This window comes from Lethenteron reissneri, chromosome 8, assembly GCF_015708825.2.
Source record: "Lethenteron reissneri isolate LAM-NWPU_2019-01 chromosome 8, ASM1570882v1, whole genome shotgun sequence".
NCBI lineage: Eukaryota > Metazoa > Chordata > Hyperoartia > Petromyzontiformes > Petromyzontidae > Lethenteron > Lethenteron reissneri.
Genome location: NC_083786.1, coordinates 9,049,278 through 9,296,460, shown reverse-complemented (window position 1 = coordinate 9,296,460; position 247,183 = coordinate 9,049,278). Strand labels below are relative to the sequence as shown.

General features: G+C 48.0%; 10 protein-coding genes across 20 annotated transcripts; 4 read left to right on the top strand and 6 right to left on the bottom strand.

The window, feature by feature from the left end:
• Positions 1-9,542: 9,542 nt before the first annotated feature.
• LOC133362467 (box A-binding factor-like) lies at positions 9,543-27,720 on the bottom strand. The gene is made up of 4 exons (XM_061581420.1): positions 27,205-27,720; positions 21,299-21,588; positions 18,836-18,957; positions 9,543-14,800 (listed from the first exon to the last, which is right to left on the bottom strand). The coding sequence occupies exons 2-4, from the start codon at positions 21,423-21,425 to the stop codon at positions 13,412-13,414; spliced, it is 1,638 nt and encodes a 545-aa protein (XP_061437404.1). The 5' UTR covers positions 21,426-21,588; positions 27,205-27,720; the 3' UTR covers positions 9,543-13,411.
• Positions 27,721-66,536: 38,816 nt separating this feature from the next.
• Positions 66,537-80,361, bottom strand: SNAPC1 (small nuclear RNA activating complex polypeptide 1). 2 transcript variants are annotated; one of them, XM_061581669.1, is made up of 11 exons: positions 80,256-80,361; positions 78,714-79,002; positions 75,809-75,968; positions 74,711-74,851; positions 73,334-73,456; positions 70,634-70,798; positions 69,012-69,098; positions 68,813-68,875; positions 68,535-68,652; positions 67,908-68,039; positions 66,539-67,351 (listed from the first exon to the last, which is right to left on the bottom strand). In XM_061581669.1, exons 2-11 carry the CDS (start codon positions 78,839-78,841, stop codon positions 67,311-67,313), a joined length of 1,158 nt encoding a protein of 385 aa, XP_061437653.1. In that variant the 5' UTR covers positions 78,842-79,002; positions 80,256-80,361; the 3' UTR covers positions 66,539-67,310. The 2 variants fall into 2 exon arrangements, with proteins under 2 accessions (XP_061437660.1, XP_061437653.1); XM_061581676.1 differs by lacking the exon at positions 74,711-74,851 and having other exon boundaries at positions 66,537-67,351.
• A 2,327-nt stretch (positions 80,362-82,688) lies between these two features.
• Positions 82,689-149,825, bottom strand: LOC133361963 (apoptosis-stimulating of p53 protein 1-like). 4 transcript variants are annotated; one of them, XM_061580944.1, is made up of 18 exons: positions 149,548-149,825; positions 142,319-142,391; positions 109,675-109,822; positions 108,406-108,534; positions 105,639-105,700; positions 102,298-102,399; positions 101,361-101,544; positions 98,674-98,888; positions 97,507-97,677; positions 96,346-96,483; positions 94,211-95,306; positions 90,771-91,681; positions 90,031-90,270; positions 89,415-89,552; positions 88,894-89,027; positions 87,713-87,879; positions 86,594-86,793; positions 82,689-86,438 (listed from the first exon to the last, which is right to left on the bottom strand). In XM_061580944.1, the coding sequence occupies exons 1-18, from the start codon at positions 149,583-149,585 to the stop codon at positions 86,394-86,396; spliced, it is 4,191 nt and encodes a 1,396-aa protein (XP_061436928.1). In that variant the 5' UTR covers positions 149,586-149,825; the 3' UTR covers positions 82,689-86,393. The 4 variants fall into 4 exon arrangements, with proteins under 4 accessions (XP_061436928.1, XP_061436923.1, XP_061436941.1 ...); XM_061580939.1 differs by lacking the exons at positions 142,319-142,391; positions 149,548-149,825 and adding an exon at positions 139,455-139,638; XM_061580957.1 differs by lacking the exons at positions 142,319-142,391; positions 149,548-149,825 and adding an exon at positions 139,433-139,453.
• A 2,903-nt stretch (positions 149,826-152,728) lies between these two features.
• Positions 152,729-164,882, top strand: POLH (DNA polymerase eta). The gene is given in 12 exon segments (XM_061581138.1): positions 152,729-153,713; positions 154,873-155,007; positions 155,664-155,914; positions 156,318-156,508; positions 157,191-157,294; positions 157,895-158,014; positions 159,795-159,918; positions 161,392-161,457; positions 162,248-162,420; positions 163,254-163,878; positions 163,880-164,131; positions 164,133-164,882. Coding segments are annotated over 12 exon segments (2,382 nt in total). The 5' UTR covers positions 152,729-153,576; the 3' UTR covers positions 164,337-164,882.
• Positions 164,883-165,206: 324 nt separating this feature from the next.
• GTPBP2 (GTP binding protein 2) lies at positions 165,207-185,646 on the bottom strand. The gene is made up of 12 exons (XM_061581358.1): positions 185,188-185,646; positions 184,231-184,257; positions 181,466-181,650; positions 179,934-180,042; positions 178,810-179,007; positions 177,679-177,853; positions 173,668-173,887; positions 173,057-173,192; positions 171,707-171,765; positions 171,279-171,450; positions 170,249-170,413; positions 165,207-169,587 (listed from the first exon to the last, which is right to left on the bottom strand). Exons 1-12 carry the CDS (start codon positions 185,368-185,370, stop codon positions 169,411-169,413), a joined length of 1,806 nt encoding a protein of 601 aa, XP_061437342.1. The 5' UTR covers positions 185,371-185,646; the 3' UTR covers positions 165,207-169,410.
• Positions 185,647-189,729: 4,083 nt separating this feature from the next.
• Positions 189,730-197,117, bottom strand: POLR2I (RNA polymerase II subunit I). Its single transcript, XM_061582037.1, has 6 exons — positions 196,932-197,117; positions 194,524-194,578; positions 192,953-193,026; positions 192,403-192,477; positions 191,503-191,554; positions 189,730-189,947 (listed from the first exon to the last, which is right to left on the bottom strand). The coding sequence occupies exons 1-6, from the start codon at positions 196,994-196,996 to the stop codon at positions 189,885-189,887; spliced, it is 384 nt and encodes a 127-aa protein (XP_061438021.1). The 5' UTR covers positions 196,997-197,117; the 3' UTR covers positions 189,730-189,884.
• Positions 197,118-197,663: 546 nt separating this feature from the next.
• On the top strand, positions 197,664-208,794 carry ZC3H8 (zinc finger CCCH-type containing 8). Of its 2 annotated transcripts, XM_061581069.1 has the most exons (13): positions 197,664-197,777; positions 199,315-199,417; positions 200,772-200,952; positions 201,550-201,835; positions 201,955-202,085; positions 202,270-202,380; positions 202,810-203,125; positions 204,107-204,252; positions 205,124-205,255; positions 205,619-205,730; positions 206,465-206,574; positions 207,204-207,271; positions 207,951-208,794. In XM_061581069.1, the coding sequence occupies exons 2-13, from the start codon at positions 199,329-199,331 to the stop codon at positions 208,777-208,779; spliced, it is 2,511 nt and encodes an 836-aa protein (XP_061437053.1). In that variant the 5' UTR covers positions 197,664-197,777; positions 199,315-199,328; the 3' UTR covers positions 208,780-208,794. The 2 variants fall into 2 exon arrangements, with proteins under 2 accessions (XP_061437053.1, XP_061437059.1); XM_061581075.1 differs by lacking the exon at positions 202,270-202,380.
• Positions 208,795-210,588: 1,794 nt separating this feature from the next.
• On the bottom strand, positions 210,589-225,475 carry LOC133362637 (regulator of microtubule dynamics protein 2-like). 2 transcript variants are annotated; one of them, XM_061581560.1, is made up of 12 exons: positions 225,342-225,475; positions 223,715-224,140; positions 220,154-220,197; positions 219,601-219,746; positions 218,514-218,616; positions 217,891-217,951; positions 217,672-217,750; positions 216,355-216,432; positions 215,012-215,110; positions 213,955-214,008; positions 213,512-213,592; positions 210,589-213,029 (listed from the first exon to the last, which is right to left on the bottom strand). In XM_061581560.1, exons 1-12 carry the CDS (start codon positions 225,437-225,439, stop codon positions 212,949-212,951), a joined length of 1,350 nt encoding a protein of 449 aa, XP_061437544.1. In that variant the 5' UTR covers positions 225,440-225,475; the 3' UTR covers positions 210,589-212,948. The 2 variants fall into 2 exon arrangements, with proteins under 2 accessions (XP_061437544.1, XP_061437551.1); XM_061581567.1 differs by having other exon boundaries at positions 220,154-220,194.
• On the top strand, positions 223,917-229,700 carry LOC133338961 (barrier-to-autointegration factor A-like). 5 transcript variants are annotated; one of them, XM_061547112.1, is made up of 4 exons: positions 223,917-224,037; positions 227,551-227,641; positions 228,560-228,725; positions 229,184-229,700. In XM_061547112.1, exons 3-4 carry the CDS (start codon positions 228,600-228,602, stop codon positions 229,328-229,330), a joined length of 273 nt encoding a protein of 90 aa, XP_061403096.1. In that variant the 5' UTR covers positions 223,917-224,037; positions 227,551-227,641; positions 228,560-228,599; the 3' UTR covers positions 229,331-229,700. The 5 variants fall into 5 exon arrangements, with proteins under 5 accessions (XP_061403096.1, XP_061403081.1, XP_061403086.1 ...); XM_061547097.1 differs by lacking the exon at positions 223,917-224,037 and adding an exon at positions 224,075-224,221; XM_061547102.1 differs by lacking the exon at positions 223,917-224,037 and adding an exon at positions 224,392-225,115.
• A 2,301-nt stretch (positions 229,701-232,001) lies between these two features.
• Positions 232,002-238,112, top strand: LOC133338986 (barrier-to-autointegration factor-like). The gene is made up of 3 exons (XM_061547129.1): positions 232,002-232,128; positions 233,385-233,548; positions 234,459-238,112. Exons 2-3 carry the CDS (start codon positions 233,423-233,425, stop codon positions 234,603-234,605), a joined length of 273 nt encoding a protein of 90 aa, XP_061403113.1. The 5' UTR covers positions 232,002-232,128; positions 233,385-233,422; the 3' UTR covers positions 234,606-238,112.
• The last annotated feature ends 9,071 nt before the right edge of the window (positions 238,113-247,183 follow it).

The following is a 247,183-nucleotide window of genomic DNA, read 5'->3' as shown; positions in this document are numbered from 1 at the left end:
ATAACAATTGCAACAAACGCCACATTGCACCGAGTAAAATAATGCAGCATCTATACATGACGAAGCGTAGTGAACAAAGGCATAAAGACACAAGGTCACTGACAGGCAAATAATGTTCACACAACATCTGATTGTTTAGGTTACCAGTTCAGTTCCCTGTCACGGATATCGACTGGGACCATCATCCCTCCGGGGTCGAGAAATTGAGTATCACTTCCGAGTCAAGTCGGTCGCGGTTGTCCTACGATTACACACAGCCACCGGCATAGGAATGTGGAGTTTCCACCACTGTCTTCGGGCTGGACGCGTGAAATGAGAGTCACCCTGAAGGAGGAGGTTGCACTCTGACACGACAAGGCAACACCAGGTACAATGCATACCGGGTCATCCTCGTGGATTGCCAGGCCAGATTTTGTGAGATCGCGTAAATATAAATGTGTCGTTAAACCCGCCACCACCCGACACAGCCTCTATTATAGATAACTTGCCAGAAAGGCATGATTTATCGATTCATATCCCGTCATTTAGCTCGCGATTCGAGCATGGAAGGATCGATTATGTTTTTGTGTGCGTGTATGTAGAACTTCTTTCGCACCGTACGTAGCCAACCGTGCCCACCCAGGAAAGACTCTCTGAGTCTCATTAATTTAATTTTCATTTTTTGACCTACGTGACTTTACCGAAAGAACCAAGAGTATGAATCCTTGCAGTCACGAAAGCTTCAAATCTAGAATCTCATGACTCCTTTGCAGGAGCGACCTGCCAAATGTGACGGAGGCGTGCAAAATGTTGACATTTGTCCTCGCTGTCGAGTCATTTACGGGGGTTTTTTTCCAGGGATGAGTTTTGTTTTATTCCACTTTGTCGACTCAGCCAATTTGCCGATAAAGCGGCCGACTAATTGATGAATGAGCGGGGCTCACTAATTGACACATCGTGAATTGTGATGAAACGCTCGCCCGTGTCCCGTGCAAAATGTTCAAGTCAAATCTCGCCGAGTCTCCAAGTCGACTTTTAAGGGGGGGGCCCGCAGAAAAAAAACCTCCGAACCAACTTTCGTTCGCGACGATGTCGGCTTTCGCGGTCGTGAACGAGTGGCTTCTTGTTTCACTTCAGCTCCCGAAGTAGTCCCCGGCACGTGCTGCAAAACGTCGGACATCGCGGGGAACAACGCGAGGCACAAACATCGGAGAACTTTTTCAGTAATTTTTTTCGCCCCACTGCCCACCGCCCACCCACCCACCCACCGAGGGCTTCCAGGTTCTATCGACTGCTAGCCACGTGCTGCTGCTGCTGCAATATCCCTTCGGCTGGGCCTCCGCCACATGTTCTGCCTCCCGCTCCCCCTACCCGCTCCTTTCACCCCCCCCCCACCAACTCTCTTACCCCCCCCCCCGACTCCCTTAACCGCCCCTCCCCCCCGCATCGGCGCCATGCATCTGTAATCAATCATCCTGGAACACGTGCTTATAATCTGAGCTCACAAGCCCGGCCCGTTCCCTCCCACACACTCGCTCTCGCACCCCCATCTCTTTCCATGGGGGGGGGGGGGATTGAAAAATGTAATCATCTAACCGGTGACTTGAGTTCGATTCCTGGTCACGGAAAATATCAGTGGAGGGTGATATCGGGATATTGCTGTTTAATACGTTATTTTTTAAAATCATCATTAGACTGTAATTACGCTTGCTTACCTTAGAAAGCCTGAATTTTAAGCATCTTTTTCAAGACGGTTCCTGCTAAGTTGTTTCAGTCGGCGGGGAGACGACGATTGTATGTGTGTATGTCGGACTTCTTTTGCACCGTACGTAGCCAACCGTGCTAATCGGAGGTGCGATTATTATCCAACCCAATTGTTTCCTGTCAACTTTGGGCCATGACGCAGGGGATATTTTTGCGTTCATTGTGAAGTAGGCGGTGCATTTGTTACGATTAATACACCTGCGGTGTTATCCAGGGCGGCCTGCTGGGTTCGAACCGCGAACCTCTGCAAGAAGCGTCACGTGACCGTCACATTCTGTGGCTTACGTCAATTTGTGTGAATTTTGATATTGTTCTGGAAGGGCTTAGAAATCTGAAATTTGGCTAAAAGTGTTGTTGAGTTTTACGGCGCATCATAATCAAGCTTTACACAGTATGTAAGAGGGTGGTGTGGATATTTGTTATGATAGAAACCCGTTACGTCTCGTCTCTCATAATGGTGCGTGCATGTTGTCGCGGGGTGATGAGTCTGGCACGTGTTGGCGCGTGGCATTCGTACTCCGCCTATCGAGTGTACATTCATTCGTGCGAGAAATCACCACCACCACCACCATCATCATCAGCAATAAGCATTTTTCGATTTAAAGCTTTCGTGACTGCAGGGATTCATCTTCTTGGTTCTTTCTGTAAAGTCACGTAGAATGGAAATAATAAAATAATAAAAATAAAACATAATAAAATAAGACAGCGTCATTCACATATCCCCAGCGTCATTCAGACGCTGTCTTCCCGACAGACCTGTTCTTCACCTGAGGACGGCTGCTTGCGTTGTGGCCGAAACGTCGTGAGGATTATTTTATTATGTTTAATTTTTATTATTTTATTATTTCCATTCTACGTGACTTTACCGAAAGAACCAAGAAGACAGCAATAAGCAATTAGCAATCCACTGCTGGATGAAGGCCTCCCCCTGCCATCTCTCACTCAGTTTCAGTTTCATGTATTAGGTGTAGCCCTGTGAGCCATTCGGCTCTTGAATCAGGTGCAACCGCAACAAACAAAAAACAAAAACATGAACAAGAAAACATCTTAAAGTGACTATGTGACTATGTGCAAACAGAAAATCCAAGACAAGACAGCAAAATATTGCATACAAAGCACGGTACACCAACGCTGTGTGCAAAAATCCCAGTGGGATGCAAGTCAAACAACAACAACAACAATCACAAGACAACTTAGATTAAGGCAATCAGTCTAACTCCGTACTACAACAAACAAACATGGCCAAACGGTGATGCAGACGCTACGTGCGTGGAGCATCTATCACTATTGGGCGAGCATCGTCTCACGGCTAATAACGGGCCTGGGCTTCCCCTAGGTCGACTCAGCCTCGAATGAGTACCCACCACTTGAGAGAGGTGGTTCACATCGCAGGATCGCGAGAGATGGCGACGACTTGGGGAGGCCTCCATCCAGCAGTGGATTGACCTTGGCCGATGATGATGATGATGATTAAGCTTGGTCTAAGGATGACACTGTTCAGCCTGGACTTTTGCAGCTATTTTAGACTAATTTCAGGGTCCTGATTCCAAATCTGATCTCATATTTGCTCTATCACATCTCATTTTTATGCTATCGGCATACCCCATTTTTATTGATTTTACCCGAAATTAACTCTGTCACTTATGATTGCAAGTTGTTTCGAGTCATGACTGCTTTAGTGTTGAAATATGGTGCTGTATTCTTAGGATAGTGTGTTTATAATATCATTTTATGTAGATATCCACATTTATTTAATATTTTTCTTCTGCAGTTTTTATTGAAAATGCAATATTTGATATCTCAAAAACCTGATGTGATAGACAAAAACTGATGCCAGATTTGGAATCAGCACCCCCAAAATTACCTTCAAGCCGTTGGAATAGCTTGTGCCAAAAAAAGTGTGTTGACCAGTGTGATCAGAGCGAGGAGTGAAGCCTGCTATTTGTTTCTCGTTTTCTGGACGCCTTTCTGTCCCCAATACACGCCAGGTATTCATTTCAGGCTGAGTCGACCTAGGGGAGGCCCAGTATTGTTTCAGGGATTGTGTCATTGACGGATACTAATTTTTTTTTCCAACTCGAGTTGCCGGGTTCGTTGTGCAGTGCGCTAGCCACTACACTACTGCCTCACCTGAATGCAAAAAGCCTTAACAGAGCAAGTGCTGTGAGCGAGCACTTAGGAAGGCCGGCACGGCACACGAGGGGGTGGGTGGCCAGAACCACGCACGGCCGCCTCTCTCTATAGTGGCGATGTTTACACACCGCATTGAGGCTGAGTCGACCTAGGGGAGGCCCAGGACCGGTTCAAATAATCGTCACCGGTGTTGGCCGTGAGCGGGAATCAAACCCAGGTCGCCAGGTTCGTAGTGCTACACCAGCGAGCACATACACACACACACCTATACACACAATAACCTATATACAGCACAAATACACGCACACAGATGCAAATATACACACCCCCATAATAACATATAAGCAAATACACACACATCCACAAAGAGACACACAGACACCTACACACAATTACCCGTATCTATGAATACATACACGCAGACGCGCACACACAGACGCGCGCACACACACACACATCGTGCACGCAACACGTCATTCTCGACGCGTTTCGGTTTGGCTGTAAATCGTGACCGGACCCTTATCACGCGCGCACTGCGGGTGAGGGGTTCCTCCTCCGAGGAGCGAACAGATTAACGGAAACCCATTACGGGCCAAAATATCTCCAATTTCACTCACTCAGTGTGGGCACGCGCGCACGCACGTAGTTATATACACACACACACACGTGTATACACACACGTGTATACACACACACACGTGTATACACACACACGTGTATACACAAACACGCGCTTATACACACACACGTGTATACACACACACGTGTATACACAAACACACACACGCTTATACACATACACACGTGTATACACACACACACACGTGTATACACACACACGCGTGTATACACACACACGCGTGTATACACACACACACGCGTATATACACACACACGTGTATACACACACGTGTAAACACACACACGTGAATACACACACACGTGTATATACACACACACACACGTGTATACACACACACGCGTGTATACACACACACACGCGTATATACACACACACGTGTATACACACACGTGTAAACACACACACGTGAATACACACACACGTGTATATACACACACACACACGTGTATACACACACACACGTGTATACACACACACGTGTATACACACATGTATACACAAACACACACACGTGTATACACACACACACGTGTACATGCGCAACCTACGTAAATAAGAACTTCTGAAGACATTCTGGCACGCCTCTTGTTGCCACACGCGTGTGTGTGTGTGCACGTTTTATGATGTTAATAATTACACGTGTGTGTGTGTGTTATATGATGTTTATAATCACACGTGTGTGTGTGTGTTATATGATGTGTATAATCACACGTGTGTGTGTGTGTGCGTTATATGATGTTTATAATCACACGTGTGTGTGTGTTATATGATGTTTGTAATCACACGTGTGTGTGTGTTATATGATGTGTATAATCACACGTGTGTGTGTGTGTGCGTTATATGATGTTTATAATCACACGTGTGTGTGTGTTATATGATGTTTGTAATCACACGTGTGTGTGTGTTATATGATGCATGTAATCACACGTGTGTGTGTGCGTTATATGATGTTTATAATCACACGTGTGTGTGTGTTATATGATGTATGTAATCACACGTGTGTGTGTGTTATATGATGTATGTAATCACACGTGTGTGTGCGTTATATGATGTTTGTAATCACACGTGTGTGTGTGTGTTATATGATGTTTGTAATCACACGTGTGTGTGTGTGTTATATGATGTATGTAATCACACTGTGTGTGTGTGTTATATGATGTATGTAATCACACTGTGTGTGTGTGTTATATGATGTATGTAATCACACGTGTGTGTGTGTGTTATATGATGTATGTAATCACACATGTGTGTGTGCGTTATATGATGTATGTAATCACACATGTGTGTGTGCGTTATGTGATGTTTGCAATCACACGTGTGTGTGTGTTATATGATGTTTATAATCACACACGTGTGTGTGTTATATGATGTATGTAATCACACGTGTGTGTGTGTTATATGATGTATGTAATCACACGTGTGTGTGCGTTATATGATGTATGTAATCACACATGTGTGTGTGCGTTATGTGATGTTTGCAATCACACGTGTGTGTGTGTGTTATATGATGTTTGTAATCACACGTGTGTGTGTGCGTTATGTGATGTTTGCAATCACACGTGTGTGTGTGTGTTATATGATGTGTATAATCACACGTGTGTGTGTGTGCGTTATGTGATGTTTGCAATCACACGTGTGTGTGTGCGTTATATGATGTTTGTAATCACACGTGTGTGTGTGTGTGTTATATGTTTGTAATCACACGTGTGTGTGTGTGTTATATGATGTTTGTAATCACACTGTGTGTGTGTGTTATATGATGTTTATAATCACACGTGTGTGTGTGTTATATGATGTTTGTAATCACACGTGTGTGTGTTATATGATGTATGTAATCACACTGTGTGTGTGTGTTATATGATGTTTGTAATCACACGTGTTTCCGTGACTGTTCCACTAAAACAAAGCGCTTACTTGCACCTGTATCCTCGATTTTTGTTGTCAATCTGGCGCCTCTTGCTCTCATTAAACTCGCACTCAGTGTTTCGTTTGTTAATTGGCGCGTGTTTAGTTCACGACCGTCAAATACCTGCACCTTGCTTGCTAGTTGTGCAATACTCATTAAGGACCACGCTGCAGTTTTCTGCACAACAGATTCTTGTTTTGTCACTTGTTTTTTGTTGTTGTTGTTGTTGTTTTTGTTGCTACCATCAGAATCATCAGCAGCAGCAGCCGCAGCAGCCATGGTCTATCCCCTGCTGGATGAAGGCGTCTTTTAAACAGTCTTGCCGTGCCACGACCTATCACACACACAAGGACCAATTCTAGATTTGAAGCTTTCGTGACTGCAAGGATTCATACTCTTCGTTTTTTCGGTAAAGTCACGTAGGTAAAAAATGAATTTTAAATTAATAAAAATAAAATAATCATTAAATAATATTTTTATTATTATTTAGTTTTTATTAATTAAAACATCTTTTAATTATTTTATTTTTATTACTTTAAAATTCATTTTTTTACCTACGTGACTTTGATGAATTTTGAATTAATAAAAATAAAATAATAATAAAACGTTATTTTTCATTATTTTATTTTTATTAATAAAAAAATTCATTTTTTACCTATGTGACTTTACCGAAAGAACCAATCTCAGCCGCTCCATCTCAGTCGCTCCATCTCATCCGGTTGGCCGTCCGATCGGGGCGCATTTATATTGTGTGATTGTTCGTTTGGTGCGTACGTATGTTGTGTGTGTGTATGTTGAACTTCTTTCGCACCGTACGTAGCCAACCGTGCTACTCGGAGGTGCGGGCGGGGACAGTCACCTCATCCTTCAACGAGTCGGCTACTTGGTGCGGTGTGTAAACATCGCCACTGGGGGAGACAAAGGCGGCCGGGCGTGGTGCTGGCCACCCACCCCCTCGCGTGCCACAGTGCCGGCCTTCATAGGTGCTCGCGAACTGCACTTGCCCCAACAGCCTGCTAAGGCTACACGGGGGGTCTTTGTCTTTGTCCCCCGATCCGTCCGTGTCGCCCAGTGTCATCCCACGCGTGCCGAACTCCTCCCCGTTGCCTCTCTCCCCGCGCGCCTTTTTCGATTGCCCCCCTCCGTTGTTACTTTTGCCAGTCGCCTTCTGTATTTGCCACGGCCGGGAGAGACTGTGTACCGATTGAAAACGTGCTTTGTTGATGTGATCGATTCAAGTCGGTTGGACAAGAGCACGCAAGTCAAACCTTCCCGTCCTGCTGTCGCCTGCTTTATTTGATAATAATTCACGTCCATCCCGTATCCACCTTCGCGAATAATTGCCCCGGGTACACACGTGAATGTGTGTACTCTACGCGCCCTGTGTTTCTGTTTCTTTCTTCCAGTAATGTCACCCTCCCCCACCCCCAACTTCTCCGACACTGATTTTGTAAAACACACGCACGCTTCATCGTGTGGGCGATATCGACGGAGAGCAACAGCTGTCATTTTATATCGAGGTGGGTGATGAGCCAGATGATTGTGTCGTGAGGAGCGGGAGTGGTAGACCGTCGCTCCGGTGATGATGCCTCCTCCTTCGTATAAGCCTCTGTGCGTGTCTAGGGGCCTATGTGTGACTGTATAGATCTCTCTGTGAGTCTATGGGTCTCAATGTGAATCTGTATGATCTTTGTGTGAGTCTATGAGTCTCGGTTTGAATCTCTATAGATCTTTGTGTGAGCCTATGGGTCTCAGTCTGAATCTGTATGATCTCTGTGTAAGTCTATGAGTCTCAGTGTGAAATTGTATAGATCTGTGTGAGTCTATGGGTCTCTGTGTGAATCTATATGATCTCTGTGTGAGTCTATGGGTCTCTGTGTGAGTCTGAGTCTCAGTTTGAATCTCTATAGATCTTTGTGTGAGCCTATGGGTCTCAGTCTGAATCTGTATGATCTCTGTGTGAGTCTATGAGTCTCAGTGTGAAATTGTATAGATCTGTGTGAGTCTATGGGTCTCTGTGTAAGTCTATGGATCTCTGTGTGAGTCTATGAGTCTCAGTGTGAGTTTGTATAGATGTCTGTCTTTGGGTCTCTGTGTGAGTCTATGGGCCTCTGTGAATGTATGTGTCTTAATGTGAATCTATATCCATGTGTTCGTTTTCGTATGGGTGATGAGGTTGTTGATGTGGTTGTTGATTGTTGTTATTCCTTAACTTCTTTAGAAGTTTTTTTTTTGTATTTGCTGTGCTTGTCCTTCCGATTGGCACGGTTGGCTACGTGCGGTGCGTAAGAAATTCAACCTACATACATGTAGAACCACATCCATGATTTTACATCGGAGGTGGTTGATGAGCCAGATGATGGTGCCAGGAGTAGCGGGCAGAAATGAATCATCGCCATTCACATCGTGTCTGTGAATGGCTCATTGAGCCTGTTGAGTGCCCATGTTTCACTTTTTTCGCAACCGCAGTGCCGGATGATCCTCGTAGCACAAGTAGCTACACATGTAATAGCTACACATGTAGTAGCTACACATGTGTAGTAGCTACACATGTAGTAGCTACTACATGTGTAGTAGCTACACATGTAGTAGCTACACATGTAGTAGCTACACATGTAGTAGCTACACATGTAGTAGCTACACATGTAGTAGCTACTACATATGTAGTAGCTACTACACATGTAGTAGTTGCTACATATGTAGTAGCTACATATGTCATGGGCGAGAATTCCGGCTAAGTGATTCTGCACTTGCTCTATTACTATAGTACTATACCGCCTTCGACTTTTATGAACGACTGTGTGTTTAAGGTGAGCGATTTGTCGTATCATCTGGCTGGATAACAAAAAATGAAAAAATACAATTACTTTACCATGCAAGTAAAAAAATGTGTGCTTTAATATTTGTTTTAGGGCCCCTTTATAACAAATGCTCCAGGCCTCGCACTAGCTTCACCCGGCAGTGCCCAGTCGTGCTTATCGGAGGAGGAGGAGGTGGTGCTGGGGGAAAGACGGCGTACACACGTTGTTTTTACGTTCCACGGTTTGTCTCTGGGCAGCGACCCACTGCCCGCATCTGCCGTGAGTGAGTGAGTGAGTAAGCACGCACACCCGAGTGTGTATCAATGCACGTCCTTTTATTTCAAGACGCGAGATCTCCTCGGTTTCCATGACCTTTCTTGCAAGGTAGAGTCTTTACAAAATGCGACCCCCCCTCTCCCCCCTTTGTATTGTTTTATGTACAGTATATACACGTTTGTACACATTACTGTGATAAATACAGTATACAATTGCAGGCACTGCGTGGGGCAGTGCTGTTGAAGCTCAGGCTGAAAAGGGAAAAAAAAACGTGGAGAAGGGTCATCGCCCCTAAACGTCACCTTATTAATACAATTTATATGCAGCTACATGAAGCATTCGGCTTATCTGCATTGTATAGTATGCACTGTAGCCTGCGTATTACAAAGACACCCAAGGTAGTCTTTTAGACTATCGGGGCAAGTGCTGTTTGCGAGCACCCATTAAGGCCGGCCACGGTCACGTTTCTGAAGGGGATGGTATGGCCAGGACCATGCATGCCCGGCCGTCTTTGTCTTCTCTGTGCTGATATTGGCCACCGCTCATTTTTAGGCTGAGTAGACCTAGTTGAGGCACGGGCTACGTCTGGGGTATATGCGTGGCCAGGAATCGAACCCTGGTTTTCGAGTTTGCAGTGCAGCAAGGGAACCACCACAATACCGCTACACACACACACACTAAACAAAGATACCCCGGTAGCCTTTTAGACTGTTGGGGCAAGTGCCGTTAGCGAGCACCCATTAAGGCCGGGACGGGGAAGATCTACTACGTGACACGGCCACGGCACACGAGGAGACGAGGATTTGTGTGGGCGAGGGTGATGTAGCCAACACCACGCCCGGCCGCCTTTGTCTCCCCAGTGCAGATGTTAACACATCACAAGCACTGTACGTACGACACAAAGTCGTCATGGGCGAGAATCGAACTCAGTTGGCCCGGTTTATAGCGCAGTGCTTCAAAGACACAGATTCCCCCCCCCCCCCATAACATAGCCTTTAACAGCCTGTTGAGGCAAGTGTCTGTTAGCGAGCACCTATTAAGGTACAGCACGGCAGATGGAGGGGTGGTGTAGCCACTACCACGCCCGGCCGTTTTTGTCTCCCCCAGTACAGACACACGCGGAATATTTTAAAAAATTCTCGAAACTTTTGAGGTCAAAAACGACCTACATGTGTTTTTTTTAAATTCCCCATTCATGTAACAATTTTTAATTTTCCAATTTTAAAACAAAAATAACAATATTATTGTTGTTATTTTTCGAGTCTCGAAATTCTCATCAAAATATGAAAAGCTATTGACAGAAATTCTGCTGATGATGAGATAAAAAAAATCGTAAACATTTCGGCTGAATAAGTTGTGCACATAGACCACATGGACCGTGCATATAACGCACTTAAGATTAATCGATCCACCACATGAATCGATCATTCTAGAGGCGCGGTTTAATACGGGGTGGCCCAAAAGTCAGGACACATAGGGTTATCTCATTTATTTTAACGCGAGCATTAAAACATTTCAATTGTCTCTTCTTTAAGCTAATATTTTATATTTTGGCACTATTAATATCCATTTTTGTTCCTACTTTTCAGATGACATTTACAAAACTGAACCAAGAACCCTGAATGAATTGAGACGAAACAGAATTGACGAATGTTCAAAGATTACAAGTTGTAATCTATTTTTTTTTTAATCCTAAATTAATTTCGAACGTGAATTCATGCATGGTGTATTCATGTTAATGGGAGTCAGTTTGAACATGTATTACAATAAATCCAATAACCCTATGTGATTTGTTTCAATAAATATAATAGCCCTACGTGTCCTAACTTTTGGGCCACCCTGCATATCCCTTGCACGTTTGCGTGAACCCTGCAGCCACTAGAGGCGCTACAATGCACCTGAATTATTTTTTTTATATAATTAATAAAGAAAAAAAAGTTTTTTTTAAATGAATCGAAGTCACAATTCCATCGATACCACTACCGCAATGAAATTATGTATCACTTATTTATATTGAGTGACTTGCTTACCATTATTTTACCGTTCTGTAACCCGCTGACCCGCCCCATACTGGACGCGCGCGTGGAACAAACAAAAGAAAATAGCTTCTTAGCTCATTGGATTTTTCCTCCGGTCCAAAAACAAAGATATCCCCCATTCTGCATTGACGTCGAACTCACTCAAAGCAGCCGTTAGAATGTGCGCGCGTCAAGGGCACGCGACTCTGCACCGAGGAGTGTGCCGTGACCGATGGCGATTCTGCCCACGGACCAGAGGTTGCAACCGGGTACCCAATACCCGTACCCTACTCAATACCCGGCTACCCGTACCCGGCCAGGTACGGGTACCCGTTTGCGACCCTGTTGCGGCCGGGTACGGGTAAAGGTAGACCGTGAGTCACTGGTGAGTCACCGATTGTCACTCATTTCCCAACGTCTTGTCTCTTCTCACAATTCAAGTTCCTAGAATCAACCCACCCGCGCCTGCAACATGGCTTCATCCCAGAGGTTGCAATCAGGTACCTGATACCCGTACCCGGCCGGGTACGGGTACGGCCGGGTACGGGTACCCGTTTGCGACCCTGGTGCGGCCGGGTACGGGTAAGGAATCAAAACCCGCTTGCGACCTCTGCCACGGACGGTAACGTTCACAGGGAACAGCCTCGGCCGCCACGTGACCCACGTCCCCCCCCCCCCCCGTAGGCAGAGGACGACGGCGAGCACGTGCAGTGGACGGTCACCACTCGCCACTTCAGGTGTCACGTGCCTTGGATACGTACGGGGGCAGGATACTCCCCCACCCCCTGAACCCCTCCCCAACCCAACCCTGTTCAAGGTACCCTCTGCGGTCTGGGGGTAGTCCACCCCCTGCCTCTGCCACAGTGCTATTCGCGTGGTGCTAAACAGCTCACGTGACACCGGGTGTCTACAGATAAAGGCGCAGCCCCGAAACTGCCAGCTCACGTCACACTGCTGGCAAGAAGAGCCAGTGCTCCAATCAAGGGGGTCACTTGGTCTTCTCTTCCACGCTGGCCAGACCGTCTCGACATTGGCAGGAGAACCCACACTTCACCCCACCACAAGCAACCCATCGGTCGACTTGCTGCGGTCCGACCTGCCCGATACTGATGGGTGGACAGAGGCGGGGAAAGGGGATTTAAGAAACTTGCAACATCGTTGCAGCTGCCGCGCCTGGAGATCGAGTTCAAACGGTGGCCTCTGGATTGCAAGTCCGGTGCGATATTCGGCCGTGGCACCATCAACGGATATCTATTCTGATGTGCCTATGTTGATTTGTCTATACTGATGTGTCTATACTGATGTGTCTATACAGTATGTACACGTATGCAATATGTAAATGGAATTAGTATAGAAATGCAGTTTGGACACAGCGTTCAGAAAGCTGCCACTTCAATTGACCAGTCGAGGGGTCGACTCAGCCTATCATTCCGTAGGGGTTGATAAAACGAGTACCACTTTGCAGGATGTAAACGGTGGTCGTCTCACGGAGAGACCGAGGCCCGCCATGGGAACGTGGAATTACCCGCCGGCTATGCTCAGGAACGCCAACTAACATGATCCCTTAACCATTGCTGGTGATGTGTCACCTGTGAAAGATAGAAAATACGGACTGATTAAGAGCCCTTTTCTCAATCCACTGCTGGACGAAGGCCTCCCCACGCCGCGTCGGTCGCGGGGGTTATTTGACCATACTTCACCACGCTGGTCAGTGCAGGGGTGGGGCTGCGCAGAAACCAGTGCAGGTATCGCCCGCCACCGATCAGTCTCCAGTCACCGTGTTCGCAGCAGCAGCGCAGCAGTGTGCAAAAAACCCCGCTGCGCCGCCGCCGGCGCTCACCCCTCGACGACGTCAAGTGACGATGACGCCGCGGCCACGTGGCCCTGCACATCACTGGCGCGGGTCGGCTGCTGCGGCTGCGAGCGCACCGCAGCCGGGAGCTTGCGCCGGTGAGCGGCGCGGCTCCTCCTCCTCCGCCGCCGCCGCCGCTGCCGCCACCGCCGCCGCCTGCCCGTCACGGGAGCAGTCAAGGACGCAATCGCGGCGCCACACATCGCCGTGCAGTTCCTGAGCGCACCGCGTCGACGGCTGTGCGTAAGCGCGGAGGTGCCTGCGGACATCTTGATGATGGTGGTGCTGATGATGATTGTTGTTATTCTGCTGCTGCTGCTGATGATGATGATCCGGATGGTGGTGATGATGATGCGGATGGTTATCTCGGGACTGATGCTCTAAACCCTGTAGTCGAAGTTCATCCTGCTGTTGCGGCAGCTGCTGCTGATGATGATGCTGTTGCTGCTGGTGATGTTGCTGATGATGATGTTGCTGCTGCTGGTGATGATGTTGCTGATGATGATGCTGCTGCTGCTGCTGTGTGGACATGAGTGGGAATCCGCACCCCGTGTAGGGGGCGCACGTCCCGTAGCCGTGATTCGTCACGGGAACGACGCTCGCGCCGCCGTAATCTCCCGCTCCGTCCTCCAGCGCCGTGTCCGCGAGGCTGCCTCGCCCTTGCTGCTGCTGCTGCTGGTAATGGTGGTGGTGATGGTGGTGGTGATGGTGGTGGTGGTAATGGTAGTGGTTCTGATTGGCAGCCGGGCAGTGTCCGCCTCCACCTCCTCCGCCTCCGCACGCATTGAGCACCGGGTAAAAGCGCATGTGCGGAGGATGGTGATGCTGATGAGGTTGATGATGCTGATGCTGTGGGTGTTGTTGGTGGTGCTGCGCTCGGGATGTCGAAATGCTACCGCCTTCCCCGCCCTCCTCCTCCTCCTCCTCATCCTCCTCCTCATCCTCCTCCTCCTCATCCTCCTCCTCATCTTCTTCCTCTTCTACCTCCTCCTCTTCCTCGTCCTCTTCCGCGTCTTCCTCCCCGTCGCCGCCACCGCCGACCGCCCCGTCCGGCTCGTCCTCCACGCGGGGCCTCTTGCTCGACACGGCGAGACCCCCCGGGGCCTCGGGGTAGTGGTAGTGGGCCTCGGGCACCTGCGACGTCCAGGGACCGGGCCCCCAGGGCCCCAGGCAGGCCGACTCCCAGCCGCTGGAAAAGGGCCCCGTGGCGGGCACCGGCCAGCCCTGGGCCGGCGAGGGAGGCGGGAAGCAGGAGGAGGAGGCGGCGGCGGCCGCGGCGGCGGCGGCGGCGGCGCCCAGGCGGAGACGTCTCACGAGGTTGTTGATGAGAACGGAGCGGCGGAGCAGCGCCTCGGGGTCATCGAGCAGCTGCAGCTTGCGCATGGAGAGGTTGTGCAGGCGTAGGCGCTCCTCAGGCACGCACAGGCCCTGGATGGGGGGTGGGGTGGGGTAGAGTCGAAGGCATCGTTGTTAGTTTGGCGGTCGTCATTGCAGCAGAGGTCGCAACCGGGTACCCGATACCCGTACCCTACCCCATACCCGGCCGGGTACGGGTACGGGTAGGCCGTGAGTCACTGGTGAGTAACTGTTTGTCACTCATTTCGGGTAGGGTACGGGTACGGGTAGGGAACGGGTACCCGTACCCGGCCGGATACGGGTAAGGAATCAAAACCCGTTTGCGATCTCTGCATTGCAGGCAACTGTTTGCGTAGTCGTCTCATTAATTGCCGGCAGATTTCTGGGTTGGAATCTCGACACGGCCAAGCTTCGTGCCCCGAACACTTGGCAGGAATCTCCTGAAAACTCGAGTCGTGAGACTCGGTGAAGATTTACTGGGTGACCAAGCAGAACGGAAATCATCAGCAACACCAACACCCAACTTGTCGACGTTATTTTTATCATTAATATTACCATCACCCCCGTCATTATCATCTCGAGTATCAACAATGAGAGCTGTCATCATCATCGTCATCATAGCGGTGGTGTTTGTGATCATCATCATTATCATCACTCGTGATCGCAAATAAGGACGCTCGTTATTATCATCATCAACACCATCGTCGATGTCATGCTGAGACCAGGACAGTCTCAGCTGTGTGACCTCCTGGGTCACCAAATTGAAAAGAAAGGAATCAACAAGACTAAACACGGCAAGGAAAAAAAAAGACAATCTAAATTGAGAGTCGAGCGGGCCACGTTACGTGCGAAAGAGAAAACACTGCATGAATTAAACACGGTTGTTAAATCAGATAAATTAAAGAGCTGTTATCGGTTGCGAACGCCGGCACCGGGGAGACAAAGGTGGAGAGAGGTGCGGGTCACACCACGCAGGGAAACAGCACTTGACCCAACAGTGTACACAGGCTATACGGGAGTGGGGGGAATCTTTGTCTTCGGTATAAACCAACCAGGCACGCGAGAGCTCAGGGTCCCTAGCAGCTCAAGGGGCCCCGGGAATTGGCGAAGAAAATACGGGTGACCCAAACATCGGCTCAAATGCAAATCCTCAATAAATAAATTAACGCGCGCTAATTAACATAAAAAGCCAATTAGTCTCTGTCATCTCTATCTCGTCCGCACATCCCTTCTCTCATCTCACCGCACACCTCTCATCGACGCCTCTCTCCCCCTCTCATCCGCACGACATCGTCCACATCCCTTCTGTCATCTCACTAGGAGTTTAAAATTAAAAGTGGTGCGGTAAGAGGAGGGAGGAGGAGGGGGTGAATGGAAGGAAGGAAGGCCCCAAAAACGGAATTCTACATAGGCATCTGCTTAACGCGACACGCGTGGCACCACGGAGGCATTACCATGCAACGCGGATTTATTTTCTTAAGAGCCGGCGGAGGACAGACAGGCGGGGAGGAGTGGGGGGGGGGTGGGTTTGGGAGACAGACGCGTGCGGAGAGAGATGGGTGCCTCCACCACTACCCCGATAACGCACGCAATCCTATCCCTGGCCATTCAGCGGACGGACGGACGGGGGGGGAGGGGTTCTAGCCCACCCCCGAGAAAATTGTGAACCCCCCACGGTGCGATGCTCCGCACGGTTAACTTCTGTGTGCGCGTAATTTCGTTCCTCGGTGTCGCGGTGCATTGTGGATACCTCGCGTACGAGACACGACGGCGGTGGGACCGTAGACAGGCGGACAGATTTAAATAAATGAAGCCCCCCCCCACCCACCCCACCCCCAATTCTCCCCTGCCCGCCGTTAACTGGTGAAAAATATTCGCTTGAATACGAGGAAGTGGGTTATTTTGGTTACCCCTATGTGCGCGTGTCTGTCTTTGTAGGCACTGCACCGCGTGTGTGTGTGTGTGTGTGCTTTAATGTATGTATAGGTCGACTCGATTGAAAATGAGTGCTCGGTGCAGTACGGAAAAATGAACACTGGGGAGACAAAGATGGAGGGGCGTGGGTCTGATCACCCCCCTCTCCACCTCGTGCGACTTGGCAGCATTTATAGGTGCCGGCTAACAGCCCTGACACCGACGGTCTGTCTGGCTATACAGGGGAGCTTGTACGCTACATATATGTGTATATGTATGTGCATGGATGTCTGTAAGTATGCGCGTGTTTAGCTGGTGAGTTCGTCGCACTGCGTGACAAACTCACCAGACCCGGCTTCAAATCCCGGCCAAGGCGAACAACATCAGTGGTGATTATCTGAACTGTGCTGGGCCTCCCCTATAACGGAGTGACTGGTGCAGTGAGTAATACAGCAGCACGGGGGAGACAAAGGCGGATGGCCGTAGTTATGGCCACACTACTCCTCGTGTGTGCCGTGCCAGCGGTTATAGGTTGGGCGCTAACAGCACTTACGCCAATTGTCTATGTAGGCTCCGCGGGGGATGTGTCTTTGTGCAGGTATGTATTGTGTGTGCGTGTAATTGTGTGTACGTGCATGTACGTACATGTCTGCACTATGTACATGGTGTGTGTACCACTATTTACTTCGGCGGAGACTTGCGTCCCCACAGATGTACGGTAAGTCAGTCAGTCTTAGGTACAATGTCCACAACCATACATCTAACTCCTAAACCGCTAACCCATAATCCTGACCCCTAAACACTAATACCATGCCATCATCATAACCCCTAAACCCCAAACTTCTCATCCTAACACTTAACCCTAAGCCTATCCTCTAACCCTAAATCCTAACTTTAACCCTAACCTTAAACCCCCAAACCCTTAACCCTTGGCGTAACCCTTTAAACCGTAACGCTTAAGCTTTTATAACCTCTTGAGCTTACACGACATCTAAATGTAATGGCGTTCATTTGACATTTCATCAACTGGTCGGTTGGGGAAGTGAGAATTGGAAAGGACCCAACGGAGCGCCTGTGATTGGATGAGACGGGGACGTGCAACCAAGTAAAGAGCTGTGATTGGATGGAAATATTGGCCTGTGATTGGATATTAATTTGTGGGGGCAGTAGATTCTGCCATGCACGTGGTATCAGCGTCACAGCTTGGGTCCAGGTATGTGAGCATGTATGTTATGCATAATAAATGTTTTTGGGTTAGATCGCGTAAGTATACATGTGTCGTAACCCTCCACCACCCGACACAGACAATTAGTTACTACTTCAGCCCACCGGTGTGTTGCCGAGTAAATCCACAACATTTACAATTTGAGTTCGACGTTTCGCTGGTAATTACAGCCAACATCAAGCCAATAACATTTATACTTACGCGATGTAACCCAAAAACCTTCATTATAAATAATATTGGTCGCGAAAGCCTACGTGTAAAAATGTATGTTATGTATATTCTTGGTTTTGTCGGTAAAGTCACGTAGAAGGGAAATAATAACATAATGTAAATATAAAACAATAACAATTCTCACGACGTTTCGACTGCAACACAAGCAATCATTATCAGGTGTGAAATCCACAGCAAGAAAATTAGAAAAAAGTTTTTTTTCTTGCTGCTGCAGGCGTCAGGGTTGGGATCGACCCCACGACCTCCTGCGTACCATGCGAGGTAGTCAACATCTCGCCATCATAGCGCCCTATGGCGTACCGTGCATACATTCACACATATCCGTATATGCATATATAGAAAAAATCATATAAATTATACTGGTCAACACACTTTTTCTGGCTATCACATCAGGTTTTTGAGATATAAAATATTGCATTTTCAATCAAACCTGCAGAAGAAAAATATTAAATAAATGTGGATATCTACATAAAATTATATTATAACACACTATCTTAAAAATACAGCACCATATTTTAACACTAAAGCAGTCACTGACTCGCAACAACTTGCAATCATAAGTGACAAGAGTTAATTTCGGGTAAAATCAATGAAAATGGGGTATGCCGAGAGCATAAAAATGAGATGTGATAGAGCAAATCTGAGATCAGATCTGGAATCGGCACCCTGAAAAAGTCCAGGCCAGAAAAAAAGTTGTTTTTTGTTGACCAGTGTTATTATTTGTGTAGCGCACGTACCCCGTGCAGCCAGCTCGGCATGTGTCCTTCGTGGTGGGCACAGTCTCGGTGCTTCCGCTTGAGTGTCGTGATCTCGGTGGCGCCCTGAAGCGGCACGGCCAGGCGCTCACCGCACGCCGACTCTGCGGAGAGGGCAGCCAACACCGCACACGTCGGGGGGTCATCGTACAAAAACGTACGCACGCAGAGACGTGGACACGCGCGTGGATAATTATGCATACACACACACAGTCAGCATACAACACGTACACACACACGGACACACACGTAGACATGGATACACACATACACGGTCATCATACAACACGTACGCACGCATAGACGTGGACACGCGCATGGATAATTATGCGTACACACACATACATGGTCATCATACAACACGTACACACGCATGTACACACACGTAGACATGGATACACACATACACGGTCATCATACAATACGTACACACGCATAGACGTGGATACACACATGGATTATGCATACACACATACACGGGGTCATCACACAATTCGTACATGCACATAGATATGCGTACATAAAAAAGGCACAAAATCCCCATATAGCCTGAACACACTATTGGGACAAGTGCGATGAGCGAGCACCTATGAAGGCCAGCACAGCACACGAGGGGGGTGGGTGGCCAGCACCAGGCCCGGCCGCCTTTGTCTCCCCAGTAGCGATGTTTACACACCGCACCAGCTACTCATTTTGGTGTTGGCCGTGAGCGGGACGCCGGGTTCACACCACCGCTCCCAACAATTCACACAGAATACATACACACACAGGCACACATCCAAACAAATCCCCTATTACCTGTAGACCGTTGGGGCAAGTGCTGTTAATCTATTGAGGTCAACATCAGCACATGAGGGGGTGGTGTGGTTAGCATCACGCCCAACCGCCTTGCTCTCCCCAGTGCTGATATTTTGACACCACACGAGGTACTATTTTAAGGCTGAGTCGGCCAAGGGGAGGCCCAGGACTGGTTCAGATATAACTCTCCACTGATGCTAGCCATGGTTAACGATCAAATGCAGGTTAGCCGGGTTCATAGTGCAGTGAGTTCGCACTGTAACGTTATAACACATTCCTGCGGAGGGAGCTGGTAGGAACGTTGGGTTGCTCGGTCAATGGCCAAGGTCAACGGCGGCGTGGTGTATTCCGCAAATATGCCCGACTGTGAGGGCGGGCACAAGCCGGCGTGAGTAGGTTAAACGTTGAGTTTTATAAGGGCACCACGGGGTGACCAGCCCCTCCCCACCTAGCCCTTCCCCACCCTCCCCACCCAACCCCTCCCTCCCCACCCAGCCCCTCCCTGCACGACGGACGGACAGACACAATAATCCCCTGTGGGCTGGTGTAACCAGAGGTTCCTACCAGTATCAGTGGTCTATATATATGTGTCAATGTGCAGGTTACATTTATTAATATATAGAGAATGTTGTCCCCTTAGACGTGTGGGGCTTTCCCCTGGCACTCTGCTTTACTTTGAAAAGAAGAAGCATTCTGAACGAATCTAAGAGATTTAGTGAGGATGTGATGCATTATCAAAGGAGAAATTACTATAGTGCAAGCCTTGCATTCGTGAGAATATTTAAAGTTTTGGATTTATAAAAACAATAATTTGAAAATCAGACCTAGATCCAACATTTTGGATTATCTGGAATTTATTTTCTTTTTTTCTCGGAATGATCCGATAACGGAACGTCGCAGGAAATGACATCACTAACATGGTGTGTCGCGTCCACACTTTTCCCTCCAAAAGTGGTGCCACGTGGCATCGGTTGACGTCACTTTTGTTGCCACGTTAAATTGTTATACGATGCAAACCATCCACAAATCGGAGAATATATCCAATTTTGCTAAAAATGTTTTACACCTGAAATGTTTAGATATGAAACTCAACCCTAATATTTATTTAATCTCAATGGGATCTCAAACCCTTGTTTAACAATATAATCATTTGCCGTGTGTGTGTGTGTCCACGTGTGCATCAAGGTTGGTGCCCTGCTCTACAAATCCAGCACAGTTGACCTTAGTGGCGAGAGATATCTGACCCCGTCCTAGGCCTCCCCTAGCTCGACTCAGTCATTTAATAATACCCAGTGCGGTGTGTTAAATAATTCGTGTCGCCTTGTCTTTGACAATCAAACCAAGGAGGTCACCCGGTTTGCCATAGTTCATTGTAGTACAGTGTATGTATGTTGTGTGTATATGTGTCGAACTTCTTTCGCACCATACGTAGGCGCACCAACCGCTTACGCGAGCTCCCCCACACATTCCTCACCCCCCCCCCCCCCCCCCAATGACCGCACTCATCATGGCGCACGCAAATCGCACATCCTGTGTGACTCACGGGTTACAGGGTCGCGGGTTGGGGGGGGGGGGCGACGGGACGGTGACTCACGTGTGTATGTGTGTACGCTTTGTGAACTTCATTCGCGCCGTACGTGGCCATACCGGGAGTGTGGCCGTCGGGGTACGTTCGCTCGCACAGCTGCTGTCCAAACTCCGAGGGGGCCTCCCAGGCGGGGGCCGGCTCTGCGGGCAGTCCCCCGACCCCGCTCACAGGCAGCACGAGGGTCATTCCTCATCGGTTTAGGGGCGCACCCCCGAGGGCACGGCGTGGAAGGGTGTGGGGGTAGGGAGACCGCGAGGTTGGAGTGGTGGTGGTGGTTCAAGCGGCCGGTTGGGTTGGTGTCTCTCGCCCGGGGCAGCAAGAAGTCGAGATTCCTTTGTCCCGCGTAGAGCTGCGAAGGACGACAAAAAACAAACAACAACAACAGCAGCAGCGGCGGCAGCAATGATGAGCCTTAAGAATTAGTACTTAGCATCGGCATTGTGAATGCTAATCAAATTCGTATTGTTGTCGTTAGACGAGCACAGCGGTGAGCGCAATACATTCTTGACACGGCGACCTGAGTGCAATATCCAGCCGCGGATAACATCAGTGGCCGAGTAACTGCTGAACGGATCCTGCATGCATGCACCCCACCTCCTCCACCCCACCCCCGCCTTATACAGGAAAACCTCACAAAACCTCAAGACTCTTGACAAAAGTGCGGCAAAGCTATGTATGGCCATTATTTTTTTAAATTGAGAATTGCGCAAAGCGGTGGGGGCCAGTGATTATGGCACTGCACTATGACCCTGGCGACCTGCACTGACCTTGGTGATCTGAACTATGACCCCAACGACCTGCACTATGACCCCGGCGACCTGCACTATGACCCCGGCGATCTGCACTATGACCCCGGCGATCTGAACTATGACCCCAACGACCTGCACTATGACCCCGGCGATCTGAACTATGACCCCAACGATCTGCACTATGACCCCGGCGACCTGAACTATGACCCCAACGACCTGCACTATGACCCCGGCGGCCTGCACTATGACCCCAGCGACCTGGCCATGGTTCGCATCGACGGTGAGCGACTGCTGACCACCCCGCTTTCACTAACGGCGCTCACCAGTGTGGTGAAGTATGGTCAAAAGATCGTGATGATGGCGTGTGGAGCCATTTCACTAGCAGTAGATTTGCAAAGGGCTGGAGGTAAATGATGTCGTTATATATATGTGTATGTTAGCGCTTGTTGTGTCTTCTGTGGAACAATGTTCTGTTGGAAGGGAGACAGTGAAACGAACTCAGTGCCTGCCTTAAAAACCAGGCTGGAAAAAAATTGTTTATCATTATTTAAGATGAATTTCCTGGGCTTTAAGTATTTTTGTAGCTGTTTCTATACGTTAAAAGTTATTATCATCATGGGTCTATCAATTTTATTAGTCGTGGTCTAACGCATTATGTTTAACGTGGCTTCACTTTAAACGAGTTATATTCGATACATTTGAAAGAAATAGCTTGCAGCGGGTTTACAGTAAAAAATAACGCCGTTCCATTTGTTCGTAAAAATTATAATAATGAAAATTCACAGCCCTTAAAAAAAAACAGGGCTATGATTGAGCACAGGCCCAAAACGCCCATCGGTTAGCCACAAACAGCACTGTTAAAGAAGTCGCAATAGATAGCAGTGTCACTCGCTTATTTTAATTGCGCAAGGTTTTAAGACATTAGGGAAAGAGACGGTGATTGCAGGGAAATTGCAAAGTGGAGCGGTGCGAGTGAAGCAGCAGAAAGAGAGGCGTTGTGACCTGCGGTGTAGTGAGTGGGTGGGTGAGCGAATAAGCGGATGGGTGAGTGAGTGAGTAGGTGGGTGAGTGAGTGAGTGGGTTAGTGGGCGAGTGACTGGGTGAGTGGATGAGTGAGTCTGCGAGTGAGTGCATGAGGAAGTGTGTTGTTGTGACCTGCAGTGTGGTGGTGGCGATGGTGGTTGCACACAGTGAGTGGATTAATTAATGAGCGGACTTCACAGGACCAGTATCCATGGCCGTAGCTATAGATGAGTGATAAGGAGGGCAACTAACCACCGATGAGTGGGTGACTAGAGCGAATTAGGGAGTGCTAGATCAGACGCGCCACGGTGGCTAGGAGATGTTAATTACCTCGTCTGGTATACAGGAGGTAGTCGATTCGATCCCGACCCTGACGCTTGTAAATTTGGAGTTTGCGGTGTCTCTCTCCCCCGTGGTCGCGTGGATTTTTCTCCGGGCCCTCCGGTTTATCGCTCCACATTGAGAGCCAACGTGTGCTCAGTTAATTGTCTGCTATAAATTTCCACGTGGTCAGCCACTTTCGTTGAGCTGTCATTATTGAGAGCCAGGTCGCTGCTTAAAAAGAGCTACATAGCTCAGTGGGGCCTTACCCGGTAAAATAAAAAATAGTTTCGTTTGAGCAGTTTAGTTTTAGTCATCCTGACCGCTTTAGATTGGCTCCTATCGAGTGCGGTAACGGAGCAGGATACTAAAAATCAACTGCTGGATGATGGCCTCCCCATGCCATTGAAGGAAGGTTGCATGAGCAAACTTCACCACGCAGTGGAGCCGAGGACCGGTTTAGATACCACGCCACTCACGTTCAGCCACGGCCGGGAATCGAACCCGGATTGCCAGGCTTCGAATTGGTGAGGCTCACGGCATCCGTGTGCAAGCCCGCTAACTCCTGCGCCACCACTCCTAGAACACAACTGTGGACGTGTTGCTGGACGATTCGCATTGGCACGTGCGTGTGTGAATTACACGTGATACATTTTATCACGATGATGATGATGACGATACTATTGGCAGGTTTAATGACGTCATCATCACAAGTGACGTAGTCACGTGTATCCCTCTATTTAAGGAACGGAACAGGAGGATTTCTCCAGAAAATCTGGCTTCCGCCTGATGATGCCGGTTGTAATTACTGGCAAAACGTCGTACTCGGATTGTAGATGTTGTGGATTTGCTCTCCAACACACCGGTGTGCTGTACTAGTGACGAATTGGCACGTTCGGTTACCAATTGGCTGCGGAGGGTGGTGGCGTGTTTAACGACACATTTATATTTACGCGATCTAACCCAAAAAACCTCTATTAGGGATGCCATTAGTGATTACTATAATTGCCATCAGTTTTTTTGGCGTTAGATTGTGTAAGTATAATATTTATGCGCTTTAATTATAATCCTCCAGCACCCAACACGGCCAATCAAATCAAGTTGTCGGATAAGTGAAGGGTGAGAGTTAAAAAAAAACATTGACATTGTACTCTCCGCGGTCTCTCCCAAAGAAACCGCTCATAAATCATAATTATTGATCGTGCAATGAAAGTACCTCCAAAGATTGTTGATGTCATTGGCTCTGTAATCAGTAAAATTACACCACCCTGCCATGGCGATATGGAACTTCCATAGCTGATCAACGGAAAATTAGACTCTTTTTTTTTGCTTTTCAGATGTATTTTATTTATCTCGAGAGCGGAGTGCTTAGAGAGTAGCCACACAAATACGAGGAAAGCAAGACTCACACTCTGCAGAGTCATTCTGTCACCAACCTATTTTCTATACTGGAATAATACTTCGAGCCATCCCATAACTATGCTGTCCATCGAATATAACCCCAACTCAATTATCTAATGCCAGAAACGCTGCACCAAATTTGCAAAAACAATCATTGGCTATACACCGTGTTATACGATTGCACGTTAGAATATTTTTGGAGAGTTATAATTTACTGATAGGGAAGTTACAGCCCTCTGTCAATCCCCTGCTGGAGACGGCTTCCCTTGTGCCTTGTCACTGATGGGGAGTTGTTTGACCATACTTCACCACGCTCTGGTCAATGTAGGTAGGTGAAGGGAAGGTGGACTGGGTGTCAGGACCGGTTCAGATGTCACTCGGTACTGATGCTAGCCGTGGCCGGGAATCAAACTCGGCTCGCTTAGGTTAGTATTGCACTGCGCTGCCACGACCCACATCGCTCTCACTCAGATGATACCCACCACAGCATCTCGTATATGCACTTCGCGTTACACACGAAGACCCACCGTTTGAAGGTGTTCATCAGCTGCCAAAATGTTGCATCCGGTGTGTTTGGAGGCTGTGCAATCAAATTAAGCTACTCTGTCACACTTAAAAGTTGGGACCTTCATTTGAAAAAAAATACTAGTACCTTGCATTTTTCAATACTGCACAACATAGTACTGTACTGTACACGTGCAATTGCGCGTGACCGAATCAACCAGAATGCAACCAGATCTCGGAAGCCAAGCAGTCACTGTTGTTGTGCTCTACTCTCTATGCTCCCCGCTTTCACCAACCCGCACTGATCAGCGTGGTGAGATATGGTCAAACGCCCCCCACCACCTCCAACACTACTCGCCCTGCGTGGGAAGGCCCTCATTCATCCAGCAGCGGGGTCCGAAAGTGGCCTGTAACTCATTCAATTTTAAATGATGACATGGCTCAGCAGAAACATTTCCACCACGAAATGCAAATGTGAGAAGGGCCGCGCATCTCTCGAAGGCGTAACTTGGGAGTGAGACAGACAGACAGGAGGGAGATGAGCGACGTGGACTGGAAGAACGCGTGCACGCGAGTCACAGTCATCATCACATCGACCGCGTGTTCGAGAAGAGTAAACTCGGAAGGGACGATTGCCAGCGGCCGCGACTAACGGCGGAGTGGCAGCCAAAAGCGAGATGCGGTGCCACAACGTTGGGCCCCGGAGATGGCCCAATGATTTGCAGGCACACGCCACCACAACGTTGGCTTCGCACGTCAGTTGCGTACAAAGGGTGACACGTGCGAGCGGACCAGTGGTAATGAGTGTTTACGCGTAGGCTAGCACGTGTAAGGGGGGGGGGGTAAGTACATACACGCATCTAGACGATAGACGAACGGACGCTTGTACGCCGAATTGAGTGTTTGGCCATCGTGTTGGCAACGTAGCAGTCGCGTAGAGAACAATGGACACAAGGGGTACACTACTCACACGTGTACACAGCCCTGTGTACACAGCCCTGTGTACAATGCACGCCGGGACGGTGCATCAGTCGGTCGTGTGGTCAGCACCACGCCCTGCCACCTTTGTTTCCCCAGCGCTGGTGTTAACACACCGAACCAGGTACGACTCATTTAAGGTTGAGTCGAGCTAGGGGATGCACAGGGCCAGGAAGATTTCAGGCGGCGCTGTAAAGCCGTGGCCGGGAATCGAAATTGGGTGTCTGCGTTCCTCATATTCACGTCCACGAACGCCTCGACATACACCTACACACACCACACACGACACACACCTACACACACTCCACACACACCTACACACACTCCACACACCACACACGACACACACAACACTCACACACCCACACCTACACCCACCACACACGACACACACCTACACACACACCACATAGACACCACACACACACCACACACACACGACACACACACACCCCACACACACGACACACACAACACACACACACCTACACACACCTACACACACACTTACACTCACACACCTACACACACCACACACACCTACACCCACCACACAGGACACACACCTACACACCCACACTTACACTCACACCCACACCTAAACACACCGCACACGACACACACCTACACACACACCACACACCTACACACACACTCACACCTACATACAAACCAAACACGACACACACCTATCCATACACCACTCACACACACAACACTCACACACAACACCCACACACACCACACACACACACACACCTACACCCACCACACACGACACACACCTACACACACTTACACGCAAACACAAAACCGTGTTGCACGCTGCAATGGAGCCGCTCACTTTTTTTTACTCCAACCGGGACTCAACACCGCGACTCGTAACCCACCCGGCTCAATCCCCATCCCACCATTCTCTCCATCCCCGGCACGCCTCTCCCACTCTCTCTCTCTCTCTTCACGTCTCACCTGCGGCTCTCAGAACTCACCGGCGAATCGACGGAGACCCTTGCTCGGCTGAGCCCTGGTCCCAGCTCTCTCCCCGAACGGGCGATGCGATCTCTCTTCCGGCGACAGCAACGATCCTCCTCCTCCTACTCCTCCTCCTCCTCCCCACCACCACCGCCAGCCACGCACGCTTGCTCATGAATCGCAGCAGCCCAACCTTAAAACTCGCTGCCGACCGCTCGCTCTACCCTCATCCGTGCCTCATTCTGTCCGCCTGTATCAGCGCACGAGTGCGATGAGCGCAACGCAAAACTAACGGGGGTGTACTATCACGCGAAGATGAACCTCGACACTTGAGTGTTGATGATGATCGCGCTATCGCGTTCGTTTCTGCCCGGTAATTGGTCGTAATTGTTTCTACCCCCCCCCCCGACCCCCGCGAACGGGCACGCAGCGCTGTAACACAGCCGCGAGCTCTGGGTTGATGCCCCGTGCACATGAGCACATGAGTGGTGGTGGTGGCGGCAGCAGCAGCAGCGTGTCCTGCGTGCCGTGTGTCAGTGGCGCGCGCGCGTGTGTGGGGGGTGCGGGGCGCGCATTCCACGCGGCGCGTGGGAGGAGGAGAAGGAGGCGTGGACGGCGCGATGATGGTGGTGGTGGTGGAGTAAGGGTGGTGGTGGTGGAGTAAGGGTGGTGGTGGTGGTGGTGGAGTAAGGGTGGTGGTGGTGGAGTAAGGGTGGTGGTGGAGTAAGGGTGGTGGTGGTGGTGGAGTAAGGGTGGTGGTGGAGTAAGGGTGGTGGTGGTGGAGTAAGGGTGGTGGTGGTGAGTAAGGGTGGTGGTGGTGGAGTAAGGTGGGTGGAGTAAGGGTGGTGGTGGTGGAGTAAGGGTGGTGGTGGTGGAGTAAGGGTGGTGGTGGTGGAGTAAGGTGGTGTGGTGGAGTAAGGGTGGTGGTGGTGGAGTAAGGGTGTGGTGGAGTAAGGGTGGTGGTGGAGTAAGGGTGGTGGTGAAGTAAGGGTGGTGGTGGTGGTGAGTAAGGGTGGTGGTGGTGGAGTAAGGGTGGTGGTGGTGGAGTAAGGGTGGTGGTGGAGTGGTGATGATGGAGTAAGGGTGGTGGTGGTGTGGAGTAAGGGTGGTGTGGTGGAGTAAGGGTGGTGGTGGTGGAGTAAGGGTGATGGTGGTGGAGTAAGGGTGGTGGTGGTGGAGTAAGGGTGGTGGTGGTGGAGTAAGGGTGGTGGTGGTGGTGGAGTAAGGGTGGTGATGGTGGAGTAAGGGTGGTGGTGGTGGAGTAAGGGTGGTGGTGTGGAGTAAGGTGGTGGTGGAGTAAGGGTGGTGGTGGTGGAGTAAGGGTGGTGGTGGTGGAGTAAGGGTGGTGGTGGTGGAGTAAGGGTGGTGGTGGTGGAGTAAGGGTGGTGGTGGAGTAGGTGGTGGTGAGTAAGGGTGGTGGTGGAGTAAGGGTGGTGGTGGTGGAGTAAGGGTGGTGGTGGTGGAGTAAGGGTGGTGGTGGTGGAGTAAGGGTGGTGGTAGTGGTGGAGTAAGGGTGGTGGTGGTGGAGTAAGGGTGGTGGTGGTGGAGTAAGGGTGGTGGTGGTGGTGGTGGTGGAGTAAGGGTGGTGGTGGTGGAGTAAGGGTGGTGGTGGTGGAGTAAGGGTGGTGGTGGAGTAAGGATGGTGGTGGTGGAGTAAGGATGGTGGTGGTGGAGTAAGGGTGGTGGTAGTGGTGGAGTAAGGGTGGTGGTGGAGTAAGGGTGGTGGTGGTGGTGGAGTAAGGGTGGTGGTGGTGGTGGTGGAGTAAGGGTGGTGGTGGTGGTGGAGTAAGGGTGGTGGTGGTGGAGTAAGGGTGGTGGTGGAGTAAGGATGGTGGTGGTGGAGTAAGGGTGGTGATGGTGGAGTAAGGGTGGTGATAGTGGTGGTGGAGTAAGGGTGGTGGTGGTGGAGTAAGTGTGGTTAGTGGTGGAGTTAGGGTGGAGGGGTGGTGGTGCATGTAGACGTTCTGATGGTGGTGGTGGTTGCCCCAAGTCTGTTAACGGCTATACGGGGGATCTTTGTTGTGCGGAGGAATCCTGGCGTTGCTTGTGTTGGTGGTGATGTTGGAGGTGGTGATGGAGTGAAGCACATGCATGGGAGGTCCTGGTTGTGGTGATGGTGGTAGAGTTATTGGTGATATATGATGATGATGGTGGTGATATTTGATTATACGGGCAGTCGTGGTGGTGGTTGTGGTGATGAAGATGGAAGGATATGATGATGATTATGGTGGTGTGGACGTGATAACAACAATGTGGGCGGCAGTGGTGGTGGTGCTGGTAGTGGTGGTGATTGGGGAGCGGTAGTGTAGCGGTTAGAACGAACATATGAACCGGTCCCGGTCCCCCCCTAGGTCGACTCAGCCGCAAATTAGTACCTGGTGCGGTGTGTGAACATCGCCACTGGGGAGACAAAGGCGGCCGGGCGTGGTCCTGACCACCCACCCCATCGTGTGTCGTTCCGGCCCTAATCGGTGCTACTCGCTAACAGCACTTGCCCTGTTGAGGCTATACGGGGGATCTTTGTCTTTGGTGCTGGAACTGGTGGTGGGAATCAGCACTGGTGGCGCAGAGGCGGCGTGGGTGGCGTGGTTGCGTATGTGACTTGCACGCATGACCAACCGCACTGTATCGGTGGTGAGGCAGTCTTCTGCGGTCACAGAGCGAACTAAACAACGTGGACATTATCGAGCCAAGACATTTGTCTGCGGGACCATCCCAGTTGCACTGCTAGTCGCGTCCAACCCCGTAACGGAATAACGTTATCGACCACTTTCGGTTCGAATGAAAATACATAACCCCAAGCCAACGGCCTTCAGTCGTCTTTCGTGCATTTTAACAATGAATATTATTAATCTACAGCTCCTTTGTCAAGACCACTGCTGGATGAAAGCCTCCCCAAGCGGTAGCTATTATTGCCCACGGCCTTCTCGAGGCAATTATCCACCTCACTCGAAGGGTTGACACAGGAGGGGGTGGGGGGGGGGAAGATTTGACCATACTTCACCACGCCGGTTCAAGTGCGCGTTCGAAGCGAAGCGCTCTTAGATCACCGACACTGATGGCGGATATCTGCCGTGCCGGGAAATCGAACGCGGTTCAGCACAATCAAGTGCACTGCGGCCACTGCGATAGGGCTGAACAATTTGGGGAAATATCTAATTGCGATGTTTCTGACAGATATTGCGATTGCGATTTGATTTGCGATAAAAAAAATGTAAGTCAAGCTTCAGTTCAATATTCACTGTGTAATAGATTTAAAACATGTGATGGAGCGTTACCACGTGATACCATTCAAAATATGAACTGCTCTATCTATTCTAATGCAAGGATGTATTTATTAAAAAGTCTTAATTGAAATAGAACAATCAAACAGAGCACAATGGTTAAGTTACATAAATAAGGTTATAATAATTAAAAATAAAACTATTCCAATAAGAAAGTAAGAGGACTTTTCAAATCGCAGCCTTTGCGATTTGATAATAGCATTGTTTCAAATTTCGATTTGAAATCGATTAATCGTTCAGCCCTACACTGCGCCTCTGGTGGTGGTTGGTGACGATTTTCGATGAGCAAGGAAGAAATATCATTGCGTGCGCACGATTTTCATAACAATGCGTCCCAACGTGCGTGTTGTCCTCGGAGGTGCTGTACAGGGACTCATCTACTTATGACAATTCGACTTACGAACTTTCAGAGATACGAACAAACCTTGTCCGTATGTCCAGTTGCCTGTTCGGACCGAGAGTCGTAAGTTCAACCGGCGCGCAATAGATGGCGGTGGTGGCATCTACATCTACAGAACGTGAAGAACCAGTGGCATCTAGATCTACAGAACGTGAAGAACCAGTGGCATCTAGATCTACAGAACATGAAGAACCAGTGGCATCTACATCTACAGAACATGAAGAACCAGTGGCATCTAGATCTACAGAACATGAAGAACCAGTGGCATCTACATCTACAGAACATGAAGAACCAGTGGCATCTACATCTACAGAACGTGAAGAACCAGTGGCATCTACATCTACAGAACGTGAAGAACCTGTGGCATCTACATCTACAGAACGTGAAGAACCTGTGGCATCTACATCTGCAGAACGTGAAGAACCAGTGGCATCTACATCTACAGAACATGAAGAACCAGTGGCATCTACATCTACAGATCGTGAAGAACCTGTGGCATCTACATCTGCAGAACGTGAAGAACCTGTGGCATCTACATCTGCAGAACATGAAGAACCAGTGGCATCTACATCTACAGAACGTGAAGAACCAGTGGCATCTACATCTACAGAACGTGAAGAACCAGTGGCATCTACATCTACAGAACGTGAAGAACCTGTGGCATCTACATCTGCAGAACGTGAAGAACCTGTGGCATCTACATCTGCAGAACATGAAGAACCAGTGGCATCTACATTTACAGAACGTGAAGAACCAGTGGCATCTACATCTGCAGAACATGAAGAACCAGTGGCATCTACGTCTGCAGAACGTGAAGAACCAGTGGCATCTACATCTGCAGAACGTGAAGAACCTGTGGCATCTACATTGCAGAACGTGAAGAACCAATGGCATCTACATCTGCAGAACGTGAAGAATCAGTGGCATCTACATCAGTAGAATATGAAGAATCAGTGGCATCTACATCTACACAACGTGAAGAATCAGTGGCATCTACATCTGCAGAACATGAGAGGTCCCTGTATGTAACAAGCGAGATTAGCGTTACGTCAGTGTTACGTTCCAAGTCACATGGTCACGGTGACAGGCGAACGCGTGGCGTGTGACGTCATCGCCTTGTGACGTCATCACCTTGGCCGACGAGGCTTATCAGAATCAGATTATTTTATTTATACTGCAGAAGGAATCCGATTAGCTATAAAGCTCTTTTTCCCACAGATGTCCAGTAGGGGGCACGGGGCAAGAACGTTGCAGCTACAAGCAGTACAAAAACACGATCGTGGTGCAAAGTACAAGAAGGCGCTGTTTTATCAAACATATTATTGCACCACAATCTTATACCACAATCTTATACCTCGTGTTGGAAAGCGTCAACTGACTTCTTCTCCTTCTTTCGTACGGCTGTTAATTGACTAAACATCCCTAACTATTGTGGTGAAGTATGGTCAATAAACCACAATGTGTTCATAACCCCTTGCGTGAGATATATAACAGCCTCTGCATAGGGAGCGATGTGGTGGGGGGGTACATGGAGAGGGGGGCACGGACCCCCGAATGAATGCCCCCGCATGGCATCGAACTCAACTGAGACGAACCCCTATTTGGAGTCTGAATTCCATGATTTTCCGGAGTGATGTTTTTTCTTCGCTGAAGAAACGTGCACGTCAACACACACACAGGCACGCACCCGTACCCACTCACGCCCCCCCCCCACCACACACACCAACTCACATCCCGCACAGACACATTTACACGCCTCCCCTTACACTCGCATCCACAAACCCCAGCACACCAACACCGCACCACCGCATATCCAGGCTCACACAAAGACATATCCTCCCGTGCATAACCTTCAGCAGACTGTAGGGGCAGGTGCTGTTCGCGAGCACCTATGAAGATCGGCACGGCACACGAGCGGGCTGGGTGGGCAGCATCACTCCCGACCGCCGTTGTCTCCCACAGGGGCGATGTTTCCACACAGCACCGGGTACTAATTTAAGGCCGAGTCGACCTAGGCGAGGCCCAGGACCGTTCAGATAATTATCGTCACTGGTGTTGGCCGCGAGCGGGAATCTAACTCGGGTTGCCGGGGTTTTGCAGCGCAGTTGCGCTAACCGTTGCACCACCGCTCCCCACGTGGAGACACACGCAGAGATCGACTCCGCATAGCAAATCCGCATCCCTCACGCACTCACAGCGCCGAACGCAAACCAAATGCCCCAACTGTGGTCACAGAGGCCACCCTGCATGTAAGGCAGGCGAATGGCCTTGGTGCCGCTGATCCTTTCAAATTCCCGTGAACATCAAACTCTACTCGAGGCTTCGTGGCGTATCGCGGTGGCATGAGATCCGGCGCAGTTGCACCGCCTGTGCACTCGACAGTTACGCTACTTCTAGATTTGAAGCTTTCGTGACTGCAAGGATTCATACTCTTAGGTTTTTTCGGTAAAGTCACGTAGGTAAAAATTAAATTAATCAAAGTAAAATAAAAAAAATCACGACGTTTCGAAGGCAACACAAGCTTCCGTCTTCAGGTGGAACCGTCACAGCACGATTCCTGTATCAAGTAATACTTGATACCGTCACAGCACGGTTGCTGTATCAAGTAATACTTGATACAGCAATCGTACTGTGACGGTTCCACCTGAAGACGGAAGCTTGTGTTGCCTCCGAAACGTCGTGATTTTTTTTATTTTACTTTTATTAATTTTAATTTTTACCTACGTGACTTTACCGAAAAAACCTAAGAGTAAGTTACGCCACTGTGTAAGTCAATGGGTGTCTGCGCACACGTGTTTCTCTGCAAGCGCATGAGCCTCTGTGTAGGTCTATGGGTGTCTGTGCAAGTCGATGAATTCAGCTTGTAAATCGGCGAGTCTTTGCGCAGCTTCATGGGTGTCGGCGTAGGTCGTCGTGTTTTTCTGCAAATAAATTGTTGAAGAAAAAAATAATCGGCTTTAGCCCTTTCCGGCAATAAAACAGGAGGTGTTAAGATGTTCAAACACCAAATAGATACCTATTGCAAGGCATCAAGTCTGCATTAACCACACGTGCTTGTGTCAACATGTGCAAACAGACATGCTCTGATTATAATCATATACGCGTTGTCTTTAAAACCGATTGAGCCTTCTTCAAGACCAGAGAACAACCCCTAAACGGCGAACAGCACAAAGTATATCAGAGCAAAGCATTATCACTCTTTGGTTATTTCGGTAAAGTCACGTAGGTATTAAATAAAATAAATTTAATCACGACGTTTCGGGCGCAACACAAACGTCCGTCATCAGGTGGGACAACCACAGCAAGAAACAATTGCTGAAGTGGGCAAAAGGGGCTGCTGCAACAAGAGGCCATATAAGCAAGAGAAGGGGGGGGGAGCCAGGGAGTAGAGACAGGGAGGGTGGGGTGTGGGGTAGGGGGAGTATAATCACGATTCTCTAAACAGCTCTCTTTATTCACTACAGCAATTTTGCTGTGGCGGTTCCACCTGAAGACGGAGGCTTGTGTTGCTTCCGAAACGTCGTGATTTAATTTAGTTGTTTTCATTTCAATTTAATTTATTTTTTACCTACGGGACTTTACCGAAAAAAACAAAAGTATAGAGTGGAGGCTACAAGTAAGACGCAAGCACGGCAGATCTTCAAATCTAGATTAAAGCATTATTAGCTGGGCTTGAGCAGTTGTATCTATAGGAACGTCTTCTTTTGTCATCAGCTTGACACCTGTACCGGCAAAAAAAAGATCCCATAGGCAATGGAGCTCTCTGTAAGGCCAATGGGGCCACGTGGTTGGCATGGACCGTGGTGCAAGGGATGCAATAGGGACCCCTCTCGCCCCCACCCTCTTGGACAGTTTGGCCACGTGGGCGCCGGTGCAGTTGCACCGCCTGCACACTCGGATCTCAAGGTCGCGCACGTGGCCAGAGGAGAGCTGACGTCACTTGACCAGGAGACGGGGGGCAAAGGTCGAAGGGCGGCTCGTACGAGTTGGTGCAAAGTGTGGGGAGGGGGGGGGATGCAGGAGGGGTTCAGCGATTATTCAGGAATCGAACTCAGGTCACCTGGCTCGTAACCAGGTGAGGGCGCCACGGTGGCGAGATGTTAACTACCTCGCTTGGTATACAGGAGGCCGTGGGTTCGATGCCGTCCCTGACGCCTGCTGCTGTATATTTGAAGATTTCACGTCTTTCTCTCTCCGTGGTCGCGTGGATTTTTCTCCCAGGGTCCTCTGGATTTTTTTCCGTTCCACATTTAAAATCACATCACTCGTTTAGAGTATTTGGCTGCTATGAATTTCCACGTGATAAGCCACTTCATTGAGCGATCGTTTTTGATAGCCAGGTCGTTTCTGAAAAAGAGCGATATAGTTCAGTGGGGCCTTACCCGGTAAAATAAAAAATAGTTTATATTCTTGGTTCTTTCGGTAAAGTCACGTAGAAGGGAAATAATATTGTTTTATATTTTTTATTTCAATTTTATTATTTCCCTTCTACGTGACTTTACCGAAAGAACCAAGAATATGAATCCCTGCAGTCACGAAAGCTTTAAATAAAAAAATAGTTTAGTTTATACTTTTAGTTTATAACTTAGCACGTAAGCCAGTGCGCCAATGCTCATATCAAACCAACATACGACTATTAAGAAAATCTTTGCATCAGGTTTCTGGCTGGCTGCTGGCTGGGTTCCTCACCACCAACCACCAACAGCGACTCCGTTGTTGTCAAGGGGCTGCAGCAGGTTGCCACCGAAACTAGCTGGGTAGCTGGCTGTAGCGGGATTTTCCGTGTAACAAATACATGTGGAATTGAATTTAAACGTGCTGGAGACGACTACAATTGCCCAAACTTTTCAACTTGTGCTCCTATCAATGCAATTTCTTCGCCAGAACATTCGATAAATCCTAGAGAACATTTTACGTTCGTGAAATCCTCACAATACACATCATCTTCGCATTGTATTATGATACAATTATATATTTTTAAAGGCAGATTACTTTTAGTGCTCTGAGTACTGGAGCACAGTGAGTCGAGCGTGACAATTGATAGCCGCCTCTTCTGATTTGCCCGTCGCAGACCAACGACCGGATTCTGCTCCTGAGTTTGTTGTTTGTTTGTAACAAAGACAAATGTACGCCACGTCATTCGATAAGGGACGCGAAGGGTAAACTCGACTTGGGCAGGGCCACGTCGCCAACGCGGGGAGTGACTGACGACGACGAGGAGTCATCACATAATCAGATTCTTGTTGTTGTTGTCGTTGTTTACATTTGTTACTGGATAAATCCGATGAGCCGCGAAGCTCTTTACTCGCAGATGTCCATCGCGCAACGGCGGCGAAGGAGTGGAGCGCGTCCGAGATTTTCGCCCGCGGAGGAGGAGACGGGGAGGAGGAGACTTGGGGGTTGAGGGGGGGGGGGCTATCCATCCAGCAGTGGATTTAGCAACGACCGAGCGTGACGATAAAAACAATCTATTGCCATGTGCTCATCTGCTTTGCGAGAGCCAGATATTAATAACGGAACAAGGGCTAGAATATAACGGTGCGGTCAAACCGCGCATGCCAATGTGCCATACGCACGCACGCACACACACATCACATCACGTGTGCAATCGAATAACGACCAGTCATGCCTGAGCATCGTTGTAATGATGATCCCATGCCTAAGCAGGGATTCATTTCAGCCGGAGCTGCCCCGGGGCTGAACTCCGGAAAATAACGTCCCACCCCCGCCCTCCTTACTCCCCTCTCGCTGTTGGAGGAGGTGAAGCGGGGGTGGTGGTGGGTGGGGTGGGGGGGTGAAAATATTCCGTGATAAATTAAGCCCCGTGTCTAAGCATCATTGTAATGCAACGTGCACACGTGAATGATGCTGGGAGGACTATGAGAGGAGCCGTGTTCGAGACAGATTTGCCCCTAATGAGGAGCCTCTGTCGTGATGTTGCAGTGACGGGGGGTGGTAGACGTGGCGGTGGTGGCGGTGGTGGTGGTGGTGAAAATGCAAGGAGTTGATGATGATGATGATACTGATCGTGATGATTGGGGGGGGGGGGAGGGGGGGTGACGCATGTTCCTGATGAGGCTCATTAATGCAAATCCGTGATGATAATAATGCATTACAGGGATAATGATGATGTCGATGCCGACTAACGGTGCAGGCGAGTTGATGGTGGCGGTGATGATTAATGCATGTCAATAGTAACGCGTTCTTGTTATGATTATGATAATGCTCGGACAGCGATGAAGATGATGATGATCGTGATAATGCATTCGAGTAGTAATAATAATAATGATGTCCATGATGATTCGTAGCAACGGTAATCGTGGTGATGACAATCGAGGATGATGATGATGATGATCTGACACTCGCAGTGGTGAGCGCCAGGGCAGAGTCGATCCCTATTAACAAAGCGCGCGAGGCGAGGAGGGATTCGGGGGGGCGGGGCTCACCCCCCGCACCCTCCCCCCCACCCCTCTACCCCCCGCTCCCCCTCCCCTCCCTCCCTCGTCACGTCGGCAGCATCAGAACCCTGTTAATTTACAGTCAGGATGCGCGCATTGAGCGGTCGAGGCTACACATATCACCTCCCTCCTCCTTCTCCCACCCTGCTCCCACCTCCTACCCACCCAGATCCCACCCTGCTCACACTCTTCCATCACCCTACTCCCACCTCTTCTCCCACCATCCTTCGTTCCTCCTCCTCCTCCTCCTCCAATCATGCTCCCACACCTGCTCCCACCGTTCTCCTACCCTGCTTCCACCCTGCTCCCATCCCGCTCCCACCGTCTTCACGCTGCCCTCAACTCTACTCCCACCCTGCTCCCACCCTGCTCCCACCCTTCTCCTACCCTGCTTCCACCCTGCTCCCACCCTGCTTCCACCCTGCTCCCACCCTGCTCCCAAATTTTTGCCACCCTGCTGCCATCTACCCCCACCCTACTCCCACTCTTCCCCCTCACCCCCTGCACCCCCCCGCCCGCCCCACTCTCCTCTACCCATCTCCTCCCCAGGTCCCACCGCTTATTGCGATGCGCGCAGCTAAACCAATTACAGGGGAGAGGCGAGGGCGCAGACGGTATCCACACGTACACGTGCAAAGTGCGTACACGTGCAAAGTGCGTACACGTGCAAACTGCGTACACGTGCGTGGAGGTACGTGCGTTGTCTACGCATCAATACCAACACAGCCGCCGTTCGCCAAGCAGTGACGGTGACGTCGCCTTGGCGTCTGTGCCAGGCCAGGTGCACTTTGAGGCCATGTGAAGTGTCGGAGGGCTCGCTGACACGAGGTCACGGGACAGACCCAGGTGGTGCCATGGAGTTGTCTGACTCAGGTGACCGGTAGATGCCCCAGCTGTACCCTCCCTACGGTGCCAACTTGAATTTTATCCACCCGGTGCTCCGCTCGTTGTTGTGAGCGTCGCTCTTCTGCCCAAGCACCAAAGACAAAGATCCCCCATATAGCATTAACAGACTGTTGGGGCAAGTGCTGTTAGCGAGCACCTATGAAGGCCGAAACGGCACACGAGGGAGTAGGTGGCCAGCACCACGCTCGGCCGCCTTTGTCTCCCCCCTCCCCCAATGGCGATGTTTACACATTGCACCAGCCACTCATTCAAGGCCGAGACTACCTAGGGGAGGCCCAGGACTGACTCAGACAAAACCGTCACCGGTATTGGTCGCCGGTTTCGTGGGGCAGCAGCGCTACCAACGTCGCGCGAAAACAGACAAAGATGCCCCGTGTAGGCTCCACGCGTTGCGGGGGGCAAGTGTCGTCAGCGACACGCAGAGGCAAAGCCACGTGCGTGGGCTGACGGCTGTGAACATATTCCAAGCTGCTCGCGGAGCACTTACACTTTTAAAATAACGAGGTGATCATGGAGGACGCTGTTGGTGCGACCCACATCTCGCCATCGATTCCTCCCTGCTGCCAGATTGCGTGGCTGTTGAAGTCCCAACCCACTTATCGAGTTTTATGTTGAGTGGGCAGGGGGTGGGAGGAGGGGGGGGGGAGATATGGGAGCCCCCTCCAAAATCTGGTGGTGTCCCCCCCTCCTCCTCCTACATTTGCTGCGTCCTTAGAATGGCCACAAAGAAGTTGGCAGCTCAGGGACGGAACGCGTTCGAGATAGGCTGCAAATCCACCGCGCGAGATGGAGCGATTCAATAAAATCATATTGCGCGCAGGTGCTAGGTTCAGCAGTGACGGATGCGAGGGGCGAGGCGATGGGCTATTTTATAGATCCATAATCGAGGTTGTTTGAGTTAGATCGCGTAAATATGTGTCGGTAAACCCGCCACCACCCGACACAGCCAATTAAGTAAGGTGGGTCACGTAAACAGAACATGCCCGTTCGTTACGAGTACAGCACACTGGTGTGTTGGAGAGTAAAGCCACAACATTTACAATCCGAGTACGACGTTTCGCCAATAATGACAACCAGCATCATCAGGCGACAGCCAGATCTGTCGATAAATCTTACATATTTTATCGATATTTAATGGCGAAAATACACTGCACCTGTCGCGTTTATTGATGTGGGGCCCTATTCAGAAAGGCTGGAATTTTGGGAACCATCGCGCCTTTGATGCTTGGTGGATTACTCTTAGTATCATCAAAATCATAATGCGTATTCATACAACTCTTTTTCAAAGGACTTTGAGAAGTGACGGCGGATTTGGGGGAGGCCTTCATCCAGCAGTCGATTAGCCATGACCTTATGCCGATGATTGGCAACTGTAAAGATGCGTGGGTTTTTCGGTGGAGTGGTGGGTTGATCTTTTTTTTTGACTGTGTATCACAAAGTGTTGCTCATGTCAAGCTGAAACCGTTTGAAAGTGTGAAACAGTTCAAACAAGGGCCCATCACGTCTGACAAGCCGATAATGTTTCTAGCCTGTACACACGCGTGTGTGTATACACTGTGTACGGGGAGTGGTAGTGTAGCGAGCGGTTAGCACGCTGCGCTACGAAGCCGGCGACCCGGGTTCGATTCCCGCTCACGGCCAACATCAGTGGTGATTATCTGAACCGGTCATGGGCCTCCCCTAGGTCGACTTAGCCTCGAATGAGGACCTGGTGCGGTGTCATTGCCACTCGGGAGACAAAGGCGGCCGGGCGTGGTGCTGGCCACCCACCCCCTCGTGCGCCGTGTCGACCTTCATAGGTGCTACTCGCTAACAGCACTTGCCCCTACAGTCTGTTAAGGCTATACGGGGGTGGGGGGGGGGGTTTGTCTGTTTATACATACAGAGTGTGTCTGTATATTGCTGGGAACGTACACCGTGTTCGCGCGATTATGTTCGATGCTCGGGAAGAGTCCTGGTCACTGCTTCGTTTGGACCAGAGCTGCCCCGAAACGCTGTTGTGGGAAATTGTGTCGGCACGCCACATTGGTTGTGGATATTCGACCATTTCCATGAAATTAAAAAAATAACCTGTTCAATATGATTATCCGAATATAAGGTGCCGTAATAAAAGTTCATTATGTATTAGTCTACATTGTACTCTAGTGGCAGTGCCTTACGCCTATACATCCCTACTCAGAGCCAGCCTAAGCAGCGTTTCCATGAATATCGCGTAACAGATTCAGCCCTGGTCCTGTAACTGCGCGTTGTGTTTAGTTGGTTCTCTTTCCCCCGCACCTCCGATAAGCACGGCTGGCTACGTACGGCGCCAAAGAAGTTCAACGCACATACATTTGGCGGTGCATATTTGGCCAATTCCATGGTCATGAGAGTTTGTCTTCGTGTGGTAGGAAAGACCGGAGAAACCCCAGCGTCGAACCGCTGTACACGAGGCGGCGACACGCTGCCGCTACCATCATCTGGCCACCGCTCGCAGCCTCCACACCTACAACACCCGGCAAGCCTCGACGGTGGGTCACTCGTCCAAGTCTTGGCCAGGCTTGACCTCTGCTGCTTGACCCCTGCTGCTTCAGCATCCGAGCGTGCCACGAGACCGGGCACCTTTACGGGCAATGCGTGCGGATGCGAGGGCAATTCGCAGGCGATTCGAGATGACGACGACGACGACGAGGAGAAGCAGGAATGTCGCCGTGGCTCCAAGAGGCGCATGGTGATGCGCGCTGCCTGTGCTCGTAATCTCACGCGCGGTGGGACGGTAACTGGGGAGGAGGGAGGGGGGGTAATGAGATACCTTCCCTACCCCCCCTCTCCCCACAATGATCCCCAGCAATTCCTACCCATCCCCCCGCCCAGCCACCCTCCCCACCCCACCCCACCCCCCGACCTTCCTCCTCCTGCTTCCATGTGAGTCGTCACCAACCTCCCGATGTGAATTATTCTACCGCATCCATACCGTCCTCCCCTCCCTCCTATCACCCCTCCCCCATATCAGCTCATCCCAAGCGAATCGATGATTACGCTCACGATGCTTTACGCATTGTGTGGTGCGTGATTGATGAGAGGTCGATGATTTTCGATTCGTATCATGAGTTAATTTTGACGCTGGATATCACGCGTGAGACACACGCCACATATGTACGATCTTTAATTAAATTATAAAATGTATTGAACATTGATTGCAATTTGTCCAAGCGTTACAAGCCTCATCTCAAAGGGGCCAAAAGTATTATCTGTCCCTGGTCACCAATCGATTCGATTCATTATTCATAATCAAAAACGTCATTACATTTTCTAGGTAGGTTTAGCGGCCTCTAGCTGATGCAGAAGTCTCGTTAATTCGTTACATAAAATAAGCATGAATCTAAAAACGTATATATTATATTTTACACGCGTGAGTCCATGTCACGTATCCTGCTCTTGAAAAAACAGATATTAAATTACGATTAATCGATGCATCGTTATATCCCCCCCCCCCCTAACTCCACTCCCATGGTTTCCGCGTGCTCCGTGTTTCCCTGTTTACCAAGGTCTCCCATTGAAGCCCACGTTCGGGGAATGACTCATCACGCGCGCGGTTGCCTGTAAACCCGGAAAGCCGGACTGGATCTTTCGAAAACATCGGAACTGGAGTGTATAGCTTATACGTATTAAATTAAAAAAACATTGCCTTGAAAGATAAACATATGTTAAATATGAGACGTTTCGGGGCATGGCCCTTCTTTACAACATATTAATATTAGAGTTATTAACGAATGTTTATATTTTTGCTAGTGTATCACTGCCAGCGCAGCATCACCAAATCACTCGCATATTAAGCAGTATGGGTTGTCTGGATTCACGTAGTATCGACGGCGATGTTCTTCAATTTGCACATCCCTCGTCACCCCTCCCAGACACGCGAGTCGATTATTTGTGACAACTTGAGAATACGATTCGATTTAATAATAATCATCTTTGATTTTGGTCCCGTAGCAATAGACGTCATCTATCGGTACAGTACAGCAGCAATATTCATGAATTAATGACATTTCACGCTTGAATCGACGCATTGCACCGTGTTCATAATAATTACTTTTAATCGATTAATTATAGCTTTGCCAATCCACTGCTAGATGAAGGGTCTGCTCACGCCGTGCCGGTCACGTGGGCCGTTTGACCATACCTCCCCACGCCGGTCAGTACCGGGTTGGTAAAATGTGGCTGTGGAGACGAACCCGATGGAGATATTACTCAATTCTAGATTTGAAGCTTTCGTGACTGCAAGGATTCATATTCTTAGGTTTTTTCGGTAAAGTCACGTAGGTAAAAAATACAAATTAATAAAAGTAAAATAAAATAAAAAAATAAAAATAAAAATCACGACGTTTCGATTGCAACACAAGCAATCATCATCAGGTATAAATGAAATAGCAACAAAAAATTCTAACCAGGAATATCACTCGCCACTGATGTTAGCCGTGAGCCGGGAATTGAACTCGGGTAGTTAACTTGGTGAACGGCGTAGTACGCTAACCACCGCGCCACCGCTCCACCCATCCCCGACACCACCATCGCCATGCCCGAGTGTTGTAGATGTGCCCGACCTTGCCTCCGCGTGCGCGAAGAGAGATCGGACAGCTGCGCCCATGGCTCTCCGTTGGCTCTCGCACGCCCCCGCGGGGCCCCCAAATTAAACGAATTAATCAATTAACCCCTACTTCGATCGTTCAATTAGCGCCGACGGCTTCTCACGCCATCGGTGGCAATTAGCACTGTCGGAGGCTCCCCGAAGCCGCGGTGCGACCGCCACCCCCCACCCCCCACCACCCTCGCCTCGGCTCCCGAGCCAAGGGGACCGACCTGGCAGACACATCGACTCGATCCGAACACGGACTCCCCGCCACGGCTGTTTGCTCTTTGCTGTCAGTGATTGTTTTGCCCGCGCCCTGCTCCATGTGGGTGAGATTTTGTTTTGTTTTGTGTGTGTGTGTGACTGCGTGTGCGTGTTTGTGTGTGTGTCTCTTTGTGTGCGGGAGTGGTGCTGGACACCCACCCCCTCGTGTGCCACAGTGCCGGCCTTCATAGGCGCTCGCTAACAGCACTTGCCCTAAAAGTATCTTAAGGCTATACGGGTGTTCTTTGTCTTTGTGTGCGGGAGTGGTGTGGGCCACCCACCCCCTCGTGTGCCGTGCCGACCTTCATAGGCGCTCGCTAACAGCACTTGCCCCAAAATTATATTAAGGCTATGCGGGTGGCCTTTGTCGTTGTGTGCGGGCGTGGTGATGGCCACCCACCCCCTCGTGTGCCACAGTGCCGGCCTACATCGGCGCCGGCTAACAGCACTTGCCCCAAAAGTATCTTAAGGCTATGCGGGTGATCTTTGTCTTTTGTGTGCGGGCGTGGTGCTGGCAACCCACCCCCTCGTGTGTCGTGCCGGCCAACATCGGCTGCTGCTCGCTAACAGCACTTGCCCCAACAGTCTGTTAAGGCTACACGGGGAGTCTTTGTGTGTGCGAGCACCTATTATGAACGAGAGCACCGGGGCGACACGGCCGGCTGCCTATATTATAATTGTATCGTCTCAAAATGTGCGTAAATCGTAAATAATCGACTCTTTAATACACTTCATTGCCTGTGTGATTTGCAATAAACGATATTAATCAATGCATCGTTATATACCTGGTGCTGTGTGTGTGTTTATTTGTGGGGAGCGGTGGTGTAGTGGTCAGCGCGCTGCGGCTATGAGCCCGGCTAACCCGAGTTCGATTCCCGCTCACCAGTGACGATTATTTGAACCGGTCCTGGGCTTCCCCTAGGTCGACTCAGCCTCAAATGAGTATCTGGTGCAGTGTGTTAACATTGCCACTTGGGAGACAAAGGCGGCCGGGCGTGGTGTTGGCCACCCACCCCCTCGTGCGCCAAAGTGCCGGCCCCGCTAACAGCTCCAACAGTCCGTGAAGGCTATACGGGGGATCTTTGTCTGTGTTTCTTTGTTAGTTTGAGCCTTTGCCAAAACAGACTGTAAGACTGCACGGGGGATGTGTGCATGTTCCTCTTGTGCGCATGACCGTTTTGTGTCGGTGTGTTTGTGTATGTTTGTGTCAACGCCGTGTGTCTGTGTTGTTCCTCTTGTGTGTCTGCGGATTGGAGTGTCAGTGTCTTTGTGTGCGCCAGCGTGTAATCTTGTATGTGTGTGTATATGTCTACGTATGTAAGTATATCCAGCTGTGCGAATGAATGTGTTTTATGTGTATGTCTCTGTCGCTCTCTGTGGCTGTGTATATGTGTTCGTATGTGTGTGTGTGTCTTCGTCCGTTTGTGTACGTTTCTGTGTACGTGTCAGCGTGTGTGTGCGTGTCTGTGTGTGCGTGTGTCGATGGGGTGGGGAGCGGTGGTGCAGCGGTTAGCGCGCTGCGCTTCGATCCCAGCGACCCGAGTTCGATTCTCGCTCACGGCCAACACCGGTGACGAATAACTAAACCGGTCCTGGGCCTCTCCTCGGTCGACTCGGCCTCAAATGAGTTTCCTAGTGCGATGTCTAAACAGCGCAACTAGGGAGACAAAGGCGGCCGGGCGTGGTTCTGGCCACCCACCCCCTCGTGCGTCACGCAGGCGTTCATAGGCGCTCGCCCCAACAGTCTGTTCATACTATCCGGGGATCTTGTGTGTGTGTGTGTCTGTGCGCGCGTGTCTGTAAGCATTTGTGTCTTTGTATCACATTACGTATGCACCGCACGTGTTTTCGCATACGGGAAGGCAATGTCAAATTAGAACACGCCAAATTATTGTTACAAAAAAACCCAGGCGGCTGAGTAAGGCGGTGATACACAACAACAACAACAAAAATCACTGCATTCGGTACGCACAACAACTGCCCGACACCAGACTAGTCTGGGCTATAGGAATGTGGAATGCCCACCACTGGTTTTGAGCATCACTAATGGAGACGATCATTGCCGCAACGAAAACATTTTCCCACGATTGTTTTTTTGGCAAACACGGTCTTGTGAAGAAGAAATAAAAAACCCCAACAGCTAACGTTGTGGCTAATGGCATTCAGTAACTAAAATTTTGGTAGTTTTTTTGTCTTTAAGCCTGCGATGTTCTGCTCAAGTGAGCATTGAGTCGGTGCTTATATTCTAATTACAGCCCTCAGTCAGTGGTGGAAATTCCACGTTTCCATGGCAGGATTGAGGTTAATTTATCCATAGGGCAGGCACTATTGAGTTCCCTACCATAAAAGTGGTACAATTTTTTTTTATCAACCGTGCATGGATGATGGGCTGAGCAGTGCCGGATTAAGCTAGTGCGGCCCTGTAGCATATGCTATGAAGGGGGCCTAAATAAAATAAAAACCACATACATATTAAAACACTAATTTTTTACTTGCATAGTAAAGTAATTGTATTTTTTCATTTGCAATACAGCCAGATAATACGACAAATTTCTAAACCTTAAACACCCAGTCGTTCATTAAAGTCGAAGGCAGTATAGTACTATAGTAATATAGCTTGAAAGCATTTAGCGCGGGGCCCAGGATTTGAACTCGCAACCTTCCCGAGCGCGAGCCACCCGCTCTAAATATATAAACGTATTGTTTTATATTTTTATTATTTTATTATTTCCCTTCTACGTGACTTTACCGAAAGAAGCAAGAATATGAATCCCTGCAGTCACGAAAGCTTTAAATCAAAATTTAAATGTATGACCAAGATCAAGAGTCGTTTTCTCCAAATGTGACTCAAATCTTTCCGTCCCCCTGCTCTTTTCTAGATGGGGGGGGGGGGGGGGGGGCCTACTGCCCGAAATCTTGGCTCATTAAATGATTTTTTTTCTTCTCTCCCGTTGCCCCAGGCAAGGCTCGGGCTTTTGTGCGAAGCAAAAATAAGTTACGTAACATTTTCTTGATAAACAACACCAGCTGCGATATCAATATCAAGAGTTCCCATCTGATTAAATAAAGGATATTGCATTACTATTACATCATCGTTATCATCACCATCATCGTCGCCTTCATCATCATTATCATCAGACATCGTCTATCCACACTGCGTTTTGAAACATTAATTAACCCGGCAGCGAATTTGTGCCAAAACTGCACGCATATGGACGGCGTTTCGCACAGCCAATTACAATGCCAATTATTTCCCCATCACTGATTGTCAAGATCCTTGCTTCCGTAGAGTTATTCTACATTATGAATTCACCAACACGCCCCTCCCCCCTCACCCGCGTGGTGAAGTATGGTCAAACCCTCACCCCCTCCTCCCACCCCTCTCCCCACGACCGAGTCGGCTTCATTCAGCAGTGGATTGTCAAAAGGCTACAAAGCACCTGCTGCCTTGTGGACTGTGTGTGGCCAATTGCATTAATGAGGGAGAACCCGGAACGAAACCCAGCCCATAATGAGATGGGGGTGACACTTAGGCACTGCCACCTGATGCCTCACACCTTGCTAGCTACCCCCTCCCACCGCCCCGACACGCCTACAACACCTGGCAAGCACTGGCGGTGGTTAACCTCATACAAGTACAGCTACTGGCCAGGTTCCAAAAAAAAAGCCTGCTTAGCTTTCGGGGTCCGGTACGATCTGGTGGGCGTAGCGAGGCGGGCCTGTGAGGGTCTTCTGAGCTGACGCAGTAACGGATACGGTTGAACATTTGCATAATACGCAGGGTAATGAGGAACACATCCCACTGTTGCGCAGACCATCCGAGTTCCACTTGGGGGTTGTCGGTCGCATTCAAGTGGAGAATTAAATTAAATAAAAACAAAATGAAAAAAACAACGCGTCGGTCAATTTGTGTCCTTTCATTCGTAGCTGCAGTATTTTCAAACAAAGCTTCTTTACGATTGTGGATTGTCACACTCGAAAAGACAACGATTCCCCGTGTAGCCGTAACAGACTGTTGGGGCTATAAGTGCCGTTGGCGAGCAATTACGAAGGCCGGCACGGCACACGAGGGGGTGGGTGGGTGGACAACACCACGCCCGACCGCCTTTGTTTCCCCAGTGGCGATGTTTTACACACCCGCTCCAGGTGCTCATTTAAGGCTGAGTCGACCTAGGCGAGGCCCAGGACCGGTTCAGATAATATAATCGTCACTGGTGTTGGCCGTGAGCGGAAATTGAACTCGGATGGCCAGGTTCGTAGCGCAGTGCGCTAACCGCTACACCACCGCTCGCCACACTCTACACACGCTACACAAATTAATCATAGACTGCATATACTGTGTGACTATACTATATACTGTATTAACGTAACATCGGTGGCGAGTGATATCAGAACAAGGGTCTTTGGGCTACCGATAGGTGGACTCAGCCACGAGTGATCACCCGGTGCGTTCTGTAAACATCAGCGCACTGCGTCCTGTGCACGCTGCCTCCAACATGCGCGGCTCCGTCCTTAATAGGCGCTCGCAAACAATAATTGCCAAATCTATTGAAGGCTACACGGCCTATCCTTTTGTTTGTGCGCGCCTGTGACGGCGTTACCGTCACATGCGCTCGCTAACGAAGTAGCATTGAACCCCTCCCATCATATTTCCCTCTTATTCTCAGGATTTATTAAACGTTGCGGAAAATAAGACGCGCCGGGTTTGTCAGCCACTCGCACGAATCTGGCCTCGCACACTCCTGCCGGGTTACAAGGCGGTGCGCCGAGCACAGAGTGTTGCATTCAAATGCATCGGGTGTGGCGGTGGGTGGGGAAGTGCGTCTTTGACTAAATAAAGAATACAAATTCGGTAACGGGCGAATACTGGCAGGGATCTTTGTCTTTTCGTGGCATAAATTATTTGGCGGTGCTGTTGCTTTGGGAGTGCTGGACAAGAAAAAAAATAGCAAAAACAGTAACACCGCGTGGCCTTAAAAGGAAAACAAAGATATACCATAGGCGACGTTTCGGCCAATGTACCTTCATAGCACATGAAGGGCTATGAAGAAAATAAATAAAAAGATTTCCGCATCTTTCCTTTTAAAGCAACAAGCGTGTCATCGACGCATGTATTGAGTTTGTTGTTGTTGTTAATTCGTATTCTGTGTTTGTGAATGACGGCAAAATGTTCAGGAGCTAAACGCCAGTGCCGGAGGTCTGCCGCTGGTCACGATGAGAGGGCTTCAGCACACGCGGTGAGAGAGACACGAGGTCGTGTCGTTTCGCTGTTCCTCCTCCTCCTCCGCTGAAGGAGCTGAGACCACAGTGGGTGGTGTTACTGTAGCTTGGGTTGCATGCCCACAATCGCATTCACGTGGCTTGTGCCTTTAATGTATCTCTAAGAGGTCTCTATGTTGCTCTACGAGTCTCTGCGTACATCTCTGTCTTATTCTTGGGTTTTTTCGCTAAAGTCACGTAGGTAAAAAAAACATTTTAATTAATAAAAGTAAAATAAAAATAAAATAATTGATTTTTCTTTTATTTGTATGACTTTTCTTTTATTTGACTTTTATTAATAAAATAAAAATCAATGATTTTTATTTCATTTTTTATTTTACTTTTATTAATTTAAATTTTTTACCTACGTGACTTTACCGAAAAAATCCAAGAATATGAATCCTTGCAGTCACGAAAGCTTCAAATCTAGAATTACATCTCTGTCTGTATCTCTTCGAGTATCTCCGTGTGTCTCTATGAGTCCGTTATACATCTGTGTCTTTGTCTAATACTGGTCCAGAGTTCGTGTTGCATGGCCACCAGTCGCAACTACTGTGACCCCCCCCGTCTCTTTAATTATCGTGTTGTATACAACGAATTATAGGCGAGTCCGGTCGTAGCCGTGGCGTGTAGGTGTCAATATCACATTGCCTCTGGTTGAATGTGATTGTGTTATTGCGACGGTGGCTGTATTGCAGAGTGCTCGATGTCGCAGATGTCGAGTGTTGGAGGGATAACGAGCAAGCATCCACATCCCTGGGGGGGGGGGGGGGGGGGTTCAGCCGCGCGTGACTCTGTGTGTGTGGTAGATGTGTATGTGTGTGTGGGGGGTTCTGGGGGGTAGATGTGTATGTGTGTGTGGTAGATGTGTGTGTGTGGTAGATGTGTGTTTGTGGTAGATGTGTGTGTGGTAGATGTGTGTGTGTGGTAGATGTGTGTGTGGGGTTCTGGGGTTAGACGTGTATGTGTGTGGGTATGGGGTAGATGTGTGTGGGTATGGGGTAGATGTGTGTGTGTGGTGGTATTAGATGTAGCGTAGCGGTAACTTGCTGCGCTACGAACCCGGCGACCCGAGTTGGATTCCCGCTCACGGCCACCTTCACCGGTGACGCTTATCTGCACCGGTCCTGGGCATCCTCTAGGTCTACTCAGCCTCAAATTAGTAGCTGGTGCGGTGCACAAACATCGCCACTAGGAAGACAAAGGCGGCCGGGTGTGGTGCTGGCCACCCACTCCCTCGTGTGCCATTCCGGCCTTAAGAGATACTCGCTAACAGCACTTGCCCCAGTAGTCTGTTAAGGCTATACGGGGGATCTTTGTCTTTGTTTTATATGGGGTGGTGGGGGGTAGACGTGTGGGGGGGGCGGGGTTAAATGCGTGTGTGTGTTAGGGGTAGATGTGTGTGTGTGAGTGGGAGGGGTAGATGTGTAGATGTGTGGGTGGGTATGGGGGGAGATGTGTGTGTGTGGGGGAGGGAAATGTGTGTGTGCGGTGTGTGTGTGTGGGGGAGGGGTAGATGTGTGGGTGGGTATGGGGGGAGATGTGTGTGTGTGTGGGGGAGGGAGATGTGTGGGTGGGTATGGGGGGAGATGTGTGTGTGTGTGGGGGGTAGATGTGTGTGTGTGCGTGGGGGTATATGTGTATGTGTGAGTGGGAGGGGTAGTTATGTGTGTGTGTGGGGGAGGGAGATGTGTGTGTGGGGTGTATATATGTGTGTGTGTGGGGGAGAGAGATGTGTGTGTGGGGTGTATATATGTGTGTGTGTGTGTGGGGGGGGGAGATGTGTGTGTGGGGTGTATATATGTGTGTGTGTGGGGTGTGTGTGTGGGGGGGAGGGATATGTGGGGGGGGGGCAGGGGTAGATTTAGTGCAGCAGTTAGCGCATTGGGCAGTTCGATTCCCGCTCACGGCCAACACGATTATCTGATCCGGTCCTGCACCTCCCCTAGGTCTACTCAGCCTCAAATGAGTAGCTGGTGCGGTGTGTAAACATCACTACTGGTGAGACAAAGGCGGTCGGGCGTGGTGCTGGCCACTCACCTCCTCGTGTATCGCACCGTCCTTCATAGCTGCTCGCTAACAGCACTTGCCCCAACAGCCTGTGCAAGGCTATATGGGGGAGCTTTGTCGTCGACCTGTTTTGGGTGGTGGGAGTAGATCTGTGTGCGGAGCAGGGGGAGGGGAGGTTAAGTGGGTTGGGATGTGCGTGTGTAAGTGTGGGTAGATGTGTGTGTGTGTGGGGTGGATAGGTATGTGTGTAGGTTGGGTTAAGTGGGTTGGGGTTTGTGTGCACACGGGTATGTGGTTGGGGTATATAGTTGTGTGTTGGTGGTGGGGGTAGATGTGTGTACGTGTATGTCTTTGTAGGTATGTGTGTGTGTTGTTACGGGGGTGTGGTGGAGGAAGGGTAGGTAGATAGATGGTGTGTACATATACAGATGTGTGTATAGATATATAGATGGGGCTAGGACGTGTCGGCTGTGTATAGATGTGCGCGTTTGTGCGTATGTAGGTGTGTGTCGGTGGTGTAGGGTTGGCACGGTATGTGGTGGACGGTGGGCTCGGGGTGAGCGCATTGCTGATTCTCAAACATGGTCAACATCAGTGGTGAGTGATTTGCAAACAGGGTCCTGAGCCTTCGCGATTTCGACTGCTGCGGGGCCTGAACACCAGCAATGGGCCTCAATAGGTGCTCGCTAACAACCCTTTCCCCAACAAAAAGGTGGATCTTAGTCTGTTATGTGGGTAGGCGTGGGGCTGGGGGGAGTATGCGAGGCCAGTCATCGCAATTATTCGGCCCATGGCACCTGGGCCTGTCCCGTGACTTCCTGTCAGCGGGACGTTCGACACTTCACGTGGCCTTAAAGTGCACGTAGCCTGGCACAGGCGCCGTGGTGACATCACCGCCACTTTGTGGCGAAAAGCGGTTGTTGTTGTTGTTGTGCGAGGTAGATGTGTTGTTGGTGGGTTAGTATACCGAGAACCAGCCTTTGTAATTGCTCGCTAACAGCACTTTCCCCAAAAATTCGGTTAAGGCTATACGGGGAATCATTGTCTTTATCTATCCCACAAGTGTTCCCTATACATTGTGGCTTCAGGCAGATGCCATCCTGTACAGACGCCATCCGTAACCTCTGTCCATCTGCTACAGAAGAGGTGTAAGGAATTTCAACCAGGACCTGCACCTCTGCATTATTGATTTGGTCAAGGTCTACGATAATATTCAGAGGCCGCGGCTTTGGGTTTATTCCTCTTGCTCTGACCTTCTCCTAACTCCCCTTGCTCGCGATCATTGAAGGATGTTCGTGATGGTCCAGATAAAGCTGCGTGGCCGGGATTCTGAGCAAATTCCCTGTCCATCTTGGGGTGGCCACCCTCATGTCTTGTGGCTCCCGTACAATTAAAAATGCGTTTGGCCCTGTATTTCGAGAAGCCTTCGACGGCTCTACCAGTGGGTCAGCAGAGGCGCGCATAGACATCATTTGTGGCGGATGGACATTTATTGATGCCCCTTTTTTGTTCTTTGCTTGACAATTTGGTGGACCCCAGGTCACTCTTGCAAATTAGACTCATCCTGGTCTCTTGACTTCTCGCATTGGGTTTAACCAAAATCAACCTGAAACAATGGGATGCCCGTGTGCGGTCGAGAGATGGATTTGATGCTGGGTCAACTATCATACGTATGCTGATGGTCTGGTAAATCGATGGTCACTCTGAGGAGTCGGTGGTTCTGCTGTTCAACCTGACGCCTGACCATCAGCAACCACTAAAACAATACATCTGCTCGGATAATGTAGCACCAAACACGCCCACCATTGGAACCCCCATGAGTGGTGTTGTGCTTGTAAGAGAAAGAGAGAGAAGATCGAGGCGTTCATGTACATGGACAGTGTGCTCATGACCGTCTCTGGTTTGGCAACAGAGGGCTCAATCCGAATGGGTCGAGCAAAGGTATCTTTTCATCGGCTGCTTGTGCAGAAGCATGTGATGGTGGGGAGCGGTGGTGTCGCGGTTAGCGCGATGAGCCACGAAGCCGGCCACCCGAGTTCGATTCCCGCTCACGGCCAACACCAGTGACGATTATTTGAACCGGTCCTGGGCCGCCTCCCCTAGGTCGACTCAGTCTCAAATGAGTACCTGGTGCGGTGCGTTAACATCGAACGTGGTTTCTGACCACCCACCCCCTCGTGTGCCGTTTCGGCCTTAATAGGTGTTCGCAAAGAGCACTTGCCCGAACAATCTGTTAAGGCTATACGGGGGATCTTTGTCTTTATATGTGTGGGGAGTGGTGGTGTAGCGGTTAGTGTTACGCTGCGCTACGAACCCGGCGACCCGAGTTCGATTTCCCGCTCACGGCCAACATCAGTGACGATTATCCGAACCGGTCCTGGGCCTCGCCTAGGTCGAATCAGCCTCAAACGAGTACCTAGTGCGGTGTGTAAAAGATCGTCACTGGGGAGAAAAAAGCGGCCGGGCGTGGTGTTGACCACCCACCCCCTCGTGTGCCGTGGCGGCCTTCATAGGTGCTCGCGAACAGCACTTGCCCCAGCAGTCTTTTAAGGCTATACGGGGGGATCTTTGTCTTTGATGGTGGCATTGTGTGGATTTGTGTATAAATGACCATGCCTTTCAAAATACTATTCCGTACATAACACAAATGCGCCTACGACCAAGCCATCTGGAATGTGCCCGACTACATCAGATCTCGAAAGCTAAGCAGGATGGAAACTGGATACTGCTTGCATGGGCGACCACCATGCACAGACGATGCTACTGGGGCTACGGTGGGGGGAGGGGGGATTGCGTAATCACACGCTGTTGTACTGTACTTCTACGCTCCCCACCTTCACCAGGCCCACACTGACCGGCGTGATGAAGTATGGTCAAATAACCCTCCTCACCTTCGACGCGATGGGTGTGGAAGCCTGCAGCCAGCAGCGGATTGACAAAGGGGCTCGACATATACGAGGATCCATGCAGGCTGTTGGGGAGAGTGCTGTTAGCGAGCACCTATTAAGGCCGGAACGCGGCACACGAGGGGGTGGTGTGCCCATCACCACGCCCGGTCGCCTTTGTATTCCCAGTGCTAATATTTACACACCGCACCAAGTGTATATTTAAGGCTGATTCGACCTAAGGGAGGCCCAGAACAGGTTCAGATAATCAATCCCTGACGTTAGCCGTGGCCTGGAATCGAACTCCGAGGTTTCGAGTTCCCAGCGCTTCGTTAACCATAACACGACTGGCTCCCCATATAAGTCGAAAAACAAAGATCCCCCATATAGCCTTTCAGGGGCTTTTTGGGGCAAGTGCTGTTAGCCAGCACCTACATACACGGATGTGGGTCCGTGTGCGTCGGTTCGTGCGTCCGTGCGTGGGTGGGTGCTTGGTTGCGTCTGCGAGGGAGGATGTAAGGTGAGGTTGGGGTGGCCATGGGGGATGGGGATGTTGGGAGGTTGAGGGAGGGAAGGAAGGATGATGGGTGGGTGGGAGGGGGGGTGTTGGGAGCGGAGGTGATGGGAGGTGGGGAGGGGGGGAGGGACCGGCTGCTGGAGGGGGTGGGGGTTGTGATGTGTGGGGGGGGGGGGCTATGGCACATGTTGGCTCTGCTCCTTAACAGTCAGTTCACGAGCACAGAGCTACAAGGTAAAGCCCGCGGCTCGATTAGGAATGGCTCGAAATCTGGCTCCGTTACCCGCGGGACCCAGTGCGGTGGAGGTGGAACACGGTGGGGGGAGGGGAGTCATGGGGGGGGGGGCGGGGGGGGGTAAAGGCGGATGAGTGGGAGGGGGGGATGTGGTGGAGTGAACAATGGAACGCCGTCGACCGTAACACAACTGGGGTTCTACCCCCCCCGCCACCCGCTACCACCCCCGTCATCCGTGCTGTCGATGCCCTGCCCCTTGGTACAAGTCCAGCCTCTAAGACGTTCATTTTTGTTGGTCGTCTGCCAATAAGTGGCCGGTTTATGTATGTATATCTCACACGTGAAAATTGCCCCCTTAATTTGCGTGCGACGTTTTTGGCGACGACGCGTTTGCAGCTATACGATGGTTATGGTAGACTTTGCACATCCACGTCGCATTCTCACGACAGGGACCGAGTGGAGTCACAGGCGGAAATCAATAGACGCATGTCACCGGAAGCATTTCCTCACGTGGAGGAACCCACAGACTCAAACACCCACCAGCACACGGATGAACCCACAGACTTCCGTTCTCTGACCGACTGATTTTTCTCCATCAAATATATATTCTCCCGAACCGTTTCTGCGAGAGGGCCTTCGAGACGACGCCGATTCGAGACGCTACACGTGTACAGCATTTTCTTGATTCTTTCGGTAAAGTAACGTAGAATGGAAATAATAAAATAATAAAAATAAAACATCATAAAATAATTCTCACGACGTATTTCCATTCTACGTGACTTTACCGAAAGAGCCAAGAAGATGAATCCCTGCAGTCACGAAAGCTTTAAATCGAAATGTGCAGCATTGCAAACACAGGTCGTCGCGTCCCTAAATTGTATCGCGCGCTCAGATTGGAGACTCGCGATGCACAAATGGAGAGAACTAAAAAAAACACACCACGATGGCCACGAATGTGAAAACGGTGAGGAATCGCAGACGCCGCCTTTCACTTGAACCAGTGTGGTTCTTAACCTGGGGGTGCACGGATCCCAGTGGGCGTGAGAGATGCCCTTTCTGAGAACCAAAGGGGGTTGCAGGCTGCAGTAAAGATTCAGGCCCCCATGCACACATTCGCAGAGGGCCCCACCATCATAGGTACTGGGGCCACCCAATAGCAGTTCCATGAATTGTCACGATTCGGGTCCCGATTTGATTGGACGTTCGATCTTTTAGCTTTTTTTGTTGTCTCCACGTGACATTCTCGTTTGTGTAGTTTCCTCTGCCTTGTCACGTGCCCATTTGTACAATTGTGCAGCGCCCTCCACAAGCCTAAAAATAACATCACCACGTCATTTAAATGTACCGTACTGTACGTGTCCAATACCGTAATCGATTCTCGCACGCATGCTCGTACACGCGAGCTGTGAGAATAAATTTGGAGCCACGAATCAATGATGCCATTGTCGCTTGCCTACTCGATACACCCAATACTCCACGTGTCCACAATCGTCCCCCGTTGCCATATAATGCAGCATCGCGGTAGGGATGCATTGGGTCCTGGTACAATGAATGCACTGCGTCTGGAGCACTTGCAGCCCATCTGGCCCACTCGGTAAGTCAATGGGTCTCTATGCAAGTCGATTGGTGCCTGTGAAAGCACACTGGATGGGTCTGTGTCTAAATGTAACCTGTGTGTATATGGGTTTCTGTAAGTCTGGGTGTATATGGGTCCCTGTAAGTCTGCGTGTGTATGGGTCTCTGTAGGTCTGGGTGTGTATGGGTCTCTGTAGGTCTGGGTGTATATGAGTCTCTAAGTCTGGTGTATATGGGTCTCTGTAAATCTGGGTGTATATGTGTCTCTGTAATTATTTGTGGATATGGGTCTCTGTAAGTCTGGGTGTATATGGGTCTCTGTAAGTCTGGGTGTATATGGGTCTCTGTAGGTCTGGGTGTGTATGGGTCTCTGTAGGTCTGGGTGTATATGAGTCTCTAAGTCTGGTGTATATGGGTCTCTGTAAATCTGGGTGTATATGTGTCTCTGTAATTATTTGTGGATATGGGTCTCTGTAAGTCTGGGTGTATATGGGTCTCTGTAAGTCTGGGTGTATATGGGTCTCTGTAAGTCTGGGTGTATATGGGTCTCTGTAAGTCTGTGTGTATATGGGTCTCTGTAATTCTGGGTGTATATGGGTCTCTGCAAATCTGGGTGTATATGAGGTCTCTGTAAGTCTGGGTGTATATGGGTCTCTGTAAGTCTGGGTGTATATGGGTCTCTGTAAGTCTGTGTGTATATGGGTCTCTGTAATTATGGGTGTATATGGGTCTCTGTAAGTCTGGGTGTATATGGGTCTCTGTAATTATGTGTTGATATGGGTCTCCGTCAGTCTGGGTGTATATGGGTCTCTGTAAGTCTGGGTGGATATGGGTCTCTGTAATTCTGGGTGTATATGGGTCTCTGTAATTATGGGTGTATATGGGTCTCTGTAAGTCTGGGTGTATATGGGTCTCTGTAATTATTTGTGGATATGGGTCTCTGTAAGTCTGGGTGTATATGGGTCTCTGTAAGTCTGGGTGTATATGGGTCTCTGTAATTATTTGTGGATATGGGTCTCTGTAAGTCTGGGTGTATATGGGTCTCTGTAAGTGTGGGTGTATATGGGTCTCTGTAAGTCTGGGTGTATATGGGTCTCTGTAAATCTCGGTGTATATGTGTCTCTGTAATTATTTGTGGATATGGGTCTCTGTAAGTCTGGGTGTATATGGGTCTCTGTAAGTCTGGGTGTATATGGGTCTCTGTAAGTCTGGGTGTATATGGGTCTCTGTAAGTCTGTGTGTATATGGGTCTCTGTAATTCTGGGTGTATATGGGTCTCTGCAAATCTGGGTGTATATGAGGTCTCTGTAAGTCTGGGTGTATATGGGTCTCTGTAAGTCTGGGTGTATATGGGTCTCTGTAAGTCTGTGTGTATATGGGTCTCTGTAATTATGGGTGTATATGGGTCTCTGTAAGTCTGGGTGTATATGGGTCTCTGTAATTATGTGTTGATATGGGTCTCCGTCAGTCTGGGTGTATATGGGTCTCTGTAAGTCTGGGTGGATATGGGTCTCTGTAATTCTGGGTGTATATGGGTCTCTGTAAGTTTGGGTGTATATGGGTCTCTGTAAGTCTGGGTGTATATGGGTCTCTGTAAGTCTGGGTGTATATGAGTCTCTGTAATTCTGGGTGTATATGGGTCTCTGTAAGTCTGGGTGTGTATGGGTCTCTGTAATTCTGGGTGTATATGGGTCTCTGTAAGTCTGGGTGTGTATGGGTCTCTGTAAGTCTGGGTGTATGAGTCTCTGTAATTCTGGGTGTATATGGGTCTCTGTAAGTCTGGGTGTGTATGGGTCTCTGTAAGTCTGGGTGTATGAGTCTCTGTAATTCTGGGTGTATATGGGTCTCTGTAAGTCTGGGTGTATATGGGTCTCTGTAATTCTGGGTGTATATGGGTCTCTGTAAATCTGAGGGTCTCTGTAAATCTGGGTGTATATGGGTCTCTGTAAGTCTGGGTGGATATGGGTCTCTGTAATTCCGGGTGTATATGGGTCTCTGTAAGTCTGGGTGTGTATGGGTCTCTGTAAGTCTGGGTGTATGAGTCTCTGTAATTCTGGGTGTATATGGGTCTCTGTAAGTCTGGGTGTATATGGGTCTCTGTAATTCCGGGTGTATATGGGTCTCTGTAAGTCTGGGTGTATATGAGTCTCTGTAATTCTGGGTGTATATGGGTCTCTGTAAGTCTGGGTGTGTATGGGTCTCTGTACGTCTGGGTGTATGAGTCTCTGTAATTCTGGGTGTATATGGGTCTCTGTAAGTCTGGGTGTGTATGGGTCTCTGTAAGTCTGGGTGTATGAGTCTCTGTAATTCTGGGTGTATATGGGTCTCTGTAAGTCTGGGTGTATATGGGTCTCTGTAATTCTGGGTGTATATGGGTCTCTGTAAGTCTGGGTGTATATGGGTCTCTGTAATTCTGGGTGTATATGGGTCTCTGTAAGTCTGAGGGTCTCTGTAAATCTGGGTGTATATGGGTCTCTGTAAGTCTGGGTGGATATGGGTCTCTGTAATTATGTGTGGACATGGGTCTCCGTCAGTCTGGGTGTATATGGGTTTCTGTAAGTCTGAGGGTCTCTGTAAATATGGGTGTATATGGGTCTCTGTAATTCTGGGTGTGTATGGGTCTCTGTAAATCTGGGTGTATGTGGGTCTCCGTAAGTCTGGGTGTATATGGGTCTCCGTAAGTCTGGGTTTATGTGTAAGTACGTCTATGGATGGGTTTATGTGCGCGTCCATGTGTATCTGTGCAAGTGTACCTAGTCTCCCGGGTACATTTACGGTGGTTAAATCCATTGGCGGAGAGTGTTGGCCATGGGCCCTCGTGAAAGGAATGAAACCGGGGACGCTGTTTCCCTCCTGCCCGCCCGCCCCGCCTCTCCCCTCCCTCCCTCCCCTCGTATCTCGGGCTGCTGGAGGAGATCGACTCGCGCCACTTCTGGAGTGGCTATCGAACCCTCAAAAATCCATCTCCACCCACCCCCCGCTGCCGCCGCACCGCCGCCGCTGAACGCAACGCTGCTATTCACGCGCAGTGCGAAAGAAGAGTTCAACAATGGGGGGGGGGAGGGGGCCGGTAAGGGGGGGGGTACACGTGAGCCCTCCACGTGCAGATTGGCGGGGCGGGTGGTGGTGGTGGTGGTGAAGAGGGGGGAGGGCCACGGAGAAATGAGGGCGAGACACGGAGCGAGGGGAGCGAGGAGAGGGAGTAAGGAGGGGGGGGGCGATGTTACCGTACAAAGGCAAATATCTTCTTGTGGGCGAGTTCTGTCAGTGAGCACAGATTCGAAAAGGCGGTAGGACGGAACGATGGTGGTTAAGACACCAAAACGCCCGGCGCTGCTGTTTAACAACAACAGCAGCAGCAACAATAACAACAAAAACGAATTTAAGGTCTAGTCAGCCGAGGGAGATGCCTGCGACCAGTTCAGATAGAAATAGCCACGGACCCATGTTTAGCCGTGGCCGGGAGGTCGAACTCGGCTCGCTGGGTTCGGAGCGCATGCAGTGTGCGCGCTAACCACGACGCGACAATCGAAGAGAAAGATTTCACCCCCCCCCCCCCACTGTTTAGCCTAAACAAGACTGCTGGGGCAAGTGCTGTTAGCGAGTAGCACCTATGAAGGCCGGCACGGCTCACGAGGGGAGTGGGTGGCCAGCACCTACGCCCGGCCGCCTTTGTCTCCCTAGTGGCGATTTTAACACACCGCACCGGGTTACTCAGTTGAGGCTGAGTCGACCTAGGGGAGGCCCAGGACCGGTTCAGATAATCGAGCATTGGTGTTGGCCGTGAGCGGGAATCGAACTCGGGATGTCCGGGGTTCGTAGCGCAGCGTGGCGCTAACCACTACCCCACCGATGACCCCCCGACACACACACACACAGAGAGGCCCCACCACCCCGAGCTCGCACTCGGCAAGAGCGCGTGGGTTAAGGCAGGGATTGTCAGGCCGTGGGGCTGGGTGGGACGGGAACTTTGGGAGGCGCACAGAGAGGTTGGGAGATCTGGGGCATAGGGACGGGGAGGGGGGGGAGATGTGTGGGCACACGCGAGGCACGCGAGGGGGGCCACCTTTATTCCGCCGTGAGACCACTCGCTTGCACGGCACGGTTGTAACTGCCGAACAATAAATTGTCCCCGATGGCAATAGTTATGTAAATCCGCTATATCTCCTCTCTCGCTCGCCTCATATTTAAATCGTGTATTCTGACATTGTGCTTAATGGTTTAGCTCGCCGATCTTGCAAAGGTCAAAGGTCGCCGATTCGATCCCCCACCACCACCATCAGCACCACCACCACCACCCCCGGTGCGGGCAGTCGAGACAATAGGTAAGTTTACGAAAGGTGATGCGTATCAGCGAGCAGGTCGCCAAGTACCCTGGTGAGGTCGAGCGTGGGTGCTTGAACCTCTTTCTAGACGTCTGCCCATCGCGGACGAGTAGGCCAAATACACTCTACGAGTTGGAGGCCCTGACGCCGGTCGTGGACACGAACAAGCCAATTGCAGCACTGCACACTTACCGCTGTATTGAAATCACGTGACAGACATTTGGGACGTGCAGTGCTGCTCTTTGTGTAATACGCATGTGTGGACGACATACGTGAAGTGTATGCGTGGGTTAATTTTATGCACTGTACATTGAACTTCTTTCGCGCCGTACGTAGCCAACGGTGCTAAGCGGGGGTGCGGGGGATTTTAGCCAGGTACGTGCATACCCAAGACAACGAAAATATGTCCGCACCCGGCACACCACATTCAGTGCGCCTCTCCCGATGGCTGTGGATCGTAGCCAAGCGCCACCCTTCTATCGCCTACCGGCAAATCTGGAACACGTTCAGTGACTAATTAGGCTTCTGAGTGTCATCATTACACGAAACACCGCGCCAGTACTGCCACGGCAGAGCCTCTTTGGACGCCGCATCAAAGCGTGGCCTGCTGCTGATGCAGACTGGTTCTTTCGGTAAAGTCACGTAGAAGGGAAATAATAAAATAATAAACATAAAACAATTTAAAACAATTCTCACGACGTTTCGACCACAACGCAAGCAGCCCGTTCTCAGGTGAAGAACAGGTCTGTCGGAAAGACAGTTTTAAAACAGTCTGCATCAGCAGCAGGCAATGCTTTCCCACCTGATGACGGACGCTTGTGTTGCGCCCGAAACGTCGTGATTAATTTTATTTTATACCCACGTGACTTTACCGAAAGAACCAAAGAGTACACGTGTGTTCATCACTCCGCTATAACATATACCACATATAGCCTAATTTCGATGTACACGATTCTGTTTTAATGAACAGGAGTTGTCCCAATGCTAAGTTGTTGGACGACTGATTATCACGCATTAGTAGTCCTGAAGCTGAATGTCTGTTTACGTTAAAACTCCTAAGTGGGTGGGTTATTCGTTGTTATGGAAGTCGTCCATCGCAACCGATCAGCGTGCAGAACGGCAAACGTGAACAACGTTGAGAAGCGCCGATCCGTAAATCATTGCAGCATTACACCTTTCACACCTAGGCCACCGGAGTGTGCAGAAATTAAGCTGTGGTTGGTGTAAAAAAAACACATGTCAAAACAGTACACAATGTCAAATGTAGTTGAAAATAAAAATGTACATTACATTAATCTTTCCTCGGTAAGGATATTACAAGAAAGATGGAGAGGTTTTTTTTATTTTTCCCCAGCCTGCTGTGTTAAGACTATTTATAAAACTCTCTGTAAATACATCGCTGTGTGAGCCGTTGTAGGTCAATGGGACGTTGGTCAGTGTCGTTTGGTGAAGGCGTCGACCCAGGGACTGGTTCAGCTAAAGATTATTCTCCATCGCCAGGAATTGAACTCAAGAGGAACAGAGTTCACAGCGCAGCGCACTAAACCACCGGCTCCAACCACTCACCCACCGTCAACAAATAAATTCGAAACTATAAAAGCGGCTAAAGTGACGCATGCCCTACGTTGTGCGATCTTCGCGTTCTGCGGTAATTTCGTTACCGTGGAAATTAGCCAAAATATTTACGGCAGATACGCACGAGTTCCAAGACGCAGGGTTAAGATGACAAAATATATAACGTACACACACGCGGGCAGTTTCTGGAATTTCTCCCTGCCGTCTGAACTTTCGGCCATTTAAGTTGTTGAGGTATATAGCTCAGTGTAATGTTGCATAAAGGGAGGCCAGTGGAGGGTTGTTGGGGTGTGTGTGTGTGCGTGCGTGCGGCAAGAGTGCAGTGGCAGAGAGCCGGGGAGGGGGGTAGAGAGAGAGTGGAGGGAGAGAGACAAGGAGCTGAAAGCCAGAGGTTGGGTGGAAAGCGAGGGGGGAAAGAGTTGGTGGGGGATGGGAGGCAAAGTTGGCTGTGTTGCGGGCAGCGGCCCAAAAAAGAAAAAAAATCAGCCTCCCACTCTCATTTCACCGTCTAGACTGCGGAGGACAGGCGCTTGTAAGCGTATACATGACGGCAAGAAATAAGAAGGGAGGCCATCTACGCTGCGAGCTCGAATGCTTTCGCTAATACCGTAACCATCAACCCCCCCCCCTCCCCATTTTTTGGCTTTTAAGGGACTTGTTTGCACAGCGGAATGCCACGAGAAGCTACCCTCCCTAAAACACCGCGCGGGAGACACACAGAGAGAGAGAGACGGAGACCAAAAAACCCTCCCGCATCGCACTCCAGCTAGAACGTCGCCACGCCACGCACGCGCAAAAGACAAAGAACCCTCCACCCCGCCACCTCCAGTGTAGCCTTAACATACTTTTGGGGCAAGTTGCCGTTCGCGAGCACCTATGAAGGCCGGCATGGTACACGAGTGGGTGGCCAGGATAAATAAATAAAAAACTCCCGATCGCCTTTGTCTTCCCAGTGATGTTTTTTTTTACGCACTGCACCAGGTTTATTCATTTGAGGCTGAGTCGACCGAGGAATCGTCACGGGATTTTTTTGCCGTGATCGGGAACGGAACTCGAGGCGCCACGGGTTCGTAGCGCAGAGCGCTAACCGCTACACAACCGTTCCCCATACGTACACGAACACACACACCCACACATTCAAAGCAAAGGTTTGGTTTAGCAAACAGCTATTGGGCGTAGTCCGTCAACGTGGTCCCATTCGCAAGCTGGGAGGTATGCACCCAACGGGTTTAAGAGTTTCCTTGCGGTCTGCTTTGATTGGTGTACGAGGCAGAAGGCCCAGATCACTTCCACGTGGTCGCGGAGTGGGGAATCTCCAAACGCGTAACGGTTAAAGCGCGCCGCGGCTCCCTTGATATTAATGAACATCTTTAAGTGGAGGACAAAGGGCTACCTCCGTAAAGGGGAAATGAGAGTGAAAAGACGTGACTTAAAACATCAGCTGGAGGAGAAATTCATGTCAGAGAAAAAAAAAACCCCATAAACCTCGGGTTGCCACGTCCGCTCCTTTTTTTTACAACTTCCAAAATACTCTGGGGGCTTCGGAGACCGAGAAAAAAAAAGTTAAAAAAACAAACGCGAGTCTTGCTATTCCGAAAGCTGGCGCAAACATTGGTAATGTAACAAAACAAGTTAACCAAAATCTTCCAGCACGATGAGGTTGATCAATTATCTGGAGTGCAGGGTTTCTGCTGCGCCTCTCAACGTGGGCACAAGACTGACAAAATCCACCCATGTGATGTAACACTTGCTTGCAACCCTTTGCCAATCCACTGCTGGATGAAGGCCTCTCTCGGTCTATGGGGCATGTTTTCGCCATACGTCACCATACTCATCTGTGTGGGTTGCGTATAGGGCAACTCTTGCGGGTTGAATTTTGATTTAAAGCTTTCGTGACTGCAGGGATTCATATTCTTGGTTCTTTCGGTAAAGTCACGTAGAAGGGAAACAATAAAATAATAAAAATATAAAACAATAAAATTCTCACGTTTCGGCTGCAACACAAGCAATCATCATCAGGTGTTGCAGTCGAAACGTCGTGAGAACTTTATTGTTTTATTATTTTATTGTTTCCCTTCTACGTGACTTTACCGAAAGAACCAAGAATATCTTGCCTGTTGGTGAAGGGAAAACGATCACGGGTTCAGATGTACTCCTCCACTTATGTAATCCGTGGCCCAGAATCAAACTTTAGAGGAGTCTGGGTGTTTAGTGCGCTAACCAATGCACGACACCCTATGCACTAAATATCGATAGCCAAACTTACAACTGGATAATGGAGAAATATGACAAGATGAGTAATGAATAGCCTAAGTGTTCGGGAGCGCATGCTTTAATCATGCATATTTTAACCCTCCCCACCCACCCCCAACATTATTGCACAGCTTCATGCCAATGTACTCCCTCACCCGCAATAGCACCACCATCGCAATTACAACTTTCACTTTTCCTTGACGATTGTTTTCTTAGTAACGTTGCCTTTTAAAAATCGTTAATTTGAAGCCTACGGTTGTTTTCAAATTTTTTTTTTTGCAAACGGACGCATGCTGTCGGCTTCTCTCCCTCTCTAGACTTGCAGTCACAACGGGTTTAAATTAAAAGTCAGCACGGTTTCCATTCCAAAATAAACACCCCGACACCTGTTTCTGTACCGGCGGCTCTCGTGCATGGCAGTGCCGATGCTGGTGACTTTTAATTTGAAGAGGTACCCCCATCCCCCCACTCATGTTGTTCAGGCCCTATGGTGGATGGAGCTCGCGCCTGCTGGAGTTGGGCCCATTTTCGGCTGCGGGTTTTTCCCCCCTTTCAAAACTCATGATTTTCCTTAAATTCGTTAGCATTTTTCAACTACCTCCTAAAACAACTGAACGTTTCCTTGCAAAGCCAAAAAAAAGAGAAACACGCTGGAAAACACACCCACGCACGTTAAACACGCGTGCAACCAATACAACAAAAACAATATTACTCTCGGCATTCATTTCGTGAAACAACAAAAAGACAAAGCTGAAAGGGTTATTTTTTTTAACCAAGCAACGCACAACGCCGAGGCATAACAATCACTCCCTCTGCTGGGCAGCTTGTGTGATGATGAGGGGTATGCGATGATTTACTTCATCTCTGTAAGTGCAATGAGTTGATAAACTAGTCGCGGTGCCAGGATTTAATTCAGGAACATTCTTTATTTTTGTAACATCGCGGTCGTTGATATTGCAGGGATCATGTGCACCGATTACAATATATAAAAACAATAACTTACAGCTCTTTGTCCATCTACAGCTGGGTGAATTACTCTCACCTCTACATTGGCAAAGGGGGTTGTTTGACCATACTTCACCAAGCTGGTTAGAGGACGGGGGGGGGGGGTGCAAAACCAATTTCGATGTAATTGGCAAATTGTTACCCACGGCCGGGAAATGAATTGAGATCGCCGGGTTTATAGTGCGGTGCATTCACCGATGTCACCGCTGCGCCTACACCACATACAGGGTGCTTCAAAAACATGTGAACACTTCTGAGAATTTGCAACAGTATCACAAGAAATGTGCCTCCGGGCTCTGGAGACCACCTGGAGAAGATTCCAGGCACGCGTTGACAACGATGGTGAACAAGTAGAAACTCGTCGACTTTGTGAAGCTATTAACATTACATTTGCTATCATGTTACAGTGTATTATCCGTTCTTTTTCCATTATAAACGATAGTCTCATACAAGTGTTAAAATATGTCGAAGCACCCTGTACATCACAAAACTCTTCAATGCATAGTATCGCTCGTTCAAAAACGGACATCAACGGATTAATTGATACTTCGTTGCACTCCAGAATATCACTCGGTGCCGAACATAAATATGAATACTCTTAGTTCTTTTGGTAAAGTCACGTAGGTAAAAAATGAAATTAATAAAAATAAAACAATAAAAATCACGACGTTTCGGAGGCAACACAAGTCTCCGTCATCAGGTGGGACCGTCACAGCCAGATTTGCTGCATCAAGTGAGGCAAGGATTCAAGATGTAAGCCCTGCTTTTAAGCCCATCTTTTAAGGGCTTACATCTTGAATCCTTGCCTCACTTGATGCAGCAAATCTGGCTGTGACGGTCCCACCTGATGACGGAGACTTGTGTTGCCTCCGAAACGTCGTGATTTTTATTGTTTTATTTTATTAATTTTTATTTCATTTTTTACCTACGTGACTTTACCGAAAAAACTAAGAGTATGAATCCTTGCAGTCACCAAAGCTTCAAATCTAGAATAAAAATGAATGCTGAGGTACCACAAATATAGATTTGCAGACGCACAGAGTGCTGAAGTGCCTTAAACACGTGGAAAAAATTGGTTTCCTTTTTCTATGTACATATTTATACAGGCGGCATAGTAGAAACGTTCTTCGGAATTTTGGTATTGAGAATAATACCGCTGACCAAATGTTAAGCTTGTTTTTTGAAGCCAGCTTTTATCTAAACATGTTTTTTGTTATATTGATGACCACATTCATGATTCTCAATTTGCATGCTGCTTCGTAATCGTCTCGAGTTTAACCTTGTTCCTTTCAATCATTTAATGTAATTCATTCTCACTGTTACCACGACTGTCATCAATACATCTGAGCTGGTTAATACTCTGATGAAAACTAATTTGCAATACGTCTTGCATAACAGGCGAGATGGAGGGAGAGAACTGGAAAACAGCAGAACGAGTATACTGAAGGCAGTTATGGACAGCGGACTGGGATTAAAAATGTAAACATTAAAATGCAAACGAGAGCAGGAATGAGTGCCTGAGAGCAGTGTTCTTCATTCACTTTTAGAGGGGAGCCACTTGCACCGATAAAACATCGGCGAGTTTTATTTTGACTTAAAACTTTCGTGACTGCAGGAATTCATATTCTATGGCTCTTTTGGTAAAGTCACGTAGATAGAAAAAAAAAAGTGAATAAAAAAATAATACAAAATATCACGACCTTTCGATCGCAACACAAGCAATCGTCAGAGAAAAAAAAAATACGATTGCTTGTGTTGCGATCGAAACGTCGTGATATTTGTATTATTTTTTATTCAATTTATTTTCATTTTTATTGTTATTATTTTTTCTATCTACGTGACTTTACCGAAAGAACCATAGAATATCATCAGTGAGGGCCGCCACACTGCCTGCAAGGGGTCTTTTCACTATTTGTGTATTGTCAGTGGAGGCCGCACTAAAGGCGGCCAGTGGCCCGCGGGCCTTGCAACCAAAAACACTTCCTTAGAATAACTAACTTTGATGACAAAAATCAATATAGCAGTGTGTCTGAAGATGCTTTTCAATCAGTGGGTAATGCCAGCTATGACATATGCATCAGAACCATGTAAACTGAACTATTAGATGGAATATAACCACAGAGGTGAGATGCATGTTTGGAATGACACCGAGAGAACGAAAGAGAAACAGATGCGTCCTGGGGGTAAACACAAATCAGAGGCATCGTATCGACCGCTCAGAACATTCGGTGGGCTTGGGCAGGACACGTCATGGTGAGAGGGGACAACGGGCTGACAGACGAGACTAACGGTGGAGTGGCAGTCGAAGGGTGTGGACACGCCCCGAGATAGTACGCACACGACCGCGGAGACGGAGCGATGAAATCAGCTCGTGCGCAGCGGCGAGATGGATTGTGGCATCGCAAGCCCGCAGAGGAGGGACGATGGAGTGGGGGAGGCATTCGTCAAGCGATAGGACAGCGGCTGACGATGACAACGACGTTGCTTCACGTTAGTGTGGGACTCCACAGGTCTCTGTCATTGGTGATCGGTGACGACTACAGAATTGGCGATGTTGATGAAGTCACTTTGTCTTTTGCCTCTTTTTTGATGGTTGCATCGCAACTGCAATAGACAAACGGAAACCGGCGTTAAATTAAGTGGAATTAGATTTTTTCCTGTTCAAAGAATGTACAACTTTTAGACAATTTGCCAAGGGAGTATCTTCAGGGGGAATAGCTTTGGGAAAATATGATTAAACATACGAAGTAATGTCGCAGTTAAAATGCAAGGCTCTAATATTCATGCATACCCCATAAGTTGTTTGAGATTATTTATTCAAATACTCATGACTTCAAGGTAATGTTGCATTTTACCTGCCGAAAATATATTTAACTCAAAGTGTCAAAATTTGGATGTCAATTACTCAGACATAAACCCTAATCTGAAGCTCAGTTTTGTGCTACGACCGTGTAGAATTCCACGATTGCGTGGTGACAGCTCTCTCGCTTCTATTTCGGTTTGCACTGCGCGCTGCTCGGCACGACGTCCGACGTTCCGCTTCAGCCTCTGACGAAGCTCCCAGCACGTGGAGCGAAACGTTTCCACTCCGTGCCCAACATCGCGCGGTTTTATCTTAGCGATCTACCGAGGGAGGAACACCGTCCGGGGGTTAACACACCTTCAGTGCCCGCCGTCACCTTCCCCTCGACCTCCTCCTCGATGACCGGCATGCTCAGCAGATCGCTCGGTGGGGTCGGAGTATCCTCCTCGACGCCGTAGCAGTCATCCGCCAAGTGGCTCGCCGCTCCAGCTGTGTGGGGGAAGACAGCCGGCGTGAGCGAGTGAGTGCTGTTGACCGTTCCCCACCACCGCACCCCCCTCCCCAAACTGTGTGATTTAGTGCTAACTTGAAGACATCTCAGAAGTGGTTCTGTAATGCCCACTTCCATGGAGTCTTTGTCTAACGTGGAGGGGGTTCGCTCTCCGCTCTGCAAGAGCTAAGGATGGATTCTTTTTTTTTCTTCTTGGTTCTTTCGGTAAAGTCACGTAGAAGGGAAATAATAAAATAATAAAAATAAAACATAATAATTATGAAATAATAAAATAATAAAAATAAAACATTATTATAAAAATAAAACATTATGTTTTATTTGTATTATTTTATTATTTTATAATTATTATGTTTAATTTTTATTATTTTATTATTTCCCTTCTACGCGACTTTACCGAAAGAACCAAGAAGATGAATCCCTGCAGTCACGAAAGCTTTAAATCGAGATGGATTCTTTGTCTCGTGAGACGGCACCTGGCCTCGGTGTGAGAGATCCACTCCTAGGCCGCTTTCTCCGTGGCGAGTCGTGTTTCCTGAGGTCGTCCTCAGATGAGTTGATTTCAGTTTGCCGATGCCTGCGTGAACGGGGGGCCTCAAGGGAGGGTGGGAGGAGGAAGGATTATTTATTTTTTGAAAGTCAAAAAGCAATGAAGAGTGGAACACCCCGCATCGCTCAGGGTCACAACCAATGAGCACACCATCGTTATGATAAATTCTTACACGTGTTGTAATGTGTCAGGCTCAGTTCTTACCTTTGTCGGATTGTTGTAGGACTTGTTTTTGATGGCTGCTAATTTTTCGGCTCTGGAACAACCCTGTAAATAAATTAAGTGTATTCATTGTGAAACTGCAGTCGTAGCTTCACAACAGAATGCTTTACACTGTTCAGACTACACAGTGGAGCACTTGATTGACTTGTAAGTAACTGTGATGATCATTTAACTAACGTACCACTGCATCGTCTTCCTCATACGAATGTCTTTCCTTGTCCTCCGCATTCCTTTCAGTTGACTTCCCCGTGGAGGCGGCTCTAGGTTTCTAGAATTGAAATAAAATTAACTCACCAACACGATGACATATTGCAAATGAACAACAACGTATGAAAAACCAAAAAAATACATTTTCTGTATGTTGAGAATCAACGAAAATCCACTCCCAGACGAAGGCCTTCCCACGCCATGTTGGTCACGCTTCACCGTGCTAGTGATTGTGGGTTAGTGAAACGGGGTGGGTTCAGGACTGACTCAGATGCCACTCGCTAGGAATCAAACTCAGCCCACTTGGTTCAATGAAGTGCACTAACCATAATGCCACCGTTACTCAGCAGTATTTAAATCAAACTACATGATTTTCATTTACTTACTCGGTGGCTAATTATTTAAACAATTAAGCATTTTTATTCTTGCTTCTTTCGGTAAAGTCACGTAGAAGGGAAATAATACAATAATAAAAATATTAAACAATAAAAATTCTCACGACGTTTCAAATTTTCCTGCTGTGGATTTCACACTCGATGATGATTGCTTGTGTTGCAGTCGAAACGTCGTGAGAATTTTTATTGTTTTATATTTCTATTATTTTATTATTTCCCTTCTACGTGACTTTACCGAAAGAACCAAGAATATGAATCCCTGCAGTCACGATAGCTTTAAATCAAAATTTTATTAAGCATTTTGTTACATTCAAATGTTTACACACATAAATAAGCATAGCTTTAGAAGCATCTGATCAGTCCTCAATAAATATATTCATACAATGACACGCCTAAACAAGCTGGCCAACTGGATGTGCAGGACAAGCCAGAAAATAATCTTCGCACAAAAGTCTTACGATTGCGTCGTGCCGGCCAGACAATTGGATACGGGCAAGTGGTTTGATAAACGGGATTGGTGAATACTCTTAGTTCTTTGGTGAACACATGAGCGTGGCGTCGTTGACATGGGCCCTGGAGGAAGAAATGAAAATGAGGACTCCCCCATTCCCTATCCACTTTCCCCACCTTCGTACCCCAGCCCTGGCCCCCTCTGGCACCGTGGGGTTGCCGGTGCAGTTGCGCCGCCAGCAAACTCGATAACTGAGCCACCACTGTGCAATGTCGATGGGTCCTCGTGAGCCTATGGGGTTCTACGCAAGTTCCGTGGAGTGGCGCGATTGCCATGGGCCCTGGTGAAGAATGACGTTTTTTTTTGTATTGTTCGTTGTTGTAACGTTATGACGTGCCCCGACTGGACATCGGTGAAATAAACTCTGTCTTCTCGACAGACCTGTTCTTCACCTGAGGACGGCTGCTTGCGTTGTGGCCGAAACGTCATGAGAATTATTTTATTATGTTTTATTTTTATTATTTTATTATTTCCCTTCTACGTGACTTTACCGAAAGACCCATAGAAGATGAATCCCTGCAGTCACGAAAGCTTTAAATCTAAATCGGTGAAACAAGTTTTATAGCTCATCGCGTTCAGAAAATAGACCACGCTCTGTCCGCCAGTACCGTAGATTCCGTCGATGCAGTTGTACCTCCTGCGCACTACTCGACAGCTACGCCACTAGACCGAGCTGCCCCTTACCCTTACCTTGCTCGCGCGCACGTCGCTCCAGAGCTGGTAGGTGGCAAGCGCGTCCTTTACCGCCCGCTGCATGTCATCCCGCACCAGGCTCAGGCTCTTGTCCGGCTGCAACTTGCTGGTGGAGATGGCGCACTTCATGTGGTGGTAGTGCTCGTGGATATTCTGTAGCTCCTGGCAAGAGGTCGGGGCAGGTGGGGGGGACACACCCCACCGCATCTCCAATTAGCACGGTTAGCTACGTACTGTGCGAAAGAAGTTCAACATACATATATATACATGTTTACCGCGCTTAGCAATAGACCGGAGTTTTATGCATTTAACCGTTCGCATCTATTTATCCTCCCCACCCCCTCACCAACCAAAGGGACAATGAACTGTGGCATAATTCGGGGGTTGCGGTTCGATTCACAAAGCAATTATTTGTCGAATTTGTATCACCTCCGTTTGTATTGTCTTTATCATTCGTTTTGTCTCGTCTGTGCATTCTTGTTCGCTCCACTGGCCTAAAGCGTATCATTAGCATATAATTTGAATACAATTTGGAAAAAAAAAATCATAAACAGTCTAGCCCTATAATACACAATTAGTGCATGCATTGTAACGCGTAAGAATGTATTTTAATTGATGACATTGGTGGAATTATCATGCTTTTGTCACGGAGTGCAATTATTTCTAGTGGTGGCTAATACAAATTAATCGGCAAATGCGCAACTGTTCTATGGAATGTTGCATCGCAGGACCAAAGACAGCGGATGGTTTGGGGAGGCCTTCATCAAGGAGTGAACTGATCATAACTGATGATGATGATGAAGTGCAAATTCAACTGATGAACTAGTTAGCTCATTCAGTCCACCGACATAAATGAGATACTAACTCTTGAGAATTATGTTATGCAACTGAATACGTTCAACAATTGTTACAACTTACAACACGGACTCTGTGAGACATATTACTTCCTAGTTAATGACCTTTCCAATAACTATGGTGCTTGCACAAAACGTGATAATGTCTGCCCAGTGGGCACAGCTGCAATGTGGAAGTACGCAGGTGTGAATGGATTATATGTAGGCGTGTAGGTCATTCTATTCTAATCTTGCGAATGGCAGCAAAATTTTCGGAAACCGAATGGCAATGTCTAGGTCTGCTAGCCATGAGAGAGCTTCAGTAAAGTTCGTGTGGTTTTGCTATTCCTCCTCCGTTGAATGAGCGCGCAATCCGGGGATTTAAAAATGCTCCATAAGTTGGGTTGCATGGCTAGTCACACTCCCGTGGCTTGTCCTTCGTATAGGTCATCGTTTCTTGGAAATTAGATGTGTTGTAAATTGTAACCAGCAGGCTCAATAATGTCTTCTCAGTAGAATCAGACTGGAGTGTGTCATCATATACAATCAGTCTTAAAGACCACGATTATTTTTCGTGAGCACCAGCTCATATTTCCACAATTCCTTTAAAAAGACTAAGTGCTCACATATAATGCACTGGACACATTACTGACGTTTAAAACAGCATCAACACTGCAGCATAGGAGGTGGGTAAAATAAAGTACCATGCAATCTGCTGCTGAGATTTGAACCTACATCTCTTGCCAGATTAAAAATAAACCACCTCGTTCGTGCCTTATCCCTTCAAGTAGAGCTCCTCCACAGAGTTAGACTAAGCCACCTCGCGTCCTTATTACCCCGTCGGCTGCAGCACCTGCACACAGAGGGTGTTCACGCTTTTCCTAGTCGACACAACTAAGTCACCTAGGCCCTGCTCGCCAGACACCACCCCCGAAATCTCCCTCGTGCTGCCCCCCACCCCCTCCCTGCCTCGTCAAAGAGTCAGCCAGCCCCCCAACTTGTAGTCGTGATTATGCACACCGCAGGGCTCTTCAAGTGAAGACCCCCGGGGGGAGCCAAGAAAGCTTTTGGAGTGGCCCAACGAGCTATGGCCAGCTGAGACTTAAGGGATACTGATTAGCGAGGTGAAAGTGAGACAAAGTGAGGCGAGACCTCAATACAAGAGGTGCGCGTTGGTTAGCGGTCACGTGCAGAGAGACGTTATGGCGTTGCGATGTCATATGACATCATGACGTATGCAGACCGGACACATGACGTCATGTGGCCAACAGGACACGCGAATTGTATTAAGCTATGGGCCACTTAAAACGTAGAGATAATTGTATTCACGTGTTCCTTAAAGGGCACCACGGTAGCAAGATGTTAACTACCTCGCCTAGTATACATACAGGAGGGCGTGGGTTTGATCCTGAGCCTGTCGCTTATATGTTTGGAGTTTGCATGTTTTCCCCATGGTCGCGGACATTTTTTTTCCTGGTTTATCCCTCCTCATTTAGAATGAACATCACGCATTTAGAGTATTTGGCTGTAATAAATTTCCACATGATAAACCACTGCATTGGGCTATCATTTGTGGCCAGGTTGCCTTACCTGGTAAAATAAAACATAGATTTGCTTAAATAGTTTTTAATATTTTTGGTTTTCCGACCCCTGGCCTATACTAATCTGCCCACATGCCACGGCCCAGTGTGACATCTGCCATGGCGTATCTTGTCCACCTACGACACTTGTGAAAAATAGTTACAGCTGGGTGGGCCTTACCTGGTCAAATGTAAAAAAAAAGTTTATAGTTTCATTTATTGTTTGGTCCACTGGAGAATATAGTTGAAGAACCTTGTCCAGTAGCGATCGAGGGTTCACTCACCTCCATGGCATCGGTGCTCACCACACCAGAGACTCGGTTGTGGTTCTGCCGGAGACCCCCATGCTCGTTCATCTTCTCCTTCCATATGTTTGCTTTCCGCATCTTCCCCATGCGGAACATCAGCTGTGTTGAGATATTAAAGAGAGGTGCAGGTCACCTTATCTGCACGCTACACATACGTTTTTGTTGATCAAAGCAATTTATATTTTTCAACAAGCCCTGATCAAGGAGGCCTGAAAAGCATAGATGTATACGAAGAATGTTGGTTACAGTCAGGTCAAGGATAGGAAATGTAAATATCTTCTTGGTTCTTTCGGTAAAGTCACGTAGTAGGGAAGTAATAAAATAATAAAAATAAAACATAATAAAACAATTCTCACGACGTTTCGGCCACAACGCAAGCAGCCGTCCTCAGGTGAAGAACATGTCTGTCGATAAGACAGAGTCTAAATGACACGTCTTAGGCTTGGAGTGTCTATTTAAGCCGTGAGGGAGGAGGAAGAGAGCCTTGACAAAAGAATTTGCATTTGAAGAGGAATTTAGCATATATAAATATGCTAAATTCCTCTTCAAATGCAAATTATTTTATTACTTCCCTACTACGTGACTTTACCGAAAGAACCAAGAAGATGAATCCCTGCAGTCACGAAAGCTTTAAATCGAAATTTAAATGTAAATATTTCGGACAAGCGACCAGAAGCAATGGTGACTCGCTGCAAAAATGTTGATTAAGGAGGAAACATTTGAAGGTCCTCGGGGGACGGGAAAGACCACAATCTGACTGGACGTCAAGTATCAAAAAATTTGTCGTGACAAAAAAGATCTCATCTGCAAGACGCAGCGACGGACAGAGAGATGGTAGAAGGACCAAATTGAGTCATATCCCAACAGCTCAAAGCGGGCAATGAAACTATAAGATGTGACCGCTCATCGTGGAAATTCATTGTCATTACTTGAATTTCGATTTAAAGCTTTCGTGACTGCAGGGATTCATCTTCTTGGTTCTTTGATATGCAAATTATTTTGTCAAGGCGCTCTTCCCCTTCCAACCCAGCTTAAATATACGCTCCAAGCGTGGTGGTGTTTCATTCAGACGCTGTCTCCCCGACAGACCTGGTCTTCACCGGAGGATGGCTGCTTGCGTTGTGGCCGAAACGTCGTGAGAATTATTTGATTCTGTTAAATTTTTATTATTTTATTATTTCCCTTCTACGTGACTTTACCGAAAGAACCAAGAAGATGTCATTACTTGCTTCACGAATAATTATTCAAGAATTACAATTTATTTTTTCTCATTTGTACCATCTATCTTGTTGGTTTCACTCTCGTCTGGCCCGACGTGCACCGTGTCTGTGTGTGTGTTTCGGGGGACCGCACCGGTGCAGGCAAGGCGGTGTAGTGGAAGGCGTGTTGGTCGCAGAGAGAGCGGTAGATGTAGTCGGCGTCATAGTGCTCTTGCTCCACGATCTCCTGGTACAGCTTGCTCAGGTCGTCCCAATCTTTCAGCGCCAAGCGAATCTGCAGCAACGGCTTTCATTTAAAGTGGCTCGCACGCGTGGGTTTTCGGCAGGCATTCCGGTTTCCTCCCACGCGTAAACATGCATTAAATGGCCGAGAATATCTTCATATAAAGAGGACGGAAGAGTATAATAATAGGGATTTTCCCATTTTTTTCTGCCAACAAAACTGAAACCTTTTTACAAGGATTCATGTCTGCATTAACCACAATACTTGCAGTCTAAATGCAAACAAAAAACACACTCTGATAATATATGCATTGTCCTTGAAACTGATTGGTCCACACCAGAGACAGCTTGCTTTTGAGCCTCGTCTCAATTGGTGCTCGACCAGATGACGCCAAAAAGGCATACAGCTCAAAGACAATGCACTATCAAAGTAATGAGGGCTCAAAAAAAGGGGAAAAAACCTATTATTATATTTTGGTACTGGCAAAAGAGATCTAATGATAAAGGACGGCAGATCTTGGGCAATTTTTAGTGCCGGCTCACCGTGTGGCTGCCTTCCCGCTTGTCTGTGATTCCTCACATCTCCGAGTCATTGTTTCTCTTCGAGGGTGAGTGAATACTGTGCACGTTACAAGTTGAAGACTATGATTTCAAAAAATAGCTGCGCTTGAATGCACATTCAAAAGAATATATTCGTCCCGTGTGGCCATTCACTTCTGAACGAGGCCCCCCCCCCTACCACCATGTGAGGTTGTGGGGGGTGGTTGATCATGTCATACAAGTGGGGAGTAGCTTAAAGCACCTCCGATTAGCACGGTTGGCTACGTACGGTGCAGAAGAGGTTCAACATACATGTATACAAAATTAAACCAACGAGCATAAAAAAACATAATACATTTTTTGGCAAAAACAGTTAACCGGCCTACCGGATAATGCACCCAAGGATAACCGAAAGTTAACTACAAGTGCCAAGGAAGGTGTCTATTGGCACGTTGATTGTGAGCCTTGCCTTGCGTCTTGGTTGGCACAGCTGCGTGTGGTAGATGGCGTACAGCAGGTACAGCGCCCCCACACGCACCTGGAAGCTGTAGATGGGGGACAGGTACTGCGAGGCGAGCAGAATCAGCTCCTCCGTGAACTCCTTGCGATCCTGGTCCTTCACAAAGCCACTGCACACAGCACGGTGCCACGCAGATGTGAGCACACGCAGATGTCACTCACATTGCCACACGCACTTACAGTCTACTCATGATTATCCAGGGTGATGGGGATGAGGGATCTCACGAATAAAACAAAGACAATGCAAATCATGGAAATTAAGGCTATAAAAACGCAATTATTGTGCACTTGTCGACATTGCCCTTTGCTGACAAAGTAGCTTGTAATACTGTTAAGATGGGAGTGATGCTCTAGGCAGGAAGTAGAGGTGTCAGGACCATCACGAGTGACAATAGGCGATAAGTCAACTGTGACTGCCATTCCTTGGGAAGATGTGAAGCAGCAATGATGCGAAGCAGCAATGACGTCACAAGTGAATGGGTAAGAAGTTAACCGGAGTGAATAAGAAGTCCATCGTTACTAACGCTGTCTATGACGATGCAAAGCAGCGAAATTATGCTCTAGCTAGGTGGCCGAGAAATTTAGATCTATCATTAGCGAAAGCGACGTTCTCCGTGATCACCGTTGCTTAAACGTGCAAATGCACGGGTGACACGTGTGTCGAGAGGCAGGGCGAGTTCAAGGCCCACAAAAGTGAGTGGATAAAAATGGTTCAGCACACCCACCATCACTCCGTGCATAACGCGAAGGAGTGAATGACACAACGTGACGCCTGAGCCGAGTGTGAGGCCTCACTGGTGAACGAGCGAAGTGCGAGGCCCTCACTGGTGGACGAGCGAGTGTGAGGCCTTCACTGGTGGGCGAGCGAGTGTGAGGGTCTCACTGGTGGGCGAGCGAGTGAGGCATTCACTGGTGGACGAGCGAGTGTGAGGCCTTCACTGGTGAACGAGCGAGTGTGAGGGCCTCACTGGTGGGCGAGCGAGTGAGGCATTCACTGGTGGACGAGCGAGTGTGAGGCCTTCACTGGTGAACGAGCGAGTAAGGGTCTCACCGGTGGGCGAGCGAGTGAGGCCTTCACTGGTGGACGAGCGAGTGTGAGGCCTCACTGGTGAACGAGCGAAGTGCGAGGCCCTCACTGGTGGACGAGTGAGTGTGAGGCCTTCACTGGTGGGCGAGCGAGTGTGAGGGTCTCACTGGTGGGCGAGCGAGTGAGGCATTCACTGGTGGACGAGCGAGTGTGAGGCCTTCACTGGTGAACGAGCGAGTGTGAGGGCCTCACTGGTGAGCGAGTGAGTGAGGCATTCACTGGTGGACGAGCGAGTGTGAGGGCCTCACTGGTGAGCGAGTGAGGCCTTCACTGGTGGACGAGCGAGTGAGGGCCTCACTGGTGGACGAGCGAGTGTGAGGCCTTCACTGGTGGACGAGCGAGTGTGAGGCCTTCACTGGTGAACGAGCGAGTGAGGGCCTCACTGGTGGACGAGCGAAGTGCGAGGCCTTCACTGGTGGACGAGAGAGTGCGAGGCCTTCACTGGTGAACGAGCGAGTGTGAGGGCCTCACTGGTGAACGAGCGAGTGTGAGGGCCTCACTGGTGAACGAGCGAAGTGCGAGGCCTTCACTGGTGGACGAGCGAGTGTGAGGGCCTCACTGGTGAACGAGCGAGTGTGAGGGCCTCACTGGTGAACGAGCGAGTGTGAGGGCTTCACTGGTGGGCGAGCGAGTGTGAGGGCCTCACTGGTGGACGAGCGAGTGTGAGGGTCTCACTGGTGAGCGAGTGAGTGAGGCATTCACTGGTGGACGAGCGAGTGTGAGGCCTTCACTGGTGGACGAGCGAGTGTGAGGCCTTCACTGGTGGACGAGCGAGTGTGAGGCCTTCACTGGTGGACGAGCGTGTGTGAGACCCTCACTGGTGAACGAGCGAGTGTGAGGGCCTCACTGGTGAGCGAGTGAGTGAGGCCTTCACTGGTGGACGAGCGAGTGTGAGGCCTTCACTGGTGGACGAGCGAGTGTGAGGCCTTCACTGGTGGACGAGCGAGTGTGAGGCCTTCACTGGTGGACGAGCGTGTGTGAGACTCTCACTGGTGAACGAGCGAGTGTGAGGGCCTCACTGGTGAGCGAGTGAGTGAGGCATTCACTGGTGGACGAGCGAGTGTGAGGGCCTCACTGGTGAGCGAGCGAGTGAGGCCTTCACTGGTGGACGAGCGAGTGTGAGGCCTTCACTGGTGGACGAGCGTGTGTGAGACTCTCACTGGTGAACGAGCGTGTGTGAGACTCTCACTGGAGGACGAGCGAGTGTGAGGGCCTCACTGGTGGACGAGCGAGTGAGGGCCTCACTGGTGAACGAGCGAGTGTGAGGGCCTCACTGGTGGACGAGCGAGTGAGGGCCTCACTGGTGAACGAGCGAGTGTGAGGCCTTCACTGGTGGATGAGTGAGTGAGGGCCTCACTGGTGGACGAGCGAGTGTGAGGCCTTCACTGGTGGATGAGTGAGTGAGGGCCTCACTGGTGGACGAGCGAGTGAGGGCCTCACTGGTGGGCGAGCGAGTGAGGGCCTCACTGGTGGACGAGCGAGTGAGGCCTTCACTGGTGAACGAGTGAGTGAGGCCTTCACTGGTGGAGCGAGCGAGTGAGGCCTTCACTGGTGGACGAGCGAGTGAGAGCCTCACTGGTGAACGAGTGTGTGAGGGCCTCACTGGTGAACGAGCGAGTGAGGGCCTCACTGGTGGAGCGAGCGAGTGAGGCCTTCACTGGTGGACGAGCGAGTGAGAGCCTCACTGGTGAACGAGTGTGTGAGGGCTTTACTGGTGAACGAGCGAGTGAGGGCCTCACTGGTGGACGAGCGAGTGTGAGGCTCTCACTGGTGAATGAGCGAGAAGTTCATGTCGCGCCACACGGCCGCGAAGTCCTCGTAGCGCACGCTGTCGGTGCGGCGGAAGCGATCGAGGAGCTGCTCGCAGTCCCCGCGGGACCCGGCCGCTCCGGCCATCGCCGTACGAGAGGTTCCAGCAGAGGTGGGGGGCAGTCGCGGGAGGAACCCCCACGTGGAACTCGGGTGGCCTTGAGAGCAGCGCGCTCACGGTGGAGGGTCACGGAAGATCTTCGTCGTGTCGTTGGCTGTGGCAATGACCGCCGGGAAAAGACCTGCAACTGTGGCAAAACAGGAATGCGTCAGCTCGCGATGGGATACGCGTCTTCGTTATGTCAGCCGCGGAATATCAGCAGCGAGACAGCCATGCCCGGGTGTCAATCAAATAATGTTCGGTTAAGGTTTTTGGTTTTGTATTCTTGGTTCTTTCGGTAAAGTCACGTAGAAGGGAAATAATAAAATAATATAAATATAAAACAATAAAATTCTCACGACGTTTCGACTGCAACACAAGCAATCATTTGAAAAAAACGCCACTTTTTTCAAATTTTCTTGCTGTGGATTTCACACCCGATGATGACGATTGCTTGTGTTGCAGTCGAAACGTCGTGAGAATTTTTATTGTCTTATATTTGTCTTACTTTATTATTTCCCTTCTACGTGACTTTACCGAAAGAACCAAGAATATGAATCCCCTGAGGTCACGAAAGCTTCAAACCAAAAAAATGTTGGGTTTTGATTAAGTGCCGTTCGTGATGTACGAGTGTAAACACGGCGTTCGATCCACGCGCCGTGTCAGTCTTCGCCACGCTGGCGAGTGTGCGGGTTGCTGAAGGCGGGTCGGGAACGACGCCGAGCCATAGAGGTGCAGTACAACAACAACAACGAGGTTGAGACGATGCTCTCGACTGCCCACAACGAACTGCCAACGCTATTTGTCAATGGAAATCAGCGATCTTAACTTTGGAACTTTCGTGACTGCAGGAATTATTCTTTGGTTCTTTCAGTAAAGTCACGTATAAAGAAATCAGCGACTTTTGACTGAACTTTCTTCGCAAATAAATCGTTATTTTTGTTTCAAAGGAAGGGTGACTCGTACGTTATTTAATTCCAATACTGTAGTGAAACGAGTGCCCGTACCACTAAAATGCGTAACTTAATACCGCTAAACAATAGTGCGGGGTGAGGGATAAGCCCTATAGCCCTGCCATAAAGGTTCGCAATACTCGTAGCGGTGTCCGCCCACTGTGTACGGTACTATTCTTGCACAAAGCGGAGATGTCACTAACCCCATGAGGGAAACGACGCAAGAATAAACTGCGATGCTATAAATGTTATAACGATAACAAAGTTTCACTCGCAATAATACAACATATAGCAGTACTAGACTAGCTAGGCCGCATAGGGGCTAAGCAATGCAAAGCGCATCCCTTTCGCGCTCAATTTAAGCACACATCTCTCGTTTATTGTTAAACATACGTGAAATATTGCTCGTTAACATCTCAATAAAACACGTAGGAGCGTTTAGGCTTACGCAGCGATGCAGGTGTCGTTTTTCGGCCTGTGAACGGTGGCGTATGGCGGGAGAATTGTTTGTTGATCTGAGACCACAGCGCTTGACCGAGAAGCCTCCGTCACGACCGCAGGGAAATCGCCTCTGTCTGAACGTCGCGTCACGTAAAGTATTTTCTCTTAGGTTCTTTAGATAAAGTCACGTAGGAAAAAATCATAATAAAATAATGATAAATGAAAATAACAACATTTAATTTAGTTATTTTTAATTTAATTTAGTAATTTTCATTTATAATTTTATTATTATTTATCTTAGGTTCTTTCGGTAAAGTCACGTAGGTAAAATAATAATAAAATAATGATAAATGAAAATAACTAAATTATATTTTATTTTAAATTAAATGTAATTTTGTTATTTTAAATTACATTTAATTGAGTAATTTTCATTTATTTTATTATTATTATTTCTTTCAGGTTATTTCGGTAAAATCACGTAGGTATAATAATAATTATAAAATAATAATAACAATGAAAATAACTAAACTAAATTAAATTTAGTTATTTGAAATTCAATTTAAGTTAGTTATTTTCATTTATTATTATTATTATTATTTTTCCTACGTACTTTACCGAAAGAACCTAAGAGTATGAATCCTTGCAGTCACGAACGCTTCAAATCTAGAATATAAGACGCACCGCCTCCCCCCTGTAACAGGATACATTGAATCATCGACAAAATTTATACATAATTATGTTAAGTAATAATTATGTTAATTAATAATTATGTTCACGTTCAATTCCCATATATGGAGTCATTGGGCGCGCCTTTGCCCATATAAGGAATACTACTGGCACGGAAATCGACGGACTCTTTGTGCCCGAAACGTCGTGATTTAATTCAATTTATTTGTCTACCCACGTGACTTTACCGAAAGAACCAAAGAGTATGGATCCCTGCAATCACGAAAACTTCCAATCGACCGATTTCACTCCCCGTGTCTCTGTGTTCAATCACGGATCGAACGTGGATCAAGCTGCGACATTCCGAATACAAAACTTCGATAAAGTGACTCCTGTCACCTGCCTTTTGGATCTAAAGAGGCGATTTGTGGATTGAATAAATTAACCCGTAAAAACAAATTTTTTCACTATAAATCCTTTATATGCGTGGCATCGGTTTTATTTTATTATTCATTTCTGTTTTTCTTGAGTAAGAGTTTCATTTTTATCACATTGGTATTTTAAATAAAATATGAATTTATTTTTTCTTAAAAAGTGGAAAATTTTGGATAAAAATTTCACGAAAATAAATTGTCACGCACAACGAGTCTGTGTGCAAAATGTCAGCTCGATTGGATCACGGGAAGTGGGTTAAAAAACGACCGAAAGATTTGCACGGTCGTAAGCGCGCAAGCAAGCAAGTGAACTTAATATAAAGGATTTAAAAACGCCACGTTCGGCCGCCCCTCGACCCTGATTTTGTTTTTTGTTTGTTTGGTTGCACCCGATTCAAGAGCCGAATGGCTCACAGGGCTATACCAACTAAATGAAACTGATTTGATTCCTTCTGCAGTCACATAATAATTCGTTCTGTCGCGGACTCATGTTATTCTGTAACATGAATCCGCCTGTATATTTGGAATTTGCGCGTCTCTCCCCGAATTTACGTGGAAATGTTTTCCGGGTCCTACCGGGTTTTTCCCTCCACATTTGGTAACAAGCGTTTATGATATTTAGATGATTTTGCTGCTATACATTTCCACATTAGCTACTTTGTTGAGCTATCACTTGCGGCCAGGTCTATTCTGAAAAAAAAAGTTAATAGCTCAGTGAGCTTTACCTGGTAAGATAAAAACTATATATACTTTAGTTTAATTTGAATATTGTCTTCAGTGATTTGTTTATCTTTCCTATATTTTGCACTCAGTATTTTTATATTGTTGTTGTTGTAACGTTCTGACCCGCTCCTACTGGACACCTGTGAAAAAAGAGCTTTATATCTCATCGGATTCCTCCAGTTTAAATATTCTGATTCTGAAACCCGAGACCGGTTTCAAAACACAGTCTCATCAGCAGCATCAGGCTTGCTTCAATCAATGCTGGTGAACTGCCAGATGTTACAGGAAAGGACACCTAGACATGGGTCCGAGTTCAATGCAAATTATGTAATATTTAACTTAAAGTAACCATTCACGTTGTTGTGAAGAATATAAATAATATAGATAAGCAGTATCCGTATATCCGCCATGCCAATCATCAGACGTGTGTAGTGTGTAACGGCTTTATTTGTATATGAAGATTGTGGTGGGAGGCACGAGGACTGGAATGAACAAGTTTGTGTTCTTTTCGGCTCTCTGCCAATCCACTGTTGGATGAAGGCCAGCCCCCCCCCCCCCCCGATACGCCATTGTGAGGCAGTGTAGTTGTGCGAGACAAACTCTCTTTGAATTAAATGCACCCCACTGTGAACATTGCCAGAGTGAAATTTATTATTTACAGTAAAATAACGATTCCAATATTGCAAAGACCACAATTACCGTACTTGAAGGACAGCAAGTTTATTACAAAAAAAACCCCATCAGTTTGTTGAAATGGTGGTCTGTACGTTTATTTGACCGTTCAGACAGGTCTTGGTCAATTCATCGCTATCTTAAGGCCTCTTCCACGCGGTGTTGAGCGCCAGAGCCGTTTTACCATTCTTCACCAAGTTGGTCAACTGTGAGATGGTCCCAGGACTGGTTTGGGTATCACTTGCCACTGATGTCAAATGTGGGCAAAAATTAAATTAAGGTCACTGGGTTAATAGCGCACCGCACTAAGCACTGTTGCCACCACTCCCACCCCATGACTATATATATTAAAGCGTTGTACATCTTCATCAACTTATGGCCACGACGTGCAATAATAAAATACAATATCGCGCGAAAAAAAACCCAACATCACCCAGATATTGCCATACAAACGTTTGCACTCATAAGAGATACCGCATCACAGTTTTTTTCAGAAAATAATCTTACACAAAACATTTCAAAATGAAACATTTAATGCAATAAAACAGTAATTTCATAAGTTTAATTTGGTGCAATTAAGCCTCTATGATTGTGTTTAACAGCCTGAGCGGCTCCTGCAGTATTAAGGCCACCTTGTTGTGCTTCCTGCAACATTTGATTTTGGAACGCAATTTGATAATCACGGAGGTTCGCGATGCATTGCTACGAAGGTAACGCCCATCAGTGGCCCACACTATCAAGTCTGACCCAGGCTTCTGTGTGCTTGATTATAAGGCTACCAAATTTCTGGCAGGCTCAACCAGGACACGTGGCAAGCTTGGCAGCCCCTCCTCCTTCCCACTATCGGCCACGCTTACTTTTACATAAAACACATTCACTCAATCACTCGAGTCCCATCCACATATCGAGGCCCCCACCTACTCATTTGCTCACCCCACCCACCGCTCAGCCATGCGTGAGACCAGAACATTGAAAACGGGGATAACCTCACACTTCTCACAAAAGCTGTGGCAAACTAGAATGGCCTTTGAGAAATCGGGCCTGTTCTGGCCAATGTCTGGTAGCCTTAGCTCGACGCAATTCATCACTGTGACATTCACATTTCATCCCGATTCTTCTATCGGCATCGTGTCACGTGATGAAATACCGATTTGGATCTCTCGCAGGGCAGGGCCAACCTTTCCTGTTTGACTGGAAGGGTTCCACCGAAACCCCTTAAAGCAAACTCCGATCTATTGAGTTTGAGGGCCGCACTTCACCACCCGCTCCATCACTCAGAGTGACGTTAGTCGCATGACACCTATAGATTTCTCCTTCAGAGTCCAGAATCGCGTCCAGCTTTTCACGTACACATTTTCGGCAATTAGACTATCTGCACACATTCTTGAAAAGCAACAATTTGGCCGGCAACAATAATAAAATAAAACTATTGTGCAAGTGCAGACGTCCGGTTCACGATTAGCACCAGAATGAACCAAGATTGTCCAACGCAGAAATCTGGCCTTAACGTGGATCCAGTAGTCAGGGGGCCTTGGCCAGTTTCATGAAGCACCTCAAATGCAGTTTTCAATTAGTTGGTCACCTAAATGCCAATGCTTTAATGACCTAGGAAAGCCTCACCGAGAGGCTAGACTTTTTTTTTAAAGGGTCCTGCTACTACATTGAGATGCTTGGGCATATATGAAAGTTTGGCTTCATGTGAGAGGAAACTGGAGAAACCCCGTGACCCATTACAGGATGACACTCAACACTGCCATAACCTGGCTTCCTCAGTCCCACGATTACAACACCTGGCAAGCTCTGGGAGTCGCAATCCAAGTGCGAACCAGGTGCCACCCGGCCTAGCATCCCGGCTTTGACATAATCTGGCACATTTAGGGCGATTTGGCCATAGGCAGTGTAGATTAAGAGGAAAGAGAAATCCTTTCGGAAAACATGGAGGGATAAGATGGTACAGCACCAAAGACAGGGAAAGGCAAGCCAACGTGGAGAGAGTTGACAGCTGATGCATCAGTGGCACTTTCATGACCATTAGCATTAAGAGAGAGAGATGATAGTCCGTGAGCCAAGACCAGCTGTTTTACTTGTTGGTACCACCTGAGCTGGCATAACTTTAGTGGACAGCCAAACGTGGAGAGAGTTCACAGCTAATGCTTCAGTGGCACTCCTATGACCATTGTATGCTTGAGAGAGAGAGTATAGTCCGGGAGCCAAGGCTAGATATTTCACTTGTCAGTACCACCTGAGCTGGCATAACTTGAGTGGTTCTAATTTATTTACTTTGCCAATAACAGTAAATGATGTGATAATCATTTCAAATGAGTGTATTAACACATAATTCACTCGTATTAGCCATGCAAATGAATCATTACTACGATAGCTAACACTGGTGAGACAAGGCCATTAAGAAAGCTGTCTCTGGTGTAGGCTAATCAGTTTCAAAGCCAATGCACATATTATCAGAGCATGTTTGTTTGCACGTGGTTCATGCAGACTTGATGCCTTGCAATAGCTGTTCTCTTTGGTGTTTGAACATGTGAACACCTTCTATGTCATCGCCAGACAAGGGTAAAGCCTATTCTTTTGATATTTCACCATTTTGATACTGGAAAAAAAAGGTCCCATAGACACTGTATCTGTGCTACCTTAGGTGTTACAAATTCCTGCTCTGGCCCATGCGCTATGCGATCAGACACAACCGGACAATGGCCTGCAAAAGTCTCGCTGGCAATGCCTGAATTTCGTCTCCCTTATGGGCAGTGGTGACCAGCGAGTAAATAAAATAGGGGCGCCGCGGTGGCGGAGGTGTTAACCACCTCGCCCGGTGCACAGGAGGTCGTGGGTTGGACCCCGACCATGATGCCTGCTATATATTTGGAGTTTGTGTGTCTCTCTCCCCGTGGTCGTGTGGATTTTTGTCAAGGTCCTCCAGTTTTTCCCTGCACATTTAGAATCGACGTGCGTTTCGAGCATTTGGCTGCTATACATTTCCACGTGATAAGCCACTTCGTTGAGCTATCATTTGTGGCCAGGTCGCTTCTGGAAAAAGAGCTTAACCTGGTAAAATACAAAATTTGTTAGTTATTGGTGAGGTATGGAAGCCTGCGTTGGGGGTGGGGGAAGTAGGGGAGGATGATGGGGGGATGGTGGGGGAGTGGGGTGTACGCTGCTTAAAATATTTTCTATGATGTTACCATGTTACCAAAGCCATTAATGCCACCACGCCTCGCCAAGAATCTTCATGTGTGTGTGTGTGTTGAACTTCTTTCACACTGTACGTAGCCAACTGTGCTCATCGGAGCGTGCGGGAGTGAGCAGGCAAAGTATTGTTATGTTGTGAAGCGTTCTCTAACCATTCCATTTTGAAGAGTCGGGGCCTGGCCCCACAGGCTTGCGGGCACTCGAGGCGTCGTGGGTCTGTGCGACCGAGCTCGCGCACAAACGTCACCGTGCGGGCGAAAAACTCGCGCCGGTTCATCTGAGCCCCATTGCCCGAAATATGAATTATGAAGAGAGGAGGCCAGCGCCTCCCTCCGGCTGGGACCGCTGAAGTGGCGGTCTCTCCCGAGTCGACGCTGGGTCGCGGGCCCATGTTCGTCTCAAGTCTGTCGAGAAGTTGCAAGCGTTGAGATTTGGTCGCCGCGGTTGGCTCAAGGCACCTCCGCTCTCTGCTTGGCTTTGATCCGAGGAAAGAGCTGTCGGCGAGAAAAAAAGTAACGGGGGGGGGGGGGGGGAGGAGGGAGTGGATTGAACTCGTTAACGAAAGCCTTTACGTTATTTAACGAGCCTGAGGGGATGCAAGCCACTCTGATCGCACGACATGACGACGGCACTCCGGGAGGATACGCACCCCGACGAAGTTGCGCGGGATGTACCCCTCGCGTTCGCCCAGCCGCGCCCACCACCACTCGTCTTCCAGCTCGTCGCCGCGCCGCAGCACCGTCATCGCGTCGTCTTCGGCGAACGACAGCTCGTCCTCATCCTCGGCGCGCCGCTCCCACAGCGCGTACACCACGCAGCGGTGCATCAGGCCCAGGTTGTTCTGTAGGCCTGCGCTCCCCGCACACGAAACAAAGATCCCCCCGCCGTCTAGCCTTAACTTTTGGTACAAGTGCTGTTAGCGAGCACCTGTGAAGGCTGACAGCACACGAGGGGGTAGGTGGTCAGCACCACTCTTGCACACAAAAAGATAGATTCCCCGAATAGCCTTAACAAACTTTTGGGGCAAGTGCTGTTAGCGGAGCACCTATGAAGGGCTGAATGGTACACGATGGGGTGGGTAGCCAGCACCACACCCGGATGCCTTTGTCTGCCTAGTGGCGGTGTTCTATTACACTACGCCAGGTACTCTTTTGAGGCCGAGTCAACCTTGGGAAGGCCCAGGACCGGTTCAGATAATCGTCACCGGTGTTGGTGGCCGTGAGCGGCAATCGAACACGGGTCGCCGGGTTCGTAGCACAGCACGCTAACCGCTACACCGTACATTAACAACAACAACAACCGCCATTCGCCACTAAGTGGCGGTGATGTCACCACGACGCTTGTGCCAGGCCATGTGCACCTTGAGGCCACGTGTAGTGTCGAACGCCCGCTGGCAGGAGGTCACGGGGCAGACCCAGGTGCCACGGGTCGACTGACCGAGATGACTGGCTGATGCACCACCTGTGCCCCTACTGTACCAACTTGCTGTGCTTTAGCCACCCGTACATTAACACACGCACACACACAGACACGTACACAAATACACACAGACACGTACACACACACGCACACACACACAGACACGTACACAAATACACACACACGTACACAAACACACAGACATGTACACACATACACACACACGCACACACACACACGTACACAAATACACACAGACACGTACACACACACGCACACACACAGAGACACGTACACAAATACACACGCAGACACGTACACACACACACACACGAACTGGCGGGCGCACCGTGCATGAACTGCGAGCACTGCTGGAACCCGTCCTCCATGAGCTCGCATTTGTCCGCCGCGGTCTGCCGGTCGCTCAGGGTGGTGCTGAAGATGGCCGCTCCGCTCTCCACCAGCGTCTTGCACAGCAGCACGTTGTTGCAGGAGGCAGCGCAGTGCAGCGGTGTCCTGGGGGACGTGGGGAGTGGCGGGGGGGGGGGATGCAGGGAGAGGGGCAGGAGAAACCCGCGTTCAGTGCCGGCTCAGTGCTCGAACACGGCATCACCCGTTATATTTACCTGGGTAGGTTTTTTTCCTGTGCTTTCATTGCTGACCTTTAACGACCAATCAACACTGCGTTTGTCTTCTTGGTTCTTTCGGTAAAGTCACGTAGAAGGGAAATAATAAAATAATAAAAATAAAACATAATAAAATCATTCTCACGACGTTTCGGCCACAACGCAAGCAGCCGTGGCCGAAACGTCGTGATAATTATTTTATTATGTTTTCTTTTTATTATTTTATTATTTCCCTTTTACGTGACTTTACCGAAAGAACCAAGAAGATGAATCCCTGCAGTCACGGAAGCTTTAAATCGAAATTTACTGCGTTTGTCCTCAGAAGTGTTTAGTTGGCGAGAATAATGACAGCTTCCGAGCCGCACGGGATGATGTCATGCCCCGCACGACGATTGATGCCGCGAGATGATGTCACGCGTTACGAAGCCGTAGGGAGGCGAGGCACTCTCGTCGGTGCTGCACTGGCTGCCGGGGCAGCACCGACGAGTCCCAGGGCAGTCGGAGGAAATCAGAAATCCAACCCAAACCAGCTCAACCCAGCTGGCCAAACCAGCCACTGTTGTGTGCCCTGTGTCACATGTCATGTGCTATGTGGTGCCATGTGCCATTTTCCATGAGCCGTATGATATGTGGTACCGTGTGCCATATGCCACGTGGTGCCATGTGTCATTGTCATGTGCCATGTGGTGCCATGTGGTGCCACGTGGTGCTGTGTGCCATATGTCATGCGGTGCATTATGTCATGAGCCATGTGGTGCCATGTGTCATTGTCATGTGCCATGTGGTGCCATGTTGTGCCACGTGGTACTATGTATCATGTGTCATTGTCATGTGCCACGTGGTACTATGTGTCATGTGTCATGCGGTGCCGTGCACCATGTGTCATGTGGCACATGTGGCGTACCAGCCGTCGCTGTCCCCGGCGTTCACATTGACGCCGGCCTGCAGCAGGTAGTTGACGATGTTCATGTGCCCGGCGCACACGGCGTTGTGCAGTGCCGTGATGCCCTCGTCGTTTGGCTGGCTCGGGTCGTCGACCTGTGCAGCGCGGTGGCGACAGGGTGTAAAGCCAAAACCACCAAAATGCCATCATCATCATCATCGTCGTCGTTATTGTTGTCATCATACCCGACCGATATCCACATCTCTAATCGTAGCTCTCGCAATAGCACTAATCTCAGCCCGAATCCGACCTGTAGACTTCGCTCTGGCCCTAACAATTGTCGCATCTCTAATTCTACCCCTAACCCAACCCCCTAGCCTTAATCATTTAAATCATAACCCTAACGCGTACCCCGAGTCTAATATTACCCTCAGAGTCTAACACTACCCCCTGAGTCTAACCTCACCCCCTGAGTCTAACCTTAACCTACAAGCCTACCTCTATACTAACCCCCCCCGAGTCTACCCCAAACCCCCGCGCACCTCGGGGAAGATTTTGTTCACGAGGTCGTAGTCCCCCTCGAGGGCGGAGTCCAGGAGGATGGCGAACGGATCGAACTTCACGCGCATCGCGTGGTCCGTGCGCTCCGAGCCGGGCTTCTTCACGTTCGTCCGCTTGCCCTGCGCGGATGACGCACACACGCGAGTTCACGCGAGTTCACGCGAGTTCACGCGTGTTCACGCGTGTTCACGCGTGTTCACGCGTGTTCGTTGCGCTGTTGCGTCGCAGTGCATCAAGAAACGTGCGCACGGGCGGACGGATATACCATGTTCTACACGTAACGGACGTTTTATTTTTTTTTGGGGGGGGGGGGGGGAGAGACAACTAAATACAAAAAATAAAATCGTGCTCCCGAAAGCGCAGGAATTCTTATTTGTTATTTTATACTCAGGGAAGTCTCGCTTAGCCTCATGACTTTTTCAGGAGGGTCCTGACAAGTGTTCTCAGGAGGTTGTGGGCGATGATGATGTTGATGATTGCCATGTATAAACCCGATTGAGTAATCCTGCAGTGCCATTTTTCTAATTTGGCAACAATTGTATCACGACGGCGACACACGCGCGGAGGCCGCGGCGTTACGAGCGAGGGCGGCCTCACCGGAGGGAGCGGCCCGCAGGACGAGATGATCTCGGGGACGATGTCGAGCTCCGGCGAGGACGGGTACGGTGGCGGCGGCGACTGCGGCATGTCAGGAATCTCCTCCGCCGGACCCTCGTCTCCCGTGAGCACCGGAACGGTCGCCGTGACGACCGCGGAGCCCGGGTCCGCCTTGCCTGCCGTCAGGTACGGGTTTGGGATGAACTCCTCTTCGTCCTCCTCCGCGTTCAGATCTCCCTCCTGTTGATGACGAAACATTTTTTTCTTTTTCTTAAAATGAATGTCACGCTTGTCCAAAAAATCGATTGTGCGTCCATAGTAGGGCCGACAGGCCAGGCCCGGGCCCACAACTCCATTTCCCCAAGGCCCACGGCCTACATGAAGCCTACCACTTGGAGATGGCCTGCAAATGATATCCATCACTGCGAGCATCTGAGCCCCTCCAATCGGGTACGAATGGGGAAGGATATTTTTCACCTGGCAACATTACATTTCTACGGGCTGCAAAAAAAATTTACCTACATGTTCAATGAAGCTTTGCTTATAATATTGGTGCTGTGCTCCGTTACTACTGCTTAATCTCTAACAAAAGTGAACAGGCTTTGTGTGTGCATCAGTGCGTGGCCCGCAAAAGGTATTTAAAAGTCCCATTCGGCCCTCAGGTTCCCCACCCCTGATTTACGTTCCATTTCATCAGTCTTATCTCGATGCCAAACCCACACCCTAACCCCGACTCTCACCTCCATCGTCAAGGGCGACGGTGGGGGGCTCTCGCTCACGGTCGAATCGAAGCTCTCGGCCGATAGCAACTCCTGGGGCGGCGACACCGCGGCAGCCTCCACCGATGCCCTCTCATCGTCGTCGTCATCGTCCTCCTGCGCCGGTGCCACAACCACCAGCACCACTGCTTTCTTCGGACCCGATCCCGCATTCGATAGTGCCGCCACCGCCGTCTCCTCTGTGCCACCATCTCCGTCAACCTCTCGACGGCCGCCCCCGTCCCTGAGCTGGGCCTTGATGGCGAGGCCCTTCTGCAGGGCCTCCTGCCTCGCCTGGTAGCGCTGCAGGATGAGGCGCTGCAGGTTGGGCCCATTGGGGCCCTCGGCCTCGGTGAGCGAGCTGCGCTTCTTGAGCGGCCGCGGTGCGTTGGCCAGGCGCCGCCTCAGCGCCTCCAGGTCGGCGTCGCTGGTGCCGCCCTGCTGCTGCGACAGGCTCAGGAAGGGCAGCAGCTTGGTGGGGCTCAGGGGGCGAGGCCGCGTAAATTCGCCACCCCTCCCACCGTCGCCGCTGCCGCTGCTGCTGCTGCCTGCCAGTGGCGTCCCTTTCACCTCCGCTTTCCTCTTTTCCTCCTCCTTGCCCTGTTGCTGCTGCTGCTGCTGCGGCTTCCTGCCTGTGTTCTCCACCACCCCTGGTTTGTTAGGGGCTGGCTGCAGGACCTCGCAGCTTGTTTCCCCGTTCTCTTCATTAACGACAGCTCTGCGAGTTGTTTCCGGGCCGGACGTCGATGCCGCTTTCTCGACGGGGGTGGCTGCTGGATGGGGTCTGTCCGGCTGGGCCCCCCCACGACTCAGAGCGAGGCCATCCGGATGTTCCAGGCTGAGCTTCGGGGCCTCCTCGGTCTTAGTGGGAGGCACCAACGGCTTCACGTGAACTGTGAGGATACAAGCAGCCACGAGCAAAATATACAATTTACTGTTTTAACTATTTTTTATTTTACCAGGTAAGGCCCCACTGAGCTATATCGATCTTTTACAGAAGCGACCTGGACACGAATGATAGCTCAACGAAGTGGCTTTAATATAGAAATTTATAGAAGCCAAATACTCTAAACACATGATTATAAATGTGGAGGGAAAATCCGAAGGATCCGGAGAAAATCTACGCGACAACAGGGAGAACATCGGGATCGAATCCACGACCTCCTGTATACCAGGCAGGGTGGTTAACATTTCACCATGGTGATTCAACATTCATAGCAAATGAATAACCACAGCCTCCCCCCCCACCGCCTCCCCTGCCCCCCACCCACCACGGTACGACTGCAGTCACCAACCTCATCCACCAGTCTATGGGTGTGTTTGAATCTGTGGGTGTCCATGCAAGTCTTTGGGTGTCCCTACGAGTCTATGAATCTCCTTGGGCGTCTACATCAATCCGTGAGCCGCATATTACACCGTTGCCCATTTCTATTATTCACCATCGCCGTTTCAGATGGGCCACGTAGAATGTCCCCAGATGACTTTACAGAACTACATCTGAAGTCACCTCAAGTGGCTTCTTTATCCGCATAAGGGGCACCTCTCAAAAGCTACATTTTAATTCCCAGAGCTGGCCTTCACCCTTTTTTAATCAAGTAAAATTCCACGTGGCTTCTTTTTGCGCAGTCATTGGCAACAACGCTAAGACCATAAAACTCGCCACACTTGAGAACCTGGTTTAATTACAGGTGGCTCAAGCCCAGATTAAAATCCAAGGCATAAAGAGCCAGATTGTATCAAAAGTGGAGTGACAAATTAAATTTTATTTGACAGGATTTTTTTTTTGTGTGCAGCCGTTGGCGACTGAGCTGATACTGTGGCGAGAAGTTATCTTCGTCGCCTGGGTAAGCAGGAGGTCGTGGGTTCAATCCCGACCCTGATGCCTGCATATTTGAAGCTTGCGTGTTCTCCCTGTGGTCGTGTGGATGTTTCTCCGGGTCCTCCGGTTTTTCCCCTCCACATTTGGAAGCACGCGTTTAGAGCATTTGGCTGCTATAAATGTCCACGTGATAAGCCACTTCGTTGAGCTATCATTTTGTGTGCCAGGTCGCTTCTGAAAAAGAGCTATACAGCTCAGTGGGCCTTACCTGGCAACATACAACATTCTAGATTTGAAGCTTTCGTGACTGTAGGGATTCATATTCTTGGGTTTTTTTCGGTAAAGTCACGTAGGTAAAAAATTTAAATTAATAAAAGTAAAATAAAATAAATGTGTTGCCTCCGAAACATCGTGATTTTTATTTTAACATACAACATGGTCACCACACTTGAGAATGCGGTTTAACCACGGGCGTCTGAAACCCGGATTCAAACCCAGAATTTTCAACTGTGCCGGCTCCGTCGCAGAACCAGCCCCCCCCCCCCCCCCCCCTCCAGGCCGCCTAGGACAGCCACAATTACAAAGCAACGATTCTCGCCAATTACCACTAACCATGCTGCATCTTGGACGGTTCTCAGCCCTTAACTACCAATCAAAACTCCGCAATGTTTTCCCACCAACCTGGTTTTGTATTTAATGTTGCCGTCACGTGACTTTTCAAGCAGCGCGACGAGGTAATATCACGCGGCGCGTCACGCGTGATGTCATTTCCTTGCTCAGCCCGGTTGAAAATTTTCAGCACCGTTTGTTATCGCCAAGTGTTGGGCAATAACCTATTGGATCAATGTGTCCAGATTTCTCAAGGGTGAATCGCTGATAGCGACAAGAAATATCAATTCATATCGGATCATCTTTAAAAAAGTTACGGTTCCCCACCCCCCATTACACACGGACAGCGCAAATGCATCGAGGCTCTCGGCCTTCGTTGGAAAGCGTGAAAGCACTTAATCAGCTCTTTGTCAATCAACTGCTGGATGAAGAAAACCAATGCAGTGTCAGTCAAACAGGTACTTTGACCATACTCTTAGTTCTTTCGATAAAGTCACGTAGGTAAAAAATGAAATTAAAATTAATAAAAATAAAACAATAAAAAATAAAAAATCACGATGTTTCGGAAGCAACACAAGTCTCCGTCATCAGGTGGGACTGTCACAGCCAGATTTGCTGCATCAAGTGAAACGTCGTGATTTTTTATTGTTTTATTTTTATTAATTTTTGTTTCATTTTTTCCTACGTGACTTTACCGAAAGAACTAAGAGTATGAATCCTTGCAGTCACGAAAGCTTCAAATCTAGAACTTTGACCATACTTCACCGCACCGGTCAGTGTGGAATGGTGAAGGGGGCGATACCCAGAAACGGTTCAGATATCACTCTACTATTTGTATTTGTCAGCCGCGGCCAGGAAGTTAATTCGTTAGGTTGATGGCAAGTGCATTCGCCGCTGCGCACTGCACCGTGCATCGAATGCGTTGCTCATTGTACCCGACAAGGATGGCCGATCAATAAATATACATCGGCGTATTTCTACGGCAGTGGCGTACCGGCAGGGAATGGCACGGGCCGGACTCCGTGGCCTCGCTGCGTCGTCTCCGCCTGCACCGCCCTCTGGTGCACGACCTGCCGGAAGTTGGGGCTCCCCGGCGAGGGCCGCGCGTACACCGAGAACACCGTGCCGGGGCTCGGCACCAACGGCGTCTTCAGCGTCGGCGGCCGTGGCGCCAGCGTGCCGACCCCGCCTCCTCCGCCACCGCTGGTCCCCGCGAATCTCAATCCCGTGGGGACCGACGGATACTTCCCCAGCGTGTGCCCGTCGGCGGAGGGGTTAGGCCGGGGCGCCGTCGACGACGGTTCGTCGGACGCTTTTGCGATGGACAGGGAAGCGCTGGTCTCCGGAGCGGTGATGGCGCCGGTCGTAGTGGCGACAGGAGACAGGGGCGAGCTTGCCACGTCGCTCGGCACGGGGGTCACCTTCACGGCCAGCGGAATTTTCGAAGGCGGCGCCGACGCTCCGGCGTTCGCCAGCACCGCCGCACCGTTCGTGCCCGGCTTCTTCAGCGGCTCCTGCTCGGCATCCCGTGCGGGCCTGGTAGAGCCTGTGACGTAAATCAAGGTGGGCAGGCCGTTGCGAGACACCACGTTGCCCTGGGGCTGCGATGGCTGCGGCAGAGAGGACGCGAATTCGGTGGCCGGCAGTGGAGCGATGGGGATTTTGGATGGCTGTGGCAGAACAGAAATGACCTGGGATGGCTGCGATGGGGCTGTGGGAATCTTCGACGGTTGTGGCAAGACCGATGTGGCCTGGGACGGCTGCGACGGGGCGATGGGAATCTTAGAAGGGTGTGGCAGGACAGACGGTGCCACCTGAGAAGGCTGCGATGAGGCGGTGAAGATTTTGGAAGGCGGTGCCAATTTGGACGTGGCCAGGGGAGGCAGTGGTGGGGCAGCAGGCACCGGGAGGGTGGGTGGCGCTATCGAAGGATGAGGAGGTGGAAAGGTGCTGGGCTTGAGCTCCGGGATTTTGGGGTGCGTGTAGGGAGTTGACAAGGATCGGTCAGGATCGCTTGGGGATGGGGCGAGCTTCAGTTTTGACAGGACGACGGGTGGTATCTTGTCTCCCGCGTCTTTCCTGGAGCCTAGCTGTTTAGAGAGAGAAAAATATTACTAAAGCACTGTGCGCTCAGGGACACGTTACGAAACAACTGTGACCACCGACTAACTTAGAATGCGTGCCATATCAACATCAACACTCACGGTCGTGAACAGACGGATTCCATTTTGTTAAATCACCACCACGGATTTAAATTACTGCTGCGGTAATGTCATCTCCTGGCACCCCCCAATTCCCACAAACACAATACCTGGTGTATGCTGGTCATCACCCTTTCAAGGAGTGCCACGGTGGAGAGATGTTAACTACCTCACCTGGTATACAGGAGGTCGTGGGTTCGATCTCGACCCTGATACTTTTATATTTGGAGTTTGAACTTTCTGCTCGTGGTCGCATGGATTTTGCTCCGGGTCCTCCAGGTTTTTTCCTCCACTTTTATTTAGAATAAATACGCGTTTAGCGTATTTGGCTGCTATAAATTTCCACATGATAAGCCACTTCTTTGAGCTATCATTTATGACCAGGTCACTTCTGAAAAATAGCTATATAGCTCAGTGGGCCTTACCTGGTCAAATCCAAAATATCTTAGTTGAGTTTTAAGTCGGAGCACGATGACAAAAATGTACGTTAAAATATGTATAAACATATAAGAATAGGTTTTACCCTTTGTGGCAATTAAACAGGTGTTAGGATGTTAAAACACCAAACAGAAACATTTTGCAAGGAATCCTGTATGCATTAACCACACGTGCTTGTGGTGAACATGCAAACAAAAAACATGCTTTGATAATATGATGCATTGTCCTTGAAACTGATTGGTCCACACCAGAGACAGCTTTCTTTAGAGCTTAGTATCAAAGTGTTAGACCAGAGGACGCCAAAAGGCGAACAGCACAAAGACAATGCCACTGTCAGGGCATTTATAGCTCGTGGTGAGCAGCTACAATATGGGACCTTGCTTGCCAGTATCAAAATATAAGAAGAGGGTTTTTACCCTTTCGGGCAATAAGACAGTTGTGTTAAGATGTTAAAACATGTTGAAAAAAAATACACATGTAAACAACGTACAAGCGCTTCGTCTGCTCTGCCTCTGTGCGATGATGACGATGACGGCAGGGTGGGGAGCGAGTTAGTTGGCCGTGCCCCGGGGTGCGTCAATGGCGGCGCCGCCACCGCCCCCCGTGCTTCCGTTGACGAGCCGTTGACCTGCGCGTGTGCGGAGATGGGGGGGGGGGCGAGAGTGTTTCCCCGCGGCGGTTTGGCCCACGACACTTTTCAATCACGCCTCGCGATAGCGGTCGTCCATAATGCAGTTTTTTTTGGGTTAGATCGCGTAAATATATAGAAGTGCCGTTAAACCCGCCACCACGCGACATGGTAAGGTTTGTCAAGTAAACAGAACGTGCCAATTCGTGACTAGTTCAGCACACCGGCGTTGTACGAGACGCAGGATCTGCTCCAGATTCATCGTTGTCTTGCTCTCCAACACACCGGCATGCTGTACTTGTAATGGATTAGCACGTTCTGTTTACGTGACGAATCTTACTAATTGGCCGTGTCGGGTGGTGGCGGGTTTAACGGCACTTCTATATAATTAGGTGATCTAACTACGCGTTCAACTGAATAATGGTCGTCACCAAGGCCCTTCCGTTGGTGCCTTTTTGACCGAGGAAGTGATAGCCCATTTCCTCAAAAGTTGTTTGACAGCTTCATAGCTACGGGCTAAGAGTGTCAACGTCGTTGATATACGCTGGGGATGCAGTCGTTGGGGTTGAAATTTTGAATTAATCTACACACATCATGGACTCTGTCCAAAAACACACGGCAGGCACTGCCCTGTTGCAGTTTGGCCCAGAGGGCACTACATCGGCCTCTCTCAGGGCACCTCTCTACCCACGCTCTCACTTTCATGCACTCACCCACTTTCACGCACTCACACATGCCCGTAGGAATTTGCGTTTTAAGCCAATGTAAAAAAAAACATCACATTTCATGGAAGCTGGTTCATAAGTGCGTGTGTTCCTAAGTGCAGGTGTTTGTATGTCGAGGACTGCCTGTACCGGTTCTAACCGGTTTAAACCGGTCTAAACCGATTTCATATAGAGGGAGAGAGAACGTCTGGACGTGTAGTGGAGGCGCGCAAGTACCGTTGGCAAGCACCTATTAAGGCCGCCACTACGCATGAAGGGTTATTTATTTATTTACGGGGGGGGGGGGTAGTTCACGCACTCCGTGGGGGGGCGGCCCCTCGCGCAGTGCCTCCTCCTTCTTGCTGCGCAGGCGCCCGCGCATGTCCTGCAGCTGGCGCTCCAGCGCGGCGAGCTCCTTCGTGCGCCGGCCCAGCAGCTCCGTCTGCTCCTGCAGACGCGCGCTCTGCTCCTGGTTCATCGTCGTCTTGCTCTGTGTGGGGATGACGGACGGGGTGGGGGTTGGGGGAGAGTAGGGGGGGCGGGGGGAGTGTTACCTTTGTACACGTACGTACCTACACATGCAGGTTAGGGCAGATGCAGAAGTTTACTTTCTGGCCAGTGGGATGCATCGCACAGAAGAAATGTAAGACGGCACGGATGGCACGGATCGCTCGACTCGACCGAGACAACGTTGAAAGAGATTTCAAACGGAATCGGCTTGAGAACCGAATTGCAACCCTGAATCTGGAGCAGGTGTTGAGTCGCAAGGTGGAGGGAGTAAACTGGATGAATGGAATTGGCGACGGGCACTCCGCGACAATGCGGTGACGTAGCTTGTAATGAATATCACAAGATATAGGATATGTTAAGTAGAATACAGGGTGTAGCGATTGCAATGTAATACCGGTCGCTATGTAGTACGAACGTGTTATCTCTCGCCAACTGCGGGGTTTACGTTCCTGAAAACCGCCGTGGTTGGCAAAACCGCGGTTAGGGCAACCAGAGCCGTGGTTGCACTCGTCAAATCCTAACGATGTTGGCCTGTTCCTTCACTAAACACTAAACCAATAAAATACACTAGCATAATAAAAACAATAAACTAAACAAAATCATTTTATTTTACCAGGTAAGACCCAACTGAGCTATCGAGCTCTTTTTCAGAAGCGACCTGGCGATCACACTTGATCGCCAAATGAAGAAGTGGCTTATCACGTGCTAATGTATAGGAGCAGCCAAATACGTTTGTAGACGTGGGGGAGGGGGGGGGAACCGGAGGACGCGGAGAAAAATCTACGCGACAAATGCACTAGAACAAAAAAAAACGAATGCAATAACAAAAAAACCAAGTCCTTAATTTAAACGTCGGACACTTTTTTTTGGAGGAGGCAAGAAGGATAACGACGACGAACCGTAGAGGTGTTAACCAACGTCCCTCTCGCTCTCGGCGCTGGTCTCTTTTGTTGGTCCGATTGCCGCCCACGCTCACCTGCAGGTCGAGGTACAAGCGCTGCAGCTCTTGTTCCACGGGGGAGGCAGCGGAGGAGGAGGAGGAGGGGGGGCGGTCGTCACGGAAACCGTCCCCGGTGCCGTCGCCACGGAGACCCTCCAACTGGCGACTGAGCTCCGTGACGGTCGCCATGGCAACTTCCAGCTCCCTCCGCTTCTCCTGGAAGCTGGCGGTCGCTCTCTCGATCTCCAGCGCTGGAGAAGAAATAAATGATCACCACGTTCTCCTGATTATGAGACGCACACAATTGTTATCCCTCTAGTTTAAAGCAGAGGTTGGGGGGTGCATCTTATAATATGATACGTGTGTGTGTGTGGGGACCGGTAGTATAGCGGTTATCGCGCTGCGCTACGTACCTGGCGACCCGAGTTCGATTCCCGCTCACGGCTAACATCATTGACGATTATCTGAACTGGTCCTGGGCCTCCTCTAGGTCGTCTCAGCCTCAAATGAGTACCTGGCGAGGTACGTAAACAGCACATCTGGGGAAACAAAGTGGGCCGGGCGTGGTGCTGGCCACTCACCCCCTCGTGTGCTGTGCCGGCCTGCATAGGTGCTGGCTAGCAGCACTTGCCCCAACAGTCTGTTCAGGCTATACGGGGGATCTTTGTCTTTGGGGCTCCATCTCAGCCAGTCATCTCAGTCAGTCAACCCATGGCAACTGGGTCGTCCCGTGACCTCCTGTCAGCGGGCGTTCGACACTTCACGTGGCCTTTATGTGGACATGGCCTGGCACAAGCGCCGTGGTGACGTCACCGCTGAAGGAGGCATTGGATAACTACTTCTGCAATCCCTTCAAGTGACCTCTTATTCGCACGAGGGGCACCGTGCTTCACTACTCACCCCACTGCAGATAAATAATCACCGCGTGGAAGTCAAAGGGAATGTTTTTATGCTTCTTGGAGCTTGAACTATTCCACTTTTACAGTGAAAAGTCGAAAATTTTTTCACTGTAGATTTTGTTGTTGTGCAGTCATTGGTGGGCAGGGCTGCCTGCATCAACTCATACATTTTGCGAACCGATTTTAATTTTGGACGGTTGAAATCTGGACTCGGATCCAGGATCTCAGTGGCACCGCAGCTCAATCTTGTCAACCCCGAGCCATCCGGCCACTTTATAGAAAATTTAAACAAAATATCAGTGGTAGTATTTTTATTATTCCTACTCATTGCAAAGTCTTAAACATACCAGGTGCTACTGATACAGAAAGTTTCGTCTTCAAATACTCTAAGCAGCAATCGGCCTTCACAACTAGCCGTGTTCATCTATTTTTTTTCAAATTAACTACCTCGCCTGGTATACAGGAGGTCGTGGATTCGATCCTGACCCTGATGCCTGCTGCTGTATATTTGGACTTTGCATGTCTCTCTCCCCGTGGTCGCCTGGATTTTTCTCCGGGTCCTCCGGTTTATCCCTCCACATTAAGAATGAACGTCACGCGTTTAGAGTATTTGGCTGCAACACATTTCCCAATGATAAGCCACTTCGTTGCGCTGTCACTTGTGATTTCTCTGAAGGTCACTTCAGCTCTCAGTAGGGCCTTACCTGGTAAAGCATTTTTTACTAAAATTTATTCTAATTTGTCACTCAAGCAGCAGCTCCTTCGCGAGTTATTAATTTTTTTATTCATGTGTGTATATATAAAAATATGAAATGTGTTTTACTGTCACTAACAACGTCCCACAGTTGAAGAAACGCGAAGGGGGCGACAAATCGACGCGAAGATGAGCGTCATGTTGCGTGCTTTTTTTCTTTCTTCTTGAAGTCTCTCTCTCTCTCGGGGTCATACAGCCAGCAGAAAAATATTCCACTCGGCAGCGTCGCGCTAATTGTGCCGCGAAAACCATTGCGCGGCTACGCTCAATTTAAATGTTGTATCAAATCCACGATTCAAGCTGCCCGGTATATTTGCCACACAACACAACGTTGATTTAACACAGCCTCTGCACGCGAACGAATCTCCGGACGTTGCATAGAAACAGTTTGTGTGTTTATTTGTTCTTATATAAAGGCTGTCAAGTCAAACGTGTGAGGCCTACGGGCTCCCATGTGGGCGGACGGTTCTCTATGCGAGTCTACAAATCTCTGTGCGAGTCCAATTGGTTCGTACGTGGGTGCGTGGTGCTCCAAGTGATTTCATGAGTCTCATATTGACTTTCTGTGTGAGTCAACATGATACAATGTGGAGATTTACTAGAGGCAACTGCATCTCCAGAAGCTGTGCGGAAGCAGTGGCCATACTTAGAGCAGCCTTGTCTTGTGTGTGCACTGAGCTATGTAGCTCTTTTTCAGGAGGGACCTGGCCACTAATGAAAGCTCAACGAAGTGGCTTATCACGTGGAAATTCCCAGCAGCCAAATACTCTAAACGAGTGATGTTGATTTTAAATGTGGAGCGAAAAACCGGAGGACCCGGAGAGAAATCCAAATGACCACGGGGAGATGAGGACACGCAAACTCCAAATATACAGCAGGCGTCAGGGTTGGGATCAAACCCACGACCTCCTGTATACCAGGCGAGGTAGTAAACATCTCGCCACTGTTGCCTATGTGTGTACATATGTATGTCGAACGTCTTTCGCACCGTACCTAGCCAAGCGTGCCGATCAGAGGCGGCTACAAAAAAAGGACACCGTCGATAACATCGCCGCCGCACGGTATCTCACCGAGGTCCTCGTTGGCGCGCCGCTTGGCGTGGAGCTCGGTGCGCGTGGAGCGGAGGCGCCCGGCGCGCTCCTCCTGGGCGGCGAGCGTCTCCCGCAGCGCACGCAGACGCTCGGCGCCGGCTTCCGCCTCCTCGCGGCGCCGCCGCCGCCGCTCCTTCTGCTTCAGCTGCTGCAGCCGCCGCTCCTGCGCAGAGAGCCGCTCGCGGAGTCACGGAGGAGGCGAGATTGTCAACTCCCTTGCCTAGTACGTGGGAGGTCGTGGGTTCGATCCCAACCCCGACGCCTGCTGCTGTATATTTGGAGTATGTGGTGGTGTCTCTCTCTCTCCCCCCGTGGTCGCGTGGATTTTTCCCCAGGTTCTCCGGTTTTTCCATCCACATTTAGAATCGACGTTCATTTTCGAGTATTTTGCTGCGATAAATTTCCACGTGATAAGCCACTGCATTGGGCTATCACGTGGCTAGGTCGCTTCTGAAAAAGAGCAATATAGCTCAGTGGGGCCTTACCTGGTAAAATAAAATAGTTTAGTTGAGAGTATTGTTTTTTTTATTATGTCAGTGTATTTTATTTCTGTTTAGTGAAGGAACAGGCAACATAGTGAGGTTTTGACGAGTGTAACCACAGTTCTGGTTGCCCGAACCTACTATTTCCCATAAGGCCTGAGTACTGCCAACCGCGGTTTTGCCAATCTCGGCGGTTGGCGACGGATAACAAGTTTCACTACATCGCGACCAGTATTTAACATTGCATCCGCCACACCCTGTGTGCTACTTAACACATCCCATACCCTGTAATATTCGTGACAAGGTACAGACCGTATTGCGGCAGGGCGCCTCTCGCCAATCCCGGCCGCGTGCTACCGATGCTGCTCGAGCTGCTAGTCTCGGCTCTGAGCTGGTGGCCGCTCATCATCACGTGACGTTGCCACCGCCCTCACCTTGCTGGCCAGCAGCTGCTGACGAGCCTCGATCTGCTGCTGCTGTCTCTCGGCGACCTCCTGCAGCTCCGACAGCGAGAGCTCAACACCCGAGCCGCCCACCTGCACGCGAGTGGGGTGGGGGGTCGTCAGGGTCACGAGGGGTCTCCAGATGTCAGGATTTGCTTTTTTTAATTTATACTGGCGCTTGCTTAAACGATGCCCCGGCAACGCATGTTGAACTTATTTCGCACCGTACGTAGCCAACCGTGCCGTCATCTAGCCAAGGGGACCCCCCCGGTGGCAGCTGTCCCTGTGTGGCACAAGGTTGAATGAGCAAGACATTGCAGGGCTGCAACCTTTAGCCCACTAGTAACAACAACAACGACCAAACACACGGAAACGATTTAGTTGCCATCCGTAGCCACAGCGACTGTGTTGTCATCGTCGTCATCGTCATCATCATCAAACGTGACAACCGGTGAACGCTTTTACGACCTGCAGGAGAACCCGCGCTCGTCCTGTCCGCCTGCGGGGAGCAGCCCCCCATGCCGCCCTCTGCTGCTCCCTCCTCGGCCGGTAAACGAGGCGGTGGTGCGAGCGGCCGAGTGCCACGGGCCCCCCGGCGATCATCGCCGCCGCCCTCCACCGTAGCCACGAGCCCCCCACCGACATTTCGACCGCCGACCCTCAACTCCCGTCGGTAGAAGCGGCGGCAAAAGTTGACGTCTCGTTGTCGTCGCGTCCAGAAAAGTCGTGCCGGCCGGTCGGCCCGTCACCCGCCATGCGCCACGGAAGCAACTCGAGCGTTTGAGCTCTGAAGCGAATTGAAAGTGAAAATAATCCTCTGCTGCATCCAAGCAGCATCCACAGTTGGCAGATGTAAAAAAAAAAAATCCACCGTCTCGAACGCGCGACGCGCGGCCGAACGAACTCTCAAAAAGAGCCCCAATGAGGAACGGGCTGAGGAATTCCAGTGCAAGGGGGAAGCGGAGTGGACGGAGGTTGGCAAACGACGACCGCGCCCGAGCTGAACGACCAAACGAGCTGGCTCCAGGGCGAGCGGCGGAGAATTTATATAAATTTCGACAGCGCGCGAGCACGTGGGAGATGCCTCGTCGGCTAGGGAGTCGGTGATTAAAATATCTTCTGCCGAGATGAGCGGGAAGCTGGGGGAGGCAGAGGGAGCGGTTATGAGGCCGGCGCCCGGTATTCAAGGAGGCTGTGAGTGGCGTCGCAAAATTAAAACCCGCCAGGGAGGAGGACTGACCGGGTGGCCCAGAGGTCGGGCACCGCCGAGATGCTGGGTTTGAATCCGGGCTTCAGCCACGCCCGCGATTAAATCAAGTGTAGCGAGCTGACTATCTCAGCGCAGTCACGGATGACAGCACGAAAAATAAGTGAACACCTTAAACTTTCGTGGGCTGCGCTAAAATCGGGCTAAATTCCAGCTCTGCAAATCGAAAATATCGATGTGACTGCAGTGCCGTTGGGCATCGCTCTCATATGCACAGCGGGTAGAAAAGTGCTGCCCTCTACCGAAGGGGCTCCACGCTGCTGCCCTTGCGAGCTTTCGAAATCGATGCTTTCATCTCATGATGGGGAGGTCGATGTGACAATCGGGATGAAAATTGGGCAAAAATTACAACAACAATAAAAAGCTCACCGGAGGCAAACAAGGGACACTCCGAGAGGTGACCTGTTGTTTGAAAAAGTTTCAACTGGTTGCACATTGTCCACTGGCCGGGTCAGCTCAGGGCACGCCGGTTGGCCCTGCCAGCTGTACCATGGTGAACGACGCTTGGCCCTGCCAGCTGCACCATCGTGAACGCCAGTTGGCCCTGCCAGCTGTACCATCGTAAACGCCGGTTGGCCCTGCCAGCTGTACCATCGTGAACGCCGCTTGGCACTGCCAGCTGTACCATCGTGAACGCCGGTTGGCCCTGCCAGCTGTACCATCGTGAACGCCGGTGAGCAGTGCCAGCTGTACCATCGTGAACGCCGGTTGGCCCTGCCAGCTGTACCATCGTGAACGCCGGTGAGCACTGCCAGCTGTACCATCGTGAACGCCGGTTGGCCCTGCCAGCTGTACCATCGTGAACGCCGGTTGGCCCTGCCAGCTGTACCATCGTGAACGCCGGTTGGCCCTGCCAGCTGTACCATCGTGAACGCCGCTTGGCACTGCCAGCTGTACCATCGTGAACGCCGGTTGGCCCTGCCAGCTGTACCATCGTGAACGCCGGTTGGCCCTGCCAGCTGTACCATCGTGAACGCCGGTTGGCCCTGCCAGCTGTACCATCGTAAACGCCGGTTGGCCCTGCCAGCTGTACCATTGTGAACGCCGGTTGGCACTGCCAGCTGTACCATCGTGAACGCCGGTTTGGCCTGCCAGCTGTACCATCGTGAACGCCGGCTTGGCACTGCCAGCTGTACCATCGTGAACGCCGGTTGGCCCTGCCAGCTGTACCATCGTGAACGCCGGTTGGCACTGCCAGCTGTACCATCGTGAACGCCGGTTGGCCCTGCCAGCTGTACCATCGTGAACGCCGCTTGGCACTGCCAGCTGTACCATCGTGAACGCCGGTTGGCCCTGCCAGCTGTACCATCGTGAACGCCGCTTGGCACTGCCAGCTGTACCATCGTGAACGCCGCTTGGCACTGCCAGCTGTACCATCGTGAACGCCGCTTGGCACTGCCAGCTGTACCATCGTGAACGCCGGTTGGCCCTGCCAGCTGTACCATCGTGAACGCCGCTTGGCACTGCCAGCTGTACCATCGTGAACGCCGCTTGGCACTGCCAGCTGTACCATCGTGAACGCCGCTTGGCACTGCCAGCTGTACCATCGTGAACGCCGGTTGGCCCTGCCAGCTGTACCATCGTGAACGCCGCTTGGCACTGCCAGCTGTACCATCGTGAACGCCGGTTGGCCCTGCCAGCTGTACCATCGTGAACGCCGCTTGGCACTGCCAGCTGTACCATCGTGAACGCCGCTTGGCACTGCCAGCTGTACCATCGTGAACGCCGGTTGGCCCTGCCAGCTGTACCATCGTGAACGCCGCTTGGCACTGCCAGCTGTACCATCGTGAACGCCGGTTGGTACTGCCAGCTGTACGAGCGTCAACGATCGGTCTGTTTAATGGGCATGTTCCCTTTTTTAAGGTCACGACTTGAATTTTTATGCATCTCCGGAATGGGCCAGTGTATTACCCTTTAATATTATTAATAATAATAAAATGAAAGAGACTTTATTACCAACAAACAGCCCTTTGTTGCTGCAGAATGCAAACCTTTGACACGACAACAACAACCCCAAAAAAAATAATTAAACAATCGGAGAAATATTTTCTAATGAGAGTCTCACCCCATTTTCCATCCTGTCCGTCGTGCTGGGCACGTTCACGCCGTTGAGGCGGCTCTCTTGATCTGAGGAGGCGAATAAAAGGGAGGAGAGAGGAGGGGGGGGGTGTGGGAGGAAACGGGGAAAGTCACAAAAGCGTGGGGCGTTTCCAAAGCGTGGCTCTCGCTCTGGCCCAAGCCAACGGGACCCTGCTGCCAGCGTCGCCCCGCATCTTTCATTGTAGAACGTCGAAGCGCAAATTGGAACTGAAGTGTGCAAGCAAGCGCGAGTGTACAAAAGTGCAATTTGCTCGGGTTAGTGTGCAGGCAGGCGCTTAGCACGGTGGGCGACGTATGGTGCGAAAGAAGTTCGACACGCGTGCATGCAAAGGCGACGGAGCACGTCGCTTATAGCGTTTCTGCACAGCTTTTGTTGTGCCCGTGACCTATTCGCTCGTTTAAATTCTCACCACCGCTACAGAGGCACAAAAAACCGGCGCACGCATCTTCCAAGTGACCGGCACTTGGGAACATAATCATCGTGACCCCGCCCCCCCCCCCCCCCAGCTGCGATGTGGGGCAGCGATAGACGGGGGAGAGGGCGAGAGAGAGGGAGATGAAAAGTGGAGAAGGAGAGGGGAGGAAGAAGGGAGGGGAAGGGAGAGAGCGAGAGAGGGAGAGCGGCAGGGAGCAAAAACACGATCGGGGTGTAGGGCTCACGTTAACGTGAGCTCATTGTCGCCAAAGGCACTCCGTGACCTTTGACCCTAGATGTACACCAAGCAACACCTCCCATTGGCTTCCCCCCTCCTTCTTTCGTGTGGGAGGGTAGTTGTTGGACTGCCGAGAGCACACATTCTTCAAATTCAATTTAAGGTTCGATCGATCACTCGTTTTCCACTGCTATCCTCCCAGACGAGATATTTCTCGATGACTCTTTGTCACACGTGTTCAAAAACACAGGTCATATGCAGGTTCTGTGCGCCGATCGACAGTTTTCTCCTTCAGAAGGAAAGACAGGCACTTGCTTAGGAGTCATGCCCAGAGGCTGGAAGGGGACGACTCAGATCGGAGGGATTAGGAGAATTAGAAACGTCACAGGGAAGGATACGTCGCTAGGTAGGGATGATGGGTCGATGATGGAGGCTCACTCGAACTTCTTTTGCACCGTACTTAGCAAACTATTGCTAATCGGAGGGCGACAGAGTGGCAGCCCAAAAGAATGAGAACATTTATTTATACTGCAGAAAGAATCCGATGAGCTATAAAGCTCTTTTATCACACATGTCCAGTAGGGGCGGGTCAGAAAGTTACAACAACAAACAATACAACAACATAATAGGAGTGCAAAGTGTAGGAAAGGTAAGAAAATCACTAAAAATAACTTTTTTTTATTTTGCCAGGTAGGGCCCACCGAGCCACAAATGTTGGCTCAACGAAGTGGCTTATCATCCTGTGGAAATTTACAGCAGCCAAATCGAAATGATCCAAAAGGATGACGGCCCATGCGGGTGGAGCAATGAGATGGTCTCGTGTGCAGGGACATGACGACCCCTTTGCATTGTGGGACCGTGAGAGATGCTTGTGGAGGGGCGCCTTCATCCACAGCAGCGGCGGGTGCACAGAACGACTTTTTCACCCTTATCAACCACACTGCCTTATGCTCTGCGGGAGGGTTGGTGCGTGAAATGTGAGCTTTAAAAAAATAATTACTCACTATGCAGCAGTGTTTCTGTCAAATGCGGCGAGATATTTAGTTGAAAAAAATAGAAAAATATATTTAAACGGCATACGTGTCCCGAATCCCAAGGGTGCTCAAGAATGACCGAAAGCTTTTGGGGATTTTTTTGTTGCTCTTTGATTTTGCGTGAAGCCTCGCGGGCGCGGATCGTGACGCGTTGGGCCGGTCACCAGCTGTGGGAGGATCGATGGCGGTGGTGCAGAGGTCGCAACCGGGTACGGGTAGCCGTTTGCGACCCTGGTGCGGCCGGGTACGGGTACGGGTAGGCCGTGAGTCACTGGTGAGTAACCGTTTGTCACTCATTTCCTAACGTCTTGTCTCTTCTCACAATTCAAGTTCCTAGAATCAACCCACCCGCGCCTGCAACATGGCTTCATCCCCAGAGGTCGCAATCGGGTACCCGATCCCCGTACCAGTACCCGATACCCAGCCGGGTACGGGTAGCCAGTTATCGGGTAGGGTACGGGTACCCGTTTGCGACCCTGGTGCGGCCGGGTATGGGTAAGGAATCAAAACCCGTTTGCGACCTCTGCGGTGGTGACAGTGGTGACAGTGGTGACGGGGTCAGGCGGGCAAGCATGCAGGGGAAGGGCAGCAGTTGCCTCTCGCAGCTGAACATTCTCTGACCTCTTCCATTGCTTCCGCGCGCACTTTTCTTACTTTGCTCCATTTTCTTGGTCAATTTCTGTGTTTTAGCGCCCTGTTGTCTCGAGCCGCATTTAAAAAAAACTCCAAAACGATTTTATTTACCCAGTAAACACGTACGCGCGTTTAACTTCTCTCGCGGCGTACCGTAGCCAACCGTGCTAATTGGAGGAGCGGCGGGGGAAGGACGACAAACGAAGCACAAACAAAAGCGAAGTGTGAGGTCGAGGCGACGCTAATTGGGGAGTGGTGTTCATAGTACAACGACGACATATTTGCGAAATGACGTGAAAGGGTGGAAAAGTCAAATCGAGAGGTATGACTCTATCACTTTTCTGTGACGAGTCGAGCAGATGCGTATGGTACGCCGCGGTTAATTTCCGTTGCTCGAGGTCTCGGCGGCTACCTGTGTCCCAGGTGGGCGAGCTAGGAGGGTCGTCCCCGTCGTAGCGCAGGTAGAATTTGACATCCGCCACCTCCTTCCCCCAGTGCTGCAGCAGCGCGTACATCTTCTCCCCGTCCGCCACCACGCGCTCTGCGGACGGCGAGCGCAAACGGCCGTCACCCTGGGGTGACCCCACTACTGCTGGTGGAGGGGGGGGGGGCACCTGGGGGGGTGATCACCCCTCCCCCTAACCTCCCCGCCACCCCCAAGACCCCAACATTATTGATATTTACGAGACAAAATTGCTTGATTTGATTGATTTTTTTTTAGCAGGAACTTGACATTTTGAGATTGCCCCGCACATGCCACCCCCCCGGCCCCCCCTGTCCTGGTTTTCCCAGGATCATCCTTCTGATGTCTTTCTGAGACATTTAAAGTCCCCGTTTGGTCAGTTGCGTAGTAATGACAATAATAATAGTAGCAACATGACAACGCTCAAGACGAGGCTTTTAGGTTTAAGGGAGTCTCTCCCCTCTTGGGATATTAAGAGCATTGCTCTTCCCATGCCACTTGCCGGTTTTTGTCCTTTTTTAGAGGTCACGGAGCGTTAGCGGAGGTCAAAGGTCGCCTTGAGTGGGGGGGGGGGGTGCCACACCGGATGCTTCCGGTGTGCCGCCACCAAAAATGGGGCCCAACACCACGTGACGTTTAGCGACGTTCACATGGTGTGTGTGTGTGCGTGTGTGTGTGCGCGTTCATAGTGTGTTGATAGAAGGGGGTGGCTGATAGCGCAGCGGTCAAGCGCGCTGCGCTACGAACCCCGCTCACGGCCAACACCGGTGACGATCATCCGAGCCGGTCCTGAGCCTACCCGAGGTCGACTCGGCCTCAAATGAGTGGCTGGTTGTGGTGTGTGAACATCGCCGCCTGGGAGACAAAGGTGGCTGGGCGTGGTGCTGGCCATCCACCCCCTCGTGTGCCACAGTGCTGGCCCTTCATTGTTGCTCGCTAACAGCACTTTGCCCCAACAGTCTGTTCAAGGCTATACGGGGGATCTCTATCTGTCTTTTTGATAGTGTGGACCTAAGGTGCAAACCGTGAACTTCTATATACAGGCACACGAAAATCATGAGCGAATTTTCCTTTGGTTATCATAACAGATTATCGTTAAATATGAAATGAGCAATGACGATCAGGATGTCCCAACACGTCGCAAGGTGCAGAAGGCTGTGATCGTGGATCTCTCATCGTGCGGTCCACCCAAGCATCGCAACCCGAAGCGGCGCTTACCGTATCCGCGCCAGAGCTCGGTGAGGGTGTAACCGTGGCGACTGGTGCCGCGGCAACGCTCCAGCACATCTCGGCACGTTGTCTCCGTGGCGACGGGCACCGTAGTGAGCCGGCACTCGTCGCGGCTCAGGAAGATGGTGAGCATCATCTGCGAGAGACATGTTCACCATCTCAGCAACGTCTACAAGGGACGCATTCGCTCGGCAAGATCTGAAACAGACACGTTCACCATCTCAGCAACGTCTACAAGGGACGCATTCACTCGGCAAGATCTGAAACAGACACGTTCACCATCTCGGCAACGTCTACAAGGGACGCATTCGCTCGGCAAGATCTGAAACAGACACGTTCACCATCTCAGCAACGTCTACAAGGGACGCATTCGCTCGGCAAGATCTGAAACAGACACGTTCACCATCTCGGCAACGTCTACAAGGGACGCATTCGCTCGGCAAGATCTGAAACAGACACGTTCACCATCTCGGCAACGTCTACAAGGGACGCATTCGCTCGGCAAGATCTGAAACAGACACGTTCACCATCTCAGCAACGTCTACAAGGGACGCATTCACTCGGCAAGATCTGAAACAGACACGTTCACCATCTCGGCAACGTCTACAAGGGACGCATTCGCTCGGCAAGATCTGAAACAGACACGTTCACCATCTCAGCAACGTCTACAAGGGACGCATTCGCTCGGCAAGATCTGAAACAGACACGTTCACCATCTCGGCAACGTCTACAAGGGACGCATTCGCTCGGCAAGATCTGAAACAGACACGTTCACCATCTCGGCAACGTCTACAAGGGACGCATTCGCTCGGCAAGATCTGAAACAGACACGTTCACCATCTCGGCAACGTCTACAAGGGACGCATTCGCTCGGCAAGATCTGAAACAGACACGTTCACCATCTCGGCAACGTCTACAAGGGACACATTCGCTCGGCAAGATCTGAAACAGACACGTTCACCATCTCGGCAACGTCTACAAGGGACGCATTCGCTCGGCAAGATCTGAAACAGACACGTTCACCATCTCGGCAACGTCTACAAGGGACGCATTCGCTCGGCAAGATCTGAAACAGACACGTTCACCATCTCGGCAACGTCTACAAGGGACGCATTCGCTCGGCAAGATCTGAAACAGACACGTTCACCATCTCGGCAACGTCTACAAGGGACACATTCGCTCGGCAAGATCTGAAACAGACACGTTCACCATCTCGGCAACGTCTACAAGGGACGCATTCGCTCGGCAAGATCTGAAACAGACACGTTCACCATCTCGGCAACGTCTACAAGGGACACATTCACTCGGCAACAGCCGCAAGAGATACGTTTACCATCTCCGCACCGTCTACAGGAGACACATGTACAAGAGACACGTTCACTCGGTATCGCTAGTGAGAGAAGTGTTTGTGGTATTCCAAAGTGAAGCATTGTGATGAAAAAAACCGAGAGAGAAGTGTTGTGAACTGCAGTGTGGTGAGTGAGCGAGCAAATGAGTGGGTGAGCAGGTGAATGGGTGAGTGAGTGGGTGAGTGTGTTGATGAGTGAGTATATGAATGAGTTAGTGGGTCAGTGAGTCAGAGAATGAGTGGATTGTTTTGACCTGCAGTGTGGATAGTGAGTGATTGAATGAGTGAATGAGTGGGTGAGCGGCTGAGTGGGAGAGTTGAGTGAGTGGGAGAGTGAATGTGTTGTTACCTGCAGTGTGGTGAGTGAGTGAATGAGTGGCTGAGTGAGTGTGCAAATGAGTTAGTGGCTGATTGAGTGGGTGAGTGAATGAGAGTGAGTGTGTTGTTGTGACCTGCAGTGTGGTGAGTGAATGAGTGGCTGAGTGTGTGAGTTCGTGGCTGAGTGAGTGAATGAGTGTGAGAGCGAGTGTGTTGTTGTGACCTGCAGTGTGGTGAGTGAGTGGCTGAGTGGCCGAGTGTGTGAGTGGCTGAGTGCGTGAGTGGCTGAGTGAGTGAGTGGCTGAGTGAGTGTGTTGTTGTGACCTGCAGTGTGGTGAGTGAGTGAGTGGCTGAGTGGCCGAGTGTGTGAGTTCGTGGCTGAGTGAGTGAGAGTGAGTGTGTTGTTGTGACCTGCAGTGTTGTGAGTGAGTGAGTGGACGAGTGGTAGAGTGGGTGAATTCGTGGCTGAGTGAGTGAGTGAATGAGAGTGAATCTGTTGTTGTGACCTGCAGTGTGGTGGTCAAACACCGTGTGGATGAGAGGGGACAGTCTTGTGGCACGGATCCTCAACACGGGTGAAGGATGAACCAACAGCTCTGGATTTACTTACACGAGGATATTTAGAGGGCCCGCTTTGACGTGGATAGATGTTACTCCGGTTAGAAATCACGTACAGTAAGACGCGGATAAGTGAAACAAATAAATGCTTGCTTCAACCAACCACTTGCTTCCTTGAAAAAGTTCTCTATTTGGTGTTTGAAGATCTTAACGTCTGTTTTATTATTGCTATTTATTCATACTTTGAAACTGGCAAAAAAAGGGTCCATGATATCACTGCTCAACCCGAGCTATGAATGATCCGACACGTGTGGCATTATCTCTGCACTGTTTGCCTTTTGGCGTTCTCTGGTCTGACATGAAGAAGGTTTCCGTGTATCTGGTGCAGTAGGCCAATCAATCTCAACGACAATGGCAATATATTACCGGAGCGTGTTGGTTTGCATGTACACCACGAGTACCGCGTGTGATCAATGCAGACTTGATCCCTTGCAACAAGGTATCTTATTTGGCGTTTGAATATCCTAACAGATGTTTTGTTGCCGAAAAGGGGTTAAACCTACTTCTAGATTTGAAGCTTTCGTGACTGCAAGGATTCATACTCTTAGTTCTTTCGGTAAAGTTACGTAGGTAAAAAATGAAATTAAAATTAAAAAAATAAAACAATAAAATCACGACGTTTCGGAGGCAACACAAGCTTCCGTCTTCAGGTGAAACGGTCACAGCAAAATATCTCACTTGATACAGATATTTTTCTGTGACCGTTTCACCTGAAGACGGAAGCTTGTGTTGCCTCCGAAACATCGTGATTTTATTGTTTTTTTTAATTTCATTTTTTACCTACGTGACTTTACCGAAAGAAGAACTAAGAGTATGAAGGGGTAAAACCTCCTCTTGGTTTTTTTTAAACCCCCAAGATCGTTTGCACCTAGGGCGTGCCCACCCCGCTGTATTTATACTCGCGGGCACGCCGTGTTTATTAATAAAGTCAACATTAACTTTGCTCCAGTGAGCAACCCACACGTCTCTGAAAGTGCAGCGCAATTTACAGAGCCTGCCCAACAAGTCAACGTCCCGCGTATAGAATGTACAGAAAATAACTCTTTGGTTCTTTCGGTAAAGTCACGTATAAAGATAAAATAATAAATTAAATAATTATATACGACGTTTCGATTGCAACACAAGCAATCATCATCAGGTATAAATGAAATAGCAACAAAAAATCTAACCAGAAAACTATAGACAGACATATAAGCAGACAGATATCACCAAGATACACAGAGAGAGAGTAACACAGGCACAGAGAGGGAGATTGTCTCTATGGCGAGGACTCGCCATTGTTTTCTGGTTAGATTTTTTGTTGCTATTTCATTTATACCTGATGACGATTGCTTGTGTTGCAATCGAAACGTCGTATGTTATTATTTAATTTATTATTTTATCTTTATACGTGACTTTACCGAAAGAACCAAAGAGTAATTCTTGCAGTCACGAAAGCTCCAAATTCAAGAATGTACAGATAGCCCTCGAGTTACGACGGTTCGACTTACGATATTTTTGACTTACGATGGGGTCGTCGTAACGCATCTCCATCGTAATCAGAGGACTACCTGCATTTTATATTTCGCGACTTGCTTAGCTTCCCCATTGCTTTGCACACGCGTCGCGTTTTTAAATCCTTTATATTAAGTTCACTCGCTTGCTTGCGCGCTTACGACCGTGCAAATCTTTCGGTCGTTTTTTAACCCACTTACCGTGATCCAATCGAGCTGACGTTTTGCACACAGACTCGTTGTGCGTGACAATTTATTTTCGTGAAAAAAAATTCCTAAATTTTCCACTTTTTAGGAAAAAAAATATTTCATATTTAATTTAAAATACCAATGTGATACAAATGAAACTCTTACTCAAGAAAAACAGAAATGAATAATAACATAAAACCGATGCCACGCATATAAAGGATTTATAGTGAAAAACTTTGTTTTTACGGGTTAATTTTTTTTGTATTTTGTTTGCCAGTTGCCACTTGATGACTCCCCCAGTGCCTCCCCTTTACTGGACCATCTGTGTGTGAAAAATAATAATCTAAGAGCGCTTCATAGCGTGCCGTCGCTGTCGTCTGAGAGTTTTGACGAGCTGGCTACATTTCGATTTAAAGCTTTCGTGACTGCAGGGATTCATCTTCTTGGTTCTTTCGGTAAAGTCACGTAGAAGTGCTAACCATTGCACCATGATTCCACATTTATGAACACATTGATTGAGTCAGGATGTAACGAGCCGTTGGTTAAAGTTGATTCTTATGGTCACGATACGATAATAACAAGCGCATCTGCTGCCCGGGTTACAAGTCACAGTACAGTATTGAAATCCCATTAATTTCCCAATGTTCACTCCCAATGGACATCTGTGAAAAATAATTCCTCCAGTCTAAATAAAGATTCTGACTGAAAAAATGCAGGGTGCTTCAAGAAATTGTTAACAATTATATGGGACTATAATTTTTATTGGAAAGAGAATGGATAATATTCTGTAACATGATAACAAATGTATGTTGATAGCTTCAAAAAGTGAAGGAGTCTCCAACTTCCTCACCATCGTTGTCAACGCGTGCCTGGAATCTTTTCCAGGTGGTCTCCAGAGCCAGGAGGCACATTTCTTGTGGCGTTGTTGAAATTTCTCAGAAGTATTAACATTTTATTGAAGTAACCCTGTATTGTCTGCTTACAACACAGTAAACACTTCGATACACAGATATATTTTTTAAATCGCAACAGGACAAAAGCCTCGGCTCACCTCAATGTTTTCGCGGGGAAACGTCACAAGTCGCTCCAAACGAGCTGCTCAAACCCCCCCCCCCCCCCTCTCACTCAGAATGACAACAGCAAAACGCTTTCTGCTCTCGAACGAACGATCACGCTTCAAGGGACAGCGGCTCTGGGGTGGCCGACCCCGATTCCCAGTCGCGGCGGGGGTCAACAACGGAGGCCTCTCCTGCACCGACACGATCTCGGCACGCCGAGTTGCGTTGCCCTCCTGCGCCCGCCCGAGCCGACGGACACGGCGGTAGAGGCGGTAGAGGCGGTAGAGGCGGCGCTTTAATAACGGTCGGCGTGCCAGGCGAGTCGGCGCGCGAGTGAACGCGAGAACAAATCCTCCTCGACAGTCACGCTCCGTGCAACAAGCGCTTAATTGTTACTATTTCCAGCGTGGGTGGATCGCCAGGGATTCAATCTATTATGCCCCCCCTCCCCCGGTACTGTCACTGCCCCCCCCCCCTCTTCCCACTGTGATGCTGGGTCACAATGGGACAGATCCGGTAGGTTGTGGAACTGGGATCCGGCACATTGTGGAAATAGGATCACGATGCGTGAGGATAACCGCAGCGCGCTTGTCGCCAGGGGTCTGCGACGCGCGCGTCAAACCCGCACGGGTAAAGAAACGATGAATTCCTATTCCTCGCGAGAAAGGATGATACGTCTGGCGGTCGAGACTAACGACGGAGCGGCAGCCAAGGTAGGGGAATGCGGGCCCGGCAGGATATCCGTCGCGCGCGGATGGGAAGCGATGAGATTTGCCGGCGCGTTGATTGTTGCTTTGTGAAAGCACAAGAGACAGCAACCGGCTTGGGGAGGGCCTTCATCCAGAAGCAGATAGATCACGGCCGATTGATGTTGGGGATGATGATGACGTCAACGATGACGATTCACAACATGCGGCGTCATGACAGCCGAGCTTACGGGTGACTCACAATGTGTAGCATTGAAAACTCGTTTCTTTAGAAGTGCTTTTTGTGGTTAGTTTGTTGTCGTTCCACCGCACCGTCCCCCAACCCCCCCCCCCGCCCCCAAAAGCAGACAATGTGGTGACACGGAACGAGAGACAATGATGATCAGCCCCGGGGCGATTGCCATTGAGCTGCATTGAGTTTTGTGGGGGACATTGGGTTCGCACCAAAGTCGGCACGCCAGCAGAGGATTTTCAATGCCTGCAGGGCAGGCACGGCCACATTCTAATCGATGGCTCGGCCTAAAGGTGTCAACCATCAACTGTATTGGCCCTCAAAGGGACTCCAGGTCCTCCCGTGTACCTGTACAGCTCTTGTGTCAACATCCACCGTCATTTGCCTCCCATGGATTGCGACACCGATGCCGGGTGGAGCCAGATCAATTGTGACTCAAATAAAAAGTCTAAGTGATTTCCCGCTCACGAAGGAGCATTGTGGTGGTGCTCATCTCCTGTTTGGAGCCAGTCGTGGAAATTCCGCATTCCTATGGCGTGTGGCAGTCTGTCCACAGAGTAACTGCTGTTTGGCTTTACCGCAAGCTGGTACTCATTTTATGGAGCCCCATAAAGGATGATGGGGTGAGTCAAACATCCAAGTCTGATTTGAACTTGCAACCTTCCGCCTGAGCCACCTCGCTGGATCATAGTGATGAGTGAAATGAAATCGTAATAATAATAATGATCGCCACTCAGAGTTCATCCTTATTATTCTACCCAAGGCAACACGCAGAATTAATATTATTTGTTCCATTACTTGTACAGGCAAATGGCAGAGCCATTGCCACATCTGGCAAGGGTCTCAGGAGGGATGCCAGAGTAATATCTACCGCTTCCATCTTGCCTACAAGTTGCTCTGAGAAACAACAACAATGATTATCTTTGTAGAGTTGAAAGCAATACATTAACCGGGTGGCTCTGGTTTCCTCACGCATGAAAGAATCGGCCAAACATCCAGATTTTGCAGGACCCTGCTGAAAAACAATCCTGGGACTTAAGTGAGGCTTTCGTGGATTAAAATCGCATTGTTATTATTATTATTTGAGACTGGGTGAGGATTCATTGAGACGAGCATCACTGGCAAAAGAGATCTTACAGAAGACTGAATCAAATATGAATGGTAAATTAGAAATCCAATTTTACAAATCGCTATTCTTTTATGCAGCCACAGGCAGACCTGGGATGTAAAAACAATTACAATTGCAGCCGCATTGTTAGCTGAAATGACAATGACATTTTGTGATTGCAATTCGTTACAATTTACACAATTCACAATTATAAATCGTCCCCGGGTGGGCCAGGGGCTTATCGGTCTCAAACAATCAGCTCACAGTGCTCGAGAATCTCACGCAATATTAATTCGAACTCAGGTTTTCGAAACTAAACCATTTCTTTTTTTCATTTACCAGGAAAGGCACAATGAGCTTTTTCTAGCTATTTTTCAGAAGCGACCTGCCCAAAAAGGATAGCTCAACCAAGTCGCTTATCGTCATGTGGAAATGTATAGCAGCCAAATACTCGAAACGGATGATGTTGATTCTAAATGCGGAGGGAATAACCGGACGACCTGGAGAAAAATCCACGCGACCACGGGGAGAGAAAGAGAAAGAGACATGCAAACTCCAAATATACAGCAGGCGTCAGAGTCGAGATTGAACCAACGACCTCCTGTAAACCAGGCGAGGTGGTCAACATCTCGCCACAGTAGCAGAGCTGGCAAGGTGCAGCTACACGACACGGCGTGACACGGCCATTGCAAGCAACCACGGGCCACCGGGTCAAACCTCGCGACGTGACTACGGCTGCCAAACATCCGGGAGGCTTAACGAGGACGCGTAGGGAGAGCCAGCAGCAGCTCCCTCCGCTGCCGGCGGCCCACACCCACGAGTCAAAGCGTGAAAACGTCGGGAAAATGTGGGAAAATGTAACGCCGAGACCCAATCTCGATTTGGGTGAAAAGCTGCGGGGGACAATGGGACGGGACGGTCGTTCTGAAAACGCCACGGACGCTCTCCCAGTCAAACTGGGGGATGTTTGTTAGCCTGAGACGTGACACCTTTACGCTCCCTGGTACACTTGTTCTGATTTTCCGAGGATCGTTGTCCTGGGAAGACCGTCAAGTTTTCTCTCGGGGCGTGAAAGGTGCCAGTTTTTGTTCGTCACACAATAACGACGACAACAATTACGACGACGACGATAACAAACAACACGCCGCTCGAGAGAATGCATTTAACGCATCACTCTTCACTTATCCCTCTTCCAGTACAGCAGTGTGTGTGTGAGAGAGGGAGATATTCTTCTTCGCGTGATATGTATGTTGTAAGTCAGAGGTGGCAGCCCTACCCGGGGCCCGTGGGTCGTGACCTTCACGCACCACTGGAGGAGGGGCAGCTGGGAGGGGGAGCTGGCTGCTTCAGTCGCCACGTGACAGCATCGGCTGACCGCTGAAACGCATTGTTGCTGCAAAAAAAAACCGCACAACTCCCTTCCCATGGCCATCGAACAATGGCTCTGATGGCGCCGTGTTAATGGCGCGGGGACCTGCACGTGGCAGGAGGGAGGGGAGGCGGCTGCTGTTGTTATAGGCCATCGAGAAAGGAAACGGCTCCTTCCTGTCCGGGCCTCCCTACAGGCTATACAGAAACACCCCCAGCCTCCCTCCTTTGCTACGCTACCAACACCGCTGCCGCCAACCACTGCAACCCACCATGACTGCCACGAAAACCATCACCGCCACCAGTACCACTGCTGCGTCTACTACCACCCTACCGCTCCCACCACCACCACCTTTCTACTACCTGACCATGTGTTTTTTTGTCACATTCTCATCAAAGCCAGATGTCAACGCTATGGAGGAACGTGTTCAAGCGAATCTCTCACTCCACTGTGTTGATTCCTGCGCTTGCTGTTAAAATCACTTTTTTTTCCTTTTGCTAAAAAGTCAATTGCATACCAGTTTGTTCTGTCTGCACCGTGTCTTGACGAGAAGAAATTCGTGGTGAATAGTTGACATTACAGAACCACCTCTGAAGTCAGTCCCTTCATCAGCAGACTTCTTATCCACACTATATTGTTATCCACACTATATTGTACACCTTCCCATAAAGTCTGCAAACAAGGTTTTATTTAATGGCGTTCAAACCGAAGGTGTAGTAAAACTCAGAGCTGTAAATGCGCTGGAGTGACAGAGCACGTGTATCATACGACGGGAGTGTTTGGTGTGCAGTCACTGGGGGCTGAGAACCCGGTTTAATCGCGGATTGAACCCAGGATTTCAGCGGTGCCGTGCCCCGTGCTCAGATAAAGTTATTAGCTCACCCCTCTGAGCCACACGGTCACCTCCCCAGGGACGTTAACGAGCGCTTGATAATCACCACCAACCACTCCGGGTCGTTACAGATACACAGGGCGTGCTCCAAATCTGTGCAATATTCTTCCGTCGGATTCGTCTAGCGCTGTTGGGTGGCCACATTTTCTCAAACTATTGGAGTTGGTGGTCCAAGACAAAAAAAAAGTTTAAAAAATTCAGGCCGTTAAATTTCGATTTAAAGCTTTCGTGACTGCAGGGATTCATCTTCTTGGTTCTTTCGGTAAAGTCACGTAGAAGGGAAATAATATTATTCAGGCCGTTTTGAAGTGATGGTATTTGCGTCGGGAGAATAGCTTGTTGCAAATGCGTGTTGTTAAATCTAGCCATCCATCCTATCTAATTTCCATGGCACCTCAATTCGAATCTTAACACCCCACACAAACTCACCTCGGTCAGTGGCCTCACCGCAGATCCAAGAGGGCGGGAAAGGGTGACGGGAACAATAGCCCCCACCTTGAGATGCCAATATTGTATATTTTATTAACATTTACAAGACACATTTTTAATTAATTCAAGGCCCTATTAAAACAATTCTTTAAAACTCAGGACCGCCCCTGCCTACCTTAGGAAGTTTCAGAAGCTGCCTCTGCTCGAGCCTCCCACAACAACCGTAAAGACCCCCGTATAGCCTTACCAGACTTTTGGGGCAAGTGCTGTTAGCGAGTAGCATCGATTGACAGCCGGCACGGCACACGAGGGAGTGGGTGGCCAGCGCCACGCACAGCCGAATGTCTCCCCGGTGACGATGCTTACACATCGAACCGGGTAGTCATTTAAGGCTGAGTCGACCTAGGCGATGCCCAGGACCGGTTCAGATAATTGTCAGAATGAACTCGGATTTCCAGGTTTGTAGCTCAGCGCGCTAACCACTGCGTCACTGCTCCCCACAACAAAACACACGCGCACGCACACAAACACACCTTTAACCACATTTTTTTTTAATAACAAACCGTCCATCCCTTTCTTAAAGTGTAAATCTGGGTGGCCACGAGTTCACGTTGGAGCTTGTCTCGGTTTGGCCCACGGTGGGAAAGGTGGCAACCCCTCGTGTATAAAACGGCGCAAATGACGCAGAGCCCTCCCTCACTACTCGCCCCGGACATCTGGGCAGACCAGAGGCAGCTCCCCCCCACCGGGAAGTTTATTTTCTCTGCTGTCTGAGCGAACAGGCAGCAGGCAACCAACCAAAGTCGCCACCAAACGGGACGTAGTGGGAAGGGGGGGGGGGTTTGGGTCTGACCGCGCGTTCCTTGTGCCTCGACTGGGTGAACCGGCTGTGCCCGTCGGTCCGGTTCATCCAAGAGGTTGAGACTCAGCCTTGAAACGAGCGCCTGGTTGCGCTGCGTGTAAACAACGCCATCATTGGGAGGGGAAGGGGGGAGAGACAAAGACGGCCGGCTGAGGCCTGGTGCTGACCGATAGGTGCTCTCTTGTCTGCTCGCTAAGAGGGCACGTGCTCGCTAAGAGGGCACGTGCTCGCTAAGAGGGCACGTGCTCGCTAAGAGGGCACGTGCTCGCTAAGAGGGCACGTGCTCGCTAAGAGGGCACGTGCTCGCTAAGAGGGCACGTGCTCGCTAAGAGGGCACGTGCTCGCTAAGAGGGCACGTGCTCGCTAAGAGGGCACGTGCTCGCTAAGAGGGCACGTGCTCGCTAAGAGGGCACGTGCTCGCTAAGGTCTGTCCCTCGTGTACGCATGTCCATCTGTGCGTCTGTGCTCACGTGCTAGTAGTGTCTGTGTGTACGCAATTGCCATCGGTGGAGTTTGACTTCTGTTTTGGGAGGGGCAGGGGTTTGCTTTGTCCCTCGCATTAGGAATGACGGGAACACAAGTCATTCATTTATTTGTAATCTTAATTGTAAGCTACTGAAAATAAATTAACAAAGATGTCCAGTTTAGGGTGGGGGAGGCATTGCCCCCCTTGCCCCCCAAACTAGGCACCTCGAAGGACGTGGCGACTGTTGCGACTGTAGCGAGGACATCAACAGCCAGATACCAGGTTGGTGGTGGTGGTGGTGATGGTGACGAGACTGGAAGAGTGGCCCAAGGCCGACGTTTCGTGTGTTGTTCCCCACCCCCACCCACCTTCGATGAGCACGGTTGGCTACGTACGGCGTGAAAGAAGTTCAACATATCCTGCGTACACTGAGACGAACGTCCCAACACTTTCTGTAAGTTCCCATCCCCCCTCCCCCATCTTTCGTTCCCAGGTAATAACCCAAATCACCTCCACCTCAACCGCCACAAATAAAAAGTCTGGCACCGCCAGTTAGTAATTTCTACCGTGGTCAATAACAACCGCCGCCTTATCAAGAGAGAGATGCATAATGATTAATAGATATATACCAATTCATACGCCAACCCCCAAACCTCCCTACAATTACTCCTGTTAATAAGGCTTATAATGATTCACTGGCCACACAATCCCACGGAGAGATTTGATGAATGAGTCACGATTCAAGGTCACGGTGTGGATACAAGGATCGGTGGGTTTTGTTCATTCCCACCCACCACCTTAACCTCGCCACTAAAGTGGCATTGCCCTCTTCTTGGTTCTTTCGGTAAAGTCACGTAGAAGGGAAGTAATACAATAATAGAAATAAAACATAATAAAATAATTCTCACGACGTTTCGGCCACAACGCAAGCAGCCGTCCTCAGGCTTCCCGTCGTCTCGTGCGTTCGGTCTCAATTCGTTCTCGTGAGCAACGCATCCTCATCAGCATATCGGTTTGCGGACGTCGCAAATCAACGGGGGAGTGAGGGGGGGGGGGGTTGACGCGCGTGCCGCGAGAGTGGAGGAGAGGGGAAAGGAATAATTGCCGAATCGTAATTTCGTGACCGATGATAGTTATATAATAAGCAGCCGACGATTCGGGTGACAGGGGGGGGGGGGGATTGTCGCATCGCTGGACTGCGAGAGATGCCGACAGCCTTTTTGGGGGAAGGACTTCATCCAGCGGTGGATAGATCGTGGCTGACGATGATGACCGTCGGTAATTGATTTACGCGACCCCTGAAGCCACTGGAGGCATCTACATTGAGCACGATGTAGAGAAAAAGATGTGTTTTTGAATCTATTAAAGTGCCTGTAATGACCATCTGTTGGATTTCAACGGGGTTGTGAAGTGTTACAGACACGAATCCCAGCATCCCACTTTGGTCAACGCACACTTGTTGGGAAAACAGCGAGGCAGTGGTGGAAATTCCCCATTACCGTGACGGCAACCAGTCTAGCCTTAAGATAATCACCGTTCAAGTCCCACAACAATGCCGCGGTACTAATTTCATCTGCGCAAGAGTAATGATGGGCTAATCACCGTCCAACTGCAAATTGATCTGAAAACCTTCCAAATTGTAAGACATCCGTTGCTCCACTGTGCTACCCCGGCCTCTTAACTCCAGTAGCCTGTTGGATATACTGAGATGCCGGTAGCGAGATGTTAACTACCTCGCCAGGTATACAGGTGGTCGTGGGTTCAAACGCGACCCTGATGCCTGTAGATTTGGGGTTTGCGTGTCTCTCACCCCGTAGTTGCGTGGATTTTTCTCCGGGTCCTCCGGTTTTTCCCCTCCACATTTAGAATCAACGTCACGCGTGGCTGCTATACATTTCCACGTGACAGTCCACTTTGTTTAGCTCTAATTTGTGATGCCCAGGTCGCTTTTGAAAAACAGATATATAGCTCAGTGGGCCTTACCTGGTAAAAACATTTTAAAATGTTTGTCGTTTATAGTTTATGCCACGTAACGAGCAAATCCTCTGGAGTAGCAACACTTTTCCATTAGGGTCCTGCCACATCCGGATGTTTGTCCACGAATAAGCGGTTCGCCTTCGAAGCCGGAAGGAAACTGGAAAGAGCTGGAGAAACTCCCCGTCATCTCCTGGCCACACCACGCAACTCCCACACCTGTAGCACCGTGATGCCTCTCCCATCCATATGCCGTGCTGTACTACGCCAGGCGCCTGCCTGCTTAGCTTGTGACATCTGATGAGATTGGGCACATGCTGTGAAAAGTGTATTCAGGGGCTATCTCTGTGAACACATTCCTGCGGAGGGAGCTGGGAGGATCGTTGGGTTGCTCGGTCAATGGCCAGGGTCAACGGCGGCGTGGTGTATTCCGCAAATATTCCCGACTGTGAGGGCGGGCACAAGCCGGCGTGAGTAGGTTAAACGTTGAGTTTTATAAGCGCACCACGGGGTGACCAGCCCCTCCCCACCCAGCTCAACCCCACCCCCCACCCAGCCCCTCCCCACCCTCCTCACCCAGCCCCTCCCCACCCAGCCCCACCCCACCCAGCCCCTCCCTTCACGACGGACGAACACAATAATCCCCTGTGGGCTGGTGTAACCAGGAGGTTCCTACCAGTATAATTGTTTTTTGCTTCAGTTAGGGTGCAGCAACAAAGTAAAAGTCCATTGTTGTACCGTACTTGCATGCCTCCGACTTCGACGCTTCTACACCTACCGCCGCTGACCAGCGTGGAGAAGCGCGGCGGAATAACCCCGCAACAACCCAAACAGTTGTGCGGGGTGAGGGGTGAGGGGGGCATTGGACTGCACGCGAATCACGATCCTGGTGTGATTTGGCTTGGAGGATGAATGTGGAAGTCGATCATCAATAACAACGGAACGGTTATGAAGCAGCGGGCACCCCCGACTCTTTGTGCGCTGCCTGCAAAATCGGTCTCCCACCATGGTGCCGTATTGTGTTCCTGGAATCACTCTTGACGCTATTGTGTGTGAGTGGAAAGGACATGCCTAAGCACTACAGTCACACACACGCACACACTCACTCTATAAACACGTTGCTAAGTGCTGAACATTAAAGAGGCTCAAGAAGCCAACTCGGGGAGTCTTGGAGCAATGGGGGGAATGAGATGGTCATGGGTCATGTCCACTGGCAGTGGAGGAAATTCCACATTCCCATGGCAAGAGAATAGCGCACGAATGAACCCCGGAGTTACTCGGTTCCACGGTTCACATCGGTGGCGAGTGATGCCCAACCCTGGGGGAGGCCTTCATCCAGCAGAGGAATGATCGTGGCTAATGATGACGAATGTGAATAGTCCTTATATGAACAAACACGCGGAGTTTACACGTGCAGCACCCTCAGCTATTAAGCCGGCCGCGTTTAGTATTGTTACTGTGCATCAATATTGCAACAGGGACACTCATCTGTTCCGGCGCAGAAGTGCTGACATGGTGTCAAACTAGAAAACTGAACAGGAGCTGAAACCTTGAAACAGCGATTGAAATTTCTAAACAGCAAAGGTCAGCAGAAGGCTCCGTCTGAAAAGGTATTCCTCTACAAAGGTGACCGTTACTGACGACGCAGCATGTTGTCAATCCACTGCTGGATGAAGGCCATCGACGTCTTGTCGGTCATGGGAGTTGTCTGTCCATACTTCACCACGCTGGTCGGTGCGGCTTGGGGACAAGGGATTACTGAGGATTGTATCAAACTAAACTGTAAACTATACATTGACTTTATTATATCGGGTAAGGCCCACTGAGCTCCATGGCTGCTTTTCAGAAGCGAGCTGGCCACAAGCGCTAGCCAAACGAAGTGACTTATCATATAGAAATGTATATTAGCCAAATACTCTAAACACGTGATGTGGATTCTAAATGTGGAGGGGAATCCACGCGACCACGGGGAGAACGTGCAAACTCCAAACACACAAGCATCAGTCGGGATTGAAGCCACTACCTCCTGTATACCAGGCGAAGTAGTTAACATATCCTAGCCACCGTGGCACCCATGTATCAGATACCACCTGCCACTGATGGTGACCGTGGCCAGGAAACAAACTCAAAATAACAAACTCCGGGTTCACAGCCCAGGGTATACTGCAGACTCGATTCATACTACGCAGTGGAATTTAGAGTACAGTATTGTGAATATTACATTTTAAGCGAATCCGTTTTTGAAGAGATAATTCAAATACAGGCTTAAAACATCACTTGTTTCCAGGTCACCAACTCAGAAACATCAAGCTGAAATTAAACCTTGGCTTCACCCAGAGACCCACAGAGTCACATGAAGACATAAACGACTTGCATAGACTCACATAGAGGCACACACAGACTTACAGAGACTCATAGATTTGCATGGAGACCACAATACCCACATGGAGATCACACACACACACACACGCCTCGAGACCCCAACGACTTACATAGACTCATATACAGACACAAAGACATATAGAGAACCCAGAAAGAACATAGACGCACATAGAGACCCAGCCTCACACACGGAATAAGTTCAGCCGGGTCTGTCCCAGTCATTTACTTTGACAAACCCGGCTGAAAGTAAACCCTGCCGATTAACAGATATAAAGAGCAACTTGCTAATCCCGTTCTCAAAGCGTAAACTCGTGGTTCCGGAAATTAATCGAGCTCTCGCTTTGACTTTGGGGCATCTGGTTTGTTTGTTTTCTCTGCATGAGCTGTATGTGTGTGAGAGAGAGAGAGAGAGTTCAAAAGTGGATACAAAGACTTATATAATCATTCTTGCACAAGTATTACTTTGTTAAACATTAAATCATGCCCACCACCTGCCCACCACTGGTGTGTGCTTTGCGTAATGATTTGTAGCCCTTGATTAATCCGCCGCTGAGTGAAGGCCTCCGCCGTAATTCTGTCGGTGATGAGGGTTGCTTTGTCCATATTTGACCACGCTGCTCCGTTCAGGGTTGGCAAGGGGACAGGGTGTGTGCCAGGGTGAGCCGTGGCCGGGTATCGAAAACTCAGATCGCCGGGTGAATAGCGCAGTGCACACTGCGTAAATGTTGAGAATATTGTCTTCAATCAGAATATTTGTTTTTGGTTATTTTTGTTATTTTCTTTGAACCTACCCACGTGACTTTACCACGAAAGACCCAGACAATGTGAATCCCTGCAGTCACGAAAGCTCTAAGTCAAGAGAATATTTATTTTTACTGGAGGAATCCGATGAGCTATAAAGCTCGTCTTCACAGATGTCCATTCGGGGTATGGGGTAAGCACGTTAAACGGTACTCACAAAAACACACAGAAACGTTATACTCTTAGTTCTTTCGGTAAAGTCACGTAGGTAAAAAATGAAATAAAAAATAAGAAAAATAAAACAATGAAAACAATGAAATCACGACGTTTCGGAGGCAACACAAGTCTCCGTCATCAGGTGGGACCGTCACAGCCAGATTAGCTGCATCACTTGATGCAGCTAATCTGGCTGTGACGGTCCCACGGTCCCACCTGATGACGTCGTGATTTTCATTGTTTTATTTGTATTACTTTTTATTTCATTTTTTTACCTACGTGACTTTACCGAAAGAACTAAGAGTATGAATCCTTGCAGTCACGAAAGCTTCAAATACAGAAACGTTACCCTGCTAATCCGAGAATGGAGATTTCACATTCCCATGGCAAGGGCAGTCCATCCAAAGGACAACCGCTGTTGGATGACCTTTAGTATTTTAAAACCAGGCCGAGGGCCCGTTGTGCAAACGTAACTCACACGGAAGACGTCCAAAGGCCTCCGGGACACACCACAGATGCAGGTGATAGAGGCTAAACGCGAACGCTTGCGAGGTGTCTCATAATGCGAACTAAAAATAACATTGCGCTTGTGTAACTGCCAAATAAAAGGGAAGGAAACATGATTCACACTGGTTGTTATTTTTTTTTCTTACTGTACATCCAAAAGAAATGTCTTTATTTAACACCAAATTATTAAGCTGACACTGCCGCCAATCCCATATTTGTTTCTCCATCCCATCGGCCACACGCACAGCCTTCTGCGAGCACATTTTTCCAACAACATTGGTTTGACACAAGAAGGCTCTGGGTCGGTTTTGACATTCGCTGTCTCTGCGGCAGAGTTGGGCTTTGCTTGTTGAACCAATACTGTTTGAATAGGGCAGCAGAGCCCGGTCACGGTGATGGAGGGGCGCCCGGTGGCTCGCGCGCTGAGCTGTAAACCCACCGATTCTCAGCCGCGGCTAACATTCAGTGGCAAATCATATATCAGTGACCCTGGGCACCACCGCTTAACTAACCCGCAGCGACCATCGAGGCGAGGTACAGCCATATAATCCCCCGTGACTGACACAGCGTGGGAAAGCCTTCATCCACCGGTGGATTGACAAACGGATGAAAATAGAAAGGCAATTATTTCTTTATTACTACACTTGGGACGCCGCGGTGGCTATGAGATGTTAACTACCTCGCCTGGCATGCAGGAGGTCGTGGGTTCGATCCCAACCCCGACGCCTGCTGTATATCTGGAGTTTACGTGTCTCTCTCTCTCATCATCATCACGGTGACTAGGAGATGTTAACTACCTCGCCAGGTATGAAGGAGGTCGTGGGTTCGATCCCGACCCCGACGCCTGCTGCTGTATATTTGGAGTTTGTGTGTCTCTCTCCCCGTGGTCACGAGGTTTTTTTCCTCCGGGTCTTCCGGTTTTTCTCACCACATTTAGAATCAACGTCACGCGTTTAGAGTATTTGGCTGCAATACATTTCCACGTGGTAAGCCACTTCGTTGGGCTATCACTTGTGGCCAAGTCGCTCCTGAAAAAGAGCTCTATAAGCTCCGTGGGCCTTGCCTGGCCAAATAACAAAACAATATATAGTTTCAAGTTTACATGCTTACACAGGAAAGTCTTACAGAGTCTCAAGACTTGTTATTCAACAGAGTGCTGGCAGACTTTACCAGTTGAGGGCGATGTTGCTGCAGCCGCTGTGTGTGATCCCAATTGAGTAATTTGTAGAAGTACCTGTTCAGCATTGCGATGTTTGCCCAGTCAATCGATACGAGTTGCATCGTGTATTGTGTTTTATCCATGGGAGCAATCCGGACAACCAGGAAAATCCGGTGGAAACTCGTGCAGAACACCCCATACGGGGAAGGTGCCCAGGTCGCAAATCGAACCCAAGCCCTGCTTGTTGCGAGGCCCATGTGTTACCCCCCCCACCACCCTCTCCAGCCTCCCCCATTGGGACGAGTCGTCTCCATAAAGGAAGTATCGTAATTAGAATCTATATTCATACTGGAGGAATCCGACAAACAAGTAGAGCAATATCCAAACGTCGACTTCCCACCAAGTGGCACTCAGTTTCATCCGATCCATGGAAGAACAAATACGTAAATATTCCTTGCTCAAGTGAAACGTTGTCCGGGGGCTGTATAAGCAGTACAGTGTTAATCCCAGATTTAAAATAGCAAAAAAATCCCACCATGACCACCACCACCGCCACCACCACCACCACGTCACGATCAAGCGGGTGAGGTTCGTTCGCACGCTCTGCTCTGACAAGCTCGGTGATGAGCAGCTTTGGTGGCAGGTTTGTTAGTAAGTTATTTAATTCCCTGTGCTCTCTCACCTGACACCAACTCAGTGTTAAAGCACCACGTGGCTTGCACACAGGTGAGTCTATAACTGACACAGTGTGAGATGTCTACAACTCACAGGTGAGTGAGCCGTGTCTACAACTCACGTGAGTGTCTACAACTCACAGGTGAGTGTGTGCCGTGTCTACAACTCAAAGGTGTGTCTACAACTGACAGGTGAGTGTGCGATGTCTGTAGCTCACACAGGTGAGTCTATAACGAACACAGGTGAGTGTGAAATGTCTACAGCTCACAGGTGAGTGTCTACAACTGACAGGTGAGTGTGTGATGTCTCTAGTTCACACAGGTGAGTGTCTACAACTAACCAAGTGAGTGTGTGCCGTGTCTGCAACTCACAGGTGAGTGTACACCTCACAGGTGAGTGTGCGATGTCTCTAGCTCACACAGGTGAGGTGCCATGCGCCCGACAGCTCACCTTGCTTGCGGCCCCACTCCGAGGTGTCCACCAGATACGGCGAAGGAGGAGGAGGAGGAGGCGTCACGGCCATGCGACGCCACGGAATAAGGCAACAACCACCACCGACTTAAGCCACTTCTCCCCCCCACCCACCCCCGGCTTTGCAGGCTACGCCCGGATTTCATACAGGGCTATTGTTTTAACTGGAACTCGGAGAGTAAATAGAATTCCAGGCACTACTACAGTCGGGGGAATGTACGTCGGAGTGAGAGAGATCATGGGCAGATCGCGATGAGTCAAGATGCCACGGCTGCCGTGTGCCAGGCAACGCGACACAAAGTGAGGAGTGAAATAAAATCGCGAGACAAAGCCGGAGACAAAGCGTGCAGGAAGTGTGGCGGAGAGTTCGCGGCTTGCTCAGCTCAACATCACGCCCACACACACAATCATACACACACAATCATACACACACAATCCTACACACACACTCACAATCATACACATACTCTCTCATACACATACACACACACACTCACAATCATACACACACACTCACAATCATACACACACATACTCTCACAATCATACACACACACATACTCTCTCACAATCATACACACACAATCCTACACACACACACACTCACAATCATACACATACACACACTCTCACAATCATACACACACATACTCTCTCACAATCATACACACACACATACTCTCTCACAATCATACACACACACATACTCTCTCACAATCATACACACACACATACTCTCTCACAATCATACACACACACATACTCTCTCACAATCATACACACACATACTCTCTCACAATCATACACACACACATACTCTCACAATCATACACACATACTCTCTCACAATCATACACACACATACTCTCACAATCATGCACACACACACTCTCACAATCATACACACATACTCTCACAATCATACACACACACATACTCTCACAATCATACACACACATACTCTCACAATCATACACACACACATACTCTCACAATCATACACACACACACTCTCACAATCATACACACACACATACTCTCTCATACACATACACACACTCTCACAATCATACATACACACACTCTCTCACAATAATACACACACACTCATACACACACTCTCTCACAATCATACACACACAATCATACACACACATACTCTCACAATCATACACACACATACTCTCACAATCATACACACACATACTCTCACAATCATACACACACACTCTCACACACACACAATCATACACACACTCTCTCACAATCATACACATACATACTCTCATACACACATACACTCTCTCTCACACACACGCACAATCATACACACACACTCTCACAAACATACACTCACTCTCTCACACTCTCTCACAATCATACACACACACTCTCACAATCATACACACACACACATACTCTCTCACAATCATACACACACATACTCTCACAATCATACACACACACTCTCACACACACACAATCATACACACACTCTCTCACCATCATACACACACATACTCTCATACACACATACACATACTCTCTCACACACACACACAATCATACACACACACTCTCACAAACATACACTCACTCTCTCACACACACTCACTCTCTCACAATTATACTCACACACTCACACACACACACTCTCACACACTCACAATCATACACACACACACTCTCTCTCACAACCATACACACATTCACTCACAAAGACAAAGATCCCCCATATAGCCTGTAACAGACTTTTGGGGCAAGTGCTGTTAGCGAGCACCTATGAAGGCCGGCACGGCACACGAGGGGTGTCTACACATCGTACACATTGCACCAGGTACTAATTTGTGGCTTAGTCGACCTAGGGGAGGTCCAGGACCGGTTCAGATAATCGTCACCGGTGTTGGCCGTGAGCGGTAATCGAACTCGGGTTGCCAGGTTCATAGCGCAGCGCGCTAACCGCTACACCACCGCTCCCCACACACTCACATACACAAACATACACACTCACATACACAAACATACACACTCACATAAACACTCACATACATAAACATACACACATAAACCCTCACATAAACAGACATACACACTCACATACTCGCATACACAAACATACACACTCACATACTCGCATACACAAACATACACACACTCACATAAACACTCACATAAACAGACATACACACTCACATACACAAAAACACACACACACTCACATACACAAAAACATACACCCCCTTACGTAATCGCACGGCCTTTTACAAAGCCAAAGATCCCCGTATAGCCTACACAGGCTGTTGGGGCAAGTGCTGTTACCGAGCATCGATGAAGGCCAGCAACGTTGCATGAGGGGGTGGTGCTGCCAACGACACACCCAGCCACCTTTGTCTCCCCAGGGTCGATAATAACGTATTCACGCACGGCACCAGATTACTCATTTAAGGCCGAATCGAACTTAACCGGCTCGCACATCACTCGCCACCGATGCAAGCTTTGGCCAGGAATCGAACTCAGAAAACCAGGTTCATAGTGCAGAGTGCTAACCACAACACCAGCTCGCCACCCCTCCACGACCCACAAAGACACACATTCAAATACAAAGACAAAGATAAAGATCCCCCGTATAGCCTTAACAGACTGTAGGGGCAAGTGCTGTTAGCGAGCACCTATGAAGGCCGGAACGGTACACGAACGAGGGGGTGGGTGGCCAGCACCACGCCCGACCGCCTTTGTCTCCCCAGTGGCGATGTTTACACACCGCACCAGGTACTCATTTAAGGCTGAGGTGACCTAGGGGAGGCCCAGGACCGGTTCGGATAATCGTCACTGGTGTTAGCCGTGAGCGGGAATCGAACCCGGCTCGCCAGGTTCATATCGCAGCGCGCTAACCGCTACACTACCGCTCCCCATACATTCAACGACACCCACTCATACACACACACACTGACTTACATTGACGCGGGCACACGTGTACACAAACGCAAACACACGCAAGCGATGTTTTCCACATACCAGGACGCCCGTACAGACCCGCACACCTGGCCTCAACATTGAGGCAGTCAAACCAAGCTCAAGGGACAACATTCAGCCAGCCACTCTTTCTGAACCGACCCCTGCCTCTCGACCTGTCCGTCTTCCTATTGGTCTACCCGCCTTTCTGTCTTGCTGTCCGTCTGTCGGCTTGTCTAAATACACATCTTCATCTTCTTGGTTCTTTCGGTAAAGTCACGTAGAAGGGACATAATAAAAAATAAAACATAATAAAATAATTATGTGATAATTATTTTATTATGTTTTATTTTTATTATTTAAAGTCACGTAGAAGGGAAATAATAAAATAATAAAAAAAATAAAAAAAATTATGTGAGAATTATTTTATTATGTTTTATTTTTATTATTTTATTATTTCCCTTCTACGTGACTTTACCGAAAGAACCAAGAAGATGAATCCCTGCAGTCACGAAAGCTTTAAATCGAAAATTGCACATCTTCATGTTTGTCTGCCTGTCTGACTAACCATCTCGCCCCCCCTCCCTCTTACTCGTCTGTCTGTCTGATCACCAGCATCAGCCATAGCCAGCTCTACCTCCTTGCCCAAGTGCTTGGCTATCGGTCTATACACGTGACCGCCCAGCCTATCTGCCTTCCACCCTGCCTGCCTGCCAGCCATCCTACCCACCTGCCCACTGCCAACCTGCCAATCTGCCCGCAAATCTTCTAGCAATGCTACAACAAAAACCTTCCCACCTGCTTGTGCTTGCCCATCTGCCAGCCTGCCCACACACCTGCCTGCATGCGCGAGTGCTCGCTTGCCAGCCCATCTGCATGCCTAAACTGCTGGCTTGTGTGCCGATATATACATCAGCCCTGGCACAGCTGCCCACTCCTGTCACTCCGTTGCCTAACTGCTGAAACGTCTGGCTATGCCAGGGGTCAGCAACATTTGGCTACCGAGCCGCATTTGGCTAAGGACTGCTTCGTGACCGTTATTTATTAAGAAGTCTCCTGTTTTCCACGTGCATTGCAGCTCTTGAAATATTGAAAGTTTTCTTTACCGAATTCTAAAAAAATGGCTCTTCTTCTTGTGCCGAGATGTTCGCTACCTCACCTGGTATCCAGGAGGGCGTGGGTTCGATCCTGATCCCTTACGTCTGCTGTATATTTGGTGATGAGATTGGGCACATGCTGTGGAAGTGTATTGTGGGGCGACTCACAAATAAATACAAGTTTAGCTTAAATGGTTTTTACACGCTTTTATTTAACTCACTGTCTGTTGTTGTATCCTCAAATATTGTAACTCTATTTTAACCCACTTCCCAATGTGCTATCGACTGCAAACTTGGCATACTTATGTCATACTGATGACAATACTATATTCCATCATTAAAAATAAATATTTTTAAACCATCTTTTTTATATGTTATGTTTCGGCTTGGGTCTAATTGTCCACGCTCAACTGACGTTGCCTGTAAATCACCGTGATACCTTACGTTATGGCAAACGTAGGGGCCACTTCCTGGAGTCGTGGAGTTCTGCCATTACGAGTACGGTACATTTCATTATAAGCGTGTTTTTAAAAAAAGTATTTTTAAATATTACTCTTGTTTATCCGACCCGTGGCCGATACTAATCTGCCCACATGCCCAGTCTGACCCACCTGCCATGGCGCACCCAACCCACCTACCACAGCCCCTGGCGAGGCCCCTGTCGTGCCGTAGGAATGCCCCGCAGAACGCGAGGCTGCTGGCAACGTCCCCGACAAGATCAATTGAGCAGCCGCGCAGGGAATTGAAGGCGTTGTCCAGAATTGGGAGTCTGGGATTAGTCGAGTTACGATTTTTTTTTACCAAGATGGAATGCATTTTTAAATCCTTTATATTAAGTTCGCTTGCTTGCTTAAGACTGCGCAAATCTTTCGGTCGTTTTTTAACCCACTTCCCGTGATCCAATCGAGCTGACATTTTCCACACAGACTCGTTGTGCGTGACAATTAATGTTCGGGGAAATTTTTTCCCAAAATTTTACACTTTTTAGGACAAAAGTATTATATTTAATAACCAATTGCTTAATGCTGCAATGCAATCATCTGACCCATAGGTGGCAGCCATCTCAAGCCAGAGGACGAGAGGACTCTAGCCGCCACGCATATAAAGGATTTATAGTGAAAAACTTTGTTTTTACGGGTTATACTTATTGATTTGCTCATTACTTTCTCGCCCTCTCTCCTGGGAAAGAGGGCACGATAGTGGTGTGTACATGTTACATACTCACACTAAGGTGGGAGTAGGGATATAGTGGTTAGCGCACTGTGCAATGCAGCCTGAGAAGTTGAGTTCGATACTTGGACGCGTCCAACATATGTGGCGATTGATCAACATGGGTTTGGTGAAGGCGAGGCCCAGGATCGGTTGAGACGCAACTCGCTACTGATGTTATTAGCCCGGGCCAAGACTCGAACTCGGATCACCGCGGTTCAGAGTGTAAATAGCTCACAGCTACAACGCCGCGTCCCCGTGCAGCTAAAACGTTGAGCAATGAGACTTGTTGCCTTTTGACCCAAATTGTGATCATCGTCTTTTGTTTAAATCCATCACTCCTGTGTCAGCTCTACGTGTGAACAGGTGTACGCGTGTTTCTGACTCTGTGGGGCAATGGGGAAGCCGTCGTGAGCGCACTGCACTGTGAAGCCTTCGACCTGAGTTCAATTCCCGGCGATGATTAGCGTCGGTGGCGAGTGAGATATCTGAAAAGCCCGGGCATCCCTTAGGTCAGGGGTGGGGAACGTCCGGCCCGTGGGCCGTATGAGGCCCGCGAAATCATTTGGTGTGGCCCTGCCAAGGCAACCGCAGGCGGGACTCGAAATTCAATCAATCTAGGAGCAAACCTGGAAAAGTAGTTGCGAGTAGCAGCAACATCATCAATGCCAGCTAACATCACACACGCCTCACCAAAGAGAAGCAGTTCCAGCCATCACATTAGGGGTGAGTTAATTAAATGTTTGACCAAATATAACGGGCACATTTTTTAGTTGATAATTTTGTATGGCCCGCGAATGATGTTATAGAAATATCCAAATGTCCCTTGGCAGAAAAAAAGGTCCCCCACCCCTGCCTTAGGTAGATTGTTGTCCTTCCCCGCACCTCCGATAAGCACGGTTGGCTACGTACGGTGTGAAAGAAGTTCAACATACATACACATACACAAATACATCCGTAAATGAGTACCCTGCTGCGGTGTGCAGACCTCAGCATTGGCCGGGCAGGCATTGTTTGTGGCCTCACCGTCCGTTTGTGCACTTTGCCGGCCTGAATGTGCGCTCGCTAACAAACGCTCGCCACATCCGCCTGCAAACCGCCGCTAAACGCAAGGAACCTGGGTGTTTGCAGCTATGCAAGCGCACACGGGCAAACTTGCAGTACAGTGCCTGTTTATAATTCTCCCCTCTGAACCGTAGGAGCTGCCGTTGATAAGACTGCAAACTCAAGTGAAGTCGACCAAAAACAGCTCCGCGCCAAGAGAATTCCGACGAGGGGTTGGCGTCTAATGCGGTAGGGCTGGTGGACTCGGTGCCGGATTATCCTCGTACCAAAGTAGCTACACCACATGTAGTAGCTACTAAGTAGTAGCTACTTCAACTACATATGTAGTAGCTACGGGCCCCGCACTTTCAAGGGCCCCGCGCTAAATGCTTTCAAGCTATCAATTCCGGTTCAGTGCTTCTGCACTTGCTCTATTGCTATAGTACTATACCGCCTTCAACTTTTATGAACGACTGGGTGTTTAAGGTTAGCGATTTGTCGTATTATCTGGCTGTATAGCAAATGAAAAAATACAATTATTTTACCGTGCAAGTTACAAATTAGTTTTTAATATTTACATGTTTTTTATTTTGGGCCCTTTATAACATCATGCTCCAGGGCTCCGCACGAGCTTAATCCGGCACTGAGTAAGGTCGGTTACCACGTCTACATCTCTGAACATTGGCGACGCTCGAATCTCCAGACACTGGGTGTCCTTGGGGGCAAAGGTTAATCCCTTGTTTCCATACATCACGTTTGTTTTCTACCCATGTCTCTGACTCTGCACATTTAGTGTTGGCACGCAAAGTTGATCCCAGTGGCACGGCTAGCCCAACGATGACCCTGCATTTTTTAAAATATATAATTGTCGGAGAGACAGAGTTAGACAACCCACAAAAGGGTATGTATATGTAGGGAAATTATTGAAGCCCGATTGGGGGTCAACATTATTAAATAACAAGAGGCAAGTGAGAACAGGATGGAAATGCTTTTGGAAAATTCCATTCATTCATGAAAAGCAACAGAGCACATTTATGATCCGGGACAGAAGTTTGCAATTTAAGGCAGCGTTCATTCTTAATGCAGAGAGATAAGCTACTTTAATAATTATTATCCCAGGGGTCGTCACGATGGCCGATGCCATCGCTTCCTTCCTTCTGCCCCATCCCACAGTTGTTTGCAAAGTCAGCGCCGGGCCTCCCCAGGGCATCCTCTTGGTCACGTCACCACCATCTGGCTTGAGGGTCTTCATCTTGTTACGGTTGAAACGTTCTTCAAAGACCATGCTGACATACTCATCACCACCGCCACCATCTGGCTTTAGGTCTTCGCTTTGGTCACCAATCTCCGAATGCCGCTACAATGCCCGCCTCGATGATTTTCCCTCCTCCATCCTGCACACATATTTTATTAGGAAGCCACTGGAGCTATGCACTTTTAAATCGCGTAGATTTTAAACTAATTTCTTTAGAACTGCTTTTTGTGTTCAGTTTGTTGTCGTTCCCCCCACCCCCCGCACCTCCGATTAGCACGATTGACTACGTACGGTGCGAAATAAGTTCAACAACATACACACACAACCGTCTCCTCTTCCCGACTACATCTGCCGCACGACGTTTTCTTTACATCCCGTTAAAAGTTAAATGCATCATAAAATGACCTTTATTCGTCCAAGAGAACCTCGTGGAAAGTTTCAAAACGTATTTTTAGAAGAGGCTTGCTGCCTAGGGATGTTTGACCAACACCACGAATGAGCGTTTGGCTTCGCGTGGGAAGACATCCGAGTACCCACAACGCATACCTGATGACACTCAAGAAATCTGCACAGACGGATTCAAGAAACCCATCGCCACACTGCCAAGGACCACAACGTCTGGTATTGCCGGCCAACGTCCCACCCAAGTAAACATTTTTCCAGACTCAAAGCCTGTTTAGCTTGCAAGGTCTTACAATGTCTGAAAATAGAGAGAGAGAGATGAGATGCATTCAGAATGATTTTATTAGGGTGTACGTGCGTAATGCATGCAATGTTAATTAACTTGTAATCAGCATTGCAAGTATTTTTCGATTTAAAGCTTTCGTGACTGCGGGGATTCATCTTCTTGGTTCTTTCGGTAAAGTCACATAGAAGGGAAATAATAAAATAATAAAAATGAAACATAAATAATTCTCACGACGTTTCGGCCACAACGAAAGCAGCCGTCCTCAGGTGAAGAACAGGTCTGTCAGACGCTGTCTTTCCGACAGACCTGTTCTTCACCTGAGGACGGCTGCTTGCGTTGTGGCCGAAACGTCGTGAGAATTATTTTATTATGTTTTATTATTATTATTTTATAATGTTTTATTTTTATTATTTTATTATTTCCCTTCTACGTGACTTTACCGAAAGAACCAAGAAGATTGCAAGTATTACGCATGCAACGTTAATTAATCTGTTACGCACTATTCAGGGCGGAGGAAATAATTAAGCCAAGTTACCACGAAGCATATCCTTTGGAATGCCCGCTACGCACTCCCTCCTTCGCTCTGTTAAATCTCGACTACGAGCCGTGTAAGGACAACTCGGGAGATCCGTCATTGGGCGCAGCATAAGAGATGGTGACATAGTGTTTTAGGAAGATGCTTAAATGCACGGGGTTTCGTTGCTACAGTATTGTCACACAGCAGCACTGCACTGTCCGGATTGTTATTATTCTAAGACGCTCGGGAAAGAAATTAAGACGCGCCCCAACCCTTGTTCCCGGTGTCAAAGAAGTGGAAATAAATCTGGTCTCTCACATACAAAGACCACCCCCCCCCCCTCCCCCCGTGTAGCCTTAACAGATTGTTCAGGCAAGTGCTGTTAGCGAGCAGCACCTATGAAGGCCGGCACGGCACACGAAGGGGTGGGTGGCCAGCACCACGCCCGGCCGCCTTTGTCTCTCCAGTGACGATGTTTAACACACTGCACCAGGTACTCATTTGAGGCAGAGTCGACCATCACCACCATCATATGGCTTTAGATCTTCCCCGTCTACACCGCACTCACGTGATACGTACGTACGTTGAACTTCTTTCGCACCGTACGTAGCCAACCGTACTAAGCGCCGGTGCGCGGGAAGGACGTGAAAAACGATGCCCTCCCTCACTGGGCCACCCGTGCAGTCTCGTGACCATCACCACCAGCCTCTGGCTCGAGACTTCCTCGTTACAATCGACACGTCCTTCGAGGACCACTCTTGCAGTTTGATCACCACCGCTGCCATCAATGGCTTGAGTTCTTCCCCGCATTTTGGTGCGTAAGTTGAACTTCTTTCGCACCGTACGTAGCCAACCGTGCTAATCGGAGGTGCGTGGTGGTCAGAATACCCAAGGTATGCCGACCGCGATATATATACTGCACTGCGTGTTGCGTTGAGCTATGCACCGATCTGTATAATTGACTCTGAACGATGTGGTCCTGTTATTCTGCACGATGCACCACATCAATGATGATGTTTTAGCACTCCGCGTGATATTCCGTGGTGGTGGGGGTGACGCAGAGGTCAACATAACACGGACGCCGTGAAGGCGGCTGTCACCCCACGTTCGATTCCCGGCCACGTGCGGCTAACGAAGAGACGTCGGGACCCGTCATGTGATTCTTCACCGTTCACCAAGCCGCACTGACCAGCGTGGTGAAGTATGGTCAAGTGACCCGTTAATTACCCACGCGGCACGAGGGAAATCCTTCATACAGCAGTGGATCGACCAAGGCTTCGTGTAAGCAAAGCACCATATATGATTTGCACCACATATAATCATTACCATGATGATGTTTTAGTGCACTCGAATTGACATGCAATGATGATGATCATAAACACGTCATCCCCCCTCTTGATGAATATGCGGTAAACACAACCCTCCACAATGACGACGATGATGATCTAATGACGATGTTGATGATGATCCAGTGACGATAATGATCTAATGACGATGTTGATGATGATCCAGTGACGATAATGATCTAATGACGATGTTGATGATGATCCAGTGACGATGTTAATCACGAGTGGCGCATCCCCGTAAACACAACCCTCCACAATGACGATGTTTGATGATGATGATCTAATGACGACGATGATGATGATGATCCAGTGATGATGTTAATACAATTCAGATGTTTGATGATGATAATACAATGACGGTGTTCGATGATGAATGGCGCTTCCCCCGTGAAACTCCCGACGGCAACGGAGTATACGTGCACACCTGTGGATCCGAGCTCGCGTACCTCTTGCGCCTTGCCTCTCACCACCACGGGCCGCTCCCTGAAGCGGTACTTCACCTCCAGCGAACGACGCAAGCCCCGGTTCGACATCCCGACCCGGGCCCGGGCGGTCTCGGTGTGCAGAGGACGACCTCGGGACCAGCGCTCGGTCATCCACTCCCTTCCTCGACCGCTGCCTCCCCCCCCCTCTTCCTCCTCCTCCTCTTGGGGTAGATTTCCCCCCCCCCCTCGACTCACACCCCCCAATCCCCCAACAAAAAATAAAAGCCCTCGCCAGTCGGATGGTTGTTCTTCATAGATGGGTAAAAAAAAATATTTCTTTTGAAAACAAAATATGAATAAATTGCTATCCAGACCAAACCCCACCACCAACTACCACCACCACCACAACTACCACCACCACCACTACCACCACCACCACAACTACCAGCACCTCCGCAGGGTCCAAAAATGTTACCATCCGCCCAGCCACCCGCCCAAGCAAACAATAATAATGATGATGATGACAACAATCAATTATCCGTCCCAGGCAGCAACGAGCAATTACGCAAATTATCCTGGGAGTAGTATTTGCAATGTTTTCTCGCGAGAAAATGAATTAAAATATGTACACGGCCGGGAGAAATGTCAGGAAGATGTGCGCTGGGTGTGTGTGTGCTGTGTGTACTGTGTGTGTGTACTGTGTGAGATATTTGTTAGCTCACAGCGACTTGCCCCAACAGCCTGACAAAAAAAGCCTAAACGGGGGATCATTGCCTGTTGCATACTCACGTGTGCGTGTGTGTGTTAAACCTATGCATGTGCAATAACAAACAAACAAAAACAAGCCTTTCCTAAACAAGTTCCCGGATCTTGAGAGGCTGGAGGCGGCTCGGGGAGGCATTGCATCCAACAGTGGATTGCCCGTGGCCGGTGACTCTGCACGCGCCTCCGACACTGCTTTGGTGCCTCGTGCCGTCAAGAGCGGAGCGACGGACTACCGGCTGGTTCTTTGTTGTTGTAGTTTTTGTCGGAGGCTTCGCAGTTGCAGACCCTGCCTGTGGCATCTATAGAATATATATGCGAGCGCGCGCGTGTGTGTGTGTCTGTGTGTACTGTGTCTAATTTTCACCCACAGCTGCAAGCAATTTAGGCAGTCGAGTCGAGTGTGGTGGGGGTGGGTTATAGGAGGGCAAGGCAAACCAGAGAAAGGAAAGGCTCTCAGAGCGAGACATCACAGCTACAACGCTGAGACGTTACGACATTGACAATAGCACAATCTTTGCAAAACGTTATAATATACCTGGGCGAATGTGTCTACATCACGATCGTGTATGGATATCCACATTTGCATTGAGCTTCTGATCATACTGTATTGCCATACACACGAGAATAATAACAGCCCTTTGTCTATACACTACTGCATGAAGGTTGGTCATGGAGGTTGCAACATCACTCATCATCATCACCGTTATTATGGAGGATTGCTCACCATCATCATCGTCGTGCGGGATGTCATCTGTATCATCGCCATCATCAATATCATCATCATATGTGGCATATCTTTGAGTGCGTTGAACCATGATCATCATCTGTGCTACGTCATAGGCTTCACTTAACAGCCCTTGGTCAAATCCACAGTTGCTGGATGAAGGCCTCTCCACGCAGTGTTGGTGTGACCATACTTCACCACGGTGGTGAGTGCGGGTTAATAAAGGGGACAATACTCACACGTCTGGCTGCCATATCGCCGTATCGCAGCGAGGCATGGACGGGAGTTGTTTGGCAAGTGACGATCGGTGTTTTTTAAATCCTTTATATTAAGTTCGCTTGCTTGCGTGCTTGCTTGCTTACGACCGTGCAAATCTTTCAGTCGTTTTTTAACCCACTTCCCGTGATCTAATCGAGCTGACATTTTCCACACAGACTCGTTGTGCGAGACAATTAATGTTCGTGAAAAAAATTCCAAAATTTTACACTGTTTAGGGAAAACAAATTAAATATTTAATTACCAATTGCTTAATACTGGCAGACAATCATCTGACCCATAGGTGGCAGCCATCTCAAGCCAGAGGACGAGAGGACTCTAGCCGCCACGCATATAAAGGATTTATAGTGAAAAACTTTGTTTTTACGGGTTATACTTATTTTCCACCAACCCTGCCTTCCAATTGCTGGACCACACTTGATTCAATATAGTCCCGCCTATGGTAACTCCAGGGCTCACACGAACACTTTAATGCCGAATGTCCCAACGTGCAGTAAGTAGCCCTCTTAAACGTTTTTGCTTTTCAATGATATGCTGGGATGTACGCTGATTTCTGAGATTGCTTTGCATTTTTTTCTCCTCTATCCCCATTTTACCCCTCCCCCACGCCACCCCCCTCCCCCACTCGGGGTCAACCTTCAAAAACAGCCTTTTAAGCTCAATCAGCCTAGCCCCCCGCGCCCCCCTCCCCCGTGAACAAAAATTAACCCGTAAAAACAAAGTTTTTCACTATAATTCCTTTATATGCGTGGCATCGGTTTTATTTTATTATTCATTTCTGTTTTTCTTGAGTAAGAGTTTTATTTTTATCACATTGGTATTTTAAATTAAATATTAAAAAAAAATTCCTAAAAAGTGGAAAATTTAGGAAATTTTTGTTTCACGAAAATTAATTGTCAGGTACAACGAGTCTGTGTGCAAAATGTCAGCTCGATTGGATCACGGGAAGTGGGTTAAAAAAACGACCGAAAGATTTGCACGGTCGTAAGCGCGCAAGCAAGCAAGCAAGTGAACTTAATATAAAGGATTTAAAAATAAAATAAAACGAGGCAACGGTTTCAGCCGCCACCTATGAATGAACCGGTGAACGAACGAATCTCAGAAAATGTTTCATACTCACAGGCATCATATTCCTGGCTGGTTTGAGCCACAGATCCGGACCGCGTGTCTTCAAATCATCACCTCCGCAGCAAGCTGATGGGGATTACAATGGGAACGAGTTTAGCCGATTGGCCACTGATTCATGGACACTCTCAATCATGACGTCATCATAATCTCATCATCATAATCTCATCATCATAATCTCATCATCATAATCTGCACGTTCTTTGGATGTGACCGTCTGTACATCCGGCCCTCCCTCCCTCCCTCTCTCCCACCCACCAATCAGCCAGCAAAACGTAGGGTTTTTATTATGAGACGGAATAATATAAGACATTCATTTCTGATGCTGCTGCTGCTGCGTTGGCAGTGGTGCACAAACACAGGATAACAAATTGACTTCAACGAATTCATTCAATATTCATTGAACAAATGAAGTCAATCAATGCAACAAATTCATTCAATAACACCCCGACTTGAACGCGGAAATACATCTATATATAAAACAGTCAACACTTTGGGAAATGGCCCTTCTTAATAGCACCTTTTTTACACGATCACCAGCGCGGTGAAGTATGGTCAAATAACCCCCAAGGTGGGGAGGGGAGCCCCCCCCCTCCCCACCTGTGGGTGAACATATAAAAGGACACACAGTCGAGCAAAATGCACGCTTCATTGATTTTGCATGGGCTGGTCAATATTGACTGAAACGCCCCTAGGCACGAAGCTGAAACCTAGCTCCCGTCGTCTCTTCCCTGTTTATTATCACAAGATAAGATTTCCTGCCCATATTCTGCAGTTTGTTTAAATGTAGTCCAGCTCCCCCCCACCACCACTTGGCATTGTGTAAACGTACTGTATTTAACACACACATGTTGAAAATATATTTTGGAATACAGGTACAGTGCGATGGAGTGGCCAGGATAACGTCTGAGCCTACGTAGGGGAGGCCCAGGACAGGTTCAGAAATTCGCCACTGACGGGTCCCCGTGGTAGCGAATCGAACTCGGCTCGCTGGGTTCATAGCGTAGTGCGCCAACCATTGCACCACCGTTCCCCCCACTCACACACGCACACAACAAACAGAACACTTGTAGAATAAACACTCCGCCTTTGTGTATTATGCAAAAATGATCAACAGTTCCTGGAGAACTGCATCGTACGTGTGCTTTGTCACATATACAAAGACAAAGATCCCCGTATAGCCTGAATTGACTGTTGGGGCAAGTGCTGTTAACGAGCACCTATGAAGGCCGGCACAGCACACGAGGGCCAGCACCGGCCGCCTTTGTCTCCCCAGTGGCGATGTTTATACATCGCACCAGGTTACTCATTTGAGGCTGAGTCGATCTAGGGGAATCCCAAGACCGGTTCAGATCATCGCCACTGGTGTTGGCCGTGAGCGGGAATCGAACTCGCCAGGTTCGTAGCGCAGTGCTCCAACAGCTACGCGACCGCTCCCCACACATCCACACACAAAAAACAAAGATCCCCCGTATAGCCTTAACAGACTCTTGGGGCAAGTGCTGTTAGCGAGCACCTATGAAGGCCGGAACGGTACACGAGGGGGTGGGTGGGCCAACACCACGCCCGACCGCCTTTGTCTCCCCAGTGGCGATGTTTACACACCGCACCGGGTACTCATTTGAGGCTGAGTCGACCTAGGGGAGGCCCAGGACCGGCTCAGATAATCGTCACTGGTGTTGGCCGTGAGTGGGAATCGAACCCTGATCGCCAGGTTCGTAGCCCAGTGCTCTAACAGCTACACCTACCGCTCCCCCACACACACACACATCTACACACATACACACACACACCTACACACACACCTACACACATACACACACACATACACACACACGCACGCACTCACACACAGACACCAGTATAGGCTTTGAAGGTAGTTGGGTCAATTTGCTGGTACCCGCAGTCCCACGCCCGCGCGCCTTTGTCTCCCCGCTGCTGATATTTACACACCGCAGCAGGAACTCGTTGATGTAATGCTGAGCCGACACACAGCCACGCACGGACGTTAACATAACAAAGACAACGATCACCCGCATAGCCTTTACATACTGTTGGGGCAATTGTTATTAGCGAGCACCTATGAAGGCCGGCACTGTGGCACACGAGGTGGGAGGGGGGGTGGCCAGCACCACGCCCGGCCGCCTTTGTCTCCCCAGTGGCGATGCTTTCACACACAACGCACCAGGTACTCATTTGAGGCTGAGTCGACCTAGGAGAGGCCCTTGACCGGTTCAGATAATCGCCACTGATACGTTCACTTGAATTCCCACACTCCCCCGTTCCTATACTGCATAATGGCGATGTAGCGCCATAAGCGTGTGCCGGCTAACAGCGAATGCGTCCCCCCCCCCCCGCTTTGTTCTTTCTCGATGAATGAGTTGCCTATGATGCCTGCCGTCACGACGTCTCTACGATACATTAACCCGCACGGTGATGAAACTCGGGCCGGCGAGGAATGCGGCCCGGAATGTTGGGGGTGACCTGTTGGCACTGGAACTCTCACAAGGCGAGGAGGAATCATCGACTGTCGAGACAAAACACAACAACCCCCCACCCCCCAAACCTGGCTATAGGTTCGAACTGAGGCTTAGTGTGGCACTCGGCACGCAGAGCAATACTCACAAGGGCAGGGCTTCATTTCAGTCAGGTCAGTCGTGGTAAGCTACCCGGATAAAATATGTTTCCACACCCAGAACACCACCACATCCAATATACCTCTCAGAATCAGAATATCATGATCATGATCTGTATTTATCCTGGAGGAATCCGATGAGCTATGAAGCTTTTTTTGCACAGATGTCCAGCACTGTGGTCACGTGCATCATATCCCAGTGTCTCCAAGCGACTCGCAACATATCCAGCGAGAATTCGTAAACCCTCTTAATCTTTACAGGGTTTAGGCTCAGACAAATACATACTGCCGGAGTTCAATCCGACACCACGTGTACCGATTTTCAAGTGAATGCCTTCATTGTTATCAATAAAAATAATTGTACCAAATAGAATGGACGAATCTAAGTGTACACGTCCTCCTGAAACACCGATGCTAGTCACGGAAAGAATAAACCTCGCTCGAATCCTTTACAGAATGCGTTTTAAAGTGGACATAATCGACGTACACGTGACAGATTCCTTCCCATTGCAGTTGCAAAATGTGATCGGCTCAATGTGCAGGAGTGAGATGGACTCATGATGATGATGATGATGGATGCCGATCAGGACGTTGCAGGAAAAGTGAACGCGCAAATCCCTACGCGGTAGTAGCATTTACACACAAACAACAATTGGATACTGGATTGTGATAATTAACTGGCTTAACTTTAGACGAAACTAATTTATTTGGTGATGCTACTGCGTCGGCCAGTAGTGCACACGCGCAATTATCCTCCGAAAAAACTCAACACATTCACAATGACACTGTGACCTTTAAAAGGAGAAAAATATATAATAGGTGACGTACCGAGTCTTACAACAACAGCGGCGTGGTCTTTTAAGGGAGAAAAATAATATATAATTGGTGACGTACACTTTGATTCCAATCTTAGTCTGTAACAGCTTCTCTGTCAATCCACTGGATTTTCTGTTTGCACAAAGTCACTTTAAGATGTTTTCTTGTTCATGTTTTTGTTTTCTGTTTGTCGCGGTTGCACCCGATTCAAGAGCCGAATGGCTCACAGGGCTATACCTAAATTTCGATTTAAAGCTTTCGTGACTGCAGGGATTCATCTTCTTGGTTCTTTCGGTAAAGTCACGTAGAAGGGAAGTAATAAAATAATAAAAATAAAACATAATAGAATAATTCTCACGACGTTTCGGCCACAACGCAAGCAGCCGTCCTCAGGTGAAAACCAGGTCTGTCGAGGCGACAGCGTCTGAATGAAACAGCACCACGCTTGGAGCATATATTTAAGCTGGGTTGGAAGGGGGGAAAAGGGCGCCTTGACAAAAGAATTTGCATATCAAGAGGAATTCAGCATATTTATGGGAAATGCAGGTATGTGATAAGTAGAGGGCTATACCTAATAAATGAACTTTGAACTTTTCTGGAGCAAACAGGTAACTCCACGGTTCCTCTCCTTGTTATACAAGTCCGAACCCGGCGATGGAATTGTAATGCACGCTATGGACACAATTGTATTCACGGAAACCCGTTCGATATATCCATGAAGTTTAACTCACAGGGTCGCTGCGGTGGCGAAATGTTAACTACCTCGTCCGGTATACAGGAGGTCGTGGATTCGATTTCGACCCTGACGCCTGCTGCTGTTTATTTGGAGTTTGCGTGTCTCTCTCCCCGTGGTCGCGTGGATTGTCTCCGGGTCTTCCCTCCACATTTGGAATTAACATCACGTGTTTAGAGTATGTGGCTGCTATACATTTCCACTTCGTAAGCCATTTAGTTGAGCTAGAATTTGTTTCATAGCCAAGGTGCTTCTGAAAAAGAGCTACGGCGCTCAGTGAGCCTTACGTGGTAAAAATTTTTAAAAAATGTTTAAGCACTAGTTTATACATTAGCATACTCAATTGGACCAAGCTCTTTCTCTCTCCTTCCAAAGTTGAACTCGGACTCGCTCAGGAATGTGTAGACCTGGCACACAAGAGCCACCACTTGACGAGTTAAAATGCTGCCCCACACCCCACCTCCCCTTTCACCAACGGCAGCGGCGGCAGAGTTGGAAGGGTAAAAAAACGTCCACAGTAAACAGAGGATGGAGATGGGCAAAGTGCACTGCACACCAACACACGGCTCGATGGCTAGAACCGTAACACACGCAACACACATCCTTAGCTATCGTCTCTCACAGGCAACGCACAAACGCAGCCGTTAATTCAAATTGTGGTCATATTATTACGATAGGCAGTCTCATCCTGGGTTGATTTGTGATTGCCACCATCAGCACAGCATAGCTATCATTGCCGAACTGCTGTACACACACCTCAGTCGGAATAGCTGGAGACACGCACACACGGTGCACGGCAGCCTTGTATCAGACTTCCAACTTTGACACATTGCGGCCATATTATTTGAAGACAGGCAGAGAACAATGAGACTGGCTAGTTTTATCGTTGTTATGAACCATGAGTACAGCATGGCCATCATATTCTTGGTTCTTTCGGTGAAGTCACGTAGAAGGGCAATAATAAAATAATAAAAATAAAACAATACAATTCGTAGGAAGCATGGCCATCGCTTCCGACTGCTCTACACACACCTGGGTGACTACATTTCTACCTGTACACACACCTGGGTGTCTACATCTCTACCTGTACACACACCTGAGTGACTACATTTCTACCTGTACACACACCTGGGTGTCTACATCTCTACCTGTACACACACCTGGGTGTCTACATCTCTACCTGTACACACACCTGGGTGTCTATATCTCTACCTGTACAGACACCTGGGTGTCTACATCTCTACCTGTACACACACCTGGGTGTCTATATCTCTACCTGTACAGACACCTGGGTGTCTACATCTCTACCTGTACACACACCTGGGTGTCTACATCTCTACCTGTACACACACCTGGGTGTCTACATCTCTACCTGTACACACACCTGGGTGTCTACATCTCTACCTGTACACACACCTGAGTGTCTACATCTCTACCTGTACACACACCTGGGTGTCTACATCTCTAGCTGTACACACACCTGGGTGTCTACATCTCTACCTGTACACACACCTGGTGACTACATCTCTACCTGTACACACACCTGGGTGACTACATCTCTAACTGTACACACACCTGGGTGTCTACATCACTACCTGTACACACACCTGGGTGACTACATCTCTACCTGTACACACACCTGGGTGTCTACATCTCTAGCTGTACACACACCTGGGTGTCTACATCTCTACCTGTACACACACCTGGGTGACTACATCTCTACCTGTACACACACCTGTGTGACTATAGCTCTACCTGTACACACATCTGGGTGACTACATCTCTACCTGTACACACACCTGGGTGACTACATCTCTACCTGTACACACACCTGGGTGTCTACATCTCTAGCTGTACACACACCTGGGTGACTACATCTCTACCTGTACACACACCTGGGTGTCTACATCTCTAGCTGTACACACACCTGGGTGACTACATCTCTACCTGTACACACACCTGGGTGTCTACATCTCTACCTGTACACACACCTGGGTGTCTACATGTCTAGCTGTACACACACCTGGGTGACTACATCTCTAGCTGTACACACACCTGGGTGACTATAGCTCAAGCTGTACACACACATGAGTGTCTACATCTCTACCTGTACACACACCTGGGTGACTACATCTCTACCTGTACACACATCTGGGTGTCTACATCTTTACCTGTACACACACCTGGGTGACGACATCTCTAGCTGTACACACACCTGAGTGTCTACATCTCTACCTGTACACACACCTGGGTGTCTACATCTCTACCTGTACACACACCTGTGTGACTACATCTCTACCTGTACACACACCTGGGTGACTACATCTCTACCTGTACACACGCCTGAGTGTCTACATCTCTACCTGTACACACACCTGGGTGACTACATCTCTACCTGTACACACACCTGGGTGACTACATCTCTACCTGTACACACACCTGGGTGTCTACATCTCTAGCTGTACACACACCTGGGTGACTATAGCTCAAGCTGTACACACACCTGGGTGACTACATCTCTACCTGTACACACACCTGGGTGACTATAGCTCTAGCTGTACACACGCGACACGTCGCAAGAGTCCCGCGATGCTGGACAAGACCGACGGTGCAATGGTAGCCAAAGGAAGGAATGCGCTCGAGTGGACATCCCGCACGGAGATGGAGCGGATGAAATCAACTCGCGTTGCAGGCGCTTAAGACGGATTGCTCCATCATCGCAGGCCCGTGCGAGATGGTGAAGACGTGTGTGTGTGATCGTGGCTGTTGACTATTCCGAAACTCGACCTTATTTCTCGAATGAACTCCCCATCCATTGTCTGGTGATGACGATCGTGATGATGGCAGTGCCGTGGTGGGGGTGACTTGCCACTGTCGCGGGAAGGTGGAATGTCAACTGCAGCCTCCCAATGGTTAACGCTCATCATTAAGGACCCAATTATAGCTAACGACGCCTGCCTATTACAAAGTAGAGTTTCTTGTCTTGACAGGTATACGTGCACTGTAATGTCAGCGTACGTACGTGCAGGTGTTCACTTACTTTTGTTGAGAACTTGAAACTCCTTGCCCCGAGCTCATGAACGCCTCCGAACAAGAAGACAACGTAACAGCTTCAGAGAGCTCGCGAAAGGGCCATATAGTTGTTTTTTAAAAGTTTAAATGGAACACGGCTAAACTTAAAAAAAAACACACACACACAACGCCAGTTTCAAAGATAACGATGAACGTGGTTGTTGTTGTCGATTCTCGCCGTCGTTGTTGCTGCTGCTACTGCGTGTCAAGGAAGAACTGCGTGAGAGAGAGAGAGCGCCTGCATCACCTGTGACCTGCACCACACCTGGGCAACGTGACGAGCCAGAGGGGAGCGACAGCCCCACGGCGGTGACGTCACCACTCGGAGCTTGCACCACAGACAAAGATGCCCCGTGTAGCCCCTAACAGACCATTGGGGCAAGTGCTGTTAGCGATCAGCAGCAGCAGCACCTTTGGAGGCCGGCACGAGGGGGTGGGTGGCCAGCACCACGCCCGGCCGCCTTTGTCTCCCTCGGTGGCGACATTCACGCACCGCACCAAGACCTCATTTGAGGCTGAGTCGACCTAGGGGAAGGACACATGGACAGGTTCGAATGATCGTCACTGGTGTTGGTTGCGCAGCGCTCGGACCTGCACCAATACCAACACAGACGTCATTCGCCACTCAGTGACGGTGACCACGGCGCCTGTGCCAGGCCAGGTGCACTTTGAGGCCACGTGAAGTGTCGAAGGCTCTCTGCTGACAGGAGGACTCGGGACAGACTCAGCAGGTGCCATGGGGTTGACTGACTGAGATGACCGGTAGATGCACCAGCTGTGCCAACTTGCTGCGTTTTATCCGCCCGGCGCTCCGCTCGTTGTTGTGAGCGTCGCTCCTCCGCCCTCCGTTGTTGCTGGAGGGCGACTGCCTCCAACTGCCCAGTAGCGTCCTTCACGAGCCTCCTCCACAGAGGCCGATCTTGACACCACTGGTACCGGTCATCGGCAAGTCCACTCAGCTCCACATCCTCCTGTACCACATCACTCCATCTCTTCTCTAGCCCGTTTAGCCCCCTCTATGCGGTCAAACAAAAGCTGTCTAGGCATGCGGTGGCTGGACATGCGGGCTACCTGGCCCAGCCAACGCAGCCTTGCCTGCCGGAGGAGCTCACTGATGGGACTGTGTCCAGATCTTTCAAGGATTTGTACCACATCACTCCATCTCTTCTCTAGCCCGTTTAGCCCCCTCTATGTGGTCAACCAAAAGCTAGACTTGAAGCTTTCGTGACTGCAAGGAATCATATTCTTAGGTGTTTTCGGTAAAGTCACGTAGGTAAAACATCAAAATTAATAAAAATAATAAAATAAAATAACATAAAGATCACGACGTTTCGGAGGCCTCCGAAAAGTCGTGATCTTTATGTTATTTTATTATTTTATTATTTTTAATTAATTTTGATGTTTTACCTACGTGACTTTACCGAAAACACCTAAGAATACAAACAAAAGCTGTTTAGGCATGCGGTGGCTGGACATGCGGGCTACCTGGCCCAGCCAACGCAGCCTTGCCTGCCGGAGGATCTCACTGATGGGACTTTGTCCAGATCTTTCAAGGATTTGTGAGCTCCGCACACAATTATCCAGCCTGGTTAACCCCAGGATGGATCGTGGGCATGGCAGCCTCAATGTTTCCAACCGGCGCAGATGTTCCATTAGAGGGGGTCCACAAGGTGAGACGTAGACCTGCACCAATACCATCACAGGCATGTCCCCCCCATCCTATGGCAACGATAGCTGTTGCTACGTTTGATTCTTTATTTATGTAAAACAGAAAACAGGACAACTTATTTAAGGAAGAAATGTAATACAAAACGTAACAGGTTTAATTCTTGAAAATAATATAACGCTGTTGATCATTAAGGACACGTTAATTCAGGTCATGTATCTTCTTGGTTCTTTCGGTAAAGTCACGTAGAAGGGAAGTAATAAAATAATAAAAATAAAACATAATAAAACAAGTGAGAATTGTTTTATTATGTTTTATGTTTTATTTTTATTATTTTATAACTTCCCTTCTACGTGACTTTACCGAAAGAACCAAGAAGATGAATCCCTGCAGTCACGAAAGCTTTAAATCGAAATTCAGGTCATGTAATGTTATATTTTTTTGAACACTAGATACTAAAAATCAAACATTGCAACGAATATCATGCCACCCCATCCATACCAATCCGGCACCTATTCAATTACCCTTGTCCGGATTACACGTAAACTATTCCATTGGATTACATGTAACCCATTCTATTGGATTGCATGTAAACTATTGACTACTTCTCAATACAGGATTACTAGTGATGACTGCATTCGATTGTCATTATTGGATTACAGTACTTGCAAAGATTGTCATTATTGCATTCGATTACTTCTACAGGTTGAATTACTGATCACGATTCGATAAAAATTCATGTCACGAGTTCGATTACTTAATTCGGATGTTGGAATGCTTTAATGATTACAGCCAGCCATTAGAAACCGCTACTCTCACTAGCTCATCGGATTCCTCCAGCATCAATAAATATTCACATTCTGACAATGTATACAACATAATCATATAGTTTGATCTAATCGACGACATCGATAACAATCGATTACGACAGCACGATTCAATATCAGTAAAGATAGCCTACGAATCGATAGTAATTTAACTAATCGTGGAATCGATGCAGGCAGCCAAGGTTACGTGATGACGTCATGACGTAAACTACGATCGCTGACGTCTTTACGCTCGCACGTTCGTGACGTCATGCCGTAACTGACCGGCAATGACGTCATCGCGCTCGCACATCCGCTCGTGGTGCCAACCATGACGTAGAAGCGTGATTACGCAATCTTATAACCGTGATTTTGACGTCATCACGCTGATGCGTGATGACGTTTGTCGAAAAGGATAGCAGCCCAACGTCATCACGCTCGCACGTTCCCGTAATGTTCACGCAATTGACGTACGTTGCGTCATTGCGTCATCACGGAATGGGCGGTAACCGACGTCATCACGCTCGACCATCCGCTTCCAGAGCTTCCAAATCCGTGCAACTGTACTGTACCGTGATGATGTCATACCGTACCGGTAACAGTGACGTCATCGCGCGCGTGCTCACGTGACGTCATGACGCACGCCGGATATTACGTCATCACAACACATGGGACATTTGGACAACGTTGGACGGTGCCACTCTCAGTGCCGCGTATTTTTGAAATAAATTTTTACTAAAGCGACTTCGTTAACCGGTGGTTGTGTTTTGCATTGGGAGGGGTTTTTTTTCTCCTCCTTCTAATCGGTATTCGCAGCGCAGTTGTCACGTCGCACGATCGTAAAAGATTGCGACGGCTTGGTGGTTGAGGCCCTTCAATCTTAATTTTGGAGCTTTCGTGACTGCAGGAATTATTCTTTGGTTCTTTCGGTAAAGTCACGTATAAAGATAAAATAATAAATTAGATAATAGCATAATACGGACGTTTCGTTTGCAGGTTGAGGGGCCTTCTTCATCCAGCAGTGAGATTGGCTCCATGCCCGGCGGTGATTACGATTTGTGCTGCGTTGTGTAACGCAGATAGACGAACGCTGCGTAAACGTGTCTCGTTTACATTCGCAAGAGTTTTACTTCATGCAAAGGACATTTGATCAAACGTCTTGAATGCGGCGTGGCTTTCCGGGTTAAATCTGTGAAGTAAATGACATTTGGCTATTCTGGCCAACTGCACAGTGTGCTGCCTCCACCATTGCAGATCATTGGTCTGCTCGCTCCCCGGCTAGCCATTGATTAAAGTGTCACAATGCAGCGCTGTCAGAATCAGAATCGATACCTAAGGCTAGGAAGCAGACCGGTGTGACCGTCTGCACCAAAATCAGCATTGATTATTTTGTTATTAAATAAACTAGGTGACGTTCAACAGTTGCATAACTTTAGGGTGGAGACGATACCTTTGGTTGAGCCACGATTTGTGGACCATTACTCCCGAGAATTGGGGAGGAGGAGGATTTCCATCACAAGTCCCCATGGAACGAGGCACAGAACGGGTCGTGGCCCTGGTGGACATGGACTGCTTCTATGTCCAGGTGGAGCAGAAGTTTAACCCGCAGCTCAAGGGCAAGCCGTGCGTGGTGGTGCAATACAAGGGCTGGCGGGGAGGAGGGTGAGTGGCTATGATTTATTTGTTTTCTTTTACCGAAAAAACCAAAGAGTATGGCTATGAGATGTTTACTCCCTCGCCTGGTATGCAGGAGGTCGTGGGTTCGAGCCCGACCCTGACGCCTGCTGCTGTATATTTGAAGTTTGCTGTGTCTCTCTCCACGTGGTCGTGTGGATTTTTCTCCGGTTCCTCCGTATTTTTAAATCCTTTATTAAGTTCACTTGCTTGCTTGCGCTTACGACCGTGCAAATCATTCGGTCGTTTTTTAACCCACTTCCCGTGATCCAATCGAGCTGACATTTTGCACACAGACTCGTTGTGCGTGACAATTTATTTCCAAAATTTTACACTTTTTAGGAAAAAATAAATTATATTTAATTACCAATAGCTTAATGGTGTCAGGCAATCATCTGACCCATAGGTGGCAGCCATCTCAAGCCAGAGGACGAGAGGACTCTAGCCGCCACGCATATAAAGGATTTATAGTGAAAAACTTTGTTTTTATGGGTTAATTTTTTCACTCCACATTTGGAATGAACGCACGTTTCGAGTATTTGACCGATTTTAAAATCCCATGTGATGATAATAAGCCAGCTTCGTTGCGCTATCATTTGTGGTGAGGTCGCTTCTGAAAAAAAAAGGTTTGTAGCTCATTGGGCCTTCGTAAAATAACACAAATAGTTTCTAGTTGAGTTTGCTACATTCCTGAGTAACCCCTTGTCACTAACCCGCACCCACCAGCGTGGTAAAGTTTAGTAGTTTACATGTGAACGCATTTACGTGGCCGTCTGTGGGGAGAAGATACAAGACACAACGCCTAAGATCCAGCACTATAGGCACGGGTCAGTGGATCACGTAGAGATTTGTAAAAGTTTCCACTCTCACTGGGCTGTGTTGAGGTAGGCTAGATGGTAATACAGCAGGTGGGTTTGTAAACTGTGCGAACCTTTGGTTTAATGTTCTAAGGGTGAGCGGTGAATTATTCTCGAAACACGAGAAAAAACTAATTGCTGGGGAAATTGGCCACCAAACACCCAAATGCAGCAGGACCCTGCTGAAATTGTCTTGAGACTCTCAAGCTTTGAGAAAATGTTATTCCCTGACTATTATTGTCCTTGTCTGCTCCCCCAACCCCGGCCCCCCCTCTTCCTTGGGGGTGCAGCATCATCGCGGTGAGCTACGAGGCGCGCGCCTACGGGGTGAGCCGCAACATGCGCGGAGACGAGGCGCGGAAGCTCTGCCCCGAGCTCCTTCTCGCCCGTGTCCCCGAAGCGCACGGCAAGGCCGACCTCACCAGGTGAGCGCACCGTCGCGTAGCCCACAGCCGTGACACGTAGCCCGCAGCCGTGACGCGTAGCCCGCAGCCGTGACGCGTAGCCGACAGCCGTGACGCGTAGCCGACAGCCGTGACGCGTAGCCGAAGGACGATCGCATTTGCTTTGCAGGGGTTCGCAGTTCGAGGCCAGCGGCCGTCCTGGTTAATACTGCGGGTGTATTCGCAAACATATACAACGCTCCCTGCCCCCCCCCCTCTCGGTCTGCTTCACAGCGGAGTTTAAAGATCTCGTGGCGTCGGTTGCAATTGTAGGCCATGTGTGCTGGCATTAAGGTCAATGTTTTTAAACTACCGTACTCGCAAAATCACTTGATATGGTAAAAACGCACAGCAACATATCCCCCTACTGGTTCACTACACTCATCTGTGAACCGTGTGTTCATCATAGCCTTGCGCTGTAAGAATGGCACAAATACCAAATGTAATTACATTTCATATTCTTAGGTTTTTTCCGGTAAAGTCACGTAGGTGTTTTACCTACGTGACTTTACCGGAAAAAACCTAAGAATATGAATCATTGCAGTCACGAAAGCTTCAAATCTAGAATTTCAATAACACTTGTAATTATTATAATAGAGAGTGAACTATTCACCGGCCACTCTGGTGTCGTTTGGCAGGTACCGGGAGGCGAGCGTGCAGGTGCTCGACGTCATGGCACGCTTCGCTATTGTGGAGCGCGCCAGCATCGACGAGGCCTACATGGACCTGACGGGCGCCTTGGCGTCGCGCATCAGTGCCTTGCACGGCCGCCCCCTGGTCCCCGACGACCTCCCCGGGACCCACGTGGAGGGGTGGCCCCGTGACAGGGCGGTAGACGCGGCCGGGGAGGGAGACCCGGCCGGGGTGGGCGGAGTAGAGATCGACAAAGGTGCGCCGTTTACTGTTACAACACAAATGCAACTGCGCCTATGACCAAGTCACCCATAATGCACCAGGTCACATCATATCTTGGAAACCAAGCAGGGTTGAGATTGTACCGTGTTTGGAAAGGCGACCACCGTGCATAACAGGTTGTTGTTATACGCTGCTGCTGCTGCTTGTTGGGCTACGATGTGGGTGGCAGACGGCAGTGCTGCAAAATCAATTTTTATTGTCATCGTAAGAAATCACAGTGAAATGTAAGCATGCACAAAGTGATCACGTGCGCAATTTTTGCCATAAAACGATGACGTGGCCAAAGCAAAACAAATACATTTTAAGTTAATTTGGAGGTGAGTTTAGTGATTTTTTTTTTCTATGTTCACACGAGTCCATTTTCTTTGCGTCACCAGAAACGCGGCGAGTCCGTGGGTTGGCGGAGTGGCTGTCCTCGCTGGGGGCGGAAGAGGACGGAGAGGGGGGCGCCGCCGCCACTAACGGGGAGCTGCGACTGGCCATGGGGGCCGTGCTGGTCGCTGAGATGAGGGCGGCCGTGGAGGCCGAGACTGGGTTCCAGTGCTCGGCCGGTATCGCCCACAACAAGGCGAGAAAACTAACGCGCAGTGTCACATCACGCAATAGTATAAAGTCCTTTTAATTGTGACCCATTTTATTCCACAGTCTCTTTACTGATCCGTGAAAACTTCGATAATTCGACTGGTCAATTCAATGACACAAAAGTGGTCGTGGTAGCCGCTAAATTCGTATTGTCGATTAATTTTCGCAGATAACAGGAGTCCTGTAAAGAATCTTACAATCTGCATTCATCTGAATACTTTAAAGATAGGGGAGTTATCTTTTTTGAATAATATGATAACTCCTTCCTTTTATCTGCAAATTTGCTGATACAGGAATGGTAGCCTCCACTTGGACACAGTTCAGAGGAATCCCACTGTAATTGCACCGCCACGAAATGGACTGTGTTCGTCACCGCAGTGGCAGTAACGGTTATAGCTTTCTAGATTTGAAGCTTTCGTGACTGCAAGGATTCATATTCTTAGGTTTTTTCGGTAAAGTCACGTAGGTAAAAAAATTAAATTAATAAAAGTAAAATAAAAATAAAATAAAAATCACGACATTTCGGAGGCAACACAAGCTTCCGTCTTCAGATGGAACCGTCACAGCACGATAGCTATATCAAGTGAGTTATAGCTTTCTGGTTACGGTATTTGCTCTCGCGCGTGGCCGGTAACGCGTTGCAGTCTTCTCTCCCTGCATCGGTGCAGACGCTGGCCAAGCTGGCGTGCGGCATGAACAAGCCCAACAAGCAGACGGTGCTGTCACCGTCTTCCATCCCAAAGCTCTTCGCGACGCTGCCGATCGGCAAGATGTGAGTGCAGATCAGCCTCCTTGTGCAATCACACGAGTCTGTAGGCCCCTGTGTGAGGATGTGTGTCTTACATTTTATTTTTCAATCTTATTTTTTACGTGGGTTTGAGCGATGATGCAATGGTCAGCACACTGCACTACGAGCCCAGTTACCTGATTTTGATTCCTTTGCCACGGCAAACATCAGCGGTGGGTGATGTCTAAACTGGTCCTGGCCCATCCCCAATCCCATGTCAACAAACCCTCAAAACAATCTCCATACTGAGCAAACCATCGTTTGGCCATACGTCCGACAATTCGCTGCCACGTGCTGGAAGCTTTTTCAGTTCTTGCAGTTGTTGAATATCCCAGCAGGTAGAGTTAAAGTTCCTCCATCCTCCCACACAGCACGTGGTATCACCTGCAAACACATCGGAGCTACACAGTAGCACAATCACGAAAACCTACGCGATTGTAGCTTCCCTAGTCGTAACCCCCTGTGTAACAACCTCATGTGTATTCTGTGACGCCCCCCCGCCCCCACCACCGAGGTGTATTTCCGTGTGCGATGCCCGCGAGCTGTCTTTGTTGCGCGTGTGCGTGGACCCACTCGGCTGCTCAGACGTCACTTGGGGGGGAAGCTCGGGAGCTCGGTGGCCGAGACGCTGGGCGTGGAGACGATGGGGCAGCTCGTGGAATTCACAGAGGGCACCCTTCAGGCGCGCTTCGGCGAGAAAACCGGGTAAATTTTGATTTACACCTGACGATGATTGCTTGTGTTGCAGTCGAAACGTCGTGAGAATTTGTATTGTTTTATATCTATATTATTTTATTATTTCCCTTCTACGTGACTTTACGGAAAGAACCAAGAATATGAAAACCGGGTAACTTAACTTAAAACAACGGAGTGGCCGTCGCAACGCAAACCTACCTTCGCGTGGCTACGCAGGGGTGGAAAACCGATGGCCTCACCGGCTGGATGCGACTGTGCAAATGAATGTGGTACGGCCCGTGGCCACACGAGAGATACAACACCGAAACTGCCCTGCAAGCATCTATTCCGCACTAATTGGGTACGAGGAGGAGAGTACAGCATACTCTCTCGTTATTCGGGAGGGATATGTTCTCGAGATGTTCGTGAATTGAACATTTCGCGGATAATCGTATTGGCCTATGAATATTGTACGCGTAAAACCTGCAGATGCTTCTAAAGCTTCGAAATTTCTCTCGTTACTTTGTAATTTTCTCGCATCACATTCTCTCTCATCACTTTATCTAATGACTTTCTCGCATCACATTCTCTTTCATCACTTCATCTCATCAGTTTGTTTCCGTCTCTTTCGATACAGTTGTGTAGAACTCCATATCCGATTCGTGGATAGCCAATATCGCGGCTAGCAACTTCATGTGTAAAGATGGAATCATGTATTTTCAACCTGGTAATGCCATGTTTCAAATTTTAATGCATTCGATCACTTTTGTCATTGTAAGGGCCTCTTGCAATGTGTATGTTAAAAAGTGGAACGCAATTAGGTACATGTATCATGAACATAAGGATGCTCTCAGTAAAGATAATATCCCTCTCCGATGCGTTTTTGGATTTTACCGCATGTTGTTCTCCATGATGTCCGACGTTTCACTTCACGCACCGGACATCGTGCCATGGAACGTCAGACATTGCGCCGAACAACAACCGGCACAACCAGACAACACATCGGAGAAGCCATACAGCGCAACCGCGCAAAGCCTGCGCAGTACTGAAATATTTTCCATGACATTACGACGTAGTTACTTGTTTGAGCGCACGTTATATTTTTATTTTATTTCGAAAACACTGCGCCCTGTTTTCCAGCACCTATATTTCCCTTTCACCTCCCCCCTAGGTTTGCATTACAAATAAAACGAGAGCCGTGCGAGCCGATGCATGTGTTAGCAGAAACTTGGCATTAAGTGTAACCATTTTTTTGAAGACAAATATTGTTGGAAAATGCCTTTCCGCTAACGCATGAATGAGCTCCTTGTTGTCTCGGAGCGCTCCCACCTGGTAGTAATTAAAGCTTAATAATTATTGCTATGTATGGCGTGGGAGTTTTGTAACGTGGGGTAGTTGCTAGGGCGCAGGGGAGAGAATAGGGAAAGGTCTTACACCTGCGTAAACGTCATGTTGCGGACATGGTGCACGTGTTTTTGAGACTGCTGGCACAGTGGTTAGCACACCGTGCTGCGGACCTTGCTACCTGAATCCGATTCCTTGCCGTGGCTAACGTCAGTCTGGAGTCGTAACAGAACTGGTTCTGGGATCTCCCCTAGCTAGAATACCTTAACACGAGTAACTGGTGCAATGTGTAAACATCACCAGCGGGAAGACAAAGGTTATTGGGCATTGTGCTTGCCACACCCCCACTCCATAGTGCACTGTGGCATGCCAGCCGTGTGAAACGCTTGCCAAAATAGCACTCTGCACCAACAGCCTGTCGAAGGGCCACATGGCGCAACCTGAACTTTGTCTCTTGTGAGTGCAGCTCGTGGCTGCACGACCTGTGCCGTGGCGTGGAGTTCGAGCCTGTGCGGCCCAGGCAGCTGCCCAAGTCCATCGGCTGCAGCAAGAACTTCATGGGCCCGGAGGCTCTGGACACGAAGGAGAAGGCAAGGCGGCGGGCCCTGTCGTGCATCGCCACACGTGACCAACACATTTATCATATGCCGTTGCCCGCCCGCCCGCGAGAAAATTACGTGGCCGTAGTTTTAAAAATGTAGGTGGCGGATGCGCCAGGCGATTTGGTAGTGACACCTCGCCATCCATTGATCGCTCGAGCAAGTTTGGGTGATCTGGCTGCACAGATCGGTGTGCCCTCATCGGCGTTTACCCGTGTTCATTCCTCCCGATGCTCTGTGCTATGTGGCAACGGACTCTGACCCCCAAGCACCGGCAACAGCTTCTTCGTCAAGGTCGCGGTTTTAGGCGGAGCGACGGCTCCCTGCTAGACTAAAAATGTAGGTGGCAGGTGGCTCAAAGGTCACAGCTGGCACCGCTGAGGCCCTGGGTTCGAATCCAGGTGCTGGACAACTCAAATTTAGCGGGTTTTTTTTTTCAATCGTGCAGAACTGCCCCCGAAGTGTGTAGCTTCGACACTTCTTGTGGATTTGAAAATGCCAAGTTCTCTGGAGTGGCAAGATTACTTTTTACCCTTTGTATTTTCAGTGCACCGGCCACCCCGGCTGGCCTCTGGATAACGATGCTGACGTCATTGTGGCGATAAACAGAGTCGAGCATATTAACGCAACGTGCCTTTCAAGAGCATTGCGGAGGGAGGCAGCTGGGTGGGTGGCTCAAAGGTCAAGAGTGCTGGGTTGGCACAGATTGCATCCTGAGTACCAATCTGGACAGCTGCCCTTGCTCGTAGAGTTGTGATGAAACGAGTTTCTCAAGTGTAGTGGGTTGATGGTCTCAGCCCAGTCACTGATGACTGAATCAACATTTTTTTACATTTCGGTTTTGCACTTAACTTAGCTACATTCCATCTCTTGAGAATTAACAATCAGTTTGACCGTCAAGTAACTTGACTTCTCTCTCGCGTGGATTGGAATGTGCTGCCTCCTGCCGTATTGACCCAGAGGGTCAATTGAAGAGACCTCGGGGTAGCTCTGTCATATCCGCTTCCCTGGGCCATTCTTCAACAGCGGAGGGTTGCACTGCTCTGCAAAAGGCGCGAATGGGAAACTATCTCCTGACACGACACCGATAACACATCAGGAGGGGCAACCTCAAAATACAAACAAATTCCTGCGGAGGGAGCTGGTAGGAACGTTGGGTTGCTCGGCCAATGGCCAGGGTCAACGGCGGCGTGGTGTATTCCGCAAATATGCCCGACTGAGGGTGGGCACAAGCCGGCGTGAGTAGGTTATAAGGACACCACGGGGTGACCAGACCCTCCCCACCCAGCCCCTCCCCACCCTCCCCTCCCCACCCAGCCCCTCCCCACCCTCCCCTCTCCACCCAGCCCCACCCCTACAATTTTTGGATGCACGACGGACGGACACAATAATCCCCTGTGGGCTGGTGTAACCAGGAGGTTCCTACCAGTAAAAATGTTTCTCTGTTGTTGGAACGACCCTCAGGTGCAGCACTGGCTGCAGCAGCTGTCACTGGAGCTGGAGGAGAGACTGAATAAGGACAGAGACATGGTGAGAGAGCTGGGTTCTAAAGACCCTTTCTGTCTTACCATCTATTCACCGCTTGATGAGGGCCTCCCCACACTTAAGCTGGTCTCTGGGGTTATTTGACCATACTTCACCATACTGGTCAGTGCATGTTAGTGAAGGTGGGGAGTAGAGAGACGTATAACAGCCCCACAACAGCCAATAATTGAGCCTGTGTTGTGCAAGGTTGTCGTTCATTCAAGCGCTATCCAGGCTCAACCCCGATTAGTTTTCGAGATCTGGTGAGATGCGGCACAACATGGGTGATTTGGCCATATTATAAATGGTCTGCTCTTGTAAATTTCCACTGTTTACATTGAACGCAGTGCAACAATTCAGTTTCCACCCCGGCCCCCCCCCCCAGTCTCTGGAAAGTAGATCCCATGCTCGACGGTGACACGAACAAACGCTCCTTCCTCGAGCTGGGCTATCCGATTGGTCAAGTAATCGATTACTTACCTTGTTGTATAACAAAAAAATATTTTCGAAAAAAAAAAATATCTGGCCTGCTCCCATGTGTGCTGCTGGATGAGGCGAGTTGGCGAGGTTTGCGGACGTCGTCAGCTGTGTCGCACGTGACTTAGCTTGTGGGGGGGGTGGGGGGGGGGTGTGTTTCCCACATTGTGAGGTAGGATGTGAGAGGCAACCACCATTAATCGATCGCAACAAAATATTTAACCGCAGTTTTTATCGATTAATGGGTTTAATAAACTGGTCGTCCCAGCTCGACACCTGCATGCGTGTGGATCGTGAAGCTGCGTGTCGTGTGCGGCAGAACAATCGCGTGGCCAAGCTGCTGATGGCGGGCGTGCGGCTGAGCGGGGACCAGCGCCACTTGGGCCTGTCGCGCTCCTGTCCCCTGGCGCGCTACGACGCACGCCGCATCACCAGCGACGCCCTCGCGCTCATCGCCGCCTCCAACACGGCCGGTGCTCAGCAGGCGGCGTGGTGAGCCCAGTGTGAGAAAGTATCTTGACCCCCCCCCGCACCCTCCTTAGAACTGCAACCCCCCTCCGGAGTAAGAACACTTTTATCTGAAGGCAGAGAGTATAGATGTGGGGGTATGGTGTTGTGAGCAGAGGTCACAAACGGGTTTTGATTCCTTACCCGTACCCGGCCGTACCAGGGTCGCAAACGGGTACCCGGCCGTACCCTACCCCCCGTACCCAGCCGGGTACGGGGGGTAGGGTACGGGTATCAGGTACCTGATTGCGACCTCTGGGATGAAGCCATGTTGCAGGCGTGGGTGGGTTGATTCTAGGAACTTGAATTGTGAGAAGAGACAAGACGTTGGGAAATGAGTGACAAACAGTTAACTCACCAGTGACTCACGGCCCACCCGTACCCGGCCGCACCAGGGTCGCAAACGGGTACCTAGCCGGGTATCGGGTACCCTGGTTGCGACCTCTGATTGTGGGACAATGGGATTTTGCTGGACCGCCCTCTGCTGCCCACTACGCAGCACTGCAGCCTATCACAGCCCATCGTGCACGGTGGTCACCATTCTAGACGCGATCCAGACTTAATTCTCCACAGCTTGTGGGATCCGACAGGATTGGGTGCATTCCGGGTGAGTTGGTGAGAGGCAGTGTGTGAGTGGAGTAGACTGTGCAAATTCAAATGTCCCTCCACAATTATGTTAAGGTTTATCAAACTTGTATTTCTCCTCTTTATCTTGAATGCAGCTCTGCAGCCTTCTCTATTGAATTATGCCATTATCCTTCATTATTTCGTCATCTGTTCTTTAAATTAATCCACACACATCCACCTGCACCCTCCAGGTCTCCAGCTGTCACCTGCCTGTACCTCTCTGCCACCAAGTTCTCCGATTCTGCATCGAGTTCCGGAGGAATCGCCAGCTTCCTGACGGGTGACGCCTCGGCCACCCAGAGCCTCGCGCCCCCCACGCAGAAACCTCTTCCTCCACCCCCCTCGGCGACACCCGAGGGCCAGCGTAACGATCGGAGCCCGGCGGCGACGGACAAACCGGGTATTCTCGCCTTCTTCAAGAGAACGGCCTCTCGATTAGACGGCCTCAGAGCCGGGAGCGAGACTCCAGTGCAGGCGTTGACCTGTGACCTTCCTTCAAAGTCGATCGAGGGCAGTTGCCCTGAACCACAGACTCGCTTGCCGGCTCGGAGCCCCCAGAAGGTGATCTCGTTCTTCCAGCGGAGGGCGCTCGGTGCCACAGTGGCAGAAACCACAACAACAGCGGAGTCGAGTTTCGTGGCTGAAAATTCTTGTGACGCACCGGTCGAAAAGTCAGTCGGCACCCAGGCCAAGGACATAACTGCAGGATCTGCAGACCCCAATCAAGAAATTCATGACAGCAGCAAAGCAGACTTAGAAGCTGTCAATCATGTTGAGAGTGAGAAAGAACACGGGGAAACAGCCTCTGCTGCCAACAAAGGAAGGCAATGATGGAGGATTTGAGTTTTTGAATAAAAATGAAGATGAGTGCGATTCTACTGCGCTGGCACGTGACGACAGAGGTTTAGAAAGCAGCAGCAGCAGCAGGATGGATCGATCCACTTCTGAGGACCGAGAGGGAGGTTCAGCATCCTGCAGCACGTCCGAGGACTACGTGCTGTGCGAGAAGTGCAACGCGCGCGTGCTGGTGTGGGAGATGCCCGAGCACACCGACTACCACTTCGCACGGCGACCTGCAGGACTCCTTCTCTGCCGCGTCACCGATCGTCCCGCGAGGCCAACACCTGTCGCCGCCACCACCACCACCACCAAGACACTCCCAGCGTGGCAAGGTCACCAGAAAAAAGACGGGCGAAAACCCTGCCGCCAAACGGCAGAGGACCTCGGGAAACGTTGGCACATTGGATGCCTTCTTCAAGAAGTCTCCTGGGTAGACGTTACACTTTCTAACTTTGCTGGATTTAAGCGGTAGGCTTAAATCTGTTAAATGTAAGATTAGGATTTTTAAACCTTTTTTTACCACATACCAAGTTCCAAACCTTACTGTTCTGCTTTAAACCATATTTTTACTTTAAGGACACCTTTCAAAATCAATATGCAGTGGAGAGGGGTTTAAAAAGGCCACAGCCTATCGCTTACATCGGTAGCATTGTAAAATGTACGTTTTTGATCACAAGTTGCACATCCGCCACTTTAATGCGTATACTGCTTTTCTTAAATGTTGTGAAAAAATAAAGAGCATTTTGTACGATTTTAAAATGGTGGCACTGCGTGTGTATTCACACCACAAATGGACGAGTGGCAAAATCGTGCTGTGGTTGGTGTGTAATGAATGGTTGTGTGTACAGGTGGTTGGTGCAGGAAATCATGTGTACTGGAGGGTCTGCATATGGGATCCGTAACCCTGAAAGAGCACTTAATTATCCGTTTAACATCTCCATCATAAACTCTGATCCCAGCACTTACATTGTATATTTTAAAAAACTTAACCCAACTGCTTTAACAATAATTAAACTTTTGGTTTCCCAAGGGTGGTACATAATTTGAGTCTAATAACTTCTAACATGCATACACCGATAATAACCACATTATTTTTCTACATAATCGCCCTCTTTAACAATGCACTTTTCATGTAATTCCTGGCACTTTTAAATTCCTTGCAGAAATGACTTCTCTTCCAGGCCATTCAGTGTTCCCCCATGCAGCTCTCCTCCACCTCATCAGAACGCTTTTAATGCATTAGTTTCTTCAGTTTGCTCCTTAAATTTTTGAAACATCACAAACAAGCCACACGTGACACGGAATATAGTTTAAATCTAAGCAATTTAATATTCTTTTGTTTTTACAAAATGTACAGTTAACAAAAACCGAAAAAAATATACCGTAGTTATATATTTTCTTAAAACGAAGCGTACGGAACGACCAAACGGGATGGACGAGCTCACGGGTTCGCGGTACGAGACCCGAGGAACGGGGCACGCACGGACGCCGGACGCAGTATCTATCACGGTGGACAGCACCAAAGAGCCACACAAACTCACCAGCGCCCCATGCTGCACGTGCTCAGCTCGATCAAGAGACTCAACGCTTCGGCATCGAGTGAGAAAACGTCACGGATGTTTAGACCCCAAATAGGAGGGCGACGGGGATCGTAGTAAACCTTGCAATACACGACAGCAATGCTGCAAATGTTTTAAGGTCGTGTTATCCACGAAGGCGACCGCCATTCACTTTCGTATATTTCTATACACTTTAAAAGATGTAGGTGATCAGTGTATTCATAAAGTGGACTCTTTACTTAGCAGGGTTATTCAGTTTGAAATTATTTATCCGCATTGAGAAGCAGACAAATGCTCCAAATACCATGGTGTAACATTAACGGAACTGGAATTTTAACCCATGCTGGGATGGTGGCGATGCATTCAGTAGAGTGTTCGTAAAATCTGATTTGCTCGATAAATAAGCCAAATCTTGTAAAATTACCTTTCAAAGTACACCCTGGAGCCAGAGTTAGTTATAAGAGAATGCTTAACAGCTAGTATCAATATCATAGGATCCTGTTAAAGAGCTTCACATCTCATCGAGTTCCTCCAGGATAAATAAAGATAACGATTCTGTTAAACATCAATGCTACCAATTGTAGTAGAAATTAAAAAGTGAATGGCAGCAACTCCATTAGACGTTTCAAACATTAAATATTTTGCAGTGCGTCCATTCAGATTTGCCCCTTTATATTTCCGTGAAGTTTAGCCAGGATTCTTTCTCCATCGTGCGTTAATCCGCTTAACAGGAACACATACACATGCGACGTGAGACAACAACGACGACGACAACAGCCGAGGGGTGAGTTCGAACGCTCAAGCGCAAAAATAAGACAAGATCTGGGACGTTGATATCATTGGACGTTGAATTAATAACAAAACTAAATCGACCAAAAGTGCTTTTCCAGACTAGTAAATAAACCTCGTAATGTTGAACACGAGCATTCTAATAACAAACAACAACATTTATGATGCACGCTCGCTAAGTGCTATGAAGGTTTAAATAAAATTGGGTAACGTTGACACGTGGAAGGATTTCGAATCCCGTGTGCACATCGCAGATGGACGGCACAGCCGGAAGTTTAACGTGAAGTCTGTCGGCCAGCAGCCTGCTGGGTCGACGTCGGTGAAGTCTATTTGACGAGCGTCTTGGTGGTGTTCCTTTCCAACGATTATAAAAAAAATTCTACCACCACCCCCAGATTTCTTTAACCTTCTACACGGTGACTGTCAATCCAATTTCTATCTTAAGAGCATTTTTTGGGAGCATTTTTTTATACTGAAACTCATTTTCCATAAAACCTGCATCACTTTATGTCAACGGAAGTGAAGAAGGAAAGGGCCTTTAGCTGAGATTGGTGCCAGTACATACAGTACTTAATAATTACAACACAGAAACCTGTTTAACAATGGGTACAATATTGCGAAGTTTGAACAGGAAGTATTTGGCATGCTAAAAAAAACACGACGGTCAAGACCTTAACTGCATTAAAATGCATTGTATAAAGTTGTAAAACTTATTTAAGTACACATCCTTTTTTGAGTGGACCAAAAACTTTATCGTTAAAATGATGCAGCAGTGAATGCCAAAAGGCACCATTTACCTCGAGCAATGTTCCAAGTGCGATGGAGATTTTCCGAGTTTCTCTCGGCCTCGAGCAGGGCATGGCAGGCACAGGGCATGCAGAACAGAAGGGCAGGCATGTGGTTAAGTCCCCCTGTTTAGCGTTAGCGATGAGCAACTGGCACCTGCCACAGCCGAGGATGAGGATCATCAAGGTCACCGATGTGTTATTGGGTTGTTGCGCGCGCATCGTTCAGCACGATATCAGACGTTTCGATGCACGTGCCGGAAGCTTTTCACAGGAATCCGTTTGCCGCCGCACAAAACGAGCCGCGGTACAACCCGAAATAAAACATCGAAGCGCACTACAGTACGGCCACGAAAAGCTACGCAAGTAGTACTTGAGTCGATGTAATGAAGATCAAAGATACCTTGTGCGTGTGCTTGGCGTATGATATTTCACGTCAGTGTCACTGAGACTGCATATAACATACACGTATGCACCAATATATGCATACAATACATATGTATAATGCATATCTCTTACATACACATAGATATACACACACACAAATATATACACATATATACAGGTGCGCAGATATATTTGTTTAACCTGTAAAATTATATTTGTTTACGTTGTAAAACAAACAGCGTATGCTTCAAACAGAACGTAAAATCATGCTGATGAAATTCCAAACAGTGCTGGAGTATAAAATGAGCAGTTACGAGTATAACATGTTGTAACTTATCCACAAATACCAGAATTATATTGTAAAATCTACCTATGTTGTTGATAACTAAAAAAAACCATGAAGACACAATTAGCTCCTGTCTTGGCATCAAGGCAGACAAAGTCAACAGTCGTTTCTTAAATACATCACACTGCCAATAGCACCAACAGTGCACTGTCGTCATCAGATGTTAATTAGAAGTACACAGCAGATAACAAGGTGGTAATTGCACTGATCGCAGCATACATTGTAAGGTCAACACACAAACTCAAATAAATATTGAAACTCCACAGTGGTATGCCCGTACGAAGGAAGAGTTCGGCTACTCCAACCAGACTGGCAAAACGACGAGCGAGCCAGCGATAGGTTTTTTGCGAGGCAGACACAGCATTGTCCTCGAAATACCAGAGCTAATTCGGGAGTAGGGTACACTCCGGTCTATTAAGTTTTACTCGCATTACTCAATTATGTATAAGAAGACGGCAGCTGACCAATTGGAAGCTTCTTATCTTGCTCAAGCATGCATATAATTGCATAAAAAATTGTAATGGGTTGAAAGTCACTTAAAAAATTTAATTTATCTTATTTGGATCATACGTGCAGTGCAGTACTCTACAGTAGTGCCCGAATGATTGGCACTTGACATTAATGTGCAAAGTGGAGACGCGGATGACAAAAAGCATTGCTTTGCATGCCGTTCAATTTGTAAACGTCACAAATGCTAATGTCTTTTTATTTTTAGGGGTCCCGCCCCAAAAGACCCACACTTATATGCAGGACAAGGTTTATCCTCTCATATTATTTCGAGGACACACGTATCTGGTCGTGCCAGCACAAGCAACTTTAAAAGCCACGTGACCAATGCAGACATGGTCCCGTGGCGAATAAACCCCACCAAAACCTGATACTGGCCGTTGCAAATCAGAAGGGAGCCGGAGACTCGTGCCTCGAAGGGGTTGGGAAATGTGCATGCACAAGTGTTTCAATAACACTGGAGTGAGAACAATAAAAGACTCCTTGTTGAATCGAGGCGAGCTGAAAAGCCTGAGTGAGCCTGCGACTTATCTTGCTGGATCAACGGTGAGCTAGAAGGCTGAGTAAAAGTCTGCTACTTCATGAGCGCAGGGTACAATGTGAGCGTGGCCTCATGGGTTCAGTTCAGGCAAGGCCTGCTTCCCGTGACCTGCTGTGTCATGAGCACGTGCCCACTATGACCTTTAACCTGATTGAGCTCCCATCTCGGAAAGAGCGCTGCATTGACAAACTCCAAGCGCTCCACCGTGGAAGTCCCGTTATCTTATTCTAAAACAAACTGCAGCCCTGCTGTTCGTGACTATATTGTGCTCCACTGTTAAGTAAGGAGATGTTTACCTCGTGACATCTGCACATGCATATACTGTAAAACTAAAAAAACGATTTGTCTTTGCTGATGGAGATCACTGCATATATGGTGAAACCTCTGTGGGTGTGTGTGGAGTTTAAGAAGAATGCGTCTCGGGTTAAAATACAAGGAGAACAAAACTAGCATTGCGTTTTAAAATGTCTTCACCGTATCCGGCCGAAGCCTGCAGCACCAGGGAACCGCACACGTTCATAAGGTAACCCTACTTTACCGCAAGGGGTAATCGACAGCAGTCTCTTCTCTTACTTCATCCTCGGCTCGCCGCTTTCACGAGGAACTGTCGTCGGACGAGGGAGAGGCCGGCAGCGAGTGCAGCTTGGTCACGTGACCCATGCCTCGGGTGGCGCCCTCGCGGATGAGCAGCTTGGCGCCCAGGCGGATGTACTCGGGCTGCTTGATGAAGCGCAGCGTCACCACGGCGTTCTCACCTGTCCGCACGTTCTCCTGCAAGCAGTCACGGCCGTCGGAAATTATAATTAGAGTTTTTGACTCAAAACGCCTCTGCAATGACGACAGAACTGGCCAAACATGCCAATGCAGGACCCTCCGGAAAAAAGCGTTTTGTACGACGTAGAAGAGCCATTTCTCCTAACATGTAGCCTATTGTATGTTTGTCCTTTCAGGGCAGTGTTATTGACGAATGTTGTTATTTGTGTGCTCATGCTCCAATGCTCATGCAGTATCGCAAAAAAAACTTTGATCTTGAAACTCCATGAAGTTTTCCTGGATATTTCATTATTATTATAACACCAATTGCATCGAATGTATCAAAATTTCGAAATTTAATTGCCTTTTGAATTTAATTTGCATCATTATGGGACACCAAATAATAATAAACAGATCATCACCAAGTCCATAGTCATGAGATTATCACTCTCACCGACTGCGGACAAGCTAATGGCACGTGGCTCACAAGAAACAAGATTTATATCTCAAGAAGAAGTCGAACTTGACTTGTACATTTTTTGGCTCGGCTTTTGTACGCGTAGGTTTCGAACAGCCTTGGGCCTATCCACTCGGCTCCTGCAGCTAGCAACTGTCGACACCGTTTCCCTATTGGTCCCGACAACCACGGACCCCCCCCCCCAACCGCCGCTCCGCTCACCTTGTCGAGGATGTCCTCCACGATTGCGGTCTGCCGCACGTTGCTCACGTGCACAGTCACCTGGAAGCCCTGCCGCACCGTCTTGGCGTGGAACAACAGCACGATCTCGGCATCGAACGCCCAGCACACGGTGGGGCACATTTTGGGGCTCACCAGCACCATGCCCTTTTGGGGAGGGGGGAGGGGGCAGACCACGGACAGCAGTGGGGAGGAGTAACAGTTAGGTACGCAACGGAATGTTGACTTATTGAACATCACGTGGACCATTGACGAAGCAACGCCCAGCATGACACGGCTGAAGCAGATGACGTCAACTCCAGTCCAACCGTTTTTTCTTTAGTCGAGTAATCGTGTAGTGTATGAAATTACTCTCACTGACACGGAGTAACAGGTCACCTGCTTACACTTTACTAATCCTACTCTCACACCCGTTGTAGGCACACCGATGACTGCCTTTCACCGTCACCACACACTCTGCTTCTCCTACTACCCACTCTCATCTACCCCGCACCTCACCTACTCTCTCTCCTATCTCGCCGCTGCCATCTGCCCTTCCCTACACCGCCCCGTACCCACTCACCCGTCTGTCCCGGGCGGGGGGTTCAGCCAACACCCGCCCGGCGACGGCGTGAGGGGCAAGGTCCCGTTGACGGCCCGAGTGGCAGCGGCGAGATGTCCTCTCTCTTGGTCCCCGAACAAACTCACTTTACTCACGCGCACTCCCGCTTATGTACTTCACGTGCTCCCCACTTAAGCTGTCGCATCTACGGCACCTCTTGCGCTCATTAATCCCTAATCATCGCCCCCGATCTCCCGCCTCTCCGGCGCCAACCTCGCGCCCCAACGCGCACACCTGCTCGTCCCCAATTTGACCCTCTCGACTGCGCGCACTGCGTACATCCCTACTCTACAACCGGATCAATAATCGGCAGAGTAATCGACTACCGACACAATCGGGTAGCCCAAGCTCTCATCGGATTTGTCGTGTGTCCTCGGTCACCCGGCAAGCCCCCTGGTGGACACCGCTCACCTTGCGCAGGAGGTAGCGGTCGAAGGGGCCCAGCGCGAGCGTGGCGGCCTGGCCGGCGCGCAGCACGCGGCTCGGCGCGCGGTTCCTCTGTATGGTGGCGACGGCGACCGGCAGGAACTCGCCGCGTTCCGTGGGCCCCACCACGAAGCCATCGCCCTCCCGGCACACGCCACTGCGCGGAGGAGAGGACACCGCAGATCGTTCAAGGTCCCGACCTCCCACGTAGATGCAGGAGGAGCAAGTACAAGCGTGACTTCGTAAAGCAATCGACTACAATCGGCGCTTCGGTTATGCACATTACCTTGGTTGGGGCTTAACCACTCTTGCGGAAAAATGTATCAAATATTTTAAAGCGTTCGCGCGTTTCATTATTTCAGACACGGACTGTTAGATCCGCAATGAGAATTCCACTTGCGTAACATTCTCACCTGTATAACGTTCCTCCGACCACCGTGCCCACTTCAGGTACCGTGTAGATCTCATCCACCTGTGCCAGTCATAACATAGGCAACGTGTGCATAAGCAAGCAGATTTTATTTCAAGAAGTGTAATCAATGTTATTACCAGATAATCTTGAGAATTTAGCATAAACGCACTTTCATTTGTTCCAGGCCTCTGAAGAAACTAGCACTCTCCATGAAAATGTGGAAGTTGTAGCACTGGCTCAAAGCCGTCACCAGATATGACCAATGCCATTCTCTGCATTGGCCATGACAGTCCCCATTTCAGATGGTCTGTTCCAATGTCTTGAAGCATTCGCAAGACTTACGATTTTGTACGGGTTAAAGAACATGTTCTGGCTTCTCGCTAGACTCGTATGATACCAGAAAAGGATGGAGCTATGCAAGTGCAGTGGCATAGAATAAGCGATGTAGCAGCATAGCGCTGGCTGCTGGCGGGGAAGGGGATCTGCGGCTTACAGCAGCCCTGACAGTCAGCAGGCCACGTGATACACCAGAGGGGATATCTGGGGGAAAGGTCACAGAAGGGGCACGTGGGGGAAGCCCGGGAAGCCGCTGGTAGGTTCTAGAGAGAGGGCGTGGCCGGGGCGGAGCGAGGCCACGCTGGGAGCACAAAAGGGGGGGCCCTGAGCGAGAGCTCGGGGCTGTCGTGTGGAGTGGGATTCCCGTCGTGCTGTTGAAGATCGTCGCCGTCGTCGCTGTCGTCTCGTCGCTATCGTCGCTGTCGTCTTCACTCGATATTGCGCTGCTAGACGGTAGTTGGCTGTCTGGTTCAGCGCCGTCGGTGTTAGACGGCTAGCGTTGTGTAGAGGCGAGCAACTCGCGTAGAGTTGTGTATAAGCGAGCGACAGAAGAGTGTGTACCAGCGTAGGGTGTGTACTGTGCCGAGGGTGCTCGTTAAATAGAATAAGTGCCTCCAACTCTTAGCGTCTCCGAGTTAAGTCACTACACAAGTAGTGGGTGGGATTGGCAGAGCAGTAGGTGGAGCCAATGAGTAGGCCGTGAGGCCAGCATCCGAAAGAGGGGCCACACTGTGTGGGTGGGGATACCGAGGTGGGTGTGGCTAAGTAAAAGTGGGCAGAGGGAGGACTTGGCAGCTCATCACGTGTCCTAGTTGAGCCTCCCAGAAATTTGGTAACTTGGTATTTTTTCACTATTACATCCACTCCATTGCGGATAATTCTAAATTACCATCAGAAATGAGTACTCGCCGATTAGAGAGGGGAAGCTTTACCTCAGGCTAGATTTACAGATAACCACGCGCATCAGGTGAATCGCAGTGTCAATGGTGGTGGTTAGCAGCGGTGAGATCCTCACCTGAAACTCGGCGAGCTGCTGCATCAGCTGCTCCTGCTCTTGCACGTTGCTCTGAGGCGGGAGCACGTTGAGGAAGGTTTTCAAGAGGTCCAAGTTCTTCCCAGTCACGTTGGACACGGTGAAGATCGGTGTTATACTAAAGACACGGAAACAAACGTGCTGTTGCAAGATGGACCGTGAGCAATGGGCGAGGAAGTGGCGGTTGCGGTGGCGAGATGTTAAATCCCTCGTCTGGTATGCAGGAGGTTGTGGGTTCGATCCCGACCCTCATGCATGCCTGCTTTATATTTGGAGTTTGCATGTTCTCCCTGTGGTCATGTGGATTTTTCTCCGGGTCCTGCGGCTATTCCCTCCACATTTAGAAACGTGCACTTAAAGAGTATTTGGCTGCTATAATTTCCACGTGATAACCCACTTCATCGAGCTGTATAGAAGCCAGGTCACTTCTCAAAAAGAGCTATATAGCTCAGTGGGCCTAACCTGGTAAAAAAAATAAGTTTTTAGTTTAGTTTTAGAGTGGCAAAACCTTAACCCACAAGTTGATAAATGAACGAGGATGATGAGAAGCAATTGATACAAAGACGACGTAAGAAGAGACCGCCCCCCCCCACCTGCTGCACTGTGGGAACTTGGTGGCGGCGGTCATGGCGTCGTCGGGGCCACACACGAGCAGCGGCACTTTGTTGCAGCTGGGGCTGCGCAGCAAGCGCTCGAGCTGACGCACGGTGCGCTCCACCGTGCCGGGCGAGCACACGTCCACCTTGCTCACCACGATGAAGAACGGCACCTTGAGTGCCATCGCCAGCCCAAGATGCTCTTTGGCCGTCCCAACTGTCGACGAGACAGAATGTACATTAAACTAGCCAATGTAGGAAGGACAACAAACTAAACACAAAAAGCAGAAATGAGTTTAAAAGTGCATAGCTCTAGTGGTTTCCTAATATCGGAAGGAAGAGCGTTCCAGACGGCCGCAGTAGAGCCCCTGAAAGCGTGCGATGTGGTCAGTCTTTGTTCGATGGGTAGACAAAAGCCGCTGCTGTGAGGATGACCGGAGTTCGCGTGATGGTTTATGCTCCTTGACAAGATAGCAAGGTATTGTGGTAAATTTTTCATAAAATGTAAAAGTAAAAAAATAAAAGAGGTTGCCGATTGATTTTACACGAGGAGCATCAGAGTTGGATTCAGTGCAGTGCAACCCAAAGAAATGTTCGTGTGTGGTTCTGGTTATAGGTGCTCATGAATAGCACTTGCCCCTACAGTCTGTGAAAGCTATGAGGGGGGAAACGTTGTCTTTGTGGTTATTGGTGACCAGACCAACATCTCACTACACTTGAAAGCCAAGTTTTATGATAGGTGGCTGCCCAGATTTGTAACCCAGGATCTCAAAAGTACCGGCTCAGTCCACTCTCTGACCCTTGACTCACCTTTTGTGAATGTATTTTAACTATATTGCCTCTCGGATTGTTTTAATGAAGTCTGTTGTTAAACTTTGGCGGTTACACTGCCAAACCTCTCAGAAATATATCTAAGGGCACAGTCCGATATTAAAGTGAACACTTAAGAGCAAAGACCCTGTGGCATTTTCAATTGGGCAACCGTGGTCTGCTCTCGTCGCCCAATTTGTTCTAAATAAATAATAAAATGCCAATGCTTTTCTCACAAAGTTCAATCGAGGGCATCACTCTCTTTCAAAAATAGCAGTGCCACATTCCAAGCAAATGTGTTATATTTTTACAGCCAAGTTACTATTTTTACTATTTTATTACAGTACTGTCAGTGGAATGCGGACCATCAAATACAAACAGGTTGTCACAGGGCTTAGGTGCTGAGCAAATAACCCCAAATGGCAACATAAAAGCACACAAAAACAGGTACCTTCCTGTTTAGTAAATTTTTTCAGGACAGAAATACTTTGCTGAACAAAAATAAATTGCACCTTGGCAATGGATGCATGCACCCCAAAGCAAAATATAAGTTAGGACCACTCAAAAACATCAAACATTTCATACACAATCAACATCAACCACCTTCCAATTTAATAAGCAGCTATTGGCCACACCTCAAGCCACTGGTACATCACACACATTTGACACTCTGCAACAACACTACACTCAGCGCTAAAAACAAAGCACCCTTTTGCGGCAAGTGCTGTTTGCGAGCAGCTATGAAGGTCGTCACGGCACACGAAGAAGGATATGTGGCCAGGACCATGTCCATACGTCTATGTCTCCCTAGTGGCAATGTTTACACATCGCACGAGGTACTCAATTGAGGCCGAGTCGACCTAGGGGCGATCCAAGACTGGTTCAGATAATCGTCACGGGTGTTGGCCACGAGCGGAAATTTAACTCGGGTTGCTGGGTCCGTAGTGCAGCACGCTACCCACCCGCAACGCTACTGCTTCCCCCCAGTTGGCAACACCACATCACACTCGGCAGAGGCAAACATAAACCTTATCAGAGTCACATGCAAGCGTAAACACAAAGCCATAACCCCCAACTCGACACCTCATCTTGTTCGGCTGACCGGTACACGGTGATCGGGACGTTTATTAATAACCGGGGCATCACTTTCCCAGACTTCAGCAGGCGAATCGGGCTTCAAAACATCCCCTTACACAATCGAGTGAGGGGGGTGCTTGGCAAAAATAAACTCCGCATGCCTGTTCAGCTTAACCATAGCACTTGCAGCCTGACTGTCAATTGTACAACCCCAGCACGCATTTTCCGAGCAAACGCAGTGAGAATATTCCCATGGATGATGAGAATTTCCTCAGCAGAGGTCGCCGGGTGGATCACAGATCAGAATGCAGAGTTGGCAACCAATGAGATCCTAGGATTAAATCTGGGTTTCAGCTGCCTGTGACCTGATCCTAACCGGATTCTGAGGTGAAATTAGTTAATGATCTCAGCCTGGTCTTCAATGACTGCACAAAAAAGGCCATCGCATAAACATTGGTTCTTCCACTCAACTTCCAGAGATAGAGAATTTTAAATACCAGCTTGTCTGTCATGGGACAAACATTACTCGTGGTGGCAGGGCAAGAGGGAACGTGCTGTCCTGCGCCCCCCCCCCCCCCCCCCCGTTACTGTGGACCAGAGGTCACTTGAAGGGGTCTCAGAGGTAGAATTTTGATTTAAAACTTTCGTGACTGCAGGATTTCATATTCGTTGGTTCTTTTGGTAAAGCCACGTAGATATAAAACAACAAAATAAAAAAATTAAAAACTCAAGACGTTTCGATCCCCCCCCCCCCTTTTCTCTCCGCCTGATGACAACCTCTTATGTTGCAATCGAAACGTCGTGAGGTTTTGTTATTTATTTTGTTGTTTTTCTATCTATGTGACTTCTCAGAGGTAGCTCTGTGACATCTGCTTTTGTGGGGTGTTGTCTAACGTGAAGAGTTACACTACTCTGCAAGAGATCTGAAGGGATTATTTTTCTCATGACATACCGAGAGAGAACAGCTGAGATACAATTGGGATAAAGATTAATTTACTTTGAAAGATTTTCATAAACAACTTTTTTCCTCTTTGCTGGTTATTTTTAGTCCGGATTGCACGGGACAAATATCTTTTGACACTGCACCCTTGAACACTTTCACAAGACATGATGAACAAGCATCAGTCATGGGCCAGCAATTACGGCCATCAAGTGATGAGCTGCCTCTTATCATGTGACACAAATACCATGTTATGTATACTCACAACGGAACCGAGAGGCCCCCCACAACATTCACATGTGCAAGATGACTTGAATTAAAAAATTCACTATCCCCTTTTAAAATTTTGATTGCGTCACCTCCCCACAAACGACTGAAATATAACGTTCACTTATTCCACTTACTCTTGAAAAAAATACTATCTGAACAAAGAGCTCTTCTGGCGCGTCGTGTTTTTGCAGGACGTCACCTCAACAATCTTTTCTATCTTCCAAAGTGGCTCAGAATTTACTAACAACTAACTCCATTATCTGTTTCTGCTTGTGGATACGAACATGCCAAGTTAGTTCTCTGGAGTGACAAGATAACATTTAGCCTGTGCATTTTGAGTGCAGACGCAAGTCACCCCAATTAGACCCTGGATAATGATGCTGGCGTCATTATAGATTTAATGCCACAGCCAAACACATTTCAACGCAACACGCCTTAGATTAGATTAAAAAGCATTATGGAGGGAGGCGACTGAGTGGCTCAGAGGTCAGTGTTGAGCTGGTACTGATTAGATCCTGGGTTTCGATACAGGCAACCACTTGCGATTAAAAACCGGGTTCTCAAGTGCAGCAAGTTGGTGGTTTGAGAATGGTCACCATGACTGCACGGTGCAATAATTCCCAAGAGAACTCTCTTCGCCGAATGGCATGATACCAAGGACATCATTTGTATAACGGAGCAGTTCCACAAATTAGGCAACCTTCCAGTGAATATTACTATATCATCCCACCCACCCCATTTCATCGACAATTGAAAGTTGACCGCAACAACAATTCCCCGCATCTTCAAAGCGTGCATCTAAAAATGCACACCTGAAATCGTGCAGCTGTTCAATAACGGGGGGAGGGGGGGGGAACCAAGGAAATCACAACAGATTGGCGGGGAAAAGCTTGAATCCATCCGTCGCTTACCGAGACCAGTGTTGGCGCCAACCACGAGCATGGCGAAGTCGGGGGCGTAGCTGGTGAGGCCGAAGATGGTGGTGCGCAGGTATTTGTGGTGGCCGGCCAAGTCGATGAAGGTGATCATCTTGGAGGAACTCTCGCAGATCTCCTCTGCCGTGCGCGAGCCGTTGTAGTTAACGACCTGCGGCGAGCGGTGAGCAGATCTGAGCACGTGAGCAGACTTTGCACGGCACGGCAAAGTTTTGCCGACTTGATATTTATTAACTTTTTTGCCTATCCGCTGTTGGATGAAGGACTCTTCTAAGCCATGCGCGTCGTGCGGTTTGTGTGACAAGAATTCACCGCTATGGTCATTGCGGGTCGGTACAGGGGGAGCCCAGGACTGGTTCAGATATCACACGCCACTGATGTTAGTCATGGGCCAAGAATTGAACTCAGTTCTTTGGGATCATAGCACAGTGCATACATAATAACAATAACGTCATTTATTTAAGATATTCAAGCTAGTGCTCCATTGGGATCTTTGGCAAAATTCTATTTCAGTGAGTGTATGTTTAGGGGAACCCAGAAAAAATGCATGCATATAATAGGTTAACACTCATAAGTCAGTACAGATGGGTTTCATGACGCCACCTTCTGCACTGCCATCATCTGGATACCCTTAGCTCAGAAGATGTTAGAGTTTTACGAACTTGTGTGATCTACCAATCCTGGTCTCGAAAGAGCCAAATAATAGGGTTACGCTTTAAAATAAAACCGGCTTGTTTTATCGCTGAGCTCTTGCATGGATCTAAATGCAGGTTAATTGCACTGACCAGCATACTAAAGCATGGCCAAATAACCTCCATGACCGATTGCAATGCAAGAGACATCTGTCTCAATGAGCTCTCACCGGTATATACAAAAAATCATCACAGGTGTGTTGCATGTATGTGTTTGTTATATATACAGCATGGCTACAAAAGAATTGTATTCATAGTGCAAATCAAGAGGTCATAAAGGGAGTCGTCAGGGTAAATTGTATGAGCAAACACAAGAATACGATCAGGCAAAAAGACTGAAATATTTAGCATCGATCTGAAACAGCGGAGGAGATTAAGCAGGGCTATCCACACACATTTGGGATTTGTGACCCACCTCGCCCTTGCTGTTGAAGCCCAGGATCTCGAAGCTGATGCTGGAGGTGCGCCCAGACTGGATTTCATGAAGGTGGCGGAAGAGGTTAAGACGCGCACGACCCCTCCCGTTGTCCAGCTCTCCTTGCGTCAGGACACCCAGCAGTGTCGACTTGCCCGCGTCCACGTTGCCCAGCACCGCTACCCGTAGGTCCAGGAACTGCCGGCACAGACGATGGGGTGGGGGGTGGGGGGGCACGACGCACTTCAGCAAAACGCAATTTAAAACAAGTTGGGAGACATCACTTACGTGACGTGGAGCATGTAACGATTTCTCAACGAGCACTTGTCCTCGAAAGTTTTCGATTAGCGTTAACGTTAAATTCCAAGCCACGCGACAAGACGATGTTGCACGTAATCGCATTGGCCGAATAGATTTATCCAATTAGTGCCCGTTTTGTTTTTTTGCCAAGTTTTGTTTGGGTGAGCATTACATTAATTTGGCTGGTTTTCTAAAGGATAAGGTCCTAAAAACATGACAACATTTTACTAACATTTTATTAACATTAGATATCTTTTAAAGTTATTGTGACCGCGTGTCACAGACAGACAGACAGAGCTTATGCATTAACGCTTTCAACCATAGTTGGATACTTGTCATTAAAGTATCCCTTGGTCATTCACTGTTGCGCGAGGAAACCCAACAGGATTGCTTGGCTTAAAATTGGACTTTGCACCAATATATCCCCATAGACAGAAAGGGCTGGATTTCATGTGTGGATCATCCAGTTTATGCCAGTGGCGTAATAAGAATGCATAGTCTGTGGAATGCTGAAAGGAATGTCCTGCCCAAGAAAATATATTTTGACTTCCACCCCAAGCCAATCGTATTATTGTGCCACCAATGCTGTACCTAAAACTGGGCCCCAGTATTGCTACAATCGTTGTTGCAGGAAAACCATGAGATGCCAGTTCCGCAATGGAGTGTTTTTTTCTCTCGTGCATGTGGCCTTTCTCTGAGCACTCCACATTCCTCTCACATGAAGCTAAGCAATTGTGCAAGGAGGTGACCAGACTCAGTGACACTCTTTTCTAGATGATAGACATATGATGAAAAACCCACAATAAAGACCAAGGGTCACCTACCTGTTGGTCATCTGGAACCTTCCGTATCAAGACCTCAGCCACCATTTTTGGGCACTTGTCCTCAAACTCCACGTTTCTTTCTCGTAATATTGTTAAGTCTGCTCCAAGCCTGTTAAAAACAGATAATATAAAAAAATCCACATTCGTCAATAAAACTGACTTACAAAGAAAAATATATAACAGGTGATGTTTGGGACAAATGGTGCTTATTCGTAGTATATGAAACGACACATTATATTACAGTCGTTGAAAAAAGCCCCAAATTTTCACGTATGTTGCAAATTTGTCTTTTCTTGAGGTAATTGGCTACAACTGTTCCATTTTAAATATTGGCATGACAAACGTGCATACCAAACCCATATTAACAGCACTACGTGGATTGGTTTTGCAAATACTTATAATACAATAGAGTACAAATAAATCAATTATGGATCAGAATAGCCATGCTTTTCGAGAATAAAACACGAATAGGATATAAAATTGCTTTTGTTCAGGACAATGTTTGACAACTTTCAAACATGCAAAAACATTTTTATAACATACCAGAGCATATCACACCAAAACATTAACAAGATTCCAATGTAATACTTAAGTAAATAAATACAAAATATCATCCCTTTTGTTTATTCACTGCTAGATGACCTCCCGATGCTGTTTGAATTTCATTGCTACACCTCCAGAGTTGGTCTCGACCATCGGCCGTCATGCCTTTGAGCAATGTGTCCTGCCCAAGCCCAAACCTACCTTCCTTAACATTCTTTGACGACTTGAAACGTGTGCAGTTTCGAATCAACGTGTTCCTCTTCTCGTCTCCGTAAAGTAATTCCAAGCATGCGCTTTTGCAAACCTTTCAGTTTTTGTTCCACTTTGTCAAATGTACACGTTTAAGATCCATGTGTCAGAGCAGGTTAAATACATCGCTTTTGAAAAATGTAACTGAATAATGAGAAGCCACAAAACCCAAGTGCTTAGTGAATTCTGATACAGTATAAACAGCAGTTTGTAAAAACTTAGAGGAGGTCGTTGTGTCTGTGGTCATGTTGACCTGTAATCAGTGTTTCAGTGGGCGCGCAAACACAGGGGCGGGCAGGGGCGGAACGGGCAGTGACAAGTAGTTACTTGATAATTGTTTTTTTAACCTTCTATCTGGCAACAAAACTGACACCTTTTTACAAGGAGTCATGTTTGCATAGACCACAATACCTGCAGTCATAATGCAACCAAAAACACAACTCTGATAATGTGCACTGTCCTTGAAGTTGATTGGTCCACACCCGAGACAGCGTCATCTGGTCCAACCCATGTGAGACTAGGCTCTAAGAAAAAAGCTGTCTCGGGTGTGGACCAATCAACTTCAAGGACAGGGCACATTATCAGAGTTGTGTTTTTTGTTTGCATTATGACTGCAGGTATTGTGGTCTATGCAAACATGACTCCTTGTAAAAAGGTGTCAGTTTTGTTGCCAGATAGGAGGGTAAAAAATACAATTATCATATTTTTACTGGCAAATGAGGTTCCAATGAAGTAGTTACTTGTCGGCCATGCGGCGTAGCGTTTTCAAGGAGGCTCTCATCTCCTCCAGAGAGAGTCCAGCGATGAGGCCACAGTCTTCCACGCCGATCTGGTAAATGGCCTCCCCGCGGCCCTCCTGTAACCGCCACTTCATCTGCGTGACGAGGTGCTCGAGGCGATATTGCGAAGGGTTCACCAGCTTCAACTGTTCATCGACGCAGTGTGAAAGAAAAAAATAAAGAAAACAAAAAAATTCAAACACAATGAGCTTACTATAACTTTTTTCTTTAACAACAAGACATTCTTGGCCTGGTGTTGCTATTATCCCAAGGATGCAGCTCTGAAGCAATAGGGGATCCATTTATAGATTTCTCCACTGATGTCTAACGAGCCTCTTTCTTCCCATCAAGCAGCCACGCATCAAGTGACTGCAGATTGTGAAAGTGATGGCTCCAAATCTTACATAGGAGTGTTAATAGATTAAATCTGTGTACTTAGGTGGGAAGACAAAGTCGAGGCCCTATATTTTCTCCATATTATTTTAGTAGGGTATCTATAAATGGATTTTCCTGTGCTTTGCTCTGTTCCAGTGGTTGGGTCTAGAAGCCTCTGATGAGCAATCATGTACATTTGCTCACGAAAGCTGACTTGTTGATCTGTCTGGGTAATAAGATGTTATATGGCTTGCATAAGGTAATGCAAGAGTCTTAACATGCACACGAATGACAGCATGCCTGAATCTCTTGGACCCAGGCACATTAGGGCTAAATAATACATTAATTGGCGTGAAATACTTTATTCTTTGCTTAAGTTCCTTTGAGTTACTATTTAAAATGCATCACTATGATATCCAGATGGGATGCAGTAATTGTATGCATTTTAACCAGGCTGTACATGAGAAAGTCATACATGTTCAAGTATCACGACTTAAACTTAAATTGACAACAACAAAACACAATCGCACATTTACTCTGTGGAATTGATAAACTATTCCCATAACATCAAGAATCGCCTGATGTAATAATAGGTAGAAGCCGTATTAACGAAGGGCATCGGTTTACACGGGAGAGGCAGGGGCCATTTATTTACCCCTCTCCTCTCAGATTACAAGTTCCCTGCTGGGAAACTAGGCACCGGTATTAGTCCAGTTTCCAGTGTGACCACTGAATGTGTCCATCCAGCAATTTATCCCAAACATCATCATCAGCCACGACCTAGCCACTGCTGGATGAAGGTCTCCATATGCCATCACAATCACACATGGTCACGATGATGCCACCGTTCATCTCACTCCTGCACATGAGCTGGTCATCCTTTAGCTGCCATTCTGTCACGAGCCTCGTCCATTATCCATAATTTATTCTAGCGATGTCCTGTCACAGCCCTACTTTACTTAACACTCAATATTTTGTAGTTGTTGCGTTTGTTGTCTATATTCCTATGCTCCTCTTTTTTGCCTTTCGGTGTAATTCCAATCGTGCATCTAAAAATAGCTGTCTTATTATAACAGCAAGAAGCCACGCATTAAGTGTTGGCAGCACATACAGAAATTTCATCTCATTCACCTACCGTGCGTGGCTGAATCCCATGATATAATTCCAATTGATCTATTGAAACCACAATTACATAAGGCTAACTGTAAATTACTGTTAGCAAAGAATGCATGACGATATGAAGGAATGTACTGTATTTCACCAGTCAATGCTCTTTTCAAAATATATCAGATTTAATTAAATGTTACCACCTAAAGATAATATTAGGCGAAGTCCTGGCACCATGGTTCACACGCTGCAACGTGAACCTGGAAACCCGATTTTTATTCATGGCCACGGCTAATATCATATCTGAACTGGGCCTGGATCCTCCAGCTCACACAACTAAGTGTGTGAGCCAGCACAAAAGTGTTTTATCAGTACGATATGACATTTCAAAATGGTCAAAATATAGCAAAAGTTACTTTGTAACATTGGTAGAGTTAAGATAACTTTAGAGCCTGCCTAAAAACACATTTCATAATACCAACGCGGTACTGTCTATATAATAAATATTAAGCAACTTAAGATAACAATGTTATTTATCACGTATACCAGAGTTCAATTTACCATCTAAAATAGCACACGACGGGAAAATCATTTATTTAAGCGACTTGAGTTTCAAGAATTATCAGGAGCGTCCTAAAAATGGGATGTGTTCAATTTCGTTTAACTGTAGTATCAATAAACAATCATACAATTAAGGTGAGATTGCATTTTCAATTACCATACTCTACAATGGGGAAAGCTTAACAATAAAGTAGTTGTCAACGAAGTTCCGACGGACACAATCCACTCGGTCACAAGAGAAACAACAGGCCCGTGATACATCTTTCCGTATTGTTAAATAACAATAATAATGCTTAACCCCTTTGTCAATTCACTGCTTGACGACGGCTGCCTCTGCATGCCACGTCAGTCGTGTGCGGTGTTGTTTGACCATACGCTGGTCATTAAAGAGGCGATAAGGAAGCTGAATACATCACTCGCCACTGACGTTAGCCACGGGCTAGGGAATTGAACTCAGGTCGCCAGGTTCAAGAGCACAGTGTGCTAACAACCACTGCTATCTATTCCATGTTAACCGATCGGAATAGATACACACCCTTTGTATTTTTAGAAGACTTCTCCGCCTTCTCCATGGGTTCTGACTGGTTTCCCTGACAGTAACAAACGTAATTTAGTCTTCTCTTCCATGTGACTCGTGTAGTTGTGTTTACAGACGGAAGATGACGTGTACACACCGACCTTACCTTATATTCTATATTCCCCTCTTCGGCCTGGAACAAAGTTAAGAAACTTGTTAATACTCGTCCACGACATAATTTGAACAAATTACACAGAGCAACAGCGATTAGGGAATTAAACAACACTTATAGCAATACGGTGATTGTTAACTACAAACATGGGGCACCATATTGGGCAAACACAACCGTTAGAACATTGTCAGCCGTGGTAAATCCACTGCTGGATTAAGAAATCCCAAAGCCGGCTTCGTCTCTCGAGATCTTGCGATGTGACAATCCACCCCAGCTGATTACATCGCTCCATCTCCTCTACAGACGTACTCTCGTACACAAAAACACCCCATTACGCTAGGTTTAAAACGAACTTCATCTATAGTTCCCCGAGCATACGGACACGTCCGAACACTTATTAAACCAATCTCGCAAGTTTAACTTCTCGTAAAAAAAAAAAAGTTTATTTTATTTACGGACAGCCCCAAACCAACCCACGGTCGCCCTCGGCTCGGCCGGCCACCCCCTCGCCCGAGGCGGCAGCGTTCACTAGGAAAGACCGGTGCGCGCCAGCTTCGCTAGGCCGCGACCTCTACGGCGTTCAGCGTCAGTCCACTGCTGGATGAAAGCCTCCTAAAATCCAGTCGTCGTTGTCTTTAGCAGCATATTACAAATGCCGTAGATGACAACAGCGACTGATTACTATGAATTTGAACGCGCCCACTGCATATTCAGCGTGGAGACAGAGCGATAAAATAAACTCTCGTGCAAACACCGTGTGGACTGTTACATCCAGCAGTGGATAAACCATGCGCCGATGCCGAGCTACAGTACATCATCATCGTCACCACCACCACATGAATTTTCTCTCCAACACATTTTCTCCACGTGACGATGCTCGGTGGCGTGCTGCTGGTGACGATGATGATGATGTTGTTGTTGTTGTTGTTTTGGCGACACACGTCCACACACCTCGGGCGGTAGAAATGGCTGTGGCTGAGGCTGGTGAAGGCTGTGGTTCTGGTTTTGGTTCTGGATCTGATGTGGCCGTGTGCGCTTCTTCTGCTGCTGTTGCTGCTTGCGGGATCGACCTCCGCCTCGCTTGGGTCCGCACGGCGCCCCGGGGCCCGTGAACAGGTCGACCAAGGCGTCCATCTTCTTCCTCCTCGTCCTCCTCCTCCTCCGCCGCTCGTGTCGAGCTCTCGTCTCTCTCTCGTCTCTCAACGAAGCCTCGACGCCTTGCCCTTGCGAGTGTCCTCTTCCATGAGACGCAACTAAACTACAACAACAACAATCGCGGCGACGCGGAGAAGTCGCTGCCGCCGCTGCTGCTGCTGCGTATTCGCTCTGCGCGCATCTCCAGACACGAAGTCGTCACCACTGCGCCTCGCTCAGCGCCGCGAGTGGCGGTGGTGACAGCAGCCCCGCCCCCCCAGCCCCCCCCCCCCCAGTGCCCCCCCCCAGTACCCCCACCCCAGTGGCCCCCCAGTGCCCCCCCCCCGTGTCCCCCCCCCCCAGTGTCCCCCCCGCGCCAGCCACCCCCCGCCCCCCCGCCCAACCCCCCCACCCAGTGCCCCCCAGCCCCCCCAGTGCCCCCCCCCGCCCCCCCCATTGCCCCTCCCCCGCCCCCCAGTGTCCCCCCCGCGCCAGCCACACCCCGCCCCCCCGCCCAACCCCCCCACCCAGTGCCCCCCCGCCCCCCCAGTGCCCCCCCCCGCCCCCCATTGCCCCCCCCGCCCCCCCATTGCCCCCCCCCGCCCCCCCATTGCCCCTCCCCCGCCTCCCCCATTGCCCCTCCCCCGCCTCCCCCATTGCCCCCCAGCCCTCCCAGTGACCCCCCCACCCCCCCAGTGTTGATATCGCGGGTCCCCTGGTGTCCATCAGCAGTACTTTGTGAGGGAAAAAAAATAGTTTATAAAATAAAAAATAATTTGAAAATATTTACGCGATCTAACCCCCCCCCCACCCCACCTATATTATGGATAATATTGGTCGCGAAAGCCTACGTGTTAAACCATAACAATAGGTGTTTATCTTTTCTGGCAGTAGTAAAACTGGAGGTTGCTGCTATAAGATGTTCAAACACCAAATAGTAACCCTTAATATATAAATGTGTCGTTAAAACCCGCCACCACCCGACACAACCAACTAGTAAAGGTTGTCACGTAAACAGAACGTGTCACTAGAACGTGTATAGTGTAGTGTATAGTGTAGTATACTAGTACAGCACTAGTGTGTAGTGTATAGTGTAGTGTACTAGTACAGCACTAGTGTGTAGTGTATAGTGTAGTGTACTAGTACAGCACTAGTGTATAGTGTAGTATACTAGTACAGCACTAGTGTGTAGTGTATAGTGTAGTGTACTAGTACAGCACTAGTGTATAGTGTAGTGTACTAGTACAGCACTAGTGTATAGTGTAATATACTAGTACAGCACTAGTGTATAGTGTAATATACTAGTACAGCACTAGTGTATAGTGTAGTGTACTAGTACAGCACTAGTGTATAGTGTAATATACTAGTACAGCACTAGTGTATAGTGTAATATACTAGTACAGCACTAGTGTATAGTGTAGTTAACTAGTACAGCACTAGTGTATAGTGTAGTGTATAGTGTAGTGTACTAGTACAGCACTAGTGTATAGTAGTGTATAGTGTAGTATACTAGTACAGCACTAGTGTGTAGTGTATAGTGTAGTGTACTAGTACAGCACTAGTGTATAGTGTAGTGTATAGTGTAGTGTACTAGTACAGCACTAGTGTATAGTGTAGTGTATAGTGAGTATACTAGTTCAGCACTAGTGTATAGTAGTAGTGTGTAGTGTATAGTGTACTAGTACAGCACTAGTGTATAGTGTAGTGTATAGTGTAGTGTACTAGTACAGCACTAGTGTATAGTGTAGTGTATAGTGTAATATACTAGTACACCACTAGTGTATAGTGTATAGTGTAGTGTACTAGTACAGCACTAGTGTATAGTGTAGTGTACTAGTACAGCACTAGTGTATAGTGTAGTATACTAGTACAGCACTAGTGTGTAGTGTATAGTGTAGTGTACTAGTACAGCACTAGTGTATAGTGTAGTGTATAGTGTAATATACTAGTACAGCACTAGTGTATAGTGTAGTGTATAGTGTAGTATACTAGTACAGCACTAGTGTATAGTGTAGTGTATAGTGTAGTGTACTAGTACAGCACTAGTGTATAGTAGTGTATAGTGTAGTGTACTAGTACAGCACTAGTGTATAGTAGTAGTGTGTAGTGTACTAGTACAGCACTAGTGTGTAGTGTATAGTGTAGTGTACTAGTACAGCACTAGTGTATAGTGTAATATACTAGTACAGCACTAGTGTATAGTGTAGTGTATAGTGTAGTATACTAGTACAGCACTAGTGTATAGTGTAGTGTATAGTGTAGTGTACTAGTACAGCACTAGTGTATAGTAGTGTATAGTGTAGTATACTAGTACAGCACTAGTGTATAGTAGTAGTGTGTAGTGTACTAGTACAGCACTAGTGTATAGTAGTGTATAGTGTAGTATACTAGTACAGCACTAGTGTCTAGTGTATAGTGTAGTGTACTAGTACAGCACTAATGTATAGTGTAGTGTATAGTGTAGTGTATAGTGTAGTGTACTAGTACAGCACTAGTGTATAGTGCAGTGTATAGTGTAGTGTACTAGTACAGCACTAGTGTATAGTGTAGTGTATAGTGAGTATACTAGTTCAGCACTAGTGTATAGTAGTAGTGTGTAGTGTATAGTGTACTAGTACAGAACTAGTGTATAGTGTAGTGTATAGTGTAGTGTACTAGTACAGCACTAGTGTATAGTAGTAGTGTGTAGTGTATAGTGTAGTGTACTAGTACAGCACTAGTGTATAGTGTAGTGTACTAGTACAGCACTAGTGTATAGTGTAGTGTATAGTGTAGTGTACTAGTACAGCACACCGGTGTGTTGGAGAGCCAAGCCACAACATTTAGAGTTCGACGTTTCGCCAGTAATTACAACTAACAGCTAATGGAATATATTGGCCATTGGAGTAAACTTATCGGAATATTTGGTGTTGACAATTGAGATAATTAGTGTCCACTCTTGAATCAACATCTCTCTCAGCTGTCTAAGTAAAAGTGTTACATCCGAATCATCTTTTGCTGCTCGAATACCCCATGGTGTTTCCTCACTGGACTTAATGCTACGGCAGAGTTTAAATTTTGTAACGTTTTGACCAAGAATTGGCTCATAGAATAAACTGCGCATCATATTTCCCGAGGCTATGCTAAACGGTAATTTTGGAACGTATTTTTTAAAAGTAAAGCTGAAAGAGCGCGGTACATAGCTTGCATAATACAATATTATAATATTAATTATAAATGTATATGTCACGTGACAGTCGAAATGTAAGCACCCCAATTTAGCTCCGAAGGACAGCCACAGGGTTAAAATTATCCACATCGTTTATCAATCTAGATTTGAAGTTTTCGTTACTACAGAGATCCATACTCTTTGATTCTTTCGGTAAAGTCACGTAGGTATAAAATAAATTAAATGTATTTTATTTACACCGTCACATGACTCGGCTGAGAATCTGATGCAAGGCGGAGAAACGAGAGCTTGATGCAATGCTTGCACGAGTCACAGGAAAGCACCCCCCGCCTAGGAGCTATAGAGAATATAAACTGCACAGAGTAAACTTGGCAATCCCACAGCAACACAAAAATAAACAAATAAAGGATTGACGTCACTGCGCCCAGGGCATAGGAACGATACAGACACACACCTTTTGACACTTTTAGAAATAACCCTCTAAACAAAAGGCACGCGGACTCTCTTTCAGCAGGTGATGGAACACCACAATGTAAATATAGTATCAGAGATAAGGCTTCACTTTGAAATGTGGGTTTACTGTTATTTCAGGATTAGTGTATTTTGTTAACAGTTCTAAAGGTGTAATGACTTTTCTTTCCCACTATGAAACAAGAATGATGCCAAGACCAGAAATGATGGAAAAATTACTGATTTACAAAGAACACTATTTCATTAAAATTCAAACATGACAATGAGGTAGCCAGGTGGGTCAGACGTCAGACACCAATTGTAGTAAGTTGTTGGTTTCAGCCTGGTCACCAGTAACTGCACACATTTCTTTTGAATGACACATTCGTTTTTCACTTGGCTTGGTTAATATCCAAGATAATTAAATATACTGAATATATACACACGAACATTTCACCATATTGCAGCATGTGGGAATGTGGGCTCCTGGTGTGGCTAAAATGAAGAAGGGATCTCGGTAGTAGTTCCTTCACATCTCCCTCCACGGGTCATGCTCCAACATGTCGACATGGTGGGGGTCACACTGCTCTGAGAGTTGCGAATGGATGTCCCTTCGTCTCAGAACACGATGCTCACAGTGACATTGGAACAAAATAGCGAGCACAAAAATGTAAGAAATATCCCGACACGAATAATACAAATGTCATGAGTATGAACACACACAGACAGAAAGTTACTTAAAAACATTTATTTTAGTAACACAAGACTACAGATAATGTACATCACGGACAACATTCGTGTTTAAGATGCTAGGTTTTTCTGCATTCGTGGCAAAGGCCAGAGGCCCGGGCATCTCGGCCATCTGGCGAACAGCCCGACAGCAAGCTCGCTCTCGTTACTCGGTCCAGCGGTGTCCGCAGTGTGGTGCAGTGCACACGTAGTACAGCCTCATGGCGTCCTGAGTGACAAGAGATCATAGATGGCACGTGTCGAAAGGCAACAAAGACAAACCAATTACAAGACGTTCTGTAAATGGTGAGGCATTAGGCAGAAACAAGAGTACTAATAATATGACTACTACTATTACACTGTGCTTACTTTGGGGTTTTTTTCTGTGCAGAAACATCGCTCGGTGAAAAGTTACGCGTTAAACTGGAATGCCGTGCGTAATTCAGTATGCATCCTTTTCTGGAGCGCTGGTTGTGCCCGATGGCAGAGATGGAAACATGTCTCACGTTTCATATGCCTACATTCTATTGTGGCACACTTTACACCATGGCAACTGCTGTTACATAGGACATTACGCCACAGGCTGTCGCCTCAAGGTCCAATTTGCTAGATGTTCCATCCACCCAAGTGTTGCTAAACAGGCACTCAAACGTTAACGGAACATTGCACTGCCAAATCGCCGGGTTACATGTTTTTTTTTTAAGATGAAAAAACACTGCATTGTAAGCTAAAATATTAACGCGATTTAGACAAATGAAAACAAGTTTGGTGAGGCTCTCTCTATTTATATAACCATAAACATGCCCTCTGCAGCTCGCTTTTAATAGCCTAAGTAAGCACGTGGTGTGGGATTGCAGTATTTGGGTGTGCAGATAAGGTATGCGTTTGAGTGAGGCTGGAGGTAAAACAAACAACTTGGGACTTATTTTCCTCTGAAATTAATTAGTTAACTCATCCGTTGTACAGCTCTTCGCTGTGCTTTCTGACTGTACAAAGAGGTAAAAGCCAAAAACACATTTAAGAGTTTACATCTCAATTATCAGGAGTCAGATTATTCGGGATGCAGATTAAATCATGCTTGCAAAACAATATTTTTTTTAAATTTTGGATTGCATGCTCATTGGTACCTTTAACACGCCGATTCTATTATCGGCTGCTCTTTAAAGAAATAAAAAAACTACACAATTGTATGTCTTGACTCCCATTCAACAGGGGTAAACAACACGTTTGTATAGTCGAATTTACATACGTTTTGTATTACCTGTGTTTTCATTCTATCTGGGCCATCCCTCCCCCACCAATCACCCCAGATAATCATGCTTCCTGTACACGTTTTAACAAGCTGGCTAACAAATCCATTCAGGGAGCCTCCTGTTTATGAGGAAATTTGACCTCGGGAAGAAATGTGTGCGCACAGGAAATATTAACACGTGAGGTGCACATTGGTTATAGGCAAGTGTGTACATTCTGATGCATGCTAATCATGCTGGTATTCAGAACATAACTTTTCTTCATGCAATGCAATTTTACTCGTAATTTTTTGCAATTAAAATAAAAAACTTTACAGATTTGTCCTTTGGTATTGGTAAGCTGTGCGGTTAACGTCGTTGGGATCGGTTTATGAGTTTTGTCCTCATATGGACAGACATACAAGTATGTTCTGGGCCACAAGAAATGGTGGCTTACTGAGGCCCTCATCCAGCAGTGGATTGACTTTGGCTGATGATAATGTTTTTGGGCACAGCAATGAGTAACCTTGTGGACTAATACAAGTATTGGCTCACCTCCGCCCTTGCGCTGTGCGACTGGAAAAACACGGCTTCTTTGTGGCCACATCTGTGGGGGCAGAATTAAACAAACAGCGTCTCCAGGTACCACGTCAACGACAGTTAACAAAGTCATTGCCAATTCCAATTTTGTTTTTATTTCACGTCATTCTAGTCACCTATTTTTTGTGGATAAACATAAATACTGACTTCATATGTTGTCAAATAAACACAATTAGGATGCCACCCATCCAATCATGGTTATAATCAGGACTCTGCTCTAAAGATAATGCCCTTATCACAGTACATGTCACCAGTAGTGACTTTGAAAGTGACACAAATCCAGGAAGTTACTAAACTTATTTTCATTCGAATAAGCTGAGGGGTGGGGTGCACTGATAACGCAGTGGTACTCTGAACTGCTCGAGTTACATTCCTGGCCACGGCTAACACACCAGTGGCGAGTGATAGTAGAATCGTTCCCCACTTAGGCAACCAGAGCCGGCCAGCGTTAAGTATGGTTAAATAACTCTCACAATCCACAAGGTGTGAAAGTTATTTCTTCTACGTCTCAAAAGAACTCAGTGGATGAATAACACTTTGGAACACGATTTTTGTTCCTGGGTAGTAAGTGTTATTTTCTAATTGCTTATGCCTCACAAGTATATAAAATGGCTATTACCCACAAACTTTGCTTCTGTGACCAGGACTTTACGCGAAGGAATGACACAAATGCACACGTTTTCTCACTGAAAAATAGATACATTTCAAAATATCACTGTCCTGGTCACAAAAGCAAAGTTTGTGGGTAATAATAGCCATTTTCTGTACTTTTGAGGCATAAGCAATTAGGAAATAACACTTACTACCCAGAAGAAAAAAAACATTTTGTTACACAGTGTATTTTATGCTGCTCACTTTGGACATGGGTGGTCTTCTGTACGGGGCAGTGTAGGATCCTGGGCCACGTCGGCAATGATCTGAGTCAGCTCGCTGGCAAACGAGAGAGGGGCGGAGGGCATCGAAGACAAAAAACATCGACACAAGTCTCAAGCGCTCTTTAATGTAACGACCATAAATGGTGAAAGACAGTTCAGGATGGTGTGGGATTGTGACAGTCTTGGATTCAAGGTTGGGACACGCAAGGCTCAGGAAGGGAGCCTTTAGGCCAAGTTCAAGTGTCAAGGTCAGTCAAAGCTGAAAGCCCGGCATTTAATTTTTGCCCAACATTTGACTTACAATAAAAATTAGCAATAATTAACTATTTAGAAACTTTATGAAAATTACCGCGATGAAGAATTACGCATTACAAGTTCTCTGACTGAGGGCGCCTCTGGTCACACGCCCGTGGCCAAGGTCAAGGAGAGATTGTCCTTGAGGCTGAGGACTGGTCTCGAAGCCACCTCTATGTTGGATCATCTTTCCAAGTTATCCTGACCCCATGTTGCAGACAGGAAGACAGACTCACTCGACTTCGTGGGTGATCTTGTTGACGTAGATGCAGCTGTTGTCAGCTTCCTGCTGGTAGTCACAGTTCCTGCACTGAGCACAAACAAAAAGAGACCTCCACTCACAACCACACCGCTTACAAACACAAACATCGTGTCAGCTGAACAACTGTAATCAGTGGCGTCACTTCTTTTGTCAAACACCGCTGATGTGAATTGAGAGGGTGTCCTGGAAAAAGCTGATAACCAAAAATATATATTTTCAGTTTTGATTAACTGCCAGGGCTAACATCAGTGGTTAGCGATATGTGAACAAGTCTTGAGCCACCCATCGCCAATCCGTATATTTACTAATTCGTGTGAAGCAAGTTATAAAACCCCCATGACCAACACAGCGGGAGGAGATCTTCATCCAGAAATATAATGACAATGGGCCACATAATTACTTTCTCAATTGACAGCAGTCCTGAGTGTATTACCACTGCATACAAAATTACATATTATCTGAAAATGTCTGTAGCATTTAGTGTCAACAATATCAAAGCACAATTCTACGACATGATTCTATTAACTGCATGTCCTAAACCTAACAATATAACCTGTGGTTGGAATTTTTAAAGTGTCAAACAGTCCAGGTAAAAGTCTTTCTGACAGAAATCAGTGTTTTGCTATAAAGCCACCAAATTTGTGGGCTGGGGGGCAGGTGGACACGTGGTGAGCTGGCAGCCCCCTCCTCCGATTCAGCCCTGCCCACTTTTACTGAGCCCACTCAAACACTCGCCCGTTCCAGCAGTGGCCACGCTTTTCTTTTCTGAGCTTGGCCCTGCCGACTGCTGCTCATAGGCCCCCACCCAAAGATAGGCCCATTTGTTTGCCTATGTCGTGAGTCGAACACGATTGCAAGCATTTTTTTTTTACCGTGACCAAATGTTCTTGGTTCTTTCGGTAAAGTCACGTAGAAGGGAAATAATAAAATAATAAAATAAATGTCTTTTCGACAGACCTGTTCTTCACCTGAGGACGGCTGCTTGCGTTGTGGCCGAAACGTCGTGATAATTATTTTATTATGTTTTATTTGTATTATTTCCCTTCTACGTGACTTTACCGAAAGAACCAGGAAGATGAATCCCTGCAGTCACGAAAGCTTTCAATCGAAACGTGACCAAATGCTTTCGGGCTCCAGGAGAGCCTCTGTGAAACCACTTGTGCTGTCCCAGCCCAAACCATAACACTTAGTGGCTTTACTTTTTTTGATACCAGGAGAAATGCGTTTGTTTCAGTCTTAAAATAAGCAGCACTTGCAGAGCAATATCTAATTCTTAGGTTTTTTCGGTAAAGTCACGTAGGTAAAAAAATTACATTAATAAAAGTAAAATAAAAATAAAATAAAAATCACGACGTTTTGGAGGCAACACAAGCTTCCGTCTTCAGGTGGAACCGTTCCACCTGCCTCCGAAACGTCATGATTTTTATTTTATTTTACTTTTATTAACTTAAATTTTTTACCTACGTGACTCTACCGAAAAAAACCTAAGAATATGAATCCTTGCAGTCACGAAAGCTTCAAATCTAGAAGCAATATCTAACTTACAGAGTAGAGGAGAATCCTGTTCTCCTTATCCTCCTTCGGGTAAAGCATGTTGTTGCTGAAACGGAATAAGACACGTTGTTCCCATGTTATTACTGCGGCACCTGTAAACACCTCCTGCATGAGTTGACATGGTTAATTGTAGAGTATTATAAGAAGAGAACATGCTTTGTTGTATCAACAACATGTGAGTAAATACTATGTAAGTAAACCTGCCCATTGGATTTCTAAACCAGTTTCAACATTTTGGGTCTCAAAAGCAGTCAGGCTTGCTAAATAAATGCTGGTGGGTTGAAATGTTATTGTAAAAAGCACGAAAACTGACAGGCTGATGTACCAAAATAAATACTGCTTCTACTCGTGTGGAGCCAGAATGGAGTTCTGTTAATATATTAAACACATTACGCTCAACGGTTGAGCCTAATGAGTTTGTTATTTAAACCAGCGTTTAACCAAACCCTAAAACCTATCCAATAATGCCTCAGTGAGTCTTAAGACTTTATTAACGAGGGTTCCTACATTGGCACGTTTGATAGATTCCTTGTGAAGAGTTGTTAACAGCTATGATCAACCCACTGTTGGATGAAGGCCTCACCAACAATGACAACCTATTTGCTTCAGTGATTGTTGCAATACGCCACAATTCATAAGCGTTCATTCCATTTGCTCCATAGCACGTCAGTGGACATGTCCATACCTGTCAAACCCTGATCAGTGCCTACATTATTGCCATACCAAGTCAGCTGTCACTCCGTTCCAATATACATCTCAAAAGTTCATCCTACAAAGTCCCATCACAAGGAAGAAACACAAACAAATTAAAAAAATGTGCCCGTATTGAAACGGCTGTACTCCGTATGGACATGTAAACTCAATGTCCCTGTACAAGAATAGGGGGTAAACCGCATGGATTGACTGTTTTGCATCTCTCCCCTCTTGTGAGACCATTCCATAACTCGTCTAGTCCATGAGCTCCCGTCTAGAGGACATCATCACATCACACCACCACCAATCACGAAGACGCAGCCAAGAAATGGGCTCACGTGCATGTGAGCCAAGTAAACTGTGGCAGATGACGACCGCGAGAGATGGTAAACGGCTTCATAGAGCAGTGGATATATCATGACGATGAATGTATTACTGAATCTGATGTTGATACATAGCTGTCAAAACCATACGGTTTTCCCCGTGTTATTGTACGGGGAAATTGAGTTTTGAGGTCCATATTGGGTACAGCCGTTTCAGTACGGGCAAAAAAACCCCATAATTTGTGTATTTTTAAATCCTTTATATTAAGTTCACTTGCTTGCTTGCGTGCGTGCTTGCTTATGACCGTGCAAATCTTTCGGTCGTTTTTTAACCCACTTCCCGTGATCCAATCGAGCTGACATTTTGCACACAGACTCGTTGTGCGTGACAATAAAATTTCGTGACAATTTTTTTCCAAAATTTTACACTGTTTAGGGAAAATAAATAAATATTTAATTACCAATTGCTTAATGGTGGCAGACAATCATCTGACTCATAGGTGGCAGCCACCTCAAGCCAGAGGACGAGAGGACTCTTGCCGCCACGCATATAAAGGATTTAGAGTGAAAAACTTTGTTTTTACGGGTTAATTTTTCTCCCTTGTAGATTGATCTTTGTATGATGAACGTTTAGATTTATTTAAGGACACGGGGTGGCCAATGAGGTCTGAATTGGTCTGTAATAAGCTGATGGGCACTGATAAGGGATTGACAGGTATGGGATCGTCAGATGGTAAATGGCTTATAGGAGGCTTTCATAGAGCTGTGGATAGATCATGACGATGGCTGTAGTATAAATGTGATGTTGACAGGGCACGGAAACACATTACCAACTTCCTTGTACCGAATGAAATAGTAATACATTAGTTAGAATTGCTACTACCGATAGGAACGGTTACTCCGTCTACTAGAATGTATACTGCTGATTGTAATCGTAGAATGTTCTAGAAAGTGTTCCGTTATAGCTTCTCAAACATTTATTCAGCGATGCGTTTTTTTACCTGTTGCTTATGAAACTAGTCTCCAATTAACCCTCGCCAGGCTGAATAAAGGGGAAATCGCCTGGTCACGGTCAATTGGATATTGTCCTTCATGCAACAAAGAATTTGTGCAGTGCCAATCTCCTGTTAACAACCACTCAACGATGGAAACTCCACGTTAATATGACGGAGTGGAGTATATCCACAGCACCACCAACACTGCTGACTTCCCACAAAGTGGTATAGTATGTTTTATTCGCCACGGGAAGTGACATTAACTGACCAAAGAAAATCAACTCAACACATTCGGCAATAGCTGTGTTGGTGGCCGATACAAAGGAAACCACACAGTAGGCTACGTTTAAAGCAATGGCTCTTCACAGCACAACATATACATACTCACCACTCCTGACAAAACTTAATTCCGACAAAGCCGGGTCCTTCGCTGACTGCTTCGCCAAACTCCATGTTTCGATTGGCAACAGTTACAACAACAATATAAATAATTATGAACAATAATAATGACAACAAGGCCGCGTTAACGAGAGTACGACCGTGCAGATGCTGTCAAACACGTGCGTCACCGCGCACTGACTGACCCCGGAAGTGACGTTGCGTGCACTAATGTAACAACATTTTTTGTTTTTTACAGAAGTAATTAATTTTAACGAAGATACGAGTACAGTGTTTGCCGCAGTGAAATAGATGTAGCAACAACAAATATGGATGTAAAGAGCGTGTGTGTGTACTCTTAGGATTTTTCGGTAAAGTGACGTAGGTAAAATAATAATAAAATAAAATAATAATAAATGAAAATAGCGAAATTTTATTTCATTTAGTAATTTTCATTTATTATTATTTTATTTTATTGTTATTATTTTTTTACCTACGTGACTTTACCGAAAAAAACCTAAGAGTACACACACGCTATTTACATCCATATTTGTTGTTGTTACATCTATTTAATTTAGTTATATTCATTTATTATTATTTTACTTTATTATTATAATTTTAATTATTTTATACCTACGTGACTTTACCGAAAAAAAAATGATATTAATCCTTGCAGTCACGAAAGCTTCAAATCTAGCGTGTGTGTGTTTATCTCCAAATTCATTTCCGCTTCCTGGGGTCACTCTCGCGCCCACGTGGTTCGCACGTGGGGTCACTAACCACGTGCTTAACGGCGGCGTCGGCTGCTGCTGGTGGTGGTGGTGTGAGTCGTCAACGTGAATTACAATCAGCGTTGGTAAATAAATGACAACACATCGCAAACATGCGGTCAAGACGTACGGTTTACCCCGTGTTATTGTACGGGGAAATTTAGTTTTCAGGTCCATATGGAGTACAGCCGTTTCAATGCGAGCACAAACATGTTTTTGTCTATTTGTTTGTGTTTCTCCCTTGTGATGGTACTTTGTAAGATGAACGTTGATATTTCTAAGGGCACGTGGTGACCAATAAGGTCTGAATTGGTCTGTAATAAGCTAGGCAGCGCTGATAAGGGGTTAACAGGCATGTATGCATCCACATATCGAGCAAGCAGCATCAGCATGCAAGATTACAAACAGCACAAGTAACATCATTGACACAGACGATCAAAATTAATAGATAAAACCGCTTTTGTTGAGTAACATAAATGTGTGTCTATTCGTCTGTGTGTCTCCTCTTGTGATGGCACTTTGTAGTATAAACGTTGATATTTACAACAACAAACGAGCGGCACTTTGACCAACAATCGTGATGTGAAATCTTGCAGGCGATCGATTAAGGCTGCTTGAAAGCGGGTTAGTTATAAAGGAGCCCAGGTAAAGTTGGCTGTGTCTTGGGGGCGATGGTGGTGCACAACGCGGGCGTTGAATGTGCTGCTTGGGGGACACGTGGCTGGCGGCGTGGGCTCAAACGCTGCCCATCGTGGTGAGGTATGGTCAAATATACTCTTAGGTTTTTTCGTAAAGTCACGCAGGTAAAAATAAATAAAAATTATATTTCTAAGATTCCAAGAACACAGGATGAGATGTTACTATCCTTTGTGCAAGCACTTCCGAGAGTTCATGAACAGTGAAAAGTGCTTGCACAAAGGATAGTAACATCTCATCCTGTTCTTGGTTCTTTCGGTAAAGTCACGTAGAAGGGAAGTAATAAAATAATAAAAATAAAACATAATAAAACAATTCTCAGGACGTTTCGGCCACAAGGCCTGAGGACGGCTGCTTGCGTTGTGGCCGAAACGTCGTGAGAATTGTTTTATTATGTTTTATTTTTATTATTTTATTACTTCCCTTCTACGTGACTTTACCGAAAGAACCAAGAAGATGAATCCCTGCAGTCACGTAAGCTTTAAATCGAAATCTCATCCTGTGTTCTTGGAATCTTAGAAATATAATATTACAAATAAAAATAATAGTTCTATTATTTTTATTACTTATTTTTATTTTTTACCTACGTGACTTTACCGAAAAAAACCTAAGAGTATGAATCCTTGCAGTCACGAAAGCTTCAAATCTAGAATTAGGGGGACTCCCTCATCCCGCAGTGTACTGACATAACAGACTTGTCCGTGCGTCATTATTAATACGATCACTTACAAAATTTCGCTCAGCTTTGCCTAAATTTCGGAGCTGCGCTCACCGCATACAAACTACCGCAACAACCGTGCTAATCGTCTCGACGTACGGTGCGAAAGAAGTTCAGCACACACACTCGTTCATTCTCCATCGTCTTGCATCTCTTCACTCTTGTGCTGTGTCCGTTTACCCCCCTCCCCACCTCCTCTCTCGACCCAGGTTCCCGCTGCCCCATGTCCCTGGAGAGCCTCTTCGCCTCCCCGCCTGCACCCCTCAACAGCGGCAGCGACCCCCCCTCGCTCAGCCCGGCGTCTGTGGCCGGGTAAATGTCGGGGGGGGGGGGGGGAGAATGGGGGGTCAACATTGTGGGCAGCAGAGGGCAGTGAAGCAACATTGACCAGCAGTCACGAAAGCTCCAAATTCAGATTGGCCAGCGTGGTCGTCCGATTAACCCCCACTGCTCATCTTCTTGGTTCTTTCGGTAAAGTCACGTAGAAGGGAAGTAATAAAAAAAAACATGATAAAATATTATTATAATATTTTATTAATAAAACATAATAAAATATTATATTATTTTATTATGTTTTATTTTTATTATTTTATTACTTCCCTTCTACGTGACTTTACCGAAAGAACCAAGAAGATGAATCCCTGCAGTCACAAAAGCTTTAAATCGAAACCCCCACAGCGTCGGCGGGCCCCTTCGTCTAGTAGTGGGTGAACAACAGGGCAGTACGAGGAGAAAGAGGGTCGTGGAGAGATGAAGGTCAGATGGGAAGCGACCAGATGAGTCGAGAAGAGATGAGGATCGGTGATGGGGGGGGGGGCTAGGAGGAACGAGGTGATACGAGTAATAGCTCGGGGTAGACGATGACTAATCTAAAGGGGCGAAAAATGACCATGAGAGGTACAAGCGGTGACGAGGGGAGGACCAGAGGAGGTAAGGAAGAACGAGGAGGAGCGACTAGATTAGAAACACCGCTGTTAAGGAGTACGCACGCGTACATTGCTGATCTTGTTCTTTCGTGTGGCTGCTGATGTAGACGCAGAGCGACAACTAATTTCACGTTCAAGTGGTCAAGCCAGATAACCGCATCGGGAGTAGCGGCGTGTATCGCTGTGTTGTCTCCGTTGTATTTGTGGAACGGGACATTGCGTCGTTATTTGAACCTTATGGCGGTACCCCGGGCTACCATAATACCCCGGCTCACGCACAATGTCCGTGATGCAGTCACTTTTAGTCTGTTGATGGTCGGCGATGCGGCAATCGACTCATCTCGACGAGCTGTACACGATGCACTGTTCAAAGTTGCATTTTTCGACAACGGATTTTGTTATGCTGATGTTTGGCGTTTCTGCATCGCGGAGTGGCACTGTCTTCTTGGTTCTTTCGGTAAAGTCACGTGACTTTACCGAAAGAACCAAGAAGGAGTGGCACTGATTTCGGATTGATTGGTACCCCAGTCGTGGAGTTAAGTAGACCCCTGGAAAAAATAGTCTCCCAGAAATAAAATATTTAATTGCCTCGGCCCATTTTGTATTATGTGGTACCCCGAGGTACCGCCATAAGGATCATTTGTTGTGTGGTCTGTTCTAGATGACCACAATAGAAGACACTGACTGACGCGATTGTTGTAACCGCCTCCGCTGCCTGCCATCCTGGTTGTGTCTGTCAGTGGACCGCTCACGGTGATTAGCGATGTCGGTCGTTCAACTGAGGAGGTGGATGAAGGGGAGGGCGCACTCCGGAGACCCCACGCTGACCTCGCCACCGCAAGGAGCGGCACGGGGAAGCGAAAGAGAATGAAGGAGGCGGCAGCAGCTGCTGTGGTGGTGCACGCCAAGCAACAGCGAACGGTACAGCAGCAGCGGCCGGTCAGCGAAGAGAGGGTGACGTCTCATCACTTCAGCCACAACAACGATTTATATTTATTTAGCATATGTAATTGCATCTCTGGATGCTCTACAAATTGGGTTGGGTGGTTGGTATAGGTTAGATCACTCAGGTTTGTTGACTTCTGGGTGTACCACGTGTATGATCTTTGCCTGGCCACCAATGACTGCACAAAAACGCAAATATTTTATTTCCACAATTTTTCTTATTTCCCCTCTAATCATATCTATTTTTTTCTGTCTAGATTTGTTTTTTTTGTGCCAACGGGGTGGTAATTGTGGTCCATACATTTTCGTGTCATGTGCGCCATCTACGGGGTTTGCAGTCATTTCAAAAGTTTTTTATTCCAAAAGCCTGTCTTCTTTTCTCGCTTTCAGCCATCAGAGTCCGTGCTTGACATCCATACAAAAACACTGATGTCACCATTACCTGTTGGAAATTCCGTCTTTGTTGATAGGTGGATTCTAGTCATTTTCATTACGATGTCAATATCTGCAGGGATTTGCTTTTGCTCTTTTTATCCTTGATGCTTACAAAAAGTAATTGTAATTCTGCTCCAGGTCGAGTCAAACGTTTCCACGAGCCCACGGACGGACGCGCGCTTGGCCCAGCCTTTCGACCTCGTCTCTGCGAGTGGCTTCGGGGTGTTCGAGGTCCCTCTCACTCACATGGTGGGCGACGTGGCCACGGAAGAGCCGCGCCAGCTGGCAGACAGGCACGAGGAGGAGAATAATGACGAGGGTGGTGTCCAGGCTGAGTTCCTAGGAGGGCTGGATCGCAACCGGGAGGCGAAACTCACAGCAGCAGCAGCGATGCTGACTTGTGCCGTCACAAAGGCAGACAAAGGTGATGCCCAAGGACAGCTTTCGGTCTCACTCGCCACTGATATCAGCCATGTTGTTTCTTGAGGTTGTAGTTTGCCGTCTGGTTGGTCAATGACCGACAGAACTTCCCCTTTGATGCAGGGATGACGCGGCGCACCGAGCCGGTGTGCACTCTTCCCCAAGGAGCGAAGAGAGAGGGGAAAGGTCGAGGAGCTATTGGGCGGCTGCTCACTCTCGCCAGTAACGGCGTTGACCCGACAGACCGTCTGGAGGTGTGTACGGTTTTCCCCTAGAATCTTACAAAAATTATTTCATAGTACTTGCAGTTGATATTATACTGTATTTGTTACGGATATAAGCAAATCTGCATAATATAGTGAGCGTCCATTAAAATTTTATGGAATTTCCTGAAATGCGAAATAATTTGAGGTCGTGATGTTTGCGACGCTGTTGCAGAAAGGCGAGCTGCCAGTGAATCGGATGTCGATTCCAGGCGGGGGGAAGAAGGAGGAGGGAGAGGTGGAGTTGATTGAGACAGATTCCTCACCTCTCAATCTCGGCTCACAGGTGATTCTGCTTAGGCGCGTGACCACAGCGCACGCAGAAAATCCGCTGCGTTTACAGAGATTAAAGAAATCTCTTTCTGCAGCTGGCTCGGAGATCGAATCACTGTTCATAACCTGGGTTCGAATCTGGGCTTCACTCACCAGTGATAAAAACAAATACACATCATTACCTTTATTATTATCAGCATAACTGTTACGCATAGGATATGCACAATTAGTCAAAGTCTAGTTTCCAGGAGAGTCCTGGGTGATTACACAAATACATTGGTTTGTGCTCTCCTTTAACTGCCATTCCATGATTATTTTCGACCTCTGGCTATCATCCCTTCTTGCCAAGCCCGCTGACTTTTCTTAATCGTAAATATGATGTCTCTAACTTTCCTATGTTCTCAGATCCATGTCTTCTCCTTCCTGTCTCCGTGCTCTTCAGGGAAAAGTGAACGCTGTTAAGGATCAGCGGAAGGAGGAGGAGGCTCAAGTCTGCGTGCCGCATGCCGCGAGCGGTTTCGGGGTCTTTGAGCTCCCTCTCACTGTCATGGTGGGCGACATCTATGAAGGAAAATCCCACAGACTCTTCGATGGTGGAGGAGAAGGAAGAGGCAAACACGCAGATGAAAACAACAGCGACATCAACAACGATTATGATGGCGGCGGCGGCGGCGGTGGTGGTGATGATGACGACTTCATGCAAGAGCTGTCTCGATACCAGGCAGCGAAATCTGCGGCAGCACAAGCAGTAGCAACAGGTGAGATGCACGTGCCCAAACGTGGACAGCTTCCGCCCCTTAAGGCCATGATACGAGAGGGCAAGGCCCTTCAGATGGCTGCCTGCGGGCCAGATATGGCCAGCGAAGGCTCTTGGAGTGGCCCGTTCAGAGATTTGGCTCGCTGAGACGTAATAAGATGCAGGTTGTTGAGATTAATGAGAGATAAAAAAGAGATAGAGATGGGGACAGCTTTTAGAGAAGAGAGAGACGAGTGAGCTGAGAGATAAATAAGAGTGAGATGAAACACTTGGAGAAAAGAGGGTATAGGTTAGTGGTCACGTACTGGTGTTATGACAAGATGATGCCATGTATCATAACGTCTGTACAGGTGACACTTATGTTAAGACATCACATGACATAAGGTCACGTGGTCCGCCAGCACACGCTAGTTTTATTACGTGACCCGCTAGAAAATATAAGGTACCCTGCAAGAGGGCAATTTTATGGTAATCGTTACGAGCAACTAATTTTTCAGTGAATGACATCCGTCCAGTTAGAGAAAGTGTCCATTGCGATCCACCATCAACGTCACAGGGACCAGCGTGTTGGGAGCCCTCTTCCGATTTGAACTCACTTCGACTGACAACGACGACGTCTATTATAAAGGAGCCGCGTAAAACTAACTGGGAGAGCATCTTCTTGGTTCTTTCGGTAAAGTCACGTAGAAGGGAAATAATAAAATAATAAAAATAAAACATCAAATCATTCTCACGACGTTTCGGCCACAACGCAAGCAGCCGTCCTCAGGTGTCCTCAGGTGAGGAGGGCTGCTTGCGTTGTGGCCGAAACGTCGTGAGAATTATTCAATTATGTTTTATTTTAATTATTTTATTATTTCCCTTCTACGTGACTTTACCGAAAGAACCCAAGAAGATGAATCCCTGCAGTCACGAAAGCTTTAAATCGAAATTTAACTGGGAGAGCGTTGTCGTGAATTTGTCTGCGGTTCCTTTGACGCAGAGGCGTTGGGAAGGTGTCGAGCGTTTGCTGTCGCGACGGCGCCACGCGGGGCGCTCGCGGCGAGAGGAAGGGGCGTGGCTCGTGGGCGCGGTGGGGTCCGTGGCGGCGGGACTTTCGTCCGTCGCGGGGCGGCCGATCCGCAACACGTAAGATCTTTGCGCGGCCGCCCTCCCTTGCACGCATCGCTGAAGGACCAGGCACGAGCCGGAAGGTTGCCAGGCAGTGAGCCGACGCTAATTGCTCTGCAGTTCTCTACATATTGAGATGTTTTCAGCCAATTGGCGAGTGTGCACAAGATACGTGTGAGAGCAAACCGGAGCACCTAGAGAAAACCCATGCATGCGAGGGGGCAGCACTCTTATCCGATACATAAGGGACAGATGATATCACTCCACACTTTGCTGTACTGCATTCTGCTGGCAAGCCAGGGTATTGCATCTCGATGCCCACAGGAAGGGACGTCGCCAGAGGTCGCAAACGGGTTTTCATTCCTTACCCGTACCTGGCCGCACCAGGGTCGCAAATGGGTACCCGTACCCGGCCGGGATAAGTGACAAACGGTTACTCACCAGTGACTCAAGGCCTACCCGTACTCGGCCGCACCAGGGTCGCAAATGGGTACCCGTACCCGGCCGGGATAAGTGACAAACGGTTACTCACCAGTGACTCAAGGCCTACCCGTACTCGGCCGCACCAGGGTCGCAAATGGGTACCCGTACCCGGCCGGGATAAGTGACAAACGGTTACTCACCAGTGACTCAAGGCCTACCCGTACTCGGCCGCACCAGGGTCGCAAACGGTGGGTATCGGGTAGGGTACGGGAATCGGGTACCCGGTTGCGACCTCTGGACGTCGCGCAACATTTTGTCATTTGTGCGGCGATCCACTACTGCCTCCACAGTGCAGGATTACAGGCCATGTGCATAGCGACCACTGCTCAGCGGTCGGCGTTTAGCTCACCTCGCGTAAAGGATGTACATTTAATACCTCTTGTACACATTCCCCTTCCCCCACAAGGTCCATAGGCCCCTGCAAAATAATCCCGCCGAGAAGAAGCAGAAAAAAAAGAACAAAAACAAGAAAGCTTTGCCTCCGAAACCGAAACCGAAATACGCCTGCAAGTTTTACTTGGAAGGACGATGTACCAAGGTATGTCAAATATCCGTCTTTGGCTATTTTTCCCATCTTTATTTAAGCCGTCATCATCAGATATGAACTATCCATTGTTGAATGAAGGCTCCCTCCCCAAGCCGTCGCCATCCCTCAGTCTTGCGATACAATGAATCCAGCTTTCTGTGCGTCAGCTGACCTCGTGGCTCCATCTCCACGGCGGACGTCCTGTTGGGTTGCCGCGAGATAATATACAGCCGAGAGAAATGTAATTAAATGCAATTCATGGTTCTCTGATCTACAAGTATAGCGAGATATTCTTCCTCACATACGTGCCGGTTCTTCGTACCTCATTGGTGGCGACCCCAGTGAAGGAGGTGGTGCTGTGTGTGGTGTGTGCAGGGCGACGAGTGTACGTTCAGCCACGAGGGCATACCGGCCAACAAGAGGGAGATCTGCAAGTTCTACCTCAACAGCTTCTGCTCCAAAGGCTCCAGCTGCCTCTACATGCACAATATCCTTGTCGCTCAGTGGCGATCTCAGTGGCGATCTCAGTGGCTGAAGCGTCGCAGTCGCTGGCATTCCAGTAAGAGGCAGGAAATCGTACGACTAGCGATGCTTCGATGTGGTGTTACCCGCTTAAGTAATTCGGAAGTAGTTTTTTTAATTTGGACTGTGACGCTAGCGCACTTGGCTTACTCTCTGAACGTGAGAGGGTCTCTGTATAAACCTCTGCTGTGAAGCCATCGAGGACGTATTAAAGACGAATGCAAAAAGTTAACCAGGGTGGCTGTTCGGTTTGAACCACGAACCTCTGCATTGAGCGATGAATGCGCTACCTCTCGACCATGATAGGGAAGTGCTGACGTATCGAGGGTGTATGCAAATGACACGTTAACGTTTCATTCAGGCTAATGGAGCAAAAACTTCACAAAGGAGGCGGGCGTGGGGGGGGGGAAATGAGATGATAAAAACGAGACTGAGAAGAATTGATTCTTAAAAACGAATTGCGACCCCGAATCGTGGCGAATCACTACGGGGCGACCGATTAAGTGACCCGTGGGCGTTAGCCACTCCGAAGCGGATGTGCGCAGTGTTAACCAGGGCGGCCGCTCGACTCGAACCACACTCTGTACACAAGCGGCGGACGCGCGACCGCTGGGATGCGCCCGCCGCTGGGTCATATGCCACCGGTCCCCCACGAACCGTGAACCCGCGGCTGCTCCTTGACTTGGCGTGAGGCCCAACGCGACTTCCCTTGCAAGTTCTACCACACGGGCACGACGTGCTACGCCGGGGACCGATGCCGCTTCTCGCACGCGGCCCTCACCGATGAGACCAAGGAGCTCCTGCTGAAGGTGGGCACCAGTGGCATTTGCTATCGGGAGCGCAGGCGGTGCAGCTGCACCCCACAGGCCAGAGGGGCCCAGGGAACCAGGTGCCGGGTTATGAAGAGGGGGTAAGAAATTGGACAGGGGCCCCATTTCATTGCTTGCACCACGACCCTTGCCAACAACCCCTGTCCGCTATATTCGCGACGGTAAAACTGCATTGATTCTTGAATCAACTATGTGACCCCGAGTAATGACGATTGATTCGCTGTGGGCTAATCGTTCAGTAATACTGGTAGGAACCTCCTGGTTACACCAGCCCACAGGGGATTATTTTGTCCGTCTGTCGTGCAGGGAGGGGCTGGGTGGGGAGGGGCTGGGTGGGGAGGGGAGGGTGGGGAGGGGCTGGGTGGGGAGGGTGGGGCTGGGTGGGGGGTGGGAGGGGAGGGGCTGGTCACCCCGTGGTGCCCTTATAAAACTCAACGTTTAACCTACTCACGCCAGCTTGTGCCCGCCCTCATAGTCGGGCATATTTGCGGAATACACCACGCCGCCGTTGATCCTGGCCATTGACCGAGCAACCCAACGTTCCTACCAGCTCCGCAGGAATGTGTTCATCGCATGCTTATGTCTTTGTTTCAATGTGTGATGAACAGTGTCTGAATGGACCCAAGGAGGCCAAAGAGAAGGAAGAGAAAGAAGAGAAGGAAGAGGCTCCTGACAGGTCAGCCCCAGTTTACAATCATTGATAGCTCGGTTTTAGTCATAGGTACTCACCCAGGATCTCGGCAGTGCCAGCTCAGCACTCTTAACCTCTGAGCCACCTCGCCACCTTTTGCCCAAACGTTTGGTTGTGCCGCGTGATGTTAGGCACAGTGTTGTTTGGCATTTCGCCCCGCGATTTGAAGCCCGCAAACATTTGGGGGGCGAAACATTTGGCCATGAACACGAAAACACGTCGGAGAGCTATTGAGCACCACGGCGACAACGTGCTCGGTGTAAAGTATAAGCTCTGTCTGACGGTATACAAGTGCCGAGATGGTATGACACCCCGTTATTTGTCGGATTTGTGCACGACTGTCGCCCGTGATCGGAAATGACAACACCTCGTGATCTCTTCGTTGTTGCTACACGAACCCCGCCGAGAGACGCGTGGCGACTCCGCGCCTTTCAGAAGGCGCGGGGGGGGGGGGCCCTCCTGTCGCGTGGAATTCTCTACCCAACGAACTCAAGAACAAAAACTTTGAGAGACCTTAAAATGAATTTAATGCATACAGCTGACGAGACAGCAGTGCGCATGTGAGATGCTTTGAGCATGATTTTCAGTCTTTTAAATCGCTATTTTACATTACATTTACAGTAAGCTGTGTCACACTCACACAAACTCTCCACGTCCCCTCCAGCCCAAAATTCTATTTCAGCCTTGCGGCTTCGAAGGCCACCGAGGGCGGCAGGGCGCTGGCGCACGGTGGCGACGGCGCAAGTCCTGGCGCCACCGGGCCACAAGCTTCCTCAGGGTTCACCGCTTTACAGCAACAGCAGCCGTCGTCATTGCAGACGGGAATGCCGGGCGCCTGTGAAAATCTCCTGTCGCCGGCAGCACTGGCTGTGCTCCAAGAGCAGCCCGTGGTCATCCCGCCCGAGCCGGTGCACAGCTCGGTCACGTGGGACCCCCGCTTGGTGAGATCCAGCCAGAATTTCTGCCCCGATCCGGATCTGTCCGTGCCAGATTTTGCTCACACGAACTGGGAACCTTCAGGCGGCAACGAGATGGCGAACGAGGCAGGATTTTCCGAGTCGATGGACGCGTTCTCCTCCGCCACTTCGGATCGGGAGAGGCCCTCCATCGTTGAGAGTTTGTTGGACCGCGGCGTCTCATCTTGTGGTCCTTTGGCACATCACGGGGCCGTCCACAACCTGCCCGTTCAGCCGGTGCTCGGTGCGCTGACGAAGACCAAGTACAGCGGGGTGTTCGGCGAACGTCCGCGCCAGATTAAAGCGCCCGCAGTAAAGCATCTGCAGCAGCAGCACGGATTGCTGCTGCAAATCAGTACAGCACAGACTGCTGCTGCTACTTGCACCGTCACAAACGCCACAACCACGGGCACCATCACCAACACCGCCACAACCACTGCAGGGTCACTGGAGGGAGGCTTTGGTGACGGTGGGCGCCAACAAAACCTGGTAGACATGTTTAAATCGTTTGACCCGACATCGTCACCCTTTTGTTAGCAGGAGCCAGATGTCGCAGCTGCTTTGCGTGCATAGTGTAACGATGTTGGTTTTTCTTTGCACTCTCCAAGCTCGTTTTAATCAAAGTTAAATATATCATTAACGTTTAATGTATTTGGTGATCTTGTAAGATGTACACGAGATGAATGTGAAATTAAAATGAAATACTTTAATTTAAAAAAATAGGTTGATTTGCGTTACATTCACATTCCGTACACATTCTGTTGAACAAGAAGCTGCTGCATTGCAAGGTCTTGGTCAGTCACGCCGGCGATCAAATTGACTACGCGTATAACTTTGGGTTCGCTCATTCACTTTTTGCAAGTATTGCACTGTATGAACAGTTTTGATTCGGGTAATAGTTAATATCACAACATTTTGTCTCGCCCACAGCAAGATATACGACAATCGCTGGTTGGCAGACGACGATTTACCGACGGCGGTCAGGTGAATAGAATGAGCCACGAGCAGTCGACGTATTTTATGCTGCAGCCAGTGGTATTTGTGACGAGTTTATTTTTGTTATAAAAAGGTATAATATTCAATCTGTAATATGCATACTTAGGCATCTACAGATTCATTAAAATCGATTGTTAAATCGCAGTAATGCATCAAATCGTAATTGTACTTGTGTAAATAGTAGGCTAATGGAAAGAATAATAATACCTGTACAAGTGAAATGGGTGGGGACTAATTGAAAATCAAAACCAAATTTACATTTTATAAACTTGGACAGCTGACTTGCTGGGGTGGAGGAGGGGGTAGGGGTGGATTGTCACATGCCTTAGAAATATTTAAGGGTCCCTGCTGTGGGGAAAAAAACTGAACCTATAAATGCTCCATTTGTCCAGAAAGTCGGGTTTCGTCATTGAGAGCATGGGGCATTAAGTGAATTGTTAAGTTGATTGTGTGCCCATCTGCAGGGAGGAGATACAATAAAAACATTAAAAGTTGAAAGTGCAGCGATGAAGCCCCATGGCAGGTTATCTCAATTGATTGAAATTAATTTGTTTATCAAGTTTTTCCAGGACACCCCCCTCTCATACATATCCGCGCATGTTACTGATTTGTACATGTGGTTTTATATTAATAGCACGAGTGTTCATTTACAAGAGAAGCGTTTAAGATTAACTTGCACTTTCAGTCTTCAATATCATTTAAAAGTGAAATCTTGTTGATCAAGATATGCCTCCTGCTATTCGGTATGCGTTGCCATCATCTTCAAGTCAACGTCGTTGAGTTTTTTTTTATGACAGCCATGACAGGATATCTGCCCTCAGTATTGACAATTTCAACAGAGAATGTGGTTCATTACTAAACGTTTTGCACCTCTTTGAACGCTTGTGCGTGAGATGGACTACTTGTGACCAGACGTGTACATTTAAGTTGCTTTGACACTTTCCTTCATCATAAACCTCACGTGTGTGGGTGTTCGTGTGTGGGTGTGTGTGGCCGGCCAAAGGCATTTGAAAGTCTTATTTGGCTGTCATTTGGGAAAAGGATCCCACCTCCGCCCCTGGTCTTTAAGAGCTAGCCACATTTGATTCTCAACTATCCAACACAACGACCTCCAAGTCCTCAGGGACCCACAACAGCCGTCTTTGGAGAACTGCCTCTGAAACGACGCAAGGTGTGCGCACGACGTTATCTGCATTCACACGACATCGAAAACACTCCTCGGTAAGACTCGGCCGATATTGAAAAAGTACAGCGACGGACATTCCTGGAGGCTGCGAGTTCTCAACCAGTGCGGTAAGATACAAGCTTGGGAACAAGTGCGCAATTTAACAAATGAAATACGGTCAAGTAAAGCGTCGGCCACCATGCTCGCTGCGGCATACCGATTCGGAATGTGCTTTTAACTGTTGATGGTGTAAGTGCAAACTGCTGTTACTGCTTTGGGTTTAAAAGAACGAAAATAAGCTTTTGTAGCCACCGTCTCCTAGCTTGTCCAACACAAGCTTGAAGCTTGGTGAATATAAAGAAAAATTTCAAAGTTGCACTCGAGTGTGCCGCCAACACGTGACATCACTGCATAGCTGTGACGGTGACATCGGCAGAATGCTCGAGGCTTTTTAAGTGTTTCCTGACCGAGGTGACCACGTTTCATGCACTGATGCAGCTCCGCTGAGATCCTGTGTTCAAATTAGATTCTCCGCTGCCTCTGCTGAAACTGGGATTCTTACGTGTAGTGAGTTAATGGTCTCAACCTGGCCACAACACAAAGGCCTGAACAAAAATATTTATTTTGGTATTACAAGTGACTAAATTCAAGTTGTGAGAATTGTAAATATTGGATTCAGTTATCCTGCAACAAATCTCTGTTTAGCAGGGTGGGTGGAAAAATGCTGCCCCCTAGTGTGAATAAGAGGTCCCTTGAATTTTCAAAAGCAGTTCTGTGGCATCTACGTCTGTGGACCATTTAACACGGCGTGGTGCGCTGCATCACTCGAGTTCCAAGTGGATTCTTCATTTCACGGTGCATCAGCAATAATACAATCGGGATAACATTCAGTATCAAGATGAAGAGAACTGGTATTTTCTAATTTAAATAAAGGACCAACTTCATGTTGGATGGTTCAGGACACAGCCTACACAGGCATTTACAAAATATGCACCATTAGTTGTTTTGGTTTGCATCTTAAGTGCTGATTAGCAGGGTTCAAATCACCAACAACTTTCATACCACGGAAACAAGTCTCAAGTGTTAAAGGACAAGCCAGCTAGTCATAATTCGCATAATCGGTTATATCACCTGAGAATCTAAAAGAGCTTACTAACTTTCATTCAGTGACTTTTAAGTAAGCAATGCTGAACCCTATTAATACAAACACACGTGGAAATAACCTGAGATAAATGCCAAGACATTCAGATTAAATACTCAAACGACAAAATGTAAGCACTCGGCAAAAAAGTGCAGCTTCACTCCAAGTGCAGTGGATAAGTCATCTCAAAATAACGCTCAGGTGAGAAACTAAAGCTCAAACAAATTAACGATACCAGGTCAACTTAATAACCATTCAAACATTTTCATGGGGAACAACTTTTAAACTAAACTTAGTTTTATTTAACCAGGTACGTCCCCATTTGATATAAATTCGGTTTCTAAAATATTTTAAGGGGTCTCTTACAGATACATTTTTCACAGCCGACTGTAATCCAAAGTTTGGTGGCGAAAGCTTTGAGAGAACAATTTCTCAACACAAAGCCCAATGAGGAAACAACACTTGGGTTAGTGGTTATTTATAGTCCATGGGAAGAGCTGAAATCGGCACCAATTAAGGTAGCAAAACTTTAATAGCACCGATTGAGTTATATGGCTAATAAGAGTTAATGTTTTGATAACCCAATCGTATTGAGTGGTTATCACAACATTTACAGTTGCGCCACCTCATGTGGTACCGACAAGTGAAATATTTGGTTTGGACTCATGGACTACTAGCAGGAGAGTCCTCCTGCGATCTGGAGAGGGTGGTTTTGGTGAAAATCTTTGCAGTGGCAGCAGCAGCATGAGATTCCGAACGAGTAAGCGCGATTGAAATAAATTACGGTAGTGAAATTAACGCTGCTCATTGCTGCTTGCCAAGAAGGTGCCTGTGAACACCACTTGACTTTGGCTCTTCACGGGTCCAGTGAGGTTGAACAGCAAGCCCCAAATAACCCTAACTTTCCCTGCAAATAAAGGTTATTTCTCTCTAGCCATCTTCACTTTCTTACCACACCCAGTGCACACCACCACTCTTCTGCCCCATTTCCCTGTTTCACAATGTCCCTGATAGCCTTCGCTGTCATTTAACCCACGGGTCCCCAACCGGACCGGTACCGGTCCGTGGCCTGTTAGGAACCGGGCCACACAGCAGGAAGTGAGCGGTGAGTCCGCGCGTGGCCCGCCCCCATTATTTTATTATTTACCACTTCCATCCGCGCCTCTTTCCCGCACTGCGCGCTTGTCTCAGTCACAGTTTTGGTAAAGCCCACAAGCTAACCCCTAGCCAAAATGAGTAAAAAAACAAACGTCGCTGAAGAGGTTGAGGACCGCTGATTTAACCAACACTGGGGATGCGTTGGACTGTGTCCTGCTCTATAGGTCAACAAAGTAGAGCAGGAAGTACGTGATTGCTGGGTCCTCGAGGTGACGCGGGTGGTGCGTGGTTGAGTTGGGAACCGCTTCAGCTCATCAGCAGTGTGGAACCACCGGACTGAGATGACGCTGATATCAGGTGCTCCAGGTCCTGCTGTACTCTGCGATCCTAGTTTTTGAAAAAAGGATGTTATTAAGGCTGCTCCAGCCTTGATTTAATGGTGTTTAGAAAAGCGAGCGATCATATTGTCCTAATTGGCTGCGCTTACTGCATTGCACAGCACATTATTTATAACAATTTACAGCCCCCCTTCGTTGAATTACCAAGTTAATTCCCAACTAGGATATGAACTAAAAAAACCTTCTGGGAATTGTACACTAACCACACTACCGCCAAACCAACCATTAGCACAACAAATGTGAACATTCAGGGTTGGTTAATAAAGTAAAAATATTCATTTAAAGCCCATTGTTATTGCGCCGCTGGATGAAGGCCTCCTCGGAAAGGGGGTCCAGGACCGGTTGAGATATCACTCCCCACTGATGCTAGCCAGGTTCACAGTGCCACTGCTCTCCCCAAGGATTACTTACACGATATATATTAAGCACACTGCTGTATAACAATTACATTCACACAAGCAGGGGGGTTACCTGGGCAGTCAGAGCGGGCAGCTTCTGAGCAGACGCAGTCCACCTCTGCAGCTCCTCCTGCAGACCTAGTGAAGCGCAACACTGCCGGCGACAGGAGGACAGACAGCAGCGGGGAGGAGGACAAGGAGGAGAGGGAGAAGGAGGAGAGAAAGCGAGCAGCAAGGAGAGGACAAAGTAGGGAGAGGGAATGAGCGAAGAGACGGGAAGAGAGGAATTCCAGTCAGCGGTTACCAGTTTAGTTTGACTTAACATCACAATATTTTATCCTGTGATGTAACCCAGGTCCACTTGGGGAACAAGACCTTCTTTAAATGTCTGGCTTAATGAGTTGCTTCCATCTCTTGGTGAAATAAAGACTGGATTTGATAAGTACATTTCACCACGAAGTAATGCGACTACTCAACACCAGAAAGTGCAGTACAGCTGGCTGAACGTGCGCTCACCTTTACGATGAACACCTGGTTGGCCTTGGAAAAGTTCGGCTGGAGTTCTTCAGCCTGAGGTTCAAAGAGCAATCACAAAAGGCAGGTTGACAGCATGTAAACATGAAACGGTATGACAGTGCTGGTTCATCGAACTCTATCATCAGCAGCAGCAGTCATTACACTGGTCAACACACTTTTTCTGGCATAAGGTATTCCAACGGTTTTAAGGTAATTTTTTATCAGGTTTTTGAGATATCAAATATTGCATTTTCAATAAAAACTGCAGAAGAAAAATATTAAATAAATGTGGATATCTACATAAAATGATATTATAAACACACTATCCTAAAAATACAGCACCATATTTTAACACTAAAGCAGTCACTGACTCGCAACAACTTGCAATCATAAGTGACAGAGTTAATTTCGGGTAAAATCAATGAAAATGGGATATGCCGATAGCATGAAAATGAGATGTGATAGAGCAAATCTGAGATCAGATTTGGAATCAGCACCCTGAAATTCATCTAAAACAGCTGCAGAAGTCCAGACCAGAATAAAATATATTTTTTTGACCAGTGTTATCTATGCACTGCTGGATGAAGGTGTCCCAACGTCATCCCTCCCCCTCATGGTTAAAAATTAAACGTGTGCGAAGATGGAAGCCACATGATGAAGCCTCTGATATACACAAACTCGAACCTTAACCCAGACCTCGACTCTATTCCTGAGATCAGAACATAGACCACCGACTGCAAACATTTGCTTTAGTGATGCACTGGAGTTAGAAGACAAATCGGGTATCATAGTTTTGATATTCCACAACGCAAACATAATGAAATTAAATATCACTCAATACATGTGTACATCCAATTTGTTTTGTACAATTGTATGATCACATACACTGCAGATACATTATAAAAACTGATTGTGAGCTTAACAATCAACTTAAACCAATAAATCGCTCCACTGTTACATGCATACTATTACCATTGATCCAAACGTTGCCCCGATGTGGACAGACCACAGTAAAACAACTCCTAGAGTTTAACGATCATGAAAAAAAACAGCAGACCTTAAGGAAATACTGAAGAGCTTCATTCACAGAGGACGTTGGGTAATTCTTGAAGATGCTGTTGCAAACTCGCCTCTCAATCCACGTCAAGTTGGCCATCTGATGGAAAGAACGGAGACGTTGGCGGAGGGGAAATCGAGCGATAGAGAGAGATGGACAGAATGTTGAAGGGAATTTGAACAATAATCTACACAGGGATGCGATAACAGTCAGGAGCTATACATCAGTACGGTATAAATCATTGCAGACGCTGAAACTGTTAACCATGTGCCTGGAAAACGTGTCGCGCAGGATGCTTGAGCGTTCCTCAATACGCCCACATTAATCGCAGCACACTCAGCTTGTATTTCCACCACTATAGGTAGCGTGGTTTTGAGCTCGCTATGGTTCCTGAATTCTGCTGCACCCAGTACTGTAGTTCAAACTGCAAAGGTCAGTTTGGCTGCAAATGCAAATTGACGGAGACGTAGATCACGCAGGCTTTCAAACACACACGATCAAGCTCACCAAACTGTGAACTCCTCATTTCCATGAACAGCCAAATTAAGTTTACTTAAATGTCCTCGAGCTGGTCCGATTTCCCCCAGAACTTGAGTTTACGGGGCAACTTGGTTTGCTTAAGAAAGCACCGGTGCCTCCCATGTTTTTCCTGAATTGCTTCACCCGCACACAGTCTCACTTGTTCTGCCCTTGCAAGCATCCCCACCAACTCGGCCAATGTTGATCAATGCCGCCGCTGTGTGAACCGTAAGAAATGCTTGCCGGTGCCACCTACTTAATGACGGACGCGAAAGATCCCGTGACGTTATTTGCCAGAGTAGGCCACCGTGTGCCGGCATCATGGTACAAATCGACCGAGAGTTGAAATAAAAATAGACCCGCAAATGAATCAATCGGAATGTACGCAGCAACCATCGCTCCTCCTGCAAAAAACTTGGCAGGACCCTCCTGAACGAGTTATGAGACTCGGTGAGGCTTTCCTGGGTAAACAAGCACAATGTAAAAAAAAAAAACACATTCCTCCTGCGGAGGGAGCTGGTAGGAACGTTGGGTTGCTCGGTCAATGGCCTGCAGGGTCAACGGCGGCGTGGTGTATTCCGCAAATATGCCCGACTGTGAGGGCGGGCACAAGCCGGCGTGAGTAGGTTAAACGTTGAGTTTTATAAGGGCACCACGGGGTGACCAGCCCCTCCCCACCCAGCCCCTCCCCACCCAGCCCCTCCCTGCACGACGGACGGACGGACACAATAATCCCCTGTGGGCTGGTGTAACCAAGAGGTTCCTACCAGTAAGAATTACACTTTTGTTCTCTTATCTGCGATGTGTGCGAGCCCATCACTCACTGCAAAGCCCCAGCGGCCAAGCAGGTGCAGCATTTCGGGGTCCGAGGGGTTGGTGGCCAGAGTCTGCTCCAGGTGCCTCTGGAGTAAGAGCAGCAGAGACAGCAGATAACACAGCCTGTTCTGAATAATGCATTATGGGAAAAAAAATCGTGTTATAATAAATAATATAGGACAAAGCACAGTTCGCGATAATACGTGAGATGCATTTGGAAGCATCCAGCAGCATCCCGCCTTGTGCGATGCTACGCCGAGGCAGCCGCACAACCGCTTACTCCTACTCGTGTGACGTAGTTCCGTTCACTTGATCGCGTTACGTCCAATTCGCATCCCACGTTTACAAAAAATGTGTTCCCTAAAACATTCATCGCGTCATATCCAATTCGCGTTATGAAAACAGACGTTCTAGGAGAGCAGACTGTAATAATAATTTCAACTTGTAACACGCACATGTTCGCTCGCTCTCGAAGAGACAAAACGACTCAGAGGCGGAAGGAACCACAGACAAGCGGGAAAAGGCAGCCAGGCTCTAAGTCGGCACCAAATTCCCCGCAAGCTCAACTACGGTCCTCTATATATAAAGGCGTTATCGGCAAATTAATAATTGTTTGCATGGATGAGGAAATCAGAGCACCCGGAGTAAAGCCACACGTGCGAGGGGACAACACTATTGATGGGGAAGAGGTGAAGACCACATCTGCCGTTCCGCCATCTCTTGACAAGCCAGGGTATGGCTAGCATCAGAGGAGTTTGCTGACTGCACTGGATGAATGATGGACGTCCTGGTATCTCCGCTTTCGATTTAAAGCTTTCGTGACTGCAGGGATTCATCTTCTTGGTTCTTTCGGTAAAGTCACGTATAAGGAAAGTAATAAAATAATAAAAATAAAACATAATAAAATAATAAAATAATTCTCACGTTTCGGCCACAACGCTGCTTGCGTTGTGGCCGAAACGTCGTGAGAATTCTTCTATTATGTTTTATTTTTATATTTTATTACTTCCCTTCTACGTGACTTTACCGAAAGAACCAAGAAGATATCTCCGCTTTCTCGCTTTCGAATCGGACAAGCTCACTGCGTGGCCAATGAGGCCAGATGAGGCATCAACCCAAACTTTGCCTGTGGACAGGGGGCAGACTGTGATGCATATTGTGGAGGAGGATTTTCCTCTGAGCAGACGAGATGGAAGATTGAGAGCACTGAACGCCACAGAAATGATAATGCCGCTGTCGACTTGATCGGCTAAATACGCACAGGCTGAAGAACCGGAGGAAATGGCTCTTCTTGAGAACAAAGAACAACGTTTTGCTGCACACACCTTAACAGAAAAGCTGTCTCTCATCTGGTGCTGAGTCGTCTGTAATTCCCACAGATAGTCCAAGCAAATGATAGCAAACCTGTACACTCAGACGTGGAAAGACAGCCAATAGTATACGTTACATGTTTTATTGCTATAACTGCAGAGCAATAAACCCTGATCTCCTCACCACTCACCTTTGAACCAACAGACATCACGCAGATGCAACCTGTGTCTCACCATTTGCGGCATTCCCTGATGCAACTTCTCCACTTGAGCCCCTTTTCTGCGGACTCTTTGCCTAAATGACATGAACAGCTTTATTGGAAGAGCTTCTGTTTTCTTTTTCCGGAGCTTTAGCAGAGTACTGCAACATGATGTGTTAAAAGGAGACACAGAAGTAGATATCACAGAACTACTTCTAGGATCCCGTCAAGAGACCTCTTATTCACTCCGGGGGTTCTACACTTTCTCATGCACGTTGATATATATATGTCCATCGCATGACAGTCTCAGCAAACTTTTTTTCATTCTATTTATTGACCAGGCTGACACTATCAACTTAAGTACATTTGACAAACCAGGTTAAACACGGGTGGCTGAATCCCAGATTCAAACCCAGGATATCAAGCATACTGGTTCAGTGCTCCGACCCCTGTGCTACCTGGCCACCTCTATCTCATGGGTTGCTTTAAAAACGAGAAGCAGGAAAGTCATCGCGTGCATAACAAAGACACCTCTTGCATAAATTATAGGAAAGTAACACGCTTTTACCGTTTTTTTTTTACTGCAGGGCATTTTCCACACACCACCTACAGAGGACTTCCTTAATAATTCATAAATCGTGTGTGCTCGTGGCTTACCGGTGAGCGCGTGTATCAGCCGCTCAGATTTTTCCTCGGTAATTTCACACATATCCCCGGAGGCACGGGCCATCCGCCACCAAAACGCTCCGCGCCTGGCAAACTGTGGCACGACAAACAGGCATAGTTGTGCTAGGGACACTGATCAATTTCTATACCTTTCCTATATATTTCACTCCTATCGTGTATCGTTGTACTATATTCTTAGGTTTTTTTATTTTATTTTCATTAATTTTGATGTTTTACCTACGTGAATTTACCGAAAAAACCTAAGAATATGATTCCTTGCAGTCACGAAAGCTTCAAATCTAGTATCGTTGTACTGTTTGTTGTTGTAACGTTCTGACCTGCCCCTACTGGACATTTATAGCTCATCGGATTTCTCCAGTATAAATAAATGTACTGATAATGATTCCCCATCACCCCCCCCCCCCCCCCGGCTTCTGAGATTCACAATCCGTCACGATTCACAGTAACGGTTCATTTCAAGAATAAAAAAAATTTCCGCGTGGTACATGAATGTAGAAGCTCGCTTGCAGTGGTGGCCAAGCTACCTGCTTGGCCATTCAGCCGCTCAAACGAATTACTGCATCACTGCATTATGCCAGAAAAGTTTGGAGGATACGAGACACGGTTACCTATTGGCACTTACTTTGGAAATCTTTCCCAGCAACTTCGCATAACCTCGCACAATTCAAGAAAATAATTCGTTCTTATCTGCTATCATTAATGACCATGGTGGCTGGTGGCTATTATTTGATGACTTTTGATAAGAGCACAGCACCAGATTTGGATATAATTACATCATCCGCACCGATCCCCTGCCGGTGCTTTTCTCCGAGCAGGTCAACAAGGCACTCTTATCTTTCCCAGTAAATCCGCATGCAGATTGGACGCTGAAAAAAAAGTGGCTGCCACCAGACTTTGAACGATGTGCGGGCTGTATAATTAAGGTTTGTTGACATCTGTGGGCAGAACTACAGAACAAAAAAATCTGTTTCAACGTCAGCATTGAAATGATGCCCCGCCGCCCGTGTCCATGCTGGGATTGTGTGCCAGTCCCCCACCTTGCGTGCCAGTCCCCCACCTTGTTCTGACCGCAGATGAGAGCATTTAAAGCCTCGTTCCAGCTTCCTGGGCCCGCCGCATGCAGCCTGTCTGCTCGCTGCACCAGCTCCTCAAACTCCTCGTCAAAATACAGCTCCTCCTCCTCCAGCAGTATCATCGCCTGGCCTATGTCAGTCACAGCCATGTGATTAGCATCCTATTAGTAGCATCGCTGAGTTTTATTTCACCGGCATATGGAAAACAGCACGTTAACACGTAATTTTTTTTCAATCCACTGCTAAATGTGGGTTTCCACGCATTGTGCGTGCCGTGTTATTTGATCATACGTCACCTTGACGGTCAGCGCATGCGGGAAGCAAAGGCATGCATAGGCTTGGAAGCATAGGAGTACAGTACAAAAACGGATTAATGCGATGCCTTCTTTGTTTCTTTCCTTTACGAACTCTCACTGACCAGTGTGGTGAAGTATGAGGAGAATCTCCTCCAAAACTGGACCGACAAATGGGCTGCACGTGTACATAGTGGTTGTTATTCGAGCAGATGCTTAACGAGTGAGCACTACCCATTCATACCTGGGCCATCCACTGTGTCACCGAATTCATCTTCTGAATCACTGCTGTTACAGCCAACATGCAGAAATGAAAACAGGCATCAGCAAACACAGGCGCACATTTAAAAAATGCAGGACGGCACTCTCAAAAAGTGTGTACCAATACGAAGTAAATAAGTTAGGACAAATTACGCATATGCATGGATTATGCTTTCCAACACACGTTGGTTTGGAAGCTGACTTGTAGCTGTCAGGGCAAATCCTGTTTGTACTGTATCCAGTATTTGCCAAGACATGTTTGTTCTGTGTTTGTCTCCAAATTTTGGGAAAACTTCTTTTTCGATTGGATAAGTCCCAAATAATAACACAGGTTTACACGACAAATGAATTAATATCGAATCCTTTATACAACAGCTACAGTGCACTCTCGTTATGGACAGATGCACAGATGGACATAACTATAGTAATACACAAACGTGTTCAACCTTAAATGGAAAGTGTAAAAACCGTACCACATTCATCATTGACACTGGGATGATGTTTTACCAACTTTTATGGCAAGGTACTGTAACACAGGACTTATTATCGACTTCTAGGCCACAATGTATGCTTCAGTCAAGTAATGAAAATTAGGTTAAAGTGTGCCATTTGCATTAATGAAATGTGTGTTTTTATAGAATTGAAAGTAAACTTTGTGAAGTAAATGTCTTGCACTTACAAAAATGTAAAATACCGCAAATGGAATATTTCAGTCATCGTTTAATGGTGTGTAAAACAAGTGTCAATAACACACATATCTTTTTTATGTGTTGAAAATTCAACATTCGAACACTAAATAGTCAAGAGTACTGTCAAAACCCACACATTTCTAAAAAGCCATTATAATTTAAAAGGCTGGATATCCAGAAAAGACCAATCAACTTCAAGGACAGTGCACATTATCAGAGTTATGTTCTTTTGTTTGTATTATGACTGCAGGTATTGCGGTCTATGCAAACATGACTCCTTGCAAAAAGGTGTCAGTTTTGTTGCCAGATAGAAGGGTAAAGAACCAATTATCATATCCAGAAAAGATTTAGCAGTTGCTCTGTCATAACTTGTAAAATTTATTTAATATTAAAAGTAACTTTTTTTCTACCATAAAACAGGAAAACAGTTTAATGATATCTGCATGTCCTGTGTTAATGGTGCGTGCGTTCATCCAAGTAATTGTTGCAATTCAGGGTCATGATTTCAGTCAAGAATCAATCTTTTTTCTTTCAACTTTGCAAGTGAATGTCGTGGCAATTAGTGGCTGCATGGTCACATAAACGCATAGGACACAAAACATGAATAAGTAATACATAATTTCCAGCCCTTTGTCAATCCACTTCTGGATGAAGGTCTTCCAAGGACTGTTTAAGATATCACTTGTCAATGATGTTAGCTGCCATGACCCGGAATTTAACTTGGATTGGTGGGTTTCTAGCACAAAGCTCTCACCACTGTACCACCACACCACCCACATATAAAATATGTGCATACATCATGAGCTTAAGAATCAACATTCATTAATGAATCGGTGCATCATTACACCCCGAATACGGTATTGCAGTGAACATGAGCACGATATGTTCTTTACAGATTAGTATTTACACAACGGAGAAATTTATTTTCATAAATATCAATGACCAGTTTAAACATTCACACAGCGTAAATGATGTCTTTGCACAATTTAGCTCATACTCTCTGAATCTTGCAACTTTTATCTACCGACAAATGTTTCACCTACAGTTGCAGAAGTCGTGTTTTAAATATCACAACGTGGTGAAGTATGTCTAAATAAGCCCTGCCAATTGCATGATGTGAAAAAACTCCTCATCCAGCAGTGGATGGGCAAAAGGGCTATACATAATTAAACATTTAACACACATTATCACGTGCATTTCTTTGACCAACACAAATGATACTTAATTTTTTTATGTGCAGTATTCCACTGGGATTTGATTTAAAAACTATGTCTATGACAGCACAGTCACTCCATTGCTATAATTGGTACGAGTGCAACTTAAAAAAATTGGAGGACCAAGCTCCTATTTATAATGCTGAGTTCATAAGCCAGCCACGTTTGACTCAGCCCAGAATGGTCTGCTTATGACCGCATCATCGAGATGCACTCGATTTTGTTAGTTCTCGGAAGCTTAGCAGGTATTTAACCTGGATAATGCTTGGGATAGGTGACCAACATGCTGAAAATAGCATTGAAGGCTGTCGAATGGCTGCACCTTCAATAGCGCTCTCTATTACTCGCCGCTTGGCTTATGGACCTTTGCTCAGCAACGGTGATAAACAAAGCAGAGGGCACTGCAGCAAAATCCAGTGTTGTAGATTACTATGGTACAACAATTAAGCTTCCCCCCAACCTCTATGGTAAAATAAATGATCAAAGAATCCCCCCCCATGCATGACCCGCACAGCATACGGATACTATCATCCAGCATGTATACAATGGTCTGTTAAACTGGAAACCACTTGAATGAAAGTGGTGTGAGCATCGTATGCAGTTATTACACGAATGATAAAGCAGTGGGCAGTGGTAGTGGACAGTGGTGAGCAGAAACGCATCTTCTTCAGCAGGTTCCGTCCTTGGTGTTGTTAGTGAATATTCAGGAAAGATATAAAGAGGAAGCACTGTTGTGTTAGTTCTCCAAGTTCAGCAGCAAAGTATATTTCATTCAGTCTCATGTTCATCCTTAAGTCTTGATAATGATCCATTCAAATCGGTTCTATTGCTCCTTAGGATTTTTTTTTTCCTTCGAATCCTAGCCAGGGTAAAGAAGCGAAGGAAGGGAAAAAAAGGGGTACGCCTTATGGGGAATCTGAGAGGAGTCTGCGAAGCGGAGAAAAGGAGGAAGAAGATATGAAGGGAAAGTTAGCAGAGAAGACAAGACACCTTTCAAGCGCAAACCATGCTGACATTCGTAAAAACCGAAAGTCAAATTCCTTAGAAGTTGACTTATCGGGGCTTCATTTTAGCGACCTGTAAAATATTCAAACCGCACTTAACCCGAGATGCCCCGGCATATCCATAATGCGCTTCTTGATAGAACATTTCCAATTTACACACTGAACCAGAGAACCAGAAATATTAGTCCTGTTGCTTTTACCGGTACGACTTGGCTATTAACCACCTCTGAAGTGACAGTGCAGATCCCCCCCACAGCGGTCCGACATAACCGTGATGAACTTCAAAGACTGAGGCCAAATTGCAGGTTTACCCCATCTGCACCAACCTCCCCAAATGGCCCTGTCACCCTGACCCCCGTTCATCCCAGGACCCCCCATCAACGCCTCATCCTCTCGCCACTCACCCCGAAGATCTTCCCCCATCTGACCCCCACAATTGGCCCTCTCACCCTGACCCCCGTTCATCCCAGGACCCCCCCCCCCCCATCAACGCCTCATCCCTCTCGCCACTCACCCCGAAGATCTCCCCCCATCTGACCCCCACAAGCCCCATCTGACCCCCACGACCTGCCCTGTCACCCTGACCCCGTTCATCCCAGGGACCCCCCCATCAACACCTCATCTCCTCGCCGCTCACCCCGATGATGTCTCGCCGGGGCTGGCGGTGTAAAAGCTGCTGCTGGAGCTCGACTGGAGACCGCGGCGACGGCGGCGGACCGACCCGGCCGCCACCGCCTCCTCCACGATGCCGGGCAGCCCCTCTCGTAGCCGCCGCACGTCCGCCCGAGCCTCGTTCAGGCTGTCCGCCAACGTCCCCAGCTGCTGCACCATCTCGTCGTGACCGCGGGAGAGCTTCGATGTCGCCGACGTGGCGATGTTGACGGCGACGTCGACGACGGTGGCACGGCTGGAGGGCACGAGGTCCTGCGAGGCGCCGCCGGGCGACCCTCGCCTTCGCCGGTATAAAATCCAGACCAGACCGAGGCTGAGGCCTGCCACCGAGGCCCCCAGCAGGGCGCTCAATGCGAGGCTTAATCTTCCCGGCCGCATCGCGCTCTGATCGCTGAGATTGTAATAAGAAGAACGTTAAAGAAATATTAAGTGGACTATACCCAGGTCTCTTCTCAAGCACGCCTATAAACAGGTTTGTATTGTGTTTGTTGGTGTTTAAAGTAGTGATTTTAATGGGTTTAGCGAGTCACAAGTTGCTCGAGTTGCCGATGCCCTCAGCCCAACTCTGCACTGACATTCACCCCCCCACGACCCCCTGGGATCTGTTTTGAAGGTAATAATAATTAATAAGGGGGTGTTTATACAGTAATAAGTTATTTTTCACGACACGATACTTTATCAATGAGTCACTGGCGTGCTAAATTTGTAAAGCTTTTAAAGCATTAAGGTGTAATGTAAGGAATTCAGTGAAAAATATAAACATGGAAGTGAAACGCGATCCAATTATTTGGTCTCTGGCCACCTATTTGTGCAGTTTGACTAGCGGGTTTGTTCACGCATATCGTCTCCGTCGAATTGTTTCGTTTATTAGTTAATAGCTAGTTATTGTGTCGTTTGATTAATGCTATGTTTCATTCATCGTTTTGCTCGCACGTTATTTTGGGCAACTGTACATGGCGATCCGTTTATAGATACCCCACTAAATTGAAATGATTAAAACATTTATCGGTTGCAGAAAAGAACGCACCAGCAATGTTGGGCAAAGTAATATAATCAGTGTTGAACACATTTAACAAGTGTATCGAGATTATATTATTGGTTCTTTCGGTAAAGTCACGTAGAAGGGAAATAATAAAATAATACAAATATAAACAATAAACATTTTATTGAGATTGTTGGAATACATAGCGAGACTTTCACGTTTATTTCAAAGTCCTCTACAATTCCTGTTATGTGTGTGGTACGTCTATAAACGTATCACGGTACTGTATCAAACTTATGGGGGATGGGAAGCGATTAGACTTCCGATGCTCGGCTCACGGCTAACATCAGTGGCGTGGCTCCAACACCTTCACCAACCCGCCTGGTAAAGTATGTTAATTTTGAATTCTTGAAATTAACGTTATAATTATTAACAACACAGACACTGTTTTATAGCATTTGGCGATTCGAATACAGTACTGTACTGCGCTATTTAAAATCGATACTAATCCACGATAATTACTTAAAAGGATGCACAGTTCTGGCAGTACTGCAATGCGTAAACGCCTTGAAGTACTGTAACAGTATACGAATTAATTCACGATATTTACCTTATTATCACTCCCGTGCCTTGTCTAGCAGTGGATACATCTTGGCTACCGATGATCATGACCGTGTTGACTAATCGACAGATGCGTACAGTCGACATAGCGAACGAAATCTCTCTTATCTTGATTATTTTAAAGCACCTTCAACGGTGCTGTTTGTGTCTGGCCGTGTGGGATAAATGTGGGCCCTTTTTTGTGGCGTTAACGGTTTAAATGTCCCAGCTGTTGGCTGCTGATGAATTTGTCAATGGAAACGAAACATTCATGAAACCGTTCGTGTCAAGAGATCGTTCGTGTCAAGAGATCGTGTGTCCTTGTTTTTAAATCCTTTATATTAAGTTCGCTTGCGTGCTTGCTTGCTTACGACCGTGCAAACCTTTCGATCGTTTTTTAACCCACTTCCCGTGATCCAATCGAGCTGACATTTTGCACATAGACTCGTTGTGCGAGACAATTAATGTTCGTGAAATTTTTTTCTCCAAAATTTTACACTGTTTAGGGAAAACAAATTCAATATTTAATTACCAATTGTTTAATACTGCAGACACTCATCTGACCCATAGGTGGCAGCCATCTCAAGCCAGAGGACGAGAGGACTCTAGCCGCCACGCATATAAAGGATTTAGAGTGAAAAACTTGGTTTTTACGGGTTATACTTATTGTATATTCATTGTAGCGAACGCCGGTTCCCAATTTGTTATTTACAATTTGTATTATTTATTTATCTTCTTCTCTTCTCTCTATATATAAAAGGGAAATTTGTGAATGTGTCTGTTCAAAATGTTTAGCGTACTTCCCGACATGCAACAAACTTGAAATTTTCCATGTGGGTACTTTCCAGACTGTAGACCATGCACTAATTATAAAAATACACTTTTGTATATTTTTTGTGGGTGGGGGGGGAGCTCAATAATGCATTTATTTTGCACAGCAAGTGAGCTGTGACGTCACCTCTGTCATTTGACCCGCGTGCGGAAGCGCTGCGCTACGAACCTGGCGACCCGAGTTCGATTCCCGCTCACGGCCACCAACGGTGACGATTATTTGAACCGGTCCTGGGCCTCCCCTAGGTCGACTCGGCCTCAAACGAGCAACTCGTGTGGTGTGTGAACATCGCCACTGGGTAGACAAAGGCGGCCGGGCGTGGTGAATTCAAGTCCCGTAGTAAAGCTAGTACACTTAGTCACATATTCACTTTAAGATGTTTTTTGTTTGTTGCGGTTGCACCCGATTCAAGAGCCGAATGGCTCATAGGTCTATACCTAATAAATGAACTTGAACGAGACAAAGAATCGATTATTTAATTGAATCGCCAATAGGAATTGGATGTAGTGTATTGCAATGCGACGATTCAATATATGTATGCGGTTCGATATTAGGAATCGATTCTATATTTAAATTCGTGCTGCATGTAGCGGCCTCTAGTGGTTGCATACATTTTAACAAAAAACCTCCATAGTTTATGCTAGCTCTTTAAAACCTGTTTATACATTAGTCGTCGATATTAATTAATGTATCGTTTCACACCCTACAAAGTTCACAACAGTTTGCTGTGAGCACACACATGTTTTCAGTTTTCCTAATCACAATATTAACTTTATTACATAAATCAAGCCCCGATTAAGATAACTTCTATTCACGAATAACACATCCCCACCCCCCACCAAAAAAAAAATCACAATATAGTCACTGCTGTAAAATTAATTACTGGAATCAATCCCTGTTGATGATTTAGACCATTTCTCCTGCGCTTATTAAATTAAACACGTGTCTATGTGTGTATTGCAAATCCCGGCAAACGTCAGAATCAAGTGGTATCCGAGCCAGTCCCTCCCTGGGCCTTCCCTCAGCAGCCCGCACATTTACCAGCGTGGTGAAGTACAGCTAAACAATTCCCATTGCTACTATGATGAGCCAAGAATGTCTGTGTGTAACGCGCGTGACGTCACTCCACATGCCGCACCCCCCCCCCCCGTCATTAATATTCATGAGCGGGTGGACTTTTACACTCGCGCAGCAGATAAAAGGTCGAGCGGAAATATTTTTTTCCGCAAATTCGCTTTAAGTTTGACGTTTTTTTTTTATTGAAAGTGAATCAGCAACAAAGTGGATTTGGTGTCTTTATTTATTTCTTCAGCACTTGAGACAAAAGGTAAGTCTAATTTATGCTTCTACATTATGGTAAAATAGACATTTCTCGGTTATTTTCCAGATATTGTATCGATTTCCAATTAATTTCAACTCCAGCGACCGAAAGCAGAAGAGAATCAAGTATCAGAGCAGTGAATTTGAACAAATTCAAGGTAAGTTATATACAGTGTTACAGTGAAATGCAGTGAGGTGTTTTATGACTTAGTTTTGTGCAAGAATCACTGCCATTAATACAGTGCTACAGTGAAATGCAGTGAAGTGTTTGATGACGTACTTTAGTGCAAGATTCACTGCCATTAAATTTACAAAAGATACAATTATACTCTGCTAAATTTTGTCGGTAATATTACAGCTTCCGTCCTAGGACTGGCAAAATGCGAGTATATAATAAACTCCTCTATAACTATCATTATACCGATTTGTTTGTTTGTTTGTTTTACAAATAGTGGCGTAGCTATCGAGTGTGCAGGCGGTACAACTGCACATATGCCTACGGGCTGGAAGAGGGCCAGGGTGCTGTTACAAAGGGGGTGGTGGTGGGAGGGGATGGGACAAGGGGGGTCCCAATTTAATTCCTTGCACCAGGGTCCATGCCAACCACGTTCGATGCCACTGCTTCCAAAGCAGCGTTATCCAGCAGCAACCACCCAAGCAATCAAGGACTTGGGTCAACCGTCCGAGTCTTAGAATTGTAGGCATTAACTTAATTTTATAAACAGCGGAATAAGAGGAGGAATTAAGCAAGGATTTGAACAGGGTAAGTCATACAAACATCGGAGTATAGTTACAACAATGGATATTGCTCCATTGTCCTCTGCTGCCTTATTTGAATGTATGTTGAACTTCTTTTGCACCGCACATAGCCAACCGTGCTAATCATCCTGTACTTTAAACATAATTTTTAAATTGAAAGTGGGTCTCCATTTAATTGTCTTACCTACTCTGATGTTCACTTTGTGCATGAAATTCTAATTTTATATCCGTCAGACGTACCCACCCTTTGTTATTGCAAGACGTACGTGAACTTGTGATAAATCACAAAAGTAGTTTGTGTTCTTATGTAATTACAGAAGGAGTTGTTGCAGCACTAAGGTTCACGCGGATAACACAATGTCGTCGACTTCTCTGAAGCACAAAATGTTCATCATGGAGCCCATGGGGGAGAAATTGATCACGACTTTGCCTGGCATCAACAGACAGAGGGGCACTCAACTGAAGAAAGAAGGATTTGATAAGGTATTGTCTTTGTTAATCATGGTTAGATGGCAGCATTACTCTTTCGTTCTTTCGGTAAAGTCACGTAGGTGAAAGTAAAATAAAATAAATATATAAATGAAAACAACTAAATTAAATCACGACGTTTCGATTGCAACACAAGCAATCATCATTAGGTGTGAAAACTACAGTAATTATTTTTTTCACCTACGTGACTTTACCGAAAGAACCAAAGAGTATGGATCCTTGCAGTCACAAAAATTTCAAATCTAGAATTAGATGGCAGCTGGTTACTCGCACGTTTTTGTGGGATAATGCCGGCTGGGCCTGGTATTTTTTTCTTCCCATCCCACGCCCTTGTGTGCCGTGCCGGAGCATCTTCATAGGTGCCCCTGTGAAAAGCAATCGCCCCATCAGTCTGTGAAAGACTGAGACAGGGGGGAAGGATCATTGTCTTTGCGGGTGTGTTGCATTCACAGGCATTCATGGTTCTGGGACAGTTCCTGCTGCTTCGCAAGAATGAGGAGCTCTTCAAGGAGTGGCTCACGTACATATGTGAGGCCAACAGCCGGCAAGCGTCGCAGTGTTTCAAGTGTCTCATGGATTGGTGCGATGCGTTCCTGTAGCAGGCTTTGTCGTGGGCCACCTGGCTGGTGTTGCCCTCCTAGCCAGACTGTGGGGAGCAATTGGAGTACATTCAATTTAATTTGATCAATCATCATCATTAGCCATAATCAACCCACTGCTGGATGAAGGCCATCCCAAGTCGTCACCATCTGTCGCCTGCACATCAGCTTAATTCATTGCTCCATCTCAGCAGGAGATGCCCTCACGGCTGCGTTCCCACATACATCCCAATATGCTACGCAACCTGCTTCATTGGGGTGATGTTAAGGGAATACTGTGAATGGAAAAATGTTCAAGTAGCTAACTTAATGTGAAAACATTGGCAATTGCGTTTTTTTGCAGAATTTGTTGCACTTGTTTGAACATGAATTCAATAAATGTTAACTCATGGTTCTGCACATCTGTGCATGATGGTGTATTGTATTCTGGCATTCCAATGAAAAAAACGTATGGTACTTTGATACAAGAAAATAATACAAGAGATGTTTTATCATAAAAAAAACATTCCACATCTTCACTCGGATTGCAATATTCGGATGTTCCGGGCTAATACAAGAGATTTATAAATTTCGATTTAAAGCTTTCGTGACTGCAGGCATTCATCTTCTTGGTTCTTTTGGTAAAGTCACGTAGAAAGGAAATAAATAATAAAAATAAAACATAATAAAATACAATTCTCACGACGTTTCGGCCACAACACAAGCAGCCGTCCTGAAGACAGAGCATTGTCTTTCCGATAGCTCTGTTTCTTCACCTGAGGACGGCTGCTTGTGTTGTGGCCGAAACGTCGTGAAAATTGTATTTTATTATGTTTTAATTTTATTTCCCTTCTACGTGTTTTATAATAAAATAGTATTTTATTCTGTTTTATTTTTATTATTTTATTATTTCCCTTCTACGTGACATTACCGAAAGAACCAAGAAGAAGAAGAGATTTATATTTCATCATTAATAATAACTTAGCCAGGCAGTGGTGGCCATGCACGCCTGCATGAACACTCCATTATTGAAAACATCTTAATATATAGAGGATTGCAGCGCTTGTGCAATTGTTTTTAGCTTTGGCGCTCACCATCTCTCTGCCTTCCAACTTGCCTCTAGTTACCGATTGTGACGCTGTATAAAACTCAACAATTGTATTTTAAAATGTCCTTTCCATCGCAAATTATAATCACCTGGGTTTTATATAGCTAAATGTGCACAAAGCCTCAGAGCGCTTTACATAATGCTTAGGTTTTGGAGAAAGCAGGTGAGTTTTTAAGATGCATTTTTAAAAGTGCGACAGACTCCGATTTCCCGAATGGACTGAGGAGGAAGGGATTTCCACAATCCAAACAGCTCCGTCTTCCATAAAACCAAATCTTGTGTTTGGAATAATGAGTAGACCGGAAGCAGAAAATCAAAGTTTTCGTAGATCTGCGAGGTGTTTCGGAGCCAACTCATGCAAGGCTTGAAACGCGAGAAGAAGAATCTTAAGCTCGACTCCGTACTTTTCAGGGAGGCAGTGTATGGTGGAAAGAATATGGACACGCGATTTAGATTTGGTTAAAACCTAGGCAAGCAGAGTTTTGAATACAGTATATTGTAATCTATTTTAAAACATTTCAGAAACGCCATCAAGCAAGGCATTCCAGTAATCCAACCTCGATTAAATAAAGGCATGCACCTGCCTCTCAGCATCCAGACGGGACAGGCTCGGTCTTAGACGAGCTCTATTGCGTCGATGAAAAAACGAGATTTTGGTAATATTACTACATACGTGGGCCTCATGTCAAACTGAAGTCTCGGATAACACCCAAGTTTTTGACCTCAGAGGAAGAACGAATTACAGTCCCCTCTATGGCCATACTAAAACCATACAATTTACGCAATTGACGTAAGAGAGCCCAACAGCATAATCTGTCATAATTTAATTTAATAAAATGTAGGTGCATCCAAGATTGTCAAATTGCAGCCCAGTACACATTTGTCTGCTGTGACATAATTAACTGGAATGCACCTGGTCTTAGAATCTAAGCAATTGTGCGCCTGGATAATACGAAGACGGGCGACTGCCATGCTTTAAACACATTCCTGCGGAGGGAGCTGGTAGGAACGTTGGGTTGCTCGGTCAATGGCCAGGGTCAACGGCGGCGTGGTATATTCCGCAAATATGCCCGACTGTGAGGGCGGACACAAGCCGGCGTGAGTAGGTTAAACGTTGAGTTTTATAAGGGCACCACGGGGTGACCAGCCCCTCTCCACACAGCCCCTCCCCACTCTCCCCACCCAGCCCCTCCCTCCCCACCCAGCCCCTCCCCACCCTCCCCACCCAGCCCCTCCCCACCCTCCCCACCCAGCCCCTCCCCACTCTCCCCACCCAACCCCTCCCCACTCAGCCCCACCCAGCCCCTCCCCACCCTCCCCACCCAGCCCCTCCCCACTCTCCCCACCCAGCCCCTCCCCACCCAGCCCCACCCAGCCCCTCCCCACCCAGCCCCTCCCCACCCTCCCCTCTCCACCCAGCCCCTCCCTCCCCATCCAACCCCTCCCTTCACGACGGACGGACGGACGGACAGACATAATAATCCCCTGTGGGCTGGTGTAACCAGGAGTTTCCTACCAGTAAAACCCCCCCTCCGTTGTCGATTATTGCATGAATAGAACTGATAATTCCGTTCCTAGCCACTGGAGGGCGATGGAGGACTTTCGCCCTCCACGCCAGGATGTGTGTGGGGTTGGATAATAACCACACACACCAGGCCGTCCCGGGTTCTCTTCTTCCCAAGCGCTGCTGTTGCTTTCCGCGACTGACCGGGTACTCGTTTGAATCTCGATGGGGGAGTGTGAATCTATAGAATGTGAACCTACGCTGATGCGAATCCGTAGATCTCACGGTGGAGTTCATGGAGCTCTAGTATACTGTACTTATCTCGGTTATGTTACTAAAGGCTTCACCCTTAGAAGGGGTTTTTATGCAGCAATTTATCATACGCAAACCAAATTCTACAGCTAAAATTACCACTTACATCAAGATAAACAAAGGGGTCTTTGATGGAACATATTGTCTGTGATTCGGGCCATAATTTGATGGGCCCCATCGTGTGGAATTGCGGGGACTTTCACGGTTTGCAGAGACATGCTTTGCAAGCTGACGATGACTGTGCTGATGAGTTTTAATAGCAACGAAACCGGCCCATGGTTGTCTGCCTCTCTCTATCGCTGCTGCTGTCAGCCATGTGTTTCGTCAAGTTTATTTTGTGAGTGTGATCTAAGACGAGAATCACCGCAGTGCAGTTCTTCAGGAACGTGCTGATGGGTTTTGCATAACGCACACAAGGCGGAGTGCTTTACGTACCCGTGTGTGTGTGTTGTTTGTAATCTGTGGGGTTTTTCTCGCATGTACTATCATTTTGTTGTGATGGGGTTTTCCCGTCATTTACAGATTTGATCCACAAGGGGCATGTCCACAGCCCGGATCGAGCAATGCAATCAGCTCGACGGTTTGGGGGAAGGCCTTAAGCCAGGGGTCGGGAACCTTTTTGACTGGGAGAGCCATAAAAGCCAAATATTTCTAAATATATTTCATTGAGAGCCATATAGTATTTTTAACGTATAATAAATTAAATATGTCTTACTTTTAATGCGACTTCTGGTCACGGGACCCGTGACCCGGGAAATTTTATCTTCAAAACTAATTTCTGTTTACTTTAAAATGACACAGTATTATTAAGCAATATCACAAGTATTTTAAAATCAGTTCCAAACTGATTTTATTTTTATTTTTTTATTATTTTTTCAACTCAAATTTGTCTGGGAGCCATATGCCGTCACCGGAAGAGCCATATATGGCTCGCGAGCCATAGGTTCCCGACCGCTGCCTTAAGCAGTGGACAGATCATGGCTCTCGATTGAAAACTCATTCCTTTAGAACTGCTCTTTGTGTTTAGTTGTCCTTCCCCCGCACCTCCGATTAGCACGGTTGGCTACGTACGGTACGAAAGAAGTTCAACGTACTTGGCTGCTGATGGTTATGATATGAAATGCGTACTTATTATTCACCTGGAATTGCAGAAGGACTTGCCATCAAGCATCCTGGAGCTCGACACGTGATGTCATCAAACTCGGAGAAGCACAGAGCCTTCATCTCGGAGCCCATGGGAGATAAACCCGTGACGGATTTACCCGGAATTGGTCCGACACTCGGTTCTCGCCTCCAGAAAGAAGGACTGGACAAGGTACATAGCGGGAGCTGGAAATGAATGGCCTATGGTGAAATCACCCGGAATGGGCCCTATCCTCATGAGATTTTTGGAACGCTAAGCGGAGTTGAGCCTGGATAGTACTTAGGTCAGGGGTCGGCAACCTACGGCTCCGGAGCCGCATGCGGCTCTTTACGGGCTGCTTCTTGACAATATGTACGTATGTACAGTATGTACTCAGATGCATTGCGGCTCTTGAAATACTGAATTTTGTACCGAATTGGAAAGAAATGGCTCTTCTTGTTATTTTGGTTGCCGACCCCTGACTTAGGTGAACACCACGCTAACGCAACACTTGAAGGCTACTGGCTGGGCTATGTGGTGGACAGCAAAAGGTAGTAACACCAACGTCTTGTTACTGTGCAATGCTCCAATGGCTGCCAAGTGCCTTTGCAAACCCCGCACGCACTAAGCCCTCCAGAGCTGCATGCGGCTCTTTAAGGACTGCTGCTTCTAATAGGTTTTTTTCCCCTTTTTTCTGGCAACAAAACTGACATCTTTTGCAAGGAATCATGCTTACATTAACCACAATACTTGCAGTCAAATGCAAACAAAAAACAATACTCTGATAATTTATGCATTGTCTTTGAAACTGATTGGTCCACACCAGAGACAGCTTTCTTTTTGTTGCCAGAAAAAAGGGGAAAAAACCCTATTAGTATATTTTGGTACTGGCAAAGGAGGTCCCATGATGACTGCTGTTTCGTGGCGTTATTTTATTAAGGTCCAGCACCGTCTCGCATTCACCACACAGTGCTTTGCGGCTCTTGAAATATTGACGTTTTGTTCCTGAATTCGAAAAAAATGATTCTTGGTTGCTGACCCATGCACTAGCCGATGCCCTTTATGAAACTGATTCCATGTGTGTGTTTCTAAATGACTGCAGGCATACAAGTTGCTGGGCCAGTACCTACAGATGGGCAAGAAAGAGGAGAGTTTTAAGAAGAAGCTCAAGGACACGTTTGGAGCCGACGACGAGCAGGCGTCTGCGTGCTACGCGTGCCTGAAGGAATGGTCCAACAATCACCTGTAGCCATGTGACCGTGGGGAGGTCACTCAGCTACAGGTGTTTTCTCCTTCAGCCCTGCACGGACACTGGGTTGCATGACGTGCGATCACCTCACTCCAATGGACAACCATCAACTTGAGTTGGCCCGATCTCAACCAGAACTCGAGTCGGTTAACAAGCGGTTGGCGTTTACATGATTTCCGGAGTTCAGAAGTGGATCTGGCATGGTCCAATAATCTAAAGATTTTTTAAATAGGGCTCCCACATTAATAACCAAAAAAAGTCAATGTATATTCCCCGTGAATACCAATTAATGAAATACCAATTTTCGCCCCCTGCCCCTCCACCGTCGATCTGCCACTGTCAGCGCTGTTAAAGTAATGTGAGTGGAGCTGGGTTTCCCCAGGAATTTGTACTTGTGCTCGGCCCAAATTCGGTGGTGAGTGTGACATCTGAATCGATCGCAGTGAGCAGCGTGGTGGTGAAGTATGGTTAATTAACTACCGTTACAGCAGTGAATTGGCAAATTGTGATAAGTTATTATTTTCATACACCGAATGTATTCATATGGAGCGCATAAATTCCACAGCTCAACGATTTTCACTAAATATATATTTTCCAGTATTGCTTGTGGTGTTTTGGAAAAAATAGTACTTGTGAATTAATTTCTCTCGTATTCTCATTCACCGGATGGAATGAGTGATGCAATCAGTGCACGTGCAGGTGCGAGGTGGATTGGCGCATCTCAGGGCTGTGAGACATGGCGGTGATAGACTCCCTTGAGTCCATCTAGCAGTAGATAGAAAATATCTGTTTATGGTAATGATGATGATGTACCACAAGGTGGCGAGCGCTGTTCACAATTAAGAAAAATCGTGTACAGCCACTTGAGGGCGCCAGAGATTAAGGGTGAAGTGAATGGTTTCGAGGTGGCCTGGTCGAGGCATGTGAGACATGATGTGGTTAGGGCAATAAGAATGAGTTTGGTGGAGAGAAACAGACGCAGTAGGTGGACTCAGAACTGCAGTGCCACTCAACCCCATCATGAGCAATTGAATTGAACCAGTGCTTGGGATTCCATAACTTTGTACACGTGCATGAGCAGCCCATGTTGTCAATCAACTGCTGGATTAGGGACTTGCCCACGTCGTGTGGGTCATGGAGGTTATGTGACCACGCTTGGTTCAGTGTGGGTTGGTGCAGGCCGGAAGCAGAGACATGCGAACGAGTTGGTGAAACTGACGGTTGTTGGAGCGTCACGGTCGGGAGATGTTAACGACCTCGCCTCGTATAGAGGTCGTGGGTTCGATTCCGACCTTGACGTCTGTATATTTGGAGTTTGCATGTTCTTCCCTTGGTCGCGTGGATTTTTCTCCGGCTCCTTCGGTTTTTTTCTTTCCACATTTAGAAACATGCGTTAAGAGTAATTTGGCTGCTATTCATTTCCACATGATAAGCCACTTCGTTGAGCTATCATTTGTGGCCAGGTCGTTTCTGAAAAAGAGCTATATAGCTCAGTGGGCCTTACCTGGTACAAATGAAAATAGGAATAGTTTAAATAGTTTTCTGTATGTATGTTTAACTTCTTTCTCACCGTACGTAGCCAACCGTGCTAATCGGGGGGGCATTGCCATCTGCTGTTCACCTTGTAGCCACGCAGCCTTCATTGTGGGAAATAAAAAAAATGTTTGCATCGCTCAAAACGCACGGCAATTGTCGCCAAACCTTGTACATGTTTTCACCTTTGCCTCTCCCCACAGCACATCCCACACACTGTTTACAACCATTTTTGAAACGCCCATAATGCTTTGCGCAAAACAACCAGATGTCACAATCCACATCGCACATTTTCAGCTGCAATCTCCATTTGCTTTTCGATGATGTCGAACCTTGAACAAACGTAATTCAATACAGTACTTTGTTTATAAACACGTGATAGCCCATTTGGCACGAAAATATCTCGTTCAAGTGCAAGTGATTCCATTGCATATGGCACAACACTCAATATAAATAGAATTATCCATACATTCTGATGAAGGACCTTCCCAACAAAGGGTCTTGCAACTCATGAATATTGAACGCCTCCTTTTTACATGGAACTATGTTTTCTCCAGTCTTTTAACCCATTCCACCTGGGTCTGCCCCTTGACCTGCTGGCAAGCCGTAGCCATGCCACGTGTCTGCAAGGTGCACCGAGCTCTGCACAAGGGCAATGTGATGTGAAGGCCATTTAGTGATGAACGGGGACTCATCTTTGTGTCCTGTGCGTTGGCTGTGTTTGCACTGTGTGTTGTGTAGATCTGGGGATATCCCGTTGTTTAAGAAATCGATTGCTCGACAAATGATCGGTTTTGCTTCGGTTCCCACACGTGCCCCGAGAACGGGAGGTGATAATGGGCCGGATTTGGTGATGTCATTGGCATCATTGGGAGAGGTCCAAGACCGATTGAAACATCACTCGCCACTCACTGATGATGACCGTGGCCGCGAATCGAATTCAAGTCGCCAGGTTCATAGCACAATGCGCTAACCACTGCATTGGATTTTCGCTGTACCCCTCATAGAAGAAGAAGAAGGCGTTTTGTTTTGAAAATCTCAATCTCATCTGTTCCCATGTGACCTCGGATAACGCTCCTTATCCTATGGAGTTTATTTAAAAGCGTTTGTCGTAAAACGTAATTTACGTCTTTTGCAAGTCATCACTCACGCAGCCCAGTTGTGTTTGAATAATCAAACCAATTCCAAGTGCGTACGCCGCTTCTCCGCTCTCGACGCTGATCCAGCGGTAGAGATTCCACTTTCTTGTATCGGGGATCGGTCTGTCCAAGCAAGAACCGCTTTTGACTTTTCACAAAGCAAAGAGATACTAATGCAATTTGTGAGAACTGTTTCCAGTGGGGGGAACCCCCCCTACCTACAAAGTGGACGTTATATAATCTGAACTGTATTGTATTGTACACTTTGAGTCTGCGTATTGTGCAAGATGTACATTATCTGTACGCGTGGCTCGTGCGTTCGTGTGGAGCGCACGCACGGGTTAAATCCCCACGTGACCCGTGCGGGTAGCAGCACGGGGTTTGCTCTGCTAGAACCAGAACACATCGCCAGCACGACACGCCAGCATTTCCTCCGGCCCAACGCACAGACACAAGCGCTCAACACCTCATCTGCCCACCAGCCCGACCAGCTGCCCAACGCCAGTTCTATTTGGGGTGAAAAGACCGGGTTGGCAAATTTAGCCGGGGAGTCGAACCTCGATGGCTCTGGCTCGCTGGTCAGGGCTAGGTTGAGGCCAGTTAGCTCCTGGCTCGTGACCAGAGCCACGTACGCACGCGTGAGGGATCTGGTTAAAGCCATTCATGGTAGTATTTGGGTTATTCTACCTCCCATGTATGGAATTGTGGATGCACCCGAGATGCCCTCCTCTCCGTAATGGTCAGAGGTGTTTAGCGTTGCATTGCGTGTCCTGTGCCACTGCGGCAGTGTCCTGTAACTTGCTTGTTTTGTAAAAGTTCTACATATTCCCATGCAAAATAAACAATAAGACTCAACATAAATTGTGTAATTTTCCTGCGTGGGTATTTAATGGTTCGTCGTTGTCCGTTGGGTGTTCGTGTGTGTGTGTACCTCGTGCTCTTCGCATGACATCTGACTCGGAGCTACAGAAGCTCCCACGCACGTCGAGCAAAACGTCGGACATCATGCTGAACAACATGGGGTACAACCCGAACACCCAGTGGAGCGCTATTCACGTACTTATTAATTTAAAGCCCCCATGTCAATGTTAGGAGAAGGCCTAACTCATGTCTTTGGAATCGTGGGTGTTGTTTGACCATCCTTCATCATTGCTGGTCAGGTTACGTTGATCAAGTGAAGCGAGGCACAGGAGACCCACTGATGTTAGCCGTGCCCAGAAATCGAACCACTGCACCACCACTATGCAACATCAGGCATTTATCTGGGAAAGCCACACTGTGACACGATACTTTTTTCTCTCTCTGCAGGGTCCTGCTATATTAGGATGATTCGCGTCGTGTGTTTTGGGAGGAAACCAGAGTCCTGGGACAAAGTCCACCACGCATACAAAGCGATAACACAGGTCCGCACAGATGGGTTCGCAAACTCACGTGCTATCCTGGCCATATCCTGTCCTCCCTGCAGGTCCAGCAGATCTGTGATTCTCACGCACCTCTGCATGATCCGTCAGCCCATGTTGGATCACAGGTTTACACCACCACCACAGCCATGCCTGGATAATTTAGGGGCTTGCACGAACATTGACGTCCGTGTGAGGATGCGTGGTGATGAGATTAGTTCGCTTGTGGGAAGCGACGTGGATTGTGGCAACCCCCCCCCCCCCCCAGGATGTTGAGGGATGGCAACGACACGAAGGAAGCCTTCAACCAGCAGTGGATAGTCCATGGCTCATGATGATGGTGTGTTTAAAAAAAAACGTAACCACAATGAATAATCTCTCGATGCAAGCCAAGGCAATCTACCTGGCCCACGTTAATACAAAACCGGGTGTTTATGTCGACACGGCCCATGTGTTTTTATTGCAGTCATGCGCTTGGAAACTGAGGCAGTGGTAATATTACACTCTTATACGACACGCGCTCAACGCTCGTAATAAACACAGAGCTCTCCCTCCGTAGACTTAACAGACTGTTGGGGCAAGTGCTGTTCGCGAGCACTTTCGAGGAGCGATTGCGTAACGGTGAGTGTGGTGCACTGCAAACCCGACGGCCCGAGATCGCATTCCCGCTCACGGCCATCAAACGGTGACGATTATCTGAAGCGGTCGTGGGCTTCTCCGAGGTCGACTCAGCCACAAATTATTGCTTTGCCACGAGGGAGACAAAGGCGGCCGGGCGCGGTGCTGGACAACAGCCCCCTCGTGTGCTCGCTAACACAACTATACACACACACGTGCCTCGTTTTCCTGCTAAACCTGTTTGAAGACAGGTTAACCAGAAACTGGCATTCATTCAGTCACTCATCCATTCATCCGTTCAATAATTCATCTATGCATTCACCCATGTATGCATGCATTCACCGTTTCACCCACCTATGCTTTAACATACATCATTATACATTCATTTCTGAATTCATATTCTTATTGATCCATTGAATCATATGTCTATCGATTCAATCACGCAACCATTAATTTGTCTATTAATTTGTTCGTGAAATCACATTCTCCGTATATTCCTTCAAACGTATATTAATCGATTCCACAATTTCCTTCATCTATTCATTATTTTATTTGTATATTAAAACATTCAGATATTAATTCAGCAATTCAGCTATTCATATATCCATCCATTCACCGAGTAAAATGTACCATTGATGTATTAATTTATTGATCTATTCCACCAGTAGTCAATCGTTCATATATTCGTCAGTCTATTCATCCGTCCACCTACATGTACGCATTATTTATTCATAATTCATTACTCTACGGTTCACCTCAACCTCGGTAATTAATAACTCAAGGAGCCGTTTAATTAACCTCGGATACACCCAATAATTGTACAGTTGCTTCACTTAATCCACGTGCGAATCTGAGAGTTGTCGAAAACAAAAACAAAAAACACTCCTTATTTTAAATGGAATGGACCAAACCTTTCTCTCATATGGCAGGACCCTTCCGAAAGATCATCGCGAGTGTCAGTGAAGCTTCGTGACACCAGTGAATAAATGGGATCGTTATTAACAGTGTTGCAAAGTGCAAGACTGTATTAACACCCCCCCCCCCCATGGTCTTGCCCCACCAATATCTTGCCACTTTATATTTTTTAAATCCTTTATATTAAGTTCACTTGCTTGCTTGCTTGCGCACTTACGACCGTGCAAATCGTTCGGTCGTTTTTTAACCCACTTCCCGTGATCCAATCGAGCTGACATTTTGCACACAGACTCGTTGTGCGTGAAAATTTATTTTAGTGAAAATTTTTTTCCTAAATTTTCCACTTTTTAGGAATTTTTTTTCATATTTAATTTAAAATACCAATGTGATAAAATGAAACTCTTACTCAAGAAAAACAGAAATGAATAATAAAATAAAACCGATGCCACGCATATAAAGGATTTATAGTGAAAAACTTTGTTTTGACGGGTAATTTTTTCTACGTCAAATTCTCACCCTCGACGTTCACAATGTTTGTTCTCTCTCTGGTCCTCCTCCTGGTGCTCAATCCACGCTGTGTCCCTCTCTCTCTCTCTTATTGCGCCACCTTCACTGGAACAAACATCCCCAACTCCACATTAAGTGGTCACCTTCGCTCACTAAATTTCACTAAAAAAACTCACACTTACTGTTACCCTCAGCTCACCCCACGAGCCCTCAATCTCCCCACCATAACCGCTACTGTCACTTTCCCCCTCTTCACATTCTCATCATACGTCTCTCACTCATTAACCGCCATCCAGTCATTCATTCAATCCGTTCATCGTCATTTTTAAATCCTTTATATTAAGTTCGCTTGCTTGCTTGCGTGCTTGCTTGCTTGCTTACGACCGTGCAAATCTTTCGGTCGTTTTTTTAACCCACTTCCCGTGATCCAATCGAGCTGACATTTTCCACACAGACTCGTTGTGCGAGACAATTAATGTTCGTGAAAAAAAAATCCCAAAATTTTACACTTTTTAGGCAAAAAAAATGTATTTTACATTTATTCAAATAGTACTCATTCATGGCTTTGGCTGAACGTCAGAGTGTAGGAGCCCAGAGCGTGACACCTCCACAGACTGTGGCGGAGTAGCGCAGTTGGTAGCGCCCTCGCTTCCCATGCCAAAAGTCGCGGGATCGATCTCCGCGTCCTCCACAGGCGAATATATTTTTAAATCCTTTATATTAAATTCGCCTGCTTGCTTAGGACCGTGCACATCTTTCGCTCGTTTTTAACCCACTTCCCGTGATCCAATCGAGCTGACATTTTCCACACAGACTCGTTGTGTGTGACAATGAATGTTCGTGAAATTTTTTTTCCAAAATTTTACACTATTTAGGGAAAACAAATTAAATATTTAATTACCAATTGCTTAATACTGGCAGACAATCATCTGACCCATAAGTGGCAGCCATCTCAAGCCAGAGGACGAGAAGACTCTAGCCGCCACGCATATAAAGGATTTATAGTGAAAAACTTTGTTTTTACGGGTTTACTTGTCTGTCATCGATTTCGCTCTCGCCGAATCCACGCATCATCGGACATTCGCCCCCCATTGCTTCCTCTCATCTACTATTCCACTCAGCTCATCTCCACCGTTGCATTCACACGGCGCATCGTCGTACATTCTTTGTAAAGCGCCTTGTTTAAGGCGCTATAGAAACATCCTCTTAACATAAGATACGACGATGGCTATTTCATAGACCACCACCGGTGCGTTGTGACTTTACCCACAGCACAGAGGTCGCAAACGGATTTTGATTCCTTACCCGTACCCGGCCGCACCAGGGTCGCAAACGCCTACCCGTACCCGGCCGGGTACAGGTAGCCGTATCCTACCCGTACCCTACCCAAAATGAGTGACAAACGGTGACTCACCAGTGACTAACGGCCTACCCGTACCCGTACTCGGCCGCACCAGGGTCGCAAACGGGTACCCGTACCCAGCCGGGTACGGGTAGCCGGGTATCGGGTAGGGTACGGGTATCGGGTACCCGATCGCGACCTCTACCACAGCACCAACCTGCCAAATTTCCTTCCACGCTTTCAACAACCGCCGGGAGGTGGCACTGTCTCGCGTCACCCTCCTCGTACATCGCGTGGTGGGAGGTGTGGGAGGGGATGAGGCTTCTCCAAGGAAGGGTCTCCGCTCTCTCGCCACAAGAAGCCAAAACCCGGCGTGAAATGGAATTGGCCCGAAGGTGGCAAGGCCCTCTTGAGAACCGAGTCTTCGGACTCGTCGAGGTCCTTTCATCGGGCGAACAAAGAGCATTGGGCGACGCGCGCGTGATTTTCCGTTGTTGTCACCGCGTGCTCCTTTTGAACAAACGCAAAGAAACCAGTCGGAGTTGCCACGAACCCGCTGCAGAGAGGCACTGCGCGTGCCTCAGCTGAACAGGTAAAGCAAGGTGACCTGACCCCCACCGTGCACAACAGACAAAGACCCCCCGTATAGCCTTATTAGACTGTCAGGGGCAAGTGCTGTTAGCGAGCAGCTATGAAGGCCAGAACGGCACACGAGGGGGTGGGTGGCCAACACCACGCCCGGCCGCCTTTGTATCCCTACTGGCGATGTTTTTACGCACCGCACCAGGTACTCATTTGAGGCTGAGTCGACCTAGGGGAGGCCCACAACCGGTTCAGATAATCGTCACTGGTGTTGGCCGTGAATCGAACCCGGGTGGCCAGGGTCGTAGCGCACCGCGCTAACCGCTACGCCACCGCTCCCCAGCAGCCAGGTGACCTGACCGCCACCGTGCACGTGACCCCTGCACAAGGACGTATAAGTTGTGTCCATTTTATATACCGTATTAGACTTGGTCAATCCACTGCCTTGTCAGTTATGGGGTTGTTGTTTTTTTAAGGGGGGTCGGTTTAGTTAGACGTGGCCAGGAACACGGCCGGTGCTAACGGGTGTGCTGGGGAGGGCCCTAGCACCCCCAATTGTCCCTTTAGCCCCCCCTCCCTCCCCACTCAAATTCACTCTCCTTAGTGGCGAATCACCGTCGCGGTGGCCCACACACACACACGACAGCTGTACTGCCACCGTCCCCTCGCCCGCCCACACCCCCTCCATTTCGAGCAGAGCTGGAGCCAAGCCTAGAAAGGGAATGGAACTCATGCCGCCAGGTTCGTAGCGCCGTGCGTCAAGTCGGCTACCCGCCTCATCCAGCGTCAGGATCAATGCAAGGCGCTCGCCTCTTCGTCTGATCAGGTCTGGGGCGGGTGTCCGACACGCGAACCGGGATCTGAGCGGTCTCCCCTCTGGCTGATACCGGCTGGGCTCTGCGAGAAGATGTCCACGTGGGTGACAGTACCAAGGCCGTAGCCATGGAGTCAACATTGGGGGAGACCAAATCTTCCAGGGGGTCTGGGGGTCCCCCCCTCCCCAGAAAAAAAAAATCTAAATTTGAAAACGGATTTCCTGCCGAAAAAAAAAATCACGAACACATAGGATGGACTTTCTATTTCTTTTCAACAATAATGTCGACGAGTGCATTGTATTACATTATTCTGTTTTTTGTTTACCTTTTCTTGTTTCATTGCATGTTTTGGCAGAGATGAGGGATTCTTAAAGTACAACCATTACCACAATCATATGAACAGAAATCTATTCATAGCAATATATTTTGGGGGGGAGGGACATTTTGAGGATGTGCCCCCCCCAATATATATATGATAATTACAGCCTTGGACAGTACCACACAACTATGCGGAGCATGCTGGGAATTGATGGAAGGGGAGGGTCAAGCAACGTTGAAGTTCCGCGTGGAACGTGGCAGCAAGGAATTCGTTGTTGATGTAATCACGAGGAGGAGGAGGGGGGGAGGAAGTTGTGGGTGTGTGGGTTCTGGTTGCGTGTGCACGACGGAAGGGGAGGTTATCGAGAGGTGCATCCGAGTGGTCACCCAGTCTCATCGATCACCACCACCACCACCTGGTGGCGATCGGACTCTTAAGCGCAGGTGCGTGAAGGTCGCGTCGACCGTGTGACGAGCAGCTATCGTGGCTGTGACGGTTCTACCTGAAGACGGAAGCTTGTATTGCCTCCGAAACGTCGTGATTTTTATTTTATTTTTATTTTACTTTTATTAATTTTAATTTTTTACCTATGTGACTTTACCGAAAAAACCTAACAAAAATAATATCCAGGGCCTACCTTGGCTCCTCCCACCCTCAACCAGTATATATACAAGGATGGTTTTCTTGGAATTTCCCTTACTTGATACAGCAATCGTGCTGTGACGGTTCCACCTGAAGACGGTGGCTTGTGTTGCCTCCGAAACGTCGTGATTTTTATTTTATTTTTATTTTACTTTTATTAATTGTAATTTTTTTACCTACGTGACTTTACCGAAAAAAACCTAAGAATACGAGGGGAAGAGCTGTAACGCTGTGAAGCCGGCGGCAGCGTTGATTGATGATTGGGTGCCGACTCTGCGCAACGACTGCCGAGATCTGGCGGAAGGAAGGAAGCGATGGCCGGGGTGTGTTGGCATCAAGGCCGTTGACCGCGGCGACCCATTGACCTTGGCGCAAGACTCAGTTAGGGGCCGTCCATAAATGACGTCACGCGATTTTGGACGATTTTTGACCCCCCCCCCCCCTTCGTCACAAAAAGTCAGACCCCCCCTCAAATATGACGTCACAAAGCTCTGCCCCTCCCCCCCCCAAAATAAACATGCTTCAAATCGCTTTAAACTATTGTCATTGTAGTGCGTATTTAATGCGGCGCTGCACTCTGATGTTGTAGGAGAAAACATTTATTTAAAAGTCAATTTAATTAAGTAGAACGTGTTGGCTATATTTATTTAAAGTTGCGCATTTTGATATGACGTCACATTTCTCAACCCCCCCGCCCCGCCCCCTCGTCACACATCGTCACAAATGTCTGACCCCACCCTCCCTAGGTGCGTGACGTCATTTATGGACGGCCCCTTATGCCCCCCCCGCCCCGTCTCGCGGTTAATTAATGGGTATGCCGAGTTGGTTCTGCAAGGACCTGAGTCACGCAATCTCTGCAGCTCAGCGACTGAGGGTGATGCAGAATGCAGAGGATGGAACCGCATTTAACCAAAGACATCCCCCCCCCCCCCGCCTTCAAATAAAGCGCACGATAAAACTACATCATCAGCATCGCGAGCCGTGTTCTATCCACCGCTGGATGACGGCCTCCCCCACGGCCGTAGTCATCCATCGCGGCCCTGTAAAAATCCATCATGAGCTGATACCATCATGGATGGCTGAAACCCGTATTGGAACCCAAGGCTCTCTGCGGTGCCGGGCTCAACGCTCAACCTAAATAAGCCGCCCGGCGAATCCCAGGACGTTTCTTAGTTGTAAGAGAATACGCTTTATATCATGGGACCTCCTTTGCCAGCACCAAAATATAAGAATAGTTTTCTCCCCTTTTTTCTGGCAACAAAACGGAAACCTTTTTACGAGGAATCATGTCTGCATTAACCGCAATACTTGTGGTCAGAATGCAAACAAAAAACATACTCTGATAATATATGCATTGTCTTTGAAACTGATAGGGCCACACCAGAGACAGCTTTCTTTCGAGCCTCGTCTCAAACAGTGTTAGACCAGAGGACGCCAAAAGGCGTACAGCTCAAAGACAATGCTGTATGCTTTCTTCTGCGTCTTGACAATGTTTTAGAAAGCTAGGTATGATACGAGGAAGGAGACGGCACACGATTAGTCCAGCCCAGGACGCAACGAGAAAAGAATAAGTCGTGTAAAAGTGTCAAATTACCAAACATTTTAAAAGTTGTAAGAAGGCGAACTGGATTGCACCTGTTCCTACCTGTTCCCACGGTGTACCTTAGTGGGGTGGGTTTAACGCCCGGTGCGGATCCCTGCAGTTTCCGCACAATCAGTGCCGACAACAACAACAACAAGAAAGTCAGCATCAATCAGTCCCGACAACAACAACAAGAAAGTCAGCATCAGTCAGTCTCAACAACAACAACAACAAGAAAGTCAGCATCAATCAGTCCCGACAACAACAACAACAAGAAAGTCAGCATCAATCAGTCCCGACAACAACAACAACAAGAAAGTCAGCATCAGTCAGTCCCGACAACAACAAGAAAGTTAACGCTATGGCCTTATAAGGAGAATTTATATTTATAAACGACGCTTTGAGTAATATCCCTTCTTCGTTGCATATAAATAGAGAGGAGATGGAGAGTGGATAATAAGAGTTGGAGACTGAACTTTACACAATGGGGCCTGATGAGAATTAGTTTTAAAATGTGTTCTGATCCACATTTTTAATTGGTATGTGAATAGTTACATATTTGTAGCAATGGCGTAATAGACAACCCCTTCAATAATCAAAAATGTGAATCCTGCATGAACTCATTTGTGGTCAAAGTTACATTATACAATGTTGCGAGCACATTGCATTATGGGTGGCCCTGTTGTCGCGAGGTCAATGGGAACCGTCGTGAACGTGATGCATTCCTGGGACCAAATGTCAACTCAATAGGATCTGAGAAGATTCAATTCCAGAACCATTTTAGACAATTAAAATACGTAACTTTCACCGTTGTGCAATTAAAAATGTGGAAACCAATTTTTCGAACCCCATATGGTTCGGCTTTCCGAGGTTTCCAATTTACCTTATTTTCCAGTACAAATTAAGTCGTTCCGTGATGCCTGTGCCTGATGATTGGTAAACATATCCCAAATAGCGCAGAGAGCGTATTCTAATGGAGATGACACCTTTTGTGTGTATGTGTGTATATGTGTGTGCAGTGGTTAAGTAGAACGGTAGTGTAGTGGAAAGCGTGACCCGAGTTTGATTCCCGCTCACGGCCAACACCAGTGACGATTATCTGAACCGGTCCTAGGCTTCCCCGATGTCGACGCAGCCTCAAATGAGTACCTGGTGCGGTGTGTAAATATCGCCACTGGGGAAAC

Bases quoted from the DNA above. Each gene is read 5' to 3' on its own strand.
- SNAPC1 (XM_061581669.1), bottom strand. From the start codon at position 78,841: ATGGCCGGAGCGGCCGGGTCCCGCGGGGACTGCGAGCAGCTCCTCGAT. The intron at 74,852-75,808 runs GCAAGGCTCACA...CCGTTGCTGCAG, and splicing joins TGTGCCAACCAAGACGCAAG to ATTCGCTTGGCGCTGAAAGA. The intron at 69,099-70,633 runs GTAAGGGTAAGG...TTTCAATTCTAG, and splicing joins GCGACGTGCGCGCGAGCAAG to AAACCTAGAGCCGCCTCCAC.
- GTPBP2 (XM_061581358.1), bottom strand. From the start codon at position 185,370: ATGGACGCCTTGGTCGACCTGTTCACGGGCCCCGGGGCGCCGTGCGGA. The intron at 177,854-178,809 runs GTGGGTCACAAA...CGCTCGCCGCAG, and splicing joins GCTTCAACAGCAAGGGCGAG to GTCGTTAACTACAACGGCTC. The intron at 171,451-171,706 runs GTGAGAATGTTA...TCCTCCGCGCAG, and splicing joins GTCGGAGGAACGTTATACAG to TGGCGTGTGCCGGGAGGGCG.
- LOC133362467 (XM_061581420.1), bottom strand. From the start codon at position 21,425: ATGACCCTCGTGCTGCCTGTGAGCGGGGTCGGGGGACTGCCCGCAGAG. The intron at 18,958-21,298 runs GTATGGCCACGT...CCCTCTCCGCAG, and splicing joins CCCCGACGGCCACACTCCCG to AGTCGGCGTGCGGTGAGCGC. The intron at 14,801-18,835 runs GTACGTGCGCTA...CCCCCCATCCAG, and splicing joins TGCCGAGCTGGCTGCACGGG to GGCCTGTGCGTGCCTGAGGA.
- LOC133338986 (XM_061547129.1), top strand. From the start codon at position 233,423: ATGTCATCAAACTCGGAGAAGCACAGAGCCTTCATCTCGGAGCCCATG. The intron at 233,549-234,458 runs GTACATAGCGGG...AAATGACTGCAG, and splicing joins AGAAAGAAGGACTGGACAAG to GCATACAAGTTGCTGGGCCA.
- LOC133362637 (XM_061581560.1), bottom strand. From the start codon at position 225,439: ATGTCGACTGTACGCATCTGTCGATTAGTCAACACGGTCATGATCATC. The intron at 217,751-217,890 runs GTGAGACACAGG...CTGAGTGTACAG, and splicing joins ATCAGGGAATGCCGCAAATG to GTTTGCTATCATTTGCTTGG. The intron at 213,593-213,954 runs GTGAGCGCACGT...TGTCGCCGGCAG, and splicing joins ACCAGGTGTTCATCGTAAAG to TGTTGCGCTTCACTAGGTCT.
- ZC3H8 (XM_061581069.1), top strand. From the start codon at position 199,329: ATGTCCCTGGAGAGCCTCTTCGCCTCCCCGCCTGCACCCCTCAACAGC. The intron at 205,256-205,618 runs GTATGTCAAATA...TGGTGTGTGCAG, and splicing joins TGGAAGGACGATGTACCAAG to GGCGACGAGTGTACGTTCAG. The intron at 205,731-206,464 runs ATATCCTTGTCG...GTGAGGCCCAAC, and splicing joins CAGCTGCCTCTACATGCACA to GCGACTTCCCTTGCAAGTTC.
- LOC133361963 (XM_061580939.1), bottom strand. From the start codon at position 139,604: ATGACCGAGCGCTGGTCCCGAGGTCGTCCTCTGCACACCGAGACCGCC. The intron at 91,682-94,210 runs GTACGCCACTGC...GTATCCTCACAG, and splicing joins GCCCGTGCCATTCCCTGCCG to TTCACGTGAAGCCGTTGGTG. The intron at 90,271-90,770 runs GTGAGAGTCGGG...CGTCATCAACAG, and splicing joins CGTCGCCCTTGACGATGGAG to GAGGGAGATCTGAACGCGGA.
- POLR2I (XM_061582037.1), bottom strand. From the start codon at position 196,996: ATGGAGTTTGGCGAAGCAGTCAGCGAAGGACCCGGCTTTGTCGGAATT. The intron at 194,579-196,931 runs GTGAGTATGTAT...ATTCCGTTTCAG, and splicing joins ATTAAGTTTTGTCAGGAGTG to CAACAACATGCTTTACCCGA. The intron at 193,027-194,523 runs GTAAGTTAGATA...GTTTGTGCTCAG, and splicing joins ACAGGATTCTCCTCTACTCT to TGCAGGAACTGTGACTACCA.
- LOC133338961 (XM_061547112.1), top strand. From the start codon at position 228,600: ATGTCGTCGACTTCTCTGAAGCACAAAATGTTCATCATGGAGCCCATG. The intron at 228,726-229,183 runs GTATTGTCTTTG...TTGCATTCACAG, and splicing joins AGAAAGAAGGATTTGATAAG to GCATTCATGGTTCTGGGACA.